Source organism: Loxodonta africana, chromosome 7, assembly GCF_030014295.1.
Source record: "Loxodonta africana isolate mLoxAfr1 chromosome 7, mLoxAfr1.hap2, whole genome shotgun sequence".
In the NCBI taxonomy this organism is placed as follows: domain Eukaryota; kingdom Metazoa; phylum Chordata; class Mammalia; order Proboscidea; family Elephantidae; genus Loxodonta; species Loxodonta africana.
Window position 1 is genome coordinate 50,083,112 of NC_087348.1, and position 228,238 is coordinate 50,311,349.

Here is a 228,238-nt window from a genome sequence, read left to right on the forward strand (position 1 = left end):
CAAACCCATTGCCCTTAAGTCAATTCCAACTCATAGCAATCCCATAGGATAAAGTAGAACCGCCCTATAGGGTTTACAAGGCTATAATATTTACGGGAATGGATTGCCACATCTTTCTCCCATGGAGCGGATAGTAGGTTAGAACTGCAGACCTTTCAGTTAGCAGCCAAGCTTAACCACTGCACCACCAGGGCTCATTTTTTCTGATTAGAATTACGGAAGTCCGCTTTAATTCTATAGGTAAGGTAATTTTCCCCCTCTGGCTTCTACAAGATTATCTATTTGTCTTTGGTTTTCTACAGTTTGAATATGATATGCCTAGGTGTGATTTTTGCTCCTCCTATTTGGCTGCAACACTCCATACCAGGCCCCTCCTCCCCGCCATGTAGAAACTTTGCCATTCCTAGCTGTGGAATCCTTTCTCACTCCATTCAGGCTCTGACTTCTCACACTGGGTTGCCCAGCCTATATGGACAACCTCCTCACCCAACTTAGGCTCCAACATCCCACTCAGTATGCTCCTCTTCCCCTCCTTGGGCTCTAACACCCCACAACAGAGCACCCTCATTAAGTGGATACCTTCCTTGCCTAGCTGGGTCCTGATACTTTGCATAAGGTGCATCCCTTGTGGGGATGCCCTCTTTACCACACTTGGGCTTCAGTAACCCCTACTTGCATGTGGATGTCCTCCTCACCGTCCAGCAGGAATATCACAAGAGTCATGTTTTCTTTTAACCACTTACTGTCAAATGACCCCTGATTTTAATCTGTCCCATTACTTATGATGTTAACTTGATCATTTGATTAAAGTGCCTGCCAGGCTTCTCCATTAAAAGCTTACTCTTTTTTTCTCTGTGTAATTAGTAAGTATTCTGCGGAGACTGTATCTGTCAATTTGACTAGGCCATGATTCTCAATATTGTGTGATTGTCCACCATTTTGTCATCTGATGTGATTTTCCTATCTGTCGTAAATCCTACCGCTATGATGTCAATGAGGTAGGATTAGAGGCAGTTATGTTAATGAGGCAGGACTCAGTCTACAAGACTTGGCTGTCTTAAGCCAATCTCTTTTGAGACACAAAAGAGAAAAGCCAGCAGAGAGACAGGGGAACCTCATACTACCAAGAGGGAAGCACTGGAAGCATAGCAAGTCCTTTCAACCCAGGATCCCTGCACAGAGGAGCTCCTCGGCTGGGGTAGAATTGATGACAAGGACCTTCCTCCAGAGCTAACAGAGAAAGAAGGCCTTCCCCTGCATCTGGCACCCTAAATTCGGCTTCTAGCCTACTAGACTGTGAGAGAATAAATTTCTCTTTGTTAAAGCCATCCACTTGTGGTGTTTTTGTTATAGCAGCCCTGGATAACTAAGACAGATATTCCGTTATCTGTAGCTGAACGTATTCTGATACAATTTCACACCATTTAAAAATTTATCATATTTTTAAAGAACGACATGTATCTTGACTACTAAATGTTAGATGGTTGATATTTATTGCTATCAGCCTCGTGATTAATAAAAATTTTGTTTGTAGAAATGACTGAGAAAATATTGTGGATTGATGAGAAAGTGAGTAAATCGATACACTCCAAAATAAATATGTGCACACCAAAATGTACTTTATAGAAATATTTGCTTTTTAGAAGTATCACTAAAGAAAAGTGAGAAAGATATGTTATTCCCGGTCCTGCCAAATATATTAGCAGAACTTTTTTCTTCAAACTATGCCCTTAGAAAAAGGTATTGCTTTGAAATATATATATATGTATATATACTCACACCTCCTAAAATTGTTCAATTGATTTCTTTGGTTTTAAAAATATTTGTATTGCTTAGAATGTTTTCGTCTTTAGAAAAACATTTCAAAAATATATGAACACATTCTTATTTATTTATTGTGCTTTAAGTGAAAGTTTACAAATCAAGTCAGTCTCTCAAACAAAAACTTATACACACATTGCTATGTACTCCTAGCTGCTCTCTCCCTAATGAGATAGCACATTCCTCCTCTCCACCCTGTACTCCCATGTCCATTCAACCAGCTCCTGTCCCCCTCTTGCTTCTCATCTTACCTCCAGACAGGAGTTAGCACATAGTCTCATGTGTCTCTGTGAGCCAAGAAGCTCACTCCTCAGCATTATCATTATCTATCTTAAAAAAAAAAAAACACCCATCGCCGTCGAGTCCAGTCCAATTCCTGTCTGGAGAGTTGGCTTCAGGAATTGTTCCAATCTTGGGCTAACAGAGTCCCAGGACCATGACCTCCGGGGTCCCTCTAGTCTCAGTCAGACCATTAAGCTTGGTCTTTTTAAGAAAATTTGAGATCTGCATCCCACTGTTCTCCTGCTCCATCAGGGATTCTCTGTTGTGCTCCCTGTCAGGGCAGTGATCAGTGGTAGCCAGGTGCCATCTAGTTATTATTCCGATCTCAGGCTGATGGAGCCTCTGGTTTATGTGGCCCTTTCTGTCTCTTGGGCTTATCTTTACCATATGTCTTTGGTATTCTTCGTTCTCCTTTGCTCCAGGTAGGCTGAGACCAATTGATGCATCTCAGATGGCCGCTTGCTAGTGTTTAAAACCCCAGATGCCTCTCACCAAAGTGGGTTGCTGAACATTTTCTTGATACATTTTGTTATGCCAATTGACCTAGACTGAACACATTCTTATTGTAAAAGATATAAACAATAGGAAAATATAGAGAAATATGAAATCACTCTTAATTTCCCTCCAAATTCATTTTTCCTCTCCAGAGAAAAACCTCCAACAGTTTGGTGTGAATTCTACATATGAACTTATATACATGAACACATTCAGATATTTTCTCTTTTATATAATGAGGATAGTACTATATGCTTTGTTCCCCAGTTATGCTTTTCCTCCATATTATGTCTTCAAGATTCTTTGCAGGTTAAAACATACATAGAGATCTAATAGATTCATTTGTAACAACATACTATTTCATAGTATAAAGAAAAAAATTTTTTTTATAGATTACTATAATTTATTTACCCACTGATAGAAATTTAGATTACTTCCAGCTTTTCTGTTATTGATTTGGTAAAGCAATGATTATCTTCATATACACATTTTTGTGCATGTGAGAGTTATTTCTTTAGAATGGACTCTTAGAAATGAAAATATGGGCTCAGTGTACACATGCATTTTGAAATTTGGTAACGTCTCTTTGATTTCCAAAAATGCTTGGACATCGTGCAAGCCCATCAATACTGTAAAGTGCAGTCCACATCTCTGAATACTCACTAGCAACTGACATGTCAATCATTTTAATTTTTGTCAATCTGATGGGTAGCGTATTGCATTGTCATTATAGTTTACATCTTCTTGATTGCTAATGAGGATGGACCTCTATTCACTGGCCATTTTTATTTTTTCTTCTGAGAATTGACTATTAGGCAAAGTACTTATTTTTCTTTGGAGAAGTTTATTTTCTTATTGATTTTTAGCAGTTTTTTTATGTTTTGTTGATATTAATCCTTTGTTTCTCCTAGTCTCTCCTGTTTTTAAAACTAATTTGTAGTGAATTTTATCACACAATGCTGTTTAATTTTTAAGGGTAATCATTCTATTTTCGAATAACTTTTTATGATTTAGAAGATATATTGTATATATAAAACTGAAAAATACACAGACTATGAAGACAACAGAAAACATTCCCAATTCAACTCACTTATAGGGAATCACTGTTAGCATTTGGTGTATTTCCTTTCAATGTTTTCCTCTGTATCTCTCTACTCTTACATATGTGTGTGTGTGTGTGCATGTGTGGATGTGTATTCTAATGTTGAGATGATATTATATACACAATTTACTATCTTTTTTTTAACTTCTCATATCATGAAATATTTTTCATGCCATTAAATATTCTTTGAAGATATTATTTTGTGATTCTGCAATAATCCATTGTGTGGATATGCCATAATTAATTTAACCAGTACCACATTTGAAGTCCCTGGTTAGTACAAATGGTTAGTGTGCTTACTACTAACAGAAGGTTGGAGGTTCACGTCCATACAGAGGCACCTTAAAAGAAAGGACTGGAGATCTACTTCTGAAAAATCAAACATTGAAAATGCTATGGAGATTCACTCCAATCTTGATCAAAATTCCAACAGCCTTTTCAGAAATGGAAAAACCAATCCTCATCTTTTTATGGAATGGCAAGAGGCCCCAAATAGCTAAAGCAATGCTGAAGGAGAAGAACAAAGTAGGAGGACTCATACTTCCTGATTTTAAAACATACAGTGCTCAAAACTACATCACCAGGGCTCCCATTAACCATTAAAACCTGTTGTTGTCAGTCGATTCCAACTTGTAGTGACTCTATAGGTCAGAGTAGAACTGCCCCATAGGGTTTCCAAAGAGCTCCTGGTGGATTCCAACCGCCAACTTTTTGGTTATCAGCTATAACTCTTAACCACTACCTACCAGGGTTTCCCAATAGCCGTTGGAGAGATGCAAATCAAAACCACAATGAGATACCATTTCAGTCCTACTAGGATATATGATCGCTATGAGTCGAAATTGATTTGACGGCAATGGGTTTGGTTTTTTGGTTTAGGATGCCTAGTGCAGAGCCCTGGTGGCACAGTGGTTAAAGAGCTTGGTGCTTGCCAAAAGGCCAGTTCAAATCCACTAGCTGCATTTTGGCAACCCTATGGGACTGTTCTACTCTGTCCTATAGGGTCACTACGAGTCGGAATTGACTCAAAGGCACTGGGTTTAGGATGGCTAGTAGTACTAGGAAATATAGCCACAGTGCTCCTTGGAAGCAAGGATGGCGAGACTTCGTCTCATGTACTTTGGACATACTATCAGGAGGGGCCAGTCCCTGGAGAAGGACCTCGCGCTTGGTAAGGCAGAGAGAGGGTCAGCAAAAAAGGGGAAGACTCTTGACAAGATGGATTGACACAGTGGCAGCAACAGTGGGCTCAAACATAGCAATAATTGTGAGGATGGGGCGGTGTTTTCATTCTGTTTTACACAGGATCTCTATGAGTCGGAACTGACTCAATGGCACCTAACAACAACAATACAGGATGACTAAAATAAAAAACTAAAAAAAAAAAAACAAATGTTGGAGCCAGGATGTGGGAAAATTGGAACCTTTGTCCATTGCTGGTAGGAATGCAAAATGGTAGGTACAGCGGTTGTGGAAAACAGTGCAGCAGTTCCTCAAAAAACTAAAAATAGGACTACCATATGACCCAGAAATTCCACTGCTAGGAATATACCCAAGGGACTTCAAAGCAGCAACAAGAACAGGCTTATGTACACCAATGTTCATAGCAGCACTATTCACATAGCGAAAAAGTGGAAATAACCTAACTGCCCATTCAATGGATGAATAGATAAGCACTGTAGCACATACCTAAAATGGAACACTACTTAGCCAGAAAGAGAAATGAATGGAGCTTGAAGACATTATGCTGAGTGAAACAACTCAATCACAAAGGGACATGTATTATATGATTGCACTTACATAAAAAGACAAGAACAGGCAAACATGTAGAGACTAAAGTTTATTAGTGATTACCAGGGGCAGGCAGGAGGGGGAAAGGAGGGGTTTATTGCTTATGGAGCACGAGTTTTGGTTTATGGTGATGGATAAAGTGCATTGATTAAGAATAGGGTTGCACAACCGATTAATGCAATTGTTGTCAATAAGTTGTATACCTGAAAAAAGTTGAATTGGCAAAAGTTGTATGATAGATATATTTACAACAACAATGACAAAAAAGAGCAGCTGCTGAGGCTACTTATATACAACTGAACACCTCATGGAATTTGATTTCTCAGTTTAAGGTCATGGTTTCATGGGACCTCCCAGGTAATTGGCCTAATAACCGGTTTAGTGCTTCCGTTCTATCCCCTAGTTTGTTGTATAGTGCCTGGGGTCTTAAAAGCTTACAAGCAGCCATCCAAGGTACAATAATTGGTCTCTATTCACCTGGAGCAACAGAAGGTGAGTCAAGAATAGGAGGAAGAAATGGAATGTGCAGCTAATTGCATCCATGAACAACTGCCTCCTCTGCCATGAGACCAGAAGAACTGGATGGTGATGAACTATCATTAAAGACCATTTTATTCAAAGACTCTATAGAAGAATCCTAATCAAAAGGGAGAAAATGTAAAAGAGAATTTCAAATTCTCTTGGAATCCAGATTTTCTGGAGCTATGGAAGCTGGATGAACCCTTGAAACTATTGCCCTGAGATAATCTTTAAACCTTAAACCAAAAATATCCCCTGACCTGGGGTATGTACCAAGGTCCCCTAGACTGAGTAGCAAATCAAAGCATCCTTTGAGAATGCAAGTGTCTGGAGTGGGGGAGATACGTAGGTTATTTCCATAAATGCCTGATAACCCCAGAGAAGTAGTCTTAAGCCTACACTCTTTTATCCCTAAGGCAGAGAGGAAAGTGAACGTGTGGCTCTGAAGACTGAGAATGGGATGGAGGAGGGGAGGGGAAAGGGAACAGACAGGCAGAGACAGAAGGTCCAAGAGCTAGGAATCCAGGTTAGAAGACTCATCCCAAACATTCATGAATATTTTGTAGTCTATTCCAAGACACCTCTATATTTGTTATGAAATTTAAATATTTTAAATGACATACCATTCAGAAAAATGAGACTTCCAGAAGATACTCCCTGTTTATCCTGTCACTCCTCTATCACATGACTGCATATATGCAGAGATAACGACTGTTAAGTGGTGGGCTGACTCCAGTTTGGGAAGCATGAGGCTAATATTAGGCCATGAGAGCTGAGACCTCACCCATTAGGAGCTAGTGAATAATGACCCTCCCTTTTAAACTTTCATAAGGCCAAATAGTTGGAGGAGCAACTCCCTTGGAGGGAAAAAGAAGCAGAGTGTACTAACTTGGTTGGGACGTGGAAAGGAGGAAAACTGTTGAGGAGTGACACAGAGCCTTCTAGCCCAGCCTCAGGCACTCACGTCAGGCTCCCAGGGAGAGGGACCTGGAACAAGAACCAAATCAAACAAAACAGCTGCTACGCCTTGAAGCCCTGCAGGAAACTGGAAGCAGGGGCTGCCTGCTTTGTGACCTAGAAATGGAGGGTAGAGGAAGGGAGGACACTTTTGCTACCTCAGCCCGGTTACTCTGGGAGAGGAACCTGAAGAGCTGCTGTGGCCATGGCAACAAGGAGGTGGGGAGGCTGAGGAGAAGCAAACACTACCAGCAAGGCGGTGGTGCAGAAGTCCCTGGAACTAGAACACAACGATTCTAGCGGGGTGGAGATGAGGGATGGGGGTGAGGTTCCAGTAATTTCACTGTTGGGCCCTGGGCCAGAGACTCGTAATCCTTCAGTGCACTCCCAGTATGGGGTGCGCAGGCAGGTGGGGTAAGGCCAAGAGCTGAGCTGTTCAAATCTAAGTCTGGAACCCTAGCTCTACCACTTACTCACTGTGTGACCTGGGACCAGTGGCTCAATCTCTCTGAGCCTGTTTCTTCATTTGTAAAATGGCGATAGACGGTGCAGAGATTTAGAGAAATCATTTCTGGGAAGTGTTGTAGTGCTGAGTGCCCCTGCCCAGATAAAACAAAAACCTACATAATAATAACATTTTCTTTAAAGCTGTAGGAAACCTGGTGATGTAGTGGTTAAGAGTCACGGCTGCTAACTGAAAAGGTCGGCAGTTCGAATCTACCAAGCGCTTCTTGAAAACCCTATGGGGCAGTTCTACTCTGTCCTGTACACTCACTAATGAGTTGGAATCGACTCGACACCAACGGGTTTGGATTTTTTTGCTTTTAAAGCTGTGGTTCTCAAAGCAGGTGGTATTTCCCAGGGGGCATTTTGGAATTCTATGGCAGCATCTATAGATGTCACAACGATTGGAGTGCTACTGAAATTTAATAGACAGTTTCCAAGGATGCTGTCCACCCCCAAAGAATTATCTTGGGTCCCTCACAACTTCTGATGTCTCTCCAGACATTCCTATCAGTGAAAAACCTGTTTATAACTACATGAGCCTAAAACCCACCTTCACTGTCATATAAATACACACCCTGCCACAATTTTAATATATAATGAATTCTCCAGAAATACAGCTTTCAGATAAAATGAGGGGAAAAACCCATATCAAACAGGCCTTTCAGTTAGCAACCAAATGCTTAGCCACTGTGACTTTGGGGCCCCTTAAAATGAGGGAAGGTTGCATTCTGTTTTGTTGCAATTTTACAGATTTTCACTATTTCAGACAAAAAAAAAAAATCACTTGACAGCCACACCATTTGTGGCATTCAAGACGCTAATTCCCCACAACAGTAGCAGTCTGCATTTGTAGCTGTTACATGCAAAATGATTCTAGGCATTGGTGCAAACATTTGACTTCCTCATTGTCTCCTAATCATTCCTGAGTACTGATATGTTGAAATACATATTATTTTATTATGAATCGCTTTCCTTACATTTCTCTTTTATACTCAAGTTAGAGCCATATATATATATTTTTAATTATGTGTACAAATGGGTTATTTTGTCTATGAATATTGCTTCAGGGCAATAAAGAAAATGTCATAAAATAATTGTAATTGTAAAAGAGGGGCAACCCTATTAGAAAAAACTGCCTTCCTGACAACATGGTGATAATGATACTTAAGCCACAAATGAATGGTCCTCCATTTTATGTAGTCGTGTGCACAGTTGCTGTGTACACATTTTGAATATCTATGAGATTTAAGAAGTTTCCTATGTGGTATATATACCAGGGCAAATCACAATGTTCTTTCTTCCATTTACTAGTGTATGTGATAATCAGATTAATCTCTCAGGAATCAGGGCTTCCCACTTCCAAAGAGAAACTAAAGCTGAGGATAAGAAGTGACAAAAAAAGAGAGGGAATCCTTAGATCTCCAGGAGCCAGGCAGAAATAATGGTGATGCCAGGTGTTATGGACTGAACTGTGTCCCCTCAAAAATGTGTATCAACTTGTCTAGGCCATGATTCCCAGTATTTTGTGATTGTCCACCATTTTGTCATCTGGTGTGATTTTCCTACGTGTTATAAATCCTACCTCTATCATGTTTATCATGTTAATGAGGCAGGATTAGAGGCAATTATGTTAATGAGGCAGGACTCAATATATAAGATCAGGTTGTATCTTGAGTCAATCTCTTTTGAGATATAAAAGAGTGAAGAGAACAGAGAGACAGGGGGATCTCATGTCACCAAGAATGAAGAACCAGGAGGGAACTGCGTCCTTTGTACCCAGAGTACCTGCATTGAGAAGCTCCTAGACCAGGGAAAGATTGAAGATAGGACCTTTCCCCAGAACTGACAGAGAGAGAATGATTTCCCCTAGAGCTGGCACCTGATTTTGGACTTCTAGCCTCCTAAACTGTGAGAGAATAAACTGTTAAAGCCATCCACTTGTGGTATTTCTGTTACAGCAGCACTAGATAACTAAGACACCACTAAGGCATTTATTTTCATTGTGGCTCATTATGTGCCAAGGTTCTATGTCACATACTAAACATTATCTCATTTAATCTTTACATCAGCTCTCTGAAGCAAGTACTGTTACAAGTATTCCTATTTACACATGAGGAGACTGAACCTCAAAGAGGGCAAACAATATCCTCAATGTCATACAACTAGTAATGGTGGAGTCTAAGGTCTGGTCTGTCTGACTCCACAGCCTAAGCTCTTAACCACTACATTAAATGGAGAAAACAACCTTAATTGGAGAAGAGGAAAAACTTTACCCAAAATTAGAGAAACTCAGTGAAGAGTGCAGAGAAAAGAGCTGTAAGCTGGATTTTAGAAAACCCAAATCTCAGGCTTGGCTTTTTTCACTGACTTTGCTGTGTGACCTTGGACGGGCAATACCACATGATGATATATGAGTGAAAGTTCCAGAAGGCAGACTGTCTGGGTTCAAAGCCCATCTCTTTCACTTACTATGGGTGTAACCTGAGACAAGTTATTATCCATTCTGTGCCTTAGTTTCCTTGTTTGTGATACAGGTATTATAGAAAAGTGTCACGCATATTGTAAGCATTCAGATGGCCAAAGCACTCGACTGCTAGCCTAAAGGTCAGTGATTTGAACCTACCCAGTGGCTCTGTGGGAGAAAGGATCTGGTGATCTGTTCCAGTGAAGATTACAGCCTATAAAATCCTATAGTGCAGTTCTACTCTGTCATATGGGGTCGCCATGAATCAGACTTGACTCAGTGGCATGCAACAACAGCACTACTATTAGGGTTGGCTAACGTGCTATAACAAAAAAGTCCCATGTTACCTGTAGGATTCCTTGGAATCAGACTTTGAAATGGAGAATTGTCTCTTACTCTGGAGGGGATGTCCCAGCATACCACAGGTTACTTGGACTCAGAACATTTCACTTAAGTTACAGGGCCATGGATCTTTGTAGGGTCTATCTCCCATCCTTTGGAGTGTATGTGTCTTATCAAACCTCCAAATATACTTATCACTTCTTTATCATCCAGTTGAATTAACATGATGTCATCAATAAAATGAATTAATATGATACTTTGAGGAATGCCCCGATGGCCCAAGCCCCTTCAGAATATATTAAGATAGAGGGTGGAAGAGTTAATATAGCCCATTACAAGACCGTAAATGTAAACAAACTAGTTCTGATTGGCTTGGATAATTTCTTATTCTGTTGTACATAGCATCACTATGAGTTGGAACTGACTCAGTGGCATCTAACAACAACAAGTTCTTAGGTGATACTGATGCTCCTGGCCCATAGACCACATTTAGAGTAGCAAGGTGCTAGCTAGGGTATTATTTTTGTCTGAATGGTCCAAGTTGTGGAAACCCTGGTGGTGTAGTGGTTAAGTGCTACGGCTGCTAACCAAAGAGTCAGCAGTTCAAATCCGCCAGGTGCTCCTTGGAAACTCTATGGGGCAGTTCTACTCTGTCCTATAGGGTTGCTACGAGTTGGAATCGACTCGACAGCACTAGGTTTTTTTTTTTTTTTTTTTGGTTGGTCCAAGTTGTGTCACCATCAAGCCTCATTTCCAGCTCAAGAGAAGGAGGAAAGGGAGGAAGCGAAGTACAACTTCCTTTTAAGCAAGTGACTTGGAAACAGCATGAATCACCTCTGTTCACATTCCACTGGTGAGAATTTATAGACATGTGGCTACAGCTAGCTATAAATCTATTACTGTGGGAAAAAAGGAGAACAGATTTTCAAGAACAACTAGCAGTCTTCCTTGGCTATCCTTATTATTATGTATCACTGCACCTCTCTAGGTCTCAGTTTCTTCATCTGTCAAATGGGTTTTTGTGACACCAAATGTCCTAAACCTGGACTCTGTGCTTACTTATAGTTGCTTTCTTATGTGACAGAAAAAAAAAAAAAAGAGAGAGAGACAAGGCAGATTTTTTATTTTATTTGTTATTTTCTTCTAATGGAAGATCTTTATTAGATGAAAGGGATTTTAGGTGTGAAGATGCAAAATTGAGGAAACTGGGAAAAAGGTCAATTGCTCTGTAGTAGAAAAAGGAGATTAAGGAATTGGGAGGGAAGATGAAAGGGGCTGTAAAGCTAATTGTGGCCAGGCTGGCCTGACAAGGCCAGCTGAAAAAAAGCAGACTTAGAAGGGAGAGGAGGTAGCTGGTGTCCAGAGATGAACTCAGGGTGGGGGGGTGGTGGAGGGGAGGCAAGAATTTTTAATGGGAATTTTTATTAAATTTTACAGTATGTTCTATGATGTAACTCTCCAACCCATCCTCTCTATAAAATCTTCCCACTAGTGCATTGTAGAATGGATTTTCTTTTAAGAAATCAAGAGAAGGACTGAGTCTTACCCTAACAGTAGCACAGGTGGGAACAAAGGCTGTCGCTGGTTATGTAATAGTAGATACTCTCGTTTACCTTCGACACTTGCTATAAAAATAAAAACGAAGAAAACAAAACACACGCATACACACACAAGATAAAAAAAAATCAGGTTTAAAAAAAATAGCAGGTTTTGCTGCACTGCAGAAGGCATACTGGAATACGTTTCCGCTGTGATGACTGACTGTGAGGGTCTCAGCATCTTCATCCATGACCTAAGGAATACTCATGCAATGATTTTTAAGTTTCCTTCCAATTTTACACTTCTAAAACTCAAAGTCACTTGTTAAATAGGATTTAAGTAAAACTGAATCGACCATAATTTATCAGTTTGGTGGTACTAGAAAGGCAGAAATAAACAAAAAATAATTAAAACTATAACTTAATAAAGGAAGAAACTAAGATATATGGAGAATTAAAGACAAAGTGCCTTCATTGGCTTGGAAATCTATATAATTACATCAATTCTTGTGCCTTGAGTTAAAATTTTGCTTTCAAAACAAGTATCATTCTTTACTGTGTTTTTGCTCCGACTGTACAAAAGGAAGCATCTTAGGATAATTATATATATATATGGAATAGGGGCACCTACACATGGTACAAAATGTAAAAGGTACAAGAGGCTATACAGTGAAATGTCTCTATGTCCCTATTCCCCAGCCCCTCAGTCTCATGGAGGCAGACATCCATTTCTTGGGTATTCTTGCAGAGACAGTCTCTGGGTATATAAGTTAATTCGGTTGTTAAAATGAGACACTTGCTATCTTAGTTCCAACTATAGCCTCAAAGGTTCACAAAAATCACTGGATAACAAAGAGAGATGCTACTTTCCATACAGGACTTACAAAGGTAAAAATCAAATGCTGGCATTGTGAATCTTAAGGGTGCAAAACGCTTGAAGTTGAATTGGCCAAAAGAGGGGGATTTGTTTTAGAGAGAATTGTGTTATCTTCGTGTTTTCCTTATGCCTGGGAGGGTCAGGAGGGGGGTGTTTCCCCTAACCTCAAACTGAAAAGAAGTCTTCAAAGAGACCACCACTTCTAGGGATGGGTAACATCTCCCAGAGTTTGGGGGACATGGTAGAATGGTGGCTGATGCACAACTGGGAAATCCAAGGGGGTAAGCTGTGGCTTTAGGGCTGAAGAGGAAGAGAATGGGAGAGGCCAGGCTTCCCTGGTAATGAGCTGCACTGGCTTGAGGGCCAAGTGGGTTCACGGGCAAAGGCCAACCTGAAACTGGCTTTGAAGACATTGCCTGAGAGGGATGCCTGGAGGGAAGTGAGACCCCAATGTAGTGGGGTGAACCATGAGACATCCAAGGACTGGGGGTTAGAGGGATAAGTGCCTGCCAGAAAAAAGCATCAACCACATCACAGGAATTGAAATGGGAGGCTTCTGGTGAGCGGATTGCTGAGAAAGCCATAAGGGAGAGAAAGAATCAGAACCAGTATCTGCTACTTCTAGAAGGCCCCAACTAGAACTACCTGTTTGCGATCAAGTAAGATCTTTCCTGTCCTTCTCTCTTCTTTTCAACCCTGGAGGAGTCGGAGGAGCCTAGGGAAGCAGTGGTGGAAGCAGTAGAACAAGGCTGAGAAGCAGAGAAGCCTTCCAGCCTCCCCACTCAGGCTTAAAGCACTTTGAGCTAGAGGAAGAGATAAGCTCTAATTTAGATAGAGGTTTGGAGTTTCAATTATTTTACTGGACTAGCCAACACTTAATTACTGAAATAAAACTATTATTGGACATAAAAGTGCTCAGAAGGCTTTTTATTACCTAAGGGTGACCCAAAAAGTTATGGGGTACCTGCCCAAGACTTTATCCAATATTTACAGGAAGAGTAAAGGGAAAGAATAAAGTTGCTTTTTACTTATTCCTCATTGAGTGTGACCCATTTAATGGAATTGTTACAGAAGCATATATGTGCATACCATACATACTGTTCTACACTTTCCTTTTTTATCATGATATATCTGAGTGGCTGCTCCACATTGGTATATATAAATTTACTGCATTCTTTTAAACAGCTGCATAGTAGACCATTTTAAGAATGTACAATAATTTACTTTAATAGTTCCCTATGACAGACTTTTAGGGTATTGTCACCATGTCAGTAAGAAAAATGCAGAAAAAAAAATTAAACATTTTGATGCTGCTTCTATACACAAACACATATTTTCTAAGTATTTCTATTTTATGTGAATGATCTTTCCATTTTCGAAGAACTTTGTAAGAAAAATTAAAAATGTTTTCATTGCTAAGCTTCAAAGTAGCTTAATTATCCACTGGATGCTTGTCATTAGTGATTGAAAGCTGAAACTGAAGGCAAAGCAGTTATAATTAAGTTCATTCTGGAACTTGGCTGGGCCACTTAAAAACATTTTCCACCTGTTCCAAATAATTTTAATACTACCTAGGAAGGTAGAGAGGAGCCCTGGTGGCACAGTGGTTAAGCGCTTGGCTAGTAACTGAAAAGTCTGTGGTTCGAACCCACCCAGTGACTCCTCAGGAGAAAAGACCTGGCGATTTGCTCCCGTAAAGATTACAGCCTAGACAACCCTATGGGGCAGTTACGCTCTGTTATATAGGGTCGCCATGAGACTGAATCAACTTAGCAGCAAACAACAGGAAAGTAGAAGTGGACCAATTATTTATTTTTAAAAATCACTTTTTGTTTAACAAACTTTACTTTTGTGCTTACTATGTGTTGGGCACTGTTCTAAGTTCATATCACTAATGTTAGCTCATTTAATCCTTCTAACATCCTTGGGAAGGAAGCATTATCATTATTCTCACTTTACAGGTGAGGAAACTGAGGCCTAAAGAAGCCAAATAACTTGATCAAGGTTGCATGGCTGGGAAGTGACAGCATGGGTATTTGAATGTGAGCAATCTGGCTCCAGAGTTCCTTATCATGATCACTACACCCCTGTAGGGTGACTATAAGTAAGTCTATCATATCTCTGCAAGATGATGAATTACAGAGTGCTTTCTTAAAACAGAACTAATCATCAAAACCTTAACCTTCAACATTATTATCAATAACAAAATTTGATGACGAGTACACTCTACATGAAGGACACCACTTTGGCACTGTGGATAAAAGAGATTCAATATTGCCCCTGTCCTTGATGGGGCTTAATCAAGTGAAATTGCCAGAGGCAGCATTCTATGGAGTTACCAGGTCAGTTCTGAGGGGAAAAAAAAAGTAAACCTGATAATTAAATCCAAATGGGGCGGCAGGGAGGGTGAAGGATCCAAGGTGCAAATTCAATCAGCACGGAAGTGGGTCAGAGGTTGGAAGCCACCAGTGGCTCCATGGGGAAAGATGTGGCAGTCTGCTTCAGTAGAGATTCACAGCCTTGGAAACCCTATGGGGTGGCTAGGGATTGACTTGAAGGCAGTGGGTTTGTTTTTTGGGGGGAATATGTGAGGTGGTTCAAAGCAGAATGAAGGAGAGCTCAAATCCTTATCAGGCTGAGAGCTTAGGTGTTGGCACAGATTGTTACTTAGCTAGTGGCCTCTGATACAGGTGTCCTGGGAACAGTTAAAGGAGGCCATACAGAGAGGGTGCCATGCTTGCCCAGCTAATAAATGGGAAATCCAAGGCTTGAACATACTACTTCTGACTCCACGTAATACTCTTTTTATAGCACACATTTTAAATTTATAGACAAGATAGGCTTATTTTGACAAGCATTCAAACAAGAGAGATCTAAGTCAGGAAGGGAAAGCTCAGATGCCTACTGAGGCCAAGTTGGCAACTATAAATGCATGTAGCAGGTCAGCGCAGCCAAGTAGGAGTGCCTGCTCTCTTTTTGATACAATTCAACAGTACTTCGGATTGCAACAGCCTCTCCGGTTGCAGCAGCACAGGATTTTATTAACTATTTCACACCACAATCATTGCATATGCAGGAAGCAGTCATTCTATGGAAAGGCACTAGCTGAAAAGGCAGATTGCTTGAGTTTTATTCTTTATGGGTTCTAAGGGGAAAGTCAGGCACATGAGGGTGGATGGGTCCCCCACAAAGGATATTTTTGTGACAATGGCAGAGACAGCTGGATTGTAGGCTCTGTCCAATACTGTTCCCCTCACTACGTAAACAGCCTTCGTGCTTATTTTCAGAGACAGAAAGGAAGGAGGGGGGCAGCTAAGGAAACTGGGTCAAACCACAATCTGTCTTGGGTGGGATGGGATGGGGTGGGGGAGGAACCCCAGGAAATAGAGCAGGTGGTGACAGCTGTGAGGTGTACAGGAATGAGTGCTGACTCCTTTGGGAGCCTGCTGAAAATAAGAAATAGACTCTGAAGGAGGTGACCTAGAAGTGGGAATAGACCGGGTGCTTCTTAACAGCCTTGCCCGTGAAGTTCAGGGATCGTGCTCAATGATCACATTTTTAAAGCAACTAAGTTGGAGAAACTATGAAATTCTGCCTGATGAAATAAAATTAGTTAAATAAAAGTCACGATGACGTTGCTGGTATGTTTAGTTCATTAGGTTTGATTTACCCAAATTGTCTCTCCAAAAGCTACTGCCACTTAGCACTTAATCATATTCCTCTTTTCTTTGGGGTACGCTTGCAGGCATTTCGGTAGAAATTGCACTAGAAGAGCTCAAACTTTGTTTTCTTCATTTAAGAGGCAGTTTTGTCTTAAATTGATTTTCTTCCTCTGCTACGTATCTAAAAATTTTGCCTTCGTCTTAACTGTGCCTGAAATAAGCTTCTAAAATTAAAGCAGTGAAAAATCTTAGAGGAAAAAGAAGTTGATAAAATTCGTTAGCTTTACAAATAAGAGATCTTACAACTTATAATTTTAAATTTTTAGAATTTTACATTTCAATGCTTTATTTCTATTGGGAGAGTTGTTCGTTTTTCAAGATTTCTACATATAATTTTAGGAAAACAAGAATATATGTCCACCACAGTTGTTTAAGAGCCTTGGTGTCACAGTGGTTAAGGCTCTCGACTGCTAACTGTAGATCAGCAGTTCGAAACCACCAGCGGCTCTGCAGGAGAAAGAAAGATGTGGCAGTCTGCTACCACAAAGATTTAGAGGCTTGGAGACCCTATGGGGCAGTTCTACTCTGTCCTATAGAGTTGCTCTGTGTTGGAGTTGACTCAACGGCAGGGGGTTATAGTCGTTTTACTTTGTATCCCACAACTTGGAAAAATAATGATTTTATTATTTTTAGAGGCAGCCACCAATGAACTCCAGACAGTGATGCCAGAAGCATAGTGTTCTTTATTTTGGAAATATATGAATCTATCATGCATCTCACACATCCAAAGAAAAGAAAGAGGCCTAAAACTAAACTAAAAATTTCTAGTAGGAAAAATAGGTATTTGTAGTTTTCATCAGTGAAAAAACACACTGGGCCTCTAATAGTGAATCACATATAAGGAGATTTGCCTAATAAATCCTCTGCTTCAGAGTTATCTAGAAGGCTTTATCCAAACTCCTTGTAAGGTCACTTCCAGGCACAGTAAGGTTTATGAGGTAATGTTAGTTTTCTAAAAAGAAGTTAAATATTGTGTAAGAAGCTGCCAAATGTAAAAATGTTCCTCTTGAAATGGTCCACATATTGTTATAAAAAGCCCCTCTAACTATAATTAAAAAAAAAAAATTTAAAAGACAGCCATTGAAATAAGTAACTTGGCAGTTTCCTTTGAAAGTAATTCTAAATAATACCTTTTCGGCTGCTTAGCAAAATATTATTTATTACAAATAAACTGTGCTCAAAAGAAGTGTATTGTATTAAAATATAGATATTCCTTAAAGACTTTTTTCTTGGATAAATTTATCCGCTCTGACAAAAAGATTCTAGAATGTAGCAGGTGGGTGGTGTATGCAGTCTTACAGCCTAAGCAAAGCAAACTTAGGAACAGATTTTAAAAAATAGATTAAGAGTTTTCTAAGCTACTGCTTGCCTACACTAGCCAGCTGAAGGCTTTAAATAATTTAATCCCTACAACAACTGCCAGCTCCAACTGGAAGCTTTAAACAAGTACTGGATTCACCGAGGACTCCAACAGGTGCAGTCTAATAGTGTTTCCCTAAATCTGCTACTGATCTGTTTGTGCATACGTAGACATCATATTCTTAAATTCAATAGGGCACTAATTAAATTAATCCAAGTGCCTCTGGTTTTCTCCTATGTTCCACTACCATCGTACCTAAGATATACCTCTATTCTTCCCCCAAAGAATATTTTTTTATTTTATCTTATTGTGCTTTAGATGAAGGTTTACAGAGCAAATCAATTTCTCATTGAGCAATTAATACACATATTGTTTCGTGATAGTTAGTTGCCAACTCCATGACATGTCAACACACTCTCCCCTTTTCAACCCTAGGTTCCCCATTCAATTCATCCAGCTTTTCTGTCCCCTCCTGCCTGGGCTGGTGCGCCCATTTAGTCTCATATGCATGGTTGAGCTACATGTACTATTGTTTGTTTTATGGGCCTGTCTTCACTCTCTGTCAGACTGCTAAGTCTGGTCTTTTTTTGAGAGTTTGAATTTTGTTCTACATTTTTTCTCCAGCTCTGTCCAGGATTCTTCTATTGTGATCCCTGTCATAGCAGTCAGTGGTAGTAGCCAGGCACCATCTAGTTGTACTGGGCTCCGTCTGGTGGTGGAAAAAAAGGCTGTGGTAATTGTGGTCCATTAGTCCTTTGGGCTAATCTTTCCCTTGTGTCTTTGGTTTTCTTCATTCTCCCTTGCTCCAGAAAGGGTGAGACCAGTGAAGTGTCTTAGATGGCCACTCATGAGCTTGTAAGACCCCAGACGCTACTCGCTAAAGTAGGAAGTAGAACGTTTTCTTTATAAACTGTTAATGGCAATTGAGCTAGATGTCGCCTGAGACGACCATCTCCCCTCCTCAGCCCAGTAACTCAATGCCTATGGAAGTTCGGATTTTTTTTTTTAGTTTGGATGTGTTCATAAAGCTTCTATGACTTTGTCTTGGTCAAGTTGTGCTGACTTCCCCAGTATTGTGTAATGTCTTACCCTTCACCAAAGTTATGACTTATCTCTTGTCTAATTAATGCTTCTCTCTCCCCACCGCCCCCCATAACCATCAAAGATTGTTTCTGTGTGTAAACTTTTTATGAGTTTTGATAATAATGGTCTTATACAGTATTTTTCCTTTTGTGATTAACATTTCACTCAGCATAATGCCCTCCAGATTCATCCATGTTGTGAGATGTTTCGCAGATTCTTCATTGTTCTTTATTGTTGCATAGTATTCCATTGTGTGTAGGTACCATAGTTTATTTATCTGTTGATGGGCACTTAGGTTGTATCCATCTTTTTGCTGTTGTGAATAATGCTGCAATGAACATGGGTGTGCATACGTCAATTTGTGTAACTGCTCTTATTTCTCTAGGATATATCCCTATCCCAAAGAATATTTAGCGCAATGTGAGGTTGTTTTGAACATTACTTTTCTAAGCAACGGTGTTATTTTTAGCTTTGGAGGGCAAACTAAATAAATTACTCTCTATCTACTGATATTGCTCTTTCTATCCAACTGACTTTGCCTATATGAGAATTTACTGAGACATTACAGTTGCTCAGAAGATGTTTTTTCTTTTACCCATTTACAAGATGTATAAGAATATACTTGTCACTGACGTATTCATATACACATTTAGGTCCTTGTGATGGTTAAGACTGTGTGTCAACATAAGGCTATGCGGGCAATTCCTGTTTCATGGCAAGATGAGAAGGAAGAGGGGTACGGGAGCTGGTTGAATGGACATGGCGAATACAGGGTGGAGAGGAGGAATGTGCTGTCTCATCAAGGGGAGAGCAGCTGGGAGTGCACAGCGGGGTGTCTATGGCTTTTTGTAAGCGCGATTGACTTCATTTGTGAACTTTCAACTAAAGCACAATAAATAAACTAAAAAAAAAAAAGACTGTGTGTTAACTTGGCTGGGCCACGATTCTCAGTGTTTTGGCAGTTGTGTAATGTCATCACTTCCTTGTTGAGATGTGATATGTGATCACCCCCATGATGGGATCTGCTGTGAGCAGCTAATCGGTTGAGGGGAGTTTCCTTGGGCGTGTGGACTGCATTGGGTGTGCTCAGACATTCTGGCAGGGCTCTGGGGCTTTTGCTCATTCTGGATCCTGCAGCTGTCTCCTGTTTGTCTGACCTCCAGTTCTTGGGGCTTGTGCTAGCACCCTACCTGCAGTCTTGTCTGCCGATCTTGGGATTCATCAATCTTCACAGCCTGTGAGCAACAGCCCTGCTTTTCAACGTGCCAATCCTGGGTCCACCAGCCCCTGTGGCTACATGAATCAGGAGAAGCCTCTATCTTGACCCACAGCTTGGAATGTTATAGCCTCAAGAACCACGTGAGCCATTTCCTTGATATAAATCTCTCTCTCTATATATATATTTATATGCTTTACTGGTTTTGCTTCCCTAGAGAACCCAGCCTAAGACAGATCTTAATCCATTTTGAGTTAATTTTTGTATGGTATACAACTTAATTCTTTTGCATGTGGAAATTCAGTTGTCCCATTACCATTTGCTGAAAAGGCTATTCTTTTCTTTTTGAAAGGTCTTGACACCCTTGTAGAAAATCAATTGGCCACTGATGTATGGGTTTATTTCTGGACTCTTGATTCCATTCTATTGGTCTATATGTCTATCCTTACGCCAGTACCACACTGCTTTGATTATTCTAGCTTTGGAGTAAGTTTTGATATTGGGAAGTGAGTCTTCCAACTTTGTTCTTCTTTTTCAAGACTGTTTTTCAAGATAGTCTTTTGAAACTGGTTTATTTCATTTAAAATAATATATTTGAGATTCACCCATACTATTCTGTGTATCAATAGTTTGTTCCTTTTAAATGCTTAGTACTTCATTGCATAGATGTGCCACAAGTCATTTATTCACACACGAGTGGAAGGACATTTGGTTTGTTTCTAGCTTTTAAAAAAAAGCTTTTAGGTATTGTTAATAAAGCTGCTATAAATATTTGTGTATGAATTTTTGTGTGAACACACATTTTTATTTCTCTAGCAAAAATACTTAAGAGTTAGATTGCTGGGTCATGTTAAATGTATGCTTAACTTTATAAGAAACTGCCTGATTTCCAAAGTGGCTATACTGTTTTTGCAATCCCGCCAACAATGTAAGAGTTCTAGCCATATTTGATACTGTCAGATTTTTTTAAAGCCATTCTAATAGGTGTGTATATTCATTCTGTTGTATATAGGGTTGCTGTGAGTCATAATCAACTTGACAGCACAAAACAACAGTAGGATCACTATGAGTTGGAATCGACTTGACAGCAATGGGTTTGGTTTCTCGTTTGTAGTAGGTGTATAGTTATATCTCGTCAGTGGTTTAATCTGCATTTCCTGAATGACTAATGATGTTGAGCATCTTTCATGTGCTTATTTGCCCTCTGTTTATTTTCTTTGGTGAAGCATCTATTCAAATCTTTTGTCCATTTTTAAATTGGGTTTGTTTTCTTATTGTTAGGTGTTGAGAGTTCTTTTTACATTCTGGATACAACTCCTTTGTCGGATATGTGACTTGTAAATATCTTCTCCATCTGTTCCTTGTGTTTTCATTCTCTTCACAGTATCTTCTGAGGATTTAAAGTTTTAAATTTTGACAATGTCCAGTTTTTCAATATTTTCTTTTATGGGTTATACTTTTAGCATCATACCTAAGAACTCTTTGCCTAACCCAAGGTGAAAAATATTTTCTCCTAAAAGTCTTATATTTTTACATTTAGACTTGTGATCTATTTTTTAAGGCATTAGGCAGAGGTCAAGATTCAGTTTTTTGCATATGGATGTCCAATTGTACTAGCATCATTTGCTGAAAAGGCTATCCTTTCTCTACTGTATCATCTTTACACTTTGGTCAAAAACCAGTTCACTATACTTGCGTGTCTATTTCTAGACACTATTTTGTTCTGAAGTCTTAAAATCAGTTTGTGTGAGTCTTCCAACTTTATTCTTTTTCCATATCAACTGGAGAATCAGCTTGTCCGTATCTTCAAAAAATCCTTTTCGTACTTTGATTGTAATTTGAAATATAGAGCAATTAGGGAATAAATGACAGATTCATATTTAATAAGTCTACCACCAGTCTTAGCAAGCTTTTTCATCATTTTCATAGTTGCATCCTAGTGTTTAAATACTTTCATGAAGATGAAGTCTAGGATTCATTTATACTTTTAACAGACCAGAGAACTTAGTAATTAGGCATTTAAGTCTGCACTGAGTTTCTAGAAGGCAGAGACTGTATGCTAGTTATCTCTGAATTTACAGTATACAGAGAATTCAAAGTACAGAATAGTACTTTAACCTTTAATCCAAAGATTTGCGGGTTAAATATTTAAAAATGAGATTCTTAATTGATTGTATTAGTCTTTCAGATCTAAAGAGAAATTGGGCATATAGAGCTTCCATGATGCAAGAAGAAAGAAGCACCATATCTCCTTTTTAAGAAGAGCCATGTTAATAGTCTCTGGAGCAAGTAGAGAAACCCTGGTGGTGTAGTAGTTAAGTGCTATGGCTGCTAACCAAGAGGTTGGCAGTGGGTTTGGTTTGGTATTTTTGGAGCAAGTAGAAGTAAGAGGATAGAAGAAGCTGTCCAAAAACTTTTCACCAATCACAGGATATAGATTCACAAAGCATGAAGGCAAATTGTTTTTTAGATGAGGCAGAGATACATTGTACCTAACTTGTTGTACGTTGACATACACCTACACCTACACACACACACACACACAAGCTGATGAAAAACTGAAAAAATTCTAGTAAAACTGGTTAAAATTTTTTTTTTTTTGGCCATTCATAAAAATTGTTCTTTCCTTTACTTGACTCCCATACTGTATTTCAGTTTGTTCAGATTTAACTTTAAGAGAAAATTCATTACAAAATTAAGTATTTTACTACAAAAAAAAACAACCCCACTTTTTGCTTTATTGTGTTGTTGTTGTTAGGTGCTGTCATGGATTGAATTATGTCCCCCAAATAATGTGTGTACCAACTTGGTTAGGCCATGACTCCCAGTATTCTGTGGTTATCCTCCATTTTGTGATTGTAATTTCACGTTAAAGAGGATTATAGTGGGATTGTAACAACCTTACCAGGTCACACCCCTGATCCAATATAAAGGGAGTTTCCCTGGGGTGTGGTTTGTACCACCTTCTCTCTCTCAAGAGATAAAAGGAAAGGGAAGTGAGCATAGAGTTGGGAAACTTATACCACCGAGAAAGCTGTGCCCGGAGCAGAGCGACTCCTTTGGACCCGAGGTTCCTGTGCTGAGATGCTCCCAGACCAAGGCAAGACTGATGACAAGGACCTTCCTTCAGGGCCAACAGAGAGAGAAAACCTTCCCCTGGAGCTGACGCCCAGAATTTGGACTTGTAGCCTACTAGACAGTGAGAGAATGAACTTCTTTGTTAAAGCCATCCACTTGTGTTATTTCTGTTATAGCAGCACTAGATGACTAAGACAGGTACTGTCAAGTCAGTTCCAACTTATATTGACCCTATGTACAACAGAATGAAACACTGGTTGACCCTGTGCCATCCTTACAATCCTTGCTATGTTTAAGCCCATTGTTACAGCCACTGTGTCAATCCAACTCATTGAGGGTCTTCCTCTTTTTCGCTGATCATCTCCTAAGCATGACGTCGTTCCCAAGGACTGGTCCCTCCTGATAACATGTCAGTGAGACAAAATCTCACCATCTTCCTTTCTAAAGAGCATTTTGGCTGTACTTCTTCCAAGACAGATTTGTTCATTCTTCTGGCAGTCTATGATATATTCACTATTCTTCCCCAACACCATAATTGTTGAGGAAAACTGTAGCAATCATCATCATCAATTTTCGTATAGCTACAGTTCCAAGTTAGGTGCTAAGAGATATATCATGTCTTTTCTGATACCCAGATAGCAACAAAATTATCTTTATACTAATTGTGTGACCATGCTTGCTGAAAGTGAATAGGGACTTCAAGCATTTACTGATGAAGATGAAAAACTACAGCCTTCAGTATGGAATACACCTCAGCATAACTAGACCAATAAGCAAGACCATAATAAACAGAGAAAAGACTGAAGTTGTCAAGGATTTCATTTTACTTGGATCCATCACAATCAACGCCCATGGAAGCGGCAGTCAAGAAATCAAATGACATATTGCATTGGGCAAATCTGCTGCAAAAGGCCTCTTTAAAGTGTTAAAAAGCAAAGATGTCACCTTGAAGACTAAGGTACACCTGACGGAAGCCATGGTATTTTCGACTGCCTCATATGAAAAAAAAAAAAAAATTTTTTTTTTTCATATGCATGCCAAAGCTGGGCAATGAAAAAAGAAGACTGAAGGATAATTGATGCCTTTGAATTGTGGTATTGGTGAAGAATATTGAATATACCACGGACTGCCAGAAGAACGAACAAATCTGTCTTAGAAGTACAGCCAGAATGCTCATTAGAAGCAAGGATGGCAAGGCTTCATCTCACATACTTTGGATGTGTTATCAGGAGGGACCAGTTCCTGGAGAAGGACATCATACCTGGTAGAGGGTCACTGAGAAACAGGAAGTCCCTCGATGAGATGGACTGACACGGTGACTGCAAAAATGGGCTCAAACATAGCAACCATTGTGAGGATGGTGCAGGACTGGGCAGTGTCTCGTTCTGTTGTACACAGAGTCACTGTGGGTCAGAACTCACTCTACAGCACCTAACAACACAACATAAGACATAAAATGGACATGTAAACAAGTTTAAAAAAACTAATTGCGTGATCAGCGAAGCCAAAAGAACAAAACTCATCGTTTTTTGTCTGCTACTGTTTGAAGGAGCCCTGGTGGCACAGCGGTTAAGTGCCCAGCTGCTAACCGAAAGATCAGGCTTTGAACCCACCATTCACTCCATGAGAGAAAGGAGAAAGACATGGAAATCTACTTCCTTAAAGATTACAGCCTTGGAAATTCTGTGGGGCAGTTCTACTCTGTCCTATAGGGTCACTATGAGTCAGAATTGAGTTGATGGCAAGGGTTTTTTGTTTTTTACGGTTTGATTTGGTATACTTCTAATAAATGGTTTTTATGTGAAACTGTAGGGTTAAGATTTTTAATTTTTTAAAACCCTTTAGTTCCTTCATCTTAATAAGGCTATATGTACACATTGATTGATACACCAAGACACAGATCCACCATTAAAATGACTCATCTAGAATCGTTTAAGAATTGTTTTCTTCTGTGTATATGTCAGGAGTGCCTTTCTACATGTCTAGTAACTAGTATCCAGATAAAAATGATAATTTTACTAGTTAATTGTTAACTGGACAAGCATTTTACATTATTTTTCCAATTGTAGTGATGGATTTGCATAGATTATTTTTTTCAGGCCCCCTTTTGACCAAGAGAAGACATTTGTCAAGCAGTTGGCTGAGGTTAGGGGGACATACAAGACAAATAAGCCACAGTGGGATCAAAACTATAACCTCACTGAAAAAGAGTTCCAACTAACCAGCACAGAGATAATACATACTCCTTAGAACTTGCTTTCTGTCTTTCTCACAAGCATTTTCTCTGTAGTCACAAAAGTATAAAGACATTTTATTCTAAACTACCAGCAGAACTCTTCGTGCCAGGGATAGCACATTCCATCCTTCTATGTACTATTACTAACTAGTAAACAAAGAAACGACCATCATAGAGTATAAGCATTTGTTGGACTTTTGAAGAGTCCTTAGATGAAAGTCACCACACAGAGCATAGTGGTCATATTGTACTACTGTGTAGAATATTATTATACCACATTACATACTTTACTGAAGGCTCTTTGTGGGTCAAATTCATGTGCTGAAAACAGACATGGCATTTTAAATAATGTAAATTTATGGAAATTGTAGATTTTTTTTTCTTAGAAAATAAACACATCCTTTATATAATTCCCAAGGTAAAGGGTAAGAGTGAAACTTACAGAAGCAAAGCTCCAAGATATTGACTATTTTTATATGATACCAAGTTGTTTCCAGAGTTGGTAAATCTGTTTTTAAAAATTATTTTCTATTTCAAATGAGTCATTTGGTAAACAGGCTCACAAAAATGAGAGGAAGCACAACAAAAGCAGGAAGGAGGAGATGCATTTATAATTTATCATAATGTAGTTCTGATAAATTACTTTCCACTTTTGGTTGCAAAGAACAGAAATTTACTCAGTCTTAAGGAAAAAAGAGGTTAACTGTAAGGACAAATAAGATGACGAGGACTGGTTTAAACTGTGAAGCAATTTCAGAACCGAGCCAGTTCTAAGACTGGTTCTACCAGTCTCCACGTGGTTTCTCTCTCTCAAAGTGTCTCTCTTCTTTCAGCTTCAACCTCTTCAAGTACAGAACATGTGACTGGATCATTTAATTGTCCAGAACAGTCATATCTATTGGTTGATTCTGACTCAGGTGCTTATCCTTAACAAAAGCATGGAACTGTTTTTCTTAGGAGGCAGTAGAAGGCAGCAAAAAGCCTGTGTTGTGTCATGCTAGCATGTTGTTGTTGGGTACTATCAGGTCGGCTCTGACTCATGGAGGCCCCATGTACGACAAAGCAAAACGCTGCCTGGTTCTGTGCCATCTTCATGATCATAGCACCATACTGGACAATATTCTGTTGTGCCCCATAAGGTTTTCATTGGCTAATTTTTGGATGTAGATTGCCAGGCCTTTCTTCCTAGTCTTTGTCTGAAAGCACTGCTGAAACCTGTCCACCATAGGTAACCCTACTGATATTTGAAATACTGGTGGCATAGCTTCCAGTATCATAGCAATATGCAAGCTACCAAGATATGACAAAATGTCAGATGGATGGTGGCCTACTAGCATAGGCCCTACATTTTTTAAAGTCAAAAACATTCCTGTACATCAATCAAAATTGTGTATGTCCAATGTTTTCTACAACGGGAAAAAAATGTATGTATACAGTTAAATATAAAAAAAGACTATGCATAATAAAAGTAGTTTTTTAAGATGGTAAGATTATGAGTGGTTTTCTTTTTTTCAGTTTTCTCCAATATTGTTGTTATAGTGTTTTCACCAATTTAAGTTTTAATTCCTTTTAATACAATATTCAGAACAGTGAATATAATTTTAGAATGTCCAGATGTTGCTTTTTAAAAAGATTATCTCTATGTTTTTACTTTTCGAATAATTTCAAACTCAAGTAGTAGACTCAGATTAAATTTAGGAAATATGTAAAGTATGAGCTAATCAAACATTCTAATTCAGGATGAGCCAACAGTCATTCCAGTGAGTCTCATCAAGTACATGAAGAATTCATCACTTGGAAGTGTTATACAACTTTAAAAATAAAATTCCAGATATATTTGTGTCCTTTTCACACAGGCTTTTAAAAATATTTGCCCATCCCTCTACATAGCAGAAGTCATGTGCCTGTTAACCTGTTGGTAAAAGAGATCAAAATATAAAAAGCAGACTGAAACATTAGAAAAATATAGCCGTGGGGGTGAGGAAGTGGGGTATGCTTGATGCATTTATGGAAAGTGCGTGTGTTATTGTAAGTATAACATATACCCTGTACTTGCAAACAGCTTTTTATGACCAATTTTAACTATGAAACGAGATGTTTTAAAATTAAAAATAACTGTAGAAATAACCAAAGAACTTTTAAAAATCCTATCAGTTTGTTAACAGAGCTTATTGCTTTATTATCAGTGATGCTTAATTAATTTTTTTCTTACGCCAAACAAAGGACTACAACTAGTTTTCATGGGCAGCAGAGACATTTCTAAGTGTTTAAGATGACGGATCAGATGGAATATGTACTATTCAGAAAGCCTAATTACAATAGCTGCTCAGCAATTTAACAATTGCCATTTATGTTTCCAATAAAATTCTCATATAAGTTATAAGAAGTAAGTTCCTTAGTCATATGATAAATATACTTGGTATACTCAAGAATTCTGATTAATATTTCTAACTGATTTTTGATAAGGAAACAACTGTCTTACCAAACTTGTTTAATCGCTAGGTGTAAATTGTATTCGTCTGCCCCCTGGGGGATTCACAGAAACATTGCAAGTGGCATAGTAATAAAATATTACAATATATGTGTGTTAATTTACCTTTATTACCTGTTGCCGCTGAGTCAATTCTGACTCATAGCAACCCTATATGACGGAGGAGAACTGCCCCCATAGGATTTCCAAGGAGCGGCTGGTGGATTCCAACTGACAACGTTTTGGTTAGCAGATAGGACTTCTTAACCACTGTGTCACCAGGGCTCCCCACGTGTTAATAGTATTCTATTTATCTTATAGTGATGTTATCTGATATATACATAGATTTGTCACATATGTAATATATGTATACATATACATTTAAAAAGTTACCATCCAGTCGATTCGGACTCCTGGCAACCCCACGTGCATCAGACTAGAACCAGGCTGATTTTTCAGGAGTAGATTGACAGGCCTTTCTTTCGAGGTGCCTCTGGTTCTTTAACCATTTGCACCACCCAGGGATTCCATTATGTATATAAACTCATCGCCGTTCAGTCAATTCCAACTTATAGTGACCCTATAGGACAGAGCAGAACTGCCTCATAGGCTTTCCAAGGAATGGCTGGTGGATTCAAACTGCTGACCTTTTGGTTAGCAGGCTGAGTTCTTAACCACTTCACCACCAGGCCTCCAATATATATATATAGGGTGGGTGGGTGGGTGGGTAGATGGGTAGGTAGGTAGGTAGGTAGATACACACACACATATATAAACCAGGGCTTCAAAATGAGAATCTGCATTTCCGCCCCACATATACTCAATCGCGATCTACAGTTCAACAAGATTCCCAGGTGATTCTTATCTATAGTAAGTTTTGAGACCCATTGCTCTACTAGTCCTTCTCAGAATTGGTCCCTAACCAGAAGTATTAGCATTGCCTGGGAACTTGCTAGCAGTGCAAATACTCAGCAGGGATTCAAACCGGAACCAGTTCAAAGTCCTGATATAAATGCATGCATATTTACATAACTGTGGCCAATGATGTAGGAGCAAAGCCAAGAAACTTGTGTTCTGAATGCCAAGTGAAGAAAGCATTTCCAAAAGAAAGGAATGATCATCTTTGTCAAATGCTGCCGGTAGAACATCAAATAAGATGAAATGAACTAAAAGTTGACCATTGCACTTGGGAACTGGGAAGTCATAGGTGACATGGACAAGAGCTGTTCCTGGATATTTTATAGTTTTTATTGCTATTCCAAGGATGATCTTTTTACTTCTGACATTTTTCTAACCCATTATTGACAGAGTATAGGAAAGTATTAATTTTTTAAAAATATATTTATTTTTGGTGGCAATATACACAACCAAACATACCTCTATTCACAATTTCTACATGAACAGCTCAATAACACTGGTTACATACTCCACATTGTTACCATTCTATCTCTACCCATATTGTTTCATCACCATTAATTTAGGCTCTCTGCCCCTTAAAGTTCTCATCTGCGCTTTAGATTAACTGTTGTCAGTTTACCCTTGTATAATTTTTTGCAAGAGTGCTATCTATGCTTGAGGCAAATATTCTTTATTAATTGGGCTAAACCGTTGTTTAGTTTAACGAAGGCTTCATGGGATAGTTTTGGTTCAAGGTTTTAAGATTATTTCTGGGCATTAGATTCAGGGGTTTCCCCAGTCTCAATGGATCTAGTAAGTCTGGTTTCCATATGAACTTGAAGTTCTGTTCTTAGCCTTGATCTTACTTGACCTAGTAGTATCTGACGTAGTTAATCATTTCCTTCTCTTTAATAACCTTTCTTCACCTGGTTTCTAGGACATCATACTCTCTTGGTTGTAGCTGATTAAAACACATTTACTTTATGAAAGTCTGTGTCTGAATCCAAATTATATTTAAAAAAAAAGTCAGGAAAAATTCGTTTGTCACCATTTGAAGCATGTTATTATTAATTCACTTAAGCATTGAAACTGCTTTTCTAGTAAACTAAATAGGCCCAGTTCACGAGGGAGAACTCTTTAGAAGAACGCTAGTATATAAATACAAAAGCAATTTTAGAATTAGAAAATGATTCTATAACCTACCCTAATTGAATTAGCAAGTGAAAGACTATATCAATTGGTAACCATTTTCTACATTTCACGCAGTTATTAGATCAAATCTTTGCTTTTTAAATTGATTATTTACAATGACAAGGTTGAATTTTACTTAAGCCTGTGATCCTGGAAATCCCTCCACCATTTGTGTTCTGGAAAAGGGCTTACCAGGATGGTATTAACATTCTCCTCAGTTTGACTAAATTTTCCTCTAGCTTCTTCCTGACTCTAGGCCCCTGATTTCTACTCTCCCTAGTCCTCACAGAATCCAGATGGAACATGTTCTAGTGTTAAAAGCAGGGTTTTGAACCTGTTCATCCCAGTTTGAACCCTTGCTGATAATTTGCATTTCTAAGTAGTTCCCTGCTGACAATCTACATTCCACCCCAGATATACTGAATCAAAATCTACATTTTAACAGGGTCGCCAGGTGACTCTTATGTATAACTTCCTGGGAACTTGTTAGAAACGCAAATTCAAACAGGTTCGAAGCCCTGGTTAAAATAGAGAAACTGAGGCCCAAATTGACAGATTCCTCTGAGTGTATAGGAACATTCAGAAAAGTCACTGATCAATATGAAATGCATCCAATAACAGACAAAAATAAACAATGTGGAGACAGGTAATCATAAAATCTTAAACCTCCTGTGGGACAGGACAACTGTGATAGCCATGAAGCCTCTGAAGTTTATCTTGTGCAAATAATTTCACTTTAGGCAATTTCAGGTGAATAGAAGCCACAGAAACCACCTAGTGAGCTGATATCAGAAAGGAGGGCACGATTTCAATCATGTTGAGACTAGCCAATATAGTTTTCTACTCTGTTTAAAACTGTCTCTTCTCCTTAAAAGTGTCATCGTAACTAGCCTGCATTGCGCCATGCTTTTTAGAAACAAAATGGTCTTCCTATATGCATACAGAGTAACTGCTCAGATAAACCCTATATACTTTAAAGTATTTGTGCTTTATTTTTTTTAACAATAAATTCAGGAAATAACTTCATGTGATTGACATACTCCATTGTTTAATCTCCCCCTAATTACCTCCAGTACCTTTCAGTATTTTTCCACTAGGTCACTTCAGTCCTTTAAAACCTTTCTCAACCTATAATTTACTGGAGTAAGAGCTCAAATAGTTCTCGTCCCTTTTTCCCCATTGTGATGGTTCCCTACCATTGCAATATTCCTTCCTTCCCCTCTCTTCCCTTTGTTCTTTCCCCTCCCTTACAATCCCAAAATCCCAAACCCATTCCCGTTGAGTCCATTCCAACCCAGAGCGACTCTATAAAGTCTTCCTCGCCTTTAACATTGTCTGGTGCAATTTTACACTTTGATAAAGGGAAAACAAGTAAGCATTTACCCTGCTTTTTTAAGGCTAATAAAAGTTCTTTTTTTTTTTTTTTTTACAGAAAAGCTTTCTAATAATGTAGAAGGAATGATGGAATTAGAAAATTATCACTTGTTGAATCATCAAATATTTTGTTATTAATTCAGGAAAGGATTATCAATGGATGATTGAATCATGGTGAAAATATGTTGAGAAACAAGGTTCACACTGTGCCAAAGCCTCATCCTGCAGATTAACTAAAACCCATTGCCACTGAGTCAGTTCTGACTCAGGGCACCCCTATAGGGTGCTACAGGGCAGCCCCATAGGGTTTCCAAGGCTGTGATCTTTACAGAGGCAGACTGCCACAGGTTTCTCCTGAAGAGCAGATGGTGGCACTGACCTTTTGGTTAGCAGCCAAGTGCGTAACCACTGTGGCACCGAGGCTCCTTACTCAACTATAAAGGGAGAAATGTACCTAATAGAGAGATCTGAGGATCTTAAACAAGGGCTCAAACTTAGCATCAAACTAGTAGTTTGATGTACTTCCTGATGGGATGCAAAATGAAGTACACAGCTATACCTGTGACGTACTCTTTGCAAAAAGTTTAACCTGAAGCTATGTAATCATGCCTTTAGAGCAAACTTTTGTTTAAAGAAAACACAGGGAGGAATAAATTAAACTACAAGAAAACAATCAGATAAAACCAGCATGTGGGATATTCCTAAGACAACTGGCCTGGTCTTTTTTTAAAGTCATAAAAAATAACAAGTGTACTGTTCTAGAATAAAAGACTAAAGAGACGTAACAACCAAACGCAATGCATGAAACTTGACTGGATCTTGATTTGTAAAAAATCCTTATGAAAGCATTTTTGTCTTCAGGCAGGGATTGGACTGGAATATGGGATGGAAAATGATACTGGTGAAGAATAAGCTTCTTGGATCAAGTAGACACATGAGACTATGTTGGCATCTCCTGTCTGGAGGGGAGATGAGAGGGCAGAGGGGGCCAGAAGCTACCCAAATGGACACGAGGAGAGAGAGTGGAGGGAAGTACTGTGCGATCTCACTAGGGGAAGAGCAATTAGGGGTGTATAGCAAGGTGTATGTAAATTTTTATGAGAGACTGACCTGATTTGTAAACTTTCACTTAAAGCACAATAAAAATTAAATAAATAAATAAATAAATAAAAGCATTTTGGGGGTACCTGGGGAAATCTGAATATGAACTGGATATTAAAGAGAAAAAATTCTTTTTTTTTTTTAAATAATAGGAAATAATTACTGATTTTTTTAAGGTGTGATAAGGATATTGTGGATATGTAGGAGAATATTCTCGTACATTTTCAGAAATACAAACTGATTTATTTTGGGCTGAAATGTCTGATGTCTGCAATTAACTTTCCATTATTTTACAAAAAAATCCTATATATATAAATTCACGTATAAAACAAACACACAAAAGTGTTAATCAATGAATCAAGGTGGTAAGTATACAGGTATTCATTGTACTAGTCTTTGAACTTTTAAGTTTTTCATGATAAAAATTGGGGAAAATGGCATTTGAATCAAGCTTTGAAGGTCCGAATGTGAATATGATTTTTTAAGGCTATGTTGTTCTCAACACTTTCTAGGTCCCTGGGATATATATGCTCCAGTTACATTTTCCAACCGTGGAGGTTTACTAGCAGGCATCTGAGCCACTTTAAAAAACAAGGAAGTTGACCTGCGCCTCCATTTGAGTGCTGAGAGCTATTCCTATGAACGGAGTTTCCTGGAGTGATTGTGTGAAACTATTCAGTCTTTGGCTTCTGTACAGTGCGATAAGACTTGCAAGTACGTTTACTATTTCCTTTGTGTTATTGGGAAGATATGGATACCAGCATTCAGAAATATTCAAGTAAATGAGTTATTTTGGGGGTGAAAACAGTTTGTGATGTACTTCCAGGGCCACGGGGCCAATATGTCCTGCATGTGTGATGTGCTTTATGGAACATGGTACTGATATGGCCCACTCTAAACCAAACTTATAACAATTATGTGTAGCAAGTGCAATGTTTATTTAGTATTTTGTGAATATTTTTGGAAAGCTGAGTAAGATATTTTACAGCTCAAGTGTAACCAGGAAGTGTGATGCAATTCCTAGGCCATGAGACCTATGTGCCCCCGTGTGTGATGTGTTCATGGTACATGGTACCAATATATCCTACTTGCAATTGCCACCCCATTTTTTCAAATAACAAAAGAACCACCAACAAACAATGATTCAGCATCCATTCCATTAGTGAAAAAACATGGCATCACCAAAAAATTCCAAAAAAATCATTCACCCATGAAATATTAGATCATCGTAGACAAACTCACAAAACAGATGACACACAATCCAGAAATAACCACCTTAACATTTTGAGGTAATATGTCATTGTTGTTCAGTGCTGTCAAGTCAGTTCTGACTCAGTGACCCTACATACAACAGAATGAAATACTGCCCAGTCCTGCACCATGCCCACAATCATTGTTATGCTTGAGCCCATTGTTGCAGCCACTGTGTCAATCCATCTTGTTGAGGGCCTTCCTCTTTTTCATTGATCCTGTACTTTACCAAGCATGATGTCCTTCAGGGACTGCTCTCTCCTGACATGTCCAAAATATATAAGACCTAGTTTCGCCATCCTCACTTTTAAGAAGCATTCTGACTGTACTTCTTCCAAGACAGATTTGTTCAGTGTTTTGGCAGTCCACGGTATATTCAATACTCTTCGCCAACACCACAAGTCAAAGGTGTCGATTTTTCTGTCTTCCTTATTTACTTTTCAGCCTTCGCATACATATGATGCAATTGAAAATACCATGGCTTGGGTCAGGCACACCTTAGTCTTCAAGGTGACATCTTTGCTTTTCAACACTTTAAAGAGGCCTTTTGCAGCAGATTTGCCCAGTGCGATGTGTCTTTTGATTTCGTGACTGCTGCTTCCATGAGTGTTGACTCTGGATCCAAGTAAAATAAAATCCTTTAAAACTTCAATCTTTTCTCTATTATGGTGTTGCTTATTGGTCCAGTTGTGAGGATTTTTGTTATCTTTATGTTGAGGTGTAATCCATACTGAAGGCTGTGGTCTTTGATCTTTAGCAGCAAGTGCTTCAAGTCCTCTTCACTTTCAGCAAGCAAGGCTGTGTCATCCGCATAATGCAGGTTGTTAATGACTCTTCCACCAATTCTGATGCCCGGTTCTTCTTCATATAGTCCAGCTTCTCGGCTTATTTGCTCAGCACACAGATTGGACAGGCGTGGTGAAAGGATACAATTCCGGCGCACACCTTTCCTGACTTTAAACTATGCAATATCCCTTGTTCTGTCTGAACAGCTGCCTCTTGATCTATGTACAGGTTCCTCACGAGCACAATTGTGTTCTGGAATTCCCATTCTTCACAATGCTATCCACAATTTGTTATGATCCAGACAGTCGAATCCTTTTGCATAGTCAATAAAACACAGGTAAACATCCTTCTGGTATTCTCTGCTTTCAGCCAGGATCCATCTGACATCAGCAATGATATCCCTGGTTCCACGTCCTCTTCGGAATCCAGCCTGAATTTCTGGCAGTTCCCTGTGGAATTAGTGCTGCAGCTGCTTTTGAATGATCTTCAGCAAAATTTTACCTGTGTATGATATTAATGATATTGTTTGATAATTTCTGCATTCGGTTGGATCACCTTTCTTCCGAATAGGCATAAATATGAATCTCTTCCATTCAATTGGCCAGGTAGCTGTCTTCCAAATTTCTTGACATAAACAAGTGAGCACTTCCAGTGCTGCACCCATTTGCAAAAACATCTCAATTAATATTCGATCAATTCCTGGAGCCTTGTTTTTTGCCAATGCCTTCAAGTGCAGCTTGGACTTCTTCCTTTAGTACCACTGGTTTCTGATCATATGCTACCTCCTGAAATGGTTGAACATCAACCAATTCTTTTTGGTATAATGACTCTGTGTATTCCTCCCATCTTCTGACGTTTCCTTTGTCATTTAATATTTTCCCCATAGAATTTTTTACTATTGCAACTCGAGGCTTGAATTTCTTCTTCAGTTCTTTCAGCTTCAGAAATGCTGAGTGTGTTCTTCCCTTTTGGTTTTCTATCTCCAGTTCTTTGCACATGGCATTATAATACTTTCTCTTCTTGAGCTGCCCTTTGAAATCATTTTTTTCCTTTTGCTTTAGCTACTCGACGTTCAAGAGCAAGCTTCAGAGTCTCTTCTGACATCCATTTTGGTCTTTCTTTCCTGTTTTTTTAACGACCTCTTGCCTTCTTCATGTATGAGGTCCTTGATGTCATTCCACAGCTCGTCTGATCTTCGGTCATTGGTGTTCAATGCGTCAAATCTATTCTTGAGATTGTCTCTAAATTCAGGTGGGATTACTCAAGTTCATACTTTGGCTCTCAATGACTTGTTCTAATTTTCTTCAGTTTCAACTTGAACTTGCATATGAGCAATTGATGCTCTGTTCTGCAGTCTGCCCCCGGCCTTGTTCTGACTGATACTGAACTTTTCCATCGATTCTTTCCACTGATGTAGTCGATTTGATTCCTGTGTATTCCATCTGGTGAGGTCCATGTGTATAGTCAACATTTATGTTGGTGAAAAAATTATTTGTAATGAAGAAATTGTTGGTATTGCAAAATTCTATCAGGCTATCTCCGGCATTGTTTCCATCACCAAGGCCATATTTTCCAACTACTGATCCTTCTTCTTTGCTTCCAATTTTTGCATTTCAATCACCAGTAATTATCAATGCATCTCGACTGCATGTTCAATCAATTTCAGACTGCAGAAATTAGTAAAAATCTTCAATTTCTTCATCTTTGGCCTTAGTGGTTGATGAGCAAATTTGAATAACAGTTGTATTAACTGGTCTTTCTTGTAGGTGTATGGATATTATCCTATTACTAGCACATTGTACTTCAGGATGGATCTTGAAACGTTCTTTTTGATGATGAATGCAACACCATTCCTCTTCAAGCTGTCATTCTGGAACTATGATTGTCCAATTCAAAATGGCCAATACCAGTCCATTTCAGCTCACTAATGCCTAGGATATCCATGTTTATGTGTTTCATTTTTTGACTATTTCCAATTTTCCTGGATTCGTACTTCATGTATTCCACATTCTGATTATTAACGGATGTTTGTAGCTGTTTCTTCTCATTTTGAGTTATGCCACATCAGCAAATGAAGGTCTCAAAAGCTTGACTCCATCCGCATCATTAAGGTCAACTCTACTTTGAAGAGGCAGCTGTTCCCTGGCCATCTTTTGAGTGCCTTCAAACTTGGGGTGCTCATCTTCCAGCATTATATCAGACAATGTTCCGCTGCTGTTCATAAGATTTTCACTGGCTAATTCTTTTAGAAGTAGGGTGCTGGGTCCTTCTTCCTAGTCTGTCTTAGTCTGGAAGCTCAGCTGAAACCTGTCCACCATGAGTGACCCTGCTGTTATCTGAATACCGGTGGCATAGCTTCCAGCATCACAGCAACAACAGGCAAGCCCCCACAGTATGACAAACTGACAAACACGTGGGGGATATATACATATATACATACATATATATATAGACACCCTGTATATACATACTATATATATCTATATGTACGTATACACGTGTGTTTATATACATATACATATAACCCTGGTGGCATAGTAGTTAAGTGCTACAGCTGCTAACCAAAGGGTCGGCAGTTTGAATCCACCAGGTGCTCCTTGGAAGCTCTGTGGGGCAGTTCTACCCTGTCCTATAGGGTCGCTGTGAGTCGGAATCGACTCGACAGCATTGTTTTTTTTTATTTTTTATACACTGAAAGGAGTCCCTGGTGGTGCAAATGATTATGCCCTCAAATACCAGTTAAAAGGTTGGTGGTTTCAATTCACTCAAGAGGTGCCTCTGAGAATGGGTCTGGTAATCTGCTTTCAAAAGGTCAACCTTTGAAAACCCTATGGAGCATTCTACTCTCCATACATGGCACCACCATGAGTTAGAATCAACAACATACGTGTATTAGTCTATATCCTGTACACTATTTTGTATTCTGCTTTTTCATGTACTATCATGGATTCTTTTCTATATCAGTAACTGTACATTAGCATCATTTTACTGGCTGCATGGCATTCTATTGTCAAGATGTCTTGTGATGTATTCAACTAGTCCTCTATTGTTGGATGGTACAATGAGTATCTGTGAATATACATCTTTTGCTCATGTGTCTGATTATTTGGGAGGGTAACAACTGGTAAGTGGACACAGGAGTACATGCAGGGAAACTGGAAAGAATAAGGTGTGTATGGGAAAAGTTGAATACAGTAATTTACTTTGCAGGGCTTCGAACTTGTTCTGGTTCCAACCCCTGTTGAGAATTTGCATTTTAAGAATCACCTGAGGATCTTGTTAAAGTGTAGATTCTAATTCAGTATATCTGGGGGTGGAAATGCAAATTCTCAGCAAGGGTTCCAGCTGGAATGAACCAGTTCAAAGCCCTGTTACTTTGCCTGCACATAGGTCACTATAGGAGGGAAGGGTGAAACGGATCCTTGAATGGAAAAGGTGTTTGTTGAGAAGATTTGATCTCAGTAGTGAAGAGCTCAGGCTGCTAACCAAAAGGCCAGCAGTTCGAATCCACCAGCTGCTCCTTGGAAACCCTATGGGGCAGTCCTACTCTGTCTTATAGGGTCGCTGTAAGTCGGAATCGACTCAACCGCACATAACAAGATGCCAGATACTGTTCCAAGCACTTTTGCATGTACTAATTTATTTCAGTTGCAGGTACTATTATTATTCTCATTTACAGGCAAGGAAACTGAGGCACAGAGAGGTTAAATTGCCCAAGATTGCTGACGCAGTGAGAAGTGGACTGACTCCAGAGCCTGAGGGCTATTACACACACTTTGCAGATAACAACCGTGGTGAGATGCTGGGTTTAGAACCCGGGTCTTAATGACTTCAAAGCCTTCTACACCAGAGTAGATGGTAACGGAATAAATTAATAAATGCTCACCTTGTTCACCACACCTCGAGAAGTGTAAACAGCATTAGCCGAGACCATAGAAAACCTCGAGTGATTCCTTATCCCTCAAATATAGGAGGCATTCAACACTCAACATTGCTCCCTAAAATGGGCAGTTTCCCTGAAATAATGTCAGTCAAGCTTCACCTGTGAGGAATCGGACTCCGTAGCGCGGTAATTAAATTTCAAAAGACCCGCGAATCTCCAAGCAAAAACACTTTTCCGCCCCCGCGCAGGTTGAGCTCAGCTCACCAACACCCTCTCCAGCGCCTAGCGGTGACGTCAACTCAGGCATTGGGTCCTGCCACGGAGATCTTTCTGCGTCTGCGCGCCCAGAGTAACCGACTTCTGGCCACCTTAACTCCGCCCACTGCCCCGGAAGTTAATGCCGAAGTCACACCCTCCTCCTCGGCCGGAGGGGGCGCAGCCATTTTAATTCATATCTGAGTGGGCGGTGGCGATTGGTGTTGGCGGTCTGTCTCCGCTGGGCAGGGGGTAACTTTACTGGTTCGAGGGTGGTTTTTAGTTTAATTTTTCTTTTCTAGCTTCGCATCGTGGGCCAGTACGGACGTTCTGATCAGCCGAGGCCATGTCAGGAGACGCAGCCACGGAGCAGGTGAGTAAGGAGAGTGGTGGGGCCTCGTGGCGACCTCTTCTCCACGTCTCTGTTCGTCCGAGTACTCCAGCCATGTTCGCCTGAGGAACGTAACAGGGGTCTGTGAACCCGGAGGACGGGGTACAGAAGAATGGTGGGAATGGAGAGCAGTAGCTGACTGGGATTAAGAATTATTTTTTCGCTGCTCAGTTTTAGGCGTTAATATGAACAAATATTTTATCTAGACAATGGCTGAGAGGCTGCTTCGTCCCATTTAGATTCATGGGAATAACTCGAGGTGAGATGTTTTCCTTTTGTATCGTTTTGGTGTTAGGGTGGCTAGGAGTTGATTATTTTAACGTGTACCCGTCGTTTTAGAAAAATTTGACATCGTTTCCTATACCCTCTCTCAAATATTACTGTACCCAGAAGTAGAGCGGTTGCGAGAGCGAATGAAGAGAGAAGCAGTCTTTGAGTAAAGCTGGGTTATACTGAGGTTTAGGGAATTCTGTGGCTTTCTGCTCCTTCCGTCCTTTTCTCCCTTGTATCTGCATTTCATTTTCATTTTTCCGGCGACACCTTTCAGGATTTGATAAATTGAAAACGACAAGTCTGTTCTGGCCCCCGTAAATAAAAGCATCTGGTTTAGTACTAGATATAAGTGACATTTAAATATTTTAAAATTCTGGGTTTTAGTTAAATATGATTTGTTTGTATTCAGAATTTTGTAGCATAGCATTTTCCTTTTTTTTTTTTTTAAGTAATAGGAAACTGGTATTTTATAGGAAACCCTGGTGGCGCAGTGGTTAAGAGCTACGGCTCCGAACCAAAGGGTTGGCAGTTCAGATCCGCCAGGCGCTCCTTGGAGACTATGGGGCAGTTCTACTCTGTTCTATAGTGTCCCTATGAGTCGGAATCGACTCGACGGCACTGGGTTTGGTTTTGGTTTGGTATATTATAAAAGATTGCTTGAAATTTGTTTTCCCGGTTAACTCCTGGTATGTTTAGTTAGACAATTTTTTTAAATTGGGGTAGCCAGCCTGCAAAGTCTCAGTTTTCTGGAATTCCCCATTGCCATAGCAACGAAATACACTTAGGTTTTCATTTTTCAAGTTCCTAGCTTATAATGTCAAGGCCGTTTTTGGAAGCTGACAAAGATGAGGCAAAACAGCTTTCCTATTGAATAGTCTGAGTGGCCACGAATTTCATTATGCTGGGAAAGCTTTGCCTTTGCTCGTGGACTGATTTCAGTCATGAAATTTTCCAGTGTTTACATGCTGTTAGAATACCCAAGAATGCAAAGTCTTCAAATTGTTACATCAAAACTGTTTATTTTACCTACCATTTTTCTGGACTGGTATTTTGTCATCTGGAAATCAAGGAGGAGTAATGTGCTGTGGTTTCATTGAAAGTTTCCAGATCATTGTTAATTCTTAACGATGGTCTAAACCTAGAGCCTTGATAAGGATAAGATTCAATTCAGGTTATAGGTGTTGTATTTAATTTTGCATTACATCAAAAAGAGCTTATGCTGATTACATCAAACGTCCTTTGATGCTGTGTTGTCCCACTATTGGTGATGATTAAATTTGGTCACTTGATTAGGATGGCGACTGCTGGATCTCTTCATTGCAAAGGTTTATTTCCCCCTTTGCAATTACGTAGTGAGTGGGTTGATACCTTGTTCCCCAATAACCTTTCACCAAGTCGGTGTATCATCTGTTAATAATGCTTGGCTAAATTGGTATTACGTTGGAGGTGGTAAATGGTAATATTCTGTCTGCTGGCTAATGTTTTCCATAGGTTTCTTTTTATTTAGTCTGTTACAATCAGCTATAGTTATTTTTGTTTTGGATGCTCAACTTCTCCAAAATTTGGCTGAGAGGGCACCTTTGTGGTGGCATCTGTCTTTTTTTCTTCAATTTAAGAGATACTTTGACATCTGGTTACCAGCAAGGCGTCGTCTTCATATGACCCTCTTAAAAACAAACTTTTTAATGATAAATTTTAAACATAAAATATATGAAAGACCAGTACAGCCTGTCTCCTGGTACCTATCACAGAGCATCAACAATTCTAACTCATGGCTAATCTTGTTTTCTCCATACCTTCACTTGCTCACTCCATTACTCTCCATATCTTCATTTGCTCACCCGCATTACCTTGAAGCAAATCCCAGATACTGTATTCAACTATAACTGAAATGGCAATTAAATAATACCTTTTAAAAAGTGACATGATTGAAAATGTAAATCAACTGTACTTGATTTATGTGAGACAACTGTCAGTGAAAATTTGAGTGCCTAAAATGATTAAAAAAAAAAAATGATGAGGAAAAAAAGAGTGAACAAAACTAAAGACCAAAACCAAACCAAACCCAGTGCTGTCGAGTTGATTCTGACTCCTAGCAACCCTATAGGACAGAGTAGAACTGCCCCATAGAGTTTCCAAGGAGCGCCTGGCGGATTTGAACTGTTGACCCTTGGGTTAGCAGCCATAGCACTTAAACACTACACTACCAGGGTTTCCAAAACTAAAGAAGAATGAAAAAATCACAACCATTCAGAATTGTGGATTTGCTTTGGAAAGATGTCAAGGCATGGGGTGGGCAAAGAATTCTGCAAGATATAAGGTGGAGTTTTTTTTAGACTTTCGGTGGTATTGAAGGTGAAAAAAACTGTTGAATAAACTTGATAATATCTTAATTTCTTAATAAAAGAAATGAATGATTGTCTGTTGTTCTTAAATCTCTAGGTTTGTACCCTCTGAAAGAGGAACGATTGTAGGCAAGGGCTTTTTGTTTAATTTGTTTTACTCTCGTGGAGAAGTTCAGTTTTGCCATTTAGAGAGCTGCTTAAATTACCTTACGGTGTTCCTGACTATTCTTCTACAGCTCCTTATTTACGGTTTTTGTCAGCTTTGTGGTAGCAGAACTATGCACATGTAGGCTTTCCTCCTCCCCCTAACAAACACATCTGGTTTCTGTGTAGAATTATGACTGTATCTTTATTTTGTATTTTTCTTCCTTAGTTCAGCTTTTTGTCTCATTCTCATAACTCATGTAGCGTTCTCTATAACTCATACGGAGTTCCTCTACGTGATTTTGAGTTTCTTGAGTTGAGGCGACTGCCTTATTTATTCATCTTTGTATCTTAAAAGCCTAGGAAATAGCATTTTGTTACCAAGAGATGTTCAGTGAGTGAGTGGATGAATTTTGCATCTAGTCTATATGCACTGTGGAAATCCTGGTGGCGTAGTGGTTAAGAGCTACAGCTGCTAACGAAAAGATCAGCAGTTTGAATCCACCAGGTGCTCCCTGGAAGCTCTATGGGGCAGCTCTGCTCTGTCATCTAGAGTCACTGTGAGTCGGAATGAATCTACTCGAGGGCAACAGGTTTTTTGTTGTTTTTTTCTTTTCTGTATGTAGTATGATATAAATCTCTCGAAGAATTTAAGCTATTGGGAAGACAGGTTGTGGGTTTGCAGTCAACTTTACCCGAAGAATTTGGTCTTTGTCCTAGGTTTCAAAAAGATAACCTCTTGAGCCTTGGAATTTCCGGTCATTCATTCCAGCTTTTGTTATTATTGAGGAGCACCGACCCACCTGAAGGTTTATGCTAATGAAATGACACTTGGATGTGGGCTGGCCAGGCCAGAAAGACCCACCATGTAATTCCCTCTGACCTTAGGGGGGAGGGGGGCTGAAGGTGAGTTAAGCCACGTGGGCAGTGATTCAGTCAGTTATGCCTACCTAATGAGACCCCAGTATAAAAACTCTGCACACAGAAGCTTTGTGAGCTTCCTAGTTGGCGAAAGATATTGATGCAGGAGAGCGGGTAGCGAGCCTTTTGGGACATGGAACCTCTGCATTGAGAACCCTCCCAGACCTGATCCTATGTCATCTCTTCATCTGCATCCTTTTTGCTGATATAAAACTGCAGTTGTTAGTATAGTGCTTTCCTGAGTTCTGGGACTCGGCCTAATGAATTACTGAACCCTTGGGGATAAGGAGAATCCCCAAAAGTGTAGCCAGCAGGTGAGGAGTAGTGAGAGTGTCGTGGGGACCCCAAGCTTATGACTGGTGTCTGAAGTCTTGGACAGACTAAGCAATCTGAAGGATTATGCCTTTAACTTGTGAAATCTGCTTTACCTCTGATGGTTAGGGTCACAGGAAGATGTACTGCGTTTGTAGTTGGGTCAGAGAGGATATTTAAATTTAGAGTTAGAATTGTTGGTGTGTATTATGCAGGTGCACAAAGAGATAAAGGTGTATACAGCTGTATAAATAATATATAAAGTATATAAAATAAAGTATAATATGTTGGGCTTAAAAGTGGGTATTTTGTTGGATAAGAGGAGGAAAATGTTGGCTAAGTCAATTCATATGAACCTTTGAGCCCCTGAAATCCTGTTTTACACTCTGTTTTTTAGAAATAGTGCTCCACTTTTTAGGAAAATATTTAACCTATCCTAGCATTCTTGTTAGGTGCTGTAGAGTTCGACTTATAGTGATCCCATGTGACAGAGTAGGACTGCCCAATAGGGTTTGATGGCAGAATGGTTAAGTGCACGGCTGCCGAACAAAAGGTTGGTGGTTCGAACCAACCAGTGGCTCCATGATAGAAAAGACCTGGTGATTTGCTCCTGTGAAGATTCCAGCCTAGGAAACCCTATGGGGCAGTTGTGCGCTGTCCTATAGGGTTGCAGTGGATCAGAGTCGACTTGATGGCACGTGGCAACAGACTTTAAGGGAGCAGATCGCTGGGTCATTTTCCTGCAGAGCCAGTGGGTGGGTTTGAACCACTAAGCTTTAGCTTAGCAGCCAAGTGCGTAACCATTGTGCTACCAGGGCTCCTTACCCTAGAATTAGGAAGGCCTAAGATATAAAATAATCCTTACTTTAGGTAAACTACATGACTTAAAAAAGCACAAATTACAGGCAGTCCGTAGGTTACAAACATCGTACAGACAACTCATGTTTAAGAACAGACTGCCATAAAGCCTATTATATTAAAATTTGAAATATGTATAGTGGTTCGTAATAATGAATGCGTGCACTACTTTGTGATGTTCATGAAAATATTGCATGGTTTGGAAGTGTTTCTTCAGAGTTTTATATGCTGCATAAAGGTAAAATACACATACTATACTACTATATTTCTGTGCAAATAGTGCACTTCTCTCCCCCACCCCAGGTATTTTTGTAAATGGTCTATGCTAATTTTTTTTTTTTTTTTTTAAGAGCAACATGTAAAAAAAATTGACATAGTGGCACTTAAGCAAATGCTTCCCGGGAAGAAATGTAGGTGTGCGTTATTTGCATAAAAATACATTATTAAGACAAACATTCGGCTGACTGATGCGAAATAAGAACCATATGTACCTATTCTGACTTAGACCTACAAATTCAACTTGAAGACAGACTTAGGAGCACACCTCATTTGTAACCCAGGGACTGCCTGTAGTTGCCAGTAGTTCTCAACAAAAAGGGAGATTCAGGGGTGTAAATCAGTGTTTTGCTTCTGGCGAAAAGTAGATTTGGAAAGATGTAGAAAATATGAAAAATATGTGTTCGGTTATATACTTGGGAGTCCCTGGGTAGTGCAGATGGTTAAGCACTTGACTGCTCCCTGAAAGGTTGGTGGTTTGAACTCACCCAGAGGCATCTTGGAAGATAGGCCTGATGAGCTGCTTCCAAAAGGTCACAGCCTTGAAAACCCTGTGGAGCAGTTCTACTCTACACATGGAGACGCTGTGAGTTGAGATTCACTGGACTGCAACTAGGAACAACAACATTATATACTTATTAATGAGGAAAGAAAAAGATGAAACACGCACAGTGTTGAAACCCAAAACCTGATTTATTTTGTTATGTAACCACTAATACAAGCATTTTAGAGGTAATAGCACAGCCAGCCAATTTTAAAGCCAAGTTGGGTGTTTGTGGGGTGGGCCGGGGGTGGGGGGCAGACAGGAAGAGGGAAGGGCGGGCCAGAATGTATATGGGACAGTGTATTCTTTGGACCCGATTATTTTTACCTGTTTTTAACAAAATCCTTCTGTAATAGCATTTTTTAACTTTTTTGTGTGTGTGTGGTATTTAGTATAATAGTTTTGGTCAGGCAAATTGATTTGATCTATATTGTCATTGGAAACCCTGGTGGCATAGTGGTTAAGAGCTGTTGCTGCTAACCAAAAGGTCAGCAGTTTGAATCCACCAGGCGCTCCTTACAAACTCTATGGGGCATTTCTACTCTGTCCTGTAGGGTTGCTGGGTTGGAATCAGGCAGTGGTTTTTTTTTTTCCTCCAATATTGTCATTAATATTTCTTGGACAAACTAGACTATGTAGAATAGGCTAACAGTAATTATTCTTAACAAAAATGATCACTGCTTACAGAATGAGAGTATTTTTCTTTGAGGTACAACAGAAAGGTCTGTATTAGGTGAGATTGCATTTCTTCAACATTGGATTGTTTCAGTGAATGCAGGCGCTTACATTCTAGGTAGACCTGCAGGGATGGCAAAATCTGAATTCAGATATTTGTACCTGTTGAACAATTATTGGAAACATTTCACGGCTTTAAGCTTTACTACCATGTTTTTAATTCTTTAGTTTCCTTTAGACAGGACCTAGGAGTCCCTGGGTGGCACAAACAGTTAAGTGCTTGACTGCCAACTGTAGAGTTGGTGGTAGGACCCCACCCACAGGCGCCTCCGAAGATAGGCTTGGTGACCAGCCTTGAACACCCTGTGGAGCAGTTCTGCTCTACATACATGGATACAGATAACAAAGACAGACAGGATCTAGTTGTGGATTTGAATTTTTTTGTTCTGTTTTCCCAGATAGTGGGTAATGATGTGAAAACTGATCTAAAAAGAGATTTGAGTTGGGCAAATGTTTAAACTATTTTTAGACAAATGAACAGTTTATAATCAGTAAATGTTGACTAAAACCAGAAGGGCAAAACTGTCCTAGTTGACTTTTTTTTTTTTTACTGTTTCACTTTTTTTTATCTAGTGAGTTAATATATTGGCTACTCTTGGGTAAATGAAACCCCATTTCTTAATTTACAAAAGTTTAAGATTTTTATTTTTGTAGTTCGTAGCTATTTCCTACGGAATACTTAAGGAAATTTAACAAGTGAAATAATGTTGTTGTGTGCCCTTAAGTTGATTCCAACTCATGGTGACCCTGTGCGTTACAGAGTATAACTGCTCCGTAGGGTTTTTCTTGGCTATAATCTTTATGGAAGCAGATCCCCAGGCCTTTTCTTCCTGAGTGCTGCTAGGTGGGCTCAAACTGCCAAACTTTTGGTTACCAGCCAAGCACAAACTGTTTGTACTACCCAGGGATCTTAAGCAAAAATGATGTTTAATTATTTTAAACCAATAATCTTAAGCCTAGATAGTTTTGGGGTTTTTTTCCCCCAATTGTTTACATGCTTAGTAGATTTTTAGCCTTGGAAAAGATTAAAGAATGCATGTTGCTTTGTATTACAGGATACACATTCAGTTTCATTCACAAAAAAATCTGGTAGAGTTCTTTTGCATTGGTAAAGGAACACAGAACTAAGCTGACATCAGTCCTAATGAAATACCTGTCACATGAAAGTCTTTTATTTTCTAGGCGTATGAGTGAGCTCATTTAAGTTACTACTAGTAACAGTTCTAGTTAGCACAGCCTTGGCAGCGTGTTAATCTAAAGAAGTCTAGTTTTAATTTTGAAAAAGAGACTTAAGACTTCGGATATATTGTGTAGTATATGCAGTTTTCTTAATGTTTTAGTTTAAAAAAAAATTAAACTGGAATGACTTAGGTCTGAGCCACCTTATTTTTAAGAAAACATGGCATTTGGAAAAAATGTGTTTACATAACAGGTAGATTAGGTAGTTTTTCTCAAAATGGAGTCTATGGCCCAGTTGCATCATAGTCACTTAAAGGTACATTATAAAAGTATAGCTGCCTAGACCCCAATTCAGACCTAATATATCAGATTCTGTAAGTGAGGCTGAGAATCTTCATTTGAAACAAGTGTCACAGGTGATTTTTATGTAAATGAAAGTTTGCATAACCAGTGAGTTTGGCCGTGGGAGTACTTAGACCTTAAAAGCTTTTAATACATTCTTGACAAAGTAGAGGAAAAAAAACTGCAAATTGTTTGAGAATAGTTCGTCTTTTGATGGTATTTTACTGCTTTTTCCTCCCTCCCCTATAATGTCCTTAATAGTGGAAAATACTCATTATAAAAACCATGGTTAAGACTCATCTCTGTTCCATTGGCCATGTTCAACAGCTCATACAGATTTAAATCCTTTAAGCTACTATTTTTCCCCCTCTTCTCATACTTTTGATGTTTATCACTTGGGTTAAGCTTTCATTGATCCCTCCTTTCAACATAATTTCAGTATGTTGTGTGCAATAGAGTTGATTCTGACTTACAATGACCCTAAAGGACAGAGTAGAACTGCCCCATAGGGTTTCCAAGGCTGTAATCTTTATGGAAGCAGACTGCCGCATCTTTCTCCCGCAGACTGGCTGGTGGGTTTGAACTCGCAGACCTTTCAATTAGCAAACAAGCACTTAACCACTGTATCACCCAAACCAAACCAAGCCCGTTGCGATTGAGTTGATTTCGACTCATAGCAACCCCATAGGACAGAGCAGAACTGGCCTGTTGGGTTTCCAAGGAGCGGCTGGTGAATTTGAACGGAACCTTTTTTGATTAGCAGCCTAACACTTAATTACTGTGCCGTCAGGGCTCTACCGCGTCACCAAGGGTCTTTAATTTCATTATTACCCCAGCATTGTTTTTAGCTGCTGTCCAGTCAGCCCCCAACTCATGGTGACCCATGCACAGCTGAATGAAATGCTATCACCATCCCCACGCTTGGTTACAGATTGGACCGTTGTGGTATATAAGGTCAGCACTAGATTGCCAGGCCTTTCTTCTTAGTCTCTCTTAGTTTGGAAGTGTCGTTGAAACCCATTCAGCATCATAGCAGTGTGTAAGCCTCCACTGATAGATGGGTGGTGGCTGCACATGAGGTGCCTTAGCTGGGAAATGAGCCTGGATCTTCTGCATGGAAGGTGAGAATTCTACCACTGAACCACCAGCACCTTATAACCCCTAGCATAACCAAAGCCCAAGTTGCCGTCCAGTTGATTCCAACTCATGGTGACCTCGTGTGTGTCAGGGTAGAACTGTGCTCTATAGGGTTTTCAGTGGTTGATTTTATGGAAATGGCCATGCCTGTCCTTCAAGGTGCCTTTGAGTGGACTCAAACCACCAGCCTTTTGTTAGCAGTCAAGGATGTTAACTTTTACTACCCAGGACTCCTACTTCTAGCATACCAATAACCAAACCCAGTACCATCAAGTCTGTTCTGACCCTGTAGCACATAATAGAACTGCCCCGTGGGGTTTTCAATGCTGCAAGTCTTTACGGAAGCAGACTGCCACATCTTTCTCCCGAGGAGTGGCTGGTGGGTTTGAACAGCCGAGTGCTTTAACCACTGCAACACCAAGACTCGCTATATATCCGATAAGGGACTTGTATCTAAAATTATTATAAAGAACTTCTACAAGTCCATAGAAAGACAGATAACCCAGTTAAAAAATGGGCAAAGGATCTGAATAGCCATTTCTCCAAAGAAGATATACAAATGGCTGATAAGCACATGAAAGATGCTCAATATCAGGGAAATTCAAATCAGAATACAGTGAGACACCGCTTCATACCCACTAGGATGGCTATAATCAAAAAGATAATAACAAGTTTTCAGAAGGATGTGGCGAAATTGGAATCCTCATACACTGCTGGTGGGAATATAAAATGGTAAAGTCCCTTTGGAAAACAGTCTTGGCAGATCCTCAGAGTTATCGAGAGATCCAGCATTTCCATTCCTTGGTATATACTCAAGAGAATTGAGAATATATATGTTTACACAAAATCTTGTACATGAATGTTCATAGCAACGTTATGCATAATGGCTAAAAAGTGGAAAGTAGATTGGTGGTTGGCTAGGCCTGGGAATTGGGGGGAAGTGGGAAGTTGCTGTTAATGGTACAGGTTTCTTTTTGGGGTAATAAAATATCTTATAATTGGTTGTGGTGATGATTCCACAACTCTAAATATACTAAAAACCATTGAATTGTGTATTCTTAAGTGGGTGAATTATATGGTATATGGTACGTGAATTACGTCTCAATAAAGCTGTTATTTAAAAAGTAAAGCTAAATATGTAATGGAGTTACCCTACCTCCATACTCATAGCCAGTTGAACATGTGTTGTTATCCCCAGAGAAAATAAAGTAGCTGATATTTTAACAATACAGGACTACTGGAAAACAATTCATAGAACAGATGCTAGTGATGGCCCTTCAGTAACATTTTCTTCTGTACAAAAAAAAAGCTCACATCATCTAGTTCACAGTTTTTTCTGATTTTTATTTTTGCTATTTGAAACAGTATTTTTTGGTTTTTATATCAGCATGCTCTGCTGTTACATTATTTTTCCATTAAAAAAAAAAAAAAACTGTACAGCCCTCCCCCAAAATAAAACATTTCCTTAGTTCTGCTAATGTCATTGGTAGTGTGCGTTGCTTAGCATCTTGTCCAACTTTTGTTCTACTTTATTAGGGGCACCACCTTGCTCCCCAGTAGTTTCTCCTGAAGAATGACACTGGGACTATTATTATTCCAGAGGCAAAAGCTGAACTTTGATAGAGTTTCTTACACTAGTAAGTTGTTGGGATGTATAGCATGGACAGCTGTTCTTCTGCTACACTAGGTAGTTATGACCTCATTCTATTTGGGTGTATCACAGATGGACACTGGAAACTTGCAAAAAGTTTTCTTAAAACTGCCTATTTCCCTGCTTTGCCAGTGGATTCAGGAAATAATGCAACTCTCATTCTTTACGATGACGCAGCCTCTCTTCTTGTGGGTACTAGAAAATGCTCACTTTTCCTTTGCCCTGTAGCAATGTGGTAACTGGGCCAGAAGACAGAAATGATTTTTTCTCAGCATTGGCTAACCAAACTCAAACCATTGCCATCAAGTCGATTCTGTCTCATGGTGACGCTATCAGGACAGAGTAGAACTGCCTTATAGGGTTGCCAGGAAGTAGTTGGTGGATTCGAACTACGAACCTTTTGGTTAGCAGCCAAGTGCTGAACCACTGTACCACCAAAGCTCCATTGGTACCCAACTGGTTTATAGTTTTGGCAATGAAAAGGCTTCTTAATGTGGGACTGAAATTTGGCCATAATTCCAGAATTAAATGTTGGCCATTTTGGTTAGCTTCATTCCTTAATTGTTAATTAATATAATTGATAGAAAATTATAGAGAGAGACTGTTTTATGCGTTTTCAACATTTTTGGCCAAAGGAAAATATTTAGGAATGTTACCGTGATATTCCAGCACTCGTCTGCAGTTTGTCGTACTGTGGTGGCTTGTGTGTTGCTGTGATGCTGGAAGTTATGGCACCAGTATTTCAAACACCAGCAGAGTCACCCATGGTGGACAGGTTTCAGCAGAGCTTCCAGACTAAGACACACTCGGAAGAAGGACCTGGCTGTACACTTCTAAAAAAATTGGCCAAGGAAAACCTTAGGAATAGCAACAGAACATTATGTGATACAGTGCCAGAAGATGAGCCCCTCAGGCTGGAAGGCACACAAAATAAAACTGGGGAAGAGCTACCTTCTCAAAGTACAGTCAACTTCTAGGATGTGGATGCAGTCAAGTTTCTGGGATCTTCATTTGCATATGCGGCACAGCTCAAAATGAGAAGAAACAGCAGCAAATGTCTGTTAATAATCTATGAATCTAGGAAAATTGGAAGTCGTCAAAAATGAAATGGAATACCTTAAAGATCAATATCCTAGGCATTAGAAAAAATGGGCTGATATTGGTCATTTTGAATTGGGCAATCATATGGTCTACAATGTCGGGAATGACAAATTGAAGAGAAATAATGCTGCATTCATCGTCAAAGAGAATGTTTCAAGATTATCTTGAAGTACAATGCTGTCAGTTATAGGATAATACCTATACGCCTATAAGGAAGACCAGTTAATATGACTATTTCTGAAAATTACACACCAAACACTAAGGCTGAAGATGAAGAAATTGAAGATTTTTACCAACTTCAGTTTAAAATGGATCAAACATGCAATCAGGACGCATTGATAATTGCTGGTGATTGGAATGGGAAAGTTGGAAATGAAGAAGGATCATTGGTTGGAAAATATGGCCTTGGTGATAGAAAACACTGGAGATCACATGATAGAATATTGCAAGACCAATGAGTTATCCATTGGAAATACCTCTTTTCAAAAACATAACCACTGAACGGAATACACAGGAATCAAATTTATTACATCTGTGGAAAAAGAATATAGAAAAGCTCGATATCATCAGTCAGAACAAGGCCAGGGACTGACTGCAGAACAGACCCATTGATTGTTCCTATGGAAGTTCAAGTTGAAGCTGAAGAAAGTTAAAACAAGTCCATGAGTGCCAAAGTACAACCTTGAGTATATCACACCTGAATTTAGACACCATCTCAAGGATAGATTTGATGGATTGAATACTAATGCCCAAAGCCAAGACCAGTTATAGGATGACATCAAGAAAGCAAAAAGTCAGTACAAAGATAAGAAAGACAGACCAAAATGGATGACAGAAGAGACTCTGAAACTTGCTCTTGAATGCAGAGCAGCTGAAGTTAACAGATGAAATGATGAAAAAGAGCTGAACAGAAGATTTCAGAGGGTGGCTTGAAAAGACAGAATAAGGTATTATAATGAAATGGAGTTAAACCAAAAGACAAAAAACATGCTTGGCATTTCTCAAGCTGAAAGAACTGAAGAAAAATTCAAGCCTTGAGTTGCAGTATTTAAGGATTCTATGGATAAAATATTAATTGATGTGGGAAGCATCAAAAAATGATGCAAAGAATATGCAGTCACTGTATCAAAAAGAATTGGTCGATGGTCAAACATTTCAGGAGGTAGCATATGATCAAGAACCGATGGTGTTGAAAGAAGAAGTCCAAGTTGCACTGAAGGCACTGGTGAAAAACAAGGCTCCAGGAGTTACGGGATACCTACCGATAGAGGTGTTTCAGCAAATGGATGCCATGCTGGAAGCGCTCACTTGCCTATGCCAAGAAATTTGGAAGACAACTACCTGGCCAGCAAACTGGAAGAGATCAATATTTGTGCCCATGCTAAAGAAAGGTGATCCAACAGAACGTGGAAATTATTGAACAATATCACATCACATACAAATAGAATTTTGTTGAAGGTAATTAAAAAACAGTTGCAGCAGTACATCAACAGGGAACTGCCAGAAATTCCAGTAGGATTCAGAAGAGGACATGGAACAAGAGATGTCATTGCTGATGTCAGGTGGATCTTGGCTGAAAGCAGAGAATACCAAGAAGATGTTTACCTATGTTTTATTTACTATGCAGAGGCATTCAACTGCATGGATCATAACAAATTGTGGATAACATTGCAAAGAATAGGAATTCCAGAACACTTAATTGTGCTCGTGAGGAACCTGTACATAGACCAAGAGGCAGTTGTTCGAACAGAACAAGAGGATACTGCATGGTTTAAAAGCAGGAAAGGTGTGCATCGGTGTTATATCCTTTCACATTTATTCAGTCTGTATGCTGAGCAAATAACCCAAGAACTGGACTGTGTGAAGAACTGGGCATCGGGATTGGAGGAAGGCTCATTAACACCTTGCGATAGGCAGATGACACAGCCTTGCTTGCTGAAAATGAAGAGGACTTGAGGCACTTACTGATTAAGATCAAAGACCACAGCCTTCAGTATGGATTACACATCAACATAAAACAAAAACCCACGCAACTGGATCAGTAAGCAAAGTCATGATAAATGAAGAAAATAATGAAGTTGTCAAGGATTTCATTTTGAATGGATCCACAGTCTACGCCCATGGAAGCAGCGGTCAAGAAATTAAACAATGTATTGCTTGGGCAGATTTGCCTCTTTAAAGTGTTAAAAAGCAAAGATGTCATTTTGAGCACTAAGCTGTGCCTGATCCAAGCCATGGTATTTTCATTCGCCTCATATGCATGGGAAAGCTGGACAATGGAAAAGGAAGACCAAAGAAGAATTGATGTGTTTGAATGATGGTGTTGGTGAAGAATATTAAATGTACCATGGACTGCCAAAAGAACAAACAGGTGGAAGAAGCGCAGCCAGAATGCTCCTTAGAAGCGAGGTTACTAGCAGCAAGACTTTGTCTCATGTACTTTGGACAGGTTAGCAGGGACCAGCCCCAGGAGAAGGACATCATGCTTGGTAAAGTAGAGGGTCAGCGAAAAAGAGGAAGACCTTCAATGTGATGGATTGACACAGGCGCCGCAACAGCGGGCTCAAACATAGCAACAATTGTGAGAATGATGCAGGACCAGGCAGTGTCTCGTTCTTTTGCACATAGGCTTCCTGTGAGTCAGAACCGACTCTGCTGCACCTAAGAACAATACTGATGTTATCAGAAGAACTGAGCCATGGTTCTGAAATTCTAACTGGACTTTGGGCAGATTCATGAAATTATATTTATTTTTAAATAGGGCTAATAATCTGCTGTTAATAACAAGAAAGGATTAAAAATGCTTATCACTTTTTTTTGGTAAAATGTATATAACAAGATTTGCCGCTTTTAAGTATACAATTCAGTGGCATTGATTACATTCATAGTGTAGTGCAACCATCACCACGGTCCGTTTTTCATCAGGAGTTATTTTTTTAAATTTGAACTCCAGCATCCTCTGTGGGACTTGCTGAGTCCATGGGAACCTGTCTCCCCAGGTATCTATAGGTAGAATTTTGCGGGTTACATGAACTTGGATGGAGAAAATATTCTTTATTTTCACTAATCTTTAACTAAAGTTGAGCATTTCCTTCAATTATAAATGTAGGCAAGAGACCACATTAGTGTTAGCAGCGTCTGTGACTTGGGCACTAATAATCAGAATGTTGTTTACACACATTAGTAGACTTGATAATAGATCTCATTATTTAATGTATTATATATTACTGTATAAAACTTGTTTTAAAAACATTTTGATAATTATATTTAGGCATACAGTAATTGGTTTTCTTTGAAACCCTGTATAGTTTATGTATTTAAAAACATTCTGAGAAAGGGGCTGTAGGCTTCACCAGGCTGCAAAAAGGGTCTGTGGCACCAGAAAAGATTAGGAACCCCTGGAGAGCCATGGTTTTCAACCTAGGCTGCGGATTGGAGCCACCTGGAGGGTTTTTATTTTTAAACTGATGGGACTTGACCATCTTTAAAAATCCCTTCACCCCTAGGGAGTCCTGGTGGCATAGTGGTTGAGAGCTGGCTGCTAACCAAAAGGTCAGCAGGTCAAATCTACCAGCTGCTCCTTGAAACCCTATGGGGCATTTCTACTCTGTCCTGTTAGGTTGCTATGAGTTGGAACTGACTGGATGGCTTTTTTTTTTTTGGTGTTATGTCTAGGTGGTTCTAATGTGCAGCCAGGATTGAGAATCACTAAAGGGCTTGCTTATTTTATTTAGTAAGGAAATGTTTTTCTGTGATAGTTGTTAGGTGCCATCCAATCGGTTCCGATTCATAGCAACCCTATAGGACAGAGTAAAGTTGCCCCATAGCGTTTCCAAGGAAGTGGCTTGTGGATTTGAACTGCTGACTTTTTGGTTAACAGCCAAGTTTTTAACCACTACTCCACCAGGGTCCTTTCTGTGATTATGCTTGGCCAAATAGAAGATACTGTCTTCTTACTTTCTTAGTGTTTTTTACAGATTATGATATACATTAACTAATTTGGGAGGTTAATTTTCACAACGGGTCTCAAATGATTTACTACCCTCTCAACAGACTTATTTGAAACATGAATTGTTGTAACTGAATAAAAGTAACTCAGGTATAAAAAACCAAACCCACTGCTGTCCAGTCGATTCCGACTCTTAGTGACCCTATAGGACAGAGTGGAACTGCCCTGTAGAGTTTCCAGGGAGTGCCTGGTGGATTTGAACTGCTGACCTTTTGGTTAGCAGCCATAGCACTTCACTATGCCACCAGGGTTTCCGACTCAAGTATGGATTAGCTGTTTTTAGTTCCTGATTTAAAGTTAGTTTCTTGTTATCAGTTTTAGAGCTCTGGTGGCGCAGTGGTTAAGCTCTTGACTGCTAACCAGTCAGCAGTTCGAACCCACCAGCTACTCTTTGGGAGAAAGATACGGCAGTCTGCTTCCATAAAGATTACAGCCTTGGAAACACTATGGTCCTTGGGCACTTGTACTCTCTTGTGTAGGATTCCCGTGAGTCAGAATCGACTTGATGGCAATGGGTTTGGTTTTATCAGTTTTATATATACAGAAGAGTAGAATATACAGTATAAAGTAAGTTTCTCTGTATATCAACACTCCTACAAAGAAGCAGTCACTTATTTTAAATGCGATCTAGATGGGGGGGTGTGTGTATGTCTCCCCTGTCTGCCCCCACTTTTTTCTGTAGAGATTGTTTCATGTTACTGCTTACAGGTCTGCTCTTCCTTACTCTTTTCATTGCTAGTTGTCATCGAGTCAGCTCCGGCTCACAGCCATCTTCACAATTGTTGGTATGTTTGAGTCCATAGTTTGTGGCTATTCAGTCTGTCTCATTGAGGATTTTCCTCATCTGTGTTGGCCCTCTGCTTTACCAAACGTGATGTCTTTTTCTAATGATTGGTCTTTCCTGATGAGGTGTCCAAAGTTAGCAACCCGAACCCTTGCCATCTTAGTTTCTAAGGAATATTCTAGTTGTAAAAGTTTGTCAGTTTGTCATACTGTGGTGGCTTGTGTGTTGCTGTGATGCTGGAAGCTGTGCCACCTGTATTTCAAATACTAGTAGGGTCACGCATGGTGGACAGGTTTCAGAGGCACTTCCAGACTAATAGAGTAGGAAGAAAGGCCTGGCCATCTATGTCCTAAAAATGGCCAATGAAAATCCTGTGGATCACAACAGAATGTTCTTTTTAATGACTATAAACTTCATAATTTAACTAGTCTTTTTATGTATTTTCCAGTTTTATGCAACTATACAAGTAGCCTAGCAGCTAACTACCCTTCAGTGTACATCTTTGTGTACATGTGCACAAGGTTTTAGAAGTGGAATTCAGGGTCAGAAGTTCATTTTAAATTTTAATCAGTATTGCTGCTGGCCCCTACCACTAGTGTGAGAATGTCGTGTTTCTTCATATCCTTGCCAATGCAATGTTAATTATAAAACTTTTGCATTTCTTATGAGTGTTTAAAAGTTGTATTTCCTTTTGTGCTAACTAAACTTTGCCCATTTTCTTTTTGAATTGCTAGTCTCATTATTGACTGGAATTTCTATTAATAAACTTAGTCCTGTGTCATGTATTGGAGATGTTTTTTGTTTGTCATTTGACTTTAGTTATGATACTTTCCTCATGCACAAATTTAAACTTTTTATTTAGTTTTTTCAAAGACTTCTGAAGAGCCTTTCCCATGCTAAATTTCACCGTGTGTGTTCTTGTACTTTTGTTTTTAATGTTTAAAATCTTCGATCTATCTGAAACTTACTTTGGGAGAAAGAGTAAAGTAGGAATTCAACTTTTTTTTCCCCAAGTGACTATATAGTTAATATACTTAACACCATTTATTGAATAATCCACTATCTGATATGGAATGCCACCTTTATTTGCTAATTTTCTGTATATTACTCTTTCTGAACCCCCCTGCTTCATTTATTGGTTTGTCACCATTACCAAAGTTTTTTATTCTGTATCACTTTATAGGTTTTAGTACTATGTGGTGGAGCCAGTAGTCCTCCTTCATTAAACGTTTTTTTCCTGTTGTTTTTTGAGCAAGCTGTTTACGAAACTCTTCTATATTAGTAAAACGTAATAATTTTGATTGAAAATTGCAGTAGTTTTTTAAAACATTTTTCTTTCTAAATGTACACTTACCAGTGGTACTTAGGGAGGATTGACAAGCTAGTTTATTCCAAAAAAAGTTTATTTCTCCCAGATAATTTTTTTTCTCTAAACATAACTTTTCTCAGTTTTTCCAAATGGTGTTTTTACAGAATTGTTTCATAATATTAACTGCCATTTAAAAAAAAAGTGAGGGGCAGCATCCCTCTTGAATGTTACCGGTATGTCTTGCCATATTACAGATTTAGAGAAGTCCTGCAAAAAATAAAAGTTTGTATAAATTTGGAAACCCGGGTGGTGTAGTGGTTAAGAGCTACAGCTGCCAACCAAAAGGTCAGCGCTTGGAAACCCTATGAGGCCAGTTCTAGTCCATCTTATAGGGGCGATATGAGTCAGAATCAACTCAACAGCAATGGGTTTGGTTTTTTAGTTTTGTATAAATTACCATTTATCTGACTTATTTGAGCATCACTTTCTTATTGTGGTACAAAATTCTGAATGACAATTTAAGAAATAGTACTTGTATTTATGCCTTAGATGGCATAAGGTGTTTTTTAGGTTACATTTTTGTAATAAAAATTTAAATGCTCTTAATATTAAGGAATTTGGGAAATATTGAAAGGTAAAAAGGAAAAAAAAAACCCTATAAATCATGACCATTAAAAGCATTTTAGTTTGTTCTTTTTCATCTCTTTCATTGCAGCCTTCTTTTAATTTTAATATATCATTGGCACTCCTTGGAAACTGTATGGAGCAGTTCTACTCTGTCCTATAGGGTCGCTATGAGTCAGAATCGACTCGATGGCACTGGGTTTTGGCTTATGTATCATCTGTGATTTTTTTTTTTACTTTATGTCAATTAAATTTCCATGTTATTTCACGCACTTGCTTTTGTGGTTCAGGATTAAATGTTCTACAGCAGTGTTTCTCAAACTGTGGTTCAGGGACCCCTGAGGGTTCCTGTGACATTTAGGGGATCTGTGAGTTCAAAGTATTTCATAATCTAAGACTTTTCTTGCCTTCACTTTTATTCTGAGTGTACAGTAGAATTTTTTCGCTGCTATATGGTATCATAGCAAATTAAGTGCAGAAGCAGATATGGGAATCCAGCTGCCTTTTTTAAAATCAGGCAGTAAAGAGATTTGCAAACATGTAAAACAAAGACGTTTTTCTCACAGGATTTTTTTCATAAAAATATGTTAACATGCAATAAGCTTATTGTGAGTGAATGAATAAATTTTCTTAATTTTAATTTTTAATATAAATTTTCATATAACTCACATAAACAAAAACTCTTTGTAGTCCTCCATTGTAGTGTGTAAAGGAGTTTCTGAGCCCACAGAGCTTGAGAACTCCTACTACAGTATTTAAAAGATGGGTTTATTTAAGTAAAGAAAAAAATTTTAAGTATGTGATCACTTGATTTTATTTTTTATGTAAGTGACTTCTGATAAAGTATACATGGGTTCCAAAAAACACGGGCCTGATTTATAAAAGACATTTTATGCTCTGTATTGTGGCATTGCATCCTGGGACTGATATATTATGCTTGCATTAAGTTAGGCTTGAGATTTTAAAGAAACAAAAACAGTAACTTTGGTTTGTTATTTATTAATTTTTTTCCAGGCAGCTGAATATGTCCCAGAGAAGGTGAAGAAAGCTGAAAAGAAATTAGAAGAGAATCCATATGACCTTGACGCTTGGAGCATTCTCATTCGAGAGGCACAGGTTTAGTGATATAGGATTACATTTTGTTCTCTATGGGTCCAATCACACTACTTGGTTCTGCAGTAAAATTTTCGTAATCCTTATATTGTAAATGCTGTTTATTGGTTTTCAATTTTAGAATCAACCTATAGACAAAGCACGGAAGACCTATGAACGCCTTGTTGCCCAGTTCCCCAGTTCTGGCAGATTCTGGAAACTGTACATTGAAGCAGAGGTTAATATTTTATTTATTTTATTTTTTCTTATATAGCATCTGGTGGGAATTGAAGCATACACTATAGTGATAGAAAACAAGTTAGGAACATAGTACAACTAGGACAAGGAGGATTTAAATGTCTCTTGCCTTTATTTTGTAAAATAGGTATGAAGGAGTAATTAAAATGAATTTTGAAATTTGGGTCTTTTACAAGCTGATGATTGTTGCATTTTGGAGTTGCAACAACATTAAAACAGTTTCAATGGTATTGGAGTGCTTTAGCCTTTTATTTACTTGTCATGTGTCAATTTATTGCCTCCTGTGTCATTTATTTAGAACTCATTTTTCTTTTTGTTCCTACTTACAAACTAATATGAATGGGATTATATGACAATACAGACATATTATCTTAGTTTCATAGGGTATTTTGAGTGTCTGGTAAAATGAAATATTTTTAAGAAAAAAAATTTAGATTTTAATTTTGTGAATTGCTTGGTTTGTCAATAAATGTAAGCACTTCAATAATTTAAAGAAAAGTTTTTCTCTAGGATAAAGCTTACGTTATGCCAGGAATAAGTTTGTGTGACTCAAGCCTATGTAATCATAATTTACCCAATGATATTTATTTATTTTCTTTTTAAACTCTCTTGAAATTTGAAGTCAGACATATTTACTTTAAAGAGTAAGGACCCCATTCTTGATTATGATTAGAAGGAAAATTTACATTTTTGAAGACCGGAGTTAGCAGTCAAGATGATTAAAAAAGTGTTAATGTGTCGGTAAGAATTGACATCAGTGTTGTCATAACAGTTTTCAGGAATGGGGTGGAAAGGTGAGGTGGGAATAATTTATATCCACATTAAGCTGAAAATGATAGCCATTTCTTTATACTTATGCAGTATTCTTCTTTTGAATATTAATTTTATAATATAAATTCTCAACATAGTCAAGTACACTGCAGCCTCCTCCTAACATTTTCCACCGTAGTTGAAATTTGATAATGTGTGGGTCTGTTTTGGACCCATTCAGAGGGCTTTAGTCACCAGCAGTACTGAATGGACTTCAGCACAACACAGTCCGCCTGTGATGTGTCCCTCAGAATGGACCTAAGCAACAACAGATTTAAAGTGAGGCTACAGTGTACTCATTGCATTTGTGCTGTAGTTTCCATTGTATTACTTTGTGGGGGGAAATTTATAGGAACATTGTGTGTGTGTTCAGTTATATGTGTGGTTGTGTATGTGGTATGTGTGTTTGTATGTGTGAGAGATTGTACCTATGTGGAGTCTGGTTGTACTTTTGGCCTGTGACCATATCCTAAAGTTTTCATCGATTATCCTCTGGGATCATTTCTTGCCTTAGTATAATTAAATCATCATAGTAGACCGACATGAAATTTCAACAGGTGAGTGAATAGGCCTAGCTGAAGTATGCTGAAGCCAGTGCTGCTTTTAAAGCAAGGATCCTGGATCACGTGAACCTGGTCTGCATTCCAATTTTGACTTTACAAGCCACGTTAGCTTATATGTGAACTCATCAGAAATGAACATAATTGGTACATAATCATTTTTATATAGTGAAGTGTTAGTACTTTGAGTTTTAAAAATTTGTTTTCCGTTTCTTAAATATTCAAGCATTATCCATGCATTTTATTATATCATAAGTTAAATTGAAATTGGCATTTAGATATTCCATTCTGTGATTAAAAACACAGTGAGTCTGTTTCTCCCATATTCTAGCTATAAGATACAAGCTGCATTCTAAAAAGAGGAAAAGACCAGGTGATATTCCAAGGGGCTGAAAGTTGTCTAAATAACAGGCTCATTTTATATATTTAAGAGTTGCTACCAGAGTTGCCTAATTTATTTAGTTGGTAATGTTTGTAGTTATATCTCATATACATGCAAATAATGTATTATGTATAAAACATTTATTGATAAAAAAATGGTAAAGAATATATATGTGTTTTTTTTTTTTTTTAATTTCTATTCCTGATTTAGGAAGTAAGATGTAAAATTGAGTGCTGGTATCAGAAATGAGTATCTTGAGTTGTGTTTTTCACTTTTCTGGTTTGCTCTTTGTTTTTTTCTCACATTTTGTATTTTGTGATACTTCTGTGAAAGGCTGAAGTTTTCTTTGGTCATATCATACGGTGTGACCTTTAATATTCCTGGAGAAGATATATAACCTATTTACAATACTTTTTAAAAATCTGAAGTGATGATAAGAATGTCTTTACATTGAAAGTAATGCTAACAGTGTTTACATAACATCTTGTTTGCACTTTCAAGAATAAAGTTTTTCTAATACATTGTTGTAACTCAGTACTTCGTGGTGGGAAGACTAGTGTTTCACTTATTTACATTTAGTTAAACCAACTTGTATGACTCCAAATACATTTAGTTTTTTCCTAATAGAAAAAAAGTAAATACATCTATAATAAAGATAATTTGTTTCCCTGATGAAAAATTTCTTCTTGTAAAATCTAAAATACAAAACAGCCAAAAAGGAGAGCAGTTTTTTAATTTTTTGTTTCTAAGCTTGAAATAGCGATTGAAAATGAGAGTATATAATTACTTAGGAAAGAAGTTAATGACAGTAGTTTGATATTGTTAATATTTTCCACTGTATTACCTTTTCTCATACCAGTGAGTGTTTAGCAATACCTAGCTACCTGTGCAAAATTTGAATGTTAAAAATGTCATCCTAAATTCATTACCTTTTTGCTACAGCATGGAAGTTGTTAGAGGTAAAATTCTCTTGTTCTAGTGAAAGAGCAATTAGGACCAACCCTTATGTGTTACAAAAATATAATTTCAAAATAATCTAGGCCAAATTTTAAAAGTGTATGTTACGTAGGAGATCACATTTTGCCTCAAGTGCTTGAAGTGTATTGCATTATTCTTGTATTTCAGAAATGCTGCATCACATGACTTAACAGTATCATAAAAGCAAACATTTGTTCTAAAATGATATAGTTACAAAGCATAGAGACTAAATGTAATTGTTATGATATGAAAATACTTTTGCTTTTGCCTAGTTTTTAAGGAGAGGCAACATTTTAATACATTTCCAGCCACTTAGTTGGTATATGAATGCCTTAAATGCAGTGTAGTATATTTGTGAATTTAAGAAATGCTAGTTTTTAAGCACTAGGGTTAAGTGAGGTACCCCAATCAGAGCCATAATACTCTTTAAAAAAAACACTTTCTAGAATGCTCCAAAGGGTCAATAACTGTTACAAAATAAAATTTACATACAGTATTGCTGCATACTTTCATTTTTTCCCCTCCTGTGGTTCCTGTAGCTTTTCATGTATGTAGGTAGGTAATCAGTGTGACAGATACATGAGCTATATTATTTTATTGTTAAAAGTAATTTATGTTGAATTGAGCCACATTGATATGAGATTTTCTTCCTGAAAGATGATGTTTTTTATTGGTAGCTGAAGGAAAAATGAAGATGGTAACGCTGCTGATAATAGCCACAATGTATCTTGCTGTCTATTAAAGCTGTAATTCTTTAATAAAAGTATATAGAGAATTGATTGCTTCTTATTTAAAAGTTTTTAAAAACGTGAATTCTTTCTCTATACTTGGTTTTTCTTTATAGATAATGGATTGTGAAGTATACATTTCTGTTTTCAAAATAACCTTTCTTCTTGGGAAATGGAAGTGAACTCAGGATGCAACATGAGTGACCTAAATTGAAATAAATTTCTACACTGTTATACAATGTTTTAATATCTTTAAATAGCAGTTTAAAACACTGTATTATCATGTTTTGTATATATTGAGCAATGTGATTTTAATATATAGATAAAATTATTGCATTATCACAAATTTTGACTATCTTTTCTATACTTCAGCTTGTAGCCTTTTTTTCTTTTTAAACATCTGTACTCTTTTCTTATAGACCTGCTCTTTTCCTGTTTGTAATAAATGTTGGTCCATGTCTGTGTGATTATTCAGATTTTACTCTAAAACACAATATGCTTTTTTTAATCTACAGTTTCTTAAATGCATGTATAAACGTGGAGTAGGGATGTAAAAGAAACCAACAGGAATTATTTGCAAACAGAACTGAGTAACTGATTTGAATAATTAAATACTTTTTGAAAAGCAAAGTAGATATTTGCATGTTTACTATTATAAAGTAGTAAACTTAGATTTTAGTTTTGTGGAATTGTCTTATCCCATCTATTTCCCTTTCCATTATTGTAGAAGAAGTGTCTGTTGTTACTTTCACTAACATGGCCTATACATTTTCTCCCTTGGGGCTTTTTCTTTTTATCCAAGACATTTTGCACTAAAACTGCAAAAGGATATAGTCACTTAAATATAAAATGTCTTTAAAGAAATTGTTTTCTAATCTTTATATCTTCTAGGTAATTCTTTTATATGAAATGTAGCTATCTTATTTGTAAGCAGATCTTGTGCTTATATTTAATATTTTTCAACTTTAGAAAGCAGACTATAATCTTTCCAGTCATGATAAACTTTTATTGGGAAAAATGTAATTTTATTTCCTCTCTAAAGAATCTTAAATTTTTAATCCAGCTTCTTGATAATCTACTCTTTTGTGATACAGCAAGATATGATATGTTCTGAAATTGTTAAACAGAAAGGGGGGCATCTCTAGGTTTATACTAAAAATACATTCTGAAAGTAGTTATGAAACAGAACTATTGGCTCATGCGGTTTGAAGTTTTCCTGTGTGTAGTATTTTAGTCTAAAATTTTTGGACCTTTATGGAATGACATACAATTCTTAGTTTTCTGGTTTTGTGGTCATTAAGCTCTTAGGGGATCATTTTGGTATACAATCCCCCCTCCCCTATACCAAGATGTATAATTAAAGATAAGCCCCAGCATGGCATTCATGAATAAACATGAGCACACTCAAGCCTTTCACCATATTACGGGGTTAGAAACCTCCATATTTGGAAATAGAATTAATTCCAAAAGCCGTTTAGGATGCTCAGACTCTTTGGTTCTAATTTAAGCTTACAGGAACCAGGTGGGAATCAATCGATTCCCTTGAAACAGACCTTTGAAAGTCAGAAACTCAGATATTTTCTAATGTGTTCATTGTTTTTCTTTTATTTAATGTGTCCTTTCAATTTTGAAACAGTTATTCTCTGAATGAGTCTAGCTCAAGGCACTTCAAGGAAATAAAGATGTCCAAAGTACTACCAGTGGTATCTGTTAAAAGCTGTACTTTAAATAAATATGGACAAGAATGCATTTAACTTGTGCATAATTTGCTTTTTAAACCTTAAATTTTACTGCTAAATACTTGCTTTCAGCAACTCCATAGCAGACAATAAATAGTTGCTTAGTAGTATAATGGCATAATAGATTGGAATCTATAGAATTTTCCTCCCACACCTCAAAATCTGTGGCAATTTGAATAGTCAGTATTGCTTCCAGTACAACTTATTGAGGAACTCACCTGCTTTTCTAAGATTCAGGGAACCATAACTTGGGGTAAGTGTCATTTTGTATGCAAGAGATCTCAGAGGAATATTTTCCGTTTGAAAATGTGGTTAAGTGGTAGTTTTAAGGACAAAGAAGTTTCCGTTAAAGACAGGATTAAAATACTATTTTGGTATAATAATTGAAATGTCATGTCCAAAGATAAGAAATAAGGTCCGAAAGCTTTTTTAAGTATCCTGATACTTCTGATCATGTGATGTGTAAAATTTATTTAGGAATGTTCAGTTACAACCTTTTTTAATGGAGAATTTTAACTCTAACACACTGATGATATTAATATACACTCTTCCTCTGTCCAGGTATTTGTATATGAGAGATGATTTATTGTGACAGTTTCTACAACTTTTTAATATTGGAATTGGGGAAAGGGTAGGTGTCACTTCATCATGATGGTTGTGTTGAAGTTTCACTAACCAAACTATAAATATTTCAAATAGTACATACTTAAAGCCAAAGTGGGCGTTATTTATACCAGAATTTTAGAGCTGAAAGGTAAGATAAATTTGATTAGTTTGTCCCCTTATTTGTACATGAATAAAAAGATTGTTACCTTTTGGAGCCAAAGTTCATAAGCTTCACTGCTTTAAGATTACTTGAGAAGCTTTTAAAACACACAAGCTTTCCAGTTAGCACTCAGAATGCTAACCAAAAGGTCAGGGGATAGAACCCACTCTATGGGAGAAAGATGTGGCAGTTAGCTTGCATAAAAGATTTACAGCCTAGAAAACCGTATGGGGCAGTTCTACTCTGCCGTATAGGGTTGCTGTGAGTTGGGATCGGGTTTGGTTTTTTGTTTATTCAGTCTCTAAAGGATGGACATGTTGAATCTGTTTCCTAAATGTTTTTAAGAATAGGCAGGCAGTTTTGTGAATTAGGCCATTAGAAGACAGTAATCAAACCTTATCGCTGTCCATATATCTCATACCCAACAGAATATTCCATATACAGTAAAAGCAATAAACTCATCAGGCTCCTGACTTGTTCTTTAGTGATTTGTTCTGTTATGATTTATAGGTCAGTATATAATCAAGAAATAATTATGTGCTTGCTAGCCTTGACTGTGATAACTTTCTTGGGTCAACAGTCAACATTAGCATTGTCATTTTAGCCTATTTTGACAGTTACTTACTCAGTTTATTCCTGGGTTTCAAACCTGTCTTCTGGCTCCATAAGCTTTTTCTTTCTTTCTTTTTTTTTTTTTAAACACAAATAATCACAAATGTCAAGCCAGAGTTTGCTTTTAGCAACTCCATAGCAAAAAACAGATAGTTGCTGGGCATGAGTCAGCCTCTGAGGAAGCCCCAAGCTGCTACAGAATGGATTTAGGCTGGAGAATGTGGCTTATAAGAATTAATGCAGCTTTTAGTGATTGCTAACTCCTTCCTTTGCGACATAAGAATACTGTCTTCATATTTTTAGATTATTAGCTAACAAATCCATTTAAATACTGCTTATTTTGTATACACAGTGAAACTTATTTAGGGGATGGAGAATGGCCTGTTCTCACAAAGGATCATTCTAGTTATTTCTGTAGTCAAGTTTCAATTCATTTCTTTTTCACTAGACCCATTCTAAACTCACATCCTCATTTTTGTGTTTTAATCTCCTATTTCTTTAATAGCCTTTGGCAGTTTTTTTTTTTTTTTTTTTGCCCTTGACAGTTTTAAAATCAAGTACAACTAAAACCAATTGTAATTTTAGAGTGATTTTTCCAGCTAATGCCTGTTATCAAAGAATTGGCTCTTTCCAATTATAAACAGAATCTTACCAGGAATGATATTTAGGAAATATTCTGAGTATTCTAAATTTCATAAAACTTAAATGTCAAAAATGACTACCATGTAAAATATCATGAAAATATTAAACAGACTGTTGTAGGAGAGAGTTTAAACAATTTTGAGGCTGTTGCCAGCAAAATAACTTTCCTGTATTATCTGTACATTTGCTTTAATTCCATCATTCGGCATGTCTCCTGGCTATCAGTTTTGGCTATTGTGTAGCAGTTAAGTGAATTTTTTTTAATGTTTTGTGGTTCTGGTAATTGGGAAATGTCAGTAGGTGAGAAAGTGCTTAAACTTGTTCATTTAGATTATAGATTAGTGGAGTTTAAGACTCAAATCGTATGCCAGTCGCAGGGAATCAGGTGGTTTCATCTGCTTTGTTAAGGGTAGAATAACAAATCGGAGGGTTTGTAACTTTTAAGGGTTACAAACTGACATTTTAAGCAATTTTTATAATGCGTTTTAAACAGTATTTTGAAATGAGATTTTTAAATGTACAGGAAAGTTGTAAGAATAATGCAAATTCCCAATTCCACTTTAAACAAACTGACTAGTTTTTAAAATTTTGCCATGTATGCTTTACATACATACATTATATATGCACTTTTATTTCCTGAACCATAGGTGATTGGGTTCGTGCCCTTCAATACTAATAAGTAATTATAACTAGCACTAATACAAACACAGTTCACTTATTGAACTCAGAAAATTTAACACTAATAGAATAATCTGCAGTCCATGTGCTAATTTTGTTATTGTTCTAGTAATGCAGTGCCCTTTATAGCAATAAATTGGTATCCCGTCTGAGATCCTTAGGTTTATGTCGTTGTCGTTGCACTTTAGTATACCTTGATCTGGAACGGTTCTTAGTCTTATGTTCGTTTAATGCTTCATTAGAATCAGATTATACATTTTAGCTGAAATTCTATGTAATTGTCCTTCTTGGGGCCTCTCAGAGGCACATGATCAGTGATGTCAGTTTTGATTTGGTTAATATTAGGGATACTTTCAGATTCGGTAAACATCCTTTCTCATCCAACTCTCCCTGTAGAATCTAATGATACAGGGCTTATTTTTTCATAACTTAAGTAGTATGTTTACTGTTAATTACTGAGTATAAATTGGTATTCTATAGTACGACTCTAAGCTTTGTTACTTAGGTTTGAAAATTATTGGAAAGTTCTAGTCCCCCCCCCGCCATGCTTTTTTAATTTTAAAGAGCTTACTAGTAATTGTTAGAAAAGATAACAGTTTACAGAATTTGACTGGCTTACGCTTGTAGCAAATTTTCTAAAAAGTGATATGTTAGTGATGGCCTTTATATTCTGTCGTGAAATGAGGAAGATAAAAAAGTTGCTCCCGCAGTCATTTGACTGTACACTTGCCCATTTTCATATATGGATAAGAACCACTGTCCAAAAAGCAAACCTGTTGCCACCACTGTAGGCTAGGGAAAATAAATAGCTTCATATTGATTTACTTAGTTGACCAAATGGCAGATGCTTTGAGTAAAAAATGTTTAAAAAAAAAAAAATCAGTGGAATCTTAGCCTTTAAAACAGATAAAGTGAGTTGAAAATAACCATCTAGATAAATACTTGATTGTGTTTGCAAATGCTGTATTTTAAAGTACTTGTTTAAATAATCACTTGGCTGTATCTTCTTGAGACACAATAGAAAGTTGCAACACTTTAAAGAAAATAATTTCCTTATAAATAAAGATGTCAGAATGCTTAACCACGGAAGTGATATTTATCCAAAAATGAGCTGTTCCGTGGCAAATTTGACTCTCCTGAGTTGACAGAATAGTTGAGATTTACATTTAAGGAACACAGAACAAACAGGAAAGTTGAAACACTGGTATAGTCAATGTAGGCTCACTCCAAGTAGGCTTAATGTTCATTTACATTTTGTCTTACATGCTTTATCTTTCTGTGCATAAAGAACATTGTCTTAATGACCGTAATACCGTTGTCACATTTGAAGAGAACACTAATGCTCTTGTATAACTTAATACTTAGTTTAATATTTACGTTTTTCCAACTGTTCCCAATTCATTCTGCTTCTAAAACTCACTGTTTTTATGATTGATAATAAAATCCCAAGTTTTTGTATTTTATGTCATAATTGTCCTTCTGTTGTGCCTTGTGTTTAAGTATCAGTTTACCACACATACTTAATGCTATTTCCATACCCACCCATCCATTTGAATGAGAACAATAATTTGGAAGGCAGGTGGGGAGTGCATTTTTTTTTTCCACTAATAGGCAAGTTATTTTAACCTACTTTTTGTGGATCTTACCCAAGTATACGTGGTACAGTGCTGAAGTTCGTAGTCAGCAGGTTCTTTCAGTTATGTTAGATTTTCATAGAGATCTTCATACATACACATTTGTATAGATCTACAAAATGTTTACAGAAAACCTATACTGCATATAGACATAAGGTAAAGTATGTGCAGGAGATACCTTTGGAGGTGAGATGTTTTCCAGATTTTTAGAAGTTAAAAGTATGCATTGAGAAATTTTTCAATTGTATCTTGTTGGTAATAATTTTTTCTTTATTCTGATTACTTGTCTCAGTAATTGGCTAACTTTTATTTAGTGTTTAATGTTTTCCAGGCACTGTGCTTATTAGTGCTTTATACAGATGATGTGATTAATCAGTTTACCCTTGAGGTAGGTGGGTATTCTCCTAAGGAACCCTGGTGGTGCAGTGGTTAAAGCACGCAGCTGCTAACAAAGACCAGTTTGAACTGACCATCTGCTCTGCAGGAGAAAGATATGGCAGTCTGCTACCATAAAGATTCCAATCTTGGAAACCCCATGGGGCAGTTGTACTCTGTCCTACAGGGTCTTTATGAGTTGGAATTGACTTGATGGCAATGGGTTTGGTTGGTTTTGGTAGGTATTTTCCTAGTTTTTTTTTTTTTTTCAGATCTTCAGTTTTTCTGATTAAGAGGAGTTAAGTAGCTTGCCTAAAAATCAACAGTGTAAACTAGTAAGTGGGGAAGGTGGGAACATAAACTCAGGCTTTCTGATTTCTGGGTGTGAGCTGATTACTAACCACTATAAGAGCTCGGCTGCTAAGAAAAAAAAGATCAACTGTTCGAATTCACCAGCTGTTCCTTGTAAACCCTATGGGGCTGTTTTACACTGTCGTATAGCGTAGCTATGAGTCAGACTCATAGTGCTGTGACTTGATGGCAGTGGGTTTTTGTTTGTTTATACTAACTGAAGGAGCCCTGGTGGTACAATGGTTAAGCACTGGGATGCTAACTGAAAAGTTGGTGGTTGGAACCCACCAGCAGCTCCACGAGAGGAAAGACCTGACAATCTGCTCCCATAAAGATTACAGCTTAGGAAACCCTATGGGGCAATATGACTGTCTTATAGGGTCACTGAGACAATGGACAGCATACAACAACGATACTAACCTCAGGGACCTAAAATAGCTTAATGAAGCTGTAGTAGTTACATAGGAGGTTTATAACTGGAGTTTTTGTTTGCCTGAGAGTTTCTTGGTATTCTTAGTTAGCTCTCTTGTTAATAAGTTGATCAGGATTTTGAGGTACATTGGAAAAAGTAGATTACATATAGCTACTTAATCACATGAAGAAAATTGCTTCAGTGGAATTTTCTACAAATCTTTTAGAAGATGGTATGGTACAGTTACACTTCACGCAACCTGAATGCTTTCTATAAAACCTTTCTAAAATTCTGCGTACTGTCGTTCTGTGTGCTGTTCTTTATATGTAGAGTCTTTAGCTGTATGTATTTGGGCCTGATTTCAAATGGCAGAAAGGAGTTCTGTACATCAAGGGGGGTAAGTCTTAGGTATTTTTGGACATTTAATAATTTGTATGAACACATTCTTTACAATTCTGAATATTCTTTACATTCTACATTAATATAAAAATAACTTTTACTGTCAATCTAGCCTTAGGAGTTTAAGATGGGATTTTCTTAAGGCCAATGTTAAAAATATAGGTAGAGTATGTTAGACTTTGAATATCTGCTTACAAATAGTTGTTCTCATACTTTCCAAAATCGGTTTTTTTTTTTTTTTTTTTGGAGTTTTGAAAAATTTTTTGGAGGGCAGGATTTTTAAAATGTAAGAAATTAAGAAACAAAACCATGAAAAAAATAAAAATGAAAGATTTAAGTCAGAGGGGTGCATTGTGTAACTCAAACACACACACAATTTGTGAAAGAGGATCTTGATGCCTGTAGCTAATGGGAAAATCAAATTTATTGAAACTGACCCAACCTTTCTTTCCCATTACTTGTAATTTATGGTTTCTCAGACTTATATACTGAAGAAATTGTTTTTGAGCACATCTCCAATCTGTGTCACTGAAACTTGAAATATCTTCATGCAGCTACCTGGTACTGTCCAGTTAATTTGAAGTAAATTACGATGTTAGGTCATAATTTGCATTGTTTACCTGTAAGAGAAAATTTGCAATTTTAAGTTACCCACAATTAAATAACTAGAATTTTACCCTAAGGATGCTTATTCTAAGATATTTTATGGATAGGAAGACAACTTTATAAACTGGTTTGTAACTTTTAGGAGATGCCATGTAGGCTAAAACATGCAGAATTGTGTAAAGAAGTCTTGGCAAGTAATTTTATGTGTGAAAGACTAGTCCTTAAAAGCACTCTAAAATGATGGGTTTTTAGTAGGATAAAAATTCAAAAATGTCTATTAATACATTTGCCTGGGTTATATTCAGATGAAATTGCCCAAAATTTTATGCCATTTTCAGTAGTATAATTGTTGAATTTGTGGATTCTCAAGTCATCTGGTGCTTTTTCAGGCCCCACACCAACTGTGTTTTGATCAGTTTTTATGTGGCTGTAGGCAAAAAAAAAAAAGTTTCAGGTTCTGACTTTCACTTTATGTATCGGGAAAATGAGGAATTGCCTTTCTTCCTGAACTGCATCTAAAATTTATTAACCTTCTAGGATTTACTGAGTAAACACATGCCACTTAGGTGCTATGGACTCCACAGCAAATAGAATGGACCCTGTCCTTTAAATTTACAATACCACTTGGTGTAGGTGCTTTGGTGGGTCAAGGAAGTCCTTTAAGACAGGACTTCTAAATGGAGGCCTGAAGTACGAGTAGGAGTTAATAGAGAATGCCTGGCAAAGAGACCTCCAAGTGCAGAGGCCTCAATGGGGAGGGACAATGTGCTTTATTTGAGGAGTTAAAACACGTTTACCTTGATAGTTTCTAAGTGTAATTCTGCTACTCTTTTAAACAAATGGCCTGTGACTGTTAATTTCAGAAACAGAACTTAATGGTCAATGTTAATCTAGAATTGCAGTTAAGGTGTTATGAAATAGAATTGTACAAAAATAATGAACATCTAGAATTTTACAATGGCTGAAATAATAGGGCGCCCTGGTGGCAAAGTGGTTAAGAGCTCAGGTCGCTAACTAAAAGGTCGGCAGTTCGAATCCACCAGCTGCTCCTTGGAAATCCTGTGGGGCAGTTCTACTCTGTCCTGTAGGGTTGCTATGAGTTGGAATCAACTCAGAGGCACTTAACAACGAAATAAGGTGAATGTAACTTAGGTCTAGGGAAAAATTGAGATGTCATAATTCTAGTCTCATTGCAAAATAAATATAATAAAAATTTGCCATTGTAACCATTTTGAATTCTACAATTCAGTGACATCAGTTACATTTACTGTGTTTTGTAAACTATCCATAAAAGTTTTTATCATCCCAAGCAGAAACTTAGTACTGCTTATATTTTTATTTAATAGGAAATTAATGAGTGATTTCCAAGATAGGGTACCACCTTAAGGATAAAAGTTTTCTGCTTGATATCCAAAAAAACAAACCCACTGCCGTCAAGTCGATTCCTACTCATAGTGACCCTATTGGACAGAGTAGAACTGCCCATAGAGTTTCCAGGGAATGCCTGGCCGATTTGAACTGCCAACCTCTTGGTTAGCAGCTGTAGCACTTAAACCACTACGCCACCAGGGTTTCTGCTTGATATCCACATGGTAGATAATCTACATTGTAGAGTCTCTTCTGCAGCCACTCTGGCCTCCTTGGTGTTTTTCAAACATTTCAGACACTCCCACCATAGGACCTTTCTTTACATTAGCTTTTCTGTCTGCTCTAATGATACGCCAGCAGGTAACTGCTTGACTATTTTGCTTTCTGTAAATTTTTGCGAAAGCGTTAACCTTCTCAATGAGTTCTACTGTGGCCACCATATTTAAAATCCCTAACACCCCCGTCCTGGCATGCCAGAACTTCTGATCCTTTGCTGTGCTCTATTTCTTCACCTTCCAGTATACTGTATAATATACTTATTATGCTTTATAGTTTCTCTTTTGTGCGTTGGCATATTCCAGGAACCTGAAATATTTGAGTTTATCATATTTTACAACTTTAATTTTAATATTAAAGGATTGCCTGATTAAAAGGCATTACTAATTCACCTAGCTTTTTGAAGTACATTTTTTAAATTGATTGCTTGTGTTTCTGAAATACAGACAAAGCTAAAAAAGCAAAATCTAATATGAAGATAGATTCCTGGCTGGATACAAAAAAATTTCAGGCATATAGAAGTAAAATTTCTGAGACCTTTGTATTTATATGATAAAAATTTGAGTTTTCACATTTTCAAATAAAAAAGGTTGATTGTCAGATTGCACTAGACCAGACCATATTTGTAAAGCATCAACAGTCTAACTCTCCCTACTCCTTTTCACAGCTTTGACTAAGGTTGTAATATATGCACAATGCCAAAATCTGATGAGCAGAAACTCATTGAGACCATTTAGATGATTGAAAATATATAAATGCCTGTGTTTTAACTTAATCCATAAACTGTATAGATTTATTTTTTAAAGTAACAATTACTCTAGCTTTAATTTTTTAAAGAAACAATGGAGTTCTGTGTTAAATACTATATATTTACTATTTTAGCGTGTTGTGGCTTTTGTCCAAACTTTTCACTTCTGTACGCATAGCAAATATTAAGGTAAACTCAGTTGCTGAATCTATGAAGTGTTTCTGAGAACTGAATTATAATTACTTTGGAATTCTGTAATAGTGCATTGTAGGAAATGTATTTGGTTAATGGAATTTTATGATAACTATTTTTTACCTTTGCAAATTAGTATTTCAGTGAACATCGAATTTTAGTTTTTAGTTGCCTATTAGAATATTAGAATAGCTTGCATGTTTTTTCCAACTTTTTTTTTAACTAGGTGTTAATAAAATACCTTGAAAGAGACTACCAATTATGGTGGACTGCGTTCCTCAGATCAGCTCTCTCACTGAAAATATCTAAGGCTGATGAACAGGATTTTAAGAACATCTTAAAAACATTGAAAAACTTAGGGCATAGTAAGGAATTACCAGGCCACAGTCTAATTGGGGGAGTCAAGTAGCAGATATCAAGAACACAGGGAGACAAACTGGTTTTGCCCTGAGGACATTATCCAAACTGGGAGAACTTGAGCTGCAATTTTGAAGATTTCTAGGAACTGAGGCAACAAAAGTCGGAACCCAAGACCTGCCCAAGGTGGAATATCCAACTGAACGTCTCCGTTTAAAGTTGTGTGCTCAAAAGGCTACCATCAGGGTGATGGTGAACCAGAAGTAAATCTGTACTTCCCAACCACAGAAGACTGAAGAAAGTCGTTTTGATTTGAGCTAAGTTGGTTGGGGGAAATCCTGAGATAACAACAAGCTGGCCCTTGCATGGATATGTAGTCCTAATGCACATCACTTGGGTGGTTGAAAGAAACTCAAGCCATTGATTTCAGGCTAAATTATGCCCCTAGGTGCCTGGTAATAGTTATTGAAACTGTCTGGAGGAATGCATCTTTACACTAGATACCAAAGAAAATGAATAAATGGATAAGGAACAGTTCTGTTATTCAAAACTAAGCATATGAAGAAGACGTATATATAGCAGAAACAGTTCTGCAAAGTCTTCAGAAGCTAGAATTATCAGATTTAGTGAGGTTAATAGCAGATTAGACACAGATGAAGAGAATTGGAGAACTGAAGGAATACAGATGGGCTCTTAAAGATATAATGAGATGGAAGATATGAAAGAGCGGTTAGGAGACACAAAGGATAGAGTAATAACATAACTGAAGTTCCAGAACTAGAGGAGAAAATAGGGCAGAGCATCATTTAAAGAAAGAAAGGCAAAGAATTTTTCAAATTATAACATCAACAGATTCAAGTTTCTCAGTGAACCCCAAGCAAAATTTTTTTTTAATTTCTGTACCTAGACACATCAGAGTGAAACCATACAACACTAAAGATTGTGGGTGGTGGGGGGGAATCAGAGAAGCAGCCAGAGAAAATAGACAAATGACTTTCAAAGGAATTGCAGTTCGACAACAGCAACGGTGGAAGCCAAAAGACAGTGGGACTGTCTCTTCAATTTGCTGAAAGAAAACGGCTGTCAACTTAAAGCTCTATACCCAGGAGAAAAAAATTCATATTTTGGGGTGAAAAAAGATGCTTGTAGACAAAGTTATTAAAACTATTTTCAAAGTTATACCTGCATTTATGGACATTTCCAATCGTATATAGATAGCTTTCTTAAACATGTATATAAATTTTTAAGAAAAAATCTAAATAAATGTCAATCAGATTACTCTCAGTAATTTTTTTAACAAGCCTTCTCCAAAGTCATTCCATTCTAATGAAAGTTCTCTTAAAGAATTTTTATTAGAATTATGATTAGTGGAATAGTTAGGTGCGATCGAGTTGGTTCCAATTCAAAGTGGCCCTATGTACAGTAGAATGAAATAACCACCATCATCAGTTCTTTAGTCTTCCTTGTTGTACAGCTTTTGCATGCATATGAGGCAATTGAAAATACCATGGCTTGGGTCAGGCGCACCTTAGTCCTCGAAGTGACATCTTTGTTTTTTTAACACTTTAAAGAGATCCTTTGCAACAGATTAGCCCAATGCAATACATCCTTTGATTTCTTTACTGCTGCATCCATAGGTGTTGATTGTGGATCCAAGTAAAATTAAATCTGTGACAACTTCAGTCTTTTCTGTTTATCATGATCTTGCTTTTATGGGTCCATTTGAGAGGATTTTTGTGTTCTTTATGTTGAAATGTAATTTATACTGAAGACTGTAGTCTTTGATCTTCAGTAAGTGCTTCATGGCCTCTTCCGTTTCACTTTTATAGTAATCCTAGGTACATTTTTATCAGGGACAAAATTATTATGCATTTTATTTTTGTAAGTTTACTAATTTGTGAATATGATAAACTTTTCAAGTTTTTACCCAAATATATAATTGAAAAATATTATTCAAGGTTTAGTACTTCATGTGACACTTTAACTTACTTGAAAATGAATTTTTTAATTGAGTTTCACCAGTGCCTCACTTTATTAATTAGTATCCATTATTAAGTTTGAAAATTAACCAAGTAAATTTTTATGGTAGTGCTTCTGTACTTTGTTTCATCAATTTGCGTTGGAGTTGTTTGCTTTTAAAAATGCCTACATTCTGTGAGGTGTTTAAAAGTTTTAAAACTAATCTTTTACCTTAAAAATACTATTAAATAATGTAACAACACTGAACATCTCATGTATGCAAATACATTCTATTTCTTTTGTACATTCTGAAGTTTTTGAAATATTTGTTTTGAAAATTGGTAGGGAAAATATAGAAACATATTTAAGCATAAAAGAAACCCAAGAAGATTATGTACCAAGTAGAGAAAAGCTTAAAAAACACCTATTTTTGAACAAGTAATGCATTCACATGGCTCAAAAATCAGAGGATACAAAAGGGACCTACAGTGAAAAGTCGCCTAATCCCTCGCCTTGAACCACCCGTTTCGTTTCCCCAGTAAAAATGTTCAGTTTCATGTCAATCTAGAGATGTTTACTGCATGTACAACATGTATATTTTCTCTACATTACATTCTGTTTTGCAATTTGTTTTTTGCTTAACAGTGTATTTTGGAGATCATTGCTCCTCTATGAGTACATGGTATTCCATATTTACCCTGTGCCCCTTTGAAGGACATTGAAGTTCTGCCCAAACTTGTCTTACTACAGCCGGCAGTACAGTGAGTAACTGTACATGTCATTTCCATTCGTGTGAATATATCTAGATTAAATTCCTGGATCAAAGAATATGTGTATTTTTTAATTGTTATTTTCTATATCTCATTGTCTTCCACAGATGTAACAATTGAAAAACCCATCGGTAATCTTTCAAAGAGCCTGTTTCCCCAAAACCTCCTCACATGGTGTATTATGACACTATTATGACACTTTTTAATTTTTGTCAGTACTATTAGGTGAAAGGAAACCCTGATGGTGTAGTGGTTAAGAGCTATGGCTGCTAAACAGAAGGTCAGCAGTTCAAATCCACCAGGCGCTCCTTGGAAACCGTGGAACATTCTACTCTGTCCTACATGGTCACTGTGGGTCGGAATTGACTCACCCGCCATGGGTTTGATTTTATTAGGTGAAAAATGATGACCTAGTATTTATATTTCTCTTATGAATGAGAGTGAGCATGTTTTCATATGTTTAAGAGCCCTTTGTTTTTCTGAGAACTGTTATCCTTTGCCCACTTCTCTGTTTTCTTATTTGCAGGAGCACTATACATTAAGGAAGTAAGGGAAACTTTAACACCATTTTCTATTTAAAAGTACGACTAATTTTGACAAATTTACATAGTCAATGTATATTAGCTTGTTTTTTTCTGTATGTCAGTGGAAGGAATGATAAATACGTTCTAAGATGAAAGACCATTCTTTTCCTTTATTTTGGTATTGTTGACCTGCTTGAAATATTTTGCTTTTAGAGACATGTTTTGTACTTAAGTTTTTATTTTTGCTGGTCAAACCTGTAATTTCCCACTTAAATTAAAATCTTGGGTTTGCAAATTATTTTTCTCAGACATCTTTAGAGCTTTTTATATTCTTGCAGCTCAACTTTAAACTTTAGAAGACTTGGGTAACGTTATGTAATGAGATAGTTTTACGTAGATTTTATAAGGGCTTATTTCTGTTACTAGTTATAATTTTTCTCTTGTTTTGCCTGTAAAATTCTTGTGAAGAAAAGTCTTGATTCGCACTACAGATTTTCTTGAGCTGTTCAGTAAGGTTATATTTTATAGAAAATAGACATCGAAATCAAGACAATCTTTCAAGAATCACAGATCTTTTTAAAGTGAGTTTTATGTATAAGGATTATATCCTGTATGTTTAATTTTAATCATTTTTAAAACTAGTTTCACTTTGGTGCAGTAATTAAACACTTCCTAAAATCTGGTTTTCCAACATGCACATCTTCCAATGCAACAATATATCTCAGCCGTGGCAGTGTGAAAGCCAGTCCTTCGGTTATTTTATACTTGGTGTGTATATTTGGGGAGGAGGGGAGTAGTGGGATTCCGTGAGGGGAATGGATCCCTAGTCTTGTCACTGCCTGTCCTTCTGTGCTCCTCTGCTATAGGTAGTGATTGGGAAAGGGCCACCTGGAACTCAGCTTTCAGACACTGACCCTTAGGAAATTATTCTTTTCCTATTATTATGTGTCACAGCTTCGGATAATCTGACTGCTTGAATGACCTCTTAAACAAGGCCTGGACAAAATTAAACCTGTATGTTAGAATCAACTAGAAAGAATGGCCATGTGTGTACACTAGACCACAGGGGGCTTCCCTAGGCCCTGGCTAAAGTATTATGTATTGTCCCAGTGCTTGCTAGTCACATTTTTATCACATCAGTTTTCTTTACAATTTAGTGACAGCATGAGGGCCTCTTTCTTACAGCAAGACTTCCAGTAGAATATTCATTTCAATCTCATCTACTAAAACCTTAATAGCAATTTTCCTTGTAGAATTTGAACTTTACAATGCTTTTTTGCCTTTGGAAAATGTCACCACAAGCATATATTTGGCAGAGATAAAATGTAAAATACAAACCAAACATTTTAAACTATATAAATCAGATTCCAGAAAAAATAGGACATGCCTTTGTTAAGTAAGGCTTTACAGACTTGTTCAGAGAAATATATTCAGAAGTTTATCAAGGAAGGAACAAAAGTTAAAATTTAAGCATCTAGTAGATTGTAAAGATTCTGGAGATAATGAATACTTCAAGTTTTAAATTGAAACTAAATCTCATTAAGATCCAAAATTTTGGAACTTGCCTATCACAAGGAAGGGGAAAAAAAATCATGACTCTATTTTATTTCTTGGGTTTTTTGGTTGTTGTTTGTTTTTAGAATTTAATATTTTTATCTGAATTTTTTCTTTGCCTTTCATAAAGATGATTTCTTAACTACTGCCACCTATTCAAACTCTACTTTCAAAGTCCCCAAATTCCTGTCTTTGGGTGATTATTTGAAGTAGTGCTAGCCTGGGAAATAGAAACGATGTTTCCATTCAAGAGACTGGAATGTGTAATAATGGAATGATCTAAACCATGTGAAAACCTACTAGCTTTCAAAATCCATATTATGGGTTTAATTCAGCCCTTATTTTGTCTATTCTGTAAAATTGTTGTTTTAGTCTGAATTGACTGACAGTATAAGAATTGGCACTGCTTGTAAATTATTGGTGTGAGTTTTTTTAATGTTTTAACAAGAATTACAGAATTCATAATGAGCTTTATTTAAAATTTATATATTTACACTTTTATATTTCCACTGATATTCAAAATAGTATACTATTAATTCCCCAAGTTTTGTGTTAATATGAAGTAATAACTGGTAGTATTTTTCTCACATTCATGTAGCGACTATCGAATGTCTACTATGTGTTCAAACCAAAAACCAGACCTGTTGTTATCAAGTTAATTCTGACTCATAGCAACGCTACAGAACAGTAAAACTGCCCCATAGAATTTTCAAGGCTGTAATCTTTACGGGAGTAGATTCCCACATTTTAGGAGACAGTGGCTGGCGGCTTTAACCACCAGCTTTCGGGTTAGGAGCTGAGAGCTTTAACCACTGATAAAATTCTTTGCCTTCATGGAATTTTTTTTTTTTTAATGATATTGATGTATTTGTTTTCTAATGAGCCAATGGAATAATATGTAGATGCAGTACTGAAAAATTATAGTTAGCACAGTTTAATTGTCGTTGAAGGTAAATATATGGACAAAAAATTTTTGGAATTGGTTCAATTTTAAAAGGCAAGCATAATGAAATAGTATCAAATGAAGGGAATTTGAAAGAGTTGAGAGGAAAAAGCAGAACTTGTCATGATCCTTAAAAAAGTAAAGTTATTGTATTTTTATATAAAAGTAATATACATACATGCTTATTGTGGAAAAATTAGACGTGTATAGGCAAAAAGGAAAAAAGTTCATTCCCATTACCTTTCACCACTGCTAACCTTTCTAGGTCTATAAATATATAATTTAAAAAATGTTTGGAACCCATATTTTTCACAAGGTAGCATATTTTTGTGTCATCATTTATTCTACAAAGTCACTTTAAATAGCAACACAGTACTCCATTCTGGATATATGCTATTTAACCAATTCTTTGTGGTTGTACATTTATGTTTTCCTTTTTTTTTTTTGCTTTATAAGCAACTCAAATATAATTTTACTTAAATATTTTTATACACATAATCATTTCTTGTGGCCACCCTCTTAGAATTCATATTTCTTTATCAAAGGTTGCTGATGTGATCTTTTAAATTGAGCCTGGAAATGACTTCTAAAAATGGCTTCAGATTTTTAGTAAAATTGGCCAGTGTGTAGTTTGTCCAGGAGTAGAGAGCAGAGGGTTGAGTAAAGATACAGTTTTGGTGAAAAAGAGTATTAGGAGATTATTTGATAAGCGCTTATTAAAAAGGAACTTGGAATTAGGTCATTGCAATAACAAAATAGAAATATACTATGTATGTAGGATTGGGAAAACTAGTACTGGGTCACAATATAAATGTTGATTTTATTTTCTTGGATAAAATCCTATAGAAAAGTATCAAAAGCAGAGTAGCAGGATGCAATTAGAATATAATGATTTCTAATCTAAAATTAAGAGTATTTGAATGGAAGTATTGATAAGATCATGGAATATTTTAGTCTAAAAAATACACTGCAAGTTTTGTAGAATGAGGATATGGGTTATTTGCAGAATCATGAAACTCTATTGATAGGTAAATATTGGAAGTGTGGAAAAATTGCTTAAAAATGGAGAAATGTAATCTTTTGAATTTGTATCCACTTCAGTATAGAAGCTTAATCCTGTTTTTGGAAAAGTGATTTTAAGAAAGGCTAGATGAAGCGTTATTCATGATACTAGGTATATTATATAAATGTTATACCTGATTTAACAGTATGAAAATGTTGGTAGAATTAAATCAGTAGTAGGAAAATGTGGTATTTTTATGGGACTCAATGAAATGAGAATGCTGAGCGATCTTCAGTAAAGGAGTAAATAAAATTGGAGCAGTCCAATGATAATTGACAGTGTTTTTTTAAATAGCACTTCTTAGTTTGTATGCAGTAAAAGTATATTGAGAAATGAAAGAATTGTAAAGAGTGGTTATTTAATGGTTTTTCACCCCCCAAAAATCTTCCATAACACATAAGGAAAAAAAAATTACTACACTAATGGGAGATTAATTCAGCAAATGAGAGTGAGATATTTTTTAAGGCAATATATAAAGCTTATGTAGTAATCCTGGAAAAATTGTATTGATTGAATAATATTTTCAGTTTACCTGGAAGGATTTTCATTTTATTAAGGGAACACTTGATAAAAACAAAATTAATGTAGTAGGGTAGAAAAGACTATAAGATGATGTGAGAGAAATAAACAAATATTAGACATTTGAGCAGAAGAAATCAACTCATCTATTTGAGTACCACTCTGGCTGGGCAGTAGGAAACTAATGCAATATTTTAGATCAGTGGCTTATAAACTTAATTTTCTGACATCCCTGGTAGCTCAAAGATGTGAGCCTACTGTATAAAAAAAATATTTCTCAAATTCTCTATGTTAATTTATTTACCTTTTAAAAGGAACAACTATGCTATATAGCAATTTGAGGGCACCATGGGGAGGTGGCATAGTGAGGGGTAGAGTAGCAAAGCCTGAGTCATGAAGGTTAACTAGTGATTTCTGATACCTTAGACAAGATTACTCACTTTTCTCAAAAGGTAAAATATTCTATTATCAAGGGAAGAGTATTTTTCTAACTCAAATTTTGTAGATTGATTATTCTTTGAAAAGTAATGTTTGGCATGGTTTTGACAGAATGCATTTACTGCAAGTGAAGAGTTTATAAGTTTATTAAGCAAAACAGGTTGAGTACAAATGCTAAATGATTGTTGACAGATACCCTATAAATCAAACTTATGTCAAAGTTTTACATTTGATGGTCTTGGTTGAAATCAGTATTGCCTGATTTATCTAGCAATTATTTAACTTTGTGTAGCCTCATAGGCATGAGAATTTGAGAGGTTTTTAAAACTGATTTAAAATAGAGATGTTTATATCCAGAGAAAAGTACCAGTGTACTATTCAGAGGGAAATTTACTGTCTAAAACCAGCTATAATTTTCTTTCTTAAAAACAAAAAACCAAAAAGCAAACAACTGTTTACTGTTGTGAAAACACATGTTACAGGAGTATGTAACAGAGTGAAAAATTGTAATCCCAGCCTTTCTAGTGAAAATGATTTTGATTGACAGTTTGTGTGCATTCTGCTTGAGTTTATTTCTCTTGCGTAAAGGGATAGATGGGTGGATGAATAGATGGATAGATAAGCATACTATATGGGATTACTACTCATTATTTTTCATTTTACTTCCTGTTTTATAATGTGCTATGGACATATTTCCATTTATATACTGTATATAATCCATTGTGCAAAGCATAATTTAATCATTCTGCCTTTGGTCATTTAAGTTTCCAAATTTTCTGCACTACAAGCACTCTTTCAGTGAACATTCTCATATCTTGCTTGTAAGCAGTATAGTATAATGACTAAGCTCAGTTGTGTGATCTTGGGCAAGTTGCTAAACCTCCTTGTGCCTCAGTTTTCTCATGTTTAAGTGGGAATAGTATTAATCCTTACCTCAGTGCTGTTTCAGGATTAAATGATTTAATACATATAAACCCTTAAAAACATTATTTTAATAAATGTTGCTTGTATTAGCAATATTTTGTCATTAATTGTTGAATGATTTCTAAGAGGCTCAATTGTTTCAACTTTTAAATTTATAATAGATAAGCAGCAGCTTTTATTGCCAGTTCCAGTTGTCTTTTCTACCCCAGTTCTTGATTTCCTACCATCCATAGGTCTGTTTTTCTTATCATTTTCTTCTTTGACTTGCTTAGACTTCCTTAGATATTATCCTGTGTTGCTCTTCCTACTTCTCAAAAGTACTGCTCCAGGTTCTCTATCTTTTCTATGCTTTTAATGGATATTTTCCAGAAATTAATCTTTGCTTGTCTATATGTTCTCTGCTGTAGAGAATATACTTAATGCCTTAGTTATAAATAAACTTTTTGCAGATGACTTCAAATACACCTCTAATTCTACTGTCTTATTTGAAAACCAGCCTCTTAACTGTTGTTATTAGTTGCCATAGAGTTGGCTCCAACTCATGGTGACCTTAATGTATAATAGAATGAAACTTTGGTCCTGTGCCGTCCTGTTATCATTGGTGTGTTTGAGCCCATTGTTGTAGCCACTGTGTCAGTCCATTTATTGAGGGATTCTCCCGTTTTTGCCAACCTTCTGCTTTACCAAAGATGATCTCTTTTTCTAGAGATTAGTTTTTCCTGATGATGTGTCCAAAGTAAGACTAAGTCTCACTATCTTCACTTCTAAGGGGCTTTCTGGCTGTACTTCCTCCAAGACTGATTTGTTTCTTCTGGCAGCCACGGTATATTCAATATTCTTTGCCAACACTACACTTTGAATATATCAGTTCTTCTGTCTTCTTTTTTTATTGTCCAGCTTTTGGATGCATATGAGGTGATTGGAAAGACCATGGCTTGGGCCAGGCACACCTTTGTCATCAAAGTGATATCTTTGCTTTTTAAAACTTTAAAGCGGTCTTTTGGTGCAGATTTTCCCAATGCAGTATGTGGTTTGATTTCTCGACTACTGCTTCCAATGGCAGTAAACGGCTGATTCTTGATACAAGTAGAATGAAATGGTTGACAACATTGATTTCTTCACCATTTATCATGATATTGTTTATTGGCCCGGTTGTGAGGATTTTCATTTTCTTTATGTTCTATTGTAATCCAAATTGAAGACTGTAGCCTTTGACCTTCAGCAGCAAGTGCTTCAATTCATCTTTGCCTTTGGCAGGCGAGGTTATGTCATCTGCGTATCTCAGGTTAATGAGCCTTCCTCCAGTCCTGATGCCACATCCTTCTTCATATAGTCCGCTTTTTCAGATTATTTGTTCAGTGTACAGACTGAATAAATAAGGTGAAAGGATACAACCCTGCCCTATACCTTTTCTAATCTTAAACCATGTGATATCACCTGGTTCTGTCTGAATGATTTCCTCTGACGCGTGTTAGAGGTTCTACATCAGCAGAAGTAAGTGTTCTGGAATTCCCATTCTTCGTAATTTATCCATAATTTGATAAGACCCACACAGTCGAATGCGTTCACGTAGTCAATAAAACACAGGTAAACATCTTTCTGGGATTTTCTGCTTTCAGCCAAGATGTGTCTGACATCAGTGATACATCACGCATTCCATGTCCTCTTCTGTATTTGGCTTGAACTTCTGGCACTTCCCTATCAATGTATGGCTTCAGCCATTTTTGAATTATCTAAAGCAAAATTTTGCTAGCATGTGATATTAATGATATTGTTCAATAATTTTTGCATTCCTTTTGAATGCTTTTCTTTGGAATGGGCACAGATACGTATCTTTTTCAGTCATTTAACCAGGTAGCTATCGTCCAGATTTCTTGACATAGACAATAAGCGCTTTCAACATTGCATCAGTTTGTTGAAGCATCTCAACTGGTACTCTGTTAATTCCTGGAGGCTTGTATTTTGGCAATGCCTTCTGTGCAGCTTGAACTCCTTCCTTCAGTACGAGTGGTTCTTGGTCATATGCTACCTCCTGAAATGATTGAACATTGACCAATTCTTTTTTGTACAGTGGCTCTGTGTGTTCCTTCCATCTTTTTAAACTTTCTGTGTCAATTTTTTGCCCATAGAATCCTTCAATAGGGCAATTGGAGGCTTGAATTTTCAGTTCTTTCAGCTTGAAAAATGCCAATCATGTTCATCTGTTTTGCTTTTCTAACTCCATTTCTATGCGCAGTTCATTATAATATTTATCTTGTCTTCTCTAGGCTTCCTTTGAAATCTTCAGTTCTTTTACTTCATCATTTCTTCTGTTTGCTTAAGCTACTCAGAGCTTAAGTTTCAGAGTCTCTTCTGATATCCATTTTGGTCTTCTTTCCTTTTAATGACATTTTATGTTCTTCATGTATGATACCCTTGATGTCTTCCCACAAAGTCACTGGTGTTCAGTGGGTCTAATCTATTCTTGAGATGGTTTCTAAATTCAGGCAGGATGTATTCAAGGTTGTACTTTTGCTCTCATGGATTTTTTCTTTTTTTCTTCAGCTTCACCTTGAACTTGCATATGAGTAACTTATGAACTGTTCCACAAAGAGCCCCTGGCTTTATCTTGGCTGATGAATTGAGCTTTCTCCATTGTCTCTGTAGTTGATTTGATTTCTGTGTAATCCATCTGATGAGCTCCAGGTGTATAGTTGTCAATAAAACCCTTTGCCATTGAGTCGATTCTGACTCATAGCAACCCTATAGGACAGAGTAGAACTGCCTCGTAGGGTTTCCAAGGAGCTGCTGGTGGATTCGAACTGCTAACCTTTTGGTTGGCTGTCAAACGCTTAACCAGTGCCCCTATAGTGGTCAGTAAAAATTCCAACGAATAAGTTGCTAGTCTTGCAGAATTCTTGGTTTGAACTTCTGGCAATTCCCTATCGATGTATGGCGTATTTTTTGGGGGGGGGGGGAGTTGTAATCCACTGTACATACAGTGCTGAGAAAACCTGCCACATGGGGAAAAAAATCTGAAAATATTACGAGAATTGCTGTAATGTTTACTTTTTCACTAGGTTTCATATGAGATAGCTATAAATAATTCACATACAAATTGTCTATTTTAAAGTTAAGATCTCTTTTATAGCAACTCTCATAACATTTTTAGGTATTTTTCCCATGAAAAAATACCTGTTATTTTTCCCTCTACTCTTTTTCACTCCTCACTCCCCTTTCTCCAAGTCCAGGCCACTATTACCCTACTTAAGAATAACAGCAATAACCTCTTAGCTATTCTTTTTTTTTTTTTTTTTATTGTGCTTTAGGTGAAAGTGTACAAATCAAGTCAGTCTCTCATACAAAAATTTATACACACCTTGCTATATACTCCTAATTGCTCTCCCCCTAAGGAGACAGCACACTCCTTCCTTCCACTCTCTCTTTCCGTGTCCATTTGGCCAGCTTCTGACCCACTCCGCCCTCCCATCTTCCCTCCAAACAGAAGATGCCAACATAGTCTCATGTGTCTACTTGATCCAAGAAGCTCACTCTTCACCAGTATAATTTTCTCTCCCATTGTCCAGTCCAAGAGTTGGCTTTGGGAATGGTTCCTGTCTTGGGCTAACAGAAGGTCTGGGGACCATGACCATTGGGGTCCTTCCAGTCTCAGTCAGACCATTAAGCCTGGTCTTTTTATGAGAATTTGGGGTCTACATCCCACTGCTCTCCTGTTCCCTCAGGAGTTCTCTGTTATGTTCCCTGTCAGAGCAGTCATCAGTTGTTGCCAGGCACCATCTACTTCTGCTCTGGTTTATGTGGCCCTTGCTGTCTCTTGGGCTCATAATTACCTTGTGTCTTTGGTATTCTTCCTTTCCCCTTTGCTCCAGGTGGGTTGAGACCAATTGATGCATCTTAGATGGCTGCTTGCTTGTGTTTAAGACCCCAGACGCCACTCTCCAAAGTGGGATGCAGAATGTTAATAGATTTTATTATGCCAGTTGACTTAGATGTCCCCTGAAACCATGGTCCCCAAACCCCTGCCCCTGCTATTCTGGCCTTCGAAGCATTCATTTTATTCAGGAGACTTGTTTGCTTTTGGTTTAGTCCATTTGTGCTGACCTCTCTTATATTGTGTGTTATCTTTCTCTTCACCTAAAATAGTTCTTATCTACTATCTAATTAGTGAAAGCCCCTCTCCTTCCCGCCCTCCCTCCCCCAGCCCCCTTAACTATTCTTACAGTTTGCCTTCTTGCCTTATCCCACAGGACTAAAAAGTACATCTGTACCCATCTCGCATCTGCATGCTAGAGACTGATGAGCCTTCCTTTTTCTGCTTTGTTCATGGCCATTCAGCTTCCAGAAAAACCCCAGTGACGTCCTGTTGTTGTGTGTATCAGATTTAAACTCTGCTTGATTTTTTAGGCTCTCTGAAATCAGCCTTAAACACAATTAGCCAAACTGTTTTTCCAGTACATATTCTTAATTTCCTGTGGATGTCTTCACCACGCAGAACACTTAAGAAGCTCTTGTTATTTCATTGACTTAGACAAACCCTTTTTTTCATTAGTGGCCTGGAATTCCATCTGCTCTGTGACGCTTTCCTTCATCACTCTGGTTTGCTTGGAAATCCTTTTCCTCTGAATTTTATAGGACATGGAGCGTATACAAAATTATTTTAGTATATATTTAAATTCTGTCCCATGTTATTTCTAATAATTTTTTCTATGTTTCTAACGAGATTGTCAGCTCTTTAATAGGGTCCTGGGCCATGTCCCCATATCCACTTGGTAATTCCTAAGCACATGCCACGAAATTACTTTTTAGTTTGTTCAGGAAAGTACAAGACTAGTTAATACCTTATTTGGTTAGTACAAGGAATCAAATGGAAGTAAATTTAACTCAGATCTGAAAGTAATCAGTTTTGTTTAGCAATTTTTAATGTCACCTGTAACTCACCAAAACCACAAACCAAACCTGTTGCCGTTGAGTCAATTCCAACTCATAGCAACCCTATAGGACAGAGTAGAACTGCCCCATAGAGTTTCCAAGGAGCGCCTGGTGGATTCAAACTGTCTGTCTTTTGGTTAGCAGCTGTAACTGTTAACCACTATGCCACCAGGGTTTCCATATAACTCACCAAAACCCAAAACCAAACCCAGTGCTGTCGAGTCGATTCCAACTCATAGCAACCCTACAGGACAGAGTAGAACTGCCCCATAGAGTTTCCAAGGAGCGGCTGGTGGATTCAAACTGCCAACCCTTTGGTTAGCAGCCGTAGCACTTAACCACTACGTCACCAGGGTTTCCATATAACTCACGGTGGCCTTTAATTTCCTGCTCATATTTAACAAGTACATTATTTCTATGACACATTTGAGTACCTGGAAGACTGAAAATTTAGGGGACATCAACAGGTTTTGACCCATCTGTTACATCTAAATTAGTGCATATGTATATATATATTTTTTTATATGTAGGCATACATTTGTATCTACTTGATAGGAAGATTATAGATTATACAAATAATATATATTTTTGTAGGAAAACTTAGAAAGTACAGATAAGCAAAAACTAAAAATTACCTATAATCTTATTACCAAGATATATAGAAAAGTCAGGATTTAAAAAAAAATTTTTTTTTCTTTAGTCGTTTACGTGTCTGACTCTCCCCGCTAAATTTTAAGCTTCAGAAGGGTAGGCACTTAGTTTTATCCACCACTGCACATCCAGTGCTAAGAAAGACCCTGCCACATAGTAGGCACACAATTGTTTATTGAATAAAAGAATGCTTTTATTTGGTTATGCTCCTTTCCTGCTATCTTTACCTTAAAATTGGGAGTGGATGATGGATGTAACTTACAGCAACTTACAAAGGTAGAGCTCAACATTTCCAAATTCCTTAAAAATACTTAACATTTCTGCTATCTTCTAAGACATTTTTTCAGGGCATAGGCAGGTAGAGAGCAACAAAAAAGAGTAAGTTAAAAAAGAGTATATAAAAAAGGGTAAATAAATGGAAGATGGCTTTCATATTTAGGGCTACATTTGCTTTCAAGTTTAAGGATTGGCGCTAACCTTTTTGGATGATTAAGAAGATAAATTGAATCGGCAGCTTCTGCATCCCAGACTAAATTTAAATTGATTGTCTTAGGTCCCACAACAGCACATGTGTTGTACTTTAGGGTAGACATGGCGTGGGGAAACGAATTACGAATGTGGGCCTGCAATTCTTTGATTAATCACATTTATTGTCAGCAACTGCCATGTGAAATCACTTTAGATGGGGTCTAGCCCTGCCTCTGCTATGTAGCCTATTCGTAAAACTCAAGCATTCACTTATCCAAAGATGGTTGTTGTATAGGAACCTAAACAATGTATGTGGAAACTTTTTACTTTTTTCTTTAGATTGTCTTGCTTCTTTATTTTCCTCCATGGAATTATGTCAGTTAGGTACATTTATCAAATAGGTTTTTGAATCATTTCAAATCAACTGTGTAGTTACTAATGATTTTTATAACTGAGGTTTTAAAAGCAACATAATTTTTTTTTACTCTGATGATATGGGAATTGCTTTTTTTTCCCAGGAGTATTTTAACAAAAATAATTGAGTTTGAGGAAATTAGTCAAAATGCTATTAATGTATAAAGATTTATCCTTCTAGTGAGAAAACGTTAATTTTATAGGCATTTACACCAACATTTCATAAAAATCATAAATATTTGTGAACAGTTATATACTGTGGTTTCTTTAGATCTCCATATAAAAATATTCCCAGTTAAAAGGCATGGCTTATCCAAACTGTGTTAAAAATGGATATTACCACAGTTAGTCTGCTGACAAGGTTTACAGTTTACAAAATTAAATAATCTGCTGTGAGTGATCATTGGTTCCAATGAATGCTCAGAGGGTAGTTTTAGTTCCAGAAGACAATCTGTGATCAATAAATGATTATGGAGGTTAGCAAAGAACTGAAAATATAAAAACCAAACCCAGTGCTGTCGAGTCGATGCCGACTCATAGCGACCCTATAGGACAGGGTAGAACTGCCCCATAGAGTTTCCAAGGAGCGCCTGGTGCATTTGAACTGCTGACCCTTTGGTTACCAGCCATAGCACTTAACCACTATGGCACCAGGGTTTCCGAAAATATAAAGTGTTCAAAATTATCAGGAACAAATCTTAGTGTTTACTCAATATGTGATACTTGTTTTACTCTTGCCAAAATAATCACTAACTTGAATTTAATAAATTTAAAGCTTAATCTTGATATTATTTCAGTTATCTTCCCCTTTTATAAAATAAATGTAATTGTGAGGATCTTGGTAATTGAAAATTTTTGTTCTTTTCCCTCCATAGCAAATTTTCATATCTTGGTAAAATTCCTAACAATTGATTTAAAAAGTAATAATGCAGTTGTATAACAAATTTTTATGATAAGCAGTAGGCATACGAGAAATGCAAGTGTTAAAATGTAGCTTTATCTTTTTTCTCATAATGCTTTTTGAAATTACAAAAATAATATAGCCATGTTATAGAAAACTACACTAACATAAATTGTTCATATTTTGGAATATTTCCAACCACCTTTTAAAATAGATTTTTCTCTTTGTAACAGATGTGAAACCCTGGTGGGCTAGTGGTTAAATGCTACGGCTGCTAACCAAAGGGTCAGCAGTTCGAATCCTCCAGGCGCTCATTGGAAACTATGGGGCAGTTCTACTCTGTCCTGTAGGGTTGCTATGAGTCAGAATCGACTCGATGGCACTGGGTTTGGTTTCTTGGTTTTAGTAAACGTCTGGTAATTTTCTAGACTAGTGCTTCCAAAATGTAAACCCCTCTATCTCTTTGCATTAGAACATTCTGAGATTCCTGTTAAAAATGGAAATCTTTGGTTTAAATACTCATCTAAAATGGTTATGCTCATTAAAATTTGAGAACCACTGTTCAGGAGACTGAAGATACTTAAGATTCCTGGTCATTTAACATTGTATAGCATTATTTTTATTTTTAAAAATTTTTTATTGTACTTTAGAAGAAGGTTTACAGAACAAAATAGTTTCTCATTAAACAGTACACATATTGTTTTATGACATTGGTTAACAACCCCATGACCTGCCAACACTCTTCCTTCTCAACCTTGGGTTCCCTATTACCAGCTTTCCTGTCCCCTCCTGCCTTCTAGTCCTTGCCCCTGGGCTGGTGTGCCCCTTTAGTCTCATTTTGTTTTATGGGCCTGTCCAATCTTTGACTGAAGGGAGAACCTCAGGAGTGACTCCATTACTGAGATGAAAGGGTGTCCAGAGGCCATACTCTCAGGGTTTCTCCAGTCTCTGTCAGGCCAGCATGTCTGGTCTTTCTTTTTGAGTTGGAATTTTGTTCTACATTTTTCTCCAGCTCTGTCCGGGACCCTCTGTTGTGATCCCTGTCAGAACAGTCAGTGGTGGTAGCCGTGGTAGATGTGGTCCATTAGTCCTTTGGACTAATCTTTACCTTGTATCTTTAGTTTTCTTCATTCTTCCTTGCTCCCGAAGGGGTGAGACAAGTGGAGTATCTTAGATGGCCACTCACAGGCTTTTAAGACCCCATACGCTATTCGCCATAAAGAACATTTTCTTTATAAACTATGTTATGCCAATTGAGCTAGATGTTTTCTGAGACCATGGTCCCCACAGCCCTCAGCCCAGCAATTGGGTCCGCAGGGAGTTTGGATGTGTCTGTGGAGCTTCCATGACCTTGCCTTGTACAAGGTGTGCTGGCTTCCCCAGTATTGTGTACTGTCTTACCCTTCACCAAAGTTACCACCTGTCTATTGTCTATTTAGTGTTCTTCCATCACCACCCTTCCCCTCCCTTGTAACCATCAAAGATTATTTCCTTTTGCATAACATTACTTTTAGTAGATATAAACAAATTCTAGTAAGTTTTGCAAATTTATTTGTCTGCATATAATGGGCTTTTAATGGAGATATTTTCTATGGGTTGATGACTGAATGATCTGAGAAACACAGATGTCAAAACAAAATTCAAAGCAGTATCCTATCAAGAGGTTTTCTTTATTTTAAAAATTCAAACCAATATTGGTTATCAGGTAGAGTAGCTTCTCTGTACAAATGTATAAAATATGTACAAAAATATGCTAAAAGTATACAAAATATGCTAAGTATATTTAAGAATATTTAACTTACGGATGAAATGTTTCAATATAAATACTAGTAAGCAATACCCAGAATAACATAAGAAGTGCTAATCATACCAGCTAACAAAACTAAGAACCAAGGAGTATAAGCAATACCTAGAATAATAATCTTTTAAAGAAGAAAAAAGCACTAGTGCTAGGATGACTGAAAACAGTGTTTGTGTGCTATTCTCCCCAATAATGGCATTTGACTATGACCCGCAGCAAAACTTTTATCTTCTGTCAAATGGAACCAATACTCTTTCTGGCTACTTGGTTTGTGTGTCTCTGTTTAGAGAATTTGTAATGAAAATTTATATTTATGATTAGCACCTGAAATGTTGTAAATGCTTTATGTTATTTTCAGTCCTTTGAACAACCATTTGAAGTAGGTGTTCCTATTATTCTCATTTTGTAGATGGGAAAACTGATGCTGGGGGAGATTAAGGACACAAGATGATAAAATTCTTTGCATTTGATCACACTGCTTTTCCAAAGCAGGTTGATAATTTAAAAAAAATAGATTTTTTTAAACAAATGATATATTTAAAAATAATGAGATTATGGCCACGACAGTAATGTCACTAGTGCTAGTCCTTGGTTGAATTAATGAATGACAATCAGTGGTCATATAGTGAAGGCCAGAGAGTCCTTCCTGTATTAGTCAGAAATCTCTTTTTCTACATGTACATACTGACTCATACCAGTTGAATTAATAAATAATTGATTTGATGTATACAAGGTACAGGACCAGTTATTCGTGTAGGAAGAAAAATATTTTGTAGAATTTCTTTGTTTTACATTTCTTACACACATATATAAAACCAGAAAACCAAACCTGTTGCTGCCAAATCGATTCTAATAGTGACCCTATAGGACAGAGTAGAACTGCCCTATAAGATTTCCAAGGATGTAAATCTTTATGGAAGCAGACTGCCTCATCTTTTTCCCAAGGTGCAGCTGCTGGGCTCAAACCGCCAACCTTTCAGTTAGCAGCTAAGCACTTTAACCACTGCACCACCAGGGCTTTTCACATATATATGTAATTTATACTTAAATGTATGAATGAAATCATATACATGAAGTACAGTCTCTTTTTCTTTATTTCTCCATCTCTATCACCCCACTCACCATACCTATGTTAACGACCTTGTGTATTCCATGTTTTTCTCCATTCCCATAAAATCGTATAAAAACATATATAGGATTTAATTTTGGTCATTGTTTTACAATAATGGATTATGCTATACACATTTTTATTGTTTGATTCAATCGGATCCTGTGGAAGTCCCTTCAAATTACCTTTATAGCTGTAATTCATTTTATTAATTGTAGTAAAAATACATGTAACAAAAATTTGTCATTTCAACATTTTTACATGTGCAATTTAATGACATTAATTACCTTCATTATATTGTGCGTCCACCACTGTTCCAAAATTTTCCATCACCCTTAACAGAAACTCAGTGCCCTTTGAGCAGTAATGTCCCCTTCTTCTCTTCCACCCCTGGTAACCACTAATAAACTTTGATCTCTACACATTTGCCTATTTTAGATAAGTGGGTTCATACAATATTTGTCCTGTTGTAACTGACTTATTTCACTCAGCATAATATTTTCAAGGCTGCGTCATGTTTTAGCATGTATCAGAACTCCATGTCTCCTTATGGCTGAGTAATATCATTATATATATGGTTTTTAAGCATTTGGATTTTCCCTTTTGGGAATTGCCTGTTCATATTCTTTGCCAATTTTCCCAATGGGTAGTTTTTTTTTTTTCCAACCTATTTTAAGAACTCTGTATATAATCTGTCATCTGTACCTGGAAAGCTCGTGACTTGGAACTCATCTCAACCCAACCTATTTACCTTTATTGAGCCAACCAGCTGGATATAAGGAAGCCTTAGGCTCTATGCGAGTCTCAAAGAAGAGGCCTGGTGGAAAGGAGGAAGTAGCTGACCCATAGAAATACTTGGCAGTGCTCTACTGCCTTCCTGCCCCAGAGGAACACTGGCATTAGCCTGGCCTCCAAGAAACCAGGAAGGAACCAGCTGGCTGAGTCCTCCCTACCCTTAAACAGAGATTTCTTTCTGGATCCTCGACAGAGGACTAGAGCATCCTGTTGCTGCCTATGCCTGCTACACAACTGTCAAGGTAGAGAAGGGATCAACTTGTATTACTCTAGGGACTGCCAACACTGGGCATCAGTAAATAGAAGAAAAAAAAAAAAGCACATCCAAGGATTCAGCAATCAGAAAGAAAGAAAAACAAAAACTGTTAGAACAGGCCCCCCCAAAAATAGAACTGCTCAAGAGGAGAGTTGATAATTTGAGAAAATAATATGAACACAATGAGATTCAAAGTACAGTATTTTTTAATCTCTCTGGAGCCAAAACCCAATATTTTGAACCAAATAGCAGCAATAGGTGAAGTGGAAAAGAATGGTCATGTGGAGACTCAAATTAGTTCCCTAGAGAAGAATCTAGTGGAAGAAATATTTGAAAACCCACAGGAAAAATTCAAAGAAAGGGTAAAGCTAAGAGATTTTAAGGATAGAACCAGGAGGTATAACACATGAATAATAGGAATTCTCAAAGAAGAAAAAAAGAACAAATGGAAGAGAGGCAATAATTTTAAAAAGAAGAAAGTATTTGGAGCTAAAAAAATACCTGAGTCTATAGGTTGAAAGGCATGCTGAGTTCCAGACAGAATTAGTGGTAATAATAATAAATGTCAATAACTAAGTGATCACTCTGTGCCAGGCAGTGTCTTAAGAGTTGAATATTTACTAACTTACCGAGTCCTTACAGTAGCCTTATGAAATAGGTATTATCACCCTTGTACAGATGAGGAAAATAGAGGTTAAGTGGCATAGCCAGAATGTGAACCCAAAATGTCAGACTCCAGATCATTGATGAAACTGCCTCAAGGAGCAAAGACCTATGCTTAGGCATATACTGGTAAAATTTATGCACTCTGAAGATCAAGGGGAAATCTTACAAGTTCTGGAGAGAAAGATCAAGAGACCATTAAAGGAACAACAACAACAACAAAAAATCAGACTGCCATCAGGGTTCTCTTCTGCAGTACCTTAAGCCAGAAATCAGTGGGAAAATACCTATACTCTACTGAGAGAAAAGGGCCACAAGTCAAGATTTCTCTAAACAACCAAGATATTTATTTACTTGTCAGAGTAAAAGATTTGCAGATACACCACAGCTAAGGAACTAATCCCACCCACCATCTGATGGAAATACTCAAGAAAAGGAAAATGTAATATTTAACCTTGGCCTTTGAACATGTTATTTCTCCTGGAGTAACCCCTCCCTTTCTTCACCAGGCTTATGCCTCATCTTTAAGGCTTTCTCGGAAAATCTTTTCTAACTTAACCCAAGTTAGAGTTTTATGCTCCTCCTAAATGTTCCCATAGCACACGGTATTCCCTCATTTTAGCATTTACCGTGATCTCTTATAACGGCCTATTTGTGTATATTCCCCAGTAAGATTGTTAGTTTTATGAGGGTAGGGGCAGACCATGCCTGTCTTGTTCACTGTGGTATCTCTAGTGCCTAGCACAGCTGCCTGGAATATAGTAGATAGATTTACTGACTGAATATTTATGTGTAGTTAAAACTCTCAAATCTTTTTTCTTGCTGTCTTAGATCATTCTAGTAGTGGTTTTCCAGTAAAGCTTTCAGTTTACCTTTACTAGATACATAAAGCCCTGTCCAAGTAGCCCTTATATGTATTTCTGTATCCATGTCATGACTATTTTATAAAATTTTAAATTCATGAAGTAGGTTTTCAATATAAGTGAGTATACGAAAGTTAATAGAAAGGTATAAAAGTGAGTTTGCAAGATTGATCAGAAATCTTTTCCAGAGATAGTGTTTGGTACTCTAAAGAATGATAAGCCTATATTCTTTGTTTCTTTTCAGATTAAAGCTAAAAATTATGACAAGGTTGAAAAGGTGAGTCTTATGATATTCTTTATATTTTATGTTGAAGCTTAACTTAAAACTAAATAAATAAAATATAATAAAGTGTTACAACTATTGAATCCAGCTAGTGACTATATAGGAGTTCATTGTATTATTCAACTTTTTTATATGTTTGAAAATATTTGTAAAAAAAAAAATCAGGAAAAACGAAAAGAAAATAATTATACTCGACTGCACTGGGCACTGGGACTGACCAAAATCACAAGAATGATTTTGATTACTATCTAAATTGAAAACAGGAGTGAATTGTTATTTGCCTTTTATTTATAAAAAGGTAAGCTCATGGAAGGAGCTGAAATTTTTTTTTAATGTTTCATTTCACTCATGTATAAATGAAGTTTGTTTAACTATGAATTCTGAAAATATTTTGTGTTTATAGCTATTTCAGAGATGCCTTATGAAGGTTTTGCACATTGATTTATGGAAGTGTTATCTTTCATATGTCCGAGAAACAAAGGGAAAACTACCAAGTTACAAGTAAGTTAAATCAGGATCTTAAGAATGCAGGTCACCTCCAGACATACAGTCAATCCCACATAAACTCACACTTTCTCTTAGCTCTAGGAGGGAGGAAATTTAAGGATTTGAAAAGCCAATATTCTACAAGAAGTTAGTAGACCTTGAGAAAGTCCTTCAGAGAAAGGTACTGGCATTAGTCTTACTCTGGAGAACTGAATCACCCAAACACTTGTATAGAAACACTGTACATTTGCAGCACCAAACCACATTATTGAGAGACTTGTCAAACTCAAAAAACAGCATCTATTTTGCTTGTCCTGGCACCACTCTGGGTACAATGAAATTTGTTACTAAATGTTCTGAGGTGTCTTACAGTTTCTATCGTTGTATAGTTGACCTTCCCACTATTACTTATACTCATCTATCATCTTCACTGAATCTAAATAGTGGTTCTTCCTTAATAATATTTTTATTTATTTTATTATTATAAAATTCTATTGTATTTTTGGTGAAAGTTTACACAGCAAATTAGGTTCCCATTTAACAGTTTCTATACATATTGTAAACCCTGGTGGCATAGTGGTTAAGTGCTACGGCTGCTAACCAAAGGGTCGACAGTTCGAATCCACCAGGCGCTCCTTGGAAACTCTATGGGGCAGTTCTACTCTGTCCTATGGGGTTGCTATGAGTTGGAATCGACTCGAGGGCACTGGGTTTTGGGGTTTAGACACATGTTGTTCAGTGACATTTTTCACAATGTGTGAACATTCTCATTATTTCTGTCCTGGTTGTTCCATTTCCATTAATATAGCTTGCCTGCCCCCTTTCCTCCCACCCTTACCTTCTCATCTTTGTTTTACAGTAAATGTCGATCGCTTGGTCTCATAGATGATTTTTTAAGGGAGTACGGTACTCATGAGTCGTATTTGTTATTTTATGAACCGATCTGTTATTTAGCTGAAAGGTGACCTACATGTGTGGTTTCAATACGTAGTTTAAAGGGTAACTCAGGGCAATAGTCTCGGGGTTCCTCTAGTCTCTACCAGTCCAGTAAGTCTGGCCTTTTTTAGGAATTTTGAGTTTTATTCTCCATTTTTCTCCCGTTCTATCTGTCCATGTTCTATCTATTCATGTTCTGTCTGTGGCCAGAACAGTCTGTAGTGGTAGCCAGGTACCATCTAGTTCTTCTAGTTTCAAGCAGGATGAGACTGTGGTTCATGTAGGCTTTTAGTCCTGCAGACTAGTTTCTTGAGTCTTTAGTTTCCTTCTTTCTCTTTTGCTCCAGACACATAGAGGCCAATAGTTGTACCTTAGATGGTTGCAGGCTTTTAAGACTCCGACGCTACTCATCAAACTAGGATGCAGAACAAACTTTGTGAACTATATTATGCCAATTGACTGAGTTGTCCCATGAGACTATAGTCCTAAGCCTTTAAACCCAGTAAACCAATCCTGTAAGGTATTTGTTTGTGTCTATGAAGTATCTGTAACTGTGCTGCCTATGTGCTTTATTATATATATGAATATATATGCAGCACACACATACATTTATATACATATGCCTACAGATACACCTATATGTGCAACTGTGTATACACTTATATGTGTGGCATAGTGGTTAAGAGCTATAACTGCTAAGCAAGAGATCAGCAGTTCGAATCCACCAGGCACTCCTTGGAAACTCTATGGGGCAGTTCTACCGTGTCCTATAGGGTTGCTATGACTCAGAATTGACTGGACGGCAACAGGTTTATACACATATACACAGATATATATATGTATATATATATGTAACCACATGCATGGAAACCCTGGTAGCATAGTGGTTAAGAGCTACGGCTGCTAACCAAAAGGTCAGCAGTTCGAATCCACCAGGCACTCCTTGGAAACCGTATGGGGGCAGTTCTACTCTGTCCTATAGGGCGGCTATAAGTTGGAATCAACTTGAAAGCAACGGGTTTTTTTGGTTTTAACCACATGCATATTTTTTGGATGTTACTGCAAAATTGTATATGTTATAGCATTTACCAAAAACATCCCTTATTCTTGTATATTTCTTAGTGTTATCATTTACTTTGGTCAAGTTGTGCACGCTTCACCCACATTTGGTATTGCCTTTTCCGGCACCAAAAATAACAAGTGTCTACTATCTAGAGAGTGATTCTCCCTTCTTCCCCCTCCCATCTCTGGTAACCATCAATAAATGTTGATTTCTTTGTGTGTACCTATTCTTGTCCTCTTATTAAAAGTGCGATCATACGACATTTGTCCTTTTGTGATTGACTTAGCTTACTCAGCATAATGTCCTTCAGGTTCATTCATGTTAAATATATTTTGAAAATTCATCATTACTTTTTATAGCTGTGTAGTATAAGGTCGTATGAGTTGGAATTGACTCGACGGCAATGGGTTTGGTTTTTTTGGTTTAGTATTCTATTGTATGTATATACCACGTTTTGTTTATCCATTCGTCTTTTGATGGGTACTTAGGTTGTTTCTGACTTTTTGCTATTGTGAATAATGCTGCAATGAACATAGGTGTGCATATGTCTATTTGTGTCAGCTCTATTAGATCTCTAGGGTATATACCTAGGAGGGGGATTGGTGGATCATAAGATAGTTCTATTTCTAGTTTTTTGAGGAAATGCCATACTCTTTTCCATGGTGGTTGCATTCAGTCCCACCGGCAATAGATAAGGGTTCCAATCTCCCCATATTCTCGCCAACATTTGTTGTCTGTTTTTTTCATCAGTGCCATTTTTGCAGGGGTGAGTCTAATGCTTTTTTATACAAAGCAAACAGGCGAGAACTTATTTTCATAACTCAAATTTTCTTTTCCTCATTATCCTTTATTGTCTTACATTAAAAGGGGAAGTTCTCTCTCCCTAAATTTGACTTTAAAGCTAATAATAGATCTTCAGATATAACTTACCTCCTTAATCAGAGAACCAGATATTTCCATATCTTAATCTTATAAGGTTAAGATTAGGTAACTTAAACAACATAAAGTAAGACATGGGTCTTATCTCTGATAAGCTCACATGTAGAAGGAAAAGGAAGCAAAGTATTTAAATTCATGAAAGAACTATTTTCTTTATATACTTGCAAAGATATCTTCACATTTCTGTTTATAGAAAAATTTCAAACACTACCTTGACTGTATGATCAGATGTTATGGTTATGTTTTAGTTGTAGGCACATTTTAATAACTCATAAATATTTCTTTAAAAAGCATGTCTTTTACACTTCATTTCAGAGAAAAAATGGCTCAAGCATATGACTTTGCACTGGATAAAATTGGAATGGAAATTATGTCTTATCAGGTAGAGTTAAAATTTTTAAAAAATACACTTAATAGATTTGAAAATACAAAAAATATATTAACATTTTATTTTATTTCTTAGATTTGGGTGGATTACATCAACTTCTTAAAAGGCGTGTAAGTATTTTTATAGTTTTGTTTTTCGTGTAGAAAGTTTACTTAAATGTAACATGGTGTAATATATGATATGATATAATTGATGACATTTCTTATCCAACCCCAGGGAAGCTGTTGGCTCTTATGCAGAAAATCAGAGAATAACAGCTGTCCGAAGAGTTTATCAACGAGGTTGTGTTAATCCAATGATCAACATTGAACAACTCTGGAGAGACTATAACAAGTATGAAGAGGTAAATTAGGCCAGAAGTAATTTATTATTATAAACACAAAGTCATTCTAGTTTTTATGCATGGTTGATTCTAACCTCTCTAGTAGTGTTGCATTTGTCTATTTTTATACTGATCATAATGAAAGAGCCACTCCTAATATTTTTACAAGGTTTTGAGATTCTGCATATTAGTGTTGAGTTATTTTTCAGAGCCTACTGTGGGAGAACTATTTTTTTTTCTTTATTGTGCTTTAAGTGAAAGTTTACAAATCAAGTCAGCCTCTCATACAAAAATTTATATACACCTTGCTATGTACTCCTAGTTTCTCTCCCCCTAATTCTCAATGAGACAGCACACTCCTCCTCTCCACCCTGTATTCCCCGTGTCCGTTCAGCCAGCTTCTGTCCCCCTCTGCCTTGTCATCTCCCCTCCAGACAGGAGCTGCCCACATAGTCTTATGTGTCTACTTGAGCCAAGAAGCTCACTCCTCACCAGTATCATTTTCTGTCTTATAATCCGTTCTGGAAATTCTATGGGGCAGTTCTACTCTGTCCTATAGGGTTGCTATGAGTCGGAATCGACTTGAGGGCACTGGGTTTAGTCCATTCCAATCCCTGTCTGAAGAGTTGGCTTTGGGAATGGTTCTGTCTTGGGCTAACAGAAACTCTGGGGACCATGACCTCTCGAGTCCTTCTAGTCTCAGTCAGACCATTAAGTCTGGTCTTTTTATGAGAATTTGAGGTCTGCATCCCATTGTTCACCTGCTCCATCAGGGATTCTCTATTGTGTTCCCTGTCAGGGCAGAGCTATAATTCTTAAAAACTATTTTTAGTTGTTAGCAAACCATACTCATACACACTTGTGCCATTAAATTGTTATGAATGGCTACCTTTGTGGAATTGTCTTTCCAGTGGTAATGATCAGTTGCAGTGCACCTCTTTCACCTAGTTACAGAAATGTGATTGCCGTTGTTGTTGAGTCAGTTCTGAATCATGGCGACCCCATGTGTGCAGAGTAGAACTACTTCGTAGAATTTTCAAGGCTGTGAACTTTCAGAAACAGATCACCAGGCCTGTTTCCTGAGCGGCCTTTGGGTGGGTTCGAACCACAAACTTTTTGGCTAGTAGTTGAGAGCATAACCATTTGTACTACCCAGGGACTCCAGAAATGTGATTACTATGTGGCTACATCTTTGTGTCATTGGTATTATGCTTTAACCAGCTGAACTATTCCACCCATATAGGTAAAAATACGTGCCACATAAGTTCTGTCATTAAAAGGACATTCCTTATATGTCTATTACGATTTAGAAGAATGTATATTCCACTGTTAGATGCAGTAATCTATAGACGTCAATTAGATCCAGTTCATTGATGGTGCTGTTCAGTTCAACTGTATCCTTACTGATTTTCTTCTTGTTGGATCTGTCAAATTACTAATAGAGGGGTGTTGAAGTCTCCAGCTATAAGAGTAAATTCATCCAGTTCTTCTTGCAGTTCTATCAGTTTCTACTTCATGTATTTTGATGCTCTGTTGTTAGGTGCATACACATTCAAGATTGTTATGTCTTTTTGAAGAACTGACTCCTTTATCATTATGTAATGCCCCTCTTTATCTCTGATGATTTTCCCTACTCTGAATGATACTTTGTCTGAAATTAAAATAGTTACTTTAGCTTTCTTTTGATTACTGTTAGCATGGTATGTCTTTCTTCATTTCTTTACTTTTAATCTATCTGTGTCTTTATATTTAAAATGGGTTTTTTAATAGAGAACATATACTTGGGCCTTGTTTTTTATCCACTTTGATAGTCTTTAATTGGTATATTTTAAGTCCACTTTCAAATAACGCCATACCATTTCACAGATAGTATAGATATAACAGAGTATTCCCAATTCCTCCTTCCCATCCTTTATAACATTGCTGTCATTCATTTAATTTATTTATAAACTGTAACCGGCCAACATATTGTTACTGTTATTATTTGAACAAACTGTTATCTGTTAAGAATAAAAAAAAAAAGAGATTTTGTTTTACCTTCATTTATTCCTTCTCTAATGCTCTTCTTTTCTTTATGTAGATTCAGTTTCTGACCTATATAATTTTTCTTCTCTCTGAAGAGCTTCTTTTAACATTTCTTATAAGGCAGGTCTACTGGTGACAAATTCCTTCAATTTTTGTTTGTCCAAGAAAGTCTTTATTTTTCCTTCACTATTGAAGAATAATTTTGCTGGATACAGAATTCTAGGTTAGTGGCTTTTTTTCTTTTAACACTTTAAATATTTCACTCCACTCTCTGCTGGCTTACATGGTTTCTGAGTACAATGTAATTCTTATTCTTGTTCCTCTATGGACAAGTTGTTTTTTTCCCCTCTTGCTTCTTTTAAGATTTTTCTCTTTGTCTTTGATTTTCTACTGATTGCATATGATATACCTAGGTTTAGATTTTTTTGGTATTTATCCTGCTGAGTGTTCCCTGAGCTTCCTGGATCTATAGTTTAATGTCTGTCATTAATTTTTGAAGATTCTCAGCCATTATGACTTCAAATATTTCTTCTGTTCCTTTCTTCTCCTTCTGTATTTCCGTTACTCATACATTACACCTTTTTTAATTGCCCCAAGGTTATTGGATATTCTGTATCATTTTCTTTTTCCAGTCTTTTTTCTCTTTGCTTTTCAGTTTGGGAAGTTAGTTGTTTTTGACATGTCTTCACACTCACTGATTCTTTCCTTGACCACATTCAGTCTACTGATGAGCCTATCAAGGGCATTCTTTATTTCTGTTACCATGTTTTTCATTGCTAGCCTTTTCTTTTGGCTCCTGGAGTTTCCATCTCTTTGCTTCCATTACCTATCTGTTCTTGCATGTTGCCCACATTTTGTATTAAAATTCTTAGCATATTAATCATAGTTACTTTAATCTCATGTCTGATAATTATAAAACTTCTGTCGTAAATTAGTTCTGTTGCTTAGTTTGTCTCTTCAGACTGTGTTTTTTGTCTTTAGAATCGCTTATAAATTTTTGTTGAAAGCTGAACAAGATGCATTGGGTAAAAAGAACTGAGGTTATTAGGCCTTTAGTGTGAGGTTTTATGTTTATCTGACTAAGAGCTAAACTGTTTACTGTTTGCTGTAGCTGTAGGTGTCAGGGGCCAAAATTTCCTGTAGGGTCCTTGTTTTTGTCTCCTCTGCTGTCTTTGAGTTTCCCTTCAAACTGCTTCTTAAATAGAGCCTGAGCCTTGCAGTTCTTTCAGTTGCAATGCCCTGTTATTATATAGGAGTCCTACTGATGTGGTGGTAAGGTGTGGAGAATTAGACGTATTCTAGAATACTGTGATTAGGTCTCAGTCCTTTAGTGGGCCTGTGTTCCTGGGCTGTGATCTTCCAAGCACTTTCTAGGCTTTTCCCTCCCTTAGATGAGACAAGAAAGCTAGAGGTAGCTGGGACTGGTTATTTCCCTTCCCCTTCATGAATTCCTTCAAGTCAGTTAGGGTCTTCTAATGTAATTTTCCTTGAGAGCAGGCCTTTGTTAGTGAGAATAGAACACACATTTCAATAAAGTAACTTTTCCCCTTTCCCTACCAGAAGCACAAGGAGATTTTTTTCCCATTTTTACCCTGAGAACCTGATTGGGGCTTTTGGAGATAAAACTAAACTAACGTGTGAGGCCTTTCTAAGGCTGGGCCCCCAGGAATATTTATCTCTCAACTATTCTATGCTCAATTGTTCAGTTTTCAGTTATCCCTTAAATTTTCCTACCAGTTGCTGGTTCCAGTAGTGGTTTCTGCTCTCAGTAAGCTGTGATGCATCTAAGAAGAGTTGTTTTCAGTTTGTTCATCTTTTTTCTTATGAGGATGGAAGTGACAACTTCTGAGCTCTTTACATGTCACACTAGAAACTCGAAGTCTCCTTTGTAATTTGTAAGAACTATATAGAGTAGTGAACTCTTCCCTTACAGACATGAGCAGTGGTTCTGAAACTTTGTTCTTGGGATTTTAAAACTTATTGAAGACTCCAAAGAGTTGTTTTGTGTTGTTGTTAGTGTTTTTTAATGTGGCTTATATCAGTCAACAATTAGCATATTGGAAATTAAAACTGAGAACTTTTCAAGATAGTTATTAATTTATTTAAAAGTAAATTTTATAAAACCCTTAGATTTTAACACAAATAGTATTTAAAAAATATTTTCCAAAACAAGGATAATTTCAATGAAAAGATTGGCATTGTTTTATATTTTTGCAAATCTGTTTAATGCCTAACTTAATAGAAAACAGGTGGATTCTCATATCTCCTTCTGTATTCAATCTGTTATGATATTGAACATCATATAGTCTCTGGGAAATTCCACTGTATTTGAAAGGAGCAAAAGGTCTTGGGGACTAGGGGTCCTTAGACTACCTTTTGAGAACTGCTAGGCATAAATGGTAATGTTTATCTCTCCTTGCTCTCACTGAATTTTTTTAAAGCTATGCGATCAGTGGAAACCCTGGTGGTGTAGTGGTTAAGCGCTACAGCTGCTAACCAAGAGGTCGGCAGTTCAAATCTGCCAGGTGCTCCTTGGAAACTCTATGGGGCAGTTCTACTGTCCTATAGTGGGTTTGGTTTTTTGGATGCAATCAGTTAGGAGGAAGTAAGCTTTTTGAGCTGAGGCATGGCTATTCACCTGGATGAATCTGTACATTGTAGAATTTTATGTGAAATAATTAATCCTTTTCAAATTATTCACTATCTTTAAAAATTCCTGATATATATAATTTTACTACTGCTGATAATAGACATAAGCAGGTCCTCCTTGATCTCTGAAGTTTATACTACTACTAAAGTTCTATTTCACTAATCAGAAATACCTTTTAAAATGAAGACTTTAAAGTCATTCAGTAAATGAATACATTAACCGTATTTTGCTAATTATACATCGTATACTTAATTTTAAAATAATGTTTTCCTTTGTTTTTTTCTTAGGGTATCAATATTCATTTAGCCAAAAAAATGATTGAAGATCGGAGTAGAGATTACATGAATGCTAGGCGTGTAGCAAAGGTATGGAATTCCATTAGGCCATTTACTTTAATGAGCCTTATTTATGGAAGAGTTTTCCCTGTATAATATTACTCTTGATACTTTCAGTCATTAGCAATTTTAACTAAGGACAATTAGATACAGTGTCTGAGCACTTGCTATATTTGAAATGAAATACCTCTCTACAGATACATTAAAGGACAAAATAGAATAAGTAGAGTTTGGAAGAAATTATCTTTCCAAAATATGGAAACATATGTGCTCATCTGAATACTGTACTACTGTGTGATCTAATAACATAACCCTTAGGAACAGATTTTGTATTGTGTGCATACTTTGCCTTTCACTGACATTCTTAGAATAATAAGTTAGGAAAAATAGGCTAGTAGTACTAAGTATTAAAATTCTAAAGGACAGATAGTTTCTCCAAAGATGGCAGTAATAATGCCACTAGATCATCAGTTATGTTGATCTGTCAGCCCTTCCATCCTGGAGAGTGACCTCCTTGATCACCTACAAAGACAGCCCAGGGGTGTTCTGCTTATTCAGCCCTGGGAACCTGTTCTCATGTGGGTAATACTCTCCTATCAGGTACTCACTCTGTTATCTTTCTTCCCATTCTTAAATAGTTTATAGTTAATATTAACAGAGTAGTATTTGAAAAGAATAGGTATTTTAAACAAAATAGATCAGACTGATCAACTCCATTCCACACACTTGAGTTTTTCAATACCCACCATAGAATTCTAAATGCTTGTTGTCTAGGAATATGAGACAGTAATGAAAGGTTTGGACCGCAATGCTCCCTCAGTGCCTCCTCAGAATACTCCTCAAGAAGCTCAGCAAGTAGATATGTGGAAGAAATACATACAGTGGGAAAAGAGCAACCCTCTTCGTACAGAGGATCAAACCCTTATAACAAAAAGAGGTAAAAAGCTTGGCCCTCCTGGGACTCCAATTACATGTATGTTAGACCACTTCATACTATTCCTTAGGTCACTGAGACTCTGTTTTTCTACTGTAATCTTTTTTTTTTTTTCCTTTTATTTTTCCTTTTGGATAATTTCTATAGATATATCTTCAAGTTCACTGACCCTTTGTTCTATTGTATCTAATCTGCTATTAAGGCATCCAGTAAATTTTTCATTTCAGATATTGTATACTTTCACATTCTGGAAGTTTCTATCCTAGAAATTTTTTATTTTTTCAGTTCATTTTTATGGTGTCCATTTCTGTACTGAGAGTCCCTGTCTGTTTATTCATTATGACCATCTTTTTTCTTTATGTCCTTGAACATACTTACAACAGTTGCTATAAAGTCCTTGACTCCTAATTCTTAGGGTTGGTTTCTTTTGACTGCTTTTTCTCTTGACTATGGGTTACATTTTCCTGTTTTTTCACGTGTATGTTGTTGTTAGATGCTGTCAAGTCGATTCCAACTCACAGTGACCCTACGTATACAACAGAATGAAACACTGCCTGGTTCTGCATCACCCTCACAATCGTTGCTATGTTTGAGCCCTTTGTTGCAGCTACTGTGTCAATACATCTCGTTAAGGGTCCTTTTCTTTTTTTGCTGACCCTCTGCTTTACCAAGCATGATGTCCTTCTCCAGGGACTGGTCCCTCCTGATAACATTTCCAAAATATGTGAGATGAAGGCTTGCCATTCTCAACTTCTAGGGAGCATTCTGACGGTACTTCTTCCAAGACAGATTTGTTTGTTGTTTTGCCAATCCATGGTATATTCAATATTCTTTATCAAAACCATAATTCAAAGGCATCAATTCTTCTTCGGCCTTCTTTATTCATTGTCCAGCTTTTGCATGCATATGAGACAATTGAAAATATCATGGCTTGGGTGAGGCACCCCTTAGTCCTCAAGGTGACATCTTTGCTTTTGAACACTTTAACGAGGCCTTTTTCAGGAGATTTGCTCAGTGCGATACGTCGTTTGATGTCTTGACTGCTGCCTGATTGTGGATCCAAGTAAAATGAAATCCCTGACAACTTCAATATTTCTTCTGTTTATCATGATGCTGCTTATTGGTCTAGTTGTGAGGATGTCTACACATTTTAATTTCTTTTTTTACGATATTGTCCAAATGATACATTATAGAAACTCCGGATTCTGCAATCTTACTCTGAAGAATGTTAAGTTTTATTTTAGTTAAACAACTAGCAGATCACCTGGACTTTGTGGAGGCTTGGTTTTATAATGGTAGGACCGATCTTTTTTAGTTTTGCCATTTATCTTAGGATAAAGGATACAGATAGCCCTAGGCCATACTTTTACTCTTAAAACCTAACCCTTTTGAGATTTCAATGGAAAGTCCAAGGTTAAGAAAGTACTCAGAACTTCTAACTTGACAGGACTCAAACTCCAAATTTGGTCACTCTTGAAATGGGCAGCTGCTGAAGTATCGATTCAACTCTTTTTCAGCCTTTCAGCCTTATTTTCTGTTTTTTTTTTTTTTTTTTTTTTTTAATTCTCCCCTACAGATGTATATTTTAGGATTAAAGATTGAGGGAAATTTATACCCAGATTTTCAGGCTCTGCTCTTTGTGGTTCTTTCCTTTTTGGGATTTCCCTCCTCTGTTTCCAGCTGCTCTTGTACGTAATTCAGAATTCCATCCTCTGATGCCTCAAGCAAATAATACTGCAGCATTTCACTTTAGTTCTAGCTACCCAGAACTGCACAGACTGTGATGTACCTATGTTAGTTCGTACTGCTGCCATAACTAATTACTCCAAACTGGGTGGCTTAAAACAACAGAAATTTATTCTCTCACAGTTGTGGAGGCTAGAAGTCTGGAATCAAGGTGTTGACAAAGCCATGTTCCCTCTGAAAGCTCTAGAGAAGAATCCTTCATTTCAGAGTTTCCTCTGAAAGCTCTAGAGAAGAATGCCTTCCTAGCTTCTGGTAGCTCCCAGCAATCCATGCTGGTTTTGGCTTGTAGATGTATTAATCCAATCTGTGCTTCCTTCTTCATTTGGCCATCTTTCCTGTGTCTCTGTGTCCAAATCTCTTCTTACTCTTAAAAAGAAGCCAGTCATTGGATTTAGGGCCTACCCTAATCCAGTAAAACCAAACCAAACCTGTTGCTGTCAAGTCGATTCCAACTCATAGTGACCCTATAGGGCAGAGTAGAACTGCCCCATAGGGTTTCCAAGAAGTGCCTGGTGGATTCAAACTGCTAACCAAAAGGTCAGCAGCTGTAGCTCTTAACCACTGTGCCAATAGGACCTCATTTTAACTTTATTACATCTGCAAAGACTATTTGCAATAAGGTCATATTCACAGGTACTAGGAGTTATGACTTGAACATATCTTTTTAGGGGACACAATTAAACCCACTATAGAGTCCTTAAGGGAAAAAACCCATTGTGGTTCCCTTTTTTCAAAGGTTGATCCCCTTTGGTTTTTCTGCTTTTTGGTTATCCTCTAGTGCCTTTGGGGCCCTGGGTGGAGCATATGGTTTGCACTTGACTACTAACTGAAAGGTTGGCAATTGAAACCCACCTGGTGGTGGCAAGAAAGAAAGGCCTGGTGATCTGCTTCTGTAAAGATTACAGCCAGGAAAAACCCTATGAAGCAGTTCTACTCTGTAACATATGGAGTTGTCATGAATCAGAATCAACTTGATGGCAACAAGTTTTTTTGTTTTTTGGTGCCAGTGCCTTCAAATAGCTGCTTTTTGTATTTTTTCAGAGTTTATAATTTTTATTTTCAGGAGGGATAGTCCGATACAAACTACTACTCCAGAGCTGGAATTTGGAACTTTTGTTGTTGTTGTTGAGAACGTACACAGCAAAACATATGCCAACTCAACAATTTCTATATATATAATTCAGTGACATTGATTACATCCTTCAATTTATATAACCATTCTCACACTTCTCTGAGTCGTTCCTCCCCATTAACATAAACTCACTGACCCCTAAGGTTCCTATCTAATCTTTTGAGTTGCTGTTATCGATTTGGTCCCATATAGATAGTTCTTAAAAGAGCATAATGCTTAAAGCAGTTTTTTTTTTTTTTTTTTGACTAGTTAAGCTAATCTTTTATTTGGTTTTAGAAATACTACAGGGAATATTTTTAGTTTAAGGTTTAAAGATTATCTCAGAACTATAGTTTCAGGGATTCATCCAGCCTTCATGGCTCCAGGAAGTCTGGAGTCCATGAGAATTTGAAATTCTGTTTTGTATTTTCCCCCTTTTGATCAGGATTCTTCTATAGAATCTTTGATCTAAATGTTCAGTAATGGCAGTCAGGCACCATCTAGTTCTTCTGGTCTCATGGCAAAGGAGGCAGTTTTTCATGGAAGCAATTAGCCACCCATTCCATTTCTTCTTCCTGTTCCTGACTCTCCTTCTTCCTCTGTGGTTCCAGGCAAATAGAGAGTAATTGTTGTACCTTGGACTGCTGCTTGCAAGCTTTTATGACCCCAGGCTCTATGCACTGAACCAGGAGGTAGCCTAATATTAATAGGCTAATTAACTGGGATGTACCATGAAACCATGGCCCTAAACCTCCAAACCAAGGAACCATGGAAATTTAGAATTTTTTTAAATTCCTCAATCTTGTCTTACTCTATTACCTGTAGGCCTTTGCAAATACTATTTCCTTAGCCTATTTTTTATTTGTCCCTGTCCCTCCTCCACTCCATTTCCTCTCTCAACTGACCAGCTTCTATCCCTTCTTCAGGTTTTGCTTTAGATATCATCAGTTCCTTAGTGAAGGTTTTCTTAAGTACCTAAACTAAATCCTGTAGCTCTAAGTTTTAAGAGTATGCTATAATTTCCTTATATTACTTACACTTTTCATAATTGCTTTCTTAATGTCTGTCTTTCCATATATTATAGACTTCTTGGGTATAAAGTCTCATTCACAGGTATATCCACAGTGTCTTTCACATTCCCTAGAATATAGTTGGTGCTTAGTAGATATTAATTTAATAAATGATGGATGGATGGATAGGGCTTGGGTGGATAATGGTGCCAGAAATCCTCAAGTTTTTTATTTCTAATCATCATTCATTATTGAGGACCCTGCCTTAGGCTAACAATTTAGTTGTGATGCTTTCATTGATAGTTTTACATGAAGTATTTCTTTTAATGGACTGTTGTTATCAATGTCTTCTTCTAGTTATGTTTGCATACGAACAGTGCCTGCTTGTTCTGGGCCACCACCCTGATATTTGGTATGAAGCTGCACAGTATCTTGAGCAGTCAAGTAAACTGCTAGCAGAGAAGGGGGTGAGTATCCCCAACCCCTTAGAGTGGCTATTTTTTAATGTATTAAAGTGATGAATCATTTAGGGTACTTGTATGATTCTTGTAGAAGTTAAAATAATGGAAGAAGTATTTGGAATTTTTTTTGGAATCCAAAAATGCAGATGTGTCCATACATACATACAAATAAGTGTGTATTTTCTTAGATACACATAAACAAATAAAGTAGGTAGTTTTATTAATTTTATTTTCTTTCAACTATATTAAAATAATTGAGGTAGTGCTTTCATTTATTTTTTCTCTCAGGATATGAATAATGCCAAATTGTTTAGTGATGAAGCTGCTAATATATATGAAAGAGCCATAAGCACTTTATTAAAGAAGAATATGCTGCTTTATTTTGCATATGCTGATTATGAAGAGGTAGGTAAAAATGCTTAGAACTTTCTTATAATTCAGTTTTTACTGCAGGAGTGAATTTGGTTTCTTACTGCTCCTTTGCCAGGTATGTTACTTATGTTAGACAGAGATAATGCAAAATAAAGTTATTAGTCCTCAGTTCGTACTGAATTTATGCTCAAAGCAGGTGCCATTGTGGAGTGTGGCCTCTGGATTCGTCAGAGCTGAAATCCTGCTTGTTTATGTGTATATATTTACATTTGCTTCTTCTCTACCACCTTAGAGTCGCATGAAGTATGAGAAGGTTCACAGTATATATAACAGACTTCTGGCAATTGAAGATATTGACCCTACCTTGGTGAGTAGCTTTACAAATCTGTTTCCCAGCTTTACAGTCTGATTAAAAAAAAAAAAAGTTTTAATTTACATATAGTAAAATTCAGTCCTGTTGGTATATAGTTCTCTGATTCTTGAGAAAATAATAGTCATGTGAACACCATCACAACAGAAATACAACACACTTCCATCACCCCTGAAAAATTCCCTCATGTGGGGCCCCTTTGTAGTCAATCCTTCCCTCTCCTCAAACCCTTGGCAATTGATTTGCTTTTTGCTGGATTTTTTTTTAGTCCACTTTATGCCACATAATTGTCTAAAACAGTTTTTTTTAAATAAATGGGGCAGGAGGAAACAACATCCCAGAAAAGGACTGGACAGGAACTCACTTTATCCTGCGTTCTGCACTATAATAGTGGTTTTTATAGTCCTGAGTTTCTGCAAAAGTGTGAAGGAGCACCCCCAGTGAGAGAGGGATAGGCCAATAGGTGGGCTCTAAACCCTCTGCCCTAGGTCTGCTAGAGGTATACTATTTTGTTTTTCTGTTTATATTGGAATACCATTTATGTATTATTTTTAAATTTATTCTGCAAATAGCTCTGTGCTATGCACTGTGTTATACTCCAGGAGTATATTAACAAACTAGGTAAAATCCCTTTCCTCAAGTACCTCCTAGTCAGGGTCATCAAGTGTCCTAATTTTCACAGATCTGAGGGGCTTTCTGGGATATGGGACTTTTGGTTTGAAAACTAACAGTTGTGGGCAAACCAGGATGAGTTAGTCACCCTACTCATGGTACAGTGTCATTTGCTTATTAAACATTGCATACTCTTCAGGTATTGGGCACTCTGTAGATGCTGGGTATAAAAGGCTCATAAATGGTTTATTGATCAAATTACATAATCAACTAATCAATAAAAAATTCCATTATATGGTCTTCATAGGCTTTTAAAGCAATAAACCAAGAAAATGTGAAGTTAAACATGTATTGTTAAACATGCTTTTATTAAAGAAAACATTGAATTTCTAGATGTTGGCTTTTATTAAAGAGTGTTTTCCAGTTGTTTCACTTTTTTTTTTTTCCCCCTTTAAAATTAATTTGCATGTTCTGGAATTAGTGGTGATGACTGGAGCCCTGGTGGTGCAGTGGTTAAGAGCTCAGCGGCTAACCAAAAGGTCAGCAGTTCAAATCCACCAGCTGCTCTTTCGAAACCCTATGAGGCAGTTATACTCTGTTCTATAGAGACACGATGAGTCAGAATCTATGGGTTTGGTTTTTTTGGTTTTGGATTACTCAGCCTTATGAATATGCAGAAAAACCATTGAATTACATACTTTAAAAGGGTAAATTTTGTGTTATGTGGATTACATCTCAACAGAAAAACAGGACAGCAAAATAATAATAATAATAATTTGTACACATCTTTAATTCCAGAAAATATTAGCTTGTAGATTTAAATCAGGCAATGTTGATAATTCTACTAATTTCTTGGGTATTCAAGATTGTTTTCTTATAGTATAGGAATAAAAAGTGAACCTGCATTACATTCTAGAAGGATCACATTCTGCCTAATTTGTAGATTCCATTATAATTAACAATTCCTTTTTTTGCATAGGTATATATCCAGTATATGAAATTTGCAAGAAGAGCAGAAGGTATCAAATCTGGAAGAATGATATTTAAAAAAGCAAGAGAAGATACCAGAACCCGCCACCATGTCTATGTTACTGCAGCACTCATGGAGTACTACTGTAGTAAGGTAAATATTGAAATACAAATATAAAGAAAGGTAAAATAATTTTCTTCATCTGAGGTACATTACTTAAATGAAAGATAGTCCTGGTTTCTGACATTAAACTTTAATTGTTGCATTTCATAAAGAAAATCTAAGTGTATCTCTGTGAAATTACATGGCATGTCATCCAAATCCCCTCTGCCTGCTAATTTATGCCTTATTAAGCCCCATTATTGCCAAACTCCTTGAATATTTTTTATTGTGATAAAATATATATAAGAACTCAAGACAGGAACCATTCCCAAAGCCAACTCTTCAGACAGGGATTGGTCTGGAACATGGGATATAAAATGATACTGGTGAAGAACAAGCTTCTTGGATCAAGTACACACATAAAACTGTTGGCATCTGCTGTCTGGAGGGGAGATGAGAGGGCAGAGGGGGCAGGACACAAGGAGAGAAAGTGGAGGGAAGGAGTGTGCTGTCTCATGACGGGGAGAGCAATTAGGAGTATATAAAAAAAAAATAGCAAGGTATAAATAAATTTTTATATGAGAGACTGACTTGATTTGTAAACTTTCACTTGAAGCACGATAAAAATTAATTTAAAAAATATATATGTAAGAAAACATTTGACATTTCAACCAGTTTAACCTGTACAATTCAGTGACCTTAATTATTGTACAACCCGTTTCCAATTTTTCTCATCACCATTAACAGAAACTCAGTGCCTGTTAAGCAATAATTCCCTCTCCCACCCACTCCTGGTAACCACTGATAAGCCCTTAAGTGGTTTTTTACTTAACGTGATTTTAATTTTCATTTTAATACCCATGTAGCTTATCGTATGTAAGTGTTATAGTTTTAATATTCTTATGAGCATCTTGCCAGATATTTCATGGAAATCAGTACTTTATTCTCTTTACTTCTAGGACAAATCTGTTGCCTTTAAGATTTTTGAGCTAGGGCTCAAGAAATATGGAGACATTCCAGAATATGTCCTGGCCTATATTGACTATCTCTCTCACCTCAACGGTAAGTAGACACTAGAACAGTTACTCAGTATTAAACATCAATGTCATTCTCTTAAATTACATTGTTAGGTTTTATTTCTTCTCAAATGTACTATAATGTTGTCATCACATCAGAACTGGGCAATTGATAGGCACTCAAGAAATATTTGTGCCCTGACTATCAACCAGGAATTTATACTGGTAGATGTTTTCTGACTCTGAAGAATGGTCTTTAATACATCATCAGTAATCAGTAGCAGTTTAAGCCCACAAATTTAGAGTTGGGAGACATAGACTTGTTTATGCCCATCTCTGATGACTCTGGGCAAGTGATCCCGTTTCCTGGGAAGAAAACAGGTCCAAAAAAACAAACAAACTCAGTCTAGCCACCATTAACAAAAATGTATAAGTAAAGAAAATGCTTTTAAGCTACTGTGGAAAAGATTTAGAAAAGATGTGTGTTTTATTAGCATCTTAGTTTTTATCTCCCTATTCTGTTGTAGTAATAATAATGGCCATCCTTTACTGAGTCCCTACCATGTGCCAGGCACTGTGCTAGGTGACTCGTATAAATACATATTTATACGAGTCACCTAGCACAGTTAGTCCAGTTACAGTTGGGGATATACAATTTCTTGATTAAAGATATGGTGTAAATGTTGATTATGTGTCATGTAAATGGTTACAGAATTAGATATTGCATCAATGATTTTAAATGGTGTTTTAGGAAAATACAGCATTCTGTATACCTAAATAATATAAAAGAATAAAACTTAAAAACTTGTATTTCAGCTTAGTGATTCTGCACTCTGAAAAAAGATTTACTCCAAATAGTGAGACCATGGGCCATTAGAAATGATCATTTTTTTTATGTGAAATCAATGTTCCTCACCAATTTTAAATTGTTTTCCTTGATTTTTTAAATAGTAGTTACTAGTATGCTAATATTTGTATTATTATTCTAAAAACGAGGATGATACATCAGCATTAGTCTTCCAAAATTAATGATTAGACAGTTCATTTTTTATCCATTCATTTATCTATCCATTTATCTAGTACCTTCGGGTTACCAGGGCCTGGGAGTACAAAGAGGAATAGGACTCCATTCTTACCCTCTAAGAATCTGGTGAGGGAATCAGATGTGTAAACATGATTGCATCATCGTTTAGTTTTAACTGTAGCATGAATTCTGGGGTTAGGTGGATTAGCTGTGTAATTTTAAGCTTGTTTTCTTATGTGTAGAATGGTCATAAGAGTACCCATCTCAAAGGATTGCTGAGAGGATTAAATGAGTTTTTACATGTGTTTGACTTTTATGGAATGTGGTCAATACTCCATAAACATTAACTGTTAATGGTGATGATGAAATGTGCTAAATACCATAATAGAGCCCTGAATGAAGTACTCTGGGAGCATAGAAAAGGGGGTGTAATTTAAGTTCTAGAGCAGTACTGTGCAATTATGGTAGCCGCTAAACTAGGCTATTGAGTACTTGAAATGTGGCTACTCCAAATTGAGATGTGTAAGTGTAAAATACATACCAGATTTCAAAAACTTAGTATAAAAAAAAGTAAAATATCTTAATCATTTTTGTATTGATTACTACATGTTGAAATGATAATTTGGATGTATTGAGTTGATTAAATATATTATTAAAGTCAATTGCACCTGTTTTACTCTTTCAAATGTAGTTAGCAGAAAATTTTATATTACGTATGTGGCTTCCATTATATTTCTGTTGGACAGTGCTGTTCTAGAGGGTGTCATAAAGAAGGGGACATGAACTGGATTTTGAAGGTTGAGCAATAGTCAGGTAAAGAAAAAAGGAAAAGGCATTCTGGGCAGAGAGTATAGCATATACACAAGCAGTAGAAAAGTTATGTGGAATAGTAAAAAGTATGTCTGGGGCAAAACTTGGAATAAACCAAAAGGATAAAGATGTAAGTATCACTTACCATTTTTTTAAAGTATGTTAAATCGAAGGTGAAAGCTGTGAATATGGTGCTATCTTCCTTGGTTCAATCTGTATATGAACATGTAGTAAAGCTGAATAACTACCTTCAACCAATAAAAATTAACCACTCTGCTGGATTCTTTTTTTTTTTTCAAACAATTTTATGGAGGTATAATTTACATATCCTAAGTTTTTTGTTTATAATTCAGTAAATTTACTGGATTCTTAAATTTAATAAGATCCCTTAAGAGTTTAGCAAGAAGTATCATTTTCTCACTTTCAGCTACAGAGAACCTCTCAAGAATCTTAAGATTTAATTCACATCTGGCAACCACTTTTAATTAATTTCTATTTGCATATTTATCTAGCAACCTAGATATTATATTACCCATATAAGAAATTAGTTAAGGATACAGTAGTCCTGGTGTTTCAAAGGACTCAACTGTACCTAAATTTGAGCTTGTCATCCTTCACATTCAATATATTTAAAAAATATCAATAGTCTGACAATTATAATGTGAGCATATTTAAAATTTGTGTTATTTTAAAAAGGCAAATGGGATAAACCAAAAAACCAAACCCATTGCTATCGTATTGATTCTGACTCATAGCAACTCTATAGGACAGAGTATAACTGTCCCAAAGGGTTTCCAAGGCTGTAAATCTTTATGGAAGCAGACTGCCACATCTTTCTCCCGCAGAGTGGCTCGTGGGTTCAAACCACTGACCTTTGGGTTAGCAGCCAGACACTAACCACTGCGCCATCAGGGCTCCTGCAAATGGGTTACACTGTTGTAAACTGTTTTGCATTATTACAAGTGTAGCATAGTATAGGAGGGCTGAACTAGAAGTAAAAAGACTTTGCTTCTAGGTATGGTTGTTATGCAATAACTGACCCACATCAATCACTAAATCATTTTTTAACCTCTGTTTCCTCATCTATAAAAATCAACTGTGATAACAGTTATGTTTCTGCATAGGATTTTTGTGAGGAATGAGATCATGCATGTGCAAATACAATGCTGAATTGTAAAGCTGATTTTTTAATTTTTAAAATCATTTTTAATATCCTAGAGGACAATAATACCCGAGTTTTGTTTGAAAGAGTTTTAACATCTGGAAGCCTTCCTCCTGAGAAGTCTGGGTAAGAACTGTGAAAACTTGTCAGGTTTTGCTTTAATAATTGAATTGTGACCTATGGGATCGTATTCATCTTTGAGATTCTTCTATGGGATGAATGTTTGCTTGAGTATGACTTTCAGGAGAAATTTCCCTCCTCCCTCAAGACTTATTTTAAAAATGCCAACCTGCAATATTTTCATACCTGGGTAAAATTTTTTATTTTTGCACAGTGATTTTTTTTTAAACTTGTTTTGACAGGTGCTACAGCAACTTATTATTACATATTTTAATACATCTTTCTAGTTTACTATATCCCTAGAAATTGATATGAACAAGTTAATAGAAGAGTTCTGAAATTTTCACCTTCTTTACTCGAGCATTTTTGCCTTCCTTTCTTATTGAAAGTTAAGTTTCTTTTATGTCCTTGATTTATGGTTTTGACTGTCAGTTTTATCATATAAGGGAACAACATGGTATAGGGGAAAGGCTTTGGAGTGGCACAGTCTTGGTTCAGTTCAGCAAACTAGACCTTGGGCAAATTTCATAAACTTATCAATTCTTACTTTCTCATTAAGTAACAATAATACTTACCAGCATAGGATTTTTATGATAGCCCAGTGCTAGGTATATAAGAGGCACTCAATATATTACTTTAGTATAAAGATGCTTAGTGACATTTAAGTAGAGTCTTAGAACATTAATTTCGGCTGTTAAAACCAGCACAAATTTGTCTCCAGTGATGCATATTAATATGAAAAGATAGAGAACAATCATATTAGATTTTGGAATATATCTTTATCCATACATTGGATGAAGAATGCATCCTACATTATACCTCATACCACTAAACCAAATAATGAAGCCACATCATTCGGAAGAAATTGGAAATCTGTCTAGGTTCCTTTTCCAAGTCTTCTACCCTGAGTTTACCCTCTCTGAAAGGTAAATGTCTCTCTTACTGACCATAGGGATAGGTCATATGTGCTAAATAAGTAAAAAAATTTTACAAAGGGAGAGGAGGAAGCAGGGGGCTTGAATACTGAAGAAGTATTCGGGGTGAGGTATTACGATGTGTGTAATTTACTTAAAAATACTTAAGCAAAAGCAAGATGAAGCAAATATGGCAAAATATTAACAATTATTCAGTCTAGATAATGGTATATAGGCATTCATTATACTAGTTTTCTGTAGTTTGGAAATTTTTATAACAAAAAAAGAGCTTTTTATAATTAAAGAAAAAAGGGGGACTTAAAGCTTTTTTGTAAATAGGCACCTCCCTCAACCCAGAATCATTGCGTATTGATTAGATTTATTTTCTTACAGAGAAATCTGGGCCCGATTTCTAGCTTTTGAAAGTAATATTGGTGATCTAGCTAGTATTCTGAAGGTGGAGAAAAGACGGTTTACAGCATTCAAAGAAGAATATGAAGGCAAAGAAACAGCTTTACTGGTAGATAGATACAAGTTCATGGATTTGTATCCTTGCTCTGCAAGTGAACTCAAAGCACTGGGTTATAAGGTATGTACCTAGGACCAAGATGTGTGCTGTCCTTACTTTTTCAGTGTTTTAGTATAGTTCATGTATAACCTTCATCCCAAAGCAAATTCTGAAATAATAATCTAGTTTTAAAATAGATTTACAGAAAACAAGAAGATCAGGGATTTTCCTTTAGTTTATGAAACACTAAATATCAAAGGTAGCTAAACAAAATGAGAAGTAAAATGTGATTAACAAATGCTTTTATTCTTTCCCTGAAATTGTCAATTTCTTTTATCTTATGCCTGGTGGGGTAGGGGTGGGAGGTGATGGAAAGAAGAAAAACAAAAGGAAATATGAATGTCTTCTTAGGTATTAAACTTCCTTTTTACTAATAAAAAAAATTTTTTTTTAATAGCTCTTATTAAATTGGTGAACAAGTACTTTGATAGGAGATCTTAAACCAAATGTAGTTGCTGTTATGTATAAGATAAAATGAAGAACCATTACAGCTTGTCAAATCCATGAAGTTCCCTGAGGAATCTGAATCCTTTAAAGGTGCTCCTTCAGTAGGTCTCCAGGGAATTAGCTTATCTAGGAGTGAATAGGAGTGAATAGAACTCCTCTATGTAAACTATGTAAACTACTGATTGTAAGAGAAGTCTGATATCTGGACCTATGCAGGCCAGGGGGCAGATTAATGTTTATGCAGCCCTAGAATTAGCCCTTGTTGAGAAAAACCATTCTTCTATCATTTCTTGATCTTTCTGTGTTGTGTGAGCAAAGACCAAGTTGGAAATACAAAGGGAAACTATTTATACAAGAGTCCCTGATGGCTCTGTAAGCCACACGGCATTAGGACCTTCCTCGTCATCATCCTCCACTTTCTCACTGCCCTTTTGGCCTGGGTCTCACTCTGTATCTGAACCACTTCAAGAAGTTTGAGAACAACTACCCATAATTGAGCTTCAGATCCTGTCATTAATGGCAGCCCCAGTTCTGTGCCAGTCCCAGATTCCTATTCAGAGCCAAGATGTTTGTTCTTGCTCAGGGATGAGCAGTTTCTGCTTGAGTTTAACTACTTCCCAATGAAAAGCTAAGACACTTTAACACTACTTTGTGGAATTATTTGAAAAAGCTATTTCAACTTTTCTAAGATGAAAATGGCAATTAAGGAAGTTTATGAAAATAAAGAACTTATTACTTCCAAGTGGAAACCCTGGTGGTATAGTGGTTAAGTGCTATGGCTGCTAACCAAAAGGTTGCCAGTTCAAATCTACCAGGCACTCCTTGAAAACTCTATGCAGCAGTTCTACTCTGTCCTGTAGGGTCGTTATGAGTTGAAATCGACTCGACGGCAACAGGTTTCTATTCCCAAGTAGTACTACCTCTTGAATGTGAATTTCCCAACTTTCATTTCTATTTCTATTCGCACATGTGGTGGTGTGTAGTGTGCACATACGTGTACACGTATGTGAGAGGGAGAAGCAATTCCCCAATATATCTGCTCATTTAGATTTGCCCATATAATAGCTGATGTGGTCAACTGCATTACCAAATTTTGAGAAAACAAAATGCTCTTATATCCCCTCTGGTGGATATAGGGGCTCTTCTCCAGGCATGTTGACACTGGCTTGCCTGTACCAGGAGTTCATTTGCGGTAGGGCCTCTGTTAAAAGGTAGATATATTTCTCCCCTTGATATATCTTAGAGAGTTGTTCTCAGCCCTGGAGGGGCATTGCTAGTATACTGGAAAGAAGACTCTGTATAGGTTTTGAGGTCAGAGAAGCCTGGGTTCTAATCCCCTCTCTACTTAGGCTTTGTGACTTAGGAAAAATCAGAACCTCTTTAAGCTTCAGTCCTTCTGTAAAATGGAGATGTTGATATTTACCTCATCAAAGGGCTACAACTGCCTGACACATAGTGGTGCTCAATAAATGTCCCTTCTCCCCCATAGCAGTATATTGGGAATAATTTTTCATTTCATTAGTCCTATTTTATAATAAAAATGTACCTAATGTTGGGATTCACCTAAAGTAGCAAAACAGCACAGTGTTTAAGAGCCTGGCTGCTAACCAAAAGACTGGCAGTTCGAATCCACGAGCTACTCCTTAGAAACGCTATGGGGCAGTTCTGCTCTGTCCTATAGAGTTGCTATGAGTTGGAATCGACTTGACAGCAACAGGTTTGGGGTATTTTTTTTTTTTTTTTTTTTGGTTTAGTATAAGGTAGGATAAAATGTTTTAGCTTTCATGGAGCAGGACCTCACTTAATCCACATTCTTATTTAAAGAAACTGCCAGATGTTGTTCAATTCTAGAGGAAGGGAGGTGTCAGGAGAATATCTAAAACTGCAATTTTTCCTCTACCCTCTATTTAGTGCCTAGTCTTCTGACTTTCCCCATTAAAGCTTGTATTTATCCTACAAATGTCCTAACAGGTGATGCTGAGTCTAATGATTCTTAACTGGGGTTGGGGTAGGATTATAAAACACTGAGTCAATGATTTATCAGTCTTTAGAGCCTTATTGCTTCCCTTGCTAAATATTTAACAGTCTTTAATATCATTGAAGTTCTCGCTTATCCCTCTCCATTTCTTTCTGCATTTTAACCCATGTATTCACACTCTACCCTCGAGATTGTAGAACTGCACATTTATACTGTGTAAGTCCCGTTTTCAGATTTAGGATTCTTCTGTTCTGCATTTTCAGGATGTCTCCCGTGCTAAGCTAGCAGCTATAATTCCAGACCCAGTTGTAGCTCCTTCTATAGTGCCTGTTCTGAAAGATGAAGTGGATAGAAAACCAGAATACCCTAAACCCGACACTCAGCAGATGATTCCATTTCAGCCACGACATTTAGCACGTAAGCCATGACTTTAGATCCTGTACTGAGACCTCAGTTTGTATTCTGATTTCAAACTGATTTCAATCCAGAGGTGTGGGGGTGAAGTAACATGACCTTTTCATTGTAGGTTAATGATTAGACTTAGGGTCACTATGGCAAGTGTCTTAGCTGTAATCTTTGAACCAAAATGAACTAAGACTCTCTCTTAGCTCAACGATCCAGATTCTGGTAACCCATTTGGCAGTGATACTTAGTTTTCAGAAATACCATTACATACAGAGGGCATGTACAGCTGACTTCCTTCAGTGATATTATTTGGTATCATTCCCATTTACTAATGCACTGTAGCCCCTCTGGATCCAGTCTGAGCAAGGCCCTTATGATTAAATATATTGTTGAATAGTTGTCTGACTTTAGACAGGATTACTGAACAATGACTGTGGGGCTCAGAGATGGTCTTTAGGTCAGCCCCTGGATTATTTTATGAAAAGCAACTTGCCTAATTTTCTGCCACCCTTTTTTTTTATGGCCACGTGGTTGAGGCTGCTTTCACTGTCTCACCCATTTAAGTTTTGCTAAAGCAGGTAACCACTGCAAGCAATTTAAAATATCCTGAAGAAGGCAACATAGACATAGAAAATAATTATGTACAAATCTACTTTTGTATAATTTATTGTAGCTCTAGCATCTATAGAAATTGTCCATTCCATTTGGTTCAGACTTTTCTTCCTCTCACAGCTCCAGGCTTACACCCTGTCCCCGGTGGAGTGTTCCCAGTGCCACCCGCAGCAGTAGTTCTAATGAAACTTCTCCCTCCTCCTATCTGTTTCCAGGTATGTTTGCTATTATTGTGGTATATGTTGGCTCAATGTGTTATAATAATTGCATGCTTTTTCTTTTGTATCATGAGAAATACAAATTTCTGCTATTTTAACTTGTCAGATTACTGGGGATTAAAATTCCTTTGTATCAAAATAGGGTCCTTTTGTACAAGTGGATGAACTGATGGAAATTTTCCGTAGATGCAAGATACCAAATAGTAAGTACTGCAAATTCCATTTTTAGGGTGGCATTCTCGTTGTTGCCTCATAGGCAGGAGAGATTGTTACTCTGCCACTGAAGTTTCCAAAGCCAGGCAACTTGCAGAAGTACAGTGAAATCCAGGAGTGATTGGAACCCTTTGACAGATAGAGGCCTGTTCATATTTTAACTCCACTAAGTAAAATGTCATAAAAGCTTACCTTTTCTATTCATGTTATCATACACTATCAGACTTGGCTTATGAAAGTGCTTTAATTTTAACAGCACCTTTTGTCTTTTCCTTTAATTATTTAGGGTCAAATGTACTATTCTGTGGGGCCCTAGTGGTACAGTGTTTAAGAGCTCAGCTGCTATGGGGCCTGATGGTGCAGTGGTTAAGAACTCAGCTGCTAACCAAAAGGTCAGTCAGCAGTTTGAATCCACCACCCGCTCCTTGGAAACTGTATGGGGCAGTTCTACTCTGTCCTATAGGTTGCCATGAGTCAGAATCGACTAGACAGCAACAGGTTTTGGGTTCTGTTCTTCGTGTTGCTAACAGTAGGCTATGAAATTAACTGTAAAGTATCCAAACTAGTGCATACACATTCTTTCATACCAGCATAATTTTAAACCTCCTCCAACAGCCCTTTCTGTTTTATTTAACTAGCTGTTGAGGAAGCTGTAAGGATCATTACCGGTGGGGCCCCAGAGCTAACTGTAGAAGGTAATGGCCCAGTAGAAAATAACGCAGTACTCACCAAGGCTGTCAAAAGGCCCAATGAGGATTCAGATGAAGATGAAGAAAAGGGAGCTGTCGTCCCCCCGGTTCATGACATTTACAGAGCACGGCAGCAGAAGCGAATTCGGTGAAGCAGGCTCAAAACCTGCCTCTGAAAGAAAACTTAGCCAGGATTCCCTTTTTGCCTCTTAAGTCATATGTTTATGAGACAACACTTTGTTACAAGGATCTTTGAAACAAAGTTGTATTGTCATTGGTGCCTCTATCATATGGTTCTTGAGAAACAAACAAACCTGTGTGATTTTAGACTATGGAACAGACCTCTGCTCTAAACAAAATTAGGTTTTCACAAATGTGAGAACAGTACAAACTGGCAGAACCACATTTTGTTCCCTCTTCAAGGGCGTCTGTATGTGTATGTGCCGCTTGAAGATTTGTGAGTTTTCAACAGTTTTATTTTAAAAACTGTATGGCTTAATGATTGTAAAGCGTTTTATCACATTTTCTGAAAAACAGTTGTTCTCAGTTTGCTTATGTAGAGTCCTGCCTTATTGTTTGTTTTTATTTATGGCAGAATGTATGGAATCTGTTTTGTAGTTTACAATTTTAAAACAGTCCTTTAAAAAAATAAAAAGATCTCAAAATCTCATGCCTCCTTTTGCTTTTTTCATTCAGACTTTATTTACAGTAACTACTTATTTTATGCCATTCAGTCAATACCATTTAAAAATAACTGTCAACAATACAAGGAAACTTCATCTTGTATTAACTGTATGTATACTTAACCAAATGTCTTTTCCTGGTCTGTTTTGGCACTACCTGAAAATATGAGTGATCCATTCTTCACTGGCAAATTAAATATTTTAGAAATCCTCAATGCATTTTTCCCAATTAAATCCGTTGGCCGACTGAGATATTCTGTTATTTTTCATGTCTCTTAAAAGCCTTTAGCCTCCCAGTGTAATGGTTCACACACAAATATATGTCGAAAGGTCCTCAGTGCTCAAGAACATTTTTTTCATGAGCTAGACATATGTAGATAGCGTTTTAAAAAAAATGACAGCCGATTAACCAAATTCTAATCACAGTGAGCAAACACTTGTCATGTGAAATAAGTCCAAAGAACTAAGGCTTTCGCTGTTTGTTTGGTAGCGACATTACCTCCTCAAACTCATTTCTAGAAAAACTACTAGACAGAAAACTAGTTATGCTTAGTGTGGTTGTGATTCAAAATAAAAGATAAAAATCAGGAAGAAAAAAAAGTATTATGGTTATAAGGAAACTAATTTAGAATCTGAATTCAAGTGTGATTAAATGTTAATTTTACATTTTAAAATCAGCTGATAGTTCCATAAAATTCTTTACTTATAATGTAAGGAAGGTTGTCTTAAATCATTTTCCTACACAAATTTATATGCAGCAAGGTTATATTTACATAGTTGGTTACGGGCATGTTTAGTTTCCTGGATTTTCCCACTGAAGCCAAAACATCCTTAAAAGCAAGTCAGATGGTTCTAATAAAGACTGTTATCCTCTCAAGTGTCATTTTCAAGCTATTTTTTGTTTGTTTTTTATATATCATGATTATCAAGAAAACAATCTTAAGGGCATAAGTAGTATCATATGGCACAGATTTAAAATGCAGCGGTGTGGAATATTTCCTGAAGTGCTTATCTTTGGATGGTGTTTTGAAGAAAACAAAATACGGGTAAGTGATTTCAAATACCTCTAAGTGGTCTGCAGTAGTGTTTCCATAGACTACAAAACAAGGCCTCATGAAATGCATCGGAACCAATCTTTTTTGTGCTGTATTCAAGAAAAAGTATTCTATATACTTTGGTGAAAAGTGCCACTAAAAACTGTTCAGGCCATTATGTATAATTGGTTTTACTGTATTTATTTCTAAGATGTTTTTCCCTAGATTTATCTGATCTTTAAACATAAAAGAATTACTTGTTAAAACCAGTTGCCATTGAGTCAATTCCAACTCATGGTGACACCCCATGTGTGTCAGAGTACAACTGTGCTCCATAGGATTTTCAATGGCTGTTTTTTTTTTTTTTTCCTCAAAAGCAGATCACCAGGCCTTTCTTCTGAGTTTATCATTGGAAATCTAATGTTCAGGGTCTCATAGGGCAGCCACTGCTACATTTCCAAGGACACCCTTATTTGTATTGCTGCACCCAGAGAAAAATGCCAAAAAATAACCATATTTTTCCTATTTATAAGAATGATGACATCTCCCCAAGATTCTAGAACTGGAGAAAAATTTCAAGCATTAAGTCAAGTCCTTCCTAAACAAAAATTAGCCACGTTTTGGCCTTTACCACTGAATTTACTTTGCCACAGGTAAGAAATGGTTATATAGTAAAGCTACATAGTAAATTTAAAACCCTAAGCAACCAAATTGTAACACTGAAAAGGATGCAAAAATACACCACTTTTGTCAGCCTATTGATGTTGGTCAACAATAATGAATTTCTTTGGTAGTTTTACAACCCTCTATATGCCTATGGAACCTGGTGGCATAGTGTATAAGAGCTACAGCTGCTAACCAAAAGGTCAGCAGTTCGAATCCACCAGGCGTTTCTTGGAAACTCTATGGGGCAGTTCTACTCTGTCCTATAACGTCACTATGAGTTGGAATCAACTCGACGGCAATGGGTTTGGTTTTTGGTATATGTCTATGGGGAGACCTGGTAGCACAGTAGTTAAGCATTTGGCTGCTAACAAAAAGGTCGGCAGTTCAAATCCACCAGCCCCTCCTTGGAAGCCCTATGAGTTGGAATCGACTAGACGGCAGTGGGTTTTTTTTTTTTTTATATGCCTGTGGGGCCCTGGTGATGCAGTGGTTAAGAGATTGGCTACTAATCAAAAGGTCGGGAGTTTGAATCCACCAGCCACTCCTTGGAAACCCTATGGGACGGTTCTTCTCTGTCCAGGAGGGTTGTTATGAATCTGAAACAACTCAGTGGCAATGGGTTTTATATGCCTATAGTTAATATGTAAGTGTAGAATTCATCCAGTAGCAAAGTGTAATAACTATGTTCACAAATTCCATTCTAATTTACATTTCAGCTTCCAAAGCAAACTTCATTAAAGTTGGTAGTAATTTCTTGACTGACATTAAGTGAAGTTGTTTATTATATACTGAAGAATTGTCCACTGCTGTCGAGTTGCTTCTGACTCATGGCGACCTTATGTGTAACAGACCAATATGTTGCCTAGTCCTCCATCTTCATGAAGAATTAATCAACTCAACGGCAATGGGTTTGGTTAGAGGTCCTGGGTGGTGCAAATCGTTAATGCACTTGGCTGCTAACCAAAAGGTTAGAGGTACGAGGCCACCCAGAGGTGTCTCGGAAGAAAGGCCTGGTGAACTACTTCTGAAAAATCAACCATCAAAAACCCTGTGGAGGCCACAGTTCTGCTCCAACACACGAGGTTAACATGAGTTGGGATCGACTCAAAGGCAGTTAGTGATGAGATGTCTGGCCTTTGCCCTCACATACCAGGAGGTCATCTCCAGGCCCCTGGAATGTCCTGCTTGATAGGAGTGTCCTTGTTTGCCTGGGGGCTTTGTCCACCACAATGTGGTTTATGATGGGTGGCTTTGGGACACACCGATCTGTTCCAATCTCCAGAGGACTGATGACTAAAGGTATTAGGCCAACAGCCAGGAGGGGCTCCAGACTAAAGGTCAGCCACTCAGGCAGTATGTGATCAAGCTGCAATAAAATCTCTGGATACCAAAGGCTCAGGTAAGCCTTCTGGTTGGCAAATACTCTGAGTATCATCACACGTAGGCGGGAGGAGGTAATGCAGTCCGGTACTCCAAAGGGAAATGTCGACCCGAAGCTTTGCGTTTGGACCCCTCCCAAACTCTGCCCTATGAGTTTCTTCTTCTTTTGCAGATTCTAATTTGTAATCCATCCTCCTTTCTCTGTAATGAAACTGTAATTTTAAGCATAGAGCTTTCCTGAGTTCTGTGAGTCATTCTAGCAAATTACCAAATGTGAGGGTGGTCTTGTGAACCCCTGTATTTGTAACCAACTGATGTGAAGTGAGGGTAGCCCTGGGGAGCCCACAACTTGCAGCTGGTATCTAAAGTAAGGTCAGTCTTATTCAAACTGTTCCCTCTGACTTTGCAGTTTGGTTAACTCATAGCATTTATCTTTTATTAAAAACTTCAGAAGTCTTGAAAGATAATTCATACCTCGTAACTAAATTTAAAGGACCCCTGGTGGTGCAGTGCTTAAGCACTTGGCTGCTAATCGAAAGGTTGGCAGTTCGAACCCACTAGCCACTCCATGAGAAAAAGATGTGGCAATCTGCTTTCTTAATGAGTACAGTCTTGGAAACCCTATGGGGCAGTTCTACTGTGCCCTATAGGGTTGCTATGAGTCAGAATTCACTCCACAGCAACGGGTTTGGGGTTTGGTTAACTAAACTTAGGTGCCATGTGGAAACCCTGGTGGCGTAGTGGTTAAGTGCTATGGCTGCTAACCAAAGGGTCGGCAGTTCGAATCTGCCAGGTGCTCCTTGGAAACTCTATGGGGCAGTTCTACTCTGTCCTATAGGGTCGCTATAAGTCAGAATCGACTCGATGGCACTGGGTTTAGTTTTGGAGGTGCCATGTTACTGATTTATCAACAGAAGTGCCAGCTTACCAAGTTTTAGGAATAAAAGTCAAGAAAAACAATTCAGCAGCTTACTGCATTTTCTTCTGTCAGCACTGGCCAAAGTACCTCTTTGAGCGAAAGGAAGACCCTGCTTTAAAAACCAGAGGCAACGTGAATGTGAGAAAAAGGAAACAAAAACGTTACTTCGATTTTAATGTTACCTTTAAGTCAGAATTTGCACTTTAAAAGTTCCCAATGTTTGATTCAGATAAAGGAAAACTTTAAAATGGTATGGCAAAAGGGATATAAAATCTGACTATTGCTACTAACTCCAGACCCACCTGATTTCAAAACCAAATAAATGATAATCCATCAAACCAGGCTTAAAGATTAGTTCTCATTCTTAGGTTCAGAAGACAATACATTTAAGTCAGGTATGACAGAAACCCACATTAGAGGAATAAAATTCTGCCTGTTCAGGTTTCTAACACGTATCTTCTAGGACTCTGGCTATTTCTGAATGTATCAGTGAAAATGTTAGAGGTTGAGTTTATTGGGCTAAAAGGTCACCTCCCACCCATGAAGAAGTTCCCTTGAATACTGTGAAAAAAAAAAAAAGTCATCCGTTAAAATATTTATATAATACAAAATCTAACATAAATACACAATTGCAAATATCATTGTATTTATTTAGATCATGTTTTTAAATGAGATAGTGCCTTTAAATATGACTTTCATATCCCACCATCCACTACCATTCATTCATCCATTCATTTGTTCATTCAGACATACAGACATTCAAATAATACAGAGGTGGAGATGGGGGAAGGAATCACTCTTGTTCAGAAGGGACGAAGAAAGCAATTAACAGACTTGGGAAGAAAACCTCTACAAATCTGTAAAATGTGGTTGACTGAGGGAACTTGGGTGCCAACGGCTGAATCTATAAAAGACGTGCACCTATAGGCAGAGTGTTGTCGGCTCTCCTTTATTATTAATAAAGCAATTTATAGTCCTTTTCCAGGTACAAAGCATTTAATATCCATTATCATATTTAATCCTCACAGCCACAGTGTGAGTTAGCAGTGTTCCCATTTTACAAATGAAAATACTGAGGGATAATATCATACAACCAGTAAGAAGGCAACAGAGGCAAAACTCAAAACCCAGATCTTCTCTAAATCAGGTGCTTTCTGCTCAATCCTATCACAGTCCAGTAAAGCCAGACTTATCACAGAATGTCAAAGCTGGAAGGGAACTTAGTGATCAAATCTAGTCCTCTCATAAATCGAACCAAAAAACCAAATCCATTGCCATCGAGTCAATTCCGACTCATAGTGGCCCTACAGGACAGAGTAGAACTGCCTCACAGGGTTTCCAAGGAGCACCTGGTGGATTCGACCTGGCTACCTTTTGGTTAGCAGCTGTAGCTCTTAACTACTACGCCACCAGGGTTTCCAATCCTCTCACAGGTGTTGGAAATGGGCCCTGATTTGCCCCAGCTAGTGTACAACAGACGTGGGATCACAGCCTTGGCTTACTGACAGCGCTCAGTCTTTCCACTGCATCACCGTGCCTCAAAATGAAAAGAAACTCTAATGTCATACATACAAAACAGCACTGGATCAAACAGCAGAACACTTATCCCTTTAAAATGATGGGAACCTACTGGCAGCAACACGTCCCTACTCCCAAGAATCTTATGGCTTTGGAGAAATGAAAATAACCACCTCCACAAAAACAGGACCGCTAGAATAATCCATTCAGAATTGTTGGCCAATATATGCACTTCATATACCTATTATGGAAAATCTATTAATAATTTCTTCACAGGAAAAAAGTTCCTATACATCTGTCTATTGTATTTAATCAGACATTACTGAGTGTGGTTCTTACCTGAAATATACTTACTATTGGCTTATATGGTTATATAAACAATCAGATTTAATCTAGCTAACCAACATTTGCTGAGAGCAAACAAAGTAGCAGGTACTGCTCTAGATTCATTCATTCATAAGACTAAAATAAATCTAAGAGGCTTAGTGATATTGGCATGAATAAGGCTCTCAGTTTTATCCACATGGAGTGAACTACTGCCAAAGAAACTTAGCAATTTCATGAAAGACACTTATCTCAACAAACCTGTCAGGCAGGAAGTCAAGTCACATCCAGCAAGTATGCAATATATAGAACCAATTCAATTCTGAGGAAAGATAACTTATGCTTCAAAGCCTGTTTTGATTGGGAGTGGGAGCTACGGGGAGGTGCCATGAGTAGATGCTTAATAAACATTTCCTGAGTGACTAAACGAACTTTCCTGGCCTTTAGTAATGACCCTGCGGGGTTCCAGGAAGAAAATTAGCTACTAATCTTCAAGGAGCAAATACAGAACAATTCAATATGAATATTGTAATTCCGAACTTTGCCACCTTCATCCCTGGCTTCTGCCACTTGCAGAATTCCACTGGCAGACACCAAAGTAGTGGGGAGCCAATAGAGTCCTGAAGTTCCCTGTTACATATGCATCAAGACTCCAAACTTAACTCTGTCAATCTAGGAACCCATGACGGAAAAAAACCTTTGAAGAGTTACAGAAAAGTTATTAAGATTTAGGAAAAATGACTGTTCAAAGTAGTGATCCACTCTGCATTCGGGGGTAAAGCATCCTTTAGCAGGAGAAAAAAAAACCCCAAACACTCTGAGCCTGAGGTGCTCAGAGCTTCTCAGGCCACGCACCGTGGAGCAACCTCTACCTCAAGGAACAATTCCAAAAGCGACCTTACCGAATCCACCATAAACGATGTGATTTTGTTCTTTTAAAAGTATTCTCACGTAAAGTGTGGCCGGACCACCAATTTACAGTGATCCCAGATTCTCCGGGGTTTTCTGCCAGAGAACAACACAGGACCTAAAGATATACCTGGTTCCTTTTTTTTTTCCTTAAATTTACCATATCATAAGATTAGAACTAATTTAATAGCTGATCTGTTTACATATAATCCCTACCTGGGCTCCTACAGCCAGATCCAAGTCCTTTGTATAAACACTGGGAACATCAAAAGTCTTAAAAATTCCAAAACAGAACTTATTCTGATACTACTAGGTCTGACATCCTTCCCCTGGAGTAGCTGCTTTCCTCCCTCTGATCAGTCCTACTGCAGTACCTACCCTCTAAGGTACAACCAACATGGTTCTTCAAGTCTTCCTCCAAAAATCAGTATCACTCCGTTCCTTAAACCTTAGGACAGACAGCACAACTCCCTGCAGGGAAATGTGGCCTTCCCCTTCCTGCCCAGGGACAGCTGCTGGCCTTCCTGAGGACATTACGAAATGGCTTCCAAGTTTCTTTTAGCTTCTTGTCCAAAAACCTTTATGTGCTGGTCAATAAATGCAGCATACATTTCTGCTTACAAGTGCGCAATGCCATCAGAGCAGTTTGTAGCAGGTATTTAGAGAAAGCACATTTCGCCCTAATAAAACCATTCGTGCCTGGTAGTGCTAGATGGTCTACAGAGTGAGTGTGCCCCACCTCACCCGTCACCTTTAGTGAAGGGTTTCCTTGCAGTGCTTTACTCCTCACTGTCCTAGGAATTGGAGATCACTCCAATAACTTCATGGCTGTTTCTAACATAATGCCCTGTCGAAAACACCCACCCCCTACACACACGCAATTTTATTGTTTTAACAGAACAGATCATCTGTGAGGCCCAAACTACTCTTTCACAGTCACAGGAGGTGCCAGAGATTCTGGTCCCTGAGGTTCCTCCAATAAATATTGCTCAAAACCCAGGATTTTTAATGACTTTCTTATCCAAAAGATTAATGAGTTTGGGCTATTTTGCCTAAAAACACTTAAATCTATGTTCCAGAAATATAATTCAATTAACACATCTGTGTATTGTATCAGCGTGAATTTTTCAATAAAAATCTCAGACACTTGTCTTTTTGTATATTTGCAACAGGCAAATCTGCTGCAGAAGACCGCTTTAAAGCATTAAAAAGCAAAGATGTCACCTTCAGAACTAAGGTGCACCTGACCCAAGCCATGTTGTTTTCAACTGCCTCATATGCATGTCAAAGCTGGACAATGAATGAGTAAGACCAAAGAAGAATTGATGCCTTTGAATTATGGTGCTGGTGAAGAATATTGAATATACCATGGACTGCCAGAAGAAGGAACAAATCTGTCTTGAAAGAAGTACAGCCAGAATGCTCTTTGGATGCAAGGCCAGTGAGTCGCACTTGCTTTGATATGTTATCAGGAGGCAACCAGTCCTTGGAGAAGGACATCATGCTTGGTAAAGTACAGGGTCCACGAAAAAGGGGAAGACCTTCAAAGAGATGCACGGACACAGTGGCTACAAGATAGACTCAAACGCAGCAATGACTGTGAGGATGGCGCAAGACCGGGCAGTGTTTTGTTCTGTTGTACACAGGGTCACTATGAGTTAGAATCGACTTGATGGTACCTAACAACGATAACAACATATATGTATATATATGTAAAAGTTTCCTCCTTAACTTTCAATGCTTAAAAGTCAAAGATTATTTCCTTTCTCTAGCTCTCGTAAGTCGTAACTGCTACCACCCAGGCCCGCGAGTCATTTTGTATAAAAGAATAAATTTTTTATAATCAAATAATTCTCCTCAAGGGCAAAAGAATCAGCACAAGCTCTAGGGTCCTGGCTAGGCCAGACACAGAGGAAGCACTAATAGAAAGGGAAAAAAAAAAGAGCAGTTAGACTGGATAGCCCTTCAAACACAAAATATCTGGAAGGATGAGGAGTGGAGGGCTGTGTGAGAGAAGGGCAAAAAGTCATGGCTTGGTTTTATTCTTGGGTAGCTGTCAGTATAGGGTATCTGAAGGAACATCTATCCAGACTGCAGAAGAGAGACATTCCAGTATCCCTGGAGAGACATGGCTGCTACAACCATGGTAAGAGTAGGGAGTGAAGATACCTAGGTAGTCAACAGGTTGAAAGCTGAGTGTTACCTGTAAAACTCAAGATAACAAAAAGCTTCGTTGATTTGTAAACTTGCACTCATAAATACAACCCCACAAAATAGAATTCAGGGCATGTTTCAATATGTCTTTTCAACAGTAATACACACTATTCTTCCCTTTGGAATCAGTGCCATTAAATAGAAATGTACTAAATAGTCATTTTCCAAAGCAACACTATAGTTGGGAACAGGTATTCTGAGCCGAGTGAATAATACTGCTGTAAGGAGCACACAGGTTAGGATCTGACGAGGGTCTTACTGAGGATTGCATCGTAGTAGGGACTGAAGACCATCTTGTTATAGTTGACCAGGCGAACAAATTTAATAGCAACTTCCTCCAGCTCTTTCTGAACTGGACCCAATCCACCAGGTACTGTAGGAAATGGCTTCTGATGCCCTGAGGCAAGGTAGTTTTCTAAGAAGGTCAGGATTCGGGAATCTGTGATGGAAAAGAAACTTTGTGGTTGTTTCTCATTCAGGGTAAATTTACAAACTTCTGATTATGCTTCAGTTATTAGCTTAAATATCATCTCTTCAGGGAAGTCCTCCATGACCAGCCCCCTCACCAGGACCCCATAGCACCTGCACTTCCGAACATCTGTCCCACTTGTAATGCTTTGTCTACCCCTCTAGATGGTTAGTTTCGAGAGGGTGGGAACCTTGCCCATCTTGTTCATCATGCTCTCCCCTGCACCCAGCATGGCACCTAGCAAGAGGCCTGGCCATTGCTGAAGACCACGTAAGAAAAGAGGGGGAAAAAATAAAGCAGGCATTATGAATTCAAAAAACAAAAGAGGTTAAAGAAGATTCCAGCACTGTTGGTTTGCATCTACCTTTTTCCGCTAAGCCCACATGAAAGAAACATGAGCTTTCCTCTTTAATGCTTATAATGGAAGACCACGGAAGTCGTGAGCATTCGTGAACTCGTCCAACTCTGAGGAATAATTTAGGTTGACCCTTTCTTTGGCCCATTCTCCTTTACAGTATTTTTGCTCTCTCCTGTGTATCTCCTTTAGCCAAAATAGATTTAATCGAGCCATTACTTCTTGCAGATTTTACTATAAAAACAACTGTTGCTAGTTGCTGTGGAACAGATTCAGACTCATGGTGACCCCATGTATGTAGAACTGCTCCATAAGGTTTTCAAGGCGTGACCTTTGGGAAGCACATCACCAGGCCTGTCTTCTGAGGCACCTATGGCTGAGTTTGAACCACCAACCTTTCAGCTAGTAGTCAAGCACTTAACCATTTGTGTCACCCAGGGACTCACAAAAACAATCAAAAAAAAAAAAAAATCCATTGCCGTTGGGCCAGTTCTAACTCACAGTGACCCTACAGGACAGAGTAGAACTGTCCCACAGGTTTTCCAAGGAGTGGCTGGTGGATATGAACTGCCAACCATTTGATTAGCAGAAGAGCTCTTAGCCACTGGGCCACCAGGGCTCCGCAAACACAATAGGTACATTTATACTGAACAGGCTTTTTTAAACTACATGTGCCCTGCCCTCTGCCCCTGGAGGGATTCTAATGCATGCCTGGTGAGTGGAGAATCTTTTCAGGTGTAAAGGACTTAATCATACTATAGTGATGAATCACATTCTCTCCTCACTCATCAGCACTGGTAATCCCATCAAAAGACCTCCTAGGTTCCTTTGGAAGCGCCTGTCTTCCAGAACACTTGAGGGCACACCCCTGCTGCCTGCCTCCCCCAGGAAACATACCCATGATCCTGCGAATGGGGTCTTCCGGATTGGCCACGGCCTGGATCTGACCCTTGAGCGCGGTCTCCTGGTCTGTGGTGAAAGGGGTGAACCCACACAGGGAAAGGCAGCTGCTCACCTCCACGCAGACCTTCTCCCCGATGGTAGTCAGGGCATCCTTCAAATGGAAGGAGCTTGAGCAGAGAGGGGAAGAAGCCGGGGAAAAAACGGCTTATGAAAAAACCGCACGAACAGCCAGCTCAAATATCCCATGCCGTGACAAGAGTCACAACACCTCGTCAATGGAGTTATGCACTCAAGGGAGAATCTGTTACTCTTTCCTGCACCCAAATCTCCCAGGCTACGCACACACCTGACCGTTTACCCCCTCTGCAAGAAAGGACAGTGGGAAAGAGAGGGCTCAGGTTATACCAGGACAAGGACCAAAAGCATACTTATTCTCAGGGATCAAAACAGAGGGTCCCAGACAGAGCTAGAGAAAAATGTAGAACAAAATTCTAATTCACAAAAAAAGATCAGACTTACTGGTCTGACAGACTGGAGAAACCCGAGAGAGTATGACCCCTGGATACCCCCTTTTAACTCCTAAAGTCACACTTCAGCCAAAGATTAGACAGGCCCATAAAATGAGACTAAACGCACACACCAGCCCACAGGCAAGGATGAGAAGGCAGGAGGGGACAGGAAAGGTTGCAAGGGGATTGTTGATATGTCAGGGGGTTAGCAACCAATGTCAAAACACAGTATATGTATTAATTGTTTAATGAGAAGCTAATTTGCTCTGTAAACCTTCACCTAAAGCACAATAAAAAACAAAAAAATAAAGCATGATATTCTCCACACCTCTGTGTGGTGAAATGGGCCTGGATTTGACTTAAAAACATCTTCAAATACCTCTGCAGTATGATTGACAAGCAATGCACATGAAACCGGAAACTGGGTGACTATGGGACAGAAGTGGGAGAAAGAATTTCCACTGGATACTCCTTTGTACCTTTTGATTTTTGAAATATGTGTGTATTGACTATTTTAAATAAAACTGAAATGTGAAAGTTAAAAGGACTAGCACCTCAATTCCCTGGGCCCTGGGCTTTCCTGAGCACCTGTGGGGAACCCAGATGCTTCACAGCGCTGGGGCTGCGTTTCCCAGCACGCTCCTGCTTGCGAGTACTCTGAGAAGGTAATTACGTTTGTTCGATGCCTAGATCCTTTGGACAGTATAATTAGTTTGGAGTGAGCAAGCCCTGGGACTCACTTCCAGCACCAACTCTGGGCCAGCCCTTGGTGGATTTGCGAGGGTAGACGGGGCTCGGGGGGAAGCATATGTACTGGGCCCCCTTCATCGTTAACTTTGCCAGAGCAGCTCTACTAGGAGGGGACCTAGATGATAGCCTAGGGGTGCAAGTGCCTCAGGGGAGGCCTCAGCTCGGCAAACACCCTCCCGGCCTACGTCAAGACTGCTGCACCCCTATTCAGTGCACTGTACACATGTGTGCTTTGTGCAAAGTCAGCAATAAAATCCCTCCATTTTCTAAGAATGTGAATGTTTGGGGGCATTTTCCTTGAAGACTCCTCTCAATTGGAACTTATCAGATACAATGTTTACTTAGAATCATTCAAAGATATTCAATAAATCAAATCAATCACCTGACATGATTTGCCCACAGAAGCAGTTGCCACAGCCTACATTTGTGAAACGTGTTGGTGCTGATTAATAAACCCTGGTGGTGCAGTGGTTAAGCGCTACAGCTGCTAACCAAAACGCTGACAGTTCGAATCCACCAGGTGCTCCTTGGAAACTCTATGGGGCAGTTCTACTCTGTCCTATAGGATCACTACGAGTAGGAATCAACTTGACAGCCATGGGTTTTTTTTTGTTTGTTTTTGATTAATAAAATAGTATGTTTATACCCAGCACAAATTATCTCTGAGAAATGTGCAGAGGGCAGAAGACTTCAATCACATACATGTGATTCTGGAAGAACATAGCTTGCTTCATTTTTTTTCAATTGTTCCCTAAGGCTGTGTTTTTCAAACTGTGAGACCGTTGTGAAATCAATTCAGTGGGTAGCAACCAGTATTTTTTCAATGGATTAGAAAAAATCAGGATGCACTAAGCACAGTCAGAGTTAAGTTTCATTTTGTGAGGTTCTTTATTTCAGTTATTTACGTGTATAAAGTGTGTACTAGCTCACAGTGAAAAGGGTATTTCTTATTGTGGGTCCTGACTACAAACATTTGAAAGTCAAAAGACTAGAAGAACCTTGCTAACCCTAGTGTTGGTTCAGACTTTGATCCTCTGCTGAATAAACTGTGCTGGGGTCCTCACCAAGTGAGCAAAAAAGTTAGGAGAGGAAGGTTTCCTTTGGTTCCTAGGGAGTGGCCCCCTAGTCCCACCTTACAATGGGAGACTTCCATTCCAGTCTGCTCTCGGGCACCCGCTGCCTCCCAGCCATCCATTTATAAGTCCACTCCGAAGCTCTCAGCCACTTACGGCAGATGCATATCTGTCAGCAGAATCTTGACAATCATCTTGAGTTTCTCAGTAAACTCAGCGTGGCTGGAAATTCCTGGAGATGCCATGTTGAATGTGACCAGCAACACAGCCCCCACGATGGTAAGCTGCTCCAGCTGGAGCTGGAGCTCTTGGAAGCGAGACTGGTCCATCAAAACTGTCTGTAATGAATATGAGAGAAGTCATCACTGAGCTGGAGAGTCAAGCTGGCCAGCAGAGGGCAGTGGGCCACAGCGCCAGAACATGTCTCCACGGTTTCCTTCAAGATTTTCTAGAGTCATTTCAGAGCAGAGCAGTAAGAGAGTCATGTGTGAATTATTCTTTCATCTCAGAGTCCCTTCTTCCTTAGAAAGAAGGCGGGACAGCACACTGGTGAAGAGCAAGAGACTGGCCTGAGGGAAATCTGGGCTCCATCACTGAATAGCAGCATGACTCCATGCAAGCTTCAACTCTGAACCCTACATAAAACAAGGATTCCTACTTGAAATGGCTGCTTTAAAGCTGAAAAAAGATCATGTATATAAAGTAGCTGGCAGAGCCAACACTCAATAAATAAGAGTTATATCATTGGAAGGAGTCCCTGGGTGGCACAGTTAAGCACTCAACTATTGGCCCAAAGCTTGGCAGTTTGAATCTACCCAGAGGCGCCTTGGAAGATAGGCCTGGTGATCGGCTTCCGAAAGGCCACAGTCTTGAAAACCCTATGCATCACAGTTTTACTCTGACACATATCGGGTCACACTATGTGTGAGAATCGAATCAACTGCAACTAACAACATAAACATATCATTAGAAAGTAAAAAGCAATGAGATACAGAGATATGGTCACCTACTCATCCCACTTTGTCTGGTACTGCCCCAGATTTCAAATTTGAGTCTTGAGTCTGGGAACTCCCTCATTCCCAGGCAAACCAACAGCTGGTCACCCTATACAGAACATTTGAGGGAAGGAGGGAGAAAATTTCTTCTCAGCACCAGGCACAAAGGAGGCTCTCGAGAATCAGCAAATGAATAAAGAGCAAAAGAAATAGTAAGTACAAAGAGTAAAAAACCTCAACAAAAAGACAAACAACCAATTAAAAAATGGGCAAAGGATATGAGCAGAAACTTCATCAAAGAAGACATTCAGGTGGCTAACAGACACATGAGGAAATGCTCACGATCACTAGCCATTAAACCCATTAGAGAAATGCAAATCAAAACTACATTTATGCACTGCTGGTGGGAATGCAAAATGGTACAACCACTTTGGAAAATGATTCGGCGGTTCCTTAAAAAGCTAGAATTAGAAGTACCATATGATCCAGAAATTTCACTCTTAGGAATATATCCTAGACAAATAAGGGCCGTCACATGAATAAACACATGCACACCCATGTTCATTGCAGCACTGTTCACAATAGCAAAAAGATGGAAACAATCTACGTGCCCATCAACAGACGAATGGATAAACAAACTATGGTACATACACACAATGGAACACTACGCAACAATAAAGAACAATGATAAATCTGCGAAACATCTCATAACATGGATGAATCTGAAGGGCATTATGCTGAGTAAATTAGTCACAAAAGGACAAATATTCTATGAGACCACTATTATAAGAACTCGAGAAAAGGTTTAAACACAGAAGAAAACACTCTTTGTTGGTCACGAGGGTGGGGAAGGTGATGGAGGGGAATTCACTAATTAGATAGTAGACAAGAATCATCTTCAGTGAAGGGAAGGACAACACACAACACAGGGGAAGACAGCACAACTAGACCAAAGCAAAAGCTAAGAAGTTTCCTGAACACATCCAAACACTCCGAGGGGCACAGTACCTGGGGCTGGGGCCTGAGGGCACAGTTTCAGGGTACATCTAGGTCAACTGGCATAACAAAGTTTATTAAGAAAATGTTCTCCATTCCACTTTGATGAGTGGTATCTGGGGTCTTAAAAGCTTGCAAGCAGCCATCTGTTGTTGTTGTTAGGTGCCATCAAGTCAATTTCAACTCATAGTAACCCTATGCACAACAGAATGAAACACTGCCCGGTCCCTCACAATTGTTGCTATCCTTGAGCCCAGTTAGTTGTAGCTACTGTGTCAACCCATTTCGCTGAGGGTCTTCCTCTTTTTCACTGACCCTCTACTTTAGCAAGCAGCCATCTAAGATGCATCAATTGGTTCCAACCCACTTGGAGCAAAGGAGAATGAAGAACTTCAAAAATACAAGGAAAATATTAGCCCAAAAGACTAAAGGTCCACATAAACCAGAGACTCCAGCAGCCTGAGACCAGAAGAACTGGATGGTGCCTGGCTACCACCAATGACCACCCGACAGGGAACACAATATAGAGTCCTGGACAGAGTGGGAAAAAAAATTGTGGAGCAGAACTCAAATTCACGTAAAAAGACCAGACTTAATGGTCTGACAGAGACTGGAGGAACCCCTGAAACTGTGGTCCCTGGATGCTCCGTTAACCCAGAATTAAAACAATTCCTGAAGCCCACTCTTCAGACAAAGATCAGATGGGACAATAAAAAGCACAAAAAGGAAAAACCGTTTTTCAGCATATAAAATATACATGGACTGCCAGAAGAACAAACAAACCTTTCTTGAAGGAAGTACAGCCAGAATGCTCGTTAGAAGCAAGGATGGCAAGACTTCGTCTCACATACTTTGGACATGTTATCAGGAGAGACCAGTCCCTGGAGATGGATACCATGCTCGGTAAAGTAGGGTCAGCAAAAAACAAGAAGACCCGCAACAAGATGGATTGACACAGTGGCTGCAACAATGGGCTCAAGCATAACAATGATTGTGAGGATTGCGCAGGACTGGGTGGTGTTTCATCCTGTTATATATAGAGTTGCTAGGAGTCGGAGCCAACTTGACCGAACCTAACAACATGGCTCAGCATGGAAGGGAGAGCAGTTTCTCCAGATAAAACTGGAAAAGTAGCATGGCTGCTATAGCTGTGATTTTAATTAGATGAGTAAAACAGGATAAAAGTTCACCAACAAAAAGTAGGACTCTCACACATGTCTGGTAGGACTGTAGAAGCCATTCTGGGAAATATTTTGCCAGTTCTTCAAAATGTTAAACATAGGGTCACCACATGACCCAGTGTCATGGATTGAACTGTGTCCCCCCCACATTTTATCTGTCAATTTGGCTAGGTCATGACTCCCAGTATTGTATGATTGTCTACCATTTTGTCATCTGATGTGCTTTCCCTATGTGTTGTAAATCCTATCACTATGATGTAATGAGACGGATTAGTGGCAGTTATATTGATGAGATCCACAAGATTAGATAGTGTTTTCAGCCATCTCTTTACTAGATGACTAAGACACCCAGGAATTCCACTCCTAGTTATAAATTCAGGAGAACCGAAAACACTGTCACGTAAAAAACTTCTACATGAATGTTCATAGCAGTATTATTTATGCAGTTGTTGCTGTTGTTAGGTGCCATCGAGTCACTTCTAATTTATAGTGACCCTATGTACAACAAAACACTGCCCCGTACTGCACCATCCTCACAATTGTTATGCTTGACCCCACTGTTGCAACCACTGTGTCAATCCGTCTCCTTGAGGGTCTTCCTCTATTTTGCTGACCCTCTACTTCATCAAGCATGCTACCCTTCTCCAGGTCCCTCGTGATAACATGTGCAAAGTATATGAGATGAAGTCTAGCCATCCTTGCTTCTAAGGAACATTCTGGCTATAGTTCACCCAAGATAGGCTTGTTCCTTCTTCTGGCAGTCCAGAGTATATTCAATATTCTTCGCCAATGCAATAATTCAAAGGCATCAATTCTTCTTTGGTCTTCTTTATTCATTGCTCAGCTTTCACATGCATATGAGGTGATCGAAAATACCATGGCTTGGATCAGGTGCACCTTAGTCCTTAAAGTAACACATCTTTGCTTTTTAACACTTTAAAGAGTTAAATCTTTCATAGCAGATTTGCCTAATGCAATGCATTCTGTGATTTCTTGACTGCTGCTTCCATGGGCATTGATTGTGGATCCAAGCAAAATGAAATCTTTGACAACTTCAATCTTCCTTTATCATGATGTTGCTTATTGGTCCAGTTGTGAGGATTTTTGTTTTCTTTACGTTGAGATGTAATCCAAACTGAAGGCTGTAGTGTGATCCTCATCAGTAAGTACTTCAAGTCCTCTTCACTTTCAGCAAGCAAGGTTTTATCATCTGCATAACACAGGTTGTTAATGACTCTTCCTCCAATCCTGATGCCACATTCTTCTTCATACAGTCCAGTTTGTTGGATTATCTGCTCAGCATACAGAATAAGTAACTATGGTGAAAGGATACAATCCTCATGCACACCTTTCCTGACTTTAAACCATGCAGTATCCCCTTGTCCTGTTCGAATGACTGCCTCTTGGTCTATGTACAAATTCTCCATAAGCACAATTAAGTGTTCTGGAATTTCCATTCTTCGCAACGTTATCCATAATTTGTTATAATCCACACAGTTGAATGCCTCTGCATAGTCAATAAAACACAGGTAAACATCTTTCTGGTATTCTCTGATTTCAGCCAAGGTTCATCTGACATCAGCAATGACATCCTTTGTTCCACATCCTCTTCTGAATCCTGCTTGAATTTCTGGCAGTTCTCTGTTGATGTACTGCTGCAACTGCTTGTGAATGATCTTCGGCAAAATTTTACTTATGTGTGACATTAATGATATTGTTCATTAATTTCTGCATTCTGTTGGATTACCTTTCTTTGGCATGGGAACAAATATGGATGGCTTCCAGTTGGTTGGCCTGGCAGCTGTCTTCCAAATTTCTTGGCCTAGGCAAGTAAGCACCTCCAGTGCTGCATCTGTTTGTTGAAACACCTCAATTGGTATCCTGTCAACTCCCGGAGCCTTGTTTTCACCAATGCCTTCAGCGCAGCTTGGACCTCTTCCTTCAGTATCATCAGTTCTTGATCATGTGCTACCTCTTGAAATGGATGAACATTGATCAATTCTTTTTGGTACAGTGACTCTGCTCCTTCTATCTTCTTTTGATGCTTTCTGCATCATTCAACATTTTCCCTGCAGGACCCTTCCATATATCAACTCGAAGGTTGAATTTTTTTCTTCAGTTCTTTCAGCATGAGAAATGCTGAGGGCGTTCTTCCCTTTGGTTTTCTATCTCCAGGGATTTGCACATTTCATTATAATACTTAACTTTGTCTTCTCAAGCCGCCCTTTGAAAGCTTCTTTTACTTCATCGTTTCTTCCTTTCGCTTTAGCTAATCTATGTTCAAGAGCAACTTTCAGAGTCTCTTCTGATATCCATTTTGGTCTTTTCTTTCTTTCCTATCTCTTTAATGACCTCATGCTTTCTTCATGTATAATGTCCTTGATGTCATCCCACAACTCATCTGGTCTTCAGTCATTATTCGTCACTGCATCAAATCTATTCTTTAGATGATCTCTAAATTCAGGTGGCATATACTCAAGGTCGTATTTTGGCTCTCATGGACTAATTTTGTTCAACTTCAGCTTGAACTTCCCATGAGCAATTGATGGTCTGTGCTACACTTGGCCCTGGGCCTTGTTTTGACTGATATTGAACTTTTCCAATATCTCTTTCCACAGATGTAGTCTATTTGATTCCTGTGTATTCCATCTGGCGAGGTCCATGTGTATAGTCACCATTTATGTTGCTGGAAAAACGTATTCGCAACAAAGAAGTCATTGGTCTAGCAAAATTCTATCATGCAATCTCTGGTGTCATTCTATCACCAAGGCCACATCTTCTAACTACTGATCCTTCTTTGTTTCCAAACAAAGAGGCCTGGTTGGCAGTGCTTAAGTGCTCAGCTGCTAGCTGAAAGGTTGGCAGTTCGAACCCACCAGCCACCCCATGGAAGAAAGATGCAGCAGTCTGCCTCTGTAAAGATTACAGCCTTGGAAACCCTATGGGGCAGTTCTACTCTGTCTTAGAGGGTAACTATGAGTTGGAATCAGCTTGATGGCAATGGACTTTTATAATGCTATAACATGGATGATCCTTGAAAACACAGTATGTGAAAGAAACCAAACACAAAAGGTCACATATTATGTAATTCCATTTATATGAAATGTCCAGAATAGGGAAATTCATAGAGACAGAAAGGATGTTAGCGGTTGCCAGGGGCTGGAGAAGCGGGGTGGGGAGTGACTGCTAATATGTACGTGGTTTCTTTTTGGGGTGATGGAAATGTTCTGGAATTAATAGTGGTGATGGTTGCACAACTTTGCAAATATACTAAAAACAACTGAACTGTACACTTTAAACAGCAAATTTTGATATGCGAATTATATATTAATAAAGCTGTTACAATACTCAGGAGTACTTACTTCAGGGAAAGGTCTGTGGAGGTGGTCCCATTTTAGAAGCTTCAGGTAGGCATAATTCTGGACAGCAACAGGACTCGGCATGGTAGCATCCCCAGAGCCAGCAGCTCCTTCCCCGGCTGGCAGGGAATTTTTATACTTCTGATTCATAAGGTCATCTGAGGCTTCTTCTAACCACTGGGTGACAAAGTCCAAGGAATCTGTGAAAAATACAACTGCAAACATTACTATGAACCTTAGGAGGTAGTTTCCTCGGAACTACTTTAAGGAAGATCATCCTGGCACTGTGGTAAAGTATAAAAGTGTAAACTTTGGAATGAAAGAGAACTAGCTGAGTGATCTTAGCCAGTCATAATCCCTCTGAATATCAGATTCCTAATATAAAGAAATTTACAAACACAACACCCACCTCGTAAGCTGCTGCAAGGACTAAATAAGATAGTGAATATAAAGCACCTACCCAGGGCCTACCACATACCAGATGGTCAGCAAACACTGTTTCTCTTCTTGTCCGTCCTGACCACTGCACGAGAGCCTGTGAGATGGCAAAAAGTCTTGCCCAGGGACAGATGGGGTGAGTCTCCCTGGGTAAAGTAACCACTGTACCGAAGCTGAGGGTTTTTCCTTTCTAGTTTGAATCTGGTTTACCACCTTCTGCCTTACAGGAAGTAAGCACTGTCACATGTTTGATATATATTTGTTACACAGCATTTGGAGCACTGACCCAGTGAAACAATGAGGTGGCTTTAATCCACCATCATGCTCCCTAAACTTTTCTAGGCTGAGAAATGCACTGGGGACTCTGAGGGATGCAAAAGAAAGAATATGAGACTCTTTCCTCGTTATCTGAGCAAAAATACCTGTAGTCCTGGGAAGGGTTGCAGCTCTGCCAGCAGAGGCCTCCACAAAGCCGAGTAGGCGCCAGGGTCATGGCTATAGTCTACTCTTTCACTGACGCAAGAGGAGGCCCCTTCCGGCTGTCAGCACAGTGACCACACTGATCTCTCAGCTCTGAGTCCCGGGCCTTTTAGCTCCAGTCTCCCTCTAGCCTTCTGCAGACCAGCATTCTCTGTAGCCCACCAGTTCTGGGAAACCTTGGCTTTTATTCTGTAAATAAGTACTAGACTCTGATACTTTCATTCCGGCACCCCGGATTCTGACACCTGGCTCTCATACTAAGATTCTTCAGCTTACAAAACTTTCCCATCTCCCAAAAAACAGTACAGTGTAATGGGTGAGACTGTGAGCTATACAGTCCATCAATTCTGGCCAAAATTTCTCAAAACCTGTTTCCACATGGGGAAAATGGGGTTTAAAAGTAGTGCCTCCCTCATAGGCTTACTGTGTGTGGATTATCATAATCCTTAAGACTCTGGAGACTAAAACCCCTTGTTGTCAAGTTGTTTCCGACTCATAGCGACCCTATAGGACAGAGGAGAACTGCCCCATAGAGCTTCCAAAGAGCACCTGGTAGATTCAAACTGCCAAGCTTTTCGTTAGCAACCATAGCTCTTAACCACTACGCCACCAGGGTTTCCTTCTCGGACTGTATTTACAAATACTAGCCATTCTTCTTTCCTACTACTCCTACTCTGCTCTTTCAGGCCTCCTCCTGGCCCCCAGCATCTCCTCAGCCTTCTGTGTCTGGGGCTCGATGAACCAACTGCTCAGACTGCCATTTTCATCTTAGGACGAGGAACGTTAGAGGCTTTAAAGAAACTCTGTTCTTTAAAGCCTCTAAAGTCTTCTATCTGAAGACTGCAGTTTTCCCAGAACATCAGTTGCTAATGCACAGACCAAAGGGAACCCTAGAAATCCAACTAGGACTGTTTTCTTGCAGTCATTTGAGAGGTTCATAAAAATGAGACTTTTTCCTGGATGTGAAATCACAGGATTTATGCACATAGAACAGAAGCAAAGTGAAATATCCTGCTGAGCCTCACAGAGAAAAGAAAAGTGATTTGAACTATTCACGAGAAGTTTGTTCAGTTTTTAAAATCAAGACCAAGAATGCAATTCACCTCAAACTGTGTTTTCATTAAAAACCCATATCGTTTAGTACTTCTTTGTTCTTTTTAATTTCTATTCTGACATCCTACTCATATTTCTCTTGTATGTCAATTAAGTTTTCTTTCCAAGGCTTAGCAACTCTAGAGGTATTCCTCAAGTTTTATGCTTTAACTTCTTGAAATTAGACTATTCTCATACTAAAATTTCATTTTTGTTTTTAAAACAATACTCATTATGCACTAAGCTACAGTAACTAAAATGAAAAAACACAATGAAAGAATACCACAAAACATTAAACATACTTGGTTGCTTCTCCAAAATTTCCTGAAATTTCTTCCTTTCATATTCAACTGACTGCTGCATGAGATGTGGCCTAATGCTACTGACAGCAAAGTTCGCCATGTCCACTTTCATTAGGTCTAACACAGAAAAAATTGCCCTGCAAGAAAAGAGATGAACGGATTTAGAACTGGGCACTTGTAAAATAAGCATCATTTTAAAAAGAAAGAAGTGAGTTGATTTGAGGTGAGTCTTTTCATCTCAGAAAGTGTACCAAGAAAAGCTAGAAAAGTCATGAGACAAGTATTAAGAAAAATAAATTTATAATACATAAAAATTTAAATAATTTAAATGTATCCTTTAAAGCCTCTGAAGTCTTCTATCTGAAGACCGCGGTTTTCCCAGAACATCAGTTGCTAATGCAGAGACCAAAGGGAACCCTAGAAATCCAACTAGGACTAAATTTTTAGTCTAAATTTTTAAGCCCCCTTCTGTCCCTCCACCTACCACCTCCAAGCAAACATAGGTCCCCCCACTGCCTTTCTGGCCCAGAACTCATTCCTTGGCTCTGAATGAGCCCTCTGGGCAGCCACAGAGGGAGAAAAGAGCCTAAGACCCAAGGTGAGGGGTACAGAGCTTATCACTTCAGGTCTCCACATTCAAATCGGTGAACTCACCTAAGAAAAAAAGAAAATTAACTTTCTCCTTTCTCCTCTCCTCTTACCCAGTATCTTTTAGTTTTAAGGTATGTTTTATGCTCTGGTTCTGAACACATAATTGCTAGTTCAGACTCTCAATGTGCCCAATGATTCCCTCAATGCTGCCTATCAAATACTATACCTACTCCTGCCAGACATCAAGAGCTGCTGGTGGCCTACTTGCAGGAGGTAGTTAAGAACCCAAGGCGAAGGTTTATGTGTGACCTACCTCAAAGTAGGAAGAGGATCAAATGTCCTCTGAAGTCCCCTGAAGCCGTCTGGAACTGGCTGTGCAATAAGTGACAGAATAAACTCACCTACACACAGTGTTGTTATGTGTGGGAAATGATACACTGTCTGAGGAATAATTAAATCCTTCTCCGAATTCCGAGCCCTCCTCCTGACATTCTGTCCATCTCCCAAACACATAGGGCAGTTGACTTCTCTTGGAGGGCATTCTGCCTTTCCTTAGAGGGTATTAGAAACTGCCTACTGGTGGCCCACTGCCTGGAAGTAACCCTCAAACATGTTTTGTGCTCACACAGTGTTTTTAAAAACCTGGATTTCCAGTTTCTCTTGAAAAATCAAAAGATGATCTAGATTTGCAATTTCTCTTGAAAAACCAAACCATGGCCAACATTCCACATGGTCACAATCAGCTGGAACTAAGTGGCCACTGCTGCCTCCTTTCTACAGGGCATGTACCCCCAAGTTTGCCACAATTCCCTGAGTCCCCTTCACACTTTACAACAGGAATTTGAGTTTGTTACAAGATATTTTCCCAGAAGACCCTCTTCCAAGCAATTCCTCATCTAACTGAGTATAGATTTTAAGTTTTTATCTACTATTTTATTTCTAATGTCCAGCACCATGCCTGGCACATAAGACGTGCTCAATAAAAGACATGGCATGAATGGACCAATTAAGGACTGTCCTTAGTGGGTCTTTTTTAACCTTACAACACAAGGCATTTTTGAACGTACTAAAGAAATGAGAGAGAATATGCCATCGGCTCTCTTTCATAATGGACATCAAGAAAGCTGAAAATGAACTTTTTTTTGCCTACAAAACATTTCAAAACAACTTAGTAACATGCAATGAGGGTCTTAAAACTGGTTATACTCTCTGATGCAGTAATGCCATTTTTAAGAACCTATCTTAAGGAAATAACCTAAAGTACAGAAAAAGTTTTATGTACAAAAATGTTCATTGTCCAGTTCAATAGTAAATAATTATAAATAATCTAATTGTCCATCTTAAGGGGAAACAGTTATGTAAATTTATGCAAATAAATACTATACAGCCATCAAAAATGTTTATGGGGTGTTTCAAAGAATAACATAACTTGTTTACAAAAGGGCAGTGTGAGAGAGCCTGTGGTGTTGGAACTGTTCAGTACCCTGTTGAGGTGGATACATGAACCTACACAGGTAATAAAATTATATAAAACTTAATACACACATACGCAAAGGAGCACAAATGAAACATGAAATCTAAAGTAAATCGTCGATTATACAACATCACTGAATTATACATGTAGAAATTCTTGAGATGCCATGTTTTGTTATATGCATTTTCATCACCTATACCCGTTGCCGTCGAGTCAATTCTGACTGACAGCGACCCTAGAAGACAGAGCAGAACTGCCCCATAGGGTTTCCAAGGCTGCAATCTTTATGGAAACAGACTGCCACATCTTTCTCCCACAGAGCCGCTTGTGGGTTCAAGCCGCTGACCTTTCAGTTAGCAGCAGAGTGCTTAACCACTGCACCACCAGGGCTCCTTATATTTTCATCACAATAAAATAAAATAAATCAGTGGATTGTATCAATGTCAACATCCAGGTTGTGATATTACATTATAATTCTGTAAAATGTTACCATTGGGGGAAACTGGGCAAAGTATACAGGGATCTCTGTTTATTATATTTTACAACTGCATATGAATTTATAATTATCTCAATTAAATTTTAAACTAAAATATAATACAAGTGACATGCTTATCATTAGCAATGATAATGCTACCAGGAAAAATCAGGCCTGCAATGCTCACCAGGGGGGTCTCAGGTTTGACTAAACATTCATACTCACAAGACCACCCTAGGCCACATTTCACATCACCTACTCCGAGGACAAAGAACAGGATCACTGCTTGTCAACAGGACAGCACTAGACATTCCTTTTCTACAGGACTGACATTCACAGCCACGCAGCAGACAGCTAGATGCAAGTAGAGCCACATTAGGAGGGTCCAAGAGGCACTTGGCTTAAAGCCTTATGTCCCACAGGAGCCAATATTTCTCTTTTTGTCAAGTCCATTGCATGGCTTCCAGGGTCCCCAAGAGGGACAGATCCAATTATAAAAGTTACCCTACTTAGGGAAGTCCAAAGTATGGTATCCCCATCAGGTACTTACAGCTCACTGCCGTTTATTTCAGTCCAGATGCAATTTACTAACCAGGGGTCATTTTCCCCATAAGCAATGTTGCCTAATGCAGCCCTGGCGACACAGTGTTAAGCGCTAACTGGCCTTATTTCCAAAAAGTTCATATTCACAGGTACCAGAGGTTAGAAGTTCAAGATATCTTTTTGGGGATACAATGTAATCCATAAAACACATGCACACATACTTAAATATATGTAAAAAGAAAAAGCAAGTATGATAAAATGTTAAAAACTGGTCAATCTAAGTGAAGGATATATGTATGATTGTACTATTCTGAAACTTTTCTGAAGGTTTGGAGTTTTTTTAAATAAAAAGTTGGGAGAAAAGAAAAAAATGAAACATATAGACCAAAAATTGTAATAGCGATTGTCTTTTGGTGTTAAAATTATGGATGAATTTTTTTTCTTCTTTCTACTTTTCTACATTTTAAAAAATGTCTGGTTTTTCTAATTTATTTTTTTGAACATATATGAACATATATTTTTTTGAACATACATAAAAATCCAAAACAAATCCATTGCCGCTGAGTTGATCCTGACTCATAGCAACTCTACAGGACAGAGTAGAATTGCCCTGCCCCATAGAGTTTCCAAGGAGTACCTGATGAATTTGAACTTCCAACCTTTTGGTTAGCAGCCATAGCTCTTAACCACTACACCACCACCATTCTAATTTAAAAACAGGCTCTGCATTTCAGGTGTGCTGGGTGTGATTAAAGGAGGCTTGGTAGCACAGTGCTTAGGCACTTGGCTGCTAACCAAGAGGTTGGAGATTCAAACCCACCAGCCACCCTGCCAGAGAAAGATGTGGCAAGTCTGTTTCCGTAAAGACTACAGCCTTGGAAACCCTATGGGGCAGTTCTACTCTGTCCTATAGGGTAGCAGTGAGTCGGAATCAACTGGACAGCAATGGGTAGGTGTGATTAACACAATTCCATACCTGAAAAGAGGCACTATTTCCTTAATGTCCTTCAGTTTCTTTACTTCCTCATCTCGAGCAGGTGCACACAGTGTCCCCATAATGTCAATAATAAATTCTGCCAGCTTGGAAATGTCTAGGGCCCCATTCTCTGCTTCCTGCTTGATCAATTCCAGGTCCAAGACTTCCGTGATCTGGTTTCTCAGTCTACTGTGACCAGGCAGCAAGAAAGATAAGAGTGTCTACAAGAGAGCATAACTAAATTTAATCAGTTTCTTAGTCAGGCATCATTTTTCATTATATATAAAGGACTTTACAACTACCCAAACGAGGGCGTAACAATTGCTACTGCAGTATTGCACACATTTTAATTTCATGTTCCATAGGTCTATAGAAAAACTGATGTTTACAAATCATTTAGAATAGCTATTTAAGCTACCTTCTATCTAAGCTCTAGGCAGCAATCAACTGGATACAAAGTGAATAAATTGTTAAAGGTGAGAAATGCAAAACAAATTTATGAAATGTGAGCCTGTGAGCCAACCACAGATGCCATTTCCATGGAGACATTTCTTCTTTGAAAGCTACTGCTAAACCACGGCAGGAAGTCCATCCTTCGAACAAATGTTTCGTTTATCTCTCAGACTAAACAACTGTATAGCATTATAAACTGAATGTGTCCACACCTGTTACATGCTATAACTCATACATCACCTAGACTTTGTAAAATAACTTTTATTTAAATAATTTTTTTTTTTCATTGGCAAGGACAATGCCTTCCGGTTATCATGGTTTGCATAAAATAAAGAAGAGGGAAAAAAAAAGGCAAGGTGCAAAAGGCATTAAACTAAAAATACTCTTAAATTCACATTTTCAAATAATTTAAGTTTTTGATTCTTCAATTTCCTTAAAGTCCGCTGGCACAGTAACACAGACAGGTTGAGTAAATACTCTTATCACATCAGAAAAGCACCATTACTTGCTCTGATAAAGAATGGCTCTCCACCTCACCTGTTTGATCTCTCCTACCAGTTTGATGGCATGGTCATATGTTGGGGGGTCTTCACTTAGCTGGGCACTCAAACAATCCCAAAAAGCTTTATGTACAATATCCTTTACTCTCTTCTCCAAGCTGCAGGCACGTGAGACAAAAAAAAAAAAGGCAACAGACGAAATATTTGAACCTCAAATCACTTTCAAAAGCACAAACTTCATGGGTTTAAGGGTGAGAAGGAAACCCTGGTGGCATAGTGTTTAAGTGCTACAGCTGCTATCCAAAAGATCGGCAGTTCGAATCCACTAGGCACTCCTTGGAAACTCCTATGGGGCAGTTCTACTCTGTCCTACAGGGTCGCTACAAGCTGGAACCGACTCGACGGCAATGGGTTTGATTTCCTTTTTTTTTTTTTAAGGGTGAGAAATTTTTTAAATAATTTGAGTCAAGAGAAGACTTCTCATACATACTTAAATCAATGATACACTTATTTTTAGTTAGTGGGGTTTTTTTTCCAATAATTACCTCATTGAAAAGAATAACTTTCAACGAATTTGAAGGCAGCTGTTAGTCTCATCAGCAGTATTTAACTGTGTCACGATAAAAACAACATTGGAAAATTCAGGATTTTTTTCAGTCCCCTGATACCAGCATGTTTCCTAAGATGTTTATGATTAAGTATTTTATGATAACAATTCAGTATGAATACAGGTTAAAGGACTTTATTACCTAAAAATATCTTATACATATATGATATTTGGGATGATGGCTAAATCAGGTAGCAAACTATAGCGAGTTACATATAACATCTTATTAAAACCAATCTTTCTATAATGACAGCAATACAAATAATTCATTGTTAATGTGAATAAGCAAGTACCATGTTTACAGACATATATGACATGTCTATAAAGTCATATTAATAAGATTCCTCAGAGAGGTACTATAGCTTACCAACCCAGAAACCATTCTTCCTTTTTCTTTGCTAACAGAACCTTAATGTTTTTCAGGGTAGCAAAATGCCCTGCTTCTGAGAATACCAACCCAACCCAACCCACTACCATCAAGTCAATTCCGACTCATAGCAAGCCTACAGGACAAAGGAGAACTGCCCCATAGGGTTTCCAAGGAGCGGTCGGTGGATGTGAACTACCAACCTTTGGTTAGCTGTTGAGCTCTTAACCACTGCACCACCAGGACTCTGCTTCTGAGAATATACCAGGATTAATCTGAGCCCATCACGGCAGTTTTGTGCCCTTGTGCCAGATTCAAGCTTTCCCAGGCTTGAATCTTATAGCTGGGGTAGCATGTGGCCAAATTCTAACTAAAAAGACATTAGGAGAAGTCTGCTGGGTAACTTCTGGGAAAGATGTTCCTCCCTAATAAAAGGAGAGCCCTGCCCACCCACTCTTTGCCCTCTTGCCTAGGATCCTAGTGTATGATGGGATGTTCCAAGCTGCAGCAACCATGAGTCAAAGCACGAGCAAATCACAGAGGTACCATCTCACACTCACATTTCATTGTTTCTAAAACAAACCTTTTCCCCCCACATTTTAACATCTCTGAAACTTAGAGCTTTCTTAAAATTGATGGCAGTTTTACAGTTACAACGGGCAGTGTTTTTTTGTTCTTTACTGTGACAATACATTTTAAAAAGGTGCCCCTTACAATCAATAGAATTGTTTTAGATTCAATGAAATCTGTGCCTGACACTAGGGATACGGACAATAATGCATAGTCCTTGCCTTCATGGGGTTTACAGTCTGGTGAAGACAGCACTGAAACTAGCAACTACAGTGCAAAGTGATGGCTACCAAGAAAATATATGAAATGATGCAGGAAAACACAAAATGAGGCAGCTAAATCGCAGAGCAGGAGGAAGATGACAGAAAAGATGTCCAGAGGAGATGTCTAGACCTTTTATTTGTGTTTTGAAGGATCAGTGGTCCTGGGATCTGCCTTCACAATCTAGTAATTCCTAGTATAGGAGTATTTCTTAGTAATAATGCTCAAAAGGAATACTGTATTTGAATACATTGGCATTAACTGACGGAAACGTCTCCAGACTGGAAAACAACAGTGTACTTCTACTTAACAAGACAACTCCATTAACCACTTTACCTGTCTTCTGGTAACTGAACTGGTTTAATCCGAAAGTCTCCATTTAGTGCGATTTCATGGGCTAGAGCCATGTTGGTGACGCCTTTTGCTGTCTCCAGGAGTTCTTCTACTGTCACAAATCGAGGAGGACTAGCTGTAATAAAACCCAGCGTTAAGAGGTTTGCTTCTCTATATCAGGCAATCATTTCAGTTATGCCTCTGGTTATTAAAATGTTCTGGCGATTTCAAACAATAACAGCATTTATCTATTTCACACTTATTTTTTCTTTTAACCTAGAATCCTAAAAGCAGAAGTTAATGTACAGTACTCAAAACAGCTGGTTTTCCCTCAGACTTGTCAATGGAAAATGATTACAGTAAATTGGGGCTGGCAAATTTAAGTTGCAGACTACCATTTTCCCAATAAGCTGAGAGTTGATTTTCTAATCTCTTTGCCTCCAGTCTACTCTAAAATAAAAAAAGGAGGCACCAGATTCTTAAATCTTCTCTTTGTCCCCACCAGCCATTTCTATTTTGTACTATCTCTAACACTGTTCTAGAAATTAATCTCTCCAAATTAAATCAGCACGGAGTCCCTTCAGGGCATCTGGTACTGCTGTAACTATGCTAAACCCACTACCCTACACAGCCGACTAAGGAAGAATATGAGAGTTCTGAACTGACCAGTGACAGAGCAGAAAGTGTGACACAAGTCAAAAACTTTAGAGTTATCTTTGATTTCTCCCTTTCCACCGCCCGGCTATCCAAGTCCTGTGTATTTTACTTCTGTGTTCAACTGCTTCATAACTAGTCTCCATATTTTTCTCTTTTGATAAGGCTTGCACATAAAAAGTTCCCACATATAAATCTTCCCAGGTGTTCTGAGCTGAGGAACAAAGGGTAATTCTTATTCTTAAAAAGTCTATGATATTGATTCTCAGACTTTAGCCTATAGCAAAATCAGTGAGGGCTTTTTAAAACAGATTGCTGGACCCCATTCTCTGGGCTTCTGATTTATCTGGTCTGGGGCAGGGCCCAAGAATTCGCATTCCTAACAAGTCTCCCCAGATGTTGATGCTGTTGGTCCCAGAAACCATGCTTTGAGAAGCATTAGTCTACTAGATGACTATACTAACTTTAAGTGATGATGGTAACATCTCGGTATAAAGTGAGAGAAGTAATGTCACTCTCTGGTTTGCACAGGGTTTAACAGCTATACACATAAATGATCTTATGTTAGTGAAAAGTTATTTTCCTTCTATTTGCTCACCAGAAAAAAAAAGAACCAAATCTAAGAGTTGGTCATATCCTATCGGGAAAAATCTTTACTTGGGTCAATGTTATGGATTGAATTATGTCTCCCAAAACATGTGCTGTAAATTCTAACCTCCACGCTTGTAGTTATAATTCCATTTGGGAATGGGTTGTCTTTGTTAGGTTAATGAGGCAGGATTAGTATACAGTGTATCTTGAGTCAATCTCTTTTGACACATAAAAGAGATTTAAAAAGCAAAGGAAGCAGAGATGGGGAAAGAGAGATACCAAGACACATGAAGACTGCCCAGGAGCAGAAGCTCAGAGACAAGGACCTTCCTCCAGAGCCAACAGAGAAAGAAAGCCTTCCCCTAGAGCCATCAACCTGAATTCAGACTTCTAGCCTCCAGAACTGTGAGAAAATCAATTTCTGTTTGTTAAAGCTACCCACTTGTGGTATTTCTGTTATAGCAGCACTAGATAACTAAGACAGTAACATAAAGGGAAGTTGGGAAAACATAAAATTCCTCCTCAAAAAATTCTTCTCACCACTTCCAGAGAATATTAATAAGAACACAAAATAAATAAAACTTGCTTCATGAATACTGGCAAAAGATAATATCCAAAATCAAAGCCCAGATATACCTTTTCAATTCTCAATATTGTTAAGATGTCAACTTTCCAAATTGATCTATAGATTAAATGCAACCCCAATCAAAATCCTAGCAGACTTTTTTTTCTTGAAATTGACAAACTGATTCCAAAATTTATATGGAAATGCAAAGGACCTAGAAGAGCCAAAAGAATTTTGAAAAAGGGCAAAGTTGGAGAATTTATACTAACTTATTTCAAGACTTACATAAAGCTGTAATAATAAGGTAGTATATTTTTGGCATGAGGACAGATCAACTGAACAGAGCAGAAAATCCAAAAATCTATCCAGATTGACCTTTGGCCTCACGTGATAAACATTAATTCAAAAAGGTAAATCTATAAAACTTCCAGAATAAATATAGATGAAAATCTTTGTGACTTTGGGTTAGGCAAAGATTTCCTGGATAAGATACAAAAAGTTCAAACCATAAAATAAAAAGTTGATAAACTGGACTTTATCAAAGTTTAAAACCTTTACTACGTGAAAGATACTTGCAGTGTGATTGATTACTTTTGTGTGTGGCCTTTCTAGATATGGTCTTGAAATTCCCACCCAGGTGACTGGGCAGAACCGTGTGATAGGGTAATTGTGGTCCACTAAGGGGACCGGTCAATTTTGCCTTAAAAGGAGCCAACTCCAGAAGAGAGAGGAGGATCCTACCACCAGCAAGGAAGAACAGCCAGGAGTGGAGGGTGCATTCTTTGGACCCAGGATCCCTGCACTGAGAAGCTCCGGAACCAGGAGGCCGAGAGAGACAGCACAAGCTGTAACCCTGAAGACAGTGAGAAGCAGTGGTAGGAGAGACCTGGCGGCAGGAGACAGCGTGGTAGGCTTTCTGGCCCACGCACAGACAAAGCTGAGTGCTTTTGGGTAGAGGCCTAGGACCCGGGAGAGGCATGCCTTTGAGCTCGGCTGCGAAGAGGATGTACTGATGAAAGAACTGTATCCTGAATGTTCCTGAGCCTGAATTGTAACTGTTACTTCCCTAATGAACCCCACAATCATGAGTATGGTCAGTGAGTTCTGTGTGGCCACTGCAATCAATTATCAAACCCAGCAGAGAAGTAGAGAGTGCTCTGTGAGGGTCGGTTGGCGTCAGAATTGGTAAGGATGGTGGAGAGAGGAGGCTTGTCTGGCCTCCACCTCACGGGTATCAGCCTTGCGCTGCTGATCTTGGTTCTCCTTTCAAACCCTTGTGAAGCTAAGTGAGGTCAGACTTCACCCCCAAGCTGTGTTTATAATTCTATTAAGAAAATGAAAGGGAATTCACAGAATAGGAGAAAATATTTGCAAAACATATATCCGCTAAAGGGTTTGTGTCTACAATATATAAAGAACTCTCACAATCCAGTAATAGACAAACCACTCCGTAAAAAATGGGAAAAGATTCAAACAGACATTTCTCCCAAGAATAAATACAAATGGCCAATTACTAATAAATGAAAAATCATGGATGAATCTTAAAAGCATTATTCCAAGTGAAAGAAGCTAGACATAGGAGAGCACATATAGTATGATTCTATTTAAGTGAAATTATACAAAAGGCAAAACCATAGTGAGAGAAAGCAGATCAGTGGTTGCCAAGGACTGAGGAAGGGGGAGAAGATTCATTGCCAAGGGGCACAAGGGAATTCTGGGGGTGATGGAAATGGTCTAGTTCATGATTGTGGTGGTAGTCACATAACTGCAAATGTATGTGTCAAAACTCATCCTATTGTATGCTTAAAATTTGTGGATTTTGTTTTATATATAGATAATACCTTAATAAAGTTGATTTTAAAAAGTCTAAGTTACTCAGTAGAAGCTGAGTATATACAAATACATACACTGACTATAAACATTCCTCAGTATAGTATATTCTGTTACCATTTATCAGAAATAGAACTTCCACTGTAGGTATATCAAGCGTCAAGTTCTTATCTCTTTAAAAAGAAATTCAGAGGCAGTCACCAGGTGTAAATGCTGCATGGTAGGGGCATCTGACCACCTCTAACTTCACAAAGCCGAAGGACAATAATCATCAGCATCAACAGCCCGAGGCTGATTCCTATGAGGCAGGCTGAGGTCAGACATACCTCCTCTGTCCAACCTTTCCACCAATTCTGACACCAGCTGTCCCTCCCAGGGCACTCTACTTCTCTGCTGAGTTCAATAATCTGTTCCAACGGCCACACACGACTCACAGACCACACTCATAGTTATGGGGTTTATGAGGGAAGGAACAGGTTACAATTCAGGATCAGGAACCACTCAGGATACACTTCTTGATCAAGACAGTCTCTTCTCAGCCATGCCCACAGGTGGGCCTCTCTCTGGCCCTAGGCCCCAAGTGTTACAAAGCTCTTTAGATCTGTGAATAAGTGCCCGAGGGCATTCCACTCCGCCAGCAAACCTTGGCCTGAAGGTGCTCAGCTCTCCCTCCGTGGGTCCGCAAGCCTAGCTCTGCTGACAAGTGCCCAAAGGCATCCCACTCCACTAGGAAGCCTCCTGCCCAAAGGCACTCACTCAGCTCTCTCACTCAGTGGGTAGGCACACCTACTGTAACTGCCTTATTCCGTGTACCAGGAAGCTTACTGTGCCTTCTTGCACCGGTCTCCTGGTTCTCTCCATTTTCAGCTATCTCCAGTCTTACAGCTCTCTCTCTCTCTCCGTCTCCTGAGTCTAGGAAGTTCTCAGCACAGGGACCCTGGATACAAAGGACATGCTCTGCTCCCATCTTCTTCTTGGTGGTAGTGAGGTCCTCCCTGTCTGCCTCTGGGATGGTTCATTTTAATCCTAGAGGGATGGCAAAACTGACCAATTCCCTCATTAGGTTCCATACACCTTATCTGCATGGTCTCACCCCCAAAAGGGTTCCATACACTTTATTTGCACTATTAGCAAGCAAGCTATCCAACTCACTTCGTGGGTCACAAACACCTCATTTTCATAGTCCCACCCAGTCATTTGGCAGGAGTTATAAGACCACGGTGAGAAAGGTCAATTAAAAGTGATCCATTGCACTGCAGGCCACTCCTTGGCTTTTCTAGCCCTGGTTCTTTCATACTTGGAGGATAACTTCCCCTTCCCAGTCATTTTACTAGTCCAAAACAGTCATTAACAATTAGTCCTTCAGTAGGGCAGAGTCCTCAGGGTGAGGTTACTCAGGTATCAGACATTCAGGTTTGCTGCAGATATCTATCTGGTCAGGTTCTCCAAAAGTCATCTTGGCTTCACCTTTTCTGACCTCTGATAAAATTTAACTCAGACAGGGTTATTCCCTTGCTCTAAGCCTCACAAGGTAACAGCACAGCAAAACCTTTAAGGGATTTTATGTCTGGTCATTGCACTCTAGTTCAGCAGTGCCTCTCCCTTAGTCCACTCTTTCAGTTACTGTTTCTACAATTACAGTTTTTACAATCACAATTAACTCTGTTAAAAATCATTTCTCACAGCTGAATCATATAATTGTATCAGTATCTTCCTCCACCCTCTTTCCCAGACCCATCAAGAAAAGAGGAAACTACTCAGTGGGGATCTTCCCTTGTCCCCTTCATTTTGAGTGTAAGCGCACTCAAAAAAGCATGTAAACTAGCCACTTCATGCATTTATCTCCCCCCATTTTAGATACCTAATGTTTAAATTGTCCACCCCTATCAAACCAGTATATTGAGGAGACAAGCATGTTCCTTGGTCTGAGGAATCTTCTGTTCTGGTTGGAACTTTGAGCATCTGCATCCATAAGCAAAGTCCAGTCCACAGCAAGCCATCCAATTGCAGCAATTTCCACCAGCTCACTGTGCCAAACATCTCTCTCTCTCTCTCTCTTCATTCGGTCAGGCTCTGGTCAGCTCATCTATAGCTCCTGTGGGCTGGGTTATCGGGCACCACCCATAGGCTCAGGAGTCCACACAGCTCCCTGCACTTCAGATCTGCCAGTCCTTTCCCTCTCATCCCTGGCCTCCATGGGCTAGGTCAACAGGTGCCAATAGAACATGTCCAAACTCAGCCCATCTCTATTGCTGTGGTCACCACAAGTGAGTATACAGGGATGACTACTTGCCAGTTCCCTTTAACTTCCAGTTCTCGAAGGGAGCTCTTCTGATGCGCACTGACTTTTCCTGCCTAGATGCAAACCTTGCTCAAAATTCAAAAAGCAAAACAGTCATTCCCCATCCCCCCAGGTCCTTCATTCAAATGCAAATATCCTGCTCTTTCAGCAGTTCTGGGTGGGTCTGCTTATCAAATGCAAATTTCCTGCTGGAAAGATTCTGAGCAGGGCTCATGTTTTCAACTTGTTACCGTTAGGTGCCTTCAGTTGGTTCCAACTCACAGCGACCTTACATATAAAAAAAAAACCAAACCCACTGCCATCCAGTTGCTTCTGACCCATAGCAACCCTATAAGACAGAGCAGAACTGCCCCATAGGGATTCCAAGGAGCAGCTGGTAGATTAGCAGCCTTTTGGTTAGACGCCAAGCTCTTAACCACTGAACCAACAGGGCTCCAGCCTAAGTGCAACAGAGGCAGACACTGCCTGGTCCTGCACCATCTCACAGTCATTGCCACGTTTGAGCTCAGTGTTGCAGCCACTGTGTCAATGTATCTTGTTGAGTGTCTTCCTCTTTTTCACTAATCCTCTACCTTACCAAGCATGATGTCCTTCTCCAGGGACAAGTCCCTCCTGATAACATGTCCAAAGTACACGAGCTAAAGTCTCTCCATCCTTGTTTCTAAGGAGCATTCTGGCTGTAGTTCTTCCAAAACAGATTTGTTCATTCTTCTGGCAGTCCATGGGATATTCAAAATTCTTCACCAACACCATAATTCAAGGGCATCAGTTCTTCTTTGGTCTTCTTTACTCACTGTCCAGCTTTCATGTGCGTACAAGGCAATCTGCTCCAGTAAAGATTACAGCCTAGAAAACCCTATGGGGCAGTTCTACTCTGTCACATGGGGTTCCTACAAGTTAAAATAGACAGCACCTAACAACAACACAGTGATGCAGAGGTGCCTAGATGGCACGAATGGTTTGTGCTCAACTGGTAAACCTAAAGGTTGGCAGTTTAAAACCATCCAGTGGTACCACAGAAGAAGAGGCCTGCTGATCAGCTTCTGTAAAGATTATAGCCAGAAAGCCTATGGAGTAGTTCTACTCTGTAATACATGGTGCTGCCATGAGTTAGAATCGACTTAACGGCAACCAACAACAACAACATAGCCATACAACTTAGTGAACAACATGGGAGACTTCACCTCAACTTTTGAAGAGAGCCTGAGTTGTAATAACAGCCATAAAAAACAGTAAGCTTACCAACTCCTGAGGGAGCAGGAGACCAATGGGATGCAGACCCCAAATTCTCATGAAAAGACCACACCTAATGGTATGATTGCGACTAGAGGAATCCCAGAGACAATGCTCCCCAGAACTTCTGATGGCACAGGACAGGAACCATCCCCGAAGACAAATCATCAGGCATGAAAAGGACTGGTCAGTGGTGGGGAGAGAGATACTGATGAAGAGTGAGCTAATTAAATCAGGTGGACACAGGAGAGTGTGTTGGCAACTCTTGACTGGAGAGGGGATGGGAAGATAGAGAGAGAGGGAAGAAGGTAAAATTGGCACGAAACGAGAGACTGTAAGGGCTGACTCAATAGGGGGAGAGCAAGTGGGAGAAGGGAGTAAGATGTATGTAAACATACATCTGACAGACTGATTGGAATGGTAAATGTTCACTTGAAGTTTAATAAAAATTAAAAAAAAAAAAAAACAGTAAGGTTACATATATTTTAATTACATATATTTTACCCTGGAATTTATTTTACTATACTAAATGAAAACCACATTAAGTTAAACATGCTCTTCGGGAGGCTGACAAACAGATTTTATTTTAAAGATGAGAAAACAGAAGCTAAGTATACATACTGGAGACAAGCCTAACATGTACAGTATAAACTATGTTATTAACAGCATGTTTCCCCAATACAATTTGACCTAGTAGTATACTTATCAAATCTATGTGATAATAAACTATGATTAAATGGGGTCCACTAATGTTTGCTAAAAGAACTTTATATTGGTCAATAAACCACTTGGGAAGGGCTTTGATCACTGTAGAAGAAACAAACCTCAAAACCCAGAAATGTTTGTACTTCTTCCAAATATGCAGAATTACTGATCATCTACACTTTAAAGAGATAATATCAACACTGACATTTTTAGACTATGAAACTTCCTCTTAAAACTTTTCATTTTTGGACTCATTTCAAAAGGCTTATGTATTCTTAATGAAAGATGTGAGTTGGGGCACCTTCTGGGAAGACACATAGAAACTGCCACCCTTTCATCTACTAGGCTTGCTCCCGCCAGGGCTCTGAAATGAATGACTTCACCACACCACACACATTCAGCAAACTGAATCCCCTCAACCTCATAGGAACTAAGCCCTTAAGCAGTGAAGTTAGGGTGTGGGGAACTCACATTCAAAAACCATTTTTTTTTCCACCTGCACAAGTACAGTCCTGGCTGGAATAGGCCTCAGACTTTTCAAACACTCTTTTAATTAAAGCTTCAATTTGTACTCCACCCTCCAAATTCTCAAGGTGCTTCAGAGAGATTGGAATGTCAGTGAAGGACAAGGACAGGAACATTCTGGACATTATTCTAAATTTTAATTTCTCATGCAATTGAATACCCACAAGTGACTAGGCTGCCAGTCAAGAGACAACTGCTATTTTAACTGCTAATTATTGTCAATGTTATCATATTATCAGAACCTTTTAGCTCAAGGCTACAGGAATGAGGAAGCCTAGTAAAAATATCATTTGAAAACAGTCATAATGTTTTTTCTAACCGAAGTTAAATTCGCTTACAGTGAGGTCTTTGCACTCTTTCCAGGGGGCTAGGAGAGCCCGGCTTTATTCTTTTCTGTAAAGCTTCATCAGAACCTTCCACAGCTCCTTCGAGGTCTTGCTCAGAATCATCTGATTTTCCTGCTTCATTTATGTTAGGCTTGTCAAGGTTTTCAGACATTCTTAATTGAGTTTATTCACTTTCCTAGGAAAGGAAGAAAAGCAATGAATCAAAAGTGTTCTAATTCTTTCACCAACTAGCAGTGTGACCTTGCCATATCATTTAACCTCTTTGGGTTTCAGTTTTCACTTCTGTAAAATAAATGGTCTTGCTGAGATCTTATCCAGTTATGTGATTCTACTTCAATGATTAAATAGGTACTTGTGAAATGACACTTCAATTTATCAAATTTATGGACTTGTATCTCAGATAGGAGCCCTGGTGGCACAGTGGTTAAGCACTTGGCTGTTAACCAAAAGGTCGAAGTTTTGAACCCACCAGCTGCTTCGCTGGAAAAAGATGTGACAGCCTGTTTCTGTAAAGATTTATAGCCTTGGAAACCCTATGGGGCAGTTCTATTCTGTCCTATAGGGTCGCTAAGAGTTGGAAACAACTCGACAGCAGTGAGTGTGGTTTAGTTTTTTTGGTATCTCAGATAAACCAAACAAAAAAAACTACTACCATTGAGTCTATTCCAATCCATATTGACCCTCTAGGACAGAGCAGAACTGCCCCATAGGGTTTCCAAGGTGGATGCAAACTGCTAAACTTTTGGCTGGCAGCCGATCTCTTAACCACTGCACCACCAGGGCTCGGTAGCTCAGAAAGAGAGCAACAAGTCTGAATATTCTTGTCCCACTCCGGAGTCCCATGTCACAAAAACAGAGGGCCTTAAACTACTATCACACTGTAAGCTGCCTGCTTCTATTTTAATCAAAGAGGGTAATTAAATCTTAATTTTTTTTACTTCCATTCCTGAGAGGTGGTAGGAAAACTTCTTGGAAATAATGCCTTTAATCAGGCATTCAAGTGAACACACTATGCTGAGGAGCTGACTCCCTGATCCTATCATGTGGATAAGATACCTAGGGATGACAGACAGGATGTAGTATCTTATGATGTGTTCGAGAGGAAATGTGTGGGGCAGATGCTTTTATTCCTTCCTAGTCAGCAGGAAAAGACACTGAGTAAAATACAAAGTTGCAAACAACCATAATGTATGTGGTTGAATACGATTTTATTTATTTTTTTTTGTAGTTGATGGTTACCAGTGACCAGCCGCCCTCGAGTGAATCCTGATTCATGGCTATCCTATGTGTGTCAGGGTGGAATTTTGCTCCATATAGTTTTCAATGGCTGATTTTCTTGGAAGTAGATTGCCAGGTCTTTCTTCCTAAGTGCCTCAAGATGGACTCAGATCTCCAACCTATTTATAAGTAGCTAAGTGATTTAATCAATTGTACCACCCAGGGACTCTAGCTGCTGATTAGAACAGGAATAACACTTGACATTTTGGTAGAGGCCAGTTAATAAAGTTCTAGAATAGTAGCCTCTCTTATTTACTGTAAACAAAATTGTTAATTTTTTCTTCCTAGGTTTCTCTATTCCTACTAAAAAAGTGGGAAGAAAGACACGATATTCTTGCATTTACAATACTGAAAATAATTAGCATTTGTACTGTTAGCACTCGAAGATCACAAAACATTTTCATAAACACTAATTAGGCTTTATTACTTACCCAGAAGGTAATCAAGGGATCAAAGGAAATGTCAACTGCTTTAAGGAGGTTTGGCAGATTCTCTTCCACACATTAGACAGAGAATAAACACTTGACATAATTATTTGAAATCTCAGACCCCCGTTAAACAGAATGAAGTTATTACAATTTAAATTTTCATACTATATTATTCATATGAAGGATGCTTTAATGTATTTTCCCTTTCTAGTCCCACTTTAAACACCTTCTCCAGATATCCATCTTCTCTCTGTTCTAAATCCTATTAGCCTCTGGAAATACTCCAAAATCCAAAAGACAACATTACTAGCATATTCTATGAAACAGGAAAGGCAACAACATTTCTAATTTTACCCCCTTCACATGCTAAGAATGAGCACCAGAAAGATGGAGTTCCTCTGCAGGGAGAGGAAAGGTGAGCATTTGCAGGTCTCCGATACTTGGCTTAATAAATTAACCCTATCCTTTCAAGATTCAGCACAGGTCCCACCTCCTCCTATGACAGACACTTCCCCATGACATTTCCCCAACCTCAGCAGTGTTTACTCTTTTTCTCTGAACTCCTGTAGGGCTGGTTGCTAGACAACTGGCATTGATCACTGCCTTAAATTCAATTCAAAATAATACTTATTTAAACAGGGATAGAAAGATGAAAAGGCATCCTCTAGAAGGAGAGACAGGTGTACTTACAAGTAGCTATAATGTAACTTAAGCCTTAGCGGTATTATGAAACTAATTCTGCCTGGGAGAAGGTTGGGAAAAGCTTCCCAGAAAAGGTGACATTTGAGCTGGTCCTTGAAGGGAGGAGTAAGATTTCACCCAATTAAAAAAACGTCTGGGGAGGAGGGGAGGTAAAAAGAAAGAGGGCATCCACTCGGAGGATATGAGCTCAAAAGCACAGGAAAATGAGTATAAGTAGACTAGTAAGTGCTAAGTGAAGAAGCTGGAACAATAGGTTGGGGACCAGGTCATAAAATTACTAGTTTGCTGTCCTTTTCTCTCTCTCTCTCTCTCTCTTTAACTCTTCACCTAGATTTTGAACTTCTTAAGGGGCAGGATCAACCATATTTCCTACATAATGCTCCATAAATATATGCCCCAACCACTATTTTGTTGATAGAGATGAATCCTTTTCATCTCTATGATGTCAGTGACTGTGGGAGGATGGTGTTGGTCTCAAACATACCTGGGTCCCAATAACGGCTCTTTACTAGCTGTGTCACTTTATTCTCCTCACCTGTAAAATCAGCTACCTACTTCCTCGGTTTGGGAAAGATCAAATGAGAGAGCGTGCATAACAGCGCCTGGTTTATAACAGCCTTTCCACAAATGGTAACCTAACTACAGGGCTATAGGGTTCTGCGTGGAACCCTTTCCCTGCTTACGCTGTGCTTGTTCATTCATCAACCCTAAAAAAAAAAAAAACAAAAACAAATCCACAGCCGTCTAGTCCATTCTGACTCACAGCGACCCTATATGACAGAGTAGAACTGCCCCACAGGATTTCCAAGGCTGTAAATCTTTACAGAAGCAGACTGCCACGTCCTTCTCCCGCCGAGAGGCTGGGTGGGTTCGAACGGCCGACCCTCAGCTTAGCAGCTGAACGCTAGAGCTTTTAAGTACTGCGCCATCAGGGCTCCTAGTGCTGTGTCTAACAAGGGAACGGAGGGTAAGAGGATCCTCACACTTGCCATGTAGATCGTCTTCTATCTGAGCTGCACGCCGGACCTCAGCTAGACACAGAGGGTCCACGGGAGAAAAGGCCTTTCAGCAAAGGAAAGAGGCTCTGCTCACCGACGCTGGGAATCACTTCCTTTGGCAGCCGGGGTCACTCATCCCAGCGTCCCAATTCCGTTGTAAACAACTGTTTGGGCTGATGAGGGAGTGGCAGGGCCGAGAGCAAGCAAAAGATGGGTGCGCGCCTAGCGGACGGCCCCAGGGGTGGGACAAAGGCTGCCCTAAGGCTCAACCCGCCTGCTGTCCCTGCCTCTTCCTCTTCTCCACCCCGACATCACCGGGGCCCAACCTGTCGGGAAAAGCCGGACACGTGCCTGTGATTTCGACCTCTGCTCTCCCGCGCGGGCCCCGCGGAGCTGCCAGCCTGCGCGCCTCCTTCTCTCACCTGCCGCGGAGCAGGCGTTTTCGCTGTTACAGCTCCCGCCGTGACTCAGACGAAGGCCGGCGCCACGGCGGGGGCGGGGAGCAGTGCGCGGCGGGCGGGGGCGGTCCAGCTGCGTCTCTCCCAGGCCTCATCTCTCGCCGCGCCACCAGCGGCCTACCCCTCCGGCCCCGGTGGGCCAGGGCCAGAGCCGCGGCTCCTCACCGTCGGGAAGTGGGAGGCCGTTCCGAGCTGGGCGGTGCCCGCCCCAAGCAGGGGCGGTGCCATTTTACTGTACGGAAAGTCAGAAGGGGGGGCCCAGAGAATGAAACAGGCAGAGGCGGCTCGGAGCCGAGAGCAGCTGGTCTCTCGCAGGAAGGCGCCATGTTTCCGTACGGAAATGAGGGCGTTCATCCACCAGGAGTGGCAGCGAGGGAGGAACGTGAGGGAGAGAAAGAGCATAAAGGAAAAAGAAAGGCCTTTAGGAGCAACCGCGTTTAAAGCCATACCCGCCCGGGTTTTAAAATTTAAGCGTTCATACTTTGTAGCTGCACTAGCTGCATAGTTTATGCCTTAGTCCCAGGTGGTGGGTGCCGTGACTGTCTAGTTGCTGCTTCAAGGAAACCATGCTTTTCTCAGCCTGTAGTTAGCAGTAGAATAGCCAGCTAGCTACACGAATAGGAGGTTTGTGTTTGTAGCCTGGTCTTAAAAAATAAATAGTATATGAATCTTACGTATAAAAATGCTTTAAAATTTAGCATAAATGATGCGTGCCTTCAACAAAATGAATAATCAAGTCTCCTTACTACTTGTTAAATTTAAAAAACTAGAACAAAACAAGATGGAGTGGAACTAGTGCTTTCAAACACTACTTCTAAGTAGATCAAGTGTAAGCAATTTTTCCTGAAGTATTGAAGGCTGTGTACAATACAGCACCCTCAAAACAGTCACTAACTAGCATATTAACATATTTTTTCCTCTAACATAATTTAAAAAAAAAGTCCTCAGATGAGAAGTTCTCATTTTAGGAGAAAAAGTTTTTAAGGTAACTGTAACTTGTGATTCATGAGGAAACCATTCAGTTCTCACTTGAGTCCAGGCTAATGTACAATAAAATGGTTCTCAACCCTGACTACACTCCTGGCCTTAAAAAAAAAGTTCTAAAATTAACCATACAAAAACTCTGGAAGTAATGCCAGGCAAGGATTTTTAAAAGCTTCCCGGGTGAGTCTATATGTAGTCAGGCTAGAACCACTTCTCTAGTGAGATTTAACCATCACTCCCAGGTGAGAGTCCCCTCTTTCCTTGAAGGAGTAATATCAACTTTCACTTGTTGAGACAATACCAAAAATAATTCTGCTATGGTTTGGAATGGTTTACCATTTATCTTTTGATATATTTGAATTGTTTCCTTTAAGTATTAAAACATGGACACATGTTCCAGTTTGATCTTTGACTGCAAGGACTGGAAACTCAAATTACCTCAGGGCAAAGGGAGTTCACTTCAAGGCTACACAGGGCTTGGAAGGAGAAAAGTGGGCAGCTGCTGTAGAGACAAGCTACTGCTGTATCACCTCTCCAGGCCACACAGGATCTGGCCACATCTCTGCTTTTTTGCTGAAGTCTACTCTTTTCTCTCTGCGCTGCTGTGGGGTAAAGGGGTCAACATTATCCAAAGAATTTGGGCTTTATCCTCAGTTCCTGAAAGAAAAACTCTAAAACCTTAGTGTCTTTTATGATACCTCTAGACCAAACTTGAGAGTTTATGCTAATGAGATGACTCAGGTGGAGGCTGGCCAGGCCAGAAAGACCATCTTGTGATGGGGCGGGGAGGGGACATGGAAGCTTCTTGTTGGGAACCCTCCCAGAACTCTATGTGTCTCTTCATTCTTATAATTGTGATTTTAAGTATAGTGCTTTCCATGAGTACTGTGACATTCTAGCACGTTATCAAACTCAAGGGAGCAGTGGGAGCCACAGGTCTAAAGTGAGGGGGGCCCTGGGGGCCCCTGAACTTACAGCTGGTATTCTGAAAGGTTAGAGGGAACCCCCAAATTTGTAGCCAGCAGGTCAGAAGTAAGAGTGTCATGGGGCAGTCCCAAGCTTGCAGCAGGCATCTGAGGTATTGGGTGGACTTGGAAGTCTGGAGGACTGTGCCCTTGTGAGAGGTCTGACCTAGTTCCCGGTAGTTAGGATTAGAGGAAGAAGTGCTGCAAGTGCAGCTGGCAATGGGACAAAAGTGGAACAGAATAAGAGATTGCATCAATTTGATCAATACTGTTTGGTATTAAAGAAGTGAAATTTCGACTTTTTCCAAGCAACTATAGACTGGTTTCTCTATTTTCTCAGTTGTTACTCCCTCATCATTTGTTGTTGTTGTTAGGAGCTGTCGAGTCAGTTCCAACTCATAGCAACTGTATGTACAACAGAAGAAACACTGCCCAGTCCTGTGCCATCCTCACAATTGTTGGTATACTTGAGCCTATTGTTACAACCAGTGTATTGATCCTTCACATTGAGGATCTTCCTCTTTTTTATCATTTAATTTACCCATATAAAATTTGATTGGCCAAGCTGATTTTTTGTGCAAAGTCAGTCTCATTAGCCTACAGGTAGGCTGCCCTTGAATCAGGTGCTCAGCCCTGGTCTACTCAGCTTGGTGGTGGAGGCTCACACTCATCTAGGCATCGTAAGTATAAGTGGGGAGAGTTCCCCCTGAGGGCATCATAGATGAATGAATGAGCCACAGCAGTGATTAACAGTTCTAGAGTGACACAACAGGGTTGCTCATGACATTCAGGGTAGCCTGGGACCTCCAGTTTAAAACTTCGACAATGCTTGCAGTGAACATGACCAACTTTTCTTAAAATTTTATCCTATTCTTGCTTATGCAGTTTGAGGTAAACTGTTTTCTTCACATTGGGGTATAATCCATAGTGAAGGCTGTAGTCTTTACCAATTGCAATTTATGGACTTTATGTGGATCCTTATTTGAAAAAAACGTCAAAATCATAACATTTGGACATTGACTACATATTTGATATTCAGGAACTGTGGGTTTTGTGTGTATGTGATAATGATATGATTATGTTTTTAACATCCTTTAAGCAGTACATACTAAAATTTTACAGATGAAGTGATATGTCTGAAACATGCTGGTGGAGATGTGGGGGCAAGAAGGCAGAGTAGTCAGATGCGTCCTGTGGTCCCTCTTACAACAAAGACCCGAAAAAACAAGTGAATCCATTATATATGACAATCTAGGAGCCCTGAACATCGAAGGCAAAATGGAGGAATCAGACTGAGGGACAGGGAGAGGGAAAGACAGTTCAGAAAAGAGGAGTTGCCAGACCTGACCCAGTGGGAACTAGCACCCCGCAGGTCGATTCCGCTGCTGCTGTGAGCATGGTAAGGCAAACAGGCGTTCAAGACACGTTATCCACATTGGGAGGGACCAAGCGGCAGAGAGTCCACACATGCCTCCAGAATCAACAAAAAGCAGGATCAACTGGCAAAAGATAGGTACACACATCTAACCTAGCACGAGGGTCAAAAAATATCCCTTTGGGATAAAGCTCTCTCTCATTTACATGACCCTTCCCGCTGTGCATGAGGTTCCAAGCTGCCTTCACTGAGAGCCACTTTCCCTGCACCAGAAGTAGGACCTATCGCGCCCTGAGCCATGCTCCCAGCTTTGGAGAAGGAATTAACAAACAGGGAAAAAATAATGTCAGCTCCCCTATGCTGGGAACTCAGGGCAGAAAGGCATAAGGGGCCCACAGACTTTGAATGCCTTTCACCCCTGCATAAACCTATGTGGATCCATTTCAACAGCATAGGCCCTCACGAGCACAGTACAAAAGGGTATATATCTGAAGTCTAACTTCAACTGTTTCAGCTATATGGTGGAGAGGCAGGTTTGTGACGTTTGACGCCACTCTGCCTATTAAACAGGTTCCCCACCTACCCACATCAGGAGCCTGAGCACTGGTGGCTCCACCTGTGCAACCTAGCCACCTGCAACAGCAGTCCAAGGATAAGTGGTACCTCCCAGTCCTTACAGCCAATAGCACTGGATGCCCTTTGTCTGGCTGCAAAACCCACCCACCAACGTGCTGTAGGTAACAGGGACATACTTTCCTCACAGACACTCAGGCAGTTGTCAGCCCCCTGCCTTGCTCAGCACATGACTCCCTACTGCAGCCAGATACCTGTGCCTGTGCCAATCACCCCTGCTCATTGAGAACTGTAGGTGAGAGCCTGGACCACACACTTGGGTGACCAACTACCCGGACACCTAAGCTAAATCCATACAAGAAAAGTAAATGAACTCCTGGGCTCATATACCTAGCAACAGCTCTAACCACCTGGTGACACAACATTAGAGCTTCAAAGGTGCCAATAATCAAACCAGTTCACTCAAGCAGCCTATTTGGGCATATCAAAACAAGAAGCTAGGACACAGTAAGTAAACATAAAATAAATAAATACAATAACTTATTGATGGCTTGGAAACAACAGTCAATATCAAATCACATAAACAGGCAGACCATGATGGCTTCAGCAAGCTCCCAAAACAAAGAATCAAGAAATCTTCCAGATGAAGATAACTTCCTGGAATTACCAGAGGTAGAACAGAAAAGATTCATCTACAGAACTCTTCAAGAGATCAGACAGGAGACCACGCAAAACACAAAACAAGCCAAGGAACACAAAGAAAAAGCATAAGAGGAACTAAAGAAGATTGAAGAAGAGCATAATGACAAATTTAATAGGCTGCAAGAATCCATAGTGACACAGCAAACAGAAACCCAGACGATTAACAACAAAATTTCAGAGTTAGATAACTCAATAGAAAGTCATAGCAGCAGAATTGAGGAAATAGGAGGCAGAATTGGTGAGCTTAAAGATAAAGCACTTGACACCAACATATTTGAGGAAAAATCAGATGAAAGAATTTCAATAAATGAAGAAACCCTAAGAATTATGTGGGACTCTATCAAGAGGAACAACCTGAGTGAATGGAGGACCAGAACCAGGGCGGGGTGGGAGGAGGGAATAACAGAAAATACAGAGAGAATTGTTGAAGATTTGCTGGCAGGAAACTTCCCTGATATCGTAAAATATGAGAAGATTAAAAAAAAAAACCCTTTTGGATAGCTATCTTCTCATATATCATATCATATCATATCATATCGCTATCCAAAATGCTCACTGAACCCCATACAAGGTAGATCCCAAAAGAAAGTCACCAAGACATATTATAATAAAACTTGCCAAAACCAAAGATAGAGAATTTTAAGAGTGGCTAAGGATAAACGAGAAGTCACCTACAAAGGAGAGTCAATAAGCTCAGACTACTCAGATGAAACCATGCAGGCAAGAGGTAATGGGATGACATATATAAAGCCTTGAAAGAAAAAAAATTGTCAGCCAAGAGTTATATATCCAGCAAAACTGTCTCTCAAATATGAAGGTGAAATTAGGACATTTCAAGATAAACAGAAGTTTAGGGATTTTGCAAAAACTAAACCAAAATAACAAGAAATATTAAAGGGAGAACTCCGGTTAGAAAATCAATAACATCAGTTAACAACCTGAGACTAGAACACAGGACAGAGCAACCACATATCAACCTGGAAAGGGAAATCACAAAAATAAATCAAAGCTAAAATGCTCACAACAGGGAAACAGTGATGTCATTATGTGAAAGATAACATTAAAACAAAAAAGATGAACTAAAATATGTAGTCATAGATCTTTCATATGGAGAGGAAGTCAAGGCAATATAAAGAAACAAAAGTTTGGTTTAAACTTAGAAAAAAAAGGGGTAAATATTAAGGTAACCACAAAGGAAACTAACAATCCTACACATCGAAAAAATAAAATAAAATAAAAGCAACAACAATGAAAAAGAGGAAAAGAAAATATATAAAGAAAAATGACTCTGCACAGAAAATTAAGTGGAAAAAAGAAACTGTCAACACAAAAAAAGAAGACATCAAAATGACACACTAAACTGATATCTATCAATAATTATGCTGAATGTAAATGTACTAAATGCACCAATAAAGAGACAGTGACAGAATGGATAAAAAAAAAAAATCCGTCTATATGCTGCCTACATGAGACACACCTTAGACTTAAAGACAAACTAAAACTCAAAGGATGGGAAAAAATATATCAAGCAAACAACAATCAAAGAAGAGCAGGAGTGACAATATAAATTCCTGACAAAATAGACTTTAAAGTTAAATCCACCACAAAGAATAAGGAAGGACATTATATAATGATTAAAGGGTCAATATACCAGGAGGATACAACCATAATAAATTTTTACACACCCAACAGGGCTCCAAAATACATAAATTCTAACAGCACTGAAAAGAGAGAGAGACAGCTCCACAATAATAGTAGGAGACTTCAACACACCACTTCCGGTGAAGGACAGAACATTCAGAAAGAAGCTCAATAAAGACTCCTAAAATCTAAATGCTGCAGTAAACCAACTTGGCCTCATAGACATATACAGAACACTCCACCCAACAGCAGCCAAGTACACTTTCTTTTCCAAAGCACACAGTACATTCTCTAGAACAGACCACATATTAGGCCATAAAGCAAGCTTTAACAGAAGCCCAAACATAAGAAATATTAAAAAGCATCTTTTCTGACCATAAAGCCATAAAACTAGAAATTAGTAACAGAAAAAGGAAAAAAATCAAACACCTGGAAACTGAACAACACATTGCTCAAAAATGACTGGGTTATAGAAGAAATTAAGGACATAATAAAGATATTCATAGAATCAAATGAGAATGAAAACACTTCCCAGCAGAACCTTTGGGACACAGCTAAAGCAGTGCTCAGAGGCCAATTTATACCAATAAATGCACACATCCCAAACGAAGAAAGGGCCAAAATCAAAGAATTATCCCCACGACTCAAACAAATAGAAGGAGGGCAGCAAAAGAAGCCCTCAGGCACCAGAAGAAAGCAAATAATAAAAATTAGAACAGAATTAAATGAAATAGAGAACAGAAAAACAACTGAAAAAGTTAACAAACCCAAAAGCTGGTTCCTTGAAGACATCAACAAAATCAAGAAACCACTGGCCAAACTGACAAAGAAATACAGGAGAGGAAGCAAATAACCCGAAGAACAAATGGGATGGGCAATATCACAACAGACCCAACTGAAATTAAAAGAATCATAACAAAATACTATGAAAAATTGTACTCTAACAAATTTGAAAACCCAAACGGACAAATTTCTAGAAACACACTACTACCTAAACTAACACAAAAAGAGGTAGAACAGCTAAATAAGCCTATAGCAAAAGAAGAGATTGAAAAGGTAATTAAAAAAAGCTCCCAACAACAACAACAAAAAGCCTGGGCTCTGACAGCTTCAGTAAGGACTTCTACAAAACTTTCAGAAAAGAGTTAACACCACTACTGGTAAAGGTATTTCAGACACAGAAAAGGATGGAATACTCCCAAACTCATTCCATGAAGCCAGCATATTCCTGATACCAAAACCAGGTAAAGACATCACAAAAAAAGAAAATTACAGATCAATATCCCTCATGGACATAGACGCAAAAATCCTCAACAAAATTCTAGCCAATAGAATTTAACAACATATCAAAAAAATAATTCACCATGACGAAGGGAGATTCATACCCGGTATGCAGAGACAGTTTAACATTAGAAAAACAATCAATATAATCCATCACATAAATAAAAGACAAGAACCACATGATCTTATCAATTGAAGCAGAAAAGGCATTTGACAAAGTTCGACACCCATTCATGATAAAAACTCTCAGCAAAATAGGAATAGAAGGGAAATTCCTCAACATAATAAAAAGCATTTATACAAAGCCAACAGCCAACATCATCCTGAATGGAGACAGTCTGAAAGCATTCCCCTTGAGAATGGGAACCAGACAAGGATGCCCTTTATCACCACTCTTATTCAACATTGTGCTGGAGGTCCTAGCCAGAGCAATTAGACTAGAAAAAGAAATAAAGGCCATTCAAATTGGTAAAGAAGAAGTAAAAATATCTCTATTTGCAGATGACATGACCTTATACACAAAAAACCCTAAAGAATCCACAAGAAAACTACTGGAACTAATAGAAGATTTCAACAAAGTATCAGGATACAAGATAAACATACCAAAATCACTTGGATTCCTCTACATCAACAAAGAGAACATCAGAGGAAATCACTAAATCAATACCATTTACACTAGTCCCCAAGGAGATAAAATATTTAGGAATAAATCTAACCAAAGACATAAAGGGCATATACAAAGAAAACTACAAGACACTACTACAGGAAACCAAAAGAGACCTACATAAGTGAAAAAACATAACCTCGCTCATGGATAGGAAGACTCAACATTGTGAAAATGTCTGTTCTACCCAAAACGATCTATAGATACAATGCAGTCCTGATCCAAATTCAAATGGCATTTTTTAATGAGATGGAGAAACAAATCATCAACTTCATATGGAAAGGGAGGAGGCCCTGGATAAGTAAAGCATTCCTGAAAAAGAAGGACAAAACGGGAGGCCTCACACTACCTGATTTTAGAACCTATTATACCGCCACAGTAGCCAAAACAGCCTGGTACTGGTACAATGAGATACACAGACCAATGGGACAGAATTGAGAATCCAGACATAAATTCATCCACTTCTGAGCAGCTGATATTTGACAAAGGCCCAAAGTGTGTTAAATGGGGAAAAAAACAGTTTAACAAATGGTGCTGGCATAACTGGGTGTCCATCTGCAAAAAAATTAAACAAGACTGATACCTCACACCATGCACAAGAACTAACTCAAAATGGATCAAAGACCTAAATATAAAATCTAAAATGATAAAGATCATGGAAGAAAAAATAGGGACAATGCTCAGGGCCCTACATGGCATAAACAGAATACAAAACATAACTAACAAGGTGATAACTGGGAGCTCCTAAAAATCAAACACTTATGCTCATCCAAAGACTTCTCCGAAAGAGTAAAAAGACAAACTACAGACTGGAAAAAAAAATCTTGGCTACAACATATCTGATCTGGGTCTAATCTCTAAAATCCACTGTAAAACCTCAACAACAAAAGGGAAAATAACCCAATCAAAAAATGGGCAAAGCATATGAACAGGTGCTTTACCAAAGAAGACATTCAGGCAGCTAACAGATACATAAGGAAATGCCCACAATAATCAGCCATTAGAGAAATGCAAATCTAAATTACAATGAGATAACATCTCACCCCAACAAGACTAGCATTAACCCAAAAAACACAAAATAATAAATGTTGGAGAGGTTGTGGAGAGACTGGAACACTTATACACTGGTGGTGGGAATGTAAAATGGTACGACCACTTTGGAAATCAATTTGGTGCTTCCTTAAAAAGCTAGAAATAGAACTACCATACGATCCAGCAATCCTACTCCTTGGAATATATCCTAGAGAAATAAGAGCCATCACATGACTAGATATATGCAAGCCCATGTACACTGCAGCACTGTTTACAATAGCAAAAATATGGAAAAAATCAAGATGCCCATCAACAGATGACTGGATGAACCAATTACGGTATATTCACACAATGGAACGCTATGCAACAATAAAGAACAACGATGAATTCATGAAACATCTCATAACATGGAGGAATCCGGAAGGCATATGCTGAGTGAAATTAGTCAGTCGCAAAAGGACAAATATTGTTTGAGACCACTATTATAAGAACTCGAGAAAAGGCTTAAACACAGAAGAAAACATTCTTTGATGGTTATGAGGGTGGGGAGCGAGAGAGAGGGGTATTTGCTAACTAGATAGTAGAGAAGAATTATTTTAGATGAAGGGAAAGACAGCACATAACACAGGGGAAATCAGCACAATTTGACTAAACCAAAAGCTAAGAAGTTTCCTGAATTACAACCAAACACTTTGAGGGACAGAGTAGCAGGGGCAGGGGTCTGGGGATCATGGTTTCAAGGGACATTTAGGTCAATTGGCATAACAAAATTAAGAAAAAGTTCAGCATCCCACTTTGGCGAGGGGTATCTGGGGTGTTAAAAGCTAGCAAGCAGCCATCTAAGATGCATCAACTGGTCTCAACTGGAGCAAAGGAGAACGAAGAACACCAAAGACACAAGGTAAATATGAGCCCAAGAGACAGAAAGGGCCACATAAACCAGAGACTCCAACAGCCTGAGACCAGAAGAACTAGTTGGTGTCCAGCTACCACCAATGACTGCCCTGACAGGGAACACAACAGAGAATCCCTGATGGTGCAGGAGAAAAGTGGGATGCAGAACTCAAATTCTAGTAAAAAATACCAGACTTAATGGTCTGATTGAGACTTGAGGGACACCAGAGGACATGGTCCTCAAACTCTACCATTCCTGAAGCCAACTCCTTGGATAAAGATCAGGCTGGACTATAAGACATAAAAGGATACTGGTGAGGAATGTGCTTCTTAGCTTAAGTAGATACATGAGACTATGTGGACAGTTCCTGTCTGGAGGTGAGACAAGAAGGCAAAGGGGTACAGGAACTGGCTGAATGGACACAGGAAATACAGGGTGGAGAGGAGGAGTGTGCTGTCACATTATAGGGCAACTTGGGTCACATAACAATGAGTGTGAAAGTTTTTGCATGAGAAACTGACCTGAATTGTAAACTTTCACTTAAAGCACAATAAAAAAAGAGAAAAATTTGCTAGCAAGGGGTTAAGGAATGGGTAGGGGTATAGACGACATAGAATTTGTCATGAGTTGACAACTGTTGAAACTAAATGATGAGTACATGGAAGTTTATTACTCTATTATCTCTGCTTATATATACGCTTGATATTCTGCAAAATAAGCTTAAAAAATATGTTGAAGTTTTTAAAAAGCATTAGGATAGTTCAGTTTCTGACTTTTTTGCAGTTTACGGAAATTACCAAATTCATTTTTATCATAGCCTAAGTTGCTAATGTCTTTAAGGATTGCCTTTGAAAGGTACAAACCATGTTCTTATTAACATGGAATCACAAACCTCCTTACTGTTTAGTGCTTTCTTATGTAAATGCTGCAATGTCACACCACCTAATTCCTGTGATGTTCTGTAAAGTGTTGTGCAGAATAATTCTAAATTAAGTCACCTATGAGCTCAATGTTAACAGCAATACACCTGCAGTGTGATGGATCGCTATTGTGTGGCCTTTCTCGCCATGGTCTTGTAACTCCCACACAGGTGATTGGGTGTGACTGTGCAGATGGGTAATTGTGGCCTAACGAGGAGATTGGTTGCTTTTGCCATCCCAGTGGGCTTGAGGTGAACCATCCCAGAGGCCAGAGAGAGAGAGAATCCCACCACCACCAAGGAAGAAGAGCCAGCGTGTCTTTTAGAACCAGGATCCCTGTGCTGAGAAGCTCCTGGAACCAGGAGACTGAGAGAGCTGTAACTGTGAAGACAGTGAGAAGCGGTAGCAGGAGAGGCAGGCAGGAGGCCTCACGGTGGGTTTCCTGACCCACTGAGCAAGAAAGCTGCGTGCCTTTGGGCCAAGGCTTACCTAATGGAAGAAGTGTATCCCGAGTGTTCCTGAGCCTGAATTGTAACCTGTTACTTCCCTAATAAACCTCATAGTCCTGAGTATTATCTGAGAGTTGTGTGGCCTCTGCAATGAATTATCGAACCCAGCAGAGTGCCATGGGAGGGACAGTTGGCGTCATAATTGGTAAAGAGAGGAGGCATGTCTGACCTCTGCCTCATAGCAATCAGCCTTGGGCTGTTGATCTTGATTCTCCTTCCCCCAGGTGAAGTTAGAGGAGATCTGACATGCTCCCACACCGTTTTTACAACACCATCTAAGATTCAGTTTCAGCCATACAAGGTTATAAAAAAATTTTTATTAACTACACTTTCACATTTAGAAGAACTTCCAATCTTACAAACGTGAATGGATCTTTGGGATACATAATTTATTCTTAAAATACACAAGTTATATACAGATATTTAAAACTCAGGCTCCAAAATACTCAATAAAGATGTTTGGGTGACACTTATAGAATTGACCTAGCAATTTTTTCTTCTCTTTGGCAGACAGTTTTGAATCTTCATCAATAGTCTTTAATAAATTCAACAGCTCATCTTTGGTTGCCTTCTGTGTACTGTTGGGGTAGTCACTTTGATCAATTCTCTGGCAATAAATATATCCTTAAAGTTGAAAAGTAAAACGTTCAGTGAATGAATCTATTCCTCAGATTTAAGTAGAAAAAAAATCAATATTTTTATATTTATGTTTTTACTCCTTGTTTTATAAAATGCATTGAAGATGCTAAAATAACCTAAACCAAACCTGTTGCCATCGAGTCATCTCTGACCCACAGTGACCTTACAGGACAGAGTAGAACTCCCATAGGGTTTCCAAGGAGCAACTGGTGGATTCGAACTGCCGACCTTTTGGTTAGCAGCTGTAGCTCTTAACCACTGTGCCACCAGGGCTCCAAGCACTCCTGATTTCCTAACCCTGGTCAAGTTGCTTTTTGATACAGAAGGCACTCTGCTAAGCCTGGATAACTCTGAGGAGAATGTTTAGAGTTTAGATTGAAATTAAAGTACAACTATTTACAGCAAAACACTTTCAAATAAAAACTAGTAATTTATCATTGGAAGATCATGAAAATAATATCTCTCAAATTACCTGTTTCACTGTTTGGATCTCTTCCTTCCTGTATGGCCATGAGCTTATCACTGACAATTTTATGTAGAGTTCCAGGAATCTTAAGAAAAAGAAGGGACACAGGACATCGTTCAATTCATTTTAATCTGGTGATCAATTACACAAACTTAACTACTTTCAGAGTTTTACCTTAAAAACATCTTTTTGATGATCCATTAAAAAGAGAACCAGAAGATCTGTTTTGCCTTTGGATAAATTTTTATTGTCGACAACAGCTTTCGAGAATATTCTTTTCACAACCATTCGGTTGTCACTCTATAAAAACAAAACACAGTATATGTTTAAAAGAACACATTTAGTACTAAAAAGAGGATATTAAATAATACCTGTTCATTATCCGTTTCAGCATATTTGATGCAAAAAAAAAAAAGGAACAGTCTGACACACAGGTCCTCTAAATATTAAAGATACTGAATACCATTAGCATTTAGACAAAAGACTTACTTCTTTCTGTAATTTAAATTCAGAAGGATGGGCTGCAACAGCCATGAAATACAGTAGCCTTCTAAATTCTTCTCTATTTTGGGAATCCAAAAGCTTTAGAAAGAGCTGAGTAGCTTCTAATGCTGTTTCAGTCTTCCCATTCACTTTAGCCAAAGAAAAAACTGGCGTTAATTCTGACCAAACATGACCAGTATCAAAGGAAACAAAATTCAAGTTACAGCTTAAGCTAAACAGTAAACTTATTAAAAAATATTCCCAAAAGCAAACAGACAAACTAGGAATTACAATAAACATTTAACTCCACAAAAGCAGCCGGTTTTCAAACTGGCAACTAATACCCTTAATTCCTTATCAACTAATTTCTTATCCATTGAAAACCTGTTGCCATTGAGTCGATTCTGACTCACAGCAGCCCTGTAGGACAGAGCAGGACTGCCCCACAGGGTTTCCAAGGCTGTAAATTTTTACAAAAGCAGATTCTTATATCTTTCTCCTGTGGAGCAGCTGGTGGGTTCAAACCTCTGACCTTTTAGTTAGCAGCTGAGCACTTAACCACTGAACCATCAGGGCTCCTTAAATAATATCTTAGGACCTTGTTATGGATTGGATTGTGTCCCCCAGAAATGTGTTATCCACTTAGCTAGGCCACAATTCTCAGAATTGTGTGATTGTCCACCATTCTGTGATCTGATGTGATTTCCTATGTGTTGTAAGTCCTATCTCTATGATGTTAATGGGGTGGGATTAGCGGTAGTGATGTTAATGAGGCAGGACTCAATCTACAAGATTAGGTTGTATTTTAAATCAATCTCTTCTGAGATATGAGAGAGAAGCAAGCAGGGACACATGGGGGAACCTCTTGTCACCAAGAAACAAGAGCCAGGAGAGCAGCACGTCCTTTAGACCAGGGTTGTCCCTGCACTGAGAAGCTCCTCAGCTGGGGATGATTGATGACAAGGACCTTCTCCCAGAGCTGTCGGAGAGAGAAAGCCTTTCCCTGGAACTGGCATCCTGAATCCGGACTTCTAGCCTCCTAAACTGTGAGAGAATAAATTTCTCTTTGTTAAAACCATCCACTTGTGATTTTCTGTTACAGCAGCACTAGATAACTGAGACAGAATTTGGTACCAAAAGTGTGGTGCTGCTCTAACAAATACCTAAAATGTGGAAGCACTTTTGAAACTGCGAATGGATAGAGGCTAGAAGAGCTTTAAAGTGCCTAATCATAAAAGCCTACATGGCTTTGAAGACAGTCTTGGTGGAATTATGAACATCAAAGATAATTCTGTTGAGGACTCATAACGAAATAAGGAGAGTTGTTTGGTTTTTTTTTTTTTTTTTTTGGTTACACTAGAGATGGCGCAGATGGTGAGTGGCAGCAACAGAGAAACGGCAGCAGAACCAGAGACCAGTGTGACATAGCACTGGAAATGACCCATGGAGTGACAGAGCTGAGGGCCTTTGCACAGGAGGCTTCCTGGCAGAGTGGGGTACCTTCAAGCACTCATTAACAGAGCTAGGCTTGCTGACCCATGGAGCAAGAGAGCTGAGTGCCTCCTGGCTGAAGTTTACTGGCAGAGTGGGGTGCCTCCAGGCACTTATGGGTGGAGCTACACGGCTTTGGAATACTTGCCTCAGCAGGGCAGATGTGGGCGGCAAGTCCTGAGGGGCCGAGAGGCCAAGGACCAAGGAAGCAGAAGCTGGAGTCAAAGAACACAGGAAGCACAGCTGCCTCAGTCTCAAAATAGTAGCGCCACGGCCTCTGGGGTCTCAAAGGGTGGAGATGCCACTTAGATAGACTAGGAGAATGGGGCAGCCCAATTGCAAAGGAGCAGAGCTGCCGTTCCAGTGGGCCTGGAAGGCAGAGGTGAAGCCCAGGGCCGAGCGGCCTCCACTGAGAATCCAGAGAGTGTGGCCAATACTGGAGTCTAGAGGGCAGGGCCATTGTATAAATGGTCTCAGAGAATACAGGATTATTTTCAAGCCTTGAAGGCTAACATAATATATTCTGCTGATTTGCTTGGTGCCTGTTATCCCTTCTTTCCCTCCAGTTTCTCCCATTTGTAATGGAAATGTCTAGCTTGTGCCTGTTCCACCATTATACTTTGGAAGCAGATAATTTGTATTTTAGATTTCACAGATGAAGAGGAATTTTTGAGGTTTGGACTTGGACTTGATTTAAGGCTTTTGCTATGATATGATGAGGTGAATGTGTTTTACATGTGGCAAGGACATGAATTTTGGAAGGCCAAAGGGTAGAATGTTACAGCTTGAATTGTATCCCCCAAAAGTGTGTATCAACTTGGCTAGGCCATGTTTCCCAGTATTGTATGATTGTCTACATTTTGTGATCTGATGTGATTTTCCTGTGTGCTGTAAATCCTACCTCTAGGATGTTAATGAGGTGGGATTAGTGGCAGTGATGTTAATGAGGTAAGACTCAATCTACAAGGTTATGTTGTATCTTAAGTCAACCTCTTCTGAGATACGAGAGCGAATCGAGCAGAGACATGGGGGACCCCACGCCACCAAGAAACAAGGGCCAGGAGAATAGCGCATTCTTTGGACCTGCGGTCCCTGGGCTGAGAAGCTACTCAACTAGGGAAGATCGATGACAAGACCTTCCCCCATAGCTGACAGAGAGAGAAAGCCTTCCACTGGAGCTGGCGCCCTGAATTCGAACTTCTAGCCTCCTAAACTGTGAGAAAATAGATTTCTTTTTGTTAAAGCCATCCACTTGTGATATTTCTGTTATAGCAGCACTAGATTACTAAAACAGACCCTAAATCTTACTATTTGCTTTGTAAATTTCCAGTCTACATTTTTCACTAATTCAATACATTTTGGGATACCAATGTATCCAAAAAATACCTGTACATAAGAAAAATAGAAGGGATTCTCTGAAACCCCCCGTTTTTTCCAACAAACCATGTAGAACAGTCAGGATCATTGGTAGAGGGCTAAAACATTATCTGCCACTTTGAAGAGACTGAATGGGGGTGACAGCAGTTTGATGTTAAAGCTTTCTAAAAAAAGAGAAATTACTGTCTACATGAACCATGGCCTCATCTACACTGAGACCAGAAGATCTACATGGTGCCTGCCTACCACTAACAACCACTCTCACAACAGGGCCACAATAGATGGATCCTGATAGAATGGGAGAAAAATGTAGAACAGAACTCATATTCTTAAAAGGTTCAGTTGAGACTAGAGGACTCTCTGAGACTTTTGTCCTGAGATACTCCATAAACCTTAAACCGAAACTATACCCTTAGGACACCTTTTAGCTAAACAACAGATTTGCTCAAAAAATAAGGAATATTACCAGCGAGTACTGTGCACCTTCAAAAAACCATCTATGGGTGTTCAAATGGTCAACAATTACTTTAAAGCAAAGGTGAAAGGTAAGGGGACAGGGAAACCAGATTACTGGAAGTGTAACACCCATAAGGGAATTAATGAGAGAATGTGAAAACTGTAACCAGTGTCTCTGAACAATTTGTGTAGCAATAATAGTTAAATGGAGACCTAATTTGCTATGTAAACTTTCACCCAAACACAGTATTATTTAAAAAACCGAGAGAGAGAGAGAGAGAGAGAGAGAGAATTGCTGCTCTGTGCCTAAGCTTCCAACGAATGAGAGCAGCATTCTCCTGTGGCAACCAGAAGTTACTGTATAACTCTGGTGGCGTGCAGTTGCCATCGCATTGATTCTGACTCATAGTGACCCTACAGGACAGAGCAGAACTGCCTCATAGAGTTTCCAAGGAGCGGCTGAGCTTCAAGGATTCGAACTGCTGACCTTTTGGTGGCAGCTGAGCTCTTAACCACTGTCCCACCAGGGCTGTTAGAGCTTGTTAAAGACTCCTTCCAAATCAGCCCTGAAAGTTTTGGAATAAAGACATTCCATGAATTAATTCAGATCCATTCTCAGCTTGAAGTAGTACACTAATATTTTGGTTAATTTTGAAGACAATTAACTTTTTCCCTCAAAAGACAAATTCTAGCATCCAATAAGATCTTCCTTACCTAACAGTTCTGCGATTCCATTATGAACATCAGATAAATGATTTAACAGAGGTTCCCTGCTGCTGTAATAATTGCCAATGGCATCAAACAGAAGTTCTTTCACTACATCTGTTTTATCTGGTTGCTCAGGAAAGTTTCTGCTTATATCCACCACCATCTGGTCTGGAAGGTATTCCAAGCAGTCAATTGCTGCAGAGAGCCACTCATCTTCCCTAGGAGGAAAAACATTATTTAAGAAAAGCAAAGAATAACAAATATACACATAATACCTTACTTCCTAGCTATTTCAATTTTGCCACCAGCTTACATTTCTACACACTTAAAGATATAGGTAATTCCTTTTTAATATATAGCGAGATAGTGTATCACAGATAAAAAGTTCGCCTTAATATATGTTCCGATGCTATTTTTTTAGCAAAATCAGAAGCTATCCACTACCACAGAGATGAAAAGGGCATCAGATTTCAAGCCCTACTTTTTAAAATTTACAGTGGAGACCCAGGAACTCGGTCCCAGCCAGGAACAGATGCCAGACCTGACTCCTAGAGCAATATTTTTCTAAAATAACGTTGCTTATTTCAGAGCTCTGTGTACGCTCTATCATCTCTCACTTTGGCTAGAAGAAAATGGAGGAAGATAAAGTTTCAAAATAATTACATATTAAATACTATTTCTAGTAAAATGTCAGCTGGGTAGCCTCAGAAAAAATATGACATTTCAAGAAATAAAATGCTTAACTTTTAACATCCAAGTCGTTAGTTTATATAATTAATCATGTACTCCACTGCCATGGAATCAGGATAACTAATGCTGCTGTGACCCAGGTATGTTACCTTGGCCAATTTGCTTCACCTCTCTGGGCATCGGTTTGATCAAGCATATAATAAAATGCAGCTAGATGATTTTTTTTAAGGTCACTTCTAGCAAAAATTCTGATTCTATACTATAAAATCAAGATAATTATAAAGTATTTCTGCATGTTGCTTCAGGTTGTAGAAATGTAACTTAAATTCTTGCAGAATAATGTTTCCTATTATATATGCAGAGCTCAATAACTAGTTATGTTGGGATTAACCTTTTCACATAAGGTTCTAAACTACCTTTTAACATTCAACTGCTTGTTAATAGTTCATTGGAATGTAAAATTGGTGAGGTGCTGAAAACGTAAACTGCGTTCCTTTCAAACATTTCAATCTCCCTAACTGGGCTGGAACACTACTGGCTAAGGCAAAACAATTAAAAATTAAGTAAGCTAGAAAATACAAGAATTTATTTTAACTTTTAATAATTTCACTTAGGAGAAGTCTCAAAGTTATGAGCAATAGGAAACTCTTCCTGGGGCGGAGTGGGGATCCTAATTCCCTTAGCACTTGAATTTAAGCCTTGAAACCTTAAGATTTATTTTCAGAGGAAAGGTAGTTGGAGGTGAAAGTGAGTTACTTTCATTGTATTTCTTTTTGAAAGATTTGATTTTTAAAATCATGGACAACTCCTTTAATAAAGGTTAACTGAAGCTGGATATTTAAGAGGCACTCTACAGGAGTATAAAAGCATACGTAGCCAAAGAATACCAAGAATTTGTCAATCTGTTAATTTTGTTCCAGGTCCCTTTGAGGGACCTTGAGAGAACAGACAGCCCTACATTTTAACAAGGATAAGAAGACAGAACATAATCATTTTCTTCACATGATGAGCAAGTAGTTATATGCAGAGCAAAAATGAACACGAAAAATAATGAAATTTAAATCTCTTGCTCTAATTTTGACCAAGACAATTTTGTTCTTCATCTTCCCAAATACCAAGAATATCAACTGACAATGCACATCTGATCTTACAGAAAGCAGGGTTCAAAACAGTATTTTAAAACTACTATCGATAATCTACCTACAAACGCACTCAAATTATTATATGTATTTCCACATACTGAGAGTCACTATAAGCCTTGAGAATCCCTCGATCCAGATAGCTACTGTTGTAGATCAAGTCAGGCTGCCTCTTAGGCTGAGGAACTTTAGATACAACCTCTTGCTGTTTGAGTAAGGAGTCAAGAAGCGGAAGGTCTACAAGTTGTAGTAGACGCCCAATTGTTTCTTCTTGCCATACTTCATTAATAACTACACAGGAAAAATGACAAGGTGAAAAGAAACAATTAATAGTTACTAAATGCTCACGGCAATACTTGTCTAGGAAGGTCTAAGCCCGTAAGTTTGTGGCAAAAGAAAAGAAAAAAAGAAGTCAACCTTAATGAAGTGCTTTCTTTTAACAAAGCAAAACAATTCAAGATTTGTTTAATGTGTAGGAGAATAGACTTTGGACAACAGGAATTCTTTTCATTCTTTGTACTGTAAAATGCAATCTGTCAAAGATAAGAGACCAAGTCATGTAACATGTTAATAAGGGACTTTGAAAGAAAGAATGATTCATTCAATCTAAAAAGTGGTTTGAAACTATTGGCTGCAGATTATTCCACTCAGGGTTTCCACAACAGGGAGCGGGGAGGGAGGGTGGAAATCAAAGTCATTAAACTACATTCCATTGCCACAGACAAGGAAGAACACAAGAATTCTGTTAATGTTTTAATGTAATTTTCAGATTTTTATTTAACCTAATAAAATCTTAGGCAAAGAAACATCTGAAAGCACATCTTTAAATAAACAAAAGTCTGCACGCAGAACATTTCAGATTTGAACCTCTGCCAGCTGATAGGACAAAAGTCAGTGTTCAAGAATTGCAACACTGATTTATTTGTTAAAGATAATAGACCTCTGTAAAAAATATAAACAGCTTTAATACAGAGTGTGCTCTCTCTTTGCACTCTGAATATATTTAAATTCTAATAGAGGCTAAGATTGAAAATTTTTAAATAATTTTATTTGAAACTAGCTTTCTGTTGCTTACCGCATATTATCTTTAGCTTACCTTGTGGAGACAAGGCTGCAGAGATATTTACATGAGGAGAGCTAGCTGGCTTTAAACTCAGATTTTCCCACAGGTCCTCTAAACTTGCCGATTTGATATCCGATGACTTAAATAACATATCTGCACACCTAAAATGAACAGATTTCATAAATTCATTTTTATTAGTAAACTCACAGAAAAATACTTCAGCATCTGAGAGTTAGTTTCTGGAGAGTTTATGTATTTCAGAGGAAAAACACAACAAATGCAAATTCTAAGTTATCCTTCTCAAGCCTAAATATACTCTGAATAAATTCTCCTTTGAATATTTATTTAGATTTAAGTAATTCAATGACTGAAATTTTAGTCGCCAATTTTAAAACGTAATCAAACACAATCACATTTCATTATGCTTCTCTTTTTACCAGTTCTATTTCTGGGCCATTCTTTGTTGGAGAGTGCTCATCATTTTCCAGACACCGATCTCCAGTCCTTTTATCTGCAATTCTAAAATCCAAAAAGCTTTGAAACCGAAAGTTTATTCGAAACTCATATGGTGACCAAACCTGCCCTGAGGTTGTCATAGTTTTTATTTAACCCAGTTGGTATGAATGTTCTCTTCTTTACGACAGAAATATTAATGTGTCTGATGACCAGATGCTGTCCCAAATGCCTCCTGGGTTTTTATGTAAAATACCAAAAACCAAACCCAGTGCCATCGAGTCGATTCCGACTCATAGCGACCCTATAGGACAGAGTAGAACTGCCCCGTAGAGTTTCCAAGGAGCGCCTGGCGGATTTGAACTGCCGACCCTTGGGTTAGCAGCTGTAGCACTTAACCACTACGCCACCAGGGTTTCCTTTATGTAAAATACATGTACAAAATTACCTTTCTAAAATCTCCAAAGTTTCAGATTTCTAAACAAGGGTTTCAGATAAGGCATGTGGACCTGCATCTGAAAAGTGCCGACCATGCCCTACCTCATGCTCATATTTCCTTCCTATATAGGGAGATACATTTATCATGTTTTAGACACAGAGTTAAAAATATTTGAAAGTCAATACACTAAAACTCTGACTTTAGGTCATATCCGAATTTTAAGGAGTTTTGATTATACTTCCACCACTGCAGAATTTAGCAAACATAGGAGAATATAACATAATACAGGAAACCCTGGTGGTGTAGTGGTTAAGAGCTATGGCTGCTAACCAGAAGGTAAGTGGTTTGAATTCACCAGACGCTCCTTGGAAACCCTATGGGGCAGTTCCACTCTGTCCTATAGGGTCACTATGAGTCGGAATCGACTCGGTGGCAATGGGTAATGGGTAGGAGAATACAGGGGAAAAGTTATTTTATTTCATGACAAATAACTACATTCACCATGTACCTGGGTTCTACAATTTTGTCTCTCTGACCTCCCTTTAAATGATTCCCTTTCTCCCCGCACTGCTACTTCGTTCAGTCTTCATCTTCTATAGATTGCAATACTGCAATAGGCTCTTAACTGGCTCTCCTTAGTAGGCTATCCATATGGTTGCCACGATAAACTTTCTAAAAGATAATCTCATCGTTTTTGAAACCTTTTTGTGGCCCCCCCACAACATCTGTACAATCAAGTTCAAATAAAGCCCTCTGCATCCTGGCTCCCATCTGCCGTTCGAGCTTCATTTATCTGCAACTTTCTGGATTCCAGTGATACCCTACTCTCTTAGTTATCTAGTGCTGCTATCACAGAAATGCCACAAGTGGATGGCTTCAACAAAGGGAAACTTATTCTCTCACAGTTTAGGAGGTCAGAAGTCTGAATTCAGGGCACCAGCCCCAGGAGAAGGCTTTCCCTCTCTGTTGGCTCTGGGGGGAAGGTCCCCATCATCAATCCTTCTCTGATTCAAGAGCTTCTCAGCACAGGGACCCCAGGTCCAAAGGACATGCTCTGCTTCTTGCACTTCTGTCCTGATAGAGTACCAGGTCCTATTGTCTCTGCTCACTTCTCTCTTTCACATCTCAGAAGAGATTTTGACTCAAGGTACAACACAATCCTGTAGACTGAGTCTTGCCTCATTAACACAACTGCCTCTAATCCTGCCTCATTAACATCGTAGAGATTAGGATTTACAACACACAGAGTAGTCACATCAAATCACAAGATGGTGGACAACCACACAATACTGGAAATCATGGCCTAGCCAAGTTGACACATATTTTGGGGGGACACAATTCAATCCATAACATTTCACTCTTTGGGTCTCAATTCATGTCCCTGTCACATGTAAAACAGTTTCACCCCATCATATCATCCCAAAAGTATTAAATCAACTTCAAGTCCAAATTCCATCCTGGGGCAAAATTCTTCCTCATCCATGAAATCTAGAACACAAACTATCAGCTTCCGAAGTACAATGGCAGAACAGGCATAAGATAGACATTTCCCTCACAAATAGGAGAAATTGGAGGGAAAGAAGGGACAACAGGCACCAAGCAAGCCAGAACACATTAAATTAGTTCTCAAGGCCTGAAAACAATCCTCTTTTCCCTGAGATCATCTAGGCAATAGCCCCCACCCTCCAAACTCTGGGCTTTGGCCACACTCTCCACACCTTGGGTGGCGGTCCCTCAGCCCTGCATGCCCTTGGATCTGGGCAGCTCCACTCTCCTAGTCTGAGTGGCGACCTCACACCTTTGGTCCCCAGGCATGGCAGCCCTGCATACGCACCCCACCCAGTCCTGGGCAGCAAATCTGGCCCCGTCCTGCTGGCACCCATGAAAGGCTGCCCCACTCTCCAGAACCAAGGGGGTGAAGATCTGACTCCCTGAAACCCAGGAGGCCGTGGCCGCAGACCCAGCAGGCCATGGTTCCACCCCCCTAAGACCCCAGAGGTTGCAGCCCTACCTCCCAGGCTGAGGCAGCTTCACCGCCCACCTCTGCCTCCCTCCACACTTCTTCAGCCTCTGTCTCTCAGCCAGCCCAGCAACTGCCCCCAACAAGTGCCCAAAGGCACCCCACTCTACCAGCAAACTCCATGGGTTGGGAAGCCCAGCTCCCCCAACAAGTGCCCAGAGGTACTCCACTCTACAAGGAAGCCTCCTGCCCAAAGGCTCTCAGCAATCTTACTCTGTGGGTCAGCCCCACACCATCTCATACAGATCCCTTGACTCTGCTGCTGCCGCTCTTGGCCTGAGCAGTCTCTGGTGCCACAGCTTTCCTCGCATCCTTGAGTCCTCACTAGGATTATCTCTGATGTCCGCAATTCCACCAATAGTCTCTTCAAGGCAATCCAGGCCTTTACTAATAGCACCTCAAACTCTTCTAGCCACCACTCATTACTCAATTCCAAAATCAATTCCATATTGTACGTATCCGTTAGAGCAGCAACCCACTCTCCGTACCAAATTCTTAGTTATCTAGTGCTGCTAAAACAGAAATACCACAAATGGATGGCTTCAACAAAGAGAAACTTATTCTCGCAGTTTAGGAGGTCAGAAGTCTGAATTCTGGGCACTAGCTCCAGGAGAAGCCTTTCCCTCTCTGTTGGCTCTGGAGGGAAGGTCTCCATCATCGATCCTCCCCTGATCCAGGAGCTTCTCAGTGCAGAGACCCCAGGTCCAAAGGATGCGCTCTGCTCACAGCGCTTTTCTCCTGGTGGTACAAGGTCCGCTATTCTCTACTAGCTTCTCTCTTCCACGTCTCAAAAGAGATTTTGACTCAAGATACAACCGAATCCTGTAGATTGAGTCCTGCCTCATTAACGCAACTGCCTCTAATTCTGCCTCATTAACGTTATAGTGGTTAGGGTTCACAACACATAGGATAGTCACTTCAAGTCACAAGATGGTGGACAACCGCGCAATATTGCAAAGGGCCTAGCCAAGCTGACACATATTTTTGGGGAACACAATTCAATCAATAACTCCTATGTGGAATTCTCCCTGTCTGCCTATACCTTTTCTCTGTTCTTATAACACTCTATGATTTTCTAACTTTTTTTACCCTGTAAGTGTAACTTGAAGCAGAAAATCAAAGGTTTGTGGACTGTTTCTACCAAATATAAAACATGAACAAACAAGAATTTTAGGAGATACCCAATAAAGTTAACAAAAGTACCCTGTACTTTATCAAATATACCCACGGACCCAGATTTTACCTCAACTTACTGTTTAAAAAGTTAACACAAAGCCAGTCAGCATCTTATAACAAAGTAGATAAAATCCTGTCAATATCCCTCGGATAACCTAATATTACATACTAACCCAGAAGATGAGTGCAGTTTGTTCTCTTTGCCTAGTTGACTGTCTTGGTTAGGTATCGTTGTGAATCTATAAAGGCTGGAACTACTATCTTCAAATGTAGGTTTTTTGTCTTTTCCAAAAACTTTGGTTGGAACTGCTTCAAATATTTTGTAGTCCATAAGTGCTTGACACACTCTCACCACTTTGGTGCGAGGAATATCTACATCACCAAAATACTTATTCTGAATTAGGTGAGAAAAAATGACATCCACAGCTTCTGAACCAACAAAGCAGTCATTGTGTCGTTTTAAATGGTGCCTTCGTTTTTTCACTTCCACTTGTGTGTGAAGAGCATTTATAATGCTGCTCCATACATATGTGGCTCCAAATGGCTTCTGGGCCACACTGAAACCTAGAAGGGTAGAAAGCAGAGTAATTGATTTAGCATCTTGTTCATTTATATAAGGTCTAAACAATCCCTAAGCAAAAAGTGGCGATTTCCAAAGTTACTAATAAGGACCAATTCTGAGAACAGCTTATTATTAAAATATTAAATTATTCATAGCAATTCCTTTTAAAATGCAGTGCCTGTTCTAAGTGCTAGGATACAACAGTGAACAAAAAAAGTCCCTGTTCTCATGGACTTAAGACTTTGAGGGAGGAAACAGACAATAAATACAGTATGTGTTACATCAGTGCTAAGAAGAAAAATAAAGCAGGGTAAGGAGAAGAATGCTATTTTAGCTGGAATGTCAGGAAAGACCTCTCTGATAAGGTGATACCTAAGCAGAAATTTGAGTAAAACAAGGAAACAAGCTGTGCAGATACCTTGGGAAAGAGCAGAGAAGAGAGACAGCCGAGGCCCTGAGGTGGGAGTGTGCTCTGCTAGAACAGGAAGGAGACCAGCCTGGCCTTGGTTAGCAAGGGAGACAACAGTAGGAGGTGAGATCAGAGATGAAGTAGAGATGGGACTTGGAGTAGGGGTAGGAGGCACATCAAGTGGGACCCTGTTGGCACTTTCCAATTATGTGCCTTACATAAATTATCTAATCTTCATAGCAACCCTATGAGGTAGATATCATCTCTACTTGAGAGATGGAAAACACTTACAGAGGTTAAATGTAACTCCTAAACATTACATAGTAAGAGGTAGTACTGGGATTTGGCCTCACAGTCTATGTGACTTTGAAGTATTTATCAGTCTTTCACAGACACACATACACACACATCTTTTATGTCATATATACATATATAAACATGTATGTGTATATAAATATAACGGTTGCAGGAATAAACTAATATTTTTTAAGCTTCCTATTATGCAGGTTTATGAGTTAAAAACTTTGTAAGCAGGGTAAATTAACAATTTGATTCCTGTCCAACAGGAGCTTATGACCTATTGCAAAGATACGGTGGCCACAGAAATAAATCAAGATTTTAGACAAAAACAAAAGAAGGAAAACAGGTTTTTAAAATTTTCCTACCATATTTTTTTTTCTCACTGTAAAACTGCTACTTGGCAAAAGTACAAAGAAGAGAAGCAGAAATAATCAAAAGAAAATGGGCCTTTGGCTTTAATAAGTTGATTGAACTGAGTCTAGCTAATAATTAGCTTACTGTCTGTCTCTCTTTCCTACATAAACACTGAGAATGCCCTTCTATGTGTGATGATTTTTAATAATTCTCTAAAATTCAGTGGTCCTAATTTTTTAAGCCCCCATTTTTGTTAAGCATATTACTTCCTTTACTTTTAGGATATTTTGGTGGAGAAACTGAAAAGTTGTTACTTCTCTTAAGACAGTCTAAGAAGAAAAACAATATGCAACAGTATAACAGTAAGGAATCAAGGGAATTAAAGGGGCTACTACTTGAAATTGCCTTCATACTTTTTCAGATAAAATAGGATGTGTAAGATGAAAGTATAAGGTAAGTTCCTGAAGAACACTCAAGCTCCGTTTAATACACTAGAGTCATAATTTAAATGGGTTATTTGGAATTCAGCTTTTGTGCTGCAATAAATATAAGGAGTACAGTGAACCACTATACTGTATTCACTTATAGTATAATTTTGTTACACAGCTACTAACAATTTTAACATCTTCACCATGAGAATCACTAACATACACACACATGCAGTTTATTAGTGTATTTCCAATACCAAAAGTAGATAAACAATTTACCACCTATGACTGTAATGTTAGTTTGAAATAATCAGCAAGATTGTTTTTAATTATCAAAATTGAAGATAGTCCATAAACCAGTACTAAACAAAGAAGGAATAGTTGCCAGTCTTTCAAATACCATGTGAGCAATTGTAAGAATTGAACTGTGGAGAACTACATAAATAAATCAAGCTGAATCTAGATTTACTACTGGTACGATATTTAGTCTCTACTGAATAGAGCCAGAATCAGGCATTTGATGGAATCTCAAAATAAGTCCAGGTTCTTCCTGGTGTCCAGGACCCAGGAGTAAGCTGTACTGTTTTCGACCCCATGACTAAATAAAAGGGAGTGTTAGCAGCTAATACTCAACTTCCTAAAATACCAGGGATTATAACTGAGACTTAAATGAACTTAATATCTGCTCTTTAATCTTTTTTAAAAATCTTCAACGTATTATTATTAAAATAGCTAACATTTGTGTACCTACAATGTGACATGCTCTGCTTTCTCTCATTTAATCCTGATAAACTTCTCTGTGAAACATTTATCAATAACACTATTTTGAAGAAATTGAGGCTCAATGAATTAAACAAAATAGCCTTGAGTTACATAGCTAGTAAATATATACTAGCTTTTCACGGTACTTAAATATAACATTAGAAGTCGTCTACCAGGTAAATTGTAGTGTTAACCTTTCATTTGAGACTTGGATTAAGTGAAATATCTGTAAGAGAGCCAGAGAAATTAAAAGAAGTAAAACAAACAATTCTAGAATTAGTGAACCTTTAACCAAGCTATTGAAAAACAGTCAGTAGTTACTACTTCTAAAATAAGGTAGGATATTATGAACTGTTATAATAAATACTATCTACAGTTTTTTTTTTTTTACAGTACACAAGGGGTAAGACAGGAAAGGAAGACAGGCAAGATTCACATTTATAAGAGATCAGGCTGCATTTTAAATCCTAGTAAAACAGACTCTGGACTAGTGATAATATTAAAAATGAAACATCTCAGTCGTAACATTTGAGCTATAAGTAGGGTAGCACACAAATCCTAAAAATATATGGCTTGAGCCACTTCTTAATTTGAGATCACTGAGACAACTGAAGGGGGTAAAGGTAGAGAGAGAGGGGGAAATGCAGCCTCAATGATGTGGAAAAGGCTAATCTTCACAGGGGAATTAAGAGGTAAAGAATAAATTTCCCCATATTAACTTGCTGCTTCAATGTGGGAAGTCAGGAAGTTTTGCAAATTGGATAATGCTGTACAGAAGATAAAAAAACAGGTTAGAGCAGGAGAGTAGGCACCTGTGAACCACACGGTCTCCAGAGTCCTCCAGGCATGATACAATCCAGCCCTTTCAGGTCCCTTCTGTTCTCACTGACCATTAATTCTCAACTATTGCATCCTGGGATATTCCCCTCAAGTATCACCACCCACAGACTCAAACCAGCTCATGTTCATACAGATACTTTAATATGTAATGTACCCTGGGCTTGACAAGTAAATGTGCCAAAACCCACACCAGGATAACCTGTTTTTTTTTTTTTTTTAATGCTGACTTCACCAGATGAACACAAATTTCCCAATATGCTGGTCTGAAACTTATTTATCATCATCTAAGACAAAATAAGAGTTAAAAACGAATATTGGTATAGCAGACCATGGCCCAGTAAGAAGACTTATTGTGTTTTCTAAACAGGATTCAAGATGCCAAAGTAGACAGAGAACATTTTTTAAGTCTAGCTATCAGAATTTATGCTTCATCTTGTCTTCAAATCTTCCTTGCAAACGATCTGCACAACTCTTCAAAATTAATTCATCACTATCTACGTCTTGATGCTTCCTTATTTACATTTGGTCAAGCCATTTTTTAAAAGCATCATGACCAAAGGATGTGATAACCCTGGATAAGAGACTTAACGTCTGTAGGTTGGTTTCTTCATCTACTGATAAAAGAGTTGAGCGCTATGTTTAAGGTTGGTTTCTAGTCTAAGCGGCTGATCTTAGGATTTTAGAGACTGAAGTTATACCTCCCTCCATTTAGAACACCAAATAAAATATTGTAGACCTACAGGTAAGAAATGAAGCCTAGGGACAAATTTGATCCTATCAGATATAAAGCTTTTTGGAAGGTGACCTAACAAGAGGCTCAGAAATTGTTTTAAGCTAAATCTATAACATCCTATACATGCTCTTAAGCACTATATAAATCTAGGCTTTATTTCAAGCAGTCTCATCCTGATTTGCTTGAAAATAATAGCTGTTTTTCAAAAGCAAAGACCTGCCCATTTTATGTATTTGGCCTCAATCAAAAAGGTTTACTAACAATAAAAATATTACATTTCTAAGACCATATTAAACATTGACATAGCATTTGTACTACTAAGAACCATCTTTGCTTCCAAGAATACATGCTAAATAATCAACTTATTACAACAATAATTCCCTAAAAATCAAGTCAGAAAGCAGCTGTATCAAGTAAATTACATTTACTCAAAGTTACAAGGGTATAATCAGCATCAATCATAACCCACACTGCCAGCATCAACTATGGCCTTGCTGTGAAAACTAAGGGCAAAAAAAAAAAAATCCATGATCACCTCAAGTAGTGAGATCATATTAAAATCCTTAAAAGTAGATCAGTGTGCACATTACAAAATTGGAACCCAATATAAGGTAAACATACACACAGAATTACAAAAACACACCACCTTCAATGAATGCTTAATTTTACTTTTATTTTCAGGCTTTACACTGGACTAAAAAAAAAAAATTCAGATAGCCCATGTTTTTCTAGCTAACTGTAAGAAAGAGCGAGCTAATGCCTCACTTCTTTCAAATTTCCTTACATTTTGTAGTTAATTGCCTTATACATTGTCTCAAGAGATTATTCAATACTTGTTAGTTGTAGGTTATTAGCCAACTACTAAAAAACATTTGTTAAGAAAGGTTAACCCAATGCTTCTCAGTAGGCAGTTTTATGCACAGCCTACCCGCCCCCCACCCAATTGGGCATTTGGCAATGTCTGGAGATATTTTGGGTTGTCACAACTGTCTGTGGTTGGGGTGGGGCGGGGCGGGGGGCAAGAGCTATTGGCATCAAATGGGTAGAGGCCAGGGATGCTGCTAAATATCCTATAACATACAGGACAAGCCCCAGAACAAAGAAAATGTTGTCGAGGTTAGGAAGCCTTGGCTTGAATGAACACTGTTCAGACATGGAAATGTGTGCTGCAAATACAAACATGTGCTGCAAATACAAAGAGTAAGACAAGAGCATGGATTTTGGAGTCCCAGAGACCCAGGTGCCATTTGTGGTTCCACCATTTACTAATAATGAAACCTTGGACAAACTGCCTAACTTTTTTGTTGCAAAGTGGAGCTAATTTTACTTACCTTAGTTATTGTAAGGATGATATGAGATAATATATGTAAAGTGGCCAACAACGAAAAGATATATAACTAAAAATAAAAAGGGGAAAGTATCACAGCATATAGGAATCCAAGGAAACATGACAACTCAATGTAATGTGGTATTCTGGATGGGATGCTGGAACAGAAAAAGGACATTAGGCAAAAACTAAGGAAATCTCAATAAAGTATGGACTTCAGTTAATAATCATGTACCAATATTAATTTTTTTTTAATATTAGTTCATTAATTGTGACAAATGTATCATACTAACATTAAAAAAAAAAAAAAACGAACCCACTGCTGTTGAGTTGATTCCAACTACTAGCGACCCCATAGGACAGACTAGAACTGCCCCATAGAGTTTCCAAGGCTGTAAATCTTTACAGAAGCAGACTGCCACATCTTTCTCCTGCAGAGTGGCTAGTAGGTTCCAAAAGCCGACCTTTTGGTTAGCAGCTAAGCGCTTTCACCACTGCACCACCAGGGCTCCTCCATACTAATGGAACCTGTTGCCATCCAGTCGATTCTGACTCATAGTGACCCTACAGAACAGAGCAGAACTGTCCCACAGAGTTTCCAAGGAGAGTCTGGTGGATTTGAACTGCTGATCTTTTGGTGAGCAGCCTTAACTCTTAACCACTCCGCCACCAGGGTTTACATACTAATGGAAGGTGTCAATAATAAGGGAAACTGGGTGCGAAGCATATGAAAACTCTATTAATAACTTCATGACATTTTTGTAAATCTCTTCTAACAATTTTTAAAGTTTCTTAAAAAGGGAGGTTTCTTTCTTCCTCTTCCTTCCTCTGAGCTCAGCTACACAGTCCTCACCCTCAGTTTCTCCTTTACCTACCCCTGTCACCTGGAGATAATGGCCAGCTCTAAAGAGCATCCAGTGAAATGAGAATCAATAGGATATCAGAAAACACGATGTGACACACACCAAAGGATTTAACCCTTCATCAGAAAATAACACATACATAAATCCTGGATTTAAGAGAATTTTATTTAATAATTATTTTTTCAAAGAGATTTTTTAAACATTACAGAATTGTCAAGACAAAGGAAAAGGACTAATATCTACTGGACAGTAACTGAGACCTCTGAGAACAGATAAATGTAAAGAGAACTGTATTTTGGGTGTTTTAAAATTGGGGAGCTGTGACTGAGTGGAAAAAAAATTCTATGATATCAACGCTGCAACACTTTTACTGGATATTGGTTTTGTTAGTCCCAAATTTATTTTTCTTCCTGTATGGCATTAAACGTTTCACGCTGAAAACTGAGATTGCTTCTGAAAAGGCTAGAGAAAAGCAGCTAAAATACGTAAAACAAGTCTCTTCTAACAAGCACGATTTTTAAACATGTTAAGAGAAATAGCAATAAAAGGAGGCACTGGCCACTGCTTTAATTCATACAGATTAATGAGATAGCATATGGGAAGTATTTTGAGCTCCCTGGAAAAGTGATACTAGGCAAATTCAAAGAATCAGGTTACAGCATAAAGGGATAACAGAATAACATACCACCGTCTTGTTGCCTTTGTCTATGTTAAAAGACCAGAGTCTTTGAAGTACTAGCCAAAGGTTAGCACGTAGACCTTATTTCTACTACATAAATCAGGGTCCTGGTTTTTACAGCCTATTTAAGGTATGGAAGAGTTACTAATAGGCCGAGAAGCAAAAGTACAGCACTGCTTGCCAGAGCACAAAGAAACAGAATGGCAAGGAACCAAGAACCATGGGCTCCCATTACCATGCTCACTAGAACTGATAAGGCATCTAAATGGTAGGAACTCCAACTGTAACAAGCCAAATGAGAAAACATAGTGGGCCCCTCCTTGCCCAATGCACCTGTGTGCAGAGGACGGTGTTCTTTTCTTTGGGTTCAAATCCACAAACGAGCACTTCGACTCTTCCTTCTGATGGTCATCGATTTGATTTTTGAATGCATATCCCCTTATGCCATCTAAGAACCTGTTCACAAATGCCTGATGCGCAGAGTCAGTATTTCAGCTGTTAGAAGAGACAGGTGCCATGTTTTTTAATCAGGTAAAATCTGGTAATTTCTTTCACTCAGAAAGTGAACCTAAAGATTTCTCAAAAGTGTTTCCAAACTTAAATATCTTTTGAAAAGGTTTTTAACTCCTAAATGCTGACCTACTTCCCTTCCCTCCCCAATGTTAAACAGGGCAAAATTCTGAATGTACCTTTTCCGAATCATTTAAATGGGAGGAGAGTAAGGTCAGTATTAAGAGCTTGCTTAGAAATGTACAGGTGAAAAGTGGTTCTCTATCAAAATTTATCATTAGCGTTTTGAGGATTAAAAGGGGCATTAATTAGTAACTCAAGGCCATTGAGATGCACCCATTTGATCTATGCCAGTTCACTGACCACTGTCACCTTGGGGAAGGAGTCAGTTTCACTGGCTGGCTTTTTATATGGAAAAGGCTTTTTTGTCAGATGGGAAACCGATTTTTTTTTTTAATTGTACTTTCGATGAAGGTTTACAGAACAAACTAGTTTCTCATCCAACAGTACACACATTGTTGTATGACACTGGTTAACAACCCCACGACATGTCAGCGCTCTCCCTTCTCAACCTTGGGTTCCCTATTACCAGCTTTCTTGTTCCCTCCTACTTTCCAGTCCCCACCACAGGGCTGGTGGGCCCCTTTAGTCTTGTTTTGGGAACCAATTTTTTGATCATCCCATATTGAAGTTTCAGAAAGGGGGGGAGGTGGGGAATTTGCAACTTATTTAAAAGAAAAAAAAAAAAAAAGCCTAGCGTTATCCAGATATCTTAACAGTCACCTGTTTTGTTGTTTTGTTTTTTTTTTTTACTACACTATAGATATGCATTTTTTTTTTAATAGATATGCTAGAATCAAAATTTTAGAAGTGATCATCCGATTTCACTCGTTTGGTCATTTGAAAAAATCAATACCCTAAGCAAACTGCCCAAAAGATATGATAAAAATGATTAAGCTGGGGGCAGGGTCTACCGACTTCTCTCCTAATGTCATGTAACTAAAAAAAAAAAAAAGTCAGAGAGGTCTATTCGCTGAAATGCTGCTTATACCTTTTATGCCAAGTTCTTGCCACTATAATTTATATAACAGAAACCTCTCATCCCACCCAGGAAGAATCTGGGGAGACGACCATGATTCCTGAATCCTACCAGTCTCGAGAATAAAGTGGGCAAGAGAAGCACTCGGCCCCGGGCCATATCAAGGAACCAAAGTTTGTGGCTGAGAGAGGGGCAAAGAGCTATACAAACTCCTAGCAGCATACTTGTCACCAGCAGTGATACGCAGCATATGCTGGGCACCTACTTCCAGCGCCTGGCACCAAGCGGGCGCACATACAAACACGCGGTAAAGTTAAAGTTTGGGTAACTTAGCAAACTTTGGGCTGTGAGGGCAAACAGGCGCCAGAGTCCTGCAGACCACCAGCGGGAGAGGAACCCAAAACGGCTGCACCGCCCGGACGCTGTCCCAAGTGGTCACAGCCGTGCGGATCCCGCCGTGGGGCTGTTCCGAGCAGGGGCGCGTCTTCCAGCCGCCCACACCGCCCGCCCCGCGCTGGACCTCAGCCCCTTCCCTACGCCGCCTCGCGCCGCCCCTGGAGGGGGCCCTTGGCACCTACCGGGAGGCCTCTGCACGGGGCTGGAGAGAGCCGAGAGGTTGAGCGCGGCCGCCTTCTCCCGCACGGTGGCCATGGCCGCGCTGCCGCACTGCTACCTCCTTAACCACAGTCCAGCAAAACCTGCACCCACAGCGGCGCCGCCAGTTAACCGGCTCGGGGCGGGGCTCCCGCCACGGCCGCCCCCTTCCTTGGGCGGGCGGGCTCGCTGGCCAGGGCCGCGCGCCCAGCCTTGCGGGTCACGTGCCTCCTGGGCCGGCGTGTGGGCGGTGGCCTTGCGGATCCAGGGGAAGATGTGGCCTCTGCCCTCAGGATGCCAGGGGCCTATCACTGGGTGAGCTGGCAGCCAGGTAGGAAATACTTCACTGTGTCCAGCCCACCAGTTCTGCAATGTCGCCTGCACCGCCTCCCAGCACCTCCCAAGCGCAGGGATAAGCGCACGGCAGGCTCCGATCACCTGGGTTCAAACCACGCCCCATTACAGGTAGATTAACTCTGGGACTGGGCAGACTGCCTCAGTCTGCCTCAGTTTCCTCACGTGTGACGCGGAGGTCGTATTAGTACTCGCAGAGTTTTTGTTTTTGGGGTGTGTGTGTGTGTGTGTGTGTGTGTGTGAAGATTACACGAACTAATCCGTGTCCAGGATTTTAGTATCTGGGTCTGGAACATAAGTGCTTAAAATGATGTTATGGTAATAAATACATGGAGTTTTTCACCTGTCCCCCCCTATAAAGAACAAACAGTTTTGTATATGGCTTGGGAGAGCAATGTCTAGATGTCACAGGAGAGCAGAGAAGGACCATCCTGGCTGCCAAAAAATCATGGCTTCCAAAGTTACTGGGTCATGTGGGTAGGGATAGGATTTGCTGTGGAAAGGGAAGGGAGAGAAGAAGATGGGGAGAGGGGAGAGCGCTGATAATGGGAAGCATCTGGGCAAGTTCAAGCCAGGGAATTCAGGCTGGCCCTCCAGTGCTGGGATAGGCAACCCAGAAGCAGGAGTTAACTCTGAAAGAATGAGGGTGTCTAAGAGACCAAAAATCCAATAGCCAGATACTTGCCTGTTTTTTTTTCCCCACGTTTGGAAATTTCGTTGTTATTTAAGACCTTCCTTTTACATATGTTATAATGAATGTCTTCTTAGTAAAGAGAATGCTCTGTGATCTGGTTATAAATTAGAACGGAGTTTAAGTGGAACTTTATTACTTAGCTTATTGGAAGAAGCTCCTACGCGTGGTTTCAGAGAATACATTTTAAGAAGTTGTGACCCTGGGGACCAGGGCTTATGGGGTAGAATGTGGGGAGCAATGGCTGCTCCCAAGACTTAAAGAAGGTTGCCAACCAAGAGGTCTTTTTTTATGTGCTCTCACCCCCTAGTGGTAGTAAAGCTTGGCTTCACTTCTGTTCAAGGAATTTCCTTTGTCATTTCTCAGCTGGTTACTGCTGGTAAGGATGCAGCTCAATACCAAATACAGGCACCTGATGGATGACTTAACTTCAGTCTGTCCCATCCTCACTGCTTGGGAGAAAAAAAAGGTCATGCTATTTCTGAAAACGAATCTTGACAAACATTAACTTCGGGTCTTTTGAAAAAAGCAGGTGACCTCAGTGACCATATTGATGCCTTATATAACATCTCAAAGAATTTTTCTCTGGCTGGTGCTGTATCTGGCTACCTCATTTGTAATGCTGTATTTGCTTTTTTCTACCTACCCACATTCTATACACCCTGGAGGCCTAACCCAAGTATCACCTTCTTCACTGGACAGGTTTTCCCAAGTTAAACCCTGATATAGTCCTGCTCTGACTGCTAATGGCATTTACCAAGCACACTACTATTTAGCCCTTGTCGTATTTTTACTCTATTTCAGTGGGACATCTTGATTGCCTAACAAAGTTAGAAAATTTGTTGTTTTAACCTCTCAGATTTCTTTCAACATCTGTACAGTGTTGAGCATGTAGCAGATGCCTTGATTATCCTCGTCAAAATACAGAGCTTTAAAAAAGATCAGCTTCATGCTTTTTTTTTTTTTAAGTTTAATGTTTAGGAACCTCTAGATTAAAAAAAAATCCTCTCATATCTGGCAAGTGTCTCAGTCAGTTTGTGACATGAAAGGACATTTCTTTAATCCCTTTCTGATTAATCCAGTGTACAGCTTGCAGTCTTCCCCGCCCCCCCCCCCATAAAACTACCAGGAGTGTGCACCCAGGTTATAATTTTAGTGCAGTGTGTTTTTTCAGTTACAGATTGCTTGAAAATCACCAATGATTTCTCAAACAAATGTGTAAAGTCAGTATCATGTTTAGCATATGGCAGCACTTCATTTGATCTAAACTTGTGTAAGATCAAACTTGTGGAAACCAGTCGAGAGGTAGGAAACAGAATAGAAAGTGTATGATTCACTAGTCTGTTCTGGTGCAATCCTAAATACACACACACACACACACACACACACACCCTACAACCCCACTTCTGGTTTTCTCTAGCAGTATAAAACAAAGATGAGTTTTTTTAAGCTTTGTTATTAACATGACAATTTTGTGCTGTCTTTTCATGGTTAAAACATTGGTTAAAATCTTTTAACTTCTACCTCAAATTTTTGCTAATTCGAATCCAGGCTTATAGGCTACCTAAGCCTCACCTGCCAAAAATTATCATAGTAGGCTTTTTTTGTCTTTAGGACATTTATCTCTGTCGTACTTGCTCCCATTTTTGGTGCCAAGTGATGGGAGAAATGGGAAAGACAGCACTAAAAACAGAAGGGAATTAAAACTTGTTTTCTGGAAAGATCTGATAACATCATTTATAATTTCTATGTGAACCGATGATGGGCGTATATGAGGGAGGAAAGAAGCAGCCCTGATATTAGACAGCCTTAAGCCAGACCTTTTAAAATGATAATTGGTATACTACACAACCATAAACAACAATGTTGAGTCCGTGAAACATTGTAACATGGACCTGGAGGACATAATGCTAAGTGAAATAAGTCAATCACGCAAGGACAAGTATTCTGTGATCCCACTTTTATAAGAAGATAAGAATAGATATATATAGAGAGACCAGCGTTCATTGGTGGTTACCAGGGAGTGTTGGGAGGAGGAGGACTCAGTCTGTAGATCACAGATACTTATTTTTTTTTATTAACTTTTATTAAGCTTCAAGTGAACATTTACAAATCCAATCAGTCTGTCACATATAAGTTTACATACATCTTACTCCGTACTCCCACTTGCTCTCCCCCTATTGAGTCAGCCCTTTCAGTCTCTCCTTTCGTGACAATTTTGCCAGCTTCCCCTCTCTCTCTCTATCCTCCCATCCCCCCTCCAGATAAGAGTTGCCAACACACTCTCAAGTGTCCACCTGATATAATTAGCTCACTCTTCATCAGCATCTCTCTCCCACCCGCTGACCAGTCCCTTTCATGTCTGATGAGTTGTCTTCAGGGATGGTTCCTGTCCTGTGCCAACAGAAGGTCTGGGGAGCATGGCCGCCGGGATTCCTCTAGTCTCAGTCAGACCATTAAGTATGGTCTTTTTATGAGAATTTGGGGTCTGCATCCCACTGATCTCCTGCTCCCTCAGGAGTTCTCTCTTGTGCTCCCTGTCAGGGCAGTCGTCGATTGTGGCCGGGTACCAACTAGTTCTTCTGGTCTCAGGATGATATAGGTCTCTGGTTCATGTGGCCCTTTCTGTCTCTTGGGCTCTTAGTTCTCATGTGACCTTGGTGTTCTTCATTTTCCTTTGCTCCAGGTGGGTTGAGACCAATTGATGCATCTTAGATGGCCGCTTGTTAGCATTTAAGACCCCAGACGCCACATTTCAAAGTGGGATGCAGAATGTTTTCATAATAGAATTATTTTGCCAATTGACTTAGAAGTCCCCTCAAACCATGTTCCCCAGACCCCCGCCCCTGCTCCGCTGACCTTTGAAGCATTCATTTTATCCCGGAAACTTCTTTGCTTTTGGTCCAGTCCAGTTGAGCTGACCTTCTGTGTATTGAGTGTTGTCTTTCCCTTCACCCAAAGCAGTTCTTATCTACTGATTAATCAATAAAAAACCCTCTCCCTCCCTCCCTCCCTCCCCCCTTTGTAACCACAAAAGTATGTGTTCTTCTCAGTTTTTACTATTTCTCAAGATCTTATAATAGTGGTCTTATACAATATTTGTCCTTTTGCCTCTGACTAATTTCACTCAGCATAATGCCTTCCAGGTTCCTCCATGTTATGAAATGTTCCACAGATTCGTCACTGTTCTTTATCGATGCGTAGTATTCCATTGTGTGAATATACCACAATTTATTTAACCATTCATCCGTTGATGGACACCTTGGTTGCTTCCAACTTTTTGCTATTGTAAACAGAGCTGCAATAAACATGGGTGTGCATGTATCTGTTTGTGTGAAGGCTCTTGTATCTCTAGGGTATATTCCGAGGAGTGGGATTTCTGGGTTGTATGGTAGTTCTATTTCTAACTGTTTAAGATAACGCCAGATAGATTTCCAAAGTGGTTGTACCATTTTACATTCCCACCAGCAGTGTATGAGAGTTCCAATCTCTCCGCAGCCTCTCCAACATTTATTATTTTGTGTTTTTTGGATTAATGTCAGCCTTGTTGGTGTGAGATGGAATCTCATTGTAGTTTTAATTTGCATTTCTCTAATGGCTAATGATCGGGAGCATTTTCTCATGTATCTGTTGGCTGCCTGAATATCTTCTTTAGTGAAATGTGTGTTCATATCCTTTGCCCACTTCTTGATTGGGTTGTTTGTCTTTTTGTGGTTGAGTTTTGACAGAATCATGTAGATTTTAGAGATCAGGAGCTGGTCTGAGATGTCATAGCTGAAAATTCTTTCCCAGTCTGTAGGTGGTCTTTTTACTCTTTTGGTGAAGTCTTTAGATGAGCATAAGTGTTTGATTTTTAGGAGCTCCCAGTTATCGGGTTTCTCTTCATCATTTTTGGTAATGTTTTGTATTCTGTTTATGCCTTGTATTAGGGCTCCTAGGGTTGTCCCTATTTTTTCTTCCATGATCTTTATCATTTTAGTCTTTATGTTTAGGTCTTTGATCCACTTGGAGTTAGTTTTTGTGCATGGTGTGAAGTATGGGTCCTGTTTCATTCTTTTGCAAATGGATATCCAGTTATGCCAGCACCATTTGTTAAAAAGACTATCTTTTCCCCAATTAACTGACACTGGTCCTTTGTCAAATATCAGCTGCTCATACGTGGATGGATTTATATCTGGGTTCTCAATTCTGTTCCATTGGTCTATGTGCCTGTTGTTGTACCAGTACCAGGCTGTTTTGACTACTGTGGCTGTATAATAGGTTCTGAAATCAGGTAGAGTGAGGCCACCCACTTTCTTCTTCTTTTTCAGTAATGCTTTGCTTATCCGGGGCTTCTTTTCCTTCCATATGAAATTGGTGATTTGTTTCTCTATCCCCTTAAAATATGACATTGGAATTTGGATCGGAAGTGCGTTATATGTATAGATGGCTTTTGGTAGAATAGACATTTTTACTATGTTAAGTCTTCCTATCCATGAGCAAGGTATGTTTTTCCACTTAAGTATGTCCTTTTGAATTTCTTGTAGTAGAGCTTTGTAGTTTTCTTTGTGTAGGTCTTTTACATCCTTGGTAAGATTTATTCCTAAGTATTTTATCTTCTTGGGGGCTACTGTGAATGGTATTGATTTGGTTATTTCCTCTTCGGTGTTCTTTTTGTTGATGTAGAGGAATCCAAGTGATTTTTGTATGTTTATTTTATAACCTGAGACTCTGCCAAACTCTGCTATTAGTTTCAGTAGTTTTCTGGAGGATTCCTTAGGGTTTTCTCTGTATAAGATCATGTCATCTGCAAACAGTGATAACTTTACTTCCTCCTTACCAATCTGGATACCCTTTATTTCTTTGTCTAGCCTAATTGCCCTGGCTAGGACTTCAAGTACGATGTTGAATAAGAGCGGTGATAAAGGGCATCCTTGTCTGGTTCTCAAGGGAAATGCTTAATTTCGCCTTCATATTTCAGAGAGAGTTTTGCTGGATATATGATCCTTGGCTGGCAGTTTTTCTCCTTCAGTGCTCTGTATATGTCGTCCCATTCCCTTCTTGCCTGCATGGTTTCTGCTGAGTAGTCTGAACTTATTCTTATTGATTCTCCCTTGAAGGAAACGTTTCTTTTCTCCCTGGCTGCTTTTAAAATTTTCTGTTTATCTTTGGTTGTGGTGAGTTTGATGATAATATGTCTTGGTGTTTTTCTTTTGGGATCAATCTTAAATGGGGTTCGGTGAGCATCTTGGATAGATATCCTTTCGTCTTTCATGATGTCAGGGAAGTTTTGTGTCAGGAGTTCTTCAACTATTTTCTCTGTGTTTTCTGTACCCCCCCTCCCTGTTCTGGGACTCCAATCACTCGCAAGTTATCCTTCTTGATAGAGTCCCACATGATTCTTAGGGTTTCTTCATTTTTTTAAATTCTTTTATCTGATTTTTTTTCAGCTATGTTGGTGTTGATTCCCTGGTCCTCCAGATGTCCCAGTCTGCATTCTAATTGCTCGAGTCTGCTTCTCTGACTTGCTATTGCGTTGTCTAATTCTGTAATTTTATTGTTAATCTTTTGGATTTCTACATGCTGTCTCTCTATGGATTCTTGCAACTTATTAATTTTTCCACTATGTTCTTGAATAATCTTTTTGAGTTCTTCAACTGTTTTATCAGTGTGTTCCTTGGCTTTTTCTGCAGTTTGCCTTATTTCGTTTGTGATGTCTTGAAGCATTCTGTAAATTAGTTTTTTATATTCTGTATCTGATAATTCCAAGATTGTATCTTCATTTGGGAAAGATTTTGATTCTTTTGTTTGGGGGGTTGGAGAAGCTGTCATGGTCTGCTTCTTTATGTGGTTTGATGTGGACTGCTGTCTCCGAGCCATCACTGGGAAGCTAGTTTTTCCAGAAAATCCGCTAAAAAGAAATGCAGTCAGATCCCTATCAGAGTTCTCCCTCTGGCTCAGGCTATTCGGATGTTAATGAAGCTGCCTGGGGAGGGTGGGGGAGGGATCAGAGAGATAGGAGAGTCGCACTTCAGAATATAGCCAGAGTTGCTTGTCTTACTTGGAATGACTATTATATCTGAGATTTCCGCGGGGTGCGTCACCTATGTGTGCTGGCTGTGTGGAGATTGCCCCCGGGGGGTCTGGCCCCCTGGAGTCACGGTCAGATCCTCCGCTGCCAGCCCCACGCCCAATGTCAAGGTTCCCCTACTGGGATGGTGCACTCCTGACTCCAAAATCAGTCGCTGCCTCCCGGGGACTCCCCATCCCGCCAGCCGCGTTGCCACGCCGCCTCCGCGAACCGGCTGGACCGCCCCCGGGGTCAGCTCAGGCGAGCGGAGCAGCTCCCCACGCCTGCGCCGCAACCGCGTGTCCCGGCTGGAACGCCGCTCTCCCCACCCCAAGACCAGTCGCTTCCCCCCGGGGACCTCTCCCACTGGCCGCGTCGCCACACCGCCCGCGCGAACTGGCTGGGCCCCCCCGGGGCTAGTTCAGGGGGGTGGAGCAGCTCTCCGTGCCTATGTCGTGCCTGTGCCCAGTCAAAATTCTGGGGGGACGGTTCCCTGGCTGGGACGCTGCTCTCCCCGCTCCAAGACCCGTCACTGTCCCCCGGGGGCTTCTCCCATCGGCTGCGTCGCCACTCTGCCCACCCGAAATGGCTGGACCCCCCCCCCGGGTCAGTTCAGGGGGGTGGAGCTGCTCCCCGCGCTTATGCTGTGCCCGCACCCCGCCAAAATCCCGGTGGGACGGTTCCCCGGCTGGGACGCTGCTCTCCCTGCTCCAAGACCAGTCACTGCCTCCTGGGGACTTCTCCCACCGGCTGCGTCGCCACGCCGCCCGCGCGAACCAGCTGGGCCCCCTCCCGGGGTTAGTTCAGGGGGGTGGAGCAGCTCCCCGCGCTTATGCCGTGACCGCGCCCCGCCAAAATCCCGGCGGGACGGCTCCCCGGCTGGGACGCTGCTCTCCCCGCTCCAAGACCAGTCATTGCCTCCCGGGGACTTCTCCCACTGGCTGGGCCGCCACGCTGCCCGCGCGAACCGGCTGGGCACCCTCCCGGAATGAGTTCGGGGGCCAGGGCTGGGCCCCTTGTTTGTGCCATCTGCCCCCCTGGGCTCTGCCCCAAATCGGGTGCCGAAGGTCACCTGACTGGTACGCTGGCTCCAGGCTCTGAAAACAATCGCTGCCTCCCCGTATTTGTTCGTTCTCCGTCTCTAAATCTGTGTTTGTTGTTCAGGGTTCGTGGATTGTTATGTATGTGATCGATTCACTTGTTTTTCCGAGTCTTTGTTGCAAGAGGGATCCACAGTAGCGTCCACCTAGTCCGCCATCTTGGCCCCGCCTCCAGATACTTATTTTTGATGGTGGGAGAAGTAGCACTGAATGTGGGTGGGTCAAGCACAGCTTGACCAAAGTAAATGATGTCACTAAGAAGAGCTCAAGAGAAAAGGTTGCTTGTATGAAAGAATCTGACATATGTAATCTGGCAACAACACCAACAATAACCAAAAAACGAGTGTATGGTCACATATAGGTTTGTATAGGTGTATGGGTAGGTACAGGTGTATAGATATGTGTGAACAGATAGACGTATCTGTATGTAAGTGTAAGTGCAGATATGTGTGTGCAGGCATGTACGTTCATAGAAGACACAATTACAGATAACTTCTCAGACATAGCCAAACATCTTTCAAGGTTGGCTTTCTAGGTTTGAAGGCTTAGGATCTTAGTCCCCTGGGACAACTCAGTTAATTGATATAGTTCACAAAGTTCATGCTCTTTATCCTAGTGTAGGGAGTAGCTTCTAGGGTATTAAAAGTTTGCCAACAGCCATCTAAGAGTCAAAGAGTAAGAAGGAAACCAAAGTCTCAGAGAACAAACAAGTCTACAGGGCTAAAAGCCCACATGAACCATGGCCTGATCTACTCTGAGATTAGAACTAGATGGTGCCCAGCTACCACCACTGACAGTTCTGACCAGGATCACAATAGATGGTCCCAGATAGAATAGAAGAAAAAATGTAGAACAAAACTCAAATTCTTAAAAAACTCCAGACTTACCAGACCAGTTGAGACCAGAGGACTCCCTAAGACTATCGCCCTGAACCAAAACCAAACCTGTTGCCATCGAGTCAATTCTTACTCACAATGACCATATAGGACAGAGTAGAACTGCTCCAGTAGGGTTTCCAAGGAGCAGCTGGTGGATTTGAACTGCTGACCTTTTGCTTAGCAGCCATAGCTGTTAACCACTGCACCACCAGGGTACCATCACCCTGAGATGCTCTTTCAATCTTGAACCAAAACTCTCCCATGAGATCATCTTTCAGCAAAGTAACAGAGTGGTATACAAAATAAGGGATATTACCTGTAAGTATGGTGTTGTACTAAAAAACTATCTATAGGAGACCAAAAAGTCAACATTAACTCTAAAGCAAAGATGAGAAGATGAGGGATCAGGGAAACTAGAGTACTGGAAATGGAACTACCAAAACACAATTAAAGAGAATGTGGACATATTTTGAAAAATGTAAGTAATGTCACTGAACAATTTGTATAGAAATTGTCAAATGGTACCTAATTTACTGTGTAAACTTTCACCAAAAACACAATAAAATATTATTTAAAAATGAAAAAATAAAATGATGATTGGTTTTATAGAAAAAACCTAGACTTAGAATTTTTTTTTTTTTTTACTATTACAGTGTCTTAAAGGTTCAAGATTCAATATGCATCATACTGAAAAGTATCCTTTTTTGTCCCTTAAAGTATTTTTTCTCAGACATAGTTTGCATTATTTGGTATAAATTAATATCAGTTCAAATGAGTGCATTTCAGCAGGTTTGACTCCATTGGTTCCTAATTTAGAAGAAATCATTTAGATTTACATGGCCTTTCAGAGAACAAAGTTCCTGGGTCTGTGAGGTCTTTAAATATACTCTAAAAGACACATCCTGAAAAAGAGTTTTCTAATGTTAGTGTGCATAGAAACAATTCCTGTCTCCCACCCAAGTTCTGATTCACTGCTTCTGGAGTATCTCCCAAGAATCTCCATTTTTAACAAGCTCCCTGTCGTGCCATTGATTGCATTCCCTTGGCCTTTCTTGCCATGGTCTTGTAACTCCCACCCAGGTGATTGAATGGGACTGTGCAAATAGGATAACTGTGGCCCACCAAGAGAATTGGTCAGTTTTGCCATCCTGCTGGGCTTGAAATGAGCCATGCCAGAGGCAGGAGAGAGAGGATCCCACCACCACCAAGGAAGAAGAGCTGGTGCATCTTTTGGACCCAGGATCCCTGAACTGAGAAGCTCCTGGAACCAGGAGACTGAGAGGCAGAGAGCTGTAACAGCACAAACAATGAGAAGCAGTGGCAGAGAAAGAAAGCAGAAGGGACCAGCAGGATACAGCCCAGTGGGCTTCTTGGCCCATGGAGCAAGAAAGCTGAGTGGCTTTGGGCAGGAGGTTTGCCGGAGGAGTAGGATGCTCCCTGGCACTTGGTGGACCTAGGCTTGCTAACCCACAGAGCTAGAGCTGAGTGCCTTTGGGCCAAGGCTTACTGGCAGAGTGGGGCGCCTCTGAAAGTGCTTTTTAACACCTGCCTGAGGAAGGCAGAGGCCAAGGGCCAGAGAGAGGCATGCCTGCAAGCATGGCTGAGAAGAGGCTGTTTTGACAGAAAAACTGTATCCTGAGTGTTCCTGAACCTGAATTGTATGTAACCTGTTACTTCCCTAATAAACCCCATAATCATGAGTATTGTCTGTGAGTTCTTTGTGGCCACTGCAATGAATTATCAAACCCAGCAGGGAAGTAGAGAGTGCCGTGAGAGGGATGGTTGGTGTCAGAAATGATAAAGATGGCGGAGAAAGGAGGCATGCCTGACCACCACCTCATAGGAATCAGCCTTGGGCTGTTGATCTTGATTCTTCTCCCTGTGAAGTTAGAGGAGGTCAGATGCTGCCCCCACACTATTTTTACACACCCCAAATGATTACAGTGTAAAATGTCAGAGAACCACATTTTAAGAAACATTTCTCTAACGCCTCATAGTTTCCTTTAACCTAACAGGATTTTATTCATAGAATGTGAAGTTCCAGGATGACGGGATTTTTGTCTTTTCACTGTTGTATCCTGAGCACTTAGTTCAGAGCAGCCTGGCTCATAGTTAGCTCTAAGCAATTTTTGTAAATGCTTGAATAAATAAAATATTTATTTTAAATGCAGTAAATCTCAATAAAAATACATTCAGAATATAGTTTTCTGTATACATTATATATTTGATGTAATGGTATATCCTAAGCTTTCTTTTCAAAAGCACAAAAAATTCAATGTAAATTTCTGTATCACTTTACTTGCAAATTTAAATCGGAAAACCGTGGAGGATAAATTAGTCTTAATAAGTTTGCCCTTCGTGTGATTTCAGATACAGGGCTTTTTAGGTTTCTTATTAGTTGGAGACTAGGGATGCCACAGAAGAATTAGAATAAATCATGTTTACCCTAAGCGTTTTGTAGAAATATTTCAGCTATCCACAGTCCACCCCATTTGTCCTTTATATAAATCATATATCAACAATGACCCTTTTCATGGAGTAGTAAAATACGTTAAAGGATTGTTTTACTTTTTTCTTCTGTGTATCAGTCAATTAAAAAGTTAAATGCATCATGACCAATATTTAGTCCATAGACTCGAAGCATTTACCGATGAAGATCGAAGACTACAGTCTTCAGTATGGATTACACCTGAACATAAAGAAAACAAAATCCTCACAACTGGACCAATAAGCAGCGACATGATAAATGGAGAAAATATTGAAGTTGTCAAGGATTTCATTTTACATGGATCCACAATCAACGCCCATTGAAGCAGCAGTCAAGAAATCAAATGACCCATTGCATTGGGCACATATGCTGCAGGAGACCTCTTTAAAGTGTTAAGATGTCACTTTGAGGGCTAAAGTGCGCCCGACCCAAGCCGTGGTATTTTCGATTGTCTCATATGTATGCGAAAGCTGGACTATGAGTAAGGAAGACCAAAAAAGAATTGATGCCTTTGAATTATGGTGTTGGTGAAGAATATTGAATATACCATGGACTGCCAAATGAACAGCTCTGTCTTGGAAGAAGTACATCCAGAATGCTCCTTAGAAGCAAGAGTGGCAAGACTTCATCTCACATACTTTGGACATGTTATCAGGAGGGACCACTCCCTGGAAAAGGACATCATGCTTGATAAAGTAGAGGGTCTGCAAAAGACAGGAATACCCTCAAGGAGATGGATTGACACATAGCAGTGATTGTAGGGATGATGCAGGACCTGGCAGTGTTTCATTCTGTTGTACATAGGGTCACCATGATGGTAAAAGTCATGTGTCAACTTGGTTGGGCCATGATCCTCAGTGGTTTGGCAGCTATGATGCAGTTTAGCAGCTTTTTGATAATGTAGTTACCTCCATTATGAGATCTGATATAATGTGATCACCTCTATAATGAAATCTGTTGTGAGCAGACAGTCCATTGAAAGGGAATTTCCCTGGAGGTGCAGCTTGCATCCAATATACATGGACTTTCCGGCAAGTCTCGCTGGCTTTCACTCACTCTGGATCCTGCAGCTGGCTCCTGTTCATCTGACCTCTGGTTCTTGGGACATGAGCTAGTAGTTTACCTGCCGTCTACCTTCTGATCTTGGATTCACCAGCACCTGCAGCTTAGTGAGTCAGAAGAAGCCTCCAGCCTGACCCCAAAACTTGGGACTTTCCAGCCTCTACAACCACATGAGCTATTTCCTTTACATAAATTCTCTCTGTATATATACTTATATGCTGCACTGGTGTTGCATCTCTAGAGAACCCAGTCTAAGACAGTTGAAAGAAAAACTTGGAACAGTGTGGAGAAAGTATGACTGAATATAGTGCTTTCCTCTAGCAGGTAGAGATGGAGCCTGTGTAACAATGCTAATGGAACCTCACACCACCAAGAATGAAGAACAAGGAGGGGAGGGCATCCTTTGGACCCTGGGTCCGTGTGCTGAGACGCTCCTAGAACAGGGGAAGATTGATGACAAGTACCTTCCACAGAGCTGACAGAGAGAGAAAACCTTCCCCTGGAGCTGGCACCCCGAATTCGGGCTTCTAGCTTCCTAAACTGCGAGAGAATAAATTTCCTTTTGTTAAAGCCATCCATGGGTGGTACTTCTGTTATGGTAGCACTAGATAACTAGGACAGTCACTATGAGTCAGAACCAACTCAGCGGAACCTCACAACAACGACTGTAGAAAAGTTGTGTTACTGTTTTGTGACGATAAACTAGTAAATAGAGATTAACTATTGTAGTAATTTAACTGAGGTACCCAGAAATTGGCTTGTTGTTATGTGCTGTCAAGTTGGTTCCAACTCATAGCAGCCCTGTATACAAAGAACGAAACATTGCCTGGTCCTGCACCATCCTCACAATTGTTGCTATGTTTGAGTCCATCTTGTAGCCACTGTGTCATTACATCTCCTCGAGGGTCTTCCTCTTTTTCACTGACCCTCTCTTTTACAGAATGTGATGTCCTTCTCCAGGGACTAGTCCCTTCTGGTAACATGTCCAAAGTATGTGAGATAAAGTCTTGCCATCCTTGCAGCTAAGGAGCATTCTGGCTATACTTCTTCCAAGATGGATTTGTTCATTCTTCTGGCAGTCCATGGTATATTCAATATTCGTTGCCAGCACCACAATTCAAAGACATCAGTTCCTCTTTGGTTTTCCTTATTCATTGTCCAGCTTTTGCATGCATATTGACGAGACTGAAGACACCATGGCTTGGGTCAGGCAAACTTTAGTTGTTAGAGTAACATCTTTGTTTTTAAACACTTTAAAAAGGTTTTTTGTAGCAGATTTGCCCAATGCAGTGCGTTGTTTGATTTCTTGACTGCTGCTTCCGTGGGCCTTGATTGGGTCCAAGTAAAATGAAATCCTTGATAACTTCAATATTTTCTCCATTTATCATTATGTTGCTTATTGGTCCAGTTGTGAGGATTTTTGTTTTCTTTGTGTTGAGGTGTAATCCATACTGAAGGCTGTAGCCATTGATCTTCATCAGTAAGTGCTTCAAGCCTTCTTCACTTTCAGCAAGCAAGGTTGTGTCACCTGCATAACGCAGGTTGTTAATGAGTCTTCCTCCAATCCTGACGCCATGTTGTTCTTCATGTAGACCAGACTGTCAGATTATTCGCTCAGCATACAGATTGAATAAGTATAATAAAAGGATACATCCCTGACGCACACCTTTCCTGATTTTAAACCATGCAATATCCACTTGTTCTGTGTGAACGACTGACTCTCAGACTATGTACAGGTTCCTCATGAGCACAATTAAGTGTTCTGGAATTCCCATTCTTCACAATGTTAAGCATAATTTGTTATGATCCACACAGTCAAATGCCTTTGCATAGTCGATAAAACACAGGTAAACATTCTTCTGGTATTCTCTGCTTTCAGCCAAGATTCATCTGACATCAGCAATGATATCCCTCATTCCATGTCCTCATCTGAATCTGGCTTGAATTTCTGGTGGTTCCCTGTTGATGTACTGCTGCAACCATTTTTGAATTATCTTAAGCAAAATTTTACTTGTATGTGATCTTAATGATATTGTTAGATAATTTCCACATTTTGTTGGATCACCTTTCTTTGGAATGGGAACAGATATGGATCCCTTCCAGTCAATTGGCTAGGCAGCTGTCTTCCAAATTTCTTGGCATAGACAAGTGAGCATACAGCACTGCATCTGTTTGTTGAAACATCTTAATTGGTGTTTCAGCAGTTCCTGGAGCCTTTTTTTTTTTTTTTTGCCAGCGCCTTCAGTGCAGCTTGGACTTCTTCCTTCAGTACCATTCATGGTCATTAAGGTTATGTGTCAACTTGGCTGGGCCATGATTCTCAGTGGTTTGGCAGTTTTAGTTTGGCAGTCGTATGATGATGTGCTCACTTCCATGGTGAGATTTGATATAATGCAGTCGCCTCCATGATGGGATCTGTTGTGAGAAGCCAGTTGAAATGGAGTTTCCTTGGGGGTGTGACCTGCATCAAATATATAAGTGGACTTTTTGGCAAGACTCATGGGCTTTTGCTCACTCTGGATCCTGCAGCTGGCTCCTATTCGTCTGACCTCTGGTTCTTGAGACTTGAGCTGGCAGTTTACCTGCTGTCTTGCTTGCCGATCTTGTGATTCGTTGATCTTCTTAGCCTGTAAACAAGAGCCCTACTGTCTGACTTGCTGATCTTGGGTTCACCAACCCCAGCGGCTACGAGAATCAGGAGAAGCCTCTATCTTGACCCGTGGACTTGGGACATTCGAGCCTCTACAACCACGTGAGCCATTTCCTCGATGGAAATCTCTATATATATATTTGGAGCCCTCGTGGCAAAGTGGTTAAGAGCTCGGCTGCTAACCAAAAGGTCAGCAGTTCAAGTCCACCAGCTGCTCCTTGGGTACCCTATGGGGCAGTTCACTCTGTCCAATAGGGTGGCTATGAGTTGTAATAGACTCTATGGCAACAAGTGTATATATATATATATATATATATATATATATATTTACACGCTTTACTGGTTTTGCTTTTCTAGAGAACCCAGCCTAAGATATCAAGTTATGACAAACCATGCTCATGACCTGTTTTATTTTTTTGTATATCTTATCGTTAGTAATATGTATTACATACAGTGTTGCAGCTCGTAATTTACTGATGTTATCTTTCTCAGATGTTCACTCAAACATTAGATTTGTAAAAGATACTGATAATAAAAGGCAACAATAATGAAACAAAAAAAATTATTCAACTTAACATCAGAACCGACTTACAATAGAGTCATCCAAAAGGAACCCCATCATAAGTTGGGGACTACCTTTATATGGATTTTAAGGCTACCCCTAATGAAAATAATGCCCGCGTGCTCCCAATTCATCATAATTTTTACCTAGGCAAAAATCAGATTTAAATGATACAGTGCAGCAAAATACTTGATATGGATCTTCTAGCCATAGTCTTTATGAGTCCCACACAGTGATTGGGTAGAACTGTGCAAATAAGGTGCTCGTGACCTGCCAAGGGGATAGGACAGCCTGCTAATAATAATGAGGTGCATGGAATCTTATGGGGGTGGGATCATGCAAATAATGTATATGGAACCGTAGCAAGGGGATTGGTTGATTTTGTCATCCTGCTAGTTTTAAAATGAGCCATCCCAGAGGTGGGAAGAGGGAACCTCATAGCAACAAGTAAGCAGCACCAGGAGCAGAGCATGTCATTTGGACCCAGGGTTCCTGCACTGAAAAAGTCCTAGACCAGGGGAAGATTTAAGACCAGGACCTTCCTCCAGAGCTGACAGAGAGAAAAAGCCTTCCCCTGGAGCTGGTGCCCTGAATTTAGACTTCTAGCCTTCTAGATTGTGAGAGAATAAATTTCTCTTTGTTAAAGCCATCCACTTGTGGTATTTTTGTTACAGCAGCACTAGATGACTAAGACACCATTTGTTTTTAATCATATGCTACCTCGTGAAATGATTGAACGTCGACCAATTCTTTTTGGTACAGTGTCCCTGTGTATTCTTTCTATCTTCTTTTGATTCTTCCTATGTCATTCAATATTTTGTCCATAGACTCTTTCAGTATTGCAAATGAAGGTTTGAATTTTTTCTTCAGCTCTTTCAGCTTGAGAAATACTGAGCATGTTCTTTCCTTTTGTTTTTCTTAACTCCAGGTCTTTGCACACTTCATTGTAATACTTTACTTTGTCTTCTCAAGCCACCCTTTGAAATCTTCTGTTCAGCTCTTTTACTTCATCATTTCTTCACTTTAGCTGCTCTGTGTTCAGGAGCGAGTTTCAGAGTCTCTTTTGACATCCATTTTGGTCTTTTCTTTCTTTCCTTTTTTTTTTTTTTGTGATTTTTATTGTGCTTTAAGTGGAAGTTTACAAATCAAGTCAGTCTCTCACACAGAAACTTATATACACCTTGCTACATACTCCCAATTACTCTCCCCTTAATGAGACAGCCTGCTGCCTCCCTCCACTCTCTCTTTTCATGTCCGTTTCGCCAGCTTCTAACCCCCTCTACCTTCTCATCTCCCTTCTAGGCAGGAGATGCCAACATAGTCTCAAGTGTCCACCTTATCTAAGAAGCTCACTCCTCACCAGCATCCCTCTCCAACCCATTGTCCAGTCCAATACCTGTCTGAAGAGTTGGCTTCAGGAATGGTTCCTGTCCTGGGCCAACAGAAGGTCTGGGGACCATGACCACTGGGGTCCTTCTAGTCTCAGTCAGACCATTAAATCTGGTCTTTTTATGAGAATTTGGAGTCTGCATCCCACTGTTCTCCTGCTCCCTCAGGATTTCTCTGTTGTGTTCTCTGTCAGGGCAGTCATCTGTTATAGCCGGGCACCATCTAGTTCTTCTGGTCTCAGGATGATGTAGTCTCTGGTTCATGTGGCTCTTTCTGTCTCTTGGGCTTGTAATTACCTTGTGTCCTTGCTGTTCTTCGTTCCGCTTTGATCCAGGTGGGTTGAGACTCATTGATGCATCTTAGATGGCCGCCTGCTAGCGTTTAAGACCCTAGACGCCACTCTTCAAAGTGGGATGCAGAATGTTTTCTTAATAGATTTTATTATGCCAATTGACTTAGATGCCCCCGAAACCACGAATTTTTTCTTCAGTTCTTTCAGCTTGAGAAATACTGAGCGTGTTCTTTCCTTTTGTTTTTCTTAACTCCAGGTCTTTGCACATTTCATTATAATACTTTACTTTGTCTTCTCAAGCCACCCTTTGAAATTTTCTGCTTAGCCTCTGCTACGCTGGCCTTCGAAGCATTTAGTTTATTCAGGAAACTTCTTTGCTTTTGGTTTAATCCAGTTGTGCTGACTTCCCCTGTATTGTGTGTTGTCTTTCCCTTCACCTAAAGTAGTTCTTATCTGCTATGTAATTAGTGAATACCCTTCTCCCACCCTGCCTCCCTCCCCGCTCTCATAACCACAAAAGAATGTTTTCTTCTCAGTTTAAACTATTTCTCAAGTTCTTATAATTGTGGTCTTACACAATATTTGTCCTTTTGCAACTAATTTCACTTAGCATAATGCCTTCCAGGTTCCTCCATGATATGAAATGTTTGACAGATTCATTACTGTTCTTTATAGATGTGTAGTATTCCATTGTGTGAATATACCATAATTTATTTATCCATTCATCCGTTGATGGGCCCCTTGGTTGCTTCCATCTTTTTGCTATTGTTAACAGTGCTGCAGTGAACATGGGTGTGCATATATCTGTTTGCGTAAAGGCTCTTATTTCTCTAGGATATATTCCGAGGAGTGGGATTGCTGGATTGTATGGTAGTTCTATTTCTAGCTTTTTAAGGAAGCACCAAATTGATTTCCAAAGTGGTTGTACCATTTTACATTCCCACCAGCAGTGTATAAGTGTTCCAGTCTCTCCACAGCCTCTCCAACATTTATTATTTTGTGTTTTTTGTCTTTCCTGTCTTTGTAATGACCTTTCTTCATGTATGTTGTCCTTGTTGGCATCCCACACCTGGTCTGGTCTTCAGTCATTAGTGTTCAATGTCTCAAATCTGTTCTTGAGATGGTCTCTAAATTCAGGTGGGATACACTCAAGGTCATACTCTTGTAGACTTGTTTTAATTTTCTTCAGCTTAACCTTGCACTTTTGTATCAGCAATTTAGGGTCTGCTCCATAGTCAGCCCCAGTCTTGTTTTGACTGATGATATTGAGCTTCTCCGATGTCTCTTTATACAGATATAGTCAATTTGATTCCTATGTATTCAGTCTGTTGAGGCCCACATGTATACTCTCTGTTTTTGTTGTTGAAAAAAGATATTTGCAATGAATAGGTCATTAGTCTTGCAAAATTCTATAACACGTTATTTCTGGCATTGTTTCTATCACCAAGGCCATGTTTTCCAACTACCAACCCTTCTTCGTTTCCAGCTTTCACATTCCAATCACGAATAATTATCAATGCATCATGATCGTATGCTTGTTCAACTTAATACTGCAGAAGTTGTAAAAACCTTCAATTTCTTCATCTTGGCATTTTTTTTTTTTTTTGGCATTACTCATTGGTGCAGAATTTTTTTTATTATTGTGCTTTAGATGAAAGTGTACAGCATAAGTTAATTTCTCATAAAAAAATTCATACATATATTGTTATGTGACATTAGTTGCAGTCCCTATAATGTGACAACACACTCCCCTTTTCCATTCTGGGTTCCCTGTGTCCATTCAACTAGTTTCTGTCCCTTCCTGCCTTCTCATTCTGCCTCCGGACAGGAGCTGCCCATTTGGTCTCGTGTATCTGACTGAACTAGGAAGCATAGTCCTCACGTGTATTATTTTTGGTTTTATAGTCCTGTGTAATCTTTATCTGAAGAGGAAGCTTCGGGAACGGTTTCGGCCCTGGGTTAACAGAGTGTTCAGGGCTGTGGTTTTGGAGGTTCGAAAATTTGAATAATAGTCGTATTAACTGGTCTTCCTTGTAGACATGCGGGTATTATCCTATCACTGACAGCATTTACTTTAGGATAATCTTGAAATGTTCTTTTTGATGATAAGTGCAATGTCATTCATCTTCCATCTGTCATTCCTAGCATAGTAGACCATATGATTGTCCAATTCAGAGTGGCTAATACCAGTCCATTTCAGCTCATTAATAATGCCTAGGATATCGATCTTTATGTATTCCATTTCATTTTTGATGACTTCCAATTTTCCTGGATTCATACTTCATACATTCCACATTCTGATTATTAATGGATGTTTGCAGTCGTTTCTTCTCATTTTGAGTTGTGCCACATTAGCAAACGAAGATCCCGAAAACCTGACTCCATCCACATCATAAAGGTCAACTCTACTTTGAGGAGGCGGCTCTTCCACAGTCATATTTTCGGCATCTTCCAACCTAAAGGGCTCATCTTCCAGCACTATATCAGACAGTGTTCTGCCATTATTCATAAGGTTTTCACTGGCCAGTTTTTTCAGAAATAGATCACCAGGTCCTTCTTCCTAGTCTTTCTTAGTCTGGAAGCTTCACTGAAGCCTGTCCACCGTGGGTGACCCTGCTGGTCTTATTCCCTATCATTCATTCACTCCTTCAGTGATCTCATCCAGCCTCATGGCTTTTAATACCGTTTGAAGACTCTTAGAATTCTCTGCTACTCCAAATCTTTTTCTAAACTTCAACCTCATTTATTCAGCTGCCAACTCTTCATCTCCACTTGAATGTCCAGTAGGAATCCCTAACTTAACATGTCCAAAACTCAACTCCTGTTCCCAGCCTCTAAGTCTGCTGCACACACAGCTGCTCCAGCTCAGTTAATGGCAAGTCCAACTCTAGTAGCTCAGCCCCAAAATCTTGGGAGTCTTCTTTGATTCCATTATTTCTCTCACATTCTATATACAATTTATGAGGGAATCTGTTGGCTCTACTTTCATAATATATCTAGAATCTGACCACATCCCACTGCCTACCATTCCTACTACCCTGGTGTGAGTCACTATCATCTCTTACCTGGATTACTACAGCAGCTTCCTAATTGGTTTTTCTGCTTTTTTCCCTTTGCCCCTACCCTTTTTAATCTTTTAAACAATGCAGATAGAGTAATCCTTAAAACATAAGTCAAATTATGCCATTCCTCAGCTCAAAACCCTGCAGAGGCTTCACATTTCACTCAATATAAAAGCCAAAGACCCTATATGACCTCTATTTTTCACCTGTCTTACCTTACCTCCTGCCACTCTACCCTTCTATCACTCTATTCCAGTCACATTAGCTTCCTTGCTGTTCAGTTAACAGGAGGCGCATTCCTACCTTAGTCCCTTTGTACCGGGGCTTCAAACTCTTCTTTCCAGTTAGAACCACTGCTGAAAATTTGCATTTCTTGTTGGGCCCTAGGTGATGCTAATGCTGCTGGTTAGGAACTAATTCTGAGGACCACTAGCAGAGCAGTTGTTCTCAAATTTTGTTATATGTAAGAATCACCTGGGGATCTTGTTAAAATGTAGGTTCTGATTCAGTATATCTGGGGTGGAAATGCAAATTTTCAGCAGGGGTTAGAACCAGAATGAACTGGTTCAAAGCTCAGCTTTGTACATCTGTTCACTCTGCCCGGAATGCTGTTTCCCCAAATAAACTTTCTCATATTCTTTAAATCTTGGTTCAAATGCCACCTTCTCAATGAGGCCTTCTTTAACCATCGTATTTAAAAATTGCAATCATAACCCCACCTCCCCTCCCCACTTCTCAGTATTCCAGATCTTCCTTGTTGTTGTTGTTGTGCCGTCGAATTAGTTCCAACTCATAGTGACCCTGTGTACCACAGAATGAAAACTGCCTAATCCTTCTTCTCCTGGTCTTTTTCTCCTTTTCAAATTAGTTATCCCTTCTAATACATGTATTGACTTATTTATTGTCTGTCTCCCTTCATCCTAGAATATAATCTCCATGTGGGAAAAATTCATTGACACATTCCAAGCACCTAGAACAGTGCCTGGCACACAGTAGGTGCTCAGTAAGTATTTATTGAATTAATTGATCAAAAGTAGACTCCCCCTTGCTACTATGTTCTTATTTATATTGTAGAGGTTCATTTTAATTTTTTCTTTTTTTTTTTTCACTCATGAAAGAGGAAAGATCTATTTAAGTCTAATATTTGCTTAAAAACAGGGAAGAACTCCTTCTTGGATCCCACACTATACACAATTGTGTTATTGAGTACCTTTCCATTGGATCTTTAGCGGGAGAGCCCATTGGTATAAGTTTACATGACCTGGTCTGTATTTCAGCATCCCGAGGATTTCTTTTTTGTGTTTGGTGAAATCTCTGTACCAGGGTCAGCTTTCCAGCTTTCTATTTGGCTCATCTTCCACTCCATATACCTGGAGTTATTCAGTGTCTTTCCTATTGCACCTGCTGCCTGGGTAAATATCACATCACCTGCTGGCTTGGTGTTTGGTGTGGGCGTGCTTGTCCTAAAGCTTTCCAGCTATGCAACTTTCCAAGGCCTTTTGAGTGTGGGGAAGGGTGTTTCAGTTGGACTGCTCCCCTAATGTTTTATGACTTATCCTTTCGGCCACTCCGTAATCCTCTAAATTAGGGGTTGATCGTTGGGTTTTGCCAAGATTTCCTCTATTTATTTATCACACCAGCATCTGGTTCCTTAGAAAGAGGAGTTGAACATCAGCCCTGGTGTCTTTCTTTCATTTGGTCTCATTTAACACTCTAGCCAGACATTTCTTAAGGTTTACAGCATTCAGATCATCCTACTGATGCAGATTTTTTTTCTTTTTTTGCACTCCTTTGGCCATTTCAGTTGTAGTTTGGCAGGGACCAGTTATCAATTTGTACTTGGAAGTCCAAAGAGTATGCAATTTAATAATTACTGGTACGATGTGCATAAAAAATTTCCATCTCTTCTTCGCTTGGAAATAAGCTCCCTGAGTGTTTTCAGGGCACAGCTGAATTTGGGGACTACTGGAACAGATGATCAGTGAGGTTTACATTTAGGATTTAGGCAAAAGTCAAAATCTTGTGCAGCACTCTCAGTCAGTCACCACTTAGTTGGGTTTATTTATTTATTTTTTTCCTGCAGTTCATTTTTTTTTCCCCAAAGCCTAGAGGCCTTACCCAAAAATGTCAAGATACTGCAGGCACCAATTATCATCATGGCTTGAGGGGTACTTCAAATGAGATTTTTTTCCTTATAGTTTTCCAGTGTTTTAAGGAAACCATTCTTTCTAGAATCTAATGTCTAGTACTATAATTTAATAAGATACTAATTATGAGATCCAATCATTAATCCATTTAAAAACTATTTATCAGTCACTGTCATATGCTAGGTACCAAATATGAATCTAGGCCTGAAACTTAATACAAATTGTGGGCCCTCTTTATTACAAATTCAAAATTAGGTACAGAATTCTGTCTTCAGGAAGATGATGTAGAGGTATTTTTCCCATTGTTCTTACTAAGTATAACTAAAAACCTAAGATGTTATGTATAAAACATACATAAGAAGGTGCTGAAAGGAGGAGAGAAGAGGGCTGACCATATAGGAACCTTAGGATCAACAATGACATGGTGATGGGTTTTCTTTTTGCCTCTCTAGCCAGAGGACCAGGAAAGGGGCAGTCTAGCAAGACGACAAACATAGCAAGGCAGAAAGCTTTTAGACGACAACTGTTTTACTCCAGCCAGTCACCACAGTAAAAACGGTGGACCCATCCTAATCCATGCTGGGTAAAGACCAGTAGGAACCACAAACTTCCATTTCTCTAAGCTGTAACGAAGCACCCCACTGCCTCCTCCACCGCCCACCAGGCTGGCGTCAGAGAAGACCAAGTAGGGAGCCAGGATTTTCGTCCTCAGATAAAGGAAAATTAAGGAAATTTGTCTCCATTGTGCCAGCCATAAAGGAATGACTAAAGTTCTCTAAACAGAAGGAAATAATAAGAGCAGGAACCCTGGACCATCAGGAAGGAAGGAAGAACACAGTAAGCAAAAACATATGTGAACACAACAGACTTTCATTTTCTTCTTGACTTTTCTAAATTATGTTGATAGTTGAAGCAAAAATTTTAATATTGCCTTAGAAAACCCCTATGTGGTTCTAAATATATATAGAGCAAATATTTAAAATGATTATAAATGGAAGAAAGTAGGTTCCTATACTTCACTTGAACTGGTAAAATAACACCACGAGTAGACCGTGGTGTTATGTGTATATAGTGTAATACCTAGAAAAAAAAAAAATACCTAGAGCAACCACAAATTTGATATTCAAAGAGATATACTTGAAACACTATAGATAAATGAAAAGATATTTCTAAAAAATGTTCAAGTAACCCACAGGAAGGCAGGAAAAAGAAATCAAAGTTACGAAAAATGGAACAAACAAATCAAATTCACTAATCATTTCTTCTGGAATGTCTCATATTCATCCCATCCAATGTATTTTTCATCTCAGAAATTATAGTTCTCATCTCTAGAAGTTTGATTTGGTTCTTTTTTATATATCTTCTGTGCATCTCCTATTTATGCTTATACTTTGCTCTACGTTCTTGAACATACGGAATATACTTATAATAGTTATTTTATTGTCCTTGTCTAATAATTTTATCATTTGTGTCATTACTGAGTTTCTTTCTATTGATTGATTTTTCTCCTCTTTATGAGTCGTTCTTGCTTCTTTGCCTGCCTGGTTATTTTTAGTTTGATGACACTGAATTTTACATCGTTGGGGGTTTGAAATTTTTTTTGTATTCCTTTATATACGTTTAGGTTATGCTCTGTGATGCAGTTAAGACAAACAAATCCAAACCGGTTGCCGTTGAGTCAATTCTGACTCATAGCGACCCTATAGGACAGAGTAGAGCCCCCCCGTAGGTTTTCCAAGGCTGTAAATCTCTGCAGAAGCAGACTGCCACATCTTTCTCTTACAGAGAAGCTGGTGGATTTGAACTGCCAACCTTTCAGTTAGCAGTTACCACCTGTTTTTGTATGGCCCATGAGCTAATAATTTTTACATTTTTAATTTGTTGAAAAAAATCAATAGAAATTTTTGTCACACGTAAAAAAAATACTAATGGAAAGTACACTAAACTACTAATAGAAAGAGTTACTGATTCTTTGCAAACCTAAAAAAAAAAGTGTTATTTAGGTTTACAATATAGATAACTTAACTGTACCACTGGGGCTCCTTGCAGTTAAGTTACCTGAAAATAATCTTTTTGAGACCTGCCTTTAAGCTTTGTTAGGTGGGTCCAGAACAGCCTTTAGTCTAGGTTAAATGCCACCTCACTTTTGAGACAATACCTTCTGAGAACTCTACTTAATACCCTGTGTATTAGGGAGCCATTCCAATCTGACTGGTGGGAACACAAACTCTGCTAGTCCCCGTGCAAGCTCATTGTTCCAACCTGATTCTTTCTGGTGGTCCTTTCCCTGACTGTGGAAGTTTCATCACACATGTACACTGGTCAGTACTTGGAGCATCAAGGGGAACGTCCTGCAGATCTCCAGAAGTCTCTCTCTGTGTGGCTTTCTCCTCTCTAATAAATCTATTCTGTGAATTCTAGTTGCCTAGGCCTCCCTAAACTCTGAAGTTTGTCTTAGCTCAAGAAGACCTACAAGCTCTGTTTAGGTTCGCCCTTCCAGTATTAAGGCCTGGAAACTCCCTTTAGGCAGTAAGCTGGGGTAATTGTAAGGCTCATCTCATTTATTTTCCTTTTCTTAGGATTATTGTCCTGTGATGCTGGTTTTTCAGTGTTCGAAAACCATTTTAATATATTTTGCCCTCCCTCTTAAGGCAGAAAGGTGTTTCTGGTCCCTGTTAATCCGTCATGGATGAAAGTAGAAGTCACCATTAGAGTTTTAAGCCTTCATCCTAAGAGCAATAGGCAGCCATTGAAGGGTTTCCAGTGGAGAAATCACATGATCAGAGTTGTGTTTTAAAATCACTTTGACTGCTATGTAGAGAATGGACTGAAGGAAAGCAGGGCTGGGAAGGGGCTAAGACAGTAGTCATAGGCTACTGTGGTAGTCTTGGCAGGAGATGATGGTGGTTTGGAGAAGGAAAATAATGAGAGAAATGGGCAAATGTAAGATTTATTTAGGAAGTGACAGGATATTATTGCTTTTGCAAAGTTCAAAGGATGTGATTCAGTAGCAGTCCAAAGCCACCCAGCGGCTCCATGGAATAAAAGGTGTGGTGATCTGCTTCTATAAAGATTATAGCCAAGAACCCACATGGAGCAGTTCTACTGTCACACACATGGTGTTGCCATGAGTCAGGGGCCAGCTCAATGGCAGTGAACAACAATGCTAGGGGAATTTTATTGTGAACCTCTGAAAATCCTACAGCCAGAAAAGAGGGATATATCTAAATTGTTATTGCTTCTGGATAGACCAGAGAGATGATTTTAAGCCAAGCAGTGATGTCTGTTTCCAAGACCGGCTTTAAATTTTTCTACACGTAGCTGACACCTCAGTGGAACTCAGTTACGGCAGTCCTAGTGATGACTTTTCTCATCTTTCTGTTTCGGATGTTTATGAGCAACATAGGCATACTTAAAAGGCAAGTTTTTGCTTTGCAATGCTTTGTCAATGGTGCTTTAATGGGTAATCTTTTTGATAGTGAATTGTTTGCAAACTCCTGGCAATGTTAGCATTAGCGTCAGCTGTGAAAAACCCTGACTTCCTGACTTATACTTAAATCAAATAACATTATCTTACTGTAATCTCAGTGAAAGACCGGCATTTAAAGGACCTTCTACTGATTGGCCCATTAGCAGTTTTTTAGCCATTTATAAAGAGCCTGTGTAAACAAGAGTAATTTTAAAAGTTCATTCTAAAGCCAGGCTCCTTCTGTTAGGCTGTTGTTAGTGTTTTGAGTTCTCTTGCTTCACTGCTCAAAGACACCTGCTCTCTGATGATAGCCTATCCACTTCCACGGAGTAAATGGAAATTAAATATAAGAATTAAAAGAATGGACTCTGATCTGCTGGGAAGTAAACACAAAGTGAGGAGAGCTAAGAGAGTGACATGCATATGATGGGTACCATAACTGAGGTATTTTCTTTTAAAGATAGAAAGGGAAAGCAAAGAACAAACCACTGACATTCCTAGGATTGACATCAGACTATTCTGAACTACTTGGAGGCCAGCTTGAAAACACTTTAAACTGAATCCAAATAAACTCTTGTTTTGCATTTACCCATATATTCAACACGTACCTATTAAGTGCCTATTGTGTAAAATACTTTGCGCTAGTAGGGATATAAAGGTGAAGACTACAAGTAGTTCATAATTGACTGGTGTTACATGTTTTTAATTAATCTCACCCTAGTGTCAGAAGATGAACTAAGTATTGCCAAAGTACATGTGTGTGTGTGTATGAAGTAGTTGCTTAATGATTTGGAAAAAAATAATAATATAGTCAGATCTTTCTATTCTTATTCACTATTCTGCCATGCCTCTATTTTGGTGCTGCCAAACTGAACCACTTTGTAGTTTTCCCAACATTCTAGTCTGTATATCTAGAATCAAATGTTAGGAGCTAAAAAGATCTTATTTCTTACCTTACTTTAAGGATGAGGAAACTGAGATTCAGATTAGGAGTCACGTGACATGCCTAAGGATAGAGCTAGTTTTAGTGGCAGAAACCCCGAAAAGAAACTAAGCACGTCTTCATCCTGCTTTGTTAAAAGTCCCCTCAGCCTCTGAGGCTCAGCTTGTTACTCCTTCCGTGAAGCCTTCCCTAACCCCTCCCCTAAGTAAAGGACCTGTCCCCCAGAGTGCTTTGCTCTTGATGAGTGCATCTAGTAGAAACAATTTTACCAGGACTTCCTTCCCCAATTATTCTGTATGGAGAGTCTTAAGCCCAAAAGACAAGAACATCACTCCCTGTCTCTGGGCTGTCTCTGCATCTGAGTTCAAAATGTAAAAGGTGATTTTACACTTTACTTTTTACATTTTCATGGAACATCAGCAGTTTTTGAAATCACACAGGTCTTGTTAGTCATTTTCTTCTGATGTTGCAATTATTGCTGCTTATTAAGGTCATTAACACCTTAATTGCAAAATCTAGTAAATACTCATTTTCATCTTAGTATTCCCTGTAACTTTTCTTTCATGCATCCAGTTATTCATCAAATATTTAATGAGAATATACCTTATCACAGGTACCACACTAGGTGCTCGGAATGCAACAGTGAACAAAACACACATGGATCCCAACATGCAGGGACTTTTAGTCAGGCAAAAAGTGTGGTAAATGCTACACAGGGCACCTCATCTGGTCCAGAGGATCAAAACCTAATTGGGTGCAGTAGAAGTGATGTTAAATTGAAATCTGAATAAAAAAGTGAGGGAAGAATATTGCAGCAGCAGGGGTGTGAAGGAGTGGGGGCAAGAAAAGTATACCTTTGAGGAATTTAAAGAGGTTCCTAAAGACTATGCCACAGAGCAGGAGGAAGGGCAAGAGAGAGAACGAAGAACCATTTCATAAGAAGCTTTGTAAACGGTTTTAGAGTTTGGATTAAAGGTAATGAAAAGCCACAGAAAGGGTGTAAAGAGGGGAAGGGCAGGGGAAAGATCACTTTAAATGCATGTTCATTTTTTAATTCTATTTTTTATTTAAATTATTTTTGTCGTTGCTTTTTTCTATATAAGAAGCTAAAATACTTTGCATGAAACCAAACTCTCTAAGCATCACAGGTAAATTATATGTAAAACGTTGTCTTTAGCAAAGCAATTTCTTGACTCTTGATTAACATCACAACATAAAAATAGTTGACTCTATTATTCATGTTAACCAAAGAACATATGCCTAAAATGATCAGTAATCCAGAATTGCTTCTATTTAACTTTGGAATGTGCTTCTTCATTTTCATTTAAACATAGGTATGTCTGAAATCTTGGAAATTACTTAGTCACATCACGGAAAAGGGGCAATCATAATACCTAAACTTGCAACTCATCCCATGCTGGGAACTGAAAGCATGTTTTCGGCTGATGTTAAGACTTAGTAGAGCCTAGTTTATATTTTTTTACACACTTTTCGGTGTTGTTTGATTTTTTTTTTAAACAAGTAGTTTTATTATTTTTCTGGTAATAAAAATATTTCCTTTTTGAAAACAAGTATCCTCTTTCACACCTTCCTGGAGCAGGCTCAGGTTTAACTGAGTTCAGAGATCGCCTCTAAACTCACGTTTAGAGAAAAGTACATTTAAAAAAGTACTGATAAGTATGGCCCCAGAACACCCTTTTAACTCAGTGCTGAAGTCACTTGTGAGGTTCACCCTTCAGTCAAATGTTAGACAGGCCCATAAAACAAAACAAAGACTAAATGGACACACCAGGCCAGGGACAAGGACAAGAAGGTAGGAGGGGAAGAGGAAAGCTGATAATGGGAAACCCAGGGTCAAGAAGGGGAGAGCGTTGACATGTCGTGGGGTTGGCAACCAAGGTCAAAACGTTATTAGTATTCATCATTTAATGAGAAACTAATTTGCTCTGTAAACCATCTAGAGCACACACACACAAAAAATGTCTTGGAGGCAGCAAAAAGCTGAATTAATACTTGTTGAATCAATAATGTAGTGCAGGGTTCAGCAAACAATGGCTCAAAGGTCACATTTGGCCCACCTGTTTTTGTATGGCCCATGAGCTAATAATTTTTACATTTTTAATTTGTTGAAAAAAATCAATAGAAATTTTTGTCACACGTAAAAAAAATACTAATGGAAAGTACACTAAACTACTAATAGAAAGAGTTACTGATTCTTTGCAAACCTAAAAAAAAAAGTGTTATTTAGGTTTACAATATAGATAACTTAAATAATGACTATTTTTCAAAATATTTTGTGGAAAATACTAAAATTTCAGCAACCAGTGGAGAATAGGGATGTTACAGAATTTAAAAATATTTTTGATAGAGATTACTGTTTAAAGATTTTCTAATTGTATAAAATAAGTCAAAGAATGAAGTGTTTTAACAACCTAAACTAATTACAACACAGAAAATATGGTGACAATGTATTTACTTGAAGTACTTAATACTTTTAAATATTATATGAAGATTAGGGCAGAATCTTTTTCTGAAAATCAAAGGTCCAGTCAGGACAAACTTTTTAACCTACTCAATAGTAGTAGTTGTCAGTTACCCTCGATTCCAACTCATGGCGACCCCACATGTGTGGAGTAGAACTGCTCCGTAGGGTTTTCAAGGTTGTGACCTTTTGGAAGCAGATCATGAGGTCTATCTTCTGAGGTGCCTCTGGGTGGGTTCTAACTGCCAACTTTTCAGCTAGTATTTGAGTGCTTAACCACTCTATAGTTACGTAATAGTTAAATCAAAAAAACATTATGTTGTTGTTAGGTGCCATTGAGTTATAGCAACCCTAGAGAAGAGGGAGGAACTGCCCCAGGGGGTTTCCAAGGAACGGCTGGTGGATTTGAACTGCCGACCTTTTGGTTAGCAGCT

At 38.9% G+C, this 228,238-nt stretch overlaps 3 protein-coding genes across 7 annotated transcripts; 1 reads left to right on the top strand and 2 right to left on the bottom strand.

The window, feature by feature from the left end:
• Positions 1–38,764: 38,764 nt before the first annotated feature.
• CSTF3 (cleavage stimulation factor subunit 3) lies at positions 38,765–122,985 on the top strand. Its single transcript, XM_003412294.4, has 21 exons — positions 38,765–38,971; positions 58,548–58,649; positions 58,768–58,863; positions 95,284–95,316; positions 95,726–95,823; positions 99,062–99,128; positions 99,210–99,244; positions 99,351–99,477; positions 104,419–104,496; positions 105,241–105,403; positions 109,625–109,734; positions 110,017–110,133; positions 110,393–110,467; positions 112,062–112,205; positions 113,114–113,216; positions 116,223–116,292; positions 117,594–117,789; positions 120,457–120,610; positions 121,331–121,425; positions 121,571–121,631; positions 122,280–122,985. Exons 1-21 carry the CDS (start codon positions 38,945–38,947, stop codon positions 122,480–122,482), a joined length of 2,154 nt encoding a protein of 717 aa, XP_003412342.1. The 5' UTR covers positions 38,765–38,944; the 3' UTR covers positions 122,483–122,985.
• Positions 122,986–129,844: 6,859 nt separating this feature from the next.
• TCP11L1 (t-complex 11 like 1) lies at positions 129,845–164,719 on the bottom strand. 5 transcript variants are annotated; one of them, XM_010592147.3, is made up of 10 exons: positions 164,610–164,719; positions 160,773–160,956; positions 152,033–152,165; positions 149,929–150,049; positions 148,939–149,159; positions 144,880–145,016; positions 142,571–142,767; positions 136,193–136,374; positions 133,699–133,871; positions 129,845–132,416 (listed from the first exon to the last, which is right to left on the bottom strand). In XM_010592147.3, exons 2-10 carry the CDS (start codon positions 160,930–160,932, stop codon positions 132,214–132,216), a joined length of 1,527 nt encoding a protein of 508 aa, XP_010590449.1. In that variant the 5' UTR covers positions 160,933–160,956; positions 164,610–164,719; the 3' UTR covers positions 129,845–132,213. The 5 variants fall into 5 exon arrangements, with proteins under 5 accessions (XP_010590449.1, XP_003412343.1, XP_010590450.1 ...); XM_003412295.4 differs by having other exon boundaries at positions 164,539–164,651; XM_010592148.3 differs by lacking the exon at positions 164,610–164,719 and adding an exon at positions 164,282–164,437.
• Positions 164,720–176,498: 11,779 nt separating this feature from the next.
• Positions 176,499–198,269, bottom strand: DEPDC7 (DEP domain containing 7). The gene is made up of 9 exons (XM_003412131.4): positions 198,171–198,269; positions 188,960–189,350; positions 184,732–184,859; positions 183,737–183,926; positions 181,813–182,024; positions 177,781–177,923; positions 177,466–177,591; positions 177,298–177,376; positions 176,499–176,810 (listed from the first exon to the last, which is right to left on the bottom strand). Exons 1-9 carry the CDS (start codon positions 198,241–198,243, stop codon positions 176,617–176,619), a joined length of 1,536 nt encoding a protein of 511 aa, XP_003412179.2. The 5' UTR covers positions 198,244–198,269; the 3' UTR covers positions 176,499–176,616.
• Between the last annotated feature and the right edge of the window lie 29,969 nt (positions 198,270–228,238).

Coding starts and splice junctions, on each gene's coding strand:
- CSTF3 (XM_003412294.4), top strand. CDS start 38,945: ATGTCAGGAGACGCAGCCACGGAGCAG. Junction 99,129..99,209: donor TGGAAATTATGTCTTATCAG/GTAGAGTTAAAA, acceptor TTTATTTCTTAG/ATTTGGGTGGATTACATCAA. Junction 99,478..104,418: donor ACTATAACAAGTATGAAGAG/GTAAATTAGGCC, acceptor TTTTTTTCTTAG/GGTATCAATATTCATTTAGC.
- TCP11L1 (XM_010592147.3), bottom strand. CDS start 160,932: ATGTCTGAAAACCTTGACAAGCCTAACATAAATGAAGCAGGAAAATCA. Junction 150,050..152,032: donor GTTCAGTTACCAGAAGACAG/GTAAAGTGGTTA, acceptor ACGTGCCTGCAG/CTTGGAGAAGAGAGTAAAGG. Junction 136,375..142,570: donor TCCACAGACCTTTCCCTGAA/GTAAGTACTCCT, acceptor TATTCATTACAG/ACAGTTTTGATGGACCAGTC.
- DEPDC7 (XM_003412131.4), bottom strand. CDS start 198,243: ATGGCCACCGTGCGGGAGAAGGCGGCCGCGCTCAACCTCTCGGCTCTC. Junction 177,924..181,812: donor TGGAATCGCAGAACTGTTAG/GTAAGGAAGATC, acceptor CTTTGGCTAAAG/TGAATGGGAAGACTGAAACA. Junction 177,377..177,465: donor ATCAAAAAGATGTTTTTAAG/GTAAAACTCTGA, acceptor CTTTTTCTTAAG/ATTCCTGGAACTCTACATAA.